This window comes from Epinephelus lanceolatus, chromosome 17 (assembly GCF_041903045.1).
Source record: "Epinephelus lanceolatus isolate andai-2023 chromosome 17, ASM4190304v1, whole genome shotgun sequence".
Classification (NCBI taxonomy): Eukaryota; Metazoa; Chordata; class Actinopteri; order Perciformes; family Serranidae; genus Epinephelus; species Epinephelus lanceolatus.
In genome coordinates, this window is record NC_135750.1 from 43,291,798 (window position 1) to 43,580,155 (window position 288,358).

Consider the following 288,358-nt stretch of genomic DNA (forward strand, 5'->3'; position numbering starts at 1 on the left):
AAAGAAATGCTTGGGTACAACACCGATTGTTCAATTTTCAGCATCGACCTCAGCGAAGATGACTATGTCCCAGCATCATCAGAGGACAGTTCATCTGAATCATCAGAACGAAGTAGTCAGAAGCGACACCGTGTGAAAGAACATTCAAAACTCCACAAACTGAGACCAAAGACTTCATTAGAATAAAAAAACAGCTCAAATGGGTTATCAGGAGCCAAGATAAAGAAGCGAGGCAGGGAAGCAGGCTTGCATTCCAGAGAAGAGGATTCCGATGAACCAAGACTCAAAACAGGGACACATTACAAGAGGAGTGACAAGAGAAGCTTAAGTTCTAGCAAGGAAGAAGATTCTGTTGAATCAAGACACAAAACAAAGACGAGATACAAAAGGAGTAACAAGAGAGGCTCAGGTTCTAGTGAAGAAGAGGATTCAGGTGAATCAAGACACACAACAACGAAACGATACAAAAGGAGTGACAAGAGGGGCTCAAGTTCTCGAGTAGAAGGTGAATCAGGTGAATCAAGACACAAAACAAAGAAATGATACAAAAGGAGTGACGAGAGGCTCAAGTTCTCGAGTAGAAGGTGAATCAGATGACTCTGCATCAGTCAAAAAGAAAAATAGAAACACTTACACAAGATGTAAAAAATCTACTGATAATGCACTGTCAGTTAAGAGGAGTGATTCTCTTGTTGTCACTAATGTTCTAAAAATAGATGGGTCTAAGAAATACAACCAAAAGAAAAATTACTGTATTTTCTGCTGGGAACCCCAATCAAAAATTGCACGCCATCTGGAACGTAAACATTGGGATAAAATGGAAGTCGCTAGTGCAATGATGTATGCAAAGAACTCTAAAGAAAGGAGAAATCAGCTGGATCTCCTTCGCAAGCAAGGAAATCGGGCACACAACATTACAGCACTCACAAAAGGAAAAGGGATACTGGTATCTTGTAGACAACAAAGTGATGGCAAGAGTAGTCCAAAGGACTATGAGCACTGTTTTGCATGCTTTGGGTACTTCAAACGCAAGACTTTGTGGAGGCACGCAAAACAGTGTGCACTTGTTCAAAATCTTCTCAGAACATTACCTGGAAAAACAAGACTACAGGCTCTCTGTGCTGCGGCTCAACCTGCATCTTAAGATGTGAACATGAAGGTATGGACCCTCGTGAATGACATGACTCAAGATGAAATTGCTCATGCTCCAGAGCATGCAACAAGACAAATATATGATGAAGGTTGGAGAAAAGATGTACAACAGTCAACGTGAAACTGCCTCTCAACATGACAAGGTTTGGCAAATTATGCGAGGACTGGGGAGACTGTTGATCCTAGGAAGGAAGGTGACCCCTCTGAAAAAGATGGAGGATTATATCAATCCACAACACTTTCATCATGTTGTTTGAGCTGTCAAAGAAGCAACTGGATTTGATGAAAAGAGGAACAAGTTTGAAAAACCCACCCTAGCCACAAAGCTAGGGCAAAGCATCCAGAGAGTAGCAGACATCATGGAGGCTGAAGCACTTTTATCCCAGAACAATGAAAAAAAGCAGGTTGTCCAAGAGTTTAGACGCATGTACAGTCTTACCTGGAATGAGATGATCTCTTCCGCTGCATACCGTACACTGGAGGAGAAGAAATGGAACAAACCCAAGCTCGTTCCATTAGCAGAAGATGTGAAAAAAATGCACATGTACATGACAGACAAGCAGAAACAATACCATGGGTAGTTGTTTGATGAGAAAACCTCAAAGAATTGGAGCAATCTTGCTAAAGTAATACTGGCACAGATAATCCTTTTCAACCGAAGACGAGAAGGCGAGGTCTCAAAGATGCATTTGGAAGCATTTCTCAGCAGGGACAACTCCCCATTTAATGAAGATACTGGTGAAGCACTGACGGAGTTGGAGAAAAGGCTCTGCCAGCATTTCGAACGTGTGGAAATTCGAGGGAAGCATGGCAGGAAGGTGCCCATCATCCTTACTCCAGCAATGGTGCAATCTCTGGAGCTACTTGTGGAGGAGAGAAGCTCATGTGGAGTGGGTTAAAACCTCTACTTATTTGCAAGACCAGGGTTTGAAACAAGGCTTAGGGGGTCTGACTGCATCCGTGAGTTGGCTAAAAACTGGGGGGCCCAAAAACCTGAAGCTCTGTCATCCACAAAGCTGAGAAAACAAGTGGCCACTCTGTCAAGAGTACTGAATCTAAATGACACTGAGCAAGATCTTTTGGCAGACTTTCTGGGACATGACATAAGAGTACACAGGAAGTTCTATCGCCTCCCCGAAGGGACTTTGCAGTTGGCAAAGATCAGTAAGGTATTGATGGCCTGTGAACAAGGCAGACTGGCCGAATTCAAGGGGAAAAGTCTGGACCAAATCTCGATCAGCCCCGAAGGTAAGAAACTATTAATTGTAAGGGCAAAGTTGACTGTTGACTGTTGCCTGTTACGTATTGTACACAAATTTCAGTTGATACAATTTGCCTTTGTTTGCCATTTTGAAGACAAATTTGAGGTTATGGAAGAAAGCTCAGGGGAGTCATCTGCAGATGAAGATCATCCAGCTTCTTCAGCAGGTATGTCTATGCTTCAAATTGGTGTGCTTGATCACAACAGCGTTTCCCTTTTTTGGGTTAATGTTTACATCCTCAATCTATATACAGTAATTCTGGACATCATACAGTCAGGCTGTATAGATCACTAGTCATGCCACATGCATCATTTTGTTTCCTATGCACGTTTTCCAGGAGAGGAATTTGTTACTGAAGACGAGCAGAGCACTTCAAAGCAGCAGCCTGGACAAAAGTGAGGCTCGGGAGGTAAGAATGTGGCATAGTCATTACGTGTGCCATATGTATGTTAAATTATTGCTGTAGCTGTGTTTGGTTAGAGCATCTATAGACAGTATTTCTGGACATTTATACACATTACACAACATGCAGAGGGTCATTCTTGCCCTGTTTGAGTTCATTTTCTATGACTGTTTTCCAGGAGGAGCTTCAGTGACTGGAGACAAACGGGGTACTTCTAAGCAGCAGCCTGTAAAGAAACAAAGCTCCGGAGGTAAGCACGATGCATGGCCGTCACTTTTCCCACCCTGATATGTGTCAGCAGCAGTTCCTATACACTGGAACTGAACAGCAAGAGGAGAAATCAAAGGCTGATCAAACCTTTTTATGCCAGACACTAGCTAGTATGTCCAGTCTAGTCTGCTTGGCTAGGGTATTTACTTTGTTGGCTTTGTCATCACAATGCCCTGGTTCCACAAATGGTGTGAAGTGAAAATATCAACTTGATCGTTTTTATAGATCAAGGTCTATATTCCCAGCACTGTTCGAACGTTCATATACATACGCCAAAACAATTACCTGGCAGCTAAGTAAAACAGCAGTGTTAAAGAAATTAGCAAGCAGCTAGCTACTTAACAATGAAAGCAGTTAAAAAACTCAACTACTACTAAAAATTGCAAACTAACACTAAGGTTCAACATACATCCAGACTGCATTGTGGATAGGGTTCATAATCTGAATCTGGAATGCAAAGATTAGGAAATATGATTAACCTCAATTACCTGACCTATAAACGTAGTTAACTATTGAACATTTACTAAGATTTGAATGTAGTTTAACTACCATCCTACAACTGCAAAATGTAGTTGAAGTAGTAAGTGAACTACACGTTGTTACTTATTCCCCAACACTGGTAAACCAGTTGTTTTAGCATGGTATTTTATATATGGGCAACTTAGGTAGGTCCTCAACCCACCCTATTTTCTTTAGCCAACGACTCGATACTGAACAGCAACACGTACATATATTGGTAGGAGGGCAGGAAATTCAGGCTGGCTTCCCCTTTCCTATTGATGTCTGACAATTTTCAACATTAAATTATTAAATTTCTTGTGGATTAAGTGTTCTTTACAATCTCTTTTCCAAGGTGCTAAAAAGGCAAATGAAAATGGTCAACAGAGGAGGTGAATGCAGTTGAACAGTCTCTGATGGACTTCATTCGTATGGGGAAGACACCTGGAAAACAGGATTGTGAGAGGTGCATCGCTGCTTCCCCTCAAGCCCTAGCTGAGAGGGACTGGAGAGGTGTAAAATTCTATGTTCACAATAGAATAGTTTCAGATCAGAGGTTGTAGGAACACAATAGTCACATCAGATACATCTAGTTCTGACGTATTATCTAGTTCTGACGTATGGAATTGAAATTGATAACCTAAAAGTCTTTCCACAGAATCCCTCGCTATCGGATCATTATCTGATTACTTTTGATTTCTTTTTACCCGATTGCACGCCACTCAGCAACAGTTACTATACTAGATGTTTATCAGATAGTGCTGTCGCAAAATTTAAGGAAAAGATTACTCCGTCGTTAAATTCAATACCAAGTCCCTCAGTAACAGAGGTTTCCTGTACCAACTTTGATCATTTTGTCGATAGCGCCGTAGGCTCGCTGCGAACAACGCTTGACTCTGTAGCTCCTCTTAAAAAGAAGTTAAAAAAGCAAAGAAAGTTCGCTCCTTGGTATAACTCTCAAACCCGTAAGTTAAAAGAAATATCGCGAAAATTTGAAAGGAATTGGCGATTGACCAAACTGGAAGAATCTCGTTTAATCTGGACAGACAGTCTCAAAACTTATATGAGGGGCCTCCGCAATGCCAGAGCAAACTATTACTCAGCATTAATAGAAGAAAACAAGAACAACCCCAGGTTTCTTTTCAGCACTGTAGCCAGGCTGACTGAGAGTCAAAGCTCTATTGAGCCTTGTATTCCTTTAGCCCTTAGCAGTAATGATTTTATGAGCTTTTTTAATGACAAAATTCTAACTATTAGAGGCAAAATTCATGACCTCCTGTCCTCAGATAGTACCTATCTAACCTCAAACACAGCTGTAAGACCTAATATATATTTAGATTGCTTCTCCCCAATTTCTCTTCAAGAATTGACAGCAGTGATTTCTTCATCTAAATCATCAACTTGTCTCTTAGACCCCATCCCAACTAGGCTACTTAAGGAGGTCTTTCCTTTAGTTAACACTCATATATTAGATATGATCAATATATCCTTATTAACAGGCTATGTACCACAGTCTTTTAAGGTAGCTGTAATTAAACCTCTACTAAAAAAGCCCACCCTGGATCCAGAGGTGTTAGCCAACTATAGACCAATATCTAATCTTCCCTTTATGTCAAAGATCCTTGAGAAAGTAGTCGCAGACCAGCTGTGTGATTTTCTCCATGATAATAATTTATTTGAGGAATTTCAGTCAGGATTTAGAGTGCATCATAGCACTGAGACAGCACTAGTTAAAATTACAAATGACCTTCTGATTGCTTCAGACAAAGGACTTGTCTCTGTACTTGTTTTATTAGATCTTAGTGCGGCGTTTGACACAATTGACCATCAAATTCTACTGCAGAGACTGGATCACTTAATTGGCCTAAAAGGTTCTGCACTAAGCTGGTTTAAATCTTATTTATCTGATCGTTTTCAGTTTGTTGACGTTCATAATGAATCATCCTTACGTACTAAAGTTTGTTTTGGAGTTCCGCAAGGTTCTGTGCTCGGACCAATCCTATTTACTCTATATATGCTTCCTTTAGGTAACATCATTAGAAATCACTCTATAAATTTCCATTGTTATGCGGATGATACTCAGTTGTATTTATCGATGAAGCCAGAAGAAAGTAATCAATTAACTAAACTCCATAACTGCCTTAAAGACATAAAAACTTGGATGAGCACCAATTTCCTGATGTTAAATTCAGACAAAACTGAAGTTATTGTTCTTGGCCCCAAACAACTCAGAGACTCTTTATCTGATGACATAGTTTCTCTAGATGGCATTGCTCTGGCCTCTAGCACTACCGTAAGAAACCTCGGAGTAATATTTGATCAAGATTTGTCTTTTAATTCTCATTTAAAAGAAACCTCACGGACTGCATTTTTTCCTCTGCGCAATATTGCAAAAATTAGGCCTATCCTGACCCGAAAAGATGCAGAAAAATTGGTCCACGCTTTTGTTACCTCTAGGCTGGATTACTGTAACTCTCTATTATCAGGTAGCTCTAGTAAGTCCTTAAAAACTCTCCAGCTAATTCAGAATGCAGCAGCACGTGTACTAACAGGAACTAAGAAACGAGATCATATTTCTCCTGTTTTAGCTTCTCTGCACTGGCTCCCTGTAAAATCCAGAATTGAATTTAAAATCCTACTGTTAACTTATAAAGCTCTAAATGGTCAAGCTCCATCATATCTTAGTGAGCTCATAGTGCCATATTATCCCACCAGAACACTGCACTCTGAGAACGCAGGGTTACTCGTGGTCCCTAAAGTCTCCAAAAGTAGATCAGGAGCTAGAGCCTTCAGCTATCAGGCTCCTCTCCTGTGGAATCATCTTCCTGTTACGGTCCGGGAGGCAGACACCGTCTCCACATTTAAGACTAGACTCAAGACTTTCCTCTTTGATAAAGCTTATAGTTAGGGCTGGCTCAGGCTTGCCCTGTACCAGCCCCTAGTTAGGCTGACTTAGGCCTAGTCTGCCGGAGGACCCCCCCCCCCCCCCCCCCATAATACACCGGGCACCTTCTCTCCTTCTCTCTCTCTCTCTCTCTCGTATTCTATTACTGCATCTTGCTAACTCGGCCATTCTGGATGTCACTAACTCGGCTTCTTCTCCGGAGCCTTTGTGCTCCACTGTCTCTCAGATTAACTCATATCGCAGTGGTGCCTGGACAGCGTGACGTGTGTGGTTGTGCTGCTGCCGTGGTCCTGCCAGATGCCTCCTGCTGCTGCTGCCATCATTAGTCATTAGTCATACTTCTACTGTTATTATACACATATGACTATTGTCACACATGTATACTGCCAGATATTAATACATACTTTAAACATATTGTACCACAGTAGCCAGAACTATAACTATAATATTATTACTTTCAATAATGTTGTTGTAAGCTACTGTTATTACCTGCATCTCTCTCTCTGTCTCTCTGTCTCATTGTGTCATGCGGATTACTGTTAATTTATTATGCTGATCTGTTCTGTACGACATCTATTGCACGTCTGTCCATCCTGGAAGAGGGATCCCTCCTCAGTTGCTCTTCCTGAGGTTTCTACCGTTTTTTTCCCCGATAAAGGGTTTTTTTTGGGGAGTTTTTCCTTATCCGCTGCGAGGGTCATAAGGACAGAGGGATGTCGTATGCTGTAAAGCCCTGTGAGGCAAATTGTGATTTGTGATATTGGGCTTTATAAATAAAATTGATTGATTGATTGATCTACTGTATGTAAGCTATACACATAGTGAGGTTGAAACTGTTAGTCTGTTGGAAAAACTAAAAAGTTTCTTTGACCATTGTTGCAGGGTTGTGTTAAAGGACCCCAGAGGTTTAAGGGCCTTTCACTTAGAATGCAATAACTTCCTGGTTCATCTTTTCTACTGCAGTGTATCTTTTGATAATGTATTCTATCTGAGAAGGCACTTTAGTCTGTTGAGTGCCAGACTTGTTGAGCTGTATTTAAGTCACACCTCTTCAATACTTAATGGTTTTAACCCTTTGAGTAGTGAGTTTTTTTGGGGGGGTTTTTCAAATGCTGGTTTGAACCTCAAAAGGTTAAGGAACTTGAAGGTCTCATTTTTATAATTTCGCCAACTTTATGTGATTCCCATGAGTCTATTGGACTTTAAAAAAAAGTTTTAATCTATTTTTGTATTTTATTTTAATGTAATTTTATTTTTAATCTCACCCTCAAACAAGCCATTGGTTAGACAGCATCTCCAGCTCTATATTGGACTGTGCACATTTTAGGTTATGGATAATTGCTTCTTTCCATGTATGACATCACAAGGGGGACTATTTCTGAACAGCTTGGTTAACCCTTTCTGGTGAAAGTTTTTTGTAGTGTTTTCTTAGAATTCTACCTTAGAATTTTGAGAACTGGACAATGTAGTGTAAAAGTTAATCCCTAATCAAGTACAAGTGTTATACTGCATATACTGCATAAATTGATTAAGAAACAAAAGCCATATAACCATCATATAACCATGTCTTATGTATAAGTTCCTATAAAACTGATTGAGATGCATCTATATGTGTTAAAGCATTGTTATACATGTCAAAGTGTTCACAATACAAAGTTATGAGCTCACATTGTATTCACACACTGAAGACACACATTGTATTCACACACTGAAGAAACACACATAGTATTCACACACTGAAGAAACACACATATAACCTAACATGTTCTGTTTAATGATAACACACACATTCAAATGTTTGTATTACCTGATGCACATTTAAAGGTTCACATTGCATAAGAGCACAAGGGACTGCATAAAGAAAGTCCCTAAGATTCACATGTTTTTTAAAAATAAAGTGAAAGCAAATCCAAAGCTAAGGATGGGAGATTTGGGAAATTCCAGGCTCAAAGTGAAAGTGATTACACCATTAAAAACGGGCCTGAGTGGGAAGGACTAATAAAAAGAGGTTGGTGACTCTATCCAGTCTCCACCAGCATAAAAGCGAGCGCACGAAGAGCGAGTTTTCAGTCCAGCTCCGGGGCTTGACTCATGAGTTGTATGTGTTGAAGCTTGTGAACACATTAAACTTGATTGCATTGGATTCTGCCTGTCTCCAGTGTTTCTTTGAGTATTAATTAGCTGAATCCAAGGTACTAGATCGACATCAGAGGACAACTGAGAAGCAACGCAGAGGACAAGGTCGGGAGCTTCCAGGCACCGATAGTTTGACACCTCAACATTTGAAAGATGTCACAATGGCTATGGTCAGAGAGTGGTAGAATTCTGATGGCACCAGTCTGATTGTACATCTCCAAGGGTTAATCAGTTTTTCAGACACCACCCTTGGCCTAATGGCAACGTTATGCTGTCTTAGTTGACTCTGACAAGGCAACACCCCTTTTCCATAATATGAGACCTTTAAGATTGTTGTTTTGAAAGATATTCACATTTTACTACTGTTTGTATGTTTTCGTTTTACAGTGCACTTTTTCAACTTTTCATGGAATTCAGGGAAAATTCAAATCATATATTGCATATATAAATAGTATATTTGATTTAAAATTCTTTTTGTACAAGTTTGTATTGGAGCTGCCTCCAAAAGAATTGTTATTAAATCAAGGACCGTGCTAGTCCTATTTAAAACTTGAAAAACAACATTAAAGGCTAATATTCTGGCAGAAGTATTTTTGATTTCATTTAGCCTTCTTAAGATTGGTAGAAGTTTCATATCTTCCCAGTCTTATTTTAATTGACTATGGTATTTGCTCTCACTTAGACATACTTTAGGATGGGAGAGACGTGATTGTTAGAAATGTAACCGTGTTAGTCTTTGGCACAAGCTCACATGTTGTATGATTATTGTCTAAGCCTTCATCTTCAATTAACAAAACTGTTGTGGTGTTGTTGCAATATGAATCCAAACACAGGGCACAGAGGTGAGGTCAAGTTATGAAGATTTATTGCAAGCTACTGGAGAATGGAGGTGGAGTGGAGAGGAGATGATAGCTAGCAGAGGCAGAGGACTGAGCGTAGTTGGGACAGCAGGCAGGTTGGAAAGAAGGCAGGCAGGTACGTAATGATCCCAGGGCACAAGGTAAAATGGTGAGCACAAGTATAGAACACAGAAACAACAGATTCTCAAAAATAACTAGAACCAGTGCTTAATTTGAGCCGGAGTGGCTCTGGTGCGTTCCGGAACTAATTTGCATGGGTCTAGAACTTTTCACATCTAAAAACTACATACAGTATTGGCTGATGTCACTAGTGTTGCAGGGTGGAGTACCGTAGTACTACGGTGCCTCACGTACCACTACTGTGGGATAAGTTCAAAGTCCAATCGCAAGAGGGTGAGTGGCCATGTGCCGTCCAGTAATGGCACTGGTGCGCGCTGGCCACCTGGCACTCAATATGCTGCTGTAGTGGTTTGTTTTCCAGACATGTGAGTATCTTTGAGCAGTGAAAGTTATTATTTATTTCTTTTTACTTGTTGGCAGTGATTTGTTTTTCACAGAGCTCTATGTGTGAGCATTTTACTCACATTTGCAACTAAAAATAGTTTTGTGCCAGCAAAATAAATCATTCAGCAGACTGTGTGAGTACAGATTTCAACCAGCAGCAGAAACGAAAGGCAAATCCTGCCGGTTATGGGTTGAACAGGGGTCACAGACAGGAATAAGTCAGACAGAGAGAAGTCCGACTCCGGGTCCAGTAGCCTAATTTCCTCTTTCGTTGGTGTCATGACTGCCCAGTAGTACCTGGACAGCCGAGCCGTGGCAGCACACAGGTATGTGGCGTGTCAGAGGAGAAACAAGCCGTTCACATTTCTGTCTTTGTGGCAGGTAACAGTCCACAAACCTCACCGCACTTTAGGGACTGTTCTTTACTTATGAAGGGACTGTTCTGTACTTGTCAGGGGAGGAGGGTGGCTGGTTGATTTTTATTTAATTTATTCATTTTATTTTGACCCCCCCCCCCCCCCCCCCATGTTAATCACTCATTGATGCTGTTTTTGAAGTATGAATAAGTCAGTAAGTAATTTATTCCATTGAAATATCATTGATGTATTATAGAAAAGTGATTTATCTTTTTATAAATGACAAAAGGCACATCTGCCTCATTTTTGCTGTGGTATCCTGATACTACTCAGAACTGTGATACTTTCACTGGTATCGTACTGTGGGTCCCAATTTTGGTACCGTGACAACACTAGATGTCACAACCATTCCATTCGGAGTCGTGCAGTGAGGCGGCTCGGGTGCCACTTAAAAAAGTGTTCCCCCACTTTTGGCAGTGGGGGAACATTGCTCTCTCAGAGGCCCAAAGTGTTCCCCTACTTTCAACTTTACAAATTAAGCACTGACTAGAACCTTTAAGTGCCCTCTGAACCTGAACAGTATCTGAGACAATGATTTGGTGATGAGTGGGAGTTGAGCAGGGGTAGATATGCAGGAGAAGGTGATGAGCTGATGGAAGAAATGTTTGCAGCTTGAGCTGGGAGCCAGGAGAGTGAGAGAGGGAGTGCCACAAGAACACCACACCCACAGCACAGACACAGAGGGAGACAGAAAGGAGCACAGGAGATGCATGGAGGGGGGAAACATAAGGAAACACAAGGGAAGACACTGGGGCATGGCCATGGCTATGACGATGCTTTATGCTTTTTTCACATTTTTGACTTTAATCTGGTTCTTTCACTTCTTTCAAGACAAAAAGCACATCAGAAGGATGGGATAAAGACAGGAATGTTTGTAATTAGTAGTAAGTGCTTGTTACCTTTTAACAAGAAAGCTTTTTTGAGTTGTATCATAGTAGTGACACATACGGGATATTGAAGATTTACTCTATGTAGTTGATTGAACTCAAAAAAACCAATGCAGCAGGGTTACTTAGAAAAAAGTTGAGACAGACCTAACAAGAATAGTAAAATATGTGGGAAAATAACAATTTTCCTTTTCTTAATGAGTATCTTAAACCTGAAGTGATATTATTAAAATAGATTTTTTTTCAAGTTCAGGGATGTCATTCATGTGTTCCTGTGATGTCTAGAAAGTGTGGTCCTAGCAAGGCAGGCATTTGGAGGAGGTCTTAAGAAGGTAACAAATACAAGAGTGTGTGTGTGTGTGTGTGTGAGGGAAAACTCTCTTACAGCCCCTCCTGCTGGCGACCTTCAACGTGAACCCATCAGTATTACATACAGTGATTTTACGGGCACATTGAATCATCAATATGTAATAAAACAAGGACAAAAACTCATGAATGATTGTCAGAGAGTACAAGACTCTTAACTGTAAATATTTGTCTACACGACTATGATGATGACCAAAAACATACTGAGGAATAGATACGATCAGTGATAGCACAATGAAATCATATAGATGAGAACCTATATGAATTAGTTACACTGAGCAACTAAATTAACAAATCATATGTAATGTAATGGAATACTGTGATGTGATATCGTGTGTGATTAAGGTGTGACATACTGTGGAATCGTGAGTAGATGTACTTGAGTAAGATTTTGTGTCATTAAGTTGGTTTGCCTCTGGTAGGCTATCTATTTTGCGCTGTAAAGCGGCTATTATTTAAACTTAATCTAATGAAGTAGTAAGGAGGGGCAGGACTAGATAAGCATGGCTTCTTTCTGTCCCTTCTTGGACATATAATATGGTGTTTTGTAAATGAATGTGTGTTGAATTAGTTGACTGTACAATTAATTTCTATTCTGGTTGTTTGACTTTTTAAGAAGAATCGTCAACTGATATGTTGAACTGTTCGAGATAAATAAACAATTCAATTCAAGATGATAATGTAATGTGGTGATGTAATATGATATGGTGTGCCAGTCCATGACTCCTTGGAGTCGTCCCATGGAGTCCTCTCGTTGAATTCATACCTACTATGTGCTGTAACATTAAAAGTTAATCTTTTATTTTTCAAAATTTTCTGAGTTCTTTTCACAGCTCTTAATCATCTGCTTCCTCTGTACCCAGAGGATCATCAGAATGATCTATGTAGGCAGGGATGGGGAACAGTTCTGGATATCTCTCCCCATTCTCTGCCTCCTTTTACTGATTGAGGTGGATTTGCGCTATTTGTCGGGGTGTCGTCACGTTCAGCCCGTTGGAGACCAGTCACGAGAGTCATCTGTTTGTCCAGAGCTCTCTTGCACTGCCTTCTCAGCACAGGGATGATGCAACATTCCAAAAAGGAAATTAGTATTAAAACTGTCAATGCACTGATTCCAGCTTTAGCCAAAATGGCTCCCCATTTCCCTAAAATTTGGTCTAACCAATCCCAAAACATGCCCCCCTTACCAGCACTCTCCCCAAGTTCCAGCCTCAACATTGTGAGCTTTTCCATAGCCACAGAAAATGTATATTTTCTGTGGCTATGGGCTGGAACTTGGGGTGCAGTGTTATTAGGAATGAAAGTACAGCAATATTTTCCAAATGTGACAAACTCCTCCTCTGTCTGCTGTTAGCCATTCCAATACCTGTCTGTTTTGTTGAGTCAGTGGCTACGGTTACACGATGGCTTCTCATTCGGAATGAAATAAATCTGAATGAAATCATTCGGAATTAAAGTTTTGCCAGGTAGTTTACATGGGAAATACTGATTCCGAATAAGGGTTTACATGGGAGATCAGTTCAATCGCCTTTATTCAGGTCTGCGCAAGGTTGGTTTGACGGGGCGGGGCGGATGTTACGTGTTTACGTTTACCGGAAGAAAACACTGTGGTCCTCGCTCCAGATAACAAGATGCTTGACGACGCCATTCTTAGTGCCTTTTTCGGGTGTGTTTTGCTTATATTCTTGAAGCAGCAGTACGACAACAGCCTTGTTCTGCTAATGCTTCATCTGTTGAGGAGGAGAAGGGAGGTAGAAGACCGTGCTGTGGCGAATGGAAACCAGTGAGTGCAACGAGTCCAACTGCTCTATCTCAGCCCATTGCTATGCAGCCCATTGCTATGCGTGCTATATACATCATCGCGCCAGAAGGGCAAGGAAACGAGCATGCGCAGAAAGACCGGAATGAACTTAAAGAGGAATGACTGTATACATAAACACAAAATTCTTTCATTCGGAATGACAAACAGAATAAACCACCCCCTTTAATCGGATTTAATTTTCAGTCGGAATGACCATTTTTCAATCGGAATGACCGTTTACATGACCACTTTTAATCGGAATGGCCTTTCATTCCAATTAAAAGTGGAATTAAACTGTCCATGTAAACGTACTGATTGTGCTTGTTGCATGTAATTGACTTCCAAATGCTTTAAGAATTTCACATGTGACATTGGCATATCTCTGCTGATTGTAGTAAATATAGTTTATCCACTGAACGTTTTTATTAATGGTAATCCAGGGAAGTATAGATTCTAGTCCAGCTTGGACCTTGTCTAGTGCTTTGAACTCATCTGGAATCCCTGTGGGCAGCCCTTTTTTATTTAGGTACACATTTTCGTGGTTTTCAAACTGTCTTTTCATGTTTTATCTAGAGGCTCTGGGTTTTCAAAACCATACTGGTTTAGTTATGATCTACATGGCCATGTTTGCTTGTGGAAACCAAGATAATACCCATGTTACCTTGCAGTTGACTGTTGTGTAACCCATGAGAATCCCCCCTTCTTCAGGAGTGAATCCTCCCCTTGCAAATTACTCATATTCAGCCAGTTCATCTACTTTATAATTTGTGGGTGGCTCATTTTGGGATGTAGCAATCATAAATTCAGTGCACGCTTCTTGAAAGTCACAATAGGTGCATGTGTCTAAGTAGCTGTGAATATACCTAGAGCCATAAGGCAGTCTGCATTGGATACCACACATAGGAAGTCTAAATATGGGCGGTACTTCAGGTTGTGAGGTGAATTCACCTTCCCTGCGTTTACGTCGTTGCACCGTGGCACATTCTTCAAATGTGTGCTTTTCTGGTATTACTGTGGGCAGTGCTGTTGGAGCTTCAGCGCACGTTATACATTCACTGAGGGTCATTTGTCTTACCGTATACATAGCCCACTTATACCACCCATTTTGACTGGCAGTTTCCCAGAGTTTATCTTCAAAGGATTTTATACTGCTCTGGATCTGTTTGTCTACTTCTCTTGGCTCCATTTTGTAGCCGTGATCTATATCTAAAACTGTCTAATTTTCATAGTACTTACTTAGTACATACTCAGTGTAATCATCATACGTTAATGTTATAGTTGACACATTTGGCTTGAACTTTACTGGAGTGACTGTAGGTGATTGTGCAATGTTAAGCGCCAAAGTTGCAAAATTGCGACAAGCAACATTGCTAAATAAGACAGACCATAGCTCCACATATACTGCCAAATCTTGTTACTACTTTGCACCCCTCGGTGGCGAACATTTTCAGCTTCAATCCTGACGTCGAAAAAAGAGTTTGAAACACAGAGGGAGGAGCAGAGCGCAGTGAGCAGAGTGAACACAGCGGGAGAGAGAGCGATGCGAGGACCAGCAGCTAGAGAAAGATAGCGAGCGAAATACAGCAAAAACACAAAAAATGCCGAAAGGTTTTTTCACTGTTGATGAAGCACTTAGTCAGTTATTTGCTGATTCTGATTCTGACAGGAGATATTTGCCCTCTGATGACGATCGGTCGCCGAGTGAACAAAGTGAAAGTGAAGGTGCGTCTGTGCATCTGTGCATCGTATAGGCCTACACAACGGCGGTCCACACAAAGCAGCACATGATATCAATAATAACCAGACTTTGCCTCATCGTGGTTGGGGTGGCAGAAATTAGCCAAGGAGGGGACGTGTTGGAGGCAGCAGGGGTGGGAAAAGCAGGGCTGTAAACAGTGATGATGATGGCTGGGTTTACTTGAGAAATGAGGAAGTGGATCACAAGTGGATCAGGGACTTTGATGAGCCTGTTGGCTATTATGGAGACTCAAAAATGCTAAACCCACTACTTATATATTATTTGACCCTTATCACAAATGAAACCAACAGATATGCTACCCAGTTCTTATCCAGAGAACAGAAAAAACCCAAATCCAGACTCAATGACTGGTATGATGTTATTGTCCCTGAGATGAAAACTTGCATGTCACTTCATTTTATGCATGGGGCTTGTAGAAAAGTCTGAGATTGAAGACTACTTGGCATTTTGAGGATGAGATAACAATAAATAAAAAATCTGCTGTGTAAATATGTCAAAAATTCAGTTTTACTGAGAGTTATGTAATCCAATATGGCCGCTGCCTAGTGATGTCACAATATGCAAATTAGATGAGTAAATTTACTCCCATCAGATTCCTGTTCCTTTACTTTTGAGAATGAGATGACAAAAAAAAAAATAAAATAAATAAATCTACTGTGTAAATATGTCCAAAATTCAGTTTTACTATGATTTACTATGGATGTCACAATATGCAAATTAAATGAGTAAATTTACTCCCATTAGATTCCTGGGGCCCGTTGTTCGAAAGTAGAATTAAGCAATCCAGGATAAGTGGAAAAGCGAGGCTGGACAAAGTCTCATAAGTCCATCCTGGCTTAATTGGTTGTTTGAACGCCAAGCCAGGCTGAGGAGGAGCGGCTATGTCAAGCCAGGTGTAACTTATTCAGGTAAGTGCACAGCTTTCTTAAATATACCACATTGGTTGATCACAGTTTCACTGATGCACCAATGGAGAGGACACGTGCGGCTTACTTCTCGCCCAGTGAGCAGCGTGTCATTATGGAGATTTATGAGGAAGTTAAACACATAACTAAAAAAGGAAACACAGCAGCAATTATTAAGCACAGAGAAAATGCTTGGCAGACAATTACGGACCGACTGAATGCATAAGTAATCTAAAAATATACACTTGCTGCGCAAATGAATCTGTCATAATTACAATCAAAGTTCCTATTACATATTAACAGTTGTACACTTTGCCTTAAAGGTGAGCAGTGGAAGTTAACATTACTTGGAAATGTACCATGATGATTCTTGATTCATTGCGTAAATCTCTTACAGGCTAGGCCTATATATATATAATCTATCTCATTTAATGCTCATACAGCACAAATAGAACTGGACAAAAGCGCACCTGGCAACAGGTGAAGATTAAGTATAAGAATATTTTGCAGTCTGGTAAGTGCCTCAATAAATTGCTGATAACAATGTACAAATGAGGTGTATAAATTATTTGGGAGGTGCCTGCTCACATATCTGTACTGATTTCAGCAGTGAAGAAAAAGGCACGTGTCTGGCAACAGCAGATTTCACACCAGCAGAAGTGCTTGCCCTTAATCAAAACCAAAGCAGGCCGATGATGGATGGGATACAGGGGGGACAGCTACAGACTCTGTCCGACACACAGAAACTGCCCTCTTCGTACAAGGTACATTATTCCAGTATGCTGTAACTGGAATCAACCATTTTATTCATTCATTAATTAACCATGTGTTATGTGGAGTGATGTGGTGCTCATAGAAAATATATCTGTAGCAGGACACAGATGCTGAACAGCCTGACAGCCTGCTTGGAATTCAAATAAACACAAGAAGTTTGTGCTCTAGAGAAAGGATCAGCACTCAGTGAATCACCTCCTAAGCCCTATGATAAGCTATTATGGCAAGGCTTAACTATACAGACCAGTGAGCAGTGATAACTAACATGTCTTTGGGGTCATCGGGTGGGAACCTCCTTTCACCAGTGTTTCATCTAGTTGGTCCCACGACACCTCCAGGAGGCTAGACAGTGATCTCTGGCGTCCCAGAGATACTCCCCTAATGCCAGGTCTCACTGCTCTCCACACCAACCCAATAACCTCCTTTACCTTACTTACACATTGCTTTCTCAGCCCAAACAGCACTGCCACCTTCAACCAAACCCAGGCTCCGTACATGCGAGCTCCAGGTAGAAGCAGTGCTGATACTACCTTTCTTAGCACATTCACCATACTCTATTTCACACGCTACATAGCATAACTACAATATAAGCTAAAGTTAAAGGAGATAAATAAACTTACAGGGTCAGCAAACACACTCACCTTGCAGTATGGTCTCAAACAAAAGGGATTCTAATAGGCCACTCCCACACTTAAATAACCTTCCTCTTCCTGGATTTCCTCCTGAGAGGAAGTGGATCTCTCCACCTGATCTCAAGGAGTTATGTAGCCTGCTTAGTAGTTCCCCCTGCTGGCCCCCAACTGACATTACTTCTTCGATTCCAGATCCATTGGCTACATCTAACTGCTTCATCTGACATTTCCTTCACTGTCTTCCTCAAACTCTGTCCCCGCACTCCGAGTTCCCCCAGGAGTGAGACAGCTGATCTTGCTATGAATCCCCTACCCCTGACTTCCACTGGACAAATCCTAGTTTTCCATCCTCGCTGCTCAGCTTCTGCTCCTAAGTCTGCATATCTAAGCTTTTTTCTTTCATAGGCTTCTTCCACTGAGTCTTCCCAAGGAACTGTCAGCTCAATGAAATAAACTATCCGTTGACTCACTGACCACAACACTATGGGCTCTAGTTTCGCAGACCGGACAAGGCGGAGGCGTAGCGCACCTGCGCTTCGCCAACTGGGTATGGCCAGGTGGATTTTGCAAGTTTGGCACACCTACTCCTCTTTCCTACCTCCGTCTCTCCTACCTGCGCAAGTCGGAAAGAGGAAGGAGAGAAGGCGTGGAGTGGGTTTTACACACATCACACCAATCAAATGAGCCCCTCTCCTCGCCCTTAAATGCGCCACGCGAAGGCGTAATGAGAGTTTACTCAATTCGCCATGGCAGAAGAGAGCAGCAGCATCAGACGGCCAAACTTCTCCCAGGAGGAAACTGATGTTTCGGTCCAGGAGGTCCAAGCTCGCAGTGTCCAAATATACGGAACTGCGAGCAGACCTCCACGGGCTGATGATGCATAGGTAGCCTGGGAGGAGGTCACCACAATTGTAAATCAATGTTGCATTTCTCTCGTGCGCGCGCATGCGCTCTCTCTTTCTCTCTCACAGTCTCACTCTGTTTCTTTTCTTTTGACTTTTCTAAGATGACAGATGCTGAATATATACTCCCTATCTGATGCTGTGGCTGTTTGTGGTTGGCTGAGAGGGATGTGAACTCATTAGTTTGCAGCTGTGTTGATCAAATCAGGTTGAATTTCCATTACGCGTGCCAAACGTGCCAAACGATGCCAAACGGTGCCACTCCCCTTTGATCTGACATCAGATGTGACGGGACAGTCGATATAGAGATACATTTATGTGCTGATTGCAGATAGTTGCATTGAATAGTGGTTTTTTGGGTATTTATTGCATTGTTAATGTGCCTGATATTCTGGAAACCTGTCTGTGACGTTTTGGTGACGTGTGCGCACTGTCCGCTGGTCAGCCAAACTTCGGCTTACACCGGCTGTGCTCTGCCTGTGCTGACAGTAGACCTGGTTTTAGCTGGCGAGACACCTCCCCCTGCTGCGCTGCCACACCCATCTCAGCGCACCTCGGTCTGCCAAACTACCAAACTTGAGCGGGCCTCGGGTTGCGCTGCTCGAAACTAGCTCTGCGTGGGGTTCGCCACCCTGCGCTGCGCCGGGAAACTAGAGCCCTTCGTCAGGCCTCTGCTTGGTACAAACTATTTCCTGGGGAACAACAAGCTTTCCCCCTAAATCTACTTGCATTTCCCAGTCACAAGCACCTTCTGGGCAGTCACACCCTTGCCTCCTTACTAACTTATCCCTTCTGTATTTCTCTCCCTCACAGACAAACTGAGTTACTAAACTCCTATCCTTAACACCTTCTGAATTCACCTGTCTTCATTTCCCTTCAGTGCCTGCAGCTAAACATTTTAACACCTGGTTATGGCGCCATGTATATCGGCCTTGTGACAAGCTAACTTTACAGCCTGACAAAATATGCTTTAAGGTTGCGGTACGTGAACACAATGGGCATGATGGGTCCTCATTTACCCACAGTTTTAGGTTCTGGGGGGTTGGTAACACATCGTATGTAGCCCCTACCAGGAATCTAATACAATTCTCCTCCATACTCCACAGGTCCCTCCAACTAAGCTTCCTCTTCTCTACACTTTCCCAATTCAACCATTGTCCCTGTTTAGCCTGGGCCACTACCTTTGCACCCCTTAATATCTCCTCCTGTCTACATATCTGTTCCACGACCAGCTTTCTTTTATCTTTGAGACCTGCTTTATTCCATATCGGTTTGCCTGAGCCAAGCCCCAGGCCTCCCCGGCCAAACTGAACATTACCTACAATCTCTGCATGCCTAAGAGCTGCCTCTGCCTCCTGAACTGCCGATCTTGGGTTCCACTTCCTCCTCTTGGTTGGATTTGGAACCACACTCCTAACTACCACATCCTTACTCCCAGATAACAAGAGCTCTGTCCTGACCTTTGTACATTTAAATTCCTCTGTTAAACTAGATACTGGCAGCTGAAGTATCCCTTTTCCATACAATGCACAGAGGTGGGTAGAGTAGCCAAATGTTGTACTCAAGTAAGAGTACTGATACTTTAGAACAATATTACTCAAGTAAAAGTAAAAAGTAGTCATCCAAATAATTACTTGAGTAAGAGTAAAAGAGTATTTGGTGAAAAAACTACTCAAGTACTGAGTAACTGTTGAGTAACGTCTGATTTATTTGTAAAATAAGAACATGAACGTAATCAGTCAAATAAATTAAATCTTTACAAACATAACATAAATCAAGGCACAAGAAACACAAATATATTCTTAAATATACTGTACATATATATATATATGTATATATATATATATATAGAGAGAGAGAGGAATCAGAGTTCAGCGTTGGCGGGTACGAGAGCGTTTAAGGACAGTAGATCCAGTGGGGCGAGCCTTGAGAGGATGAAGGGCAATTCAACGGAGGGTCTACAATGTCTCTGCCCCAAATGAAGTGTGGTATGTGTTTTATAAATTTGATTAACATTAGTTATTTTTCCCTAGCTGGTCAATAATGGGATTCATAAAGATTGATACAAGGATTTAGGAGGGCCAAAACCATGTATGTAAAAGACACATGAAAATGTGAGATAATGCAATAATGTTTAAAAATGTAAACATTTCAACAATCTTTGGGGTTGGAACTTTTTTTTTCTTTTCTTTCTTTTTTCTTTTTTCTTTTTTTTTCTGAGGCTTTTTGCTTTTCCTTGATAGGGCAGCTGTAGAGGACACAGGAAAGGGTGGGGGGGGGAGGGCACAGCAAAGGGTCGCAGGCAGGAGTCGAACCTGTGGCTGCTGCAGAGGACTTGTAGCCTCAGTACATGGGGGCGCCCGTGTAGTGTAAAGTAATCCCTAATCAAGTAAAAGTGTTATACTGTATAAGTTGATTAATAGACAAAAGCTACATAACCACCATATAACCACGTCTTATGTATAAGTTCCTATAAAACTGATTGAGATGCATCTATATGTGTTAAAAGCATTGTTATACATGTCAAAGTGTTCACGATACAAAGCTATGAGCTCACATTGTATTCACACACTGAAGAACACACATATAACCTATCATGTTCTGTTTAATGATAACACACACACTCAAATGTTTGTATTACCTGATGCACATTTAAAGGTTCACATTGCATAAGAGCACAAGGGGCTGCATAAAGAAAGTCCCTAAGATTCACATGTTTTTTTAAAAATAAAGTGAAAGCAAATCCAAATCTAAGGGTGGGAGATTTGGGAAATTCCAGGCTCAAAGTGAAAGCGATTACACCATTAAAAACGGGCCTGTTCATGATTGGACAAAAAGAAAAAGGGTGCCACCAATAGATCTGAGTGGGAAGGACTAATGAAAAGAGGTGGAGACTCTACCCAGTCTCCACCAGCATAAAAGCGAGTGTACTGAGAGCGAGTTTTCAGTCCGGCTCCGGGGCTTGACTCATGAGTTGTATGTGTTGAAGCTTGTGAACACATTAAACTCGATTGCATCGGACTCTGCCTGTCTCCAGTGTTTCTTTGAGTATTAATTAGATGAACCCAAGGTACTAAACTGGTATCAGAGGACAACTGAGAAGCAACGCTGAGGACAAAGTTGGGAGCCTCCCAGCCCAATTCCAGGCACCGATTTTTGCCTCTTCACCCGCTCTAACCGGGAGGTTGGAACTTATTACCAAGTACAAATAGTCTTACAACAAAATCAATGAAGTTACATTTTTATGTACATCCAGTGTGGTTTATCACAATAATAATAATAATAAATAATAATAATAATAATAATAATAATAATAATAATAACAATACATTTCTTCTTATTTCAGGCATATTGACACAAACCACAAATTAAATCCATGGGGATTTGTCTATCATGGAGCAGTTGATGGCTACAGTCGCTGCATTACCTTTCTGAAATGTTGCACAGACAACCGAGCATCAACTGCCTTGCATCTTTTCCAGGGTGTTGTGGATGTATTTGGACTGCCACACCATGTCAGGGGTGATGCTGGTAGCGAGAACATTGATGTTGCACGGTTCATGATTGCAAATCGAGGAACAAACGGAGGAAGTTTCATGGTTGGACGTAGTGTGCATATGTAACGGAGTTAAAAAAAAAAGCACTTAATTCTCAATACATATTTCCAATCTATATTTGAGAATTTGTAATTATTTTATTTGAATATTTTATTGGGTATTTGTGAATTTTATCTCAGTTAGTTGTTTTTATTTGTGGTTATTTTAATTTTCCTGTGGAAACTGCGTTTTTGCCCTTCATGGCTCCTGTACCTCCTGGGTTTCCATAGCTCCCCCTTCTCTGCCCCTCACAGTGCTGTTTCACATTGCTGAGGGTAAGTTGTGTGTGAAAATGCTCCGACATTATTTTGTTATTTACATTATAAAACGAGCTACATAAGCCGTAACCCTCGGTGTGCGGTGTTAACTGTTGTTAATATGATGTTATCCAGCCGTTTTGAGCTGATTTGAACAGTGTTATTAGGAGTTTGGACGGTATTTTTATATAACTTTTTGGACGCGATTTGCAATACAGCGTACTGCCAAAAGTCGTGTCTTCATGTAGAGCAGGAGATTCTCCACCTTATTCATTGCTAAAAACCTGTTGTTTAGGAGCTGATGTGCAGACAGTGGAACAGAGGGCAAATTATGTGCTTTGTGTCTTCTGCAGGTATGTTTTTGTTTGATTTATGTTGTATTTTCCGTTGTTTCTGTTTAGTTCCCCCTCTATGAGTGCCTTTTTACTCTGTCCACCAGGTGTCACTGTTCGTTTCATGAATATACTGTGTTAAATGTTTTGTGGTGATTTGTTAATATAATTCATGTTGAAATTTATGTTTTTCAGCAGTGTTTGGTATGACTGCAAATAATTTAATAAGCAATTTGTATGTTATATTAATTACATATTTAAATGTAATTTTATTGCATTTATACATATTGTTAAAAGACAAATGAGCTCAGACAGTGCTGTTTCGCATTGCTGAGGGAGCTGAGGTGCAGACAGTGGAACAGAGGGCAAATTATGTGCTTTGTGTCTTCTGCAGACCAAAATAAATGCTGAAAACCAGTCCCAGTGTCGGTTCCCATACGTGCCCTAGCTACATCTGTTACACATAATCAAAGGATCGAAAGACTATGGGCAGAAGTAAACAGGGTCGTGTCAGGATACTATAAAGACCTTTTCCTCTTTATGGAAAATGTCAGACTTTTAGACAGCACTGACCCTCTTCACATTACAGCTCCGTGGATGAGTTTGTGAGCCAGTGGAATAACCACAGCTTGAAGACAATGGCGAGTCGGTCCCCACTACAACTGTGGACAATGGGAATGCTCCAACTTCCTCAGGATCAAAGGCCACTCAATCGTGTGCCTGTGCAACCCCTTATGATCACCAGTGTAATGTGGAGTTAAGGCCCATCAACCCCTTCACTGATGATGGAAATCATGGAATTGAACTTTTTGTCAGAGCATGTGACCTGCTTGAGAGATATTCTACTAGCTTTAGTAATTCAGTTGTTCCCCTACTGTGGTGTAATACATTGTCACATATAGACCCAGATATAAATAAGTAATTTGAGTTTGAATCGTTTAAGAGATACTAATGGACAAAAGGAGTGTACAGGTCCTAGGACCGAAGATTTGCTCATAATATACTTTTCTTTCATAACAAAATGTGATGTATCACCATATAGATACTGTATGTGCTATGTATATTATATTCAGTTGTGGATGAAGTATTCAGTTCTTTTAGTCAAATAAAAGTATATAAGAGTTTGACTCTTTCAGTTGTACTGTTTAAAGCATAGGGTTCTCAAACTTTTCCACTTCCGGACCCCTAAACTGACACAAACTGAGATGTAGCGGAGTAGAAGTATAAAGTTTCATACAATGCAAATACTCAAGTAAAGGACCTGAAATCTTTATTTAAGAACAATTGGGTACATGTACTTAGTTACTGTCCACGACATGACAAGTCAGGGATGCACATTTCCCATAGACACTAAATTGACAATGAACCAGTCCATACAAAGTAGGAACACAGAACCATTATTCAGAAGGCCTTACACATAAAATACAGGCATCTTGAAACATGTACAAATGTCTCATGGCTTGAAATATATCTTCGAAACTAACAAAGAACATTTTCTACTTATATTTCTTCATGCCTTAATTCAAGTGAATACTGTCTCTAGGAAAACCAAAAAGAAGTTACAGCAATTATTTATGGTAAACAAACAAACAAACAAACAAAAATCCTCATCATAATTCAAGCTCTAAAAGCCCTCCATAATATTACCTCTCACACTCTTCCAAACCCTGGTGAATTGCGTATGCCAAAATCCATATCAGATTTGAAAGCAGTGTATACTGCATGAACTGGAATGCGAAGAATATTTTCACAAGTATTCGCCTGAGGAAATCGGGAATGGGTAATGAACTCAAGGCTTGGCTTTGGAGAGAAGCCCAGTGCTGGAACACTGTCACATCCAGTAAGGAAAACAAGAATATCCGCCAGAGAGACATTGTTTTCACCTGTAAGACATAAAAAAAAGATTAACACAAATGATGACTACATCTACCAGCATTTTCATAAAGTCATGAAGTATTATACCACTGAAGTGATGCAAAGTGGGTGAGTAGTTAAATTCCCCTAAACCAGCATTAGGCATTAGTTTTTATTTTTGAAATGACAGTAATTTGAAAGGACAGCTCAGAATGTAATAGACTATAAACTTCAATCATATACTTAACTTATACTTTATTATACACTCTATGTTAAAATCAGATCTGGAATGCTTTAGAGCAGCTTGGAAGCCCTGGTAGCTCTGGGAATACCTGTGTCTAGGGTTAGGCTATGCTGTGGAAAAGTACCTAAAGTTCCTAATATGGTATAAACAATCAGGACACCCTTATAAAACAATGGTAGAGGCAGAGATGGGCAGTATTTTAATTACATGTATTTAAAATATGTATTTTAATGACTTTTAAGTATTTTGTATTTTGCTTGAATTTTAGAAGTAATTTGTAATTAATTACACAAATAGCCTGTATTTATGTATTTTAAATACATAAATATACTTTTTTTTTAATAAAAGTAATACTAATAGGCCTACTACCAATAGAGTACTTCTATTTATTACCTATAGCCTGACAGACAAAGTGCAGGTCAAATTCACACCCAATTACCTGAGCCGTCTGTAGCTTCTGGTTTTCATCTATTGATATTAGATACTGTCATGACATCAGATATTATGCTAAACATGAATAAAAGTCCCATAACTTGAGGGTAACTCAAGAATACTACAAATGTTGCCCTCATAGAAGGTTATTAATAACTGAACTCTGGGAGACATAATAAACTACTGTAAAAGTGAAATAAAAATAATGCTGTGTGCTAGGGGCTATAAGGAGATACTGTGGACTAAAGATAGGATTGAGCTCTAAATAAACCAGGAAAATTCACATTTGAGAGGCTGGAATCAGAGATTTAAGAGGAGAAAAACTCAGAGAAATGTCTCCAAATGATTAATAAATAATTAAAATAGATGTAAATTGAGTTAATATGTAACAATATATTAATCAGTCCACTACCGTTGCACCTCATTATTAGTTTTTAAAGAATGTATTTCTTGTATTTTAATTACAAAATACGTAATTATAATTAATTACATTTTTCAGACCAGTATTTTGTATTTATAATTAATAACATTTTTTGAGCAAGTATTCGTATTTTGTAATTAAGTAGATTTTGATGTATTTATGCCCATCTCTGGTTCAAAAACACTGGCCTGTAATAACACCCAACAGAATCGGTCTGAGTTAAAAAAAAAAAAAAAAAAAAAAAAAAAACAAACTTAAAGATGGGCTTAATAAATAGACAGGAATTGATGAGGACCATAAGAAATCCAGGCTAATTTTGTTCAAAGTTTGCTGGATGCACAAGAAGCCATCACAACCAAGATATGATTATGGATGTGCAATGTTTTATATGAAATCATGTAGCTGTAGGGCAGTTGCCTAGTTTGGTCAATAGATGACGCTGGTACATTATTTCTGCCCTCAGGGGGTTTAGCGATTGAAGCCATTTGTCCTTATAGGCAACTGTATTTGAAGGTAATTAGCTACGCAAGCGCCATTTTGTTTTAATATTTCTCTTGTATTTGAAAGGAGTGAGGCCACCAGCATCAGCTTCTGTGAGATTGTGAAAATAAACGGCGCGGTTAAAGCCACGATCAAATTGCCACTGTGTGTCCGGCTCATCCCTCTGCATTACACCTGCACAAAAACACAACAAAACACAACACAGAGTCTCCAGGTACAGAGAGGAGCCAGAGGCAGTGCACGGGCTCGGTTACATAGCCAAAATCAATGTCTTTTAAATCTAACTAGAAGGTATACTTTATTAATTTCTTGAGGAGAAATACAACTTTTTCACTCTATTGTTATGGGGAGATGTCAGAGTGAAGGGGGCTGTCTGTCCCATAGGATGAGAGGCTGCTCACTGCAGAGCCAATGACCTAGTCCAACTCCACCTCCCTGGACCTGTCAAGGCATGATCCACCTCACCCCGTCTCTGACTGGCTTACCCAGATATTCTTACCCAAACCCGAACAATAGGTCCAGAGAAATGGAGTTGGACTAGGTCAAGCTCAACCTCTCTGCATCTCCACTGGCTCTGCAGTGAGCACCACTTGCAAAGGATGGTCCCCCGAGCAGTAGGGGGTTCAGTGCCCTTGAGCAACAACAGTACTTTGGCTGTACCCAGAAGGTGAACTGGCACCTCTCCAGCTACTAGTCCACACTGAATATTTGCCCCAATTTATGTATTTATAATTCATATAAACTGTCTTACATAGTGGAGCATCTCAATTAAAATTATTTTTTACAATGTCATGTACTACTATGATGCAGCCAAACCAGTTTAAAGAATAATGTCTTGTTGAAACACTGTCCAACATGCCAAACTTACATTCAGCATCCTGAAGTTAGTCTTGCCAGAAAGCCAGGGTACAGCACTCTTCTTGGAATGCATTACTCCCTCTTTCAGAGTGAATGATCCAGAAGAGATTCTCTACATCAGCTGCTGTTAAACTCTTTTCAGCCTTCACAAAAAGGCACTTCATCTGTAGAGGGTATCTCTGTAGAGCTTCCAGGACACCTAGAGACATTAAGCCATCTCTGAACCTATTAAAAGTGAAACAAATTGGAATGTGTTGTTCGGATGTTATTTAATGTTCAATTTAGTAAGGAATTTTGTTCTTTTTTTTTGGGGGGGGGGGGGCGCGATTGGCTATACCAACAGAGCCAATGGCCACCACTATAAAATGGAACTCTACATCCACCATTGAAATTGTTTGTATACAATGGTAACAGTTTCCATAATTTCTATGGCAGCAACTATAAACATACCTTTCAAAAGGTGCACGGGTCCGCTGGAGGACATACCAGTGAGCCAAGTCCAAAGCAGTCTCTTGCTTGTTTTGCAGTGTTAGGCGAACATTGTGACCTGCAAGACAGATCAAGCTGGCTGCCTGTGCGACTGCATCTTGCAGTTGTGATTCAGTCTCAGCTTGTACGATCTGAAAATATTAAAATTACATTAGGATATGAGAGCAGTAAATATTTATTGACTTTTATTTACAATTAAGATATACAACTGTTAGCTTTAGTGTTTGTATGTTAATGAGCAAATGAAAAATGAATAATTTCTTTATAAATTCAACAGAATCAAAGGAAAATATGCTCACCGACTGTACCTGTGACCTTGTTTCTTCATCAGTAATATGTTCAGTTATGACCTTTACATTGTCTGGACCTCATACAAGAGTTCAGACAGGAAACATGGACTCTGTCCCCCATGGGCAATTGACATTGCCATAATCTGGCCAGCATTGAAGTATCCATTGTCTTTCATTGCTGTTATCAAATGAAATTAAACATCACATGTGAAATGGTTACATCAGAAATATTCAGGCTGACTTTTATAAAAAATTCCAAAAAGGTATTATAAATTAGAGCGTTACAAAAAATCCTCACTGAGAATTAATTTAATCATAAGTACCTTTGGAGTTGCATGCGAGGACTTTGGCATCAGGTGGACCCTCAAAGATGCCAATTTTGTCCTTGATTTCATGAAGACAGTCGGAAAAACTCCCGAGTAGGTCCTCCATTGTCCACAGCTCCCTCAGATATTCCAGAGTCATCAGTAAACTTGACATCCACTTTCTTCTCAGCAGGGCTGGACTGGCCATCAGGCATACGGGGCATTTGCCCGATGGCCCGATGGTATTTTTTTTTTTAATTTATTTATTTATTTTTTTTTTTACTTTTAGTCATGTTATGATAGCCTACCTATTGGTACACAAAACTGGTCAGCCCATTAGTCATGATTGATTCTGGGCTGGACCAATTACAGCCGAGGGCCGATGCCCCCTCCCACTTGGGCCTCGGCTGCCAATCAATCATACAGAGAGAGAGGAGATTGACAAAATTGAGAAGAAACTCAAAGGAGTTGCGGAAAAAATAAGAGAGAAAAAGAGACAAGCCCTTTAGGAAGATGCTGCCAAATGTGTTTAAATAACACAGATGTTTGCTGGCTATGGCGGAGCTTCTTCAGCGGTAGCATCAGTGACCGCACCCGCAGGGCTGGACTGGGACAAAAAATCGGCCCAGGCATTTTGAGCCTAGACCGGCCCACCAGGTATTGATGGAAAGACAATGAAGCCTATGAATGAAAACAAACTTTCTTGTGACACCACTTGTACACTGTCTTGTTGGTGTATATGTACTTGTCTAATAAATTTAAACCTACACCATCCTCCCAGTCCCATTATTCTATACAGTACTTACTTAGAGGAACCCAAAAGGCTGCTTGGTCTAGTGAACCTCTTGAACAATGTAAAACATATGATGGGATCCTGAAAATTGGACAGAGAGGAACAGAGATGAGATAAATATTAAAATGTATAAATGACAGATTGTGATTTAGTGATATTTTCACAGACTATTTACTCACCATATCAATAAACACCTTAGACATCCAAAGCAGCTGCAGCAGGTAATGATGGCGGAGGTGGCTGTCAGCAGGTGGATGAGGCGAAGGGGAGGCAGGAGGAGGAGACCCGCGGCCGCCGCATTATGTGAAGATGGCACAGGTGGTGCGACTGGAGGGGAATTTGAACTTCAGGTAAGAAGTGATGAACTGCAGTCTACGTGGGTCAGATATGAATCAAGTTTGGTTGATAGTTTATTTTCGTTGTGCTTGCTAACTCTTAACACAGCATAGTTATGAGTAGGCCATTTAACAATCTAGCTGGCTGTTGAGCAGCATGACGGGGTTTCTCTACTGCTGGGCTGTTTCTATGATGTTATACTAGTGATGGTGATCTTAGTGCTTCAGTAATTTTATTCATTTAGTTAGTTAAGTATAGTCTTTATTAGTTAGGTAGTAAAATATTTCAATGTCTATTAATTGATATAAGTGCACTATGCAGTAATTCTTTACTCTGAAACAGCTAAAGCTCAACAGAGCAAAAATGTTCATGTAAAACCAGATGATTAGGCTAGTATTCATCATAAACCCTCTACACTTGCAGATATAATTTAGATTGAATCAAATTAGGATTTGCCAGGAGATGTGATGCTGCTCATTAACATAAAAGTGGCTTGGAGTTAAAAGTAACTACTTAAATGTATTTGTCTTTTATACATAAATATCCTCTTTATTCTAGATAAGTTGTGTTTTTATCTTATTGTTTTTTTACTGACATTTAACAGCAAACTCTTATGGACAATAATTAGCTGTATTTTTTTTATTGTGGGCCGTTCCGTTCAATTTAAAATATCCCTTCACTTTTTAAAGGTTGCCATGTTTGAGGAAGTATTATGCATTGCTGTGCTGTTTATTGATGTGGTGAGTACATAGTCTATGAAAATATTACTAAATCTGTCATTTATTCATTTTAATATTCATCAATGATCATGTCTCACCTCTATTCCTCACAGTCCAATTTTCAGGATCCCATCATACATTGTTCATTGTTCAGGAGGTTCACTAGACCAAGCAGCCTTTTGGGTTCCTCTAAGTAAGTACTGTATAGAATACATGATGCAACTATGTTTCTAAAATAAAAATACCAGCACTGTGATCATCTAAGCAAGTCTATCAAGTGTCATTATTTCTCACCTTTCTCTCTCTGTCTCCTTTCACTTTTTAAAGGTTTCCATGTTTGAGGAAATATTCTGTGTTGCTGTGCTGAGTATTGCTGCTGTGGAGGTCTAAGGTGTTTATTGATATGGTGAGTAAATAGTCTGTGAAAATATCACTAAATCACAATTTGTCATTTATACATTTTAATATTTATCTCATCTCTGTTCCTCTCTGTCCAATTTTCAGGATCCCATCATATGTTTTACATTGTTCAGGAGGTTCACTAGACCAAGCAGCCTTTTAGGTTCTTCTAAGTAAGTACTGTATAGAATAATGGGACTGGGAGGATGGTGTAGGTTTAAATTTATTAGACAAGTACATATACACCAACAAGACAGTGTACAAGTGGTGTCACAAGAAAGTTTGTTTTCATTCATAGGCTTCATTGTCTTTCCATCAATACCTGGTGAGCCGGTCTAGGCTCAAAATGACCGGGCCAATTTTTTGTCCCAGTCCAGCCCTGCTTCTCAGGTGAAAAATTGGATCTGCCCAGGGCTCTGGATGCTCCATCCCACACACTTCTTCTTATGATATTGAAGCGCATAGTGCTGTCATCATTTACTCTAGATGAAATCTGCTCCATTATTCTCTCTAAAGTCATCTTTAAATCACTGGAACAATAATAAACAATAAAACAAAGGCACTGTTAGTGTCAATGGGAATAACTCACATACTGTACTATAATCCAACATCCACACATCCACATTATGAATACTGATTAAAAATCAATTTTCCAAAAATATTTGTGATGATGTTTTAGTTTTTTAGTTTAAGTGATTTTATTTCGGTCTGATAAAAACAAGAAAAAAAAACAAAACAAAAACAGATACATAATACAGTAGCAATCAAAATTATTCAACCCCCATTGCATATTAGGCTTATTGGCAAAATGTACAATTTTTCAGCTGTTTGCAATAAACAAAGTAGACAAGAACAGTTGAAATAGTTTAATAAAACTAATATTACCATGGGTTTTATCCAAATTCAACGCAAAATGCTACTTTTAATCACTACTGCAGTCTCAAAATTATTCAACCCCCTGTCTCAAGCACACCTGATACAACTAATCAAAATTATTCAACCCCCTGTTTCAAGTACACCTGGTGCAACTAATCAAGGGCTTCATTAGTTCAGGTGTGCTTGAGATAGAACACATAAATACCTCAACTGGCTAGGGGTTTGTTGAGAGTGACATTTGATTGCATGTTAGAAATATGGCTAAGTCAAAAGAATTGTCCAAAAAGTTCAGAGAAGAAATCATTGCCTTGCACAAACAAGGAAAAGGATACAAAAAGATAGAAAAAGCTCTGAATGTTCCTAGAGATACAGCTGGAAGCATAGTTTGCAAGTTCAAAGTTAAAGGAACAGTGGCTACACTACCTGGACGTGGCAGAAAGAGGAAACTATCAGCGGCTGCCACTAGATTCCTGAGGAGGCAAGTGGTCAAAAACCCTTGAGTGACTGCAAAACACCTGCAGCAAGACTTGGTGGCAGCAGGCGCTGAGGTTTCAGTTTGCACAATAAGGCGCATACTAAACACTGAAGGGCTCCATGCCCGGACTCCAAGATGTACAAAAGCACAAGAAAAGTTGGCTCCAACATACTCAAAACCATATAAATAAGCCACAGAAGTTTTGGAATTCTGTTCTGTGGAGCGATGAAACAAAACTGGAACTTTCCGGGCCTATGGAACAGCGGTATGTCTGGAGGAAGAAGAATGAAGCATATGCTGAAAAGAACACCCTGCCTACAGTGAAGCATGGCGGTGGCTCAGTGATGCTCTGGGGCTGCTTTGCTGCCTCTGGCACTGGAAACCTGCAGCGTGTGGAGGGCACGATGGATTCAGTCAAGTATCAGGAAATGTTAGGTAAAAACGTCATGTCATGTCATGTGTGAGGAGGCTGAAGCTTGGGCGTCATTGGACCTTCCAAAAGGACAATGATCCCAAGCATACCTCAAAGTCCACCAAGGCTTGGTTTCAGAAGAAGAAATGGAAGTTCCAGAGTGGCCGTCACAGTCGCCTGACTTGAACCCCATAGAAAATCTCTGGTGGGATTTGAAGAAGGTGGTTGCAAAACGCACACCCAAGAATATTACTGAACTGGAGGCCATTGCCCATGAGGAATGAGCTAAGATTCCTCAGGAACGCTGTCTGAAGCTGGTGTCTGGCTATGCATCACATTTGCAGCAGGTCATAACAGCAAAAGGGTGTTCTACTAAGTACTGAAGATCCTTGTCATGAAGGGGTTGAATAATTTTGAGACTGCAGTAGTCATTAAAAGTAGCATTTTGTGTTGAATTTGGATCAAAACCCTTGTAATATTAGTTTCATTGAACTACTTAAACAGTTCTTGTGTAATTTGTTTATTGCAAACAGCAGAGAAATTGTATATTTTGTCAATAGGCCTAATATGCAATGGGGGTTGAATAATTTTGATTGCAACTGTATACACAAATATACACTGACTGAAAAGGTATAGGCTGAAGCCTTAGCTTATTTTGCCTATCCTACTTAAAGGGATAAGGGAAAGAGTTTTACTTTTTTCTTGCTTTTCCAGAAGAACTTAACCTACTGATATATCACACATAAAATGCAAAGAGCATGAGAAGAATTTACAACACTGAAAAACCCCCTTCATCCAAAGAGGCACTGAAACTACTAAATCACACACATCAGCCCCCTTCACACCTGGTATTAAAATGCACTTTTTGTGATCGGATTGCAATCAGATAGCGCTTGACCTCATTTAAGTACGGATGTAAAAAAACTCAAAACAAATTGAGGACGCATTGTTATTTGATCTGCCAAACCACTTCTGAAGGTGGTCAGGGACGCATTGTGAGCACACTGAACACAAGTGTAAATGCAAGTGCAACTTGAATCTACATGCAACAACTCTGCAGGTGGAAATACGCCGTAAAAAACAAACAAACAAAAAAAAACCCATTAAAATAGTCGGCTGCTGTGTCTGTCAATGGGAAGGCACATGCAATGGATCTACTGTAGATGTGGACACCGGAGACGTACATTAATACCAGGTGTAAATGTATGTGGTCAAGTGCTATCTGATTGCAATCTGATCACAAAAAAAGGGTGCCATACATACACATGAAATATAATGCATGTTATAGCACGGATAATCTCCATTCAGAGAAGTTTTACACCATGATTTAAAAAAAAATAGATCTATTGTATATTGTTGACAAAATGACCACAGAAATGACTGGATAACAGATAAAGAACAGTAGGTTGCAGCTTGATTTTTGCTTTTTGCTACTTGTCTCTAGGCTAGAAAATAAGTTATTGTTATCCTGGATTACAACACTTAGATTTTGTATAATACAGTATCTTCTACTGACCTCTCACTTGTGCTGGAATCTAAAGACCTGGAAATGGCTTCCTGGAGATCAGGGTCATCAGAGAGGTATTCTTCCTCAAATAAGTCAAGGTATGTACTACAAAATAAAACAAGAATATCTTATAATTAAGGTACAAATATGATTTGTTTTTTGACACCATGACTCCACAATATCTTTACATAGCAAATAGGTATTTCCTAACAATACTGTATGAAAAGAGATGAAACATTTAGAAAAGATAGACCTGTAGGATGTGCTGGATGAACTACTGCCAGATGCACTGGGTTGAGTGGGACCATGGGACACACCGGAGGAGTTATTCCCAAAGATGCAACGCCTTTTACCGCCTGCATTGACAGTGGGGCCAACCGACAAGCCATGAGTGTTGCCAGTGGAGATGGCAGGAGTTCCACTGGACATGGTGACAGTCTCATCAATAGTGATGACACCAGCACTAGTGGACATGGTGAGGGTGTCAGCTGGGATAGGAGGTGCATCAGTGCAAATATCTTCGGTAGCAAAACACCATATAACTTCATCACCACTGGACATTGAAGGGGTATGACTGGAGATGGATATGTCTAGGACAACTTCTTTGGAAACGTCAGGCGCACTACCAATGGCTGTAACTGTAACATGGAAAATTAACTTTTGAGTAACATTTAACTTATATGACAGTGAGCATCAGAACACATTTAGGGCTTGTACAATGTATGTATTATGTGGTAGATTAAAAAAGGGTAATTTTTTATGATGTAATAGTGTAAAAATATTTACCACATTTGTCAGTGTCAGATATTTCTGCCAAACCAGGGCCATTTAAACAGTTGCTTTCTCCATCAGAAAATGACTGTAAATGCAAACAGATAAATACAATAACTTTTATGGATCCAATAGACTATACTAACAACAAGTAACTACAACTAGTACTACAACTAGTACTACAAGTAACTATTTCAATCAAGTGTAAAATAAAGTATTGCCATTGTGACTGCCACAGTAATAAACATGTCTTGAAATCGTTAGTACTACTCACATATTCTTTTTCGTCACTTAAAATGATCTTGTCAGGTCTGACATAAATGGACTTCTGATGAAACAGCTTTTTCACAAGGTCTCCATTCAAACTCTGTGTGGGGGTAAGGGATGGCTCAACTAGTTTGTTGTAGTATGGCATCAGGATTTGTAACCTAAGGGAAGGAAAAACACACAATACATGAAACAGTAATATGGTAAAATGAAACTGGGGACAAATGGTGAATTCTCACCCACTTTGTCACGCTTCTGTTGAAGCTAAAAGAGCACACTACAGTACAAGGAAACGATGTAGTGTCAATACATACAAGCACTTAAAATGAAGCTGTCATAGTATAGTATGTCGTGGTATTCTTGCAAATATCAAATGAAAAGAGGAACAAATATGACAAAACAATTCCAAAACTTACCTGCATCCCTCCACAGCTGGCTGGAAGGCTGCCGTTATTGCCTGCATTACTTTGTCAGAATCCCAGTCACAGCCAAATTCCAAGGCAGACTTGATGTGGCCGTTTTCAAAAAGCCAAGCTTTTTTGGTACGCCTTGGTACATGTGTAGCTTTGTCGTCTAGCAGGAGAATTACCTCCTTGAAAAAGGACGGAGCCACAGAACGTGAACTGCCTTGTGCCTGAAACCTTAGAAACATTAAACAAAATATATAATTCTGTATAGACACAAGCAGTGTTAACAGTAAACTTATTTTACACTGTATTCATATATGTATTTTGTGGTTGATAGACAACATCTATGTCTTATATAGCGTGATTAATACAGCAGCAATACAAATTTTTAATTCCATAGTAATAATCTCCGTCAGGCGTAATCTCACTATGCATTTGTCTGTATGTCCACAGCAGGGAGGGACTTACCATTAGGCAAAACTAGGTGGTTGCCTGGGGCCCCAAGTTTCTGAGGGCCCCATAAAACTCCTCATACACTTATGGTTAGAGTTTTTACTTGAGAAAAGAGGTAGTGGTGTGCTCAAGGAACCATATTGTCCAAAAACTCAAAGAAAAATGCAGGTGCTCTTGAAGAAGAGGGCTCAAAATCTTACCAAGAACGAAAAAACAGCCTTCAGGCACTCTTGCATGGAGCAGGGAAAGAAAAAGGGTAGCTTGATTACTTCATTAAAAGCCTTTATTTTATTATGGCTTTTACAAAGACACTTAAAAACACCTTTTTAAGTGTCTTTGTACAATAAGGATTGAAAACAGGGATGAATAAAAGGATCTGGAGGGCCCCATGCCTGTCTTTGCCTTGGGCCCCAAAATGACTAAATCCGCCCCTGGTCCACAGTCCGCTGTGTAACGTGCCCAAAGCTGACAATGTGTCGCCGATCATCAAATAGCCTACGTTCAATACTAAACTTAATATTGAGCCTGCATTGGTCTATGGATGTGGGTGATTCTAATTGTATCTAAACAATATATGAACAGCTTCTCTTTCAGTTCATGCAATCCCTGCAGCCGCAGCAGCTTTCCCTGTCCTCTAGAAGTGCCGCGTCAGAGCGCAGTGCCATTACGCACGGTCATTTACTGTGTTTTACCTTCATTAAATCACCTGAACACGATACCAAGCTAACCATACAGACATATAAACAGATCTCTACACACAGCAGAGTGTTCCGTGAATAGCTCTGCTTTTTTATGAAGCTTCTTTTTCTTTTCTCACTTCTACGTCCACAAAGCTCACACACTACTCCGCCTATTGCAAAATGTTATTATGTGTAATAAATTTGTTTAACGTGCCTTTTCATTGGACATCAACCTCGAGTTTACACGAATATTATGGGGAAAAAGTCTAAAAGTGTATATACACGCTTCAGGTCGCCCAAGACACGAGCCTGCAAAGAATATGCTCATTTATCGTAGCCTACTGATGTTTCAGAATAGTTCCGCTCTACCTGTACATGCCTGGTGGAGATCAGAACTAAAATATAGCATATCTATATCTTTATATGCGCTCTACTGAGAGCCCTCGTCTAGTTTTAAATAAATCCTACCTATTCTTACCTGTTCTGTCTTGGGCCCTTTCTTGTGAACGGGCGGAGACTGTACAAAGGGGCTGTTGTGGGGCACTGCTGTGAGGTTGATGGCATGCTGAGGTTGGCATGATAAACAGCAGCCTGGCCTGTTGTAGTAGGCCCAGGTCTGCCCCGATTAAAAAGAGACCGGACTTCGGACGAAGAAGATTGTAAAATAGCTACTACTAAATTGCGAGCTGACTGTCTCATACTTGCTGCAGCATCCGCATGATAGGTCAAGATACAAGATGGCGGCAATGATGACGTCAGTCAAGTTTCATTCAATATATAATATATATAATATTCAATATATTTGGAGTTCATTATATATATACAGTACAGGCCAAAAGTTTGGACACACCTTCTCATTCAATACGTTTTCTTTATTTTCATGACTATTTACATTGTAGATTCTCACTGAAGGCATCAAAACTATGAATGAACACATGTGGAGTTATGTACTTAACAAAAAAAGGTGAAATAACTGAAAACATGTTTTATATTCTAGTTTCTTCAAAATAGCCACCCTTTGCTCTGATTACTGCTTTGCACACTCTTGGCATTCTCTCGATGAGCATCAAGAGGTAGTCACCTGAAATGGTTTTCCAACAGTCTTGAAGGAGTTCCCAGAGGTGTTTAGCACTTGTTGGCCCCTTTGCCTTCACTCTGCGGTCCAGCTCACCCCAAACCATCTCGATTGGGTTCAGGTCCGGCGACTGTGGAGGCCAGGTCATCTGCCGCAGCACTCCATCACTCTCCTTCTTGGTCAAATAGCCCTTACACAGCCTGGAGGTGTGTTTGGGGTCATTGTCCTGTTGAAAAATAAATGATCGTCCAACTAAACGCAAACCGGATGGGATGGCATGTCACTGCAGGATGCTGTGGTAGCCATGCTGGTTCAGTGTGCCTTCAATTTTGAATAAATCCCCAACAGTGTCACCAGCAAAACACCCCCACACCATCACACCTCCTCCTCCATGCTTCACAGTGGGAACCAGGCATGTGGAATCCATCCGTTCACCTTTTCTGCGTCTCACAAAGACACGGCGGTTGGAACCAAAGATCTCAAATTTGGACTCATCAGACCAAAGCACAGATTTCCACTGGTCTAATGTCCATTCCTTGTGTTTCTTGGCCCAAACAAATCTCTTCTGCTTGTTGCTTCTCCTTAGCAGTGGCTTCTTAGCAGCTATTTGACCATGAAGGCCTGATTCGCGCAGTCTCCTCTTAACAGTTGTTCTAGAGATGGGTCTGCTGCTAGAACTCTGTGTGGCATTCATCTGGTCTCTGATCTGAGCTGCTGTTAACTTGCGATTTCTGAGGCTGGTGACTCGGATGAACTTATCCTCAGAAGCAGAGGTGACTCTTAGTCTTCCTTTCCTGGGTCGGTCCTCATGTGTGCCAGTTTCGTTGTAGCGCTTGATGGTTTTTGCGACTCCACTTGGGGACGCATTTAAAGTTTTTGCAATTTTCCGGACTGACTGACCTTCATTTCTTAAAATAATGATGGCCACTTTAGTTAGCTGATTGGTTCTTGCCATAATATGAATTTTAACAGTTGTCCAATAGGGCTGTCGGCTGTGTATTAACCTGACTTCTGCACAACACAACTGATGGTCCCAACCCCATTGATAAAGCAAGAAATTCCACTAATTAACCCTGATAAGGCACACCTGTGAAGTGGAAACCATTTCAGGTGACTACCTCTTGAAGCTCATGGAGAGAATGCCAAGAGTGTGCAAAGCAGTAATCAGAGCAAAGGGTGGCTATTTTGAAGAAACTAGAATATAAAACATGTTTTCAGTTATTTCACCTTTTTTTGTTAAGTACATAACTCCACATGTGTTCATTCATAGTTTTGATGCCTTCAGTGAGAATCTACAATGTAAATAGTCATGAAAATAAAGAAAACGCATTGAATGAGAAGGTGTGTCCAAACTTTTGGCCTGTACTGTATATATATATATATATGTAATTATGTACTCAGAGGTGGGTAGAGTAACCAAATATTGTACTCAAGTAAGAGTATTGTTGCTTTAAAACAGTATCACTCAAGTAAAAGTAAAAAGTATTTTGCATTAAAACTACTCTGAAAAGTGCAATTTACTTTTTTATTTATTTATACGGGACGCATTTGCCCCCGTTACCGTTTTAGCTCGTTTCGCGGCTGCCGGCTGCATCCGCCTCCCTCAATACTGAACCAGTTTTAGAACGAGTTGTACCTATGAATCATACGCACACATACACATGGGAAAATAGGGCCCAGGTTGAAAAATACCTGAGTTATCCTTTAAGGAAACTGGACTCGGAAATTAAGAAACTAGAGAAAGAAGTAAGTGATTTTAATGCACACTGTAAGCATGACTGTGATGCAATGTATTAATCAATGTTATTTCTCTCTTTCTCTCCCCAGCTCCAAGCAGACAGTGACTGATTACAGTATTTTTCATTTAAATAAAATGAGGTCAAAGAATATTGTGGTTTCCTCTTCCTGTTTTCATTCATTAATGTAAAGTACACTGGAGTTATTGATCCAGTTAACTGGGAATGTAATTTGGGAAGGTCATATACAGATATGAAATCTAATAACCACTAATTGTGTGCTACCAATGCCAAATATACCTACTTGTATGTGTATTCCAACAATTAATCCTTTTATTGGTGAGGATATCTGCATGTCAAAATATCCTTGGGCAAGATGCTGAACCCCAGACTGCTCCCAGTATTGTATGCACCCTGTGTGGTAGACTGACGGCATTAGTGTGTGTCTTAGAATGGGTGAGTGAGCAGCTGCACACTGCTTAGCGCTTTTATCTTAAGTGCTTTATACTTTCTATAAAAAAAATAAATAAATAAATAAAATCCTGCTATAATCAACTATTTTAACAAAAACCCCTGCTATAAAACATCTATTTTAAGAACGAGAAATAAAAAAAAACGCTCTAAAACCATCTGTGTGACGGTCATTGCACGGCTCCATGCTGTGCGGTGCTGGATTTGCGGACCCAGCAGTCTGCAGAGGTAGCAAATGCCTTCCCTGAGAACCTGTACCTCTCGTACAGGTGGTCGTCATCAAAGAGCAATGGGTCTGACCTGTTCTCTGTGCACTCTCTCCCGTCGGAATGCCCTTCGCAGAATTAGTGCCTCTTCATCCAAAACATCATTCAAGAACGGACACGCCATTGTGAAGGAAGAAATACACACATGTGCATGGGACTTTATATATTGCCCTCATCACTGACTTCATTGAAGACACCTGACAGTGCTTATCACACGAATAATTATGACAAAAATAATGTTTTAAATGTTTAATGTTTTTTTTCATTATTGTAGGCTATATGTATTTTGTTTGTTTAAAAATGGGGCAAATACGTACATAAGAACATGGAATAACTGTAAAACACATTGATTTCCGATCGGAGTGACAGCAGACTGGACAGATAAGGCACCAGGATAAACTAAGCCTGGCTGTTAGCCTGGTCGGGACCAGGATAACCAACATATCCCTTATGTAGGTTTTGAACAAAGGGCCCCTGTACCTTTATTTTGAGGAAGAGATGACAAAAACAAAACAAAACAAAACAAAAAAGATCTACCATGTAAATATGTTCAAAATTTAGGTTTACTAAATATTAAGTATAGGGTGGCAGTAGCTCAGTCCATAGGGACTTGGGTTGGGAACCGGAAGGACGCCTGTTCGAGTCCCCGTCCGGACCAAAACAGAATTCTCATGCCCGAACCTAAAAAAAAAAGCCTGACTTTTTTTTTTTTTTTTAAACCTCCCATAACAACATGTAGGCTGTTAATGTTGCAGACATTAAAATAGTTTAATTGGGGTTTCTAGCGTGGTATTAAGCTATATTCATTATATTTTGATTGAAAGGATAAAGTTAAATATGAATTTATTTAACTTAATGACTGTATTCTCCTATCTAATGAGAATTGTCAACTGTTGCTGTGCACTGTTGCAGTTGCATCGCGCACAGTCACTTCAAAAAACAAAATAATCAATTAAACAACCCCAAAAATGCTTCAGACACTTTTCTAAATAATCTTAATATTGAAAGGAAACGAAATATACCCAGATAAGGTCAGACCTAAGCTCCGACCTTATCTAAGCACTTTCAGTGGCATAAATGGGTATATTTCGTTTCCTTTCAATATTAAGATTATTGCGGTGCGAGCGTTCAAGCAGGATAATAGGTCTCCATTCAGTGCACGTCGGGCTTTCTATTTCCTTTTCGGAGATGGTGTTACGTTCAAGGTCCCCCCAAAAAACGGGAGAAAAAAAGGCTGAATATTCAATTTTTTTTTTCACAATCGAATCCCGTGCTTTGAAGCTTCAAACTTTTTGGGTCAGCCCTATAACGTACACTCTACAGAGCCAGATCCAGGATCCTCTTCAAGTTTGTCAGGGAGGAATGTGGAAGTGGAGGAAGAGATTGTTCTTTTTTCACAAATGTGGGAATGATAGTCAAAAGTACCATCAAAATGCATAGTTTTATGTAAAATAGCATCAAAAATTTTCGGCAGCCTCCTGGCCAGCTGTGTATAGCGCCCAGTAAAAATTCTTTTCTTGGGGCCCCATATCCCTGGCGGCGCCCCTGTCTGCATAACAATGGAAATTTACATTTGGGGAGTGATTTCTAATGATGTTACCTAAGGGAAGCATATATAAAATGAATTGAATTGGTCGGAGCACAGTACCTTGTGGAACTCCAAAACAAACTTTAGTATGTGACGGTTCATCGTGAACGTGAACAAACTTAAATTAATTGGATAAATAAGATTCAAACCAGCTTAGTGCAGAACCTTTAAGGCCAATTAAATGTTCCAGTCTCTCTAGTAGAATTTGATGGTCAATTGTGTCAAGTGCGGCACTAAGATCTAATAAAACAAGTACAGAGATGAGTCCTTTGTCTGAGGCAATCAGAAGATCATTTGTAATTTTTACTAGTGCTGTCTCTGTGCTATGGTGCATTCTAAATCCTGACTGAAATTCCTCAGATAAATTATTATCATGGAGAAAGTCACACAGCTGGTCTACGACTACTTTTTCTAGGATTTTTGAAAGAAAGGGAAGATTAGATATTGTTCTATAGTTGGCTAACACCTCTGGATCCAGGGTGGCCTTTTTTAGGAGAGGTTTAATTACAGCTACCTTAAAGGACTGTGGTACATAGCCTGTTAATAGAGATATATTGATCATGTCTAATATGTAGGCGTTAACTAAAGGTAAGACTTCCTTAGTGCACCCAAAAATGAAAATTAAGCCATTATCTACTCACCCATATGCCGATGGAGGCTCAGGTGAAGTTTTAGAGTCCTCACAACACTTCCGGAGATCCAAGGGGAGAGGGGGGAGCAACACAACTCCACCTATTGGAGGCTTCTGGTGCCCCAGATTCAAACGTCCAAAAACACATAATTGAAACTACAAAATATCTCCGTACTGCTCGTCCATAGTGATCCAAGTGTCCTGAAGTCCCGACATAAAAAGTTGTGTGGAAAAACATCATTTGAACTCTGTTTTTAGCCTCATTGTAGCCTGTAGCTCTAACTGCCTGTCTGTGCACCGCGCTCATGTGTGCGTGCTTGCGCGCGAGACCAGCGAAAGCACGTGAACACACATAAACACGGTGCCCATGTCTCACGACTTCTGGTCTATTTATAATGTATAAAATGCTGTACCCTGCTTTTGTCCCCCTAGCCGGCAACATGAATGTTTACTGTTGCCATGGCAACAGATGCCGTTTCAGTAGCTAACGTTAGCTTAGCGCAATCTACATATTAACAAGGAACAATAAAACTACAATATGACATTTCTAAACAAAAACAGCTACCAACAGCTGTTCTATCAAAGACCTTAACCAGGGTGTTGCCACTTGTCATATCTCACAACAGTTAACGTAACCTCACTGAAATGACGTAACCTAACTAAACACGGTGCGGTTCAGCACAGACATTACAACTACATTAGTAAGAGTACACTAATAATAGTGCTTTGTGACTTTAATCCTACTCGAAAGAATAAATGAAAAATATGAAGGATGAGTTGGCTGATAACGGTCAACTAAAGAAGCAGCCAAGCCACCGCTTTAGAGAACTGACAAGCATTGTCGTGCCTTTCATACTCAAACAGAAATGTATACAAAAGTGTGTGCCAGATAATATACATAGAACAAATAAACACACACTAATACTCACTGTATGATATTAACATAAAACAATGAATGCACGTTACTTATAGCTGATTATTAACAAAAAAAAAAAAAAAAAAAAAAAACTGCCCATAGAAAAACTGCGTGCTCTTACTTTGACATGCAGAAATGACGTCATCAGCTGGGTGATCACATGCTATCTGATACGAGTGCATTTTTGTTCAGACCGGCGGAAAGTTTGTTTCAAAACTCTGTGTGTGTAAAAAGCAAATCCACACGCGTAGAACTGAGATCCACAAATGTATTTTCGATTCACAAATAAAAACTGAGTTCACAAATGCCCGTTCGAAAGTTGTAAATTTTAGGAAGATATTCACAAATGCTTTTCATTTATTTGCAAATTAATTTAATGTATTCACAGATATTTTTTTTTATTTGTGGAATGTGTATTTGCAGATCCGTTTTATACTTGCAAAATATTTTTGTGAGTTTACAAATCTTTTTTGTATTTGTGGAAGGTGTTTTATATTTACAGATTACACATTTACACACAGATTGTCAATCTGTTCACACACATAATTATGAAACAAATCTATCTCCATAGTCCACTTTCAGGGAGGCTCAGTTTCCCTGGGACCTAATGGAGCGGTAGGCAGGAGAGGACGCTTGGTGTATGCATGATGATTGGAGGAATTGTCTAAAAGGCTGAACCCCTTTGTGATTGACACACATGAAAATCCAATAACAAAAGATCAAAAATCACAAACCCACAATAAGCTAATTCCACTGAAAAAGTTTCTTTATTCTGAGTCAGTGACAAGTTGCTCACAAAGTTGACTTGTGCATATATCTGTTTGGCAATCAGTTACGACAGCTGCCATTCTTTGGATTATAAAAAGTAAAAACAAATTATTCTGGAAAACAAAAACATTGCCATTACCATGAAACATTCAGTTCTGACACTGCACTAAACTAACAACAACTCAGCATGTAGATTGCAGTGAATACCTCACTTCAATGTTGTGGTAGCACAGAAACCTGCACAAAGGTCACTCAGTTGGCAGATTTCTTTTGAATGTGTGAAAAGAAAACATCAAAGGTACAGTATGAATAATGTTCAATCACTGATATAGGAAAGAATGATGAAAATATATTAGCATGCAAATTCTGTATAATGCCCTCCTACTCATTCAGAGATATTGTTTGAGTCTGACAGGTATTCAAAATTAAACAAATTATACATCAAGATTTATACTTTGATCAAAATAAAGCAGATTAACTGTCTTAATGAAGAATTCATTTTCTACTTAATTCCAGATTTAAATTAAAAAAACAGTGAGACCAGAAGAAAACACTGCTGCTGTAAATGCAAAACTGAATGTGGTAAAAACTTCACTTGAAGAGCCCTGTAAGGCTTTAGCGCATAGTCCATGCCAAAGATTGCAAGGCTTTTTGTGTTATTGGCACTAACTGCTACAATACCCATGAGCTTTGGCCGCCATTGTCATGACGAAAAAGCCAGTCAGACACATGAATTAGAGCTGGTGAAACAAATGCTGCATTTCCACTGGATGGTGCGGCATGGTTCTACTCAACTCCACCTCAACTCTTTATTATTTTTTTTCCAGTAGCAAAAGTAGATAGTACCTGGTACCTGGTGGTTTGTTGGTACCACCTCGGTCAACGATCCAAACAAGCTGAGCCCATACTAGAAGATGGAGTTAAAACAATGCAGACCACTGACTGGTTAGAAAGTGCAACAGGGCACAACCTGCAAAACCCCACAATTTTTAGCGGCTGTACACATGCCGCATCTGTAACTGCCTGGAAAATGCAAAGTCAGGTGCTGGGTGCTACTCTTGTGCCTACTCTGTGCCAACTTTCAAGAGCGAGGCGGCAGGTTGTATCTGAGGTTGCTAAGCAACCTTAACAAGCACCATATCATAGCCTATTTACCTGAAATCAGAGTGCAGAGCTGATCCTCTTCCAGGTGCTGTTTGTGTGTAGGCCTACTGTCTGTGGGACAGATGTAAAGCTCTGGCAGCCCTGCACTAAAATGATCAACATCTTCTCCATATTTACTACAGACAGATAGTTACAGAAAAGGGAAAGATGCCAACTGTGATTGGTTGTTCCTTGCTAGATGACATGCAGTGCATGCTGCTGTGTTACAAAAGTTGAACTCTGTTTATTGCAGGGTGCAGCCGCTAAGCCCTGAAAAATAGGCACTTGGGAAACCGTGCGCGCCAGGACGCCATTGCTCTGACGTTTGAGTGCATCTGCTGTGCTGCTGTGAAAACAATTAATTAGGTGGCGCAAAAAACATAGCATGTGCACGGCCCCTTAAATAGTCAAGCAACAGCAATTTTTTTTGTTGTTCAATTGACACAGATTTTTTAAAGGCAGCCCAAAAACTAAAAACTCACATATACACAATAATAAACAAAACAGAAGAAAGGACTTGGTACCAAAAGTGAGTTGGCTTGAGCAGAGCTAAGCCATGCAGTGGAACTGCAGTGTCAGGCTCTGATTAGGCCACATGGAGATGTGGCTAAAGGCACAGCTACTTCAAAAACCCCTTGGCAAAACGTATTAGGCAAAGCAGCATGGTGCGCCTATAGAGTAGGACTGCGTATGCAACCTGATCATGAAATGTGGGAAAAAAAATAGATTCAAGCAGTGCTCTCTCTCTCTCTCTCTCTCTCTCTCTCTCTCTCTCTCTCTCTCCTACACAAAACTATCACAACATGAGATATGCATTCCCCCTTCTCTCTCACAACTAGCTAACTAGCTAGCTAGCCTATTTACTAGCATAGTAAACAGCATTATCAGCGGAGAAATTTGCCCGGCTGCTCATGTTACTATGTGCATGCGTTCACCAATAAGCACCTAATACTGGGATGACCTTGAATTATAAAGTTCAGTGTATTGAAATACCACTCTGAATTTGTCATCATCCTGATGTGCTTACTACAATTACTGACATCAAAACAGGAAGAAAAGATGGTGTGAGGTGAGTTAGTAAAGCCTGGCTCTTGCTTGATTTGATTGGCTGCCTGGGCCAAGTGTGACACTGATGAGCAGTGCAACCACGCCTTGCGCTGAAAAGTTGAGATTATTTCTAACATTTATGGGTGTCTAAAAAACGCCAGAAAAACTGACGTGATGCAAGAGAGGAGCACGAGCCAGGTACAACATACCATAGGAAAACAATGGTTTTGTTACTGATGCATTTGTTTAGTTAGTGAGACTGACTAACTGTAACTACCTGAGCAAACGAACTGACTACACGCTGAAGATGAGTTGCACAATGTCCTTACAGTGATATAAGCACAATAATGCACGCTAAGCTGTTCCAGTGTAGAAAGTAATACATGTACTTTTACTCTCTTAAATTGGGGTATACACCTCTCACTACGTTGACTGATACATAGTTATGCATACTTTCTATATTAAGCTAATCTCACAAACTGGCAATTGCTCACACATACACACACACACACACACACACACGATGCAGACTACACCCAAGCCAAATCAATTCAGTTTCAGCCAGTTAACTAACCCTGGATTCCAGCGGCACAGCTGTACCGCAGGCCAGCAGCCATGCCAGACAATGCTTCTGAAAATTGTTTGTTTTGTTTTGTGTGAAGAGATTAAACAGAGTGCTTCACAGCAAATATTTGTCATTTGTGTGATTCCTGATATGGCACTTTAATAGTAATTAACACTTCACATTTGTTACTTTTAGTCTACTTTTTGAGGACCTGTTTGAACATAGTACATTGATTTAATAAATCGCATCTACTACTAAAGTATTGTTTTACGAGATGGCTTGCAGCTATACTGCCAGACACTGCTATGTGTGTGTCTCTGGGGGAGTGTCAGTGCATAGCTGTATAGATGCTGTTCATCATAGCTACCATTACTGTTCATCAGACCCGAATATCTCATTCAGCTCTGAATATAGCGCAGTAATCGACAGGCTCATGTGTTGTTCTTTCTGCCACTAAATCCATCTTTCAAACTATCTCATGCTTACATTAACAACAGCCCTATTTAAGAGGCTTAAACCAGGGCTACTGTTAGCTGGAACAGCAGTTGCTGGGAGCAACATACAAAAAAAGACTGAGGAAGTAGGCTGAGCTAAACTTTCAAATCTAAGCAATCACATACAAGCTTCTAGCAACCACTGTTGTGACTGAAAATGATGTGAGGGAAATGGATACGTCACTACTGTCAAACTAAAATAACTTATTGAAACCAAAAAAAAAAAGCTGGATTTTTATATCTGAGTGCATTATGACCTACCTGAAGAACTCATCAAGTGAAGTAACAAATACAAAGGGTCCAGACTGGCATTAACACATCACACCAACTACATGTTGTACAGCTCTGATACAAAATGTACAAGAACATGTGTACACACATGTAAAATGAGTCAAATAATGCCTTTGTTTGGATTAAGCGCTGCTAACAACACATTTTCTGGTTCCCAACCTAACATAGATCAAAACTTACAGTATATTCTTATATACTCACATAAAATGTGTATTCTGTAACCCGAATTCATGCACAAAAATGTAGTTTTCAGTGTATAAAGAGCACACTGTTACAACTCTATTGGCTATATATGACTATAGGACATGGCAAACCAAGTAAATAAAACATAGTTACAACTTGCTTAGTTTATATAAACATAACTGTGTTAGTTTCATATTTGTGCAAAATAGAAATGTGCAGGTTAAAACAGATACTACAAAGAAACTTTCAGATATAAAATGTTAAAGATTCAGTCCCTTATTTTGTTACAGCACCCAACAACAACCCAAACCTTCCTCTCCATTCTCTTGAAGTTTTAAAGATGACGGGATGAGCGTGGAACAGAGAAGGCAGCTGAATTCTGTAAAAAGTCAGGGAGTGTATCTTTGAAATAAACTATCTGGTAAAAGTCACATTGCCTGACAAAAGAATTGCTATTGAGATTCTAACTTCAAACAACAAAATAAATGAACAAATTCTACTTTAACGTTTTCATCAGGTCAGATGTTGTTAATTGTGAATCATGGTTCTAATTACTTCGTATGGTGGCTGAGAGAGCTCAGAGCACTCTAAATCAGTCAAGTAAACAGACAAAATACAAAGACAATCCAACTCAATCAACAAAACACAATAGATAATCGAATCGACAAAACACAAGCTAGCAGACAAAATAATGAAAATGTTCTGTCTTGCTTGTGGTTTGTGTTTTTGCTTGTTGTTTCTGAAGTTTCAGTGCTTTGAGCTCACTGTGCTTTTGTTGCTGAAAGGTTTGTTTTTAAAAATAAAATTGATCTAATAATTACAATAATAAAGCTATAATTACTTAAAAATTTAAAAATGAACAATAGGTGCATCCCACTCAGTGCACTTGCAACTCAAAAAATGGAAAAACAACAACAAAAAAATAAATAAAAATGAAACACCATTTTGACCCAGGTCTGTGTACAAGGCAGCTGTCAGTATGACATAAGGAATGCTTCTGTACATTTGATATTCAGTGAAACAGGAAAGTGTGACACACGGACAGAGGGCATTTTTTTCGATCATTTACGTGTACAGTAACAGCTGTTAACATATTCCGACTGTGACGTTTTTGTTTTTAACTAATTATATTCACAGTTACAAAACAATAAAATCATTTGAAAAACAAACTTGACAAATTTAACATTATTTGAGTAAAAAAACAAAACAACTATATTGCATGCAATATATTTTTCTGCATGTGATAGAGACTGGATATGTGTTGCATGCAGATAGATAAATCATGGGTTTTTTCTCTCTTACAAGTGTCAGTCATCCGTACCTAATCAGCACGTGGACACTGCCCTCTGAGAATCTTTATGCTTATTCTGTACGTAAAATCATGTTTCATCAATTAATCTATTTACAAAGACTGAGAACTTCTATACAATCCTTTGTCTTATATGTTACAATACTTACAGTACAGCATTGGATCATGGTGTCCATTAACACCTCAATAGAAAAAGCAAAGAATATCATATATGTGACCAGGCATGATGTTAGATGCTGGTTTTAGAGTATTTCCTCTATGGCACAATGATTCTAACAAAATGTCATAGCTGCTTGTAAAAGGATTGTTGAAAAGGCAGTGAATTAGAAAATATCAAGAAGGAATCATCAAGAGGGTATCCCTTTGTTTTTTTGTTTTTTTTGTTTTTCTTGGAAACACATGGCATCTACCTGCTCTGTGAGCTGCTCTGATTTCTGTATCACAGTTAAAGTATTGATGTTACATCAAACCCAACAAATAGCATGTGCTAAAGTGTCCATGCCTCACTTTCACTACAAGATAAATAGATCAAACTGTATGCAGTCAAAGAAACACATCAGTATATACAGTTGTGTCCCTGTGGCTGTGATGGTTGTCCTGTCCAGAGAGCCTCAATAACTAAACCAACGATGGTGCAACGTCTCCACTTTCCAGTGTTACCAAAGTTAATGTGCTCTCCCACTACAACCAGAGCCTCCGACGTTACTGGCCCTGTGTTCAGCCTCCTGGAAAAATGTTGAAATGCCAACTCCAGGTTTGGGTAAAAACTCAAAGATACCTCAAAATGTCTTCAAGTTTCCTTTCTGTGGCATCATGAAGACAGTCTTTAGTAGCCTTACTTCTTAGCCAGTTGGAAAGGATGTTGACCCTTTAAACATACGTGTAAACACAGTTAGTCACTTCAGAAATACAAGTGAATGCGTTCAGGGATATTAAATTGTGTAATACATAAGGGATTATTTATCATTAGTGTTTGATGTCCAGTGCATTCCAGATTTATTTTAGCATTAGCTCCTGATTTACTTTTATACTTTTCTTACATTTTTACATTTGCATTTTATGAAGAACATGAGTGTGTGAGCTGGCTGTCAGTTGAAAGCTGCTGCTGCAACAGCAATCTTTCAAGTCTTTTAGTGCCACCTACAGGTGGAATTGTACCAAATGCTGCAAAGTTGTTCAGCATCCCCATCTGTATAACCAACATATTCTTACTCCGACCTTGTCACATGTTGATGTTTGGTCATGGACTTTTCATTTCAAGATATGGCATGTAAAGTACCTGGGTGTTTTGGTTGTTAACGTTCTGGGATACCATGTCAAATTCAGCCTGTTAAATGCATTGTCTGATTTCAAAATACACTTCTGTTTTCACAGGAATTGTAGAGTTTGCATACGATCTCCACAAAACATTGCAAATCAACGTTTTTTTTCTTCAGCAACAAACGCACGTGCTTACGTTTTGCCAACACATACACGTGGTTGGCATCAGGAAAACAGAACAGAATTTGGCTTTTCAGTCTTATGGGTCAGGGGTTGTTGGACCCACCTGCCCTACTCGGACTTTCGCTGCCTTAACTTTCATTCTTGTCCCACTGCTTTTCCCCCGACACCACTGGACACAGTTAAATAATAACTGCAATCGGCTGTGTATCATGCCAACATGAAAGGATGGCTTTTGTCGTCGGTGTCTGACACCGGAAGTCACTGACCAAGCACCAATTTTTGACCACTTGGAGTGAGACCGGGCTGAAATCACATTAAAATGCAATACTAGCATGTAGGCATTAAAAGCTTGGTTTTCAACGACTTCGGAGTGAGACCGAGTTGATACAACATGCTGAATTTGGTTACCATGGAATATTACTTTAGAGATATGGCAGTGGTGGATTCACTAATGGCCTTGAGATTGTGCTATTGATGATATTGTAAAAAATGTCATGCATATGCTCATAGAGAACTTGTATAACCTGTTTCATTTTATTAAAGTTGATAGGTTGTAAAAATATCCAGTTTTAATGTTACTATTAGTGCCCCCTATGGGTAGAATTGTATAGAATTTCACACACTTGTCTGTGTATACAAAATTCCCAAATCTGGTTGCAATTTAATTTAGCATTAAGAAGTTATAAGGTTATTAAGTTTATTAGGCAACTGCTTTAAAGGTTTGGTAACCAATTACAGACAAATGGTGATTGATACCCAAGATGAACTGAAGAGATCTGTTCAGGGTCATCTAAATAATATGGTATGTACCAAATCTGGTGCCGAGATGAGATATGGGCCAAAAAAGCAAAAATAATGGGTATGCCAAAAAACTCCAAAATGGCAAAAAAAAAAACAAACAAACAAAAAAACGTGTTGGCGCAAATGGGTGAGGACTATGTTAGTCAAAGTGCCATCATCCAATGAACAGACCGTGCATATATTGTTTTGTTACGCCTCATGGTGCATGAGTTACTAGCCAAAAAGTAAAACACATGACAACTCATCAGATGGTTGCGTTTTTGGTACCATGTATGAATATGTGATGCATTTCCAGATGGCACACCAGGGATAAAGTATCAATACTTTAGCACCTGTACTTGCTGATATTTCAGCTTTCAAAGGTCTGTCTGTACCCAGTTGAGATGTGATATCCTGCCTCTGGCAGCAGAGACTAGACGTTTTCATTCAGTTCCAGAAGAGAATAGAAAATGTCAACTGTGTGACCTCGGAGAGAAAATGAAATACACTTTTTGTTTGACTGTCCAGTTTATCACAATCTCAGATGTAAGCTTTTCGTGAAATTGTCTGCAGAATGATTTGTTTTTCATGTCTGATGAATGTAGACTTGAGTTTCTGTTTACAGACAAAGTATTTCAGTTAGCTGGGTTTGTGTCAAATGCTTACAAACTGCGTTTGAGGGCACTTAATGTTTGACATTTTAAAGATATGGTTTGTACCATGATGTTATGCTCTTGATTTACAATAAATGGAACAGAAGCAAATTGATGCAAAAACTTGGTGAAATAATAAATAAATGATTTGAAATTTACAATCATTTAATCAGCTGTTTGTTTTTGACTGTTTTATAACATGTTTAGGACAATAAACACAATTATTGTTTATATATGATTTAGGGAACCTCAAACAGGCATTTGATTGTATGAAAAACCAGTCATCTCTACGGAAAGGGTGGAAATGATCAGTTGTTGACAAATACAAATACAAAGACTACACACAGAAGCTCTTCCTTTTAATTCTAGGGTGGTGCATGGTCAACAAGTCTCAAGTTTAGGAACTTTGGGGTTTCTTTCAATTCATCTTTAATAAAGATTAAAAATGAATTGAGTAGAGCCACAAAACAGAAGAACTTATCCGAAGGATATTTCTATCTATCTATCTATCTATCTATCTATCTATCTATCTATCTATCTATCTCCAGACGTCCCTCTCCCTACCAACGCTTTTGACGAGAATAAGTGTGATGATATTTGTTGTACTTCCCAACAAAGCAACTAGAAGACTGTAACTGATCAGGAAATACTGCAGCCTGGTAGAAGAAGCTGTGGTCAAATTATTCCAATCATCCCAGATGGCTCCACTGGCTGGCTGTTTGGTTTCAAAATCCATTTTTATGTTTTGGTATATGTAATGCATTATATGGCCTTGCTCTAAGGTTGTCAGCTTGTTGGGAAAAGACTCAGGTCAACAGTTTCTCTGTTCCCACATACAAGGTTGGAATGTAATAAATGATATTGTATTTATTATGCTCCCATTGAACAGCCTGCTTGCTGCCCTGATCGTTTCCAGCTGTATTACATTCGTTTCAACTCAAACTGAAGAGCTTTTAATGCCTATGTGGTAAAATTGCATTTTTCTGTGATTCTCACTTAGAAGCTGTCAAACATCAGTGCTTAGTCAGGGACTTCCAGTGTCAGACAGCAACCAAAAAAGCCACCCTTTCACATCAGCATGATATGTGGCTGGTCACCATTATTGTTAAACACTGCCGGGCGTCATCAGGAGGAAATTTGGCAGGACAATGATAAAAATTAAGAAGACAGAAGTCCAGGTAGGGCGGGGTGGATGGGTCCAACAACCACCGACTTTGATGGCTATGGAGGCTGATGTTTGCTTACCATAAGATTATAAAGCCAAACCCTGTTCTTTTTTCTTGAATCCAACCACGTGAGTGTGTTGGCTAAACGTAACCATGTGCGTCTGTTGTTGAAGGAAAAAAATGTCAATTTGTAGTGTTATACCAACACAGTGCATTTATTTTGAAAGAGACTGCATGCAAACTGTACATTTCCTGTGAAAACTGAAGTGTATTTCAAATTCAGACAATGCGTGTAACAGGCTGAAGTTGACATGGCGTCCCAGAACATCAACAACCAACGCACCCAGGGTAGTTTGCATGTAATATCTCAACACTGAAAGTTCATATCATGACCAAACGTTGATATTTGACGAGGTCAGCGTAAGAATGTGTTGGTGATTCATGCCTGGTGTGTATTTTCTAGCAGTGCTGAATAATATTTGTGAGTGTGATGTGATGTCATCGTCATGTCATTCCATGTTAATAATGTCAAAGGGTGATTGTTGTACTGGTGCCTCAGCCTTCCAGTTTGTATTCAGCTGGCAGACACTGATTCTGCATAGAAATCCTGTCTTATCCTTTTACAGACCTGCCCTTTTGCCTGAAAACTAGTCTTATTTGTTTACATAATACATCTCTGTTGTGCAACCATCTGATTTAAATCTTATTTTAATAGTTTCACTACTGTCTTTTGGATCATCCATCCATCCAATGTGCATTTAACAAGCACAAACAATTGCAGAAGAGGATGTACTTCCTTAGAAAGCTGAACCAATTTAAATTGGACAACCGTATTCTGGAGTTGTTCTATAAGGCCCTGTTGTAAAGTCTCCTAACCTTTGGCCTTATTTGTGCCTTTGGAAACATGTACATTCAGGACCAGAAAAAACTGCAACGTATGGTCAAATTTGCAAGCAAAATCATTGTTGACCAGGCCTTGGCAACTCAATTGTACTTATTTCTAAGAAGACAGACCAGATTTTAACTAACCCAACCCACCCCATCTATGTGAAATTTAAAAAAAGTAAAAGGTTAAGCGGCAGAATTCAGCATGAAGCCTTTCCCAGCTCAACATTGGGCGAGAGGCAGGGTACACCCTGGACAGGTCCCTGTCGATCACAGGGCTAACACATAGGGCAATTTAGAGTCACCAATTAAACTATCTCCAACCTGCATGTCTTTGGACTGTGGGAGTGCCCGGAGAAAACCCATGCTGACACAAGGAGAACATGCAAACTCTGAACAGAAAGGTTCCCTTCTGGGATTGAACCAGGAACCCTCTTGCTGTGAGACAACAGTGCTAACCACTACACCACTGTGCCACCCCCTTTTGGATCATTTATTTGTAAATTTGTATACAGTTTTACAACTATGTGCTTGTATTTTGCAGTTCTTGAAGTAGATTGTTCTTTTTTATGCTGTCTATGGATACATTATTTAGCAGAATAATATGTTTACAACAATTATTCATTATTATTATTATTATTATTATTGATAATATTGTTATTTATAATACTAATACTAATAATTATTATTGTTGTTGTTCTTGTTGTAGGTTTGCACTGGACATCATGGCAGCAGTGTGAAAAAGTGTATATTGAGAGATCTTTCAATTACATTTAAAACATGTTTAGGTCCATGTGATACTGTTGTCCAACCAAAATATTGTCTGTAACATAATTAAAGAGCTCAAACAAAACCACATCATTCAGTCCATGCTGTGAGGCACACACAAATGCACCTTCAAATCCAAATGGGTTAGCATTGTTTGGAGACCACCATCAAACCAGTGATCACAGCTCTGTACAGACAGGATCACTTCAGAAAAATAATATAGAAATACCACTGGAACAATACAGTGCAGTTAATATCAGCTATAGGCTAGCTGCACCTCTGAGTAACACAAAATATATCTTTTAATTGGTCTGCAGAAGTTTATACCATATCCCGCAGCATTTTGACACTACAGTCTGCACTATAAATAACCTCTAAACATATACAGTTTACATACCTGACTTGTTACTTAGTGTTACAGTACATTAATAAATTTCTTTTTAGCCTTAAAAACAAACTGAAATATTCATGTGGCAAAGCTGTCTATATTCTTTACCTCCTTCAGTTACTGGACTTGTGCCCCTGTATAATGAATACTCCTCCTCAGTCAGATAGTTTCTCAGCAGACATTTTGACATGTGACAGCAGGAAAAGCAGATGAAAATAATGAATGAATAACGGATGAATTGGATTTAGCCGCTTCAGTTTTAGGGTTCCCGTAATGTGCATGCTTGCTCACTGTCACATTGTTATGGCTTACTGGCACACTTGTATGGAGCCTTTGTTAATGGTCTTAGATATGCTTTTCCTTCCAGTCAAAGTCATCATGTCTCCTGTGAGAAAGGTCTGTTAAATGTCTGCAAATGTGAGAGGTAAAGTGAAAGATTTGAACTTTAAGAGCAAGTGTCTTTAACTCAAAGACATTAAACCTCAGTTTAAGTGGGTCTGCAGTAGGTTTAACTTTAAGTGCAGATACAGTAATCCCTAGTGGCATTTATGTGATATCTACAGGATACAGCAGCTGGTTCAGTCTTAGCTACAGGTACAGTTTAGAGATCTTGTCCCAGTCTGTTCTCATTCCAAAGTACCGCTGCTTTGTCAGATATTTTTGTGTCTGACACTTACACCAAAAGCCACCTTTTGTGGCAGTATGTTATACCACCGGGGGATGTCAGTTTGTATATGCAGCAATGCAGAACCATTTGCAGTGTTATGATACACCACCGGTCAGCCGGACAACACGTGTTGCAGCAGTATGATACACTGCCGGACGCTGTCAGTTTGAAACCCTGCTGGTAATGACAGAATATAGCTGAAAGCTATATGGTGTTGCTATGTTAGTATATTAAGCTATATTAGTAGCTCAAAAGTCTCTATAGGGAGGGTGAAAGGGGCAGTGGATGGGTCCAGCAGACCCTGGACTTTTACCCAGGAGTCTGGTATTTCCTACTCATATTAAAGTAATGTAGAGCTAAACCATGCTGTTTTTTTTCTAAAACTAACCACGTGTTTTTGTTGACCTCCTGTTGTTGGTAGCGGCATCCTGGAACATCAACAACAGACACATGAGTATACCTAGTGCCTAACATGTAGACATGAAAGTCCACTGACAAAGTGGCCATATGTGATGACTTAGGATGAGAATGTGTTGCCCGTCCCATGCTAAACTAAAAGTCAGCGTTGAGTTATTTTGTCAGCTGACTGTCAACCACAATCTTTTCCTAACCATAACCAGGGAGTTTTGTTGCCTAATCCTAACCACAGACCCCTTGTATCAAAATACAATGCAAAAGGCTGCCCCCGGCACCATCAGGCATTATGATCAAGCATCAAAATATGACGAGCAGGGATGATATCACGGCATCTTAGGAACCATGGGTTTTGGGTAATCTGAAATTATGCATTTGTGAAATGCTTTTGTGTTTAAAAACAGTTTTCTAAAATGCTGTATCTTACAGAAAAGGATTATTAATTATAATTAATCTAGTGGCACTCTCTAGCCTCCATAAATTAGTAAGTTTGAAACATTTTTGAGAACGAAACCAAAATCCTCAGAAATGTACGTTTAATTGTGATGGTCACTTTGAATGCAATCAACACTGAACATTTCAGAACGTATCTGGACATCAGTATTTATGATCATTATGGAGGCTAGAGGCTAATGCAAGGGTTGATGTAAGGTACTGTGCAGCAAGAGGATGTGGTGAATAGGTTTATTACTGACAAGGATCCAACAAAAATCTCTCATGGCAACATCAAATCCAGGCAATCCAAAACACAAACAAAGCTTTATCAAAGAGCAGCAGCATGGATCAAGCTCCACTCCGGTCAGTCCATCCATTTCTTCAACACTGAGTCACTTGGTAAAGTTACTGAGGTTAACTTAAAGAGCACAGCTACTCAATAAAATGTTCATTAATGAAATGAAAATCCCATAGTTCTTGATTACAAAAAGAAAAGAAAAAAATTATCTCCATTGTCCAAGCCGGTTACAGCTTTCTTCATAAGTGGATGACACAATGTGACGATTGCAACAGCATGCCTTAATGGTGAGCAGCAATATTTTCCATCCAGCAATAAGGGTTGTGCACTGTGCATCAGATTAGAAGACACACACACAAACAATCTACAAACACTGCAGTTAATACACAGAGCCTCACAATCATAAAGCACAAAGCTGCTGCCTGTAAAATCTGGCTTTCTGCTGTCCATCTTAACATTTACTTTTTAGAATCTGTCATGCCTGAACTTTAAAGCTTCAAATGATTAAGAGATCTTGGTTGAAACTCTCCTCCAGGACTCAAGTGTTAACAGCAAACTGTGACTGTCTGGAAGGACTTGATTCAAAATCATATCTCAAAGACTAGATTTAAGGCTGTTCCTTGATGACTGATTAACACAACAGATATAATGCCTGCATTACTTTGATAGCATAACAAGACTAGCAGCCCCTTGTGACGCCAATGGTTATTACAACCAACTGTAGTTAAATGGAACAGTCAGTCTATATAATTCTTCATGAAGCATTTACAGTTGAGGGTGGCACTTTTGGACTGTTCATGGAGTATTCAAAGTGGAACGGCTTCATATTTAAGGGAGCATGACATATACAGCAAATGCCATGGCAAACTGCTCATAATTTTGTTTTTGTAATAATTGTAATTTTGTAATAATTTTGTAGTTTTTTTTCAGTATTTTTTGTGTATAAATTCAAGGTGGAACTAATTGTGGGAATGAATGAACCATCCTAAATCATTAGGAATCATATGGAACGTGATGCAAATTTACTGGAACTCTGGGCATCATTTTTGGAGTTAACTCCAGGGGAAACTTTGTCTTGATGATTGTTTTAGACCAGAAATCCTGAAGACTCTACAATCATTAAGAATTAGTTTTGGGGATTTGTGGAAAATGATAATGTAATATTATTATTAACTTTTATTTCACAGATAAAAAACATTAAATTGTGAAGACAATAAAGCCCCCACAAAATAGCATTTTAATTATTTAATTTACAAATCCACCCTTACAGTGCCAAAGTTGGAGGCCCTGCTGTCAACAACTGAACCTATGAAACTATAGCCTGACTGATACTGGGTTTTGAGGCCAATACAGATATCGTTGTTTGGGACTTATAAAGCCCTGAAAACATTTAAAGGCAGTAAAATGAGAAAAGAGGAAACATAAAGGTTTTTTACCCTTTACCATAACCTAAATGGAAGAAAATGTTCAGAGCTTTTCTTTGTACACTTCATTTGTACCATTTAGGGTAGTATACCCTGACTGCTTGATGTATAGGGTTAGGCTATAATTGTGACCCCTCTGATACTCTTTTATTGCCCACTGTCACTGATGGGTGCCACATGATAACAATCCCAAATGTAATAAATAGTAGTTAATTATGAATCTCAATAAATTATACACGTAATGTATGATAGAAAAATCAGTTTAACGTAGTCAGCATTATTATTTTTTTTTTTTTTTACATCATAAGCAGGTTTACATCATCAGTTTTTATTATTTCTTTTTTGAATGCAGTTATAATGTTAAGCACAGCTATTATCAGTTTCCACAGGATCTGTACCAAATTTCATGTCATCTGGCCAATATTTATTGAGATATGGTGCTCTGGACCAAAGTGCCTGTATGGACTGATGGACCAGCATTGCCATCCTATCATTAATGAGACAAAAAGAATGTATACTTTGGTGACAGCCTTAAATCTGATCCTATAAGTCTGCCTGTCCATCAGTACAATATGAGCATATGACCAAAAATTCAAAGTACAGACTTTAAACAGCTTTCTGTCACTAGTGTTTATGCAGTGCCTGTAAATGGTTGATTTTTAAACACCTCATCACAAAGAGGAGAGTTCAGCTAAGACTTTCCAAATGCTAACACATGATTTTTCCAGCCCCACACCTCAGTGCAGCATGGTCTATTACAATAAAACTGAACAATATCATACAATAAGTTAATGAGCATTATCCACTTAATATTATGCACAAATATCATGCAGATGTTGCAACATTATTATTTTTACTTATCCAATCATATTAAAATAATGCATAGATATAAAATCCAATACATAAACACTATCATATGTATTAAAATAAACAATCTGTACAAAAATGTTGCCATATATTTTTAGGATTTCATTTTTTCCCACATATAACAGAATAGGGAAAAGTAAAAAAATAAATATCCTATGTACAATCACACAAGTCATTCCAAAGTTATCGTCACTGCAAGTGGAAAACAAAATGCAAATATATCAAAGGTTAGTTCAAACAATGTTCACAGTGAAGTTAGCATATAGTATGTCAGCTGCTGCAACACAAATCACATTGTCAAACTCTCAACTTACTTTATTCCAACATCCTGGTACAGGTAAGCCATCGTCTCCCTGGATAAATAAAAACAAGATGCAAAGTAAAAAATAAAGTATGATAATAACATTATTGTGAGTGAAGCAATAACACATACAAAAGCAGCTTATAATTATATAAATTAAACTGTTGAAATTAGTATTCTCTTTTTTGATTGCCCTTGTAAAATGTGTAGTTCCAATCTGTGATTATGACTGGCTGAGCCAGATTCAAAGCCATTGTAAAATACTCTATGAACACACATAATTACAATTTCAGTACAATTAGGCCATCCAGGGCTCTGGAAGTAAACACTCCCTTGTAAAATGTATAGTTCCAATCTGTGATTATGATTGGCTGAACCAGATTCAAAGCCATTGTAAAATACTCTATGAGCACACATAATTACAATTCCAGTACAATTACACCTTTAATAGTACTGCACCAATTAGTCACCTATTGTTATATGGGACATACAGTTAAAGAAGGCAACCGCCAAATGAAACCCAAATCATTCATCATCTGCAAGGATGAGAACGGTCATAAGTACAGTATGCAATGCTGACATTCACTGAATGCACAAAAACCATAAAAATACTGGGAAAGAAACAAACAAGCCTACAGGGATTTATGTTTGAGCAGTGAGGGAACCAACTGTGTCCTCTTGCTTTGTTGGAGAAATACCTGTCATTGCCGCTGCCCAATCCACCAGCCATTAAGTGCCATTCGAGGTGGACAAACTCCACCAACTAGTTAGCAATGTTGTTTTATTACAGTGTAATGTTAGCTTGGTTACCCAGCATATACGGGGCTACGCTGTAAAACAAATGATATTGCTGGCAAGTAAAAATAGCTCAACAGCTTTTAACTGTATTTATTCAATTTTTTCGCCCAAACCACGTTTTACATGACTACATTGAACACATCATAAGAACACAGTAGTCATTTTTACTGAATAGAGCTAGAACGCATCATAATGCATTCAAAGTAGCCATTTTTACTAAACAGAGTTTGAATGTATCATAATGTAACTTAATGCAACATCCATTAGCTGCAAACAACTAACGTTTAACTAGCGCTCCTCCTGCTGATTTTACCATGAATTCCTTGTTCACAGTGTAGCATTATCAGGGAAACAAAAGGGTGCGTCCTCTGACCTGAGGATAGCGAGTTCACTGTGTCCCTTTATCCCGCAGGCATCCCAGGGAACATCACGGGTTGTCCCAAACACGCTTTTTATTGCCCTCAAGATGACGGGACTCCGGCTGCTACTACCCATCTCGTCACACAATAGTACGATCACAGAGCTCATTTACCAAACACTCGTTATATTCTTGTTGTAACTGCTCATTGATTAAAGTTTGGCCTGGAGCCCTGCTCTTTGCCCTGCACATAACTGATGGGTAACACTTCATAAGTCAGCCCGCGTTTTAGAGTGTACCTCTCACCCACTTTCCCGGGAGTTAGCGTAAAACTCCCGGGAACTTACATGTACTTTCCCGGGAGTTAGAGCATAATTCCTCCCGGTCACTTACCACATACTTTCCCAGGAGTTAGAGTATCCCTCGCGGTCACTTACCACATACTTTCCAGGGAGTTAGTGTATAACGACGCGGTCACTTGGCACATACTTCCCCGGGAGTTAGAGTATCCCTCACGGTCACTTAGCACATACTTTACCGGGAGTTAGAGTCTAACTCGTCACTTATGTAATTTCCCAAAACTTATGGTTTAATTTCCTTATATGAATCTGTATATGTATGAAGTGCAGTAAAAACAAATGCTTTTGCCCTTTGCTCATGGCAGTTGATTCAGTCACTTTTATGTAGCCTATGTGTCATCAGGCAATTTCACCCACACTCCAGGGTTTTAATATTTATGTTTTGTTTACATTTCATTGAATGAGTTTGAATATGAATATGTCAAGAAATGGGTCTATATTCTGCAAATTGCCTAATTAATGGGCAGGCTGGAGTACAAAGCAAACTTACCTCTCTCAAGTGCACATCTCTGGAAGTCTTGTAGTGCCATCCGAGGACGAAACACAAACAATACAGTAATGTAATAATATAGCCTATATATATCTTAAAATACCCAATGATGAGTCATGAAAAGTTATAAAATGTTATTATTTAATTACACAGAAACCACATGGTAGGTGCTGTTCTCACATCTACAGCGTACTTTCACCAAAATTTACAGGGAAACTAGGCAGTACTTTCCACCTAAGTATATACTAACAAAAGAGACTGGGCTGGATTATGAAGTTTGCACTGTTTGCCCGTCCTTAGTCTGAAAGTACTGGGTAATTTCTGCAAAATTTACAGGGAAACTAGGCAGTACTTTCCACCTAAGTATATACTAAAAAAAGAGACCGGGCTGGATTATGAAGTGTGCACTGTTTGCCCGTCCTTAGTCTGAAAGTACTGGGTAATTTCACCAAAAATTACAGGGAAACTAGGCAGTACTTTCCACCTAAGTATATACTAACAAAAGAGACCGGGCTGGATTATGAAGTGTGCACTGTTTGCCTGTCCTTAGTCTGAAAGTACTGGGTAATTTCCGCAAAATTTACAGGGAAACTAGGCAGTACTTTCCACCTAAGTATATACTAACAAAAGGGACCAGGCTGGATTATGAAGTGTGCACTGTTTGCCTGTCCTTAGTCTGAAAGTACTGGGTAATTTCCCCAAAACTTACAGGGAAACTAGGCAGTACTTTCCACCTAAGTATATACAAACAAAAGAGACCGGGCTGGATTATGAAGTTTGCACTGTTTGCCTGTCCTTAGTCTGTAGCGTGGCACTCAAATGTTAACCCTTTAAAAACAGTTAGTTCAATGCTTCACAAGGTAACAATATTACCAGAAAATAATACAAAGACGAATCAAAGTGTCCCTGACAAAAAATAACAGAGTTCCACTGGTTGTCTTATTCAAATTCACTTTTGTTCCTTCTGTTATAAACTGTTCAGTTTAGTTTTAATCCTTTATTGTGACAAATGCACTTTTAAGTCACAAGTCAAGTGGAAAAGGTTGTTGTGATACTACTACCACACTGGAGTGTGATGCTCAAGTGATGGAGATAGAAGAGTGGATGGGCTCCTGCGGATAATAGGTGATCTTGATCCAATTCCTTGGGTCAAGGCAGAGATCAGGTTCATGGGTGGCTCGCCATCTCTCTCGTCAGGTAGAATCTCAAATCCACATGTAATTTTCCATAGGATCTCAAAAACCTCACCTGTGTAGAAACAGAGCTATTACTATTTTGCATCATCAACTTCAACTGTTTTATGGCCATAATCAATATCACATAAATACATCATAGTAACACAAAGTGAGCAGATGAATAAGTTTTAACTGTACAGTTTTTCTCAGCATGGAATACTTTATCCTGTCGTTATATTTCACATCATGAATTATTAGCCTATTAATCCATAACTTGTGATTATTAAGCATATTAATCAATTACAAATAATACGTATTTCCTTTTTAACTACAAAGTTAATGTTTTTAACCATTTGTTTAACATTTTTCAACTTAACTATGAATAAAAAAATCATGTATGCTATTAACACACATATTTCGAAACTGTGGGCTACACCAATACACACACTGTGTTACGCTTGACTATTCATCGTTAATAATATCCATAACCAACTGTAATAGTGCAAATGTATACAGTACACTACTAACACAAATACAAATGGCAACGACCTTGAGGTAAAACAACTGTAGCACTTTACTGTTACGAGTAGGTCGCCATGCCAAGTTAGTGTGGTATAACAGTTGGAGGGAAGCACACACTTTACACGGCGGCGGGCGCCGATATCATCTGCAGCACGAGCTGACATCGCTAGCTGCATTAGTATTAACTCACCAAGACATTGATAAACGCGGTAAAACTCCCATCGCACAGGTCCTCGGTTCCTCCCTCACGTCTCCTGCGAGTATCTCGGAGTGTTAGCTTTGTGTTTACATCAACATTTCACACCGTAGACATTGTGTAATTTCACTCGTTTTTCTTTGTCGTCTGCTCGGGTCATTCCTGCGCCTATGAGTAGAAGCTCCTCGCTGAGAGGTGGGACTTTCTATCTTTAACCAATGGGAAGTGTGCACCTCCCTGTTTGACCAATGACAGCTGGTCTAAGCACAGTGACTGTGATTGACACCTTTGTTTCTACTTACAGAGAAGTAGAGTTTATTTCTTACTATATTCCCGTATCATCCCTCAGTTGTCTTCAAGTTGCTTGAATGTTTGTTTGTTTGTTTGTTTTTACCTGTCAATCTAACTTCATCGCTCTGGCATAGTCTTATTGATCAAACAAGGTGTCAATCACAGTCACTGTGCTTAGACCAGCTGTCATTGGTCAAACAGGGAGGTGCACACTTCCCATTGGTTAAAGGTAGAAAGTCCCACCTCTCAGCGAGGAGCTTCTACTCATAGGCGCAGGAATGACACAAGCAGACGACAAAGAGAAATGAGTGAAATTACACAATGTCTACGGTGTGAAACGTTGATGTAAACACAAAGCTAACACTCCGAGATACCCGCAGGAGACGTGAGGGAGGAACCGAGGACCTGTGCGATGGGAGTTTTACCGCATTTATCAATGTCTTGGTGAGTTAATGCTAATGCAGCTAGCGATGTCAGCTCATGCTGCAGATGATATCGGCGCCCGCCGCCGTGTAAAGTGTGTGCTTCCCTCCAACTGTTATACCACACTAACTTGGCATGGCGACCTACTCGTAACAGTAAAGTGCTACAGTTGTTTTGCCTCAAGGTCGTTGCCATTTGTATTTGTGTTAGTAGTGTACTGTATACATTTGCACTATTACAGTTGGTTATGGATATTATTAACGATGAATAGTCAAGCGTAACACAGTGTGTGTACTGGTGTAGCCCACAGTTTCGAAATATGTGTGTTAATAGCATACATGATTTTTTTATTCATAGTTAAGTTGAAAAATGTTAAACAAATGGTTAAAAACATTAACTTTGTAGTTAAAAAGAAAATACGTATTATTTGTAATTGATTAATGTGCTTAATAATCACAAGTTATGGATTAATAGGCTAATAATTCATGATGTGAAATATAACGACAGGATAAAGTATTCCATGCTGAGAAAAACTGTACAGTTAAAACTTATTCATCTGCTCACTTTGTGTTACTATGATGTATTTATGTGATATTGATTATGGCCATAAAACAGTTGAAGTTGATGATGCAAAATAGTAATAGCTCTGTTTCTACACAGGTGAGGTTTTTGAGATCCTATGGAAAATTACATGTGGATTTGAGATTCTACCTGACAAGAGAGATGGCGAGCCACCCATGAACCTGATCTCTGCCTTGACCCAAGGAGTTGGATCAAGATCACCTATTATCCGCAGGAGCCCATCCATTCTTCTATCTCCATCACATGAGCATCACACTCCAGTGTGGTACTAGTATCACAACGACCTTTTCCACTTGACTTGTGACTTAAAAAGTGCATTTGTCATAATAAAGGATTAAAACTAAACTGAACAGTTTATAACAGAAGGAACAAAAGTAAACTTGAATAAGACAACCAGTGGAACTCTGTTATTTTTTGTCAGAGACACTTTGATTCGTCTTTGTATTATTTTCTGGTAATATTGTTACCTTGTGAAGCATTGAACTAACTGTTTTTAAAGGGTTAACATCTGAGTGCCACGCTACAGACTAAGGACAGGCAAACAGTGCACATTTCATAATCCAGCCCGGTCTCTTTTGTTAGTATATACTTAGGTGGAAAGTATTGCCTAGTTTCCCTGTAAGTTTTGGGGAAATTACCCAGTACTTTCAGACTAAGGACAGGCAAACAGTGCAAACTTCATAATCCAGCCCAGTCTCTTTTGTTAGTATATACTTAGGTGGAAAGTACTGCCTAGTTTCCCTGTAAGTTTTGGGGAAATTACCTAGCACTTTCAGACTAAGGATGGGCAAACAGTGCACACTTCATAATCCAGCCCGGTCTCTTTTGTTAGTATATACTTAGGTGGAAAGTACTGCCTAGTTTCTCTGTAAGTTTTGGGGAAATTACCTAGCACTTTCAGACTAAGGATGGGCAAACAGTGCAAACTTCATAATCCAGCCCAGTCTCTTTTGTTAGTATATACTTAGGTGGAAAGTACTGCCTAGTTTCCCTGTAAGTTTTGGTGAAAGTACGCTGTAGATGTGAGAACAGCACTTACAATGTGGGTCTGTGTAATTAAATAATAACAACATTTTATAACTTTTCATGACTCATTATTGGGTATTTTAAGATATATGTAGGCTATATTATTACATTACTGTATTGTTTGTGTTTCGTCCTCGGATGAGGACAAGACTTCCAGAGATGTGCACTTGAGAGGGATAAGTTTGCTTTGTACTCCAGCCTGCCCGTTAATTAGGCAATTTGCAGAATATAGACCCATTTCTTGACATATTCATATTCAAACTCATTCAATGAAATGTAAACAAAACATAAATATTAAAACCCTGGAGTGTGGGTGAAATTGCCTGATGACACATAGGCTACATAAAAGTGACTGAATCAACTGCCATGAGCAAAGGGCAAAATCATTTGTTGCACTTCATACATATACAGATTCATATAAGGAAATTAAACCTTAAGTTTTGGGAAATTACATAAGTGACCGCAAGGGATACTCTAACTCCAGGGAAAGTATGTGGTAAATGACCGCGAGGGATACTCTAACTCCTGGGAAAGTATGTGGTAAGTGACCGGAAGGAATTATGCTCTAACTCCCGGGAAAGTACACGTAAGTTCCCGGGAGTTATACGCTAACTGACTTATGAAGTGTTACCAACTGATGTGACATAATATGAAAACATCGGTTGCTGCCATTGGTGAAAGTCATCTTATTTGTTGACCCTATGGAGCTGGAACAGTCTCAAAATGAATATATGCACACAGAAATTAATAAATGCACAAAAAGGATTCACAAATTTATTTTGGGGATGCCTGTGGATATTCTCATTTATCCCGGTCATAGTTATCTCAAGGCAATTGAATGGAACGCAACTGGACTTAGTTTTGTCTTAGAAGACTTTTCACCTCTTATCCAAGAGGCTTCATCAGTTTATGCTTGTCTGACTAGGCTGGAACTAGTCTGACAAACTGGTGTGGAAGCAACCCAGGTATTTAACCTCTGAGGAGGTATTCACAAGGGCAATGATGTCACTGGTTCGTTAGTGCTCCAATGGTGTGTCAACGACGGTCGTTGAAACTCCTGCGACTATTGTTTTTAGAGGTTAAGCTATTAAATCTCCTGGGCAAGGATGAAAGGACCGCGTTATAGGTGGGGATAGGTGTTGTCGCAGACCTCCTCCTCTATTGAGAGATGTTTTTCCAATTTCACATAGATGGCTTCTTTTACACCTCTTTCAAACCATCTGTCTTCCCTGGACACACTTGCTGACACACCATTGGAGCACTAACGAACCAGTGACATCATTGCCCTTGTGAAGACCTCCTCAGAGGTTAAATACCTGGGTTGCTTCCACACTGAGCAATTAGCCACTTAAAACAGTGAAGGGTTTTTTTAGGCCTCTTAGCTGTTCTAAAATCAATAATCCACCACCTGAACTGACTTATTGCTTAATTTTATTACTGCATATGAATCATAGATCTATGTCTGTGGAAGAATTATCTGAGTTTAATTTTATATTGGTGATTAGTTCTTTCGTCCATCTTTAACATTATAATAGCTTTTATCCTTTAACAAAACGTGTAATACATTACAACACAGTTCTTGTTTTAAAGGTTTCTTACAATGTAGTTTTAGTCATGTTTTAGTCATGAATAAAAGGTTGTCAACAAAGACTTTTTAGGATAGTTTTTGTTGATAAAATCTGTGCTAATGGATAAAAATGACAGTTTGTAGAAACCACAAAACACATTCATCAGTTTAAACCAGTTCACTGTTAGATTCTGGGTAAATTTAGGGTGAATTTGGTGACAATGGCACTTTATTTTGTTTTTAAGTGCAATAACAAAGGTTTATACATTTGCTACAACTCTTGGTCATGTGTGTTATGGTATTTGCAGTCATTTGGCAAGGCAAACTGACAGATGAAAAGCTTGATTTTACAGATTATCAAATGATCAAGGAGAGCACCACATGTCTGGGTTAGGGAACATTTAGGCTATCAGTCAAAGAGACTTTGCAGTGGTTAAAATTACTTACAGAGCCAGTGGATGCCCCAACTTCACAAGTCTATACAGTATTTTAAGCTAAGGATGGATCATTTGAGTATAAATAGCCTACAATTAACAAATGAGACCATAACTACAAAGATTAGCAGTCTCTATATTTAGTGATCTTAACACTGTAGAACTTAAGTGTAGAAAGTTTCTTTTTTCCAGACAATGAGTTTTTAAGGAGATGTAGTTTACCTTGACATGTTTCGACTGTCACTTCAGTCTTCTTCAGAAGCGTCATCTGACGTGCGTCATGACATGTCTTTATCAGCTGGTAGTATCCCGGAGGTGTGACCAGCCTGGCAAATCGGATTGGGCCAGGGACACCATCAACCGGGATGAGGGGGCTGTCATGCTGTCGCACACCTGGGACTCTCTTCTCCAAAGAACACTGGGCGACGGGGGGCCTCCGGGATACTACCAGCTGATAAAGACACGTCATGACGCACGTCAGATGACACTTCTGAAGAAGACTGAAGTGACAGTCGAAACATGTCAAGGTTAAACTACATCTCCTTAAAAACTCATTATCTGGAAAAAAGAAACTTTCTACACTTAATCTATTTTGAGTAGACAAAATGAACCTAATTACACTATTGTAGAACTTAGTTGGATTGGCAGTAAATTTGACAAGAGATTTCCTCAAGACACAACAGTGCTGCTTTATTTCATAGCAGAAAGAGAGCACTGTTGTGCCAGAGCTGGCTGAAGCTTTGCAGTTCCTGGGAAAGGTAGATTGTAAAAAGAATATGAGACCAATGGGAAAATCACTTTTAACATGTCATTATAGGGTGAAAAGGATAGACAAATTGAGCCTTCCTGACATTTTAACATTGACATTTTAAGAGACACCAGTGTCAATAACAGGCTACCAGTTTTGTGTAATAGAGATTACCAATATTTAGCAATACAGTTTCATTTATTTAAGTGATTATTCGAGAATCCATGAATATATTTAGTAATACATGTTGATGTGTAAGACTTAGCCTTATCTGTGAAAACGAGATTTAGAAAAAAAAAAGAGACCTAGCCTACATTATGGAATTCTTTCTCTGTTACTAATTTAACACCCCCTGAGACTACATTTCACAAACTTAGTTTATGCTATGAATTGGCGATATCATGAGAGTAAGGTTATCTTGCTATACTTAAAGGTGAGAAGCTAAAATTGTGGGCTGGGTGGTTAGGCTAAAATATGTAATCCAAAAGAAAGAAAAAAGTTCTACAATAAGGCTTTCCATGCTAATACCAGGATTTTGACCAAGTAAATGAATGTAGTTCCATACTGTTTTTTACCACCTGAGGTATTCTGTGCCTTAAGGATGGAGAAAAAAAAGTGCTCCATGCAAGAGATGGTGTAGGAAATGAATTATAATGAAGAAAGGCTCTATTATACTTGAATAACAGTTTCAAAGCTTTAAAAGGTCCAGTGTGTAGGATATGGGGGATATATTGGCAGAAGTAGAATATAATATAATAAGTATAATTTTATAAGTGTATAGTGACCTGAAAATAAGAATTATTGTGTTTTTGTTACTTTAGAATGAGCCATTTATATCTACATAGCAGAGATGGGACCAAGTCATTCTTTTGCAAGTCACAAAAACATCAAGTTTTTGCACTCATGTCCCAAGTCAAGTCCCATGTCAAGGCTGGCAAGTCCCAAGTTGAATTCCAAAATTCTTAACTTTGAGTTTTGAGTACTAAACAAGTCATGTTGCGCTCTTCACCAAAGTAATGCCATCTTAACAACAGAGTGATGAAAAAAATTACAATAAACACTTCTAAAAACTAGTATTTATTTGTTAAAACATGTTCATTAAAACAAATGTGACTACTGCTGACATTGCACTTTCAAAACATATAGCCCTATTAACCAGTAGTTACTACAACAAAAGTGTGTCTGTCCTATCTTGTTGTAAAGTCATCTTATATTAGAAAATGTCTATAACTTTCTCTTCCCAAATTTGTAAGACATTTTCTACAAGACTATTGTTTCTTTAAAGTTGTATTGTTTATTGTTGCATGTTTTATGTTTTCTATCTAAATGAAATAAAAAAGATGAATGTTAACAGTAGTAGGACAGTGTTTCCCCTTAGATTTCTTTCCAGCAGTAGTGCTGAGGTGCATTGGCTTTAGGTATAAATTTGTACACAGTTGTAGATTTCAAATGACACTGAATACAATTCCTCCCATACCTCATTTGCTGTTAGAATCACTCCTGCATGTGGAGGCAGCCGTAACATTTGACATCTAGTAATCACTTTAGTTGTTCTTTTATCTCAGACATGTATTAAGGTGTTACATAATGTGTGCAATTCAATTAGCACTTTAACATGGGCAGTGTGCAATAATATTAACCCATAAAAACCATCGCACCTTAGCACTTGAGCACTTAGCACATGGCACTTTAATTTAGCACTTTTGCACTTTCAACTGGTCCCCCAATTCTTGGTTTATCGTGTCTGTATTACTGTTCGCTATATGTTTGTTTATTTGTCGTTGTTTTGTTTTTGTTCCTTGTTTTTTGTTTTTGTTTTTGATTAGTTAAACATCAACCTGCCAAGTGACGGAGTGATGGAAATTAGCCATTGGCTACAATCCTACATATTTACCTTTAAAGCCCAACTTGCAGGTTGGAGACCATGGTGAATAAATGTGTAGAAAAGAATCAAAAAACACGCACATCCAAGGGCCCGATTGGGATGGGTGCTGGATCAAAAAATAGAACACTTACAAGAAAATGAGGAAGATCCGCACACCAAGGAGCGAATGTGTGTGAATGCACAGCAGTTTGAAAAATAGCTCCTGCTCGAAACGCCACGCAACGCAAATAAAATTCCTTGTTAACGGGAGCTCCTTGGTGTGCGGATCTTCCTCATTTTCGAATAAATGTGTAGGAAAATGATGTAGAAACTCGATTAAAACAAAAAACAAAAACATATACACACTACAGTGACTTTTGGGGTTGTTTTTGTGAGAGAATTTTGCTTCCGCATCTAAAAACCCACTAACCGGAAGTGACGTAGCGTAAGGGAGTCCGGCCGAGTTCGATTGAGTGTAATAATAATAAACATGGGTCTCAGTACTAGTTTTGAGACTGAAGAGGTTGAAAATGTACATTCACATGCATATGACGGCCCACAGTCTTATAATTATGAGCCTGATAGGCGTCCAAGAGACCAGGAACAGATCAGGATTAGGAGAAATAACGGCCACAGGAGAGAAATAGAGCTGTGGTGTGAGGAGAACCAGTGGAGAACTTGGCAGGTGTCTTGGTGAGCGACCAGCGTTAGCTAACGACAGCTAACAATGTCTAACACTGTGTTCACATCACAACATTAAGTTTGCCATCACGTATTAGGTTATAACAAAGCTACCAATAGTTCTACCAGTATTAGATAACTAATGCTACTTACCCATAACAGAAACTAATGCGCAAATATCAGCTTGTATCAGACGTATCTTGCTATGTGTGTTATAACTCCGCATTACGGTGTATTGATGTCCGCAGGGGAGAGAGGGAGAGAGATACGAAGATTTCCTGATCATTTTTTGTATGATAGGTGCTTGTGTGGGAACTGCCAGCCCATGCCCTCGGCTGTGGAGAGTATGTGCTGCAGGGAGGTGGATGCCTTCTGGGCTCTGGTGAAGAATCTGACCCCCAGACCAGACATAACATGCCTCACACTGCCCATCAACCCTCTCCGGTCTCAAACACGGAGGCCTCCCTCTCTGCGGAGCCCGCCCGCCCTCGCACATACCCCCGCGGAGAGGGAGACCCGAGGCTCGCGGCCCCGCACATACCCCGAGGCTCGGGTCTCCCTAGCCTCAGGGGTATGTGCGAGGGCGGGCGGGCTCCGCAGGAACATAATCCTCCTGTCCAAAATGAGCGCTGCACACGACCACGTTTTTGGTCACAGATGAAGCCGTGAAATCGCGCCTCTTCACCTGCACAAAACGCACCCAGGCACGAAAACTCCTTTTTCTGTCCAGAAAACGGTGGACTTGATGTCCTGACAGACTCGAGTTTGTGCAACCTGCACAAACACAATAATTCGGCATAATCACAAATGGTAAAATGCACTGTTAACAACTGAAAAAATACTAACTCACAAGTTTACTACCGCTCATACTCACTATCACCTACTACTGCGCATTGGACAGAGGCAGGGTCAAGGACACAGAGTCCCTCTCATGACATAGTATCAGGTGATGTTGAAAAAAAAAAAGTGTTTTTAGAAGAAGAGCTAAAAAGAGCCACTTTTTCCTCTGAATTTGTGTCTTTATGTCATGTAAACCATAATAAATCCTGTCAGTTTTGACAGGATGATCACACCAGTGGCGATTGCTCTAAGACTGCAAGGGAAGCTCAGCTTCCCCTAAAATGTCAAAAAATAAGTGGTCAAATATGTACTGTTGTGTTTACATTTCATTGACAAAATATGCGCTAGAACGCGTTCAGCTTTTGTTCAGAATCAGCTACTCATCACAGGTCACTGACGCGACTTTCTTCTCATTCATTCCCGTAGCGTCACAGTGCATTAAACAGTGTCGAAGCTCAGCGTCCAAAGACTGCAATGGGGAAGCATAGAGTGGGTTGTTCCACTGCAGCGAAACTAGACAGTCATTGGATAAATGCTCGGTTTTGTCCCGCCCATCGGACGCTCAGCGTCTCTGGGGGTCTATGGGGCAGTGGGCTGGCCTCGGCTGGCCTGGACGCTGGGCATCTGCATGATGATTGGATGATCTGTCTGAGGCTGAATCCCTTTTTTCCCCTTTTTGATTGACAGCGAAATGAGCGAATCAGCGATCTTGAAATATAAACCACCACCAGAGCATTTTTCAAGTTTCATTCCGTTGTTCCGAGTTGATCTGGAGACTTTTCCAATCCTCTTAGTGACTTTTTCTTTGTTAAAAACTACTAGCGACAAATCTAGCATCTTTTTCTGGTGTTATTGGAGACTGTACTCGTGTTTGGAGACTCTGACTTCTGTCGCTCTGCAGTTACTGTCCCCAGCGAGCAGCGGGTGCTGCTGTGAGCCCCTCCACCATCCCAGAGCACTCACAGGTGGTCACACTAGCCTTGCGCAGCAGCCCCAGCTAGCGAGCGAGCTAGCAAGCTGCACATAATGGCAGACAATTTGAATATTGTCGACCAGATTTTGGCGAAGCCATTTGATAGTCTTCCTTACGAGGAGAAACTTAGAGTTAAACAGCAGGGCAGATCAACACCTCAGATTGATTTGGTGCAAAGGGTGGGGAAAAGTAACAGGTCTTTTCAGCTATCCTGGTATGACAAGTCCTATATTCAAACCAGGACTTGCAGGGCAACAGGGGAAAGCTGTGTGATTTCTTGCTGTTTCTTAAATACATGGAGTTGGATAATGCAATGCCTCAGCTGTACAAACTGTTGTCATTAGTGGCAACAACTGGAGCTACATCTGCAGGTGTAGAGAGGAGCTTCTCCTGTTTAAAGCGGCTCAAGTCTTACACCCGCAACACAATGGGCCAAGGCCGTTTAAGCAGCCTAGCTCTGCTGGCCATTGAGAGGACACTGGTCAAGTCCCTAGAAAAGAAGCCTAGTTGGTACGACAGGGTCACAGATCATTTTCTTGAAAAGGAATGGAGGGTAGAATTTAAGTATAAATAAACCGACACATTTTATGATGTAGGCCGAAAATGAGCTTCCCCTCCTTGAAAGACCAGCAGCCGCCACTGGATCACACAGACACAAGAAACCTACAAATCAGCCATAACAGATCACTGTAAAACAGAAAAACATCTTATGGACTGGGACAATTATATATATAATTATATTTCTGTCATCTGACCAGCTCTTCTGAATGGCCGTAATTTGACCATCAATCAAATTATTTACAAGGAATATTGGCTGGTAGCATAGTGCCACTGAGGAGCGCTGCTGTTAAATATTTAGCCTTAAAGGGACAGTGCACCCAAAAATGAAAATTCAGCCATTATCTACTCACCCATATGCCGAGGGAGGCTCTGGTAAAGTTTTAGAGTCCTCACAACACTTACAGAAATCCGAGGGAGAAGTGGCTACACTTAGGGTTGCCACCTTGGATTTGTGAAAAAGAGGGACACTCGACCAAATGTTTGAGACGCAGGGCTTGGCCATTTTTACCAGTTCAGACTGACCAATGAACATGAAATTCAGACATAGGAGACCAGATTTGCCATCATGTCCTTCTATGTGCCTGTATTTTATATTATTTTTTATATCAATGAAAAAAAACAAATCTGTGTTACTAAATTCTTACATTTTTACATGTATCTCACCATAGCAAGTTGGAAGTTGACATATTCTGCCATATATGAAGAGGGGAGACTCTCTGGAATCTGGCAATATAAGAACCATGATGGTGGAACATTCTGTCACTTCACAGCTGGGGGGGTGGCACGTGTCCCCCTCTATGTATATATATGGTGACTACTGCCCTGTCAGCATGCATAATTAGGCTACAGTTGTCTGGGTGCGCAAAGGTGAAGTGGCTGGTCTTGTCATACAAAGTTTAATGGAGTGTCAACTGGACAATATGGAGATATTTGCATCTTGAAAGCTGGACTACAAATGTGGATAGACAGGGAGAAACACACGCAAGCCTAAGACGGGGTAAGATACGATATTCCTCACTATATGAAGTGACTGATAACAAGATCTCTATAATGGGTTGTAAAGAAATTCGTCAGGATTTTATTTGGTAGACAATTAATCTGGATTTATAGCATGATGGAATGACAGCACAATCGTGTGTGGTATCAATGGAAAGCTCTGCTCCTGCGCTTTCATGTGATATGCGTGACATTTCTGTGTGAGCCTGCATTCGCGAGTAATCCATCCAAGAGTAATGTGTGTGCAAAGCTGTATGAAAGCTCTGTTATACATAACTTTAGTGTAACTTTATCATTTTTTTTTTGCTGTTTCACATGATATGCGTGGCTTCTTGCTATGACGCACGGTCGTGGAGAAAACCATAGAGAAGAACAGGTGTGAATTTGGATGCACTATGCATCGTTCTGGATGGACTCCTTGGCCTGCTGCTGCTGCATTTTCCCCAAAAAACGGGACAAATTGTGTCCCGGGAGAGATTTTTTTTTTCCCGGGACAGCTGATGAAAAAAGAGAACAATTCTGGGAAAAACGGGACGGGTGGCAACTCTAGGTACACTGTGCTGACATGTGTGCGCTTGCGCGCGAGACCAGCGAAAGCACGTGAACACACATGAAGGCGGTGCTGATGTCTCACGGTCTCGCACAAGCGCACACGTCAGCGCAGTGTACACAGAAGCAGTTAGAGCTACAGGCTACAATGAGGCTAAAAACAGAGTTCAAATGACATTTTTCCAAATAACTTTTTATGTCGGGGCTTCAGGACACTTGGATCACTACGGACAAGCAGTATGGAGTTATTTTATGGTTTCAATTGTGCGTTCTTGGACGTTTTAATCTGGGTCGCCGTCAGCCATTAGGTGTGCAGTTGTGCTGCTAGCCACTTCTCCCTTGGATTTCCATAAGTGTTGTGAGGACTCTAAAACTTCACCAGAGCCTCCCTCGGCATATGGGTGAGTAGATAATGGCTGAATTTTCATTTTTGGGTGCACTATCCCTTTAATGACACACTTTTTAAATAACAAACTCTTTAGTCTTTGGGCTTGGGGGAAATGTCTCAAGTATTATCAAATCAACAGACTAAAGTCCAGGTGAAGTCATTGGTGTTTAAGTCCAATTCGAGTTGCAAGTCATTTTTGAGTTTGTCAAATCTAAAGTCAGCAAAGTTGTGCCTTGAATCTGACTTGAGTCCAAGTCATGTGACTCCAGTCCACACCTCTGCTACATAAGTAGTGGGTCCTCGTCCATAGAAATCACCATGTGGCACCATCATGTTTCTACAGAAGCCCAGAACAGAAAAACCAAACACTGGCTCTAGATATTCATGTTTTTGCATCGGCCACCATAGTTTGCAGCCCCTCTGCAATGAGCAGTGTCAAAAAAAAACCAACTGATTCTTTAATGTGAAACTGCTTTATTCAGTGTTTTTACTGGTTTTAAACACCTGATCAATTTGTTTTGGAGAGGAAAAGACCTCTGTGCATAACACAGCTCATGGTAAAAACCTCATGAACATCTGGATCTTAAGTTACCAGAGAGAAAAAGTGAGTATACATTAGCAGGTGCTGGGCTAGCTTCCCATCTCTGATAGGTCAAAGAGCATTGGAGAAATACTGATATGCAACATGAAAGTCCTTTATTCAGTGTTTTTGCTGGTTTAAATCACTAGGTCTGTTTGTTTTGGAGAAGGGGAGAACTCTTTTGACATTTCGGCTTCTGGTTAAGAGCTCCTGAACATCTGGATCAGAAATAAGTTGAGCACATGTTATCAGAGAAAAAGCAGGTACTGGGCAAGCGTGCCGTCTACAATGATACAAACAGGGCAGGAGAAACCCTGATTTGTAAGATGAAACTGCTTAATTTTTCATTTTTACAGATTTTAATCACCTAGTTCATTTGTTTTGAGCAGGACAAGACCTCTGACCAACAACCACTTAAGGAATTCTAACCAGGAGAAGTTTCAGCGTACTGCAATCTGCACTCCTCACCACTAGATGCCACTAAATCCCCTTGAATCTTACCCAGTGAACCTTTTAATTGAAGACAATATCTGGTTATAATAGGTGATATTAGTAACAATCATATATCTGCGTATGAAGTTAAGATAGGAAGTTTTAGTAGTTGTGATGGATAGGTTGAGGTAATGAGTATTGCCTTAGAGAGGGAAAGGGTTGTACATGTTAGTTCTACACAATACAGGTTTAGTGAAAACTCTGAGGTAGTTAACACTGAGATGAGAGAAACTTCGGGTTTTGATTCCCACAAAGACAGGTAAGTTAAACTCTGAGTAAGTTACTATGGTAACTGCCTCTGTGAACCTAGCCTGCTTGCTGGCAGGTCTTCTGTAACAAACCCTGACTTTCTCTCTGTCTCCTCCCTCTGACAGAGCCAGACGCATTATTTCATTTCCTCATTGATTCAGTCCGTATCATAGCGCATTAATAAGTGGAAGTTTACTGTATGTCATAATCAAAATTCTGGTAAGATATTTGCATCGAGTAACCCCTAATGTCTACAAACAGATCTGTATATGTATGCTTTATTGTTGTCAGACAAAAGCTGATGGGTGCCAGGATTAAGTCACCTGCTGCTCAGAATAAACCTCTGCATGTCCGTTTGCGAGCGGATGTTCTTCTTCTCTTTTTTTAAAGTGACACTGTGACTCTACACAAGACAGTTGTCAGTTTGTTACAGCAGTTCCACTAGAATGTTTATTGCACACAACGTGTAATCTCAGTTTAAATTGTAAAAATAAGTATGAATTATGAATTATCTATATCATTTGTGATGTGATTGGTTGCACTGAAGGAACATAATTCTTATAATACTGGAGAGTATATATTAAGTGAGCAGGATGGTGGTGCAGCTGCAGAATGAAAGTGAGTGTTTTAAATAGTCTGTGATTAGTGGGTATGTGTTAAAACAGCATTTCGGTGACAATGTTTTGACTGAAATAAAGCCACTGAATGCTGTTGAGCCAGAGATCCAAGATGTCTCAAATTTTAAATCTACTGTGTGTAACCTCCATGCCTTTTCAAGTACAAATCACCAACCACATTATTACTGAATCAGACTGTGAGATTACCTTAATGTCTCTATGTCTGTGATATAAATGTCTATTTTGAATCTTAACTATATCTCTCATCTTCAGTTGCTGGCCTATGTCTATTGTTAAATTTAAGTTGAACAAATGAATTAATGGACAACATTGAATAATAATTTTATTGTGTTAACTTACGGACACTTTTCTCAGCATCAGGTTTTTAAAAAAAAAAGAAAAAAAAAAGACAAACATGCACAGTTCATATATACAGTCATTATCTCAGGTTTGCCTTTATTTACCTGTTGCCATGGTAAATCGTAGTATCAGAGCTCCATTGAGTGACTCAGAGTGAACATACTCAGATTTGATTAAACTGACTCTGATCAGCTGATCTAGAGCCACAAACTCAGAGTTTTCCATCTCAGTTTTTATCAGCCCAGAGTTCAGGGTAAGACTCAAGAGTTTTTTAAACCTGCTTTCTGAAACAGGCCCAAAGTCAGTTAGGAAAGTTATGGTTTATACTAGGTAAGTCAATTTTAATAGTTAAATTTAAAGTTACATGCAAACATGCATGTTTTTGTGAGTTTACAATGGTACATCTCAGTGGCCATAGTCATAGGTATGCTTAGGGATAACTAGAGGCATGCTGCAGAAAATGAAGGGAAAGAAAGAGCACTGTACCACAGGGCAAGGGGCATCCAGCCCATCCAGGCCTGGCAAGCCCGGTTCACCTTTCTCCCCTTTAAAGCCTCGGAAACCCTGTTTGTGAAATCAACCATTTAAAAACCAGTTTTGCAGCTCTGGTATTGCAGAGGACAGCATGAGGATCTCCGCTTCTGTCCACTGGGTGACTGGATGCAGGTTTCCTAAACATGCGGGCAACCTGGGACTGACAGGAACTGGGCACACTGTGATGACAATTTTTTTTTCTTTTTTAATAACATAGAAGAGGTTCTCATAGTTCTCTACTGGAATGGATCTGATTTAGAATTCTGCTACCAACCCAAACCAGAAGACTCTCAACAAAGTATAGGGTTTCAGATCAGGTTTTGGCCATTTTGTTGCATAATTATAGACCTAAGTCAAGGGTTTGGATTATTAGCTGAGGCGGTGCGGGCATGTGCTCAGGATGCTACCTGGACACCTGGCAGGTTTGACAGGGGAAGACCCAGACCTGGTGGACATGGCTGAGAAGAAGGATATCTGCCCTTCCTGGCTTAGTCTGTGGCTACTGTGACCCAGATGGCTATAAATGGCTAAAAATGGATGGATTGATGGGTCACGCTGGAGTTTGGCTATTTTAAATGTGACATCTTTCATCTCTCTTGCTTTAGAAATTGTCTCTGTTCATATGTCATGTAAGGAAAAGAGCCAAAGTGCAAGCAGTATGTGGGTTTAGCCTGGCTCATGGTCAGTGGATAATATAAAGCAAACGGGTGGATGCACCCATCGCATTTATCTGAGCTGGATATTAAAGGTAAAGTTTTGGGTAGTATCAGTTTTTTAAGCTTGTGCAGAACTCTAGTTTGATTGTCTCCAACCTCTCCCCTACTCAGGATTGCAGAGCTACAGGATGAAGGCTTTGGTGTCTGTTAATACTCATCGACAGTGGCTGCCTGGTTCCTGTCTGTCTCATTCCTGGAAAAGAGGTTCCTCAGGCAAAGTTGTGGTCTGTGGTCCATTACAAGTCAATTTTCACTTGTATGATCTTTCATGAAACTTTTTTAATGGATCAAAACATCCTATTTAGTATCTCATCAATTCAATGACACATCTCCTGATATCTCCGACAGGCTGCAGCTGACACTTAGACCAAAACCCTCCTGAGGTTGATTAGAACAACTGAAAACCAGAGCCAAAAGGAAGCTGACTACTGAACACAGATCTTCAGAGAAAGATGAGGATCTGTGGGATTCTGTCATATTCTAAGATAGTACTCCTTCCTTTTGTCTCTTGGTTACATATCAGACTACTGACATACCAACGGACAGGGGGCATCTAATCCAGGTGCTCCTTGGTCTCCCTTATCCCCTTTGGCCCCCCTGTTGCCTTTCTTGCCCCTCTCTCCCTGCAAACAACAGCGTATTAAAAAAGACAAACTTTAGTCCTCCCTCATTAAGCCATACATGAAGCACAGGTTTGTTTTTGTGATTCATCTGTCAGGTATTCTTACATGTATGTGATTTAGAAAAAAAGAGGGAAAAAAAGCTATGTTGATTCACTAATGTGTTTGTTGTGTCTTTTGCTATTTTTTTTAAAAAAAAAACAATACAATTTTGTAATGTACATTAAGAGGAAAGGGAAGGTCAGTGGAGGGAGTTAGAAAAGAGAGCTTAAAGCCAGTGCAGTTGGTGAGCAGGTTTCTTTTTTTTCCCAGGACAATCTACTACTACAGTAAAAGTAGGATTTGGAGGACTTGTGAGGGAGACTGGACAGTTACATCTACTCTGGTGTTTTCATCTTATGGATGATAATACAGTACAGGCCAAAAGTTTGGACACACCTTCTCATTCAATGCGTTTTCTTTATTTTCATGACTATTTACATTGTAGATTCTCACTGAAGGCATCAAAACTATGAATGAACACATGTGGAGTTATGTACTTAACAAAAAAGGTGAAATAACTGAAAACATGTTTTATATTCTAGTTTCTTCAAAATAGCCACCCATTGCTCTGATTACTGCTTTGCACACTCTTGGCATTCTCTCGATGAACTTCAAGAGGTAGTCACCTGAAATGGTTTTCCAACAGTCTTGAAGGAGCTCCCAGAGGTGTTTAGCACTTGTTGGCCCCTTTGCCTTCACTCTGCGGTCCAGCTCACCCCAAACCATCTTGATTGGGTTCAGGTCCGGTGACTGTGGAGGCCAGGTCATCTGCCGCAGCACTCCATCACTCTCCTTCTTGGTCAAATAGCCCTTACACAGCCTGGAGGTGTGTTTGGGGTCACTGTCCTGTTGAAAAATAAATGATCGTCCAACTAAACGCAAACCGGATGGGATGGCATGTCGCTGCAGGATGCTGTGGTAGCCATGCTGGTTCAGTGTGCCTTCAATTTTGAATAAATCCCCAACAGTGTCACCAGCAAAACACCCCCACACCATCACACCTCCTCCTCCATGCTTCACAGTGGGAACCAGGCATGTGGAATCCATCCGTTCACCTTTTCTGCGTCTCACAAAGACACGGCGGTTGGAACCAAAGATCTCAAATTTGGACTCATCAGACCAAAGCACAGATTTCCACTGGTCTAATGTCCATTCCTTGTGTTTCTTGGCCCAAACAAATCTCTTCTGCTTGTTGCCTCTCCTTAGCAGTGGTTTCCTAGCAGCTATTTGACCATGAAGGCCTGATTGGCGCAGTCTCCTCTTAACAGTTGTTCTAGAGATGGGTCTGCTGCTAGTACTCTGTGTGGCATTCATCTGGTCTCTGATCTGAGCTGCTGTTAACTTGCGATTTCTGAGGCTGGTGACTCGGATGAACTTATCCTCAGAAGCAGAGGTGACTCTTGGTCTTCCTTTCCTGGGTCGGTCCTCATGTGTGCCAGTTTGGTTGTAGCGCTTGATGGTTTTTGCGACTCCACTTGGGGACACATTTAAAGTTTTTGCAATTTTCCGGACTGACTGACCTTCATTTCTTAAAGTAATGATGGCCACTCGTTTTTCTTTAGTTAGCTGATTGGTTCTTGCCATAATATGAATTTTAACAGTTGTCCAATAGGGCTGTCGGCTGTGTATTAACCTGACTTCTGCACAACACAACTGATGGTCCCAACCCCATTGATAAAGCAAGAAATTCCACTAATTAACCCTGATAAGGCACATCTGTGAAGTGGAAACCATTTCAGGTGACTACCTCTTGAAGCTCATGGAGAGAATGCCAAGAGTGTGCAAAGCAGTAATCAGAGCAAAGGGTGGCTATTTTGAAGAAACTAGAATATAAAACATGTTTTCAGTTATTTCACCTTTTTTTGTTAAGTACATAACTCCACATGTGTTCATTCATAGTTTTGATGCCTTCAGTGAGAATCTACAATGTAAATAGTCATGAAAATAAAGAAAACGCATTGAATGAGAAGGTGTGTCCAAACTTTTGGCCTGTACTGTATATACATATATATGGTGTACATTTAGATTCCTGAAAAAATAAAATGTTCATTGTAATGCACTTGTCAATGTGTGTGTTTATTCACACAGGCAATTTCTAATAAAGGCAATTTTGTCTATTCCTTTCTATTCCATGCAGGGTGGTGTCGGGATGCATTCAACACATGTTGCCTACTGTGTAATGGTGTATGTGCAGTGAATGATTTTCTTTGGAATGTTTTATTTAGGCTGTGGATACTGTTTTCAAAGAAGCTGGTGGAAAAGTTACCTTGCTGTTTTTTGTAAGACCAACATTTGAAGCTCTGTTTGTAATTGTTATGGGATACAATGTTGGTCTAGTCTGTTGAACAAAGTAACACAAGCCATTGCTTGCCCAATATGTGTTGGCCTTTGAACTTTTTCCTGACAGACAGCAATTTAAAAAAACAAACAAAAAAACCCTTGCAAACATGAATATTTTTTTAGTCTGTGTTGTCCAAAGCTAAATATTCTCTGCTTGAATTAAAATGATAGTAGGGCTGTAGTCAACCAAAGAAATCTTGGCCAACTGAAATTCTTCAACCAACTGATTTGCTGATCAGCAAATAAAAAAATCTGCTTGTTATTTGTGGAGCCACAATGCACTGAGTGTATTCTACGTGGTAGAGTTGTGTTTCCACCATAATGGGGATAAAATGTCTTTTTCAAATTTGAATTTGACCCAGTTAATTAAGGATCCCACTAGGTCTCAGACATTACTTGATTGGATTCTTGTTTCACATAAAAATAGAATCTCAGATGTGGGTGTCCTATCAGAATGTCTTAGTGATCACTCTATAGTCTACTGTATATGGAAAATCAAACTACCAAGATCCCCACCCAAATTGATTAGAATTAGGCAATGTAAGGAAATGGACCCTAATACTTTTATTTTTGATCTCCTTAATTTGAATTGGGAAAGATTTAGCTTGATTCCAGATGTCCAAAATGCATGGGATTTGTTTTCTTCTGAATTTTTGAAGGTGGTAGATAAACACGCTCCTTGGAGAGAAGCAAAAGTCAAAGGTACTCATCTACCGTGGATCAATGCTGAAATCATATCTCTCTTTAGAGAAAGGGACAAAGCGTGGGCTAAATTTCGTCAGACAAGGAGTCCTACTGATTGGGAAGTGTACAGAAAATTTAGGAACACTAGTAAAACTCAAGCAAGGAATGCAAAGTCTGACTATTATAGGGAATCCCTAAATAATAATTTCAAAACCCCCCAAAAATTCTGGAGTAAAATTAAGGACATTATGAACACATCAGACAATTTCTCAATTAATCAGCTCAGAGTTTCTGATGTGATACTTAATGATCCACTACCCATTGCTTCTGCATTTAATCAGCATTTCTCCTCTGTCTGCTCCTACTTAATCCCTAATACCCCACATTTAAATTCAATCCCTGTTCCGCCAGCTCATAGCTCTTTTCATTTTCAGACTATAACCCCCGCTGATGTTTCTAGTATAATTGCTGAGTTGAAAGAGAGCACTGGTCCTGGGCTTGGTGGAATTGAGACAAAATTTATTAAATTAGCATCTCACGTTATATGCTTTCCATTATCAGATTTATTCAATCTTTCTTTGTGTACATATGAAATGCCTACCATTTGGAAATGTGCACGTATTACTCCTCTTCATAAGGGTGGTGATACACTTGATCCTAATAATTATAGACCTATTTTATGTTCCAGTCTTTGAAAAAATTATTTTTAACCAATTAAATCATTATTTGAACACTAATAATATTCTCTCTCAATATCAATTTGGCTTCAGATCCAACTACTCCACGACTACTGCTCTTTTAAAATTTACAAATGATGTGTTTTCGGCATCTGATCAGGGTTTTCTTAGTGGATCAATTTTTGTTGATCTTACTAAAGCTTTTGATCTTGTTGACCATTACGTGTTGTTAGACAAGCTATATGCCACTGGTTTATCTAAACATGCTCTTTTGTGGTTCAATTGCTATCTACATAGTAGAAAACAATGTGTTTCTCTCAAAGGATGTAAATCTGATTTACTTATTCAGCCTAGAGGTGTTCCTCAAGGATCAACTTTGGTTCCACTTCTTTTTTCTATTTTCATTAATGACCTTCCTCTTATTTTTTCTGATTGTTCTGTCCAATTATATGCAGATGATACTATTATTTACACCTCAAAGCCCTCGTTTTTACTAATTCAAGAATCCTTACAACATGACTTTGATATTTTTCAGACTTGGCTTTCTGAAAACAAATTAATACTTAACCAAACTAAAACATGTGCAATGCTCTTTGGTTCGAGACAAAAACTTAAGATTAAGATTCTTTGTTTCTAACTTGTAATGATGGTAGAGTTCTCCAGAAAGTGGAAAAGTATAAATATTTGGGTGTTTGGATTGACTCAAGACTAACATTTAAACCACATATTGAATATGTTTTAAAGAAATTTAATTTTGGTGTAGGGGTTTTGTTTCGTTCTAGGCACTGTTTTACATTTAATGTCAGAAAAAAACTCATACTGCAACTTATTCTGCCTATAATCGATTATGCTGATATTGTTTACCAGACTGCATCGAAAACTGATCTCCAGCCCCTCAATGTGGCATATAACAAATTATGTAGATTTATATTAGGTTGTTCTTTTTTTACTCACCATTGTATATTTATATGACACACTTGGGTGGCTTTCTTTAGATAATAGACGGCAATATCACTGGTTTCAGTTTATTTTCAAATGCATTCACTTTAATTTCCCTCATTGTTTTAAACAATTTTTTGTTCCTTATCTTTCCAATTACAGTCCCCTTTGTCACTAAAGAAACTGGCAAAAAAGCTTTCAAGTTGTTGGCCCCTTCCAACTGGAATACTCTACCTGTTTATATTCGTTTGTTGTCCTCGCTCCATTTATTTAAAAATACCTTGTTTATTTATTTAAAACCTGATTGTCAATGTTTCCATTCATAATTTAATGCACTGTCACTCCCAAATTCTCTTATTATTCTATTTTTTTCCTCTCTTATTTTTACTATGATTATGTTAAAATTATTTTAGACTGATCTATTTTATCTTTCTCTTTCTTTTGTTCTTTATTTTATGTTGAGATTAAGGTTGTTAATGGTTGTCTTTGTCAAGTTTTATTTTATTTTATTACTATTTTTTGTCTAGTGTTTTGGATTGACCTGTGGGACCCCCTCGCAAACGAGATGTTGCATCTCAAGGGGTTTATCCCGTTAATAAAGAAATTTCAAAGAAAATAATGATCTTTTTTTCCTGAGGCCAGTGTTTCTTAAATGTCTTTCTTAATGGCAGGAGTGCATATCTACACTACGCTGCTGTACAAATGCAGGCAGCATGATGAGACGCTAAGCGTCTCTGCAGTAATTGCACCATGTTTAGCTTTTTTTTCTAGTTGCTGTTCAATCACAGTGGAGAGAGAGTGGGACAAATACAAAAAAGACCAACTATTACATCAACAACAATGGAAGAGAAATTAACACTGTTTGCCACATAGACTCATGGGTCTGTCCTCTCTTCCCTTTGTGCTTCAGGCTTCCCTTCATCCAGAGAGAGTACTCTACCTTGTGCTGACATTTTTACTTAAGCGAAAATTCTGTATCATAGCAACCAAAGCATCTTAGCTGAAAAAGGCTGTGCCTCCAAGGCACTCTCAGCTGGGTGCTGAGCGCTCTCAGAAGAGCTCCTGGCATTTTTGCCTGAAAAAAAAATGCTTTTAAAGTATCACGAGGTATTGTCTGATCAATGAGAATTAGGTCACACAAGAGCATATCAACCAACAGATTGAACAACTGACCACAAGGTGTCAGCCCTAACTCATATTTTTATATTTTTGCATGGAAGTGGGCACATTCATTTATGTGCATACATGTGTCCCTCAAAAATAGGGCTCTCCCCCCAATACCACACCTATATAGCCTGCTGCTTATCTATAGCTGCAGACTAGAGGCTCCAGGCTACATTAGTTGCTACTAGCATAACACGTGTTTGAATCTCTGACTGGGTTTTGCATTGTGTGTAACGTAGGTGCCAGGTTTTGCAAAAGAAAATATTTGGAAAAAGAAACATGGTGATGTGCCTTACAATAACTCAAAGTTCACTTGGTTTCAAATGGGGCACAACTTTTCCTGGGAAAGTTCTAAGTTTGTTTGACCCATCCACCACCCCAACCTGCTTCCTTACGTGGACTTCCACTCTTTATACTACTTCCTTCTTTACTCCTGTTAGTGTATTGGTCACCAGACCCCAGCCTTCCAGATTACCTGGGTTATCCACAAATGACTGGCTCATGATTACGTGGTTAATAAATGAATAACAATAAACAGTGCATGAGAACAGCCTGCCTTGTGTGACAAATAAATTACTGATTAATTGATTGATGAGTCAAAAAAACTGAGATTCTTTTTTTTATAGGACCCCAAGCAGAGTGAGAAACTGCATTCAATGATTGGTGGCTTTAGCAAACAGATTAAAACTAATATCACAAAGTGAGGGGTGATTGTAGACTTTGATTCAAATTTTACATGTGATTTTAACAAGGTCATTAAAACATACTTTTTCATCTTAGGAATATCGCCAAAGTCAGTCCATTTTTGTGTTTGATTTGAAAGGTCTTTTACTGTTACTGAGCTTGACCTTGCACCTTCCTACATCAGAGATTTTAAATCATTTTATATTCCAACAAGGTCACTCCACTGCTATTCCTATAAATGTTTCTTTTTTGTCTCATAAAAGCAACAGTGAGAGTGCCTTCTGTTTTTATGCCCCTAGACTAATGAATTTTCTGCTCCTGGATTTTAAAATGGAAAGCTCTCTTGGTATTATTCAAAGGAAATTAAAGGCCCATCTGTTTAATCTGGCTTTTAATTTGGTCTGTTATTGGTCTGTTATTATCTGGCCTTTGTTTTTAAGTTTTGATCATTGGTTTTTACATTAGTTTTATCCTTGATGTTTATTTTACTTAATTCTATTAACTTTAATTAACTTTTAATCTTTTAACATTTCATAGTTTTAATTTTTATTCTTGAATAATTTTATTTATTGATTATTTATTATTTGTCTGTGATGTTTCACGTTTTCTTGCTGTTTTCATGTTTGTTTGATTTGATTTTGATTTTTATGTCTGTGTCGTGCAGAAAAGCATGCGTCCAACCCTTTTGGGCACCATTACAATAACAACATTCTCGGAACCCATCGGCTGTATTCGGCGTCTGACTTCCGGCAGATGGCGATACAGCCTCTGGGGGCAAACCCCCGATTTTTTGGCATTCCGGTTTGATTTGGGCGGAGGAGGCGAATTTCCGTTTCCGACTTCCGTTTATATATTAGTAAATATGCTGAACCACTGTGATGGATTCAGAGTTTGCAGTGACAGCAATTATGTTCCGCCTCGTTAGTTCACTGCATGGACCGTTTAACCTGGCAACAACTGCAGCCGGCTCAAACATGATTAGTCAATATCACGCACACTACAAACAGCCTACAACCGGAAACCAGGGCTCTTCCGTCCTTCTTCCGGAGGCAAGATCTCTGGGGTTTGCCTACAGACTCTACATTCACTGAATGTAGAGTCTGTATATAGAGACTAAAATAACAATAATGTTGCAATCCGAAGTACATGTTATTTTACCGTTTAGTTGCCAAACAAAATATTTTGCCTTCTATCCCAGACCCATCAAACAAAGTCTGCCACAAAAAAGGCACCCCTTCTAAAATGTAACTCACATTTTTCATGGTTATTAACCCACAGGAAATCAACATAAATGTACTATAATGCAATAAATATATGAAAGGTGCAATATAAATAAAGTTGAGTTAGAGTTCATTTATTCCAACTGTGTGCAGATTACAAGGTAAAATTAGACTATTGTTTGATTGCTTCATAGTACACCAAGATCAGGCCGTAAGGACTCAGATAAAGAAATTACAATGTTATGTGTAACCATAAGACCAATAATTAGCTGCCTGACTGTAGTGTTCTCCCAGGACTGTCTTAGCATCACCTACACAACTGGAATGTCATATTTCAGACTTTCTTCAGGTTTAAGGCTTCTGACCCAGTTGGCTCATTGCTTTTGTCTAGCTGTGGGTGGTGCTAGTAGCAGAGGCTCACATTCAGAGATAAGATTTGTTGTTCATGCAGTCACTTGAAGTGACATGCAGTGTTTCTTTGTGCAGTCTTGCTATACTTTGATAGAGTTGTTGTGCCACTTGGGAAATTATGAAGGCCACTGCATGACCTTTAAGTAGTTACAAGTCATGCCAGGACTACAGACTACAGATGAATAATTGGCAGCTGTTCTTAAGGCACCAGTTACTTGTTGAAAGGTTTAGTCTGTGAGGAATCTCACCTATGAAAAATGAAACTGTCTTAAGAATGACAGGCTCAGAAACATGCAGCAATTTTGGTGTGCTAGCATCAAAATGTAGCATATACATTTTGACAGTGATGGAAGAGCACTGCTTGCCAATTTGGGGTATTGGTCAGGGGTTGGAGGGACTGCATGAAGGCTTGCAAGAAAGGGATACTGTTAGGGAGGGGTAAAAGAAATACAAAGGAGATGTAAGAGGAGGAAGATTAACCCAGGACTACATTAGAATGCAGGAGGAGGAGCAGAAGGCCAAGGTTTGTGAGAGGGAGAGAGGGCAGCCCCGGCATTAAAAGAGCCACGGGCCACAGAGCAAGGTGGAGGGAAGGAAAAGGGGATAGGAAGACCTGTGGAAACAAAGAAGGAAAGGATAAAGTGTAAAAACACAAACACTATCCCATAGCTTTGTCTTCAGCACCTTCAACTGCACAGTCACATTCAAGTTTAACAGAGGTGTATTCTTCTGGTTTCTGTAGCAGCCAACATTGGACATATTTGACAAGGGGCTAGTTGAATGTGCTGAGAGAGCTTATGAAATGTGAAGACTTAAAGATGGGAGTGGAAATATTAAAAAAGTCACAGGTTAATGGGAAGGAAACAGAATCATTCTCTTAGAGGAAGGGAATATGGATATTGAAAACAGATTCTATGATTGAAAATATGCTTATTTGCTTTATATCTGAAAGTAAGATGATGAATATCAATCTCATTTTTGTGTGTTAAAAGCAGAGCTGGAGTCAGGATGTGGTTAGCACAGCTTCGCTTTAAGACAAGAAGCTGGAAGAAACAGCTAACCTGGCTCTGTCTGAATTCAAATGAACAGTTTATCCATCCTCCCAGTACTTCTATGCAATATGTCTGTCTAAAACATGGATTACCAGATGGTCTCTGTACAGGCACAATGCTCCTAAACCTGAGGCCTGTACTACGAAGCCAGTTCAACTTATTCGGGATATCTTTTAGTTATCTGGCTTGACTAACCCGTCACATTGGCTGTCTGGATAACCGGAACTATAAAGCTGGTTATCAACTAGTTAAGTCAACTCTAGATTTTCCTATCCAGTCACGAGTGCATTCATGTGAAAGAGGCGGGGGTGTTGATTATGAGCGAGTAGGCTACTGTAATCTTACAGTGGAAAATGTAGAAACACTGAAAATACAATCCAAACAGTCATCGATGGCCAAGACTTAAATTACATGTAAGTATCACTAGGCTATATGTGACATTAGTGAAGAGAACTTTTTGCTATTTAGTTGGATGATGATGAAACTACTCTTAACATGTCACATAAAACATTTTAAGGTGATGCCAGACTGCTACTGAAGCAAAGGGTGGAAAACTAGTTATTGACTGATGGGGTCTATCTGACCAAAATGTTGCATTTATAACAACAGGAGTGGATTATTTTTCCAATAAAATAATTTTCTACTCGTTCTGATGACACAAGTGTCTCATGCTATTTCGAGCTGCAGTGATGGGATCAGAGTGTAAAAATAGCAACACCGGCAGCCAGCACGACGGGCTGAAATAAACTTTGCATGAGGTAAAATCGTGCTAAAATCGTGTTTAGTGTATAAACTATCTCTATATTTATTAGAGCCTGTTTTAAAACCAGTGGAAACAGAGCCCTGGAACAATGAAATGATTCTACTGACATATTCAATATAAAGGCTACTGTTTTTTACCTGAGGCTCTGGGAGAAAAGAGAGCCAGCTTCATAGTACTAAAAACCCAGAGTTAACCCTTAAGTTACCTCGCTAATTCCAAATCATGCTTCGTTGTAAAGGAACCTGAACCTTACAGTGACAGCAACTGACTTTAGCCAGCTGCACAGTCAATGCACTTACTGTTATTTGCACTTTTAGCATGTAACTCCCCCTAACATTACAAATTGTCATTTCTATATTTTTGTTTGTGTGTAAATACAAAAAAGAGAGAGAGATACAACATGTAAATTTGTGAGTTTTAGAAGTGGTGGTTTTGATTTAATTTTGGATGGAGCTGCTCTCTCCATTTTAATCCCTATGTTAGTCAAAGCCAGTTGCATTCTGACTCCAGCTCTTTACCTAAACCTGCAGTGCAAACAAGCTGTTCAAACAACACTGATATGCTGTCACCTTTTAACTTAACACAGTGAATGCATTAGCAAACAGTGTACTATTTTTACATCCAACACACATAACGCAAGCTACAATCTGGAGTCGTGTTTCTGCTCAACCAGCTAAGCTCAGTCTGTTTTGGACTCTCCTGAAGGAAATATCTGTCTCTTTAGCTGCTAAATGCCAGATTATGTTCACCAAGTAGTTTCTAATAGTGTCTGCCTGCTGTGTGGAGCTGAAAATGTAGTGTACAGTGGGTTCATCAAAGCTTTTCTTTAAAAACAGCAACTGAAAATGACAATACAAGAGCAGTGACAGTGAACCAAATTAGTTAAGTTGTGTTCCATAAACAATGAGCTGAAATTTGATAAAAATTAAAACTCAATAAATAAAAACAAAACTCTGTAGAACTTGTAGAGTTGGGTGAAAGATGTTACACCACAGAGAATCATCACCGCTACACAGAATAATTAGATCCATTGTTCTAAAATTCTTGGTTGTAGCTGCTTTAATGCACAGACATGAGACCGATATTCATCTCTCAATTTCAAGTCTAAAGTAAATCCACATTATGATGTGATAATGACATTATGTGATAAAAGACAATAAAATAGGAGAATTGTTTGAGGCAGACAAAGCCATCACCATGGCAACTTGTATGTATGTATGTATGTATGTATTATTATTATAATGTAAAAAAAAAAAAAAAAAAAAAAAAAAAAAGGTCATGGCTGGGGTATTGTGAAGGATTATACATGTCATCTCATCTGTTAAAATTTATTCTGAAGTGGATCAAAGAATCAAAGCAAACTCATCTGGCTTTTTTTCATGCTTCATTACAAAGAGATCATCCACTTTATTGATATGCAGCTCTTTAATTCTCCTCTCGTGCTTGAGAGAGTCTTTGAAGTCACCACAGCTCTGCTCAGGTGACCTTTCTGGCCCCACCAGGCAGTGGGGCCAGACAGGAATAATAATGGCAGAGGTTAAATAATGCAAATACCAGTCTGGCCTTTTTTAATATGACCCATAAAGAGTTTAGTTCAGAGTTTGGTTCAGTAGTTCATTGACCTGGTCTGTGTGTACTCAACAAATTAAATCTAATGTGTGTTCTTTAGCCAGTATCATGTTCTTCATTATGCTAGCTTCATACATGGCAAAACATTATCACATCTATCTAGTGGTATCTTACCCGGTTCCCTTTGAGTCCTTGTGGTCCTACTAAACCCTGCAAAAAGAAATATGAATAACATTAGTGGCTGTGCATATTTGCTTCACTATGGAAAATACACATATTTGCTGCATTTGGGGAAATAAGCTCATTTGCAATCATGTTCAAACTGACATTAGCACTGTGTTAAAAAAAATGCAGTGCCCTCATTCATTTCAATGAGGCAGAAAAATACAGGTTCATCCAGGAAGAAAGCTGAACCTGGCTCAACTTCTGTGACGATGCAAGGCGACGTCAGCAACTACCTACATTGGCCTTTCACTTATGTGCAAGCATTCCCATTAAATGTGTAATAAGAGATATTAAAAAAAGACTACCAAAGATCCTGTCATAGTGAGACTATTGTAACTCATAGTGAGATTGCTGAAAAAAACCCCCAAACAAACAAAAATAAGAACAATGTGTTTTTGCTTCCATTTTTTATAAGCTTAAATTACACTCCTCCCTCTCAGATTTTGCATGCAAATTTGTTATAAATCTGTGTTAATGAGGTTTTCTCCTTTACCAAGATGATCCATCCACCTGACAGGTGAGTCATATCAAGATGCTGATTAAACAGCATCATTACTACACAGGTGTGCCTTGGGCTGGTCATAATAAAAGGTCACTATAAAGCCTAATTCATGGTTGGGTGCACAACACTTTTAAAGAGTCTTGCTAACAGTAATTAAAGAGCAGTGCGACTTCTGTTTAGCCTCGGCAAAACGTTTCAGTCATCTCAATGTATGATTGACTGTTATTCTCGTAGTATTTTGGTTTAGGCCTAGTCCACATGTGGGTATTTTTTTAATCAGTTTTTTTCTCTGCATTTTGACCTTTTGTCTACAAGTAGTCCACATTTTACATCACTGACAAAAGACCTTTTGTAAAACTCTTTCCAAGGTGAGAATTTTCAACTCTGTTTTCAGTGTTGATGTGTAGACAGGGAAAACACAATGACTGATGTCAAAGTGTGCACATCTCCTTTGTGAGGTATCAAAAATGAAGCGACATTTTGGGCAATGGCAGACGTGGCCAAAATAATGCTGGTTCTAACCTTGCTAACAGGACTTTTTACATATACTGTATATACATAAATGTATAGAAGGGTGCTGCTGTAAGAAAAGAGCTAGAATGTCATTGTACTTGGACTAACAAGACTCCCAGTCCCCATTTTCACAAGTTTTGTTAACTCAATATTCAGGTGTAAGATTAAAGGGATAGTGCACCCAAAAATGAAAATTCAGCCATTATCTACTCACCCATATGCCGACGGAGGCCCTGGTGAAGTTTTAGAGTCCTCACATTCCTTGCAGAGATTGGCGGGGGGAGCGGCTAGCATACCTAATGGTAGACGGCACCCCAGACTAACGTCCAAGAACACAAAATTGAATCCACAAAGTACCTCCAAAGTCTTCAGACATGTTGGGCAGTCCTTTGCTAAAAGACCGTAGTGCAAATTATCTTTTAGCTCTGTGGTTACATTGTCTCTCCCTGCAGTGCACGTGTCACGTGATGTAAACACGGGTGAGCAAAGCTCATGCTTTCACTGGTCTCGCGCAGACGCGCACACATGAGCGCGGAGCGCAGAGAAGCAGTCAGACCTACAGGCTACAGTGAGGCTAAAAACAGAGTTCATATGATGTTTTTCGAAACAACTTTTTATGTCGCGGCTGCAGCACACTTGGATCACTATGGATGAGCAGTATGGAGGTACTCTGTGGATTCAATTTTGTGTTCTTGGATGTTAGTCTGGGGCGCCGTCTACCATTAGGTGTGCTAGCCGCTCCACCTGCCGATCTCCGCAAGGGATGTGAGCACTCTAAAACTTCACCAGGGCCTCCGTCGGCATATGGGTGAGTAGATAATGGCTGAATTTTCATTTTTGGGTGCACTATCCCTTTAAGGAATAAATCTATTTCAGTATCAGTTCACACATACAATCCCGCCTTCCTCAGTGCGCCATTGCACCTTAGCAGCCTTCCAATAATAGTTTTATTTCAAGCGTCTGATTGGTCAGCATCTGCTTCTGGCACCTTCTTCATCTTTTTTCTTCTTCTTCTTTTACAAATGATCTCCTGATTGCTTCAGACGAAGGACTCGTCTCTGAACTTGTTTTATTTGATCTTAGTGTGGCATTTCACACAACTGACCATCAAATTCTGCTACAGAGACTGGAACATTTAATTGGCCTAAAAGGTTCTGCACTAAGCTGGTTTAAATCTTATTTGCCTGATAATTTTCAGTTTGTTCATGTTAATGATGAATCATATCTACGTACAAAAGTTTGTTTTGGAGTTTCACAAGGTTCTGTGCTCGGACCAATCCTATTCACTCTATATATGCTTCCCTTAGGTAACATCATTAGAAATCACTTTGTAAATTTACATTGTTGTGCGGACGATACACAATTGTATTTATCGATAAAAAACTTCAAAAATGCCTTAAAGACATAAAAACCTGGATGAGCACCAATTTCCTGATGTTAAATTCAGACAAAACTGAAGTTATTGTTCTTGGCCCCAAACAACTCAGAGACTCTTTATCTGATGATATAGTTTCTCTGGATGGCATTGCTCTGGCCTCTAGCACTACCGTAAAAAACCTCGGAGTAATATTTGATCAAGATTTGTTTTTAATTCCCATTTAAAACAAACCTCACGGACTGCGTTTTTTCATCTGCATAATATTGTGAAAATCAGACCTATCCTCACCCGAAAAGATGCAGAAAAATTGGTCCACACTTTTGTTACCTCTAGGCTGGATTACTGTAACTCCCTATTATCAGGTTGGTAGCTCTAATAAGTCTTTAAAAACTCTCCAGCTATATTCAGAATGCAGCAGCACGTGTACTAACAGGAACTAAGAAACAAGATCATATTTCTCCTTTTTTAGCTTCTCTGCACTGGCTCCCTGTAAAATCCAGAATTGAATTTAAAATCCTACTCTTAACTTACAAAGCTTTAAAGGGAAATTTCGGTTTATTTCAACCTGTCTCCTATCGTCCTAAATTTGTTTCAAGTGACTAGTGACGTAAAAATAATAGTTAGCATGTTAGCCGTTAGCCTAGATACAGCTGGGGCGCATAGTAGCATCAGACCTGTTAAAACGTAAGTGAATGGGCATACTTCAAGTGTAAAGTTAGTCCAATAAACAAGCTTTTTTTCCACAAAGACCGCCTCATATCGTTAGGATAAATGTCAGAGAACATATAGAAAACGTGTTGTCTTACCTTACCGGTGTGGTGCCTTGTTTGTTTACCATTTAGCTCTGCTTTCCAAAGCGCGGCCGAAATATCGCGAGAACAAGCAGCGATCTCATACCGTGCCTGAAATCTAGCGAGCTCTAGATCAAGCCCAGCTGGGTACTACTCCAGGTGGAGGTGTCTCATCCTCGGTCACATCCAGACCTTGAAAATAAGGCTGCAACTGGTCCCATTCCTTGCAACAGAGGCATTCCTCTTCTGTGGGCACTGGGGCACAGCATTCACAGGTACACCACCAATCTCCAGAGCTACGCAGCCTTGCAGCAGCCATTCCTCCTCTCTCGTCCTCTACCTGTTGCGCCTCTCTCTCTCTCTCTCTCTTCCTCCATTCTTCAATTTCACAAAGCTCTTCGTCAGTGTATTCTGGCTCAAAGTCGAAGTCTAGCAAAAAAGTCAGCCATTATTCTATAAATCTTTCATAAAATAAATGAATGAACTTTTCAGGCTACTGTCCGGTTCTGCCTTCCGGCTGTTGCTGCTTGTTCTTGCGAGATTTCAGGCACGGTATGAGATCGCTGCTTGTTCTCGCGATATTTCAGCCGCACTTTGGAAAGCAGAGCTAAATGGTAAATAAACATGGCACCACACCGGTAAGGTAAGACAACACGTTTACATGTCGTATATGTTCTGACATTTATCCTAATGATATGAGGCGGTCTTTGTGGAAAAAAAGCTTGTTTAGTGGACTAACTTTGCACTTGAAGTGTGCCCTTTCACTTACGTTTTAACAGGTCTGACGCTACTATGTGCCTCGGCTGTATCTAGGCTAACGGCTAACTATTATTTTTATGTCACTAGTCACTTGAAACAAATTTAGGACGATAGGAGACAGGTTGAAATAAACCGAAATTTCCCTTTAAACGGACATAAGTATGGCGGCATAGAGGTCTCGCTCTCGGTCATATCAGAATTAAACCCCACAAAATCCATATAATTTCCAAAAAATAACATTTTAACAACACAGAAATGGGTGGGGGGTAAAACTAGGAAAAGTCTGAGACAACAAAAAAATCAAGAAGATGACGAAAACACAGAACTCGACAACACCGAGGAGCAGGAGTTGGAAGAGGCCGAAAATGGCGAGGCGATGAGGATGGAGGAGCAAGCCACGCCACGCCACGCCACACCACGCCACGCCACGCCACGCCACGCCACGCCACGCTACGCCACGCCACGCTACGCCACACCACGGTTATGGCCATGCAAGCGATCGGAAAAGAGATACACAACCTGAAAACAGAGCTGAAACGTGACCTCAACGAATTAAAGGCTGATTTCAAGATTGAATTCAAGTCTGCAGGACGTCATCACCGACATACGTAGCCAAGGCACCCGAGTGACCGAGGTCGAGCATTGTGTGGGTGAGGTGGAAACCGCAAACACGGACATGAGAGAGGCCTTGCTTCACTCACTCAAACAACAGGGAAGATCACGCAGAAACAACATCCGCATACAGTACAGGCCAAAAGTTTGGACACACCTTCTCATTCAATGCGTTTTCTTTATTTTCATGACTATTTACATTGTAGATTCTCACTGAAGGCATCAAAACTATGAATGAACACGTGGAGTTATGTACTTAACATAAAAAGGTGAAATAACTGAAAACATGTTTTATATTCTAGTTTCTTCAAAATAGCCACCCTTTGCTCTGATTACTGCTTTGCACACTCTTGGCATTCTCTCCATGAGCTTCAAGAGGTAGTCACCTGAAATGGTTTCCACTTCACAGATGTGCCTTATCAGGGTTAATTAGTGGAATTTCTTGCTTTATCAGTGGGGTTGGGACCATCAGTTGTGATGTGCAGAAGTCAGGTTAATACACAGCCGACAGCCCTATTGGACAACTGTTAAAATTCATATTATGGCAAGAACCAATCAGCTAACTAAAGAAAAACGAGTGGCCATCATTACTTTAAGAAATGAAGGTCAGTCAGTCCGGAAAATTGCAAAAACTTTAAATGTGTCCCCAAGTGGAGTCGCAAAAACCATCAAGCGCTACAACGAAACTGGCACACATGAGGACCGACCCAGGAAAGGAAGACCAAGAGTCACCTCTGCTTCTGAGGATAAGTTCATCCGAGTCACCAGCCTCAGAAATGGCAAGTTAACAGCAGCTCAGATCAGAGACCAGATGAATGCCACACAGAGTTCTAGCAGCAGACCCATCTCTAGAACAACTGTTAAGAGGAGACTGCGCCAATCAGGCCTTCATGGTCAAATAGCTGCTAGGAAACCACTGCTAAGGAGAGGCAACAAGCAGAAGAGATTTGTTTGGGCCAAGAAACACAAGGAATGGACATTAGACCAGTGGAAATCTGTGCTTTGGTCTGATGAGTCCAAATTTGAGATCTTTGGTTCCAAGCGCCGTGTCTTTGTGAGACGCAGAAAAGGTGAACGGATGGATTCCACATGCCTGGTTCCCACTGTGAAGCATGGAGGAGGAGGTGTGATGGTGTGGGGGTGTTTTGCTGGTGACACTGTTGGGGATTTATTCAAAATTGAAGGCACACTGAACCAGCATGGCTACCACAGCATCCTGCAGCGACATGCCATCCCATCCGGTTTGCGTTTAGTTGGACGATCATTTATTTTTCAACAGGACAATGACCCCAAACACACCTCCAGGCTGTATAAGGGCTATTTGACCAAGAAGGAGAGTGATGGAGTGCTGCAGCAGATGACCTGGCCTCCACAGTCACCGGACCTGAACCCAATCGACATGGTTTGGGGTGAGCTGGACCGCAGAGTGAAGGCAAAGGGGCCAACAAGTGCTAAACACCTCTGGGAACTCCTTCAAGACTGTTGGAAAACCATTTCAGGTGACTACCTCTTGAAGCTCATCGATAGAATGCCAAGAGTGTGCAAAGCAGTAATCAGAGCAAAGGGTGGCTATTTTGAAGAAACTAGAATATAAAACATGTTTTCAGTTATTTCACCTTTTTTTGTTAAGTACATAACTCCACATGTGTTCATTCATAGTTTTGATGCCTTCAGTGAGAATCTACAATGTAAATAGTCATGAAAATAAAGAAAATGCATTGAATGAGAAGGTGTGTCCAAACTTTTGGCCTGTACTGTGTATATATATATATATATATATATATATATTATTATTATTATTATTTTTTGTCATTGATAGCTCAGATTTATCTGGCTGTGTCATCGAACCAGTGTTTGTGCTCAGACCTTAATAATAATAATTGCACTCATATGACCGGGACTATTGTACATGAATGTGTGGAGCTAGTCAAAAGGGGGGCTGTTTTTTTTTCCCCCTCTCACCGTAAGTGCTAGCGAGGAGCCCCAACGAGAGATGGGCTTTTCTCCACTGACTGAGGAGTCAACAGGTCCAACTGTAACCAAAGTTTTGGGAGTTGTTTTCTTTAGATGTTTTTTCTCTGTTATTGTTTATTGTAGTTCGTGTTCTTATATGCAGGTTGCCAGCATCAGTGACATGATTAATGAAGGTTATGCACTGTAATTTCAAAATAGTATCACTTAATGTTAACGGGCTTACCGGCCCTATCAAATGGGGTAAAGTGATGAGTAAAATGAAGAGGGAAAAAAATTATATTTAAAAAAATAAAAAAATTATATTTTTCCAAGAGACACACCTCTCAGAAACAGAACACGCAAAATTGTAAAAGTTTGGATACAATAATTCTTTCTATAGTAGTTTTAAAGGGCGGCATAACAGAGGTGTTTTCAATTTTGAATTGCTGAAGGAGATCAGGGACAGGGAAGGTCGGTTTGTTCTGGCTCAGTGTAAGATTGAAAATAGACCGGTGACATTACTCAATGTTTATATTCCACCAGGGAACTGCCAAAATATTTTTAAAAATATATTTGACTTAATTATCTCTGAATCACAAGACACGCTGGTTTGCGGTGGAGATTTCAACATGGTGTTGAACAACCAAAAGGACTCGACTAGTCACAAAAGAAGCCAAACTAAACAGGTAAAGTTGTTTAAAAAATATCTTAAGGAAGCAGTTCTGACAGATATCTGGAGGGACCTGCACCCATCCGAACAAAACAATACACTTTATTCTGCAGCGCACGCAGCCTATTCAAGACTCTATGGATGTATCAGACCACTCTTCAATTTACCTTAGTTTACACCTAAATAGCAGACCTAGGAAAACATTATGGAGGTTAAATACAAGTCTGCTTAATAATAAAATGGCAACTGAACAGATAAAAAATGAAATCAAGTCCTATATAGAAAATAATGACAACGGAGAGGTGAGTCCGATTATACTCTGGGATGCACTAAAGGCAGTCCTCGGAGGGAAAATGATTGCAATTAGTAGTGCTATAAAAAGATCAAAGGAGCAAAAACTTAAAAAGGGAAGAGAAACTCAAACATTTAGAGGGAATTCACAAAGAAAATAAAGAGCCTCAGTATTTGGAACAGATTAAAATAGTCAGGAAAGAAATTGATGAAATATACAAAGATAAATTAGAGAAAAAACACAAATTTCTGAGACAATCTTATTATGAAGCTGGCCCAAAGGCAATGCGCCTATTGGCATGGAGACTAAGACAAAAACAGACCACAAATTCAATAAATAAGATTAAAGATCCTAAGACTGGAATAGTGCCCAGCAATCTTGAGGATATAGAAAAATCATTTTAAAGTTATTATGAAACATTATATACTCAACCAAATCAAGGAAGCAACCAGTCCATTGATGAGTTTCTGGAGTTATTAGACTTACCCTCCATAGAAAAGATACAAAATACATACTTAAAGAGGCAACAGACAGCATTTTTTCCTAAATATATCAATATGAAAATAATGTGGGTTGCACAGGGTAGTGGCCACAGTAAAATCAGACTATCAGCGTTTACATAGGATACTTAGTGGCTTTGCAATCTTTGTAATAAGCTTCTGCCACCGGTGTAGAAATTTCGCAGAAAAAATCTGCTTTACGGCAGGAAATGCGTCATGTATTGTGAAACTGGTCGGTCAGCCAATCAGGGACTGGAGCTGGTCTTACGAGGAGTTTTTTTTAGTTGGGCATGAGATAGTTGAGTCAGGAGCACAATAGCAGACGGACAAAGTTTGGAAACAAGTGAAAAACGGCCTAGCAAAAGCAAACAAGCTCCTCTGTCTGAGGAGGCAAAGAAGAGCAAAAAGGAAAGAGGCTTCAAAACTGATGTCCAGCTAGCTTTCTTTCTAATGGATCAGTAAGTAACACGGCTAAATGTTAGCTACACGAGAGAGGACTGTACTGTACTGGCTGCTAGTTAGCTCCTAGGAGGCCAGCATCGCAAATCCCCACAACCAGGGACCAGGTAGGGAGTGTTGGTCGGCTGACATCCTCGATGCCATTCTACGGCAGCCCACGGACAGTGATACCCCCCTCCCTTCCTTCTGCTCTCTTCTCACGGAGGCAGCTATCGACGGACATCGCCCAGCTAAGTTACACCCAGCTGTGAACACTGGACTTTTCACTGCAATGGCCACACAGCTCTCCCAAGCTGAGCTGGAGAGCAGGGAGATCATGTCGGTCACTGGCCATAAATGTGAGGGCAGCCTTCGCAGCTACTGGGCACCCAGCATCTCCGACCAGGAGAAGTGGAGTAAAATCCTGGAGTGGAGTGGTATAAGGCGTTTAGACAGGAAATGAAACCTCTCCTCTTAGCCTCCTTCAACTGGACCCTCAAAAATGCAACTATTCCCCCATCGTGGAGGCAGGGGCTAATTTCTGTGATTCCAAAGGAGGGTAAGGATAAGGAATTATGTAGCTCATACAGGCCAATATCGGTTCTGAACCAGCACTACAAACTCTACGCTTATATTATTTCTAGACGACTTGACTTATTTATACCAGACTTGATTGACGGGGACCAGACAGGTTTTGTTAGGTCACGACTCAGGACAATATTAGATGCATACTTCATGTTCTTAACCATGTTGAAAGGGAGCAGGACAGTATGTTATTGGCAAATTTTGATGCAGAAAAAGCCTTTGATTGTGCAAATTGGCAGTTTTTATTTAAAGTAATGGAAAGATTCGTTTTTTCAAAAGAGTCAATTAGTATTTTTAGAGCACTTTATCATACGCCTACTGCCAGGGTAAGAGTGAACAGATGTCTCACACAGCAAATAATTCTGGAACGCGGAGTAAGGCAAGGCTGTCCCCTTTCCCCCAGCCTCTGTGCGATTTATATTGAACCGCTCACGCAGGCAATTAGGCAAAATCAATGCATAGAAGACGTCAATATAAAGGGTGTTGAACACAAAATTGCATTATATGCAGACGATGTAATAATATATCTGAAAAATCCAAACGTCTGCCTGCCTATTCCGCTTGATCTTCTTGAGTGCTATGACCGATATTCCTAATATAAATTAAATATTCGGAATACCAAGGTTTTATCTTTTAATTTTATCCCAACCACATAGATCACGCAAAGCTTCTCTCTTAATTGGAATCTTAAAGCTATAAAGTATTTGGGGATTGGGTTGACACAGAAATTCAGAGATATGTATGAAAGAAATTACAATCTTATTAACACTAAAATAAAAGATGACTTAGGACGTTGGTCTCTCCTCTCTTTGGATATGTGTAACAGGATTGAAACTATTAAGCTAAATGTTCTACCAAGGTTGTTATATCTCTTCATGTCTTTACCAGAGTTGGGTAAGGGTTACTTTAAAAGTAATCAAAGTACTTTACTGCGTTACTTGTTTTTAAAGTAACCAGCTACTTTACTGCGTTACTCCCTGAGTAATGTAACTCAAGTACTTTTAAAGTACTTCCAACGTTACTCCCTGAGAAAAGTAACTCAACCACTTTTAAAGTACTTTTGAGTATTCTACATTTCCTATTGGGCAATGGACCACAGGGCGCTTAACCTACATTTTTTGTCTCCAAAATTAAAGTTATGGACCACTTGCCCTTCACTGAGATCCAATTCTCCCATCACAGCCGTCACTTTGACCAGTAGAAACACAGAACGATCTGCTGCCGTAGACAACTGTATGACACCCCAGCGTTTTTAATACTTCCTCTAAGGATGTTACCACACAGAGCAAAAGGGGAAAATGATGTGAAACACCAGAGGCACTTTATCAACCCGCTGAGTACTGTCATTAGTATCAAGCTAGCAAACAATGTTACATCCTCACGGTCGAAAAAAAACAAGTAAAGTCCGCACACCAAAAAAGCTCCAATCAAGTGTGATTTATTTATAGCATGACGTTTCGAGCCATGTCGGCTCTTCCTCAGATGCTTACATGAAAGAATGTGTAGGGAGATGCCATCTTTAAAGATCCCAAACCCTGGTCATGTGACCTGGCACACCAGACGTGCATTATCATCAGTAAATACAAACCAATAAAACATATCAAAAACAGTTATTAGCCACAATAGTTATCACAAAAAATACACATGTATACAGTACAGGCCAAAAGTTTGGACACACCTTCTCATTCAATGCGTTTTCTTTATTTTCATGACTATTTACATTGTAGATTCTCACTGAAGGCATCAAAACTATGAATGAACACATGTGGAGTTATGTACTTAACAAAAAAAGGTGAAATAACTGAAAACATGTTTTATATTCTAGTTTCTTCAAAATAGCCACCCTTTGCCCTGATTACTGCTTTGCACACTCTTGGCATTCTCTCGATGAGCTTCAAGAGGTAGTCACCTGAAATGGTTTCCACTTCACAGGTGTGCCTTATCAGGGTTAATTAGTGGAATTTCTTGCTTTATCAATGGGGTTGGGACCATCAGTTGTGTCGTGCAGAAGTCAGGTTAATACACAGCCGACAGCCCTATTGGACAACTGTTAAAATTCATATTATGGCAAGAACCAATCAGCTAACTAAAGAAAAACGAGTGGCCATCATTACTTTAAGAAATGAAGGTCAGTCAGTCCGGAAAATTGCAAAAACTTTAAATGTGTCCCCAAGTGGAGTCGCAAAAACCATCAAGCGCTACAACGAAACTGGCACACATGAGGACCGACCCAGGAAAGGAAGACCAAGAGTCACCTCTGCTTCTGAGGATAAGTTCATCCGAGTCACCAGCCTCAGAAATGGCAAGTTAACAGCAGCTCAGATCAGAGACCAGATGAATGCCACACAGAGTTCTAGCAGCAGACCCATCTCTAGAACAACTGTTAAGAGGAGACTGCGTGAATCAGGCCTTCATGGTCAAATAGCTGCTAGGAAACCACTGCTAAGGAGAGGCAACAAGCAGAAGAGATTTGTTTGGGCCAAGAAACACAAGGAATGGACATTAGACCAGTGGAAATCTGTGCTTTGGTCTGATGAGTCCAAATTTGAGATCTTTGGTTCCAAGCGCCGTGTCTTTGTGAGACGCAGAAAAGGTGAACGGATGGATTCCACATGCCTGGTTCCCACTGTGAAGCATGGAGGAGGAGGTGTGATGGTGTGGGGGTGTTTTGCTGGTGACACTGTTAGGGATTTATTCAAAATTGAAGGCACACTGAACCAGCATGGCTACCACAGCATCCTGCAGCGACATGCCATCCCATCCGGTTTGCGTTTAGTTGGACGATCATTTATTTTTCAACAGGACAATGACCCCAAACACACCTCCAGGCTGTGTAAGGGCTATTTGACCAAGAAGGAGAGTGATGGAGTGCTGCGGCAGATGACCTGGCCTCCACAGTCACCGGACCTGAACCCAATCGACATGGTTTGGGGTGAGCTGGACCGCAGAGTGAAGGCAAAGGGGCCAACAAGTGCTAAACACCTCTGGGAACTCCTTCAAGACTGTTGGAAAACCATTTCAGGTGACTACCTCTTGAAGCTCATCAAGAGAATGCCAAGAGTGTGCAAAGCAGTAATCAGAGCAAAGGGTGGCTATTTTGAAGAAACTAGAATATAAAACATGTTTTCAGTTATTTCACCTTTTTTTGTTAAGTACATAACTCCACATGTGTTCATTCATAGTTTTGATGCCTTCAGTGAGAACCTACAATGTAAATAGTCATGAAAATAAAGAAAACGCATTGAATGAGAAGGTGTGTCCAAACTTTTGGCCTGTACTGTACATATATACATACATCTAAACACAATTTTTTATGTTCCCCAGAAGGGCTCAGGCTGTAAAGGCCATCATGTTACATAAAAAACTATTAGAGGCGCCTCTTTTTAGTACTAAATAACAACTACAGGGACAGTAATACTTGTGGAGAATACTCAAAATTATCAAAAGACCTAGAGATAACCAGATCTCCAATACCACAACGGAGACATCCTCACGGTTGGACATAATAACATTAACAAATAGCGGCACCACAACAACAGAGGCTACCAGCTTCATTTGAAACAGACTACATTATAGACAGTCTGTTATTTATTAATTCCTCTGTGTATTTATATATTTACTTTTTATCCGCTCCCGTTGTCTTTATAAAGTTAACACATCGTGCCGTCATTTCAAACTCAACACTTCCTGAATTTCTTCCAAATTAAAAGCCCCTTATATCCTCAGCTGAGAGAATCCCTGTGGAGGATACAGTAGCTTGAATATTTACGTACGGTACTTCAAATGAAGCTCCTGCCATCTGCTGACGCTTTAAGGTGACTACAACAACATTTCGGCTGGCACATGAACAGACACAGTGACTCAGACAATAGTAAAAGTAATAAAAATAGGACAAGAATAATCGTGAAAGACAACTGGGGATAATTGGTGAGTACCTCTTCCTCCACCTTTTTTTAAGACTCCACTCAACAAATGGGACAAGCAAATATCACAGTTCGTCTGGAATGACAGAAATCCAAGAATTAAATATTCAACTCTTTCACTAAGTAAAGACAGAGGCGGCATGTCCATACCGAACCTCAGAGACTACTATTATGCTGCACAGCTTAAACCACTTGTTTCCTGGTGTGATGACAAAATAGAGGCCAAATGGAAAGACATGGAGATCAATAACAAAGATACACCCATGCAAACTTTACTGGGAGATGTAAAACTTGCCAAGTCTAAAATCAATCAATTAGACCCAATTATAGCCTTCACCACACAGAATTGGCTTACTATTATTAAACTCTAAAATTAGAGAAACAATCTAGAAAACTAAAATGGATAGCTTATGACATGGCATTTGTACCAGTGTCCATGGACCGAAGGTTTAAATTTTGGACTGGAATAACTGCTTATTGTAAAATAATGAAAGCTAATAACTTGCTGAGTTATGAAACTCTGTAGATATGACCTCGAGAGGCCTGACATGTTTAGATACTTCCAAGTACGAGAGTATTTGCACGCAGAGGTCCAAGACCACGAACCAGACACAAATGCAAACCAAGTTATACAACTTTTTGTACAGGCATATAGTAGCGGGACAAAGAAAACTGGGTCTAAACTATATCAAAGTATTAATGGTTCTAGAAAACATACAACAGACTATATCAGAGAAAGATGAGAAAAAGAAACGAATGCTAAAATCTCAGCTGAACGATGGACAAATATATTTTAAAATACAACACACTACTACAAGCTCCAATACCTGGCATGAATTCAGCTGGAAAAACATGACACGGTTTTTCATTATGCCAAAGCTTAAAACAATGCAGCTAGGAATACCATAGACCTGCTGGAGGAACTGTGATGAAAATGAAGCACATCATTATCACGTTTTCTGGAGCTGTCCTGGAATCCAGCAGTTTTGGAACGATGTATGGGAAAAAATACAACAGATCTTGAAATTGAAAATACCAAATACCTGTCTTGTGCTATACCTGGGGGATTTCCCAGACGAAGTGAAAAGAAGTGACATATATTTATTGAAAATATTCACAGCAGCTGGGAAAAAGGCTATTACACGTAAATGGCTGCAAGCTGACCCCCCCTCTATAGATAATTGGTTTAAAATAGTTTATGAAATCTTTGAAATGGAAAAACTAACTTTAAATTTGAGACTGGATAGGATAGGATTTGAAAGAAAGTGGGGAAAATGGATTAATTATCTGAATAAAAATTAGAAAAGGAAAAAAACAAACCATTGGTGACTTTGTTATTTCTGTGTCAACCCACTGTATGAATAATATTACCCATGTACCCTTTCCTACAAACCATGAAGGTATGGCCTATTACATTGTCCAATATAATGACTGACACCTGCTGTTTGCTCTGTTTATGTATCATATTATTGTGAAAATAAATAAACTATAAGTATAAAAAGACAAAGCTTTAAACGGTCAGGCTCCTCTCCTGTGGAATCCTCTTCCTGTTGTGGTCCAGGAGGCAGACACCGTCTCCACATCTAAGACTAGATTTAAGACTTTCCTTTTTGATAAAGCTTATAGTTAGGGCTGGCTGGCCTTGTACCAGCCCCTAGTTAGGCTGACTTAGGCCTAGTCTGCCGGGGGATCTCCTATAATACGCCAAGCACCTTCTCCCTCTCTCTCTCTCTCTCTCTCTCCTTTGTTAACACTCATGTCCTGTTACTGCATCTCGCTAACTTGGCTGTACTGCATGTCACTAACTGGGTTTCTTCTCCAGAGCCTTTGTGCTCCACTGTCTCACAGGTTAACTTATATTGTAGCGGTGCCTGGATAGTGTGACGTGTGTGGTTGCGCTGCTGCCGTGGTCCTGTCTGATGCCTCCTGCTGCTGTTATCATTAGTCATATTTCTACTGTTATTATACACATATGATTATTGTCACATATGTATACTATCAGATATTAATATATACTTTCAACATATTGTACCACAATAGCTGTAATCAAAATTATAATATTATTACTTTTATTACTGTCATTACCGTCTACCCTACATCTCTCTCTGTCTACTGTTAATTTATCATGTTTTAATTTTCTTTATTTTGAATCACAACACAGTAAAACATCAGTTTACAGTCGTTTAAGAAAAACTTCATATAGTGATCCAACTTTTCAGTATTTTTGAATAATAGAAACATAAAAAACAAAAACAAAAAAAAAATCATGGGGTGATTTCAACTAACAAAGAGAAGACCAGGCCATCCAGTAAATAAAATATATATATATATATATACATACAAATATAAAGAAAGTTATACAAAATAGGGGCGTTTCAGGAAGACGTTTTCCACTTTTCCCAGATTTTCTCAAATCTAAATTCTTGGAGCCTCATGGAGAATGTGATTCTTTCCATTACATAAATTTGATATACAATATCATACCAGTCCTCTAATGATGGGGTGTCTGGCTTAAGCCATTTCCTTGTGATTGCTTTTCTAGCAGCCATACTCTGTATACCAAATAAGTATTTTGTTGTAGCATTTGTGGATGCTGAATTTAGAAGCCCAAAGAGCATTCGTCCCAATTGAAATTGATTTTTATCTTGAATATAGTCAATAATTCTGTGTATATGTTACTCCAAAACGTTTTTATTTTCGGACAATCCCAAAACATGTGGTGATGATTAGCTTTCTGACAGCCACATTTTCTCCAACAACTGGAAGAGGCTGAGTGATGGGATTTTTGAACAGGAGTACTGAAGTATCGACTAAGACTCTTCCATCCAAACACTCTCCATGAGGCTATTGACATTCTCCATTGATATTCACAGTATTTTAACCAAACTTCCTCTGGTATGCAACTGTTAGATTCCCTTTCCCATTTCTGTTTTACATAAATGGTACTTGTTGTTTTCATCTCCTGGAGTCCCTTGTAAAGTCTTGAAATTACTTTATTTCCACAATCTGCTCTATAAGCTAAAAAATAAACTTTCAGTAGACTGTTTTCCAATGCCTTTTGACCATCCACCATAAAGCTGTTTATGTAATCCTGAACCTGATAAAATCTAAAAGAGTCACAATAATTTAACCCGTACAGCCTCTTCAATGTCTCAAAGTTTTTCAGTGAATTTTGATTAAACAAGGTGCAGTATGAGGTGAGGGCCCCGGTTAGCCCAACTCTTATATCTCGCGTCCATCCTGTTCGGGACAAAGTCAAGGTCATATGAACACCATCTCTGAATCCTTATTTCTTCAAGCAAGCCACCCCTAGTGATATTTAAACATAATTTAAGAGACAAATTTATCCACTTATTACCTTTGTCCATTAGATTTTTGATCAATCTTTTATCCCCTAACCGTGCCTGAATTGGAATTTCCCCAGACATGTTCACTTCAATTTCTTTCCATCTCGCTTGGTAGTCAGAATTGCACCAACAAAACAAGCTCCTCAGTTGGGCCAATATATAGTAGTCTTTTAGGCAGGGGAGTGCAAGTCCACCCTTGCTCTTTGACAATTGCAGAGTATGAAATCTTGTCCTTGGTTTCTTCCCTTGTCAAATATATCTAGATATTAATTTGTCCGACTCGTTAAATTGTTTAGGTATCAGTTATTTCAATCGGAAGAGTCTGAAACAAATATAATATCCTTGGTAGGGACATTCATTCTCACCAATTCAATTCATGACTCAGACATTAATATTGTGATTAAGTTCTATCTCTTTATGTCCTCCTTTATCTTCTGATTTAAGGGGTTAACGTTTAAATCATACAGGTATTTTTTTTTTTTTTTTTTAGTTTTTAGGGATGTTTACTCCTAGGTACCTCATATGATCCAAATCCCAGTCCAATTGGATGCTGGAGCTTATGTTTTGGCTAGGTTTGTAATTGAAACTTAAAACTAGGGTCTTTGGGATATTCAATTTATAACCTGAGACAAAATTAAAAGATTCAATGAATGACAATAGACTCAAAATTGAACTCTCTGGGTTTGACAGATAAATTAAGATGTAATCTGCAAATAACAAAATTTTATGTTCTTGACCTAGCATCTTAATACCGGTAACATTACTGTATTGAGTGATACCCTGACTTAAAACTTCAATAAAAATTGCAAACAATAACAGACTTACTGGGCAACCTTGTCTGGTCCCTCTCTCCAGGCTAAAGGGGTCTAATATGGATCCATTTATTTTTATTCTTCCCCTTGGATTATTATACAGTGCTTTAATAGATTTAATGAAGGTCTGGTGAAATACAATTCATACAATACATTTTTGTCATGTTTTGTATAACAATTCCCAATTAATGAGATCGAAAGCCTTTTCCGCATCAAGGCTCAATAACACCACCTGAAGTCTTTTTGCTAAAATGTGGGTAAAAATCTTATAGTCTTGGTTCAGTACGCTTATTGGCTGATAACTTCCACATTCACAATTATCTTAACCCTCTTTTGGTATTAGGGAAATAACTGCTTCTCTCCAAGAGGGGGAGTTTCACTAGTCTCAAGCACATAATTAAAGGTGTCTTTCAATTTTGGGGCCAACAGATCTTTCATTTCCCTGTACCACTCCCAGCGCCCTTACTGGGTTTTAAATTTGATATTGCCTTCTTAATTTCCTCATCTGTGATTTTACTAATTACATGTTTGTTTTGTTCATCATTCACTTTAGGTAGTTTTAACAGGTCAAGAAGAGCCTCCATTTTCATTTCATCTATTTTGGGTTGTGTATATAAATTTTTATAAAAGGTTTCAAATGATTGTTGTATGTCTTTTAATTTGCGGTGTATGGAATTTGTTGTAGGGTCCTTTATTTTATAGATTGTGTTTTCTGCGTGTTGCTTTTTTAATTTATAAGCGAGTAATTTAGCAGATTTTCCTCCTGTTTCATAATATCTTTGTTTTAGAAAGATCATCTTTTTTTAATGTCATTTGAGTAAATTTCATTCAGTTCATTTTTTTCCCTGTTGATTTCCATTCGTATTCCTTGATTCAAAGTTTTTTATGCATGTTCTCAAGATTTTTTAATTCTCTTTGTAACTGATCCATTTTTTCCCTTCCCTGCTTTTTTAAATTAGAACTATAGCCTATTAATTTCCCTCTAAGAACTGCTTTACAAGTGTCCCAATGTATTGGTGTGGACACTTCCACATTATCGTTTTTGTCAAAATAATCTTTTACAGTCAGGTCCATAATTATTTGGACAATGATACAGTTGTCGTCATTTTGGCTCTGTACACCACCACAATGGGTTTTAAATGAAACAATGAATACCTGCTTAAAGTGCAGACTCTCAGCTTTCATTTAAGGCTTTTTTCAAAAATGTAGTATGAACCGTGTAGGAATTACAACCATTTCTTCACACATTCCCCCGACTTTAAGGGCTCATAAGTATTTGGACAAACTAACATAATCATCAATTAAACAGTCAGTTTTAATACTTGGTTGCAAATCCTTTACAGTCAATGACTGCCTGAAGTGTTGGACACATAGGCATCATCAGATGCTGGGTTTCTTCCCTGGTGATGCTCTGCCAGCCCTTTACTGTAGCCGTCTGCACTTTCTGCTTGTGTTTTGGATGTTTTGCCCTCAGTTTTGGCTTCAGCAAGAGAAACGCATGCTCAATTGGATTCAGGTCAGATGATATGACTTGGCCATTGCAGAACATTCCACTTCTTTGCCTTAAAAATGTCTTTGGTTGCTTTTGCAGTATGCTTCAGGTGAATGTCCAACTGCACTGTGAAGCATCGTCCAATGAGTTTTGAAGCATTTGGTTGAATCTGAGCAGATAATGGTGCCCCAAACACTTCAGCTTTCATCCTGCTGCTCTTGTAAGCAAGACAAGACTTCACTAGAATAAATACAGAGGGTTTATCACAAGATGCAAACCATTGGTTAGCCTTAAAAATGGAAGGCCAGATTAGAGTTTGTCAAAAACCATCTAAAAAGCCTGTACAGTTGTGGAACAGCATACTATGGACAGATAAAACAAAGATCAACTACCAGAATGATGGGAAGAGAAGAGAAGGAAGAAGGGAAGGAACTGCTCATGATCCAACGCACACCACCTCATCAGTGAAGCATGGTGGAGGTACATGTCATGGCCATGTATGGCTGCCAGTGGAACTGGTTCTCTTGTATTTATTGATGATGTGACTGCTGACAAGAGCAGTAGGATGAAAGCTGAAGTGTTTGGGGCACCATTATCTGCTCAGATTCAACCAAATGCTTCAAAACTCATTGGACGATGCTTCACAGTGCAGTTGGACATTTACCTGAAGCATACTGCAAAAGCAACCAAAGACATTTTTAAGGCAAAGAAGTGGAATGTTCTGCAATGGCCAAGTCATATCATCTGATCTGAATCCAATTGAGCATGCGTTTCTCTTGCTGAAGCCAAAATTGAAGGCAAAACACCCAAAACACAAGCAGGAAGTGCAGACGGCTACAGTAAAGGGCTGGCAGAGCATCACCAGGGAAGAAACCCAGCATCTGATGATGCCTATGTGTCCAACACTTCAGGCAGTCATTGACTGTAAAGGATTTGCAACCAAGTGTTAAAACTGACTGTTTAATTGATGATTATGTTGGTTTGTCCAAATACTTATGAGCCCTTAAAGTTGGGGGACTGTGTGAAGAAATGGTTGTCATTCCTACACGGTTCATACTACATTTTTGAAAAAAGCCTTAAATGAAAGCTGAGAGTCTGCACTTTAAGCACGTATTCATTGTTTCATTTAAAACCCATTGTGGTGGTGTACAGAGCCAAAATGACGACAACTGTATCATTGTCCAAATAATCATGGACCAGACTGTATATACGTCCTTATCTGCTGCCTTATTTGATTAAGAATCCTTGTGTTTAATCTCCAAATAGTATTCTTTTTTTCAGAGCCTAATATTAGGTCCATAGAAACTGGGGAGTGATCTGACAACTCAGTGGTTTCAATATTGCAATTAACTGCCCTAAATAAATCCCTTTGAAACATAAAAAAAATAGTCCAACCTAGAGTAAAACAGAATGCGAGTGAGAGAAAAAAGTATAGTCTCTCATTGTGGGGTTCAACTCCCTCCATACATCTGAGAGTCCCAGCTCCTCCATCATCAATTTAATATTTTTTGTAATTTTCTTCTCTCCTGAATAATAAGGTTTTGAAGTGTCTAGAGTCGGTTGAAGTCTAACATTAAAATCTCTCTTAAAATCCCCACAAATTAGGATGCCCCGAGCCTCCAAGGTTAATAATTCCAAAACTTGTTCATAGAATTTCCATTCAGAAGCTGGAGGGGCGTATACATTCAGAAAAGTAACTAGAACTGCTTGCAAATATCCCTGGACCAGTACAAATCTTCCCTCGCTATCTTTCTTTTCACAAATGCATTCAAAGTTTAATTTTCCAGAGATCAAAGCCATAATTTTGCTCCTTTTGATTGGATTTCCCAGACCATTCACATTGTAGGTGGCTACTTTGCATTGTGACTCTTTACGTATATTTTAAGTCCCTGCCCCATGCCTGCATAAACAAAAAAACATGTCTTACACCCCTGGTGCTACAAGGAACAGTAGCACAAAACTGAAACATAACCAGAAACACAGTAACAAAATGAACACTGTCACAACAAATGACTTCCAATTTTAAGGCTTTGTTTATAGCCTTATGAGTCTGTTGGAATATAGAGGGAAAGTCTCTTCCTCTTAGCAATGAAAGAGGGCCCTCTTCAGCTTTTAAGCTGATACATAGGTCCATGGTGTCCAATGAGAGGTTCCCACCCAGAAAATATCCTCTATATGCCCTTAACAATATCTAGTAAGTTTAGTATCATATTAGGAATTACATATAAGTATAATGGTCTACTCTGTCTCTTAATATTATTTAACATTTCTAGGAGGAATATTGCTAATGTAATTATTTCTATCAAAGCAGATCATGCTTTAATCATGTACTTATCAGGAGTTTATCGCCGAAGAGCCTGGAGCCGTTCCTTGAAGCCTCATTTGGCAACTGTGGTCTTCTGGGTTTCCCCTCTTTCTGCTGGTTCGCCATGTCAGCTGGTTAATCTGATCCAAAAGAGAAGTTGGGGTTTTGAGCACAGTCACTCTCTCTGCCATGCCCGCTGTTGCCTCTTCTGCCGAGTTGTAAACCACTGTGTCGTCCTTATAAAACCGCAGCAGCTCCGGCGCGTAGTCATGGTCCGGGTGTACTCTTTTTCCTTGGAAGTCGAAACCTTTTTGATTGATTGATTGATTGAATTCTCGTAACTCTTTCAGGATTAACTCCAGGTTGGCATCTCAAGTCGGCACAGAATCACTTTCTTGCTGCGCATCATCCTCCATGTTGTTGCTAGCTTGCAACAGTTGACCTTCCTCTTCGTCGTCGTACTGCTCACTTAGTGCAAAAATTTTCTTTCCTTTTGTAGGCATTTTTGCTCGCCCGCTGTATCTGCTAGCTACTTCAGCAACTCTCAAAGAAAATTTGAGTTTGTTGGGCAACTTTTACTTTTAATTGTCGGGAGTCTGTCGCTCTACGCTGCTTCGCCTCACCTGCTAGACCGGATGTCTTTTTTCCCCTTTAAAGGTTTTTTTGGGCGGAGTTTTTCCTTATCCGCTGTGAGGGTCCTTAGGACAGAGGGATGTCATATGCTGTAAAGCCCTCTGAGGCAAATTGTTATTTGCGATATTGGGCTTTATAAATAAAATCGATTAATTGATTGATTGATTGATTGATTGATTCTTTCCAACATGGCTTTAGGATTAGGTTTATAGTGCTGCCTGTTGATTTAGTATGCTCTTAACAACGCCTCACTCACCCCTTTCAAATGTTATCACCCTATTAAATGGCTATTATCTGTGTTATCTGTTACTTTTAGTTTTATAGGTATGAGTTAGAAGGGGCATGCCAGAATCAAAGACTGCCATCAGCCCATTAAATTATCATTTGCATATCCAACATTGTAAAATGGTGGCAGTTTTGTTAGGCTTTGCTTAGCAAAGTGGCAGTTTTGTTAGGCTTTGCTTTCACTTTCATTAGGTTTAGGTGCAAAAACTGTGCTAAAATTTAAGAAAAAAAGATCTCATGGTATGGAAGTTACAACAACCATCTCTGGTTAAACTAAGTGAATGCTGAGTTCCCTGGTTTCCCATGCAACACCATCCCTGGTCTTATGGCCTTATTATGGCCTTTTAAACCTAATAGTAGGTGTGGCAGGGATGTTCTGATTTACAGCTATGATGTTTATAACCTCTGATAACCAAGGTTATTATAGTTAAGGAAAAAGAAGGAAATAGCTAAAACTAGAATAAAAAAATAAAATAAAAACATTTTAATTGAAAGAAATAGAAAATAAAAATGAGGGTTTAAAAAAACAAGTAACTGAAACTGTATTGTTTGTTTACAAAACTAACTACAGCTTTTGAACAAAGCTCACCAATATTTTTGACAATACACCCCAGAAAAGAAAGTTGTTCCATGTTTTTTTCAGATTTGTATCCTCAACAGTTAAATATTTGTGAATATTTTTAGGTTTTGCGATGTCCCTCTCTCTGCCTTCTGCTTATGAGGCTGGTTTGACTCTCTAGCCCTGGAGCTAGTGGACAGGGTTTGAGAGGTTGTCAGGGAACTACCTGCACCTGGGTAGACGTACACAAGGTGTGTGTATCCTCCTGTTTCTTCTCATTTGTTGTGAATTTCTGTGGTTTTAAAGTTGACATGCCATAACCTGTGCTAATAATTCAGTTACCAAACTCAGATTTCCAAGCTCCTGAGACACATCTCAATATCCAATATGTGTAAAATAATAAGAGAGACATTCTTCAACTCAAATAAACAGAACTTCATTCAGTTCATAATTCATCAGGCCAAAAGGCATAGATATGATCCAAAAGGCCAAAAGGCATGGGCGTGTCCCGAGGTATTTTTCATTCTTTTACATTCACAGTACTGTGGAGATTTATTCAGTTGTTGAGTGTTAAAAGCTACGGTGGCCGACAAGGACAAACGTGATGCAAATACAGAAACGCACTGCATATAAGAAAACAAATGCAAAGGGAAAATCCTGCAAATACAGAAATGTGCTGCATATACAGAAACGCACTGCAAATAGAGAAACGCGCTGCATATGAGAAAACAAATGCAATGGGTAAACGCTGCATATACAGAAACGCACTGCAAATAGAGAAACGCGCTGCATATGAGAAAACAAATGCAATGGGTAAACGCTGCATATATAGAAACGTGCTGCATATACTGAAACATGCTGCAAATAAGAAAACAAATGCAAAGGGAAAATGCTGCAAATACAGAAACGTGCTGCATATACAGAAACGCACTGCAAATAGAGAAACGTTCTGCATATGAGAAAACAAATGCAATGGGTAAACACTGCATATACAGAAATGTGCTGCAAATAGAGAAACGCACTGCATATAAGAAAACAAATGCAAAGGGAAAATGCTGCAAATACAGAAACGTGCTGCATATACAGAAACGCACTGCAAATAGAGAAACGCGCTGCATATGAGAAAACAACTGCAACGGGAAAACGCTACATTTACAGAAACGTGCTGCATATACTGAAATGCGCTGCAAAAAGAAAACACTGCATAGCCACTCATACAACGGAAGCGCTCCAGGCCTCTAGGGGCAGTGCTGAGCTTCCACTCGAAAGACAGACATCGGACGTATCAACATATGGAGCAGATGAGTGAGTGAGAAGAAGCTATGTTTGGAGGAAAGTTGGAGCTGGGACAGGCAACACAAAAAGGTACGTATTCTTTTTTTTATTTTTCTTTCTTTCTTGTTTTTCACATGTGGCCCTCATCTTTCACTGTATAATTAAAGTGAAGCTGATTTACACAGCTGACGTTAGCATGCTAGAGACTTTGAGTTCTACATGAGTAGTGTATCAGTAGTTGTAATGTTAGCTACCGTTACTGTAACTAACGTTACCTTCCGGGACACCCCAGGGATTTAATTGCATTTAACGTTAGTTTATTTTCAACCTCGTCTCCGCATGTGATTGGATACTTCATTGATCAGTGACGGGCTTTTGAATGAGAGGAAGGTGGAGAAAGGTGAAAGGAGAGCAGAGAAGGTGTATAAAAAGAAATGTAAAGGGCAGAGGTGCAGAGGGCAAAAAGAAGTTAAGCCGTGAAGATAATAATCAGATAATAATATTGTTTAAATATTTAGGAAAACTAACTATCCACTGTATTTGACATAATCTCGCCGACCTTGCAAACTCTCCTCTTTTTTCCCCAATAGATGTAACGTTACTGTCTGTGCTGTGGCTCTACCGTGACAACTTCCCCAGGCTTTTGTTGTGTGTGCGGCAAAAACATTAAATTTCTAAAAGATGTGGCAAACAACCGGGTCCATGTCATTGGTTCGACAGCCCATTGGTTCGACATCCCATTAGTCCGACTGTCCGCGGTGCTGAACGGCTCACGGCGGGCATATGGTGCGCCGCGACCGGCTTGAGGCAGAGCAGGCTCACGGCTTATGTGTTTGCCACTTTCTTTTTCATTTTAACCCACACCATGATCTTTTCCTGACCCTAACCAAGTGGTTTTTGTGCCTAAACCTAACCAGACCTTAACCACAGGGCATCGTGATGATTTCGGAACGGACTTCGGAACAATGAGTTTAATATGGTTGGAACAATGGGATGTCGAACCAATGGGCTGTCGAACCAATGGGCAGTTCCCAAACAACCCACCAGAGGAGATGCCCACCACCAGTGCACATCCTAATGCACAGCCAAGCACCTGTGCAGGTACAAAGATCTGTAGTTGCAGTGCAGAAAAAATAAGAAGACTGTTTAAGAGTTCAGATTGTGTTCTTGTACTTAAATGGATCTCCGTACTATCTTGCTTGCCTAATTCAGTTACAAGCATGTTAAATGTGTTTCAAAATGACTTGCAAAGATCAATGATGAGACCTTTAGTGAGCTTAAAGGGGATCTTCTCATTTTACAGTTTTATCCTCAGACTCCACAAGAGCTTTGCATGAATCTTAGTCTTAAAAAAAACTTTTTTTTCTTGTACTGTACCTTTATGCAGCCCCTGAGTTCAGCCTTTTTCTGAAACTGTTTAAGCCACAAAAGCTATTTAGATCCCACTGAGCCCACTCTGTCCTGCTCCTTTGCTTCTGGAGCAATGGAAACAAACGATAGAAACCACGTGCTTGTGAGCATATGAAATATGTAATATGTCGACTCGTGAGATGACATCAGCTTGCATTCAGAGCAGTCTGAGGCTTGTGCTTTCTACTCACAGGGATTACTTCTACGTATGTTTACCCCATTATTTGAAACTTTGGCCATATATAATATGAGCAGCCGATATTTTAACATTATATACATTATACACGTATATTATATATATGTGATGAGGGAAAATGCATGCATGCAATGCAATGCAATGCATGATAAGTCCCCTTTAAAAAGAGTTAATAAAGGAGTAATGAATAAATAAAAGAGTAATTAATGTCTCATTCCTGTCTTTTCTTATTTTCCATGTAGCAGCAAGGTCTGGTGTAGAGTCCTTTCTTAAATTTAGGGAAATAAAAGAGAGGGAGAGAAAGACATTCTTTTGTTTGACATTCTTCTGTGTAAATCAGCTTCACTTTCATTATACAGTAAAAGATGAGGGCCACACGTGAAAAACAAGAAAGAAAGAAAAATAAAAAAGAATACGTACCTTTTTGTGTTGCCTGTCCCGGGTCCAACTTTCCTCCAAACATAACTTTCTTCTTCTCACTCACTCGTCTGCTCCATATGTTGATACGTCCATTGTCTGTCTCTCGGGTGGAAGCTCAGCACTGCCCCTAGAGGCCTGGAGCACTTCCGTTGTATGAGTGGCTATGCAGCGTTTTCTTCTTGCATCTGTTTTCTTATTTGCAGCGCGTTTCAGTATATGCAGCACGTTTCTGTATATGCAGCATTTTCCCATTGCAGTTGTTTTCTCATATGCAGCGCGTTTCTCTATTTGCAGTGCGTTTCTGTATATGCACCACGTTTCTGTATTTGCAGCATTTTCCCTTTGCATTTGTTTTCTTATATGCAGTGCGTTTCTCTATTTGCAGTGCGTTTCTGTATTTGCATCGCGTTTGTCCTTGTCAGCCACCATAAAAAGCTGATGTGCTTTAATACCTGTACATGGTGAGAATCTTTTTCAGGATAAGTTTTGACACTCTTCACATAGTAGCAGTATTTGACTATAAATTACTGGACATAGGATGCATTCCAGATCTTGAATGAAATAAAAATTCATTACAAATAAAGTTATGTGAAACGTGTCTTCACTGAAGGTCATAAGCTACATCAAATGTTTCTGGAAGTAGTAGTAGTAGTATTTATATACGTCAACACAGAATCACCATAAAGTGATGACCACTATAAATAATCTTAAGAACTTCAGGAGGTTTGCTTTTTATCAATGAAATAAAAAGAATCTAAATCTTTGCAATTCATTTGGACCCTGCTCAATGACCCTTGCGGTTTTAATTTTTATTTCATTTTGATAAAACGTTTATTTAAATGTATTTAAATTTTATATTCAAATTATTATTTCAATTAATTTGTGGGACTTGGACACATAATTTGGCCACATTACAGCCTCAGCTCTGGCTACATCAGTATTGGTATCCACCTTTCATTATGTCAGACTGTCAAAAGTCTAATAAAAAGGTTTTCTGTTGTTATATACATGCAGTTTTAGTGAGCTAAGAGATGTTCCTTGTTGTAATCAATATATAAAATTGAATTATATACTTACAGGGATGCCTTGAGGCCCAATTGGTCCTGGTAATCCTACATCTCCCTTTTCACCCTGAAGTAATGAGAGAAAATCCAAAGATTATATTCTCCTAAAACTACGTATTTATTTTAAAAGAAAAAAAAAACAAAACATAAACACAAAGATACTCACTCTCTCTCCCTTTGGTCCTGCTGGCCCTGGTACACCTGATGGTCCTATTAGACCCTGTGAAACAGAAAAGGGAAAATAAATACCTGTTAGCAGATACACACAATTTAGTGCCAGTGAAAATATCATCATTAAATGCCTCAAATCAGTAAATCAACAAGCTTTCAGGTGGAAGTGAATAGATGTCACAAAGATAATGGACCATTTGGATCAATTTTTTACCGGAAAAATCTGGAAAGAGAAAAAGTGGTTAATATAATTCACTGTCCTGACACCTGTAGCATGGCACACCAAGCTTGTTGAGCTACTGTTCAAACTGTTAAAAACAAGGGAAAATGAGTAAAATGTCAACAGCTGCAGTTGTCTGTCTGAGTAGCAGTCGGGATTGGAGAGGAAACCTTTGCATCTCAGGCATATCTAGTATGCATAGTGTATAGAATACAGCTGTCCAAATGTACTGTATAACATGTCAACATGCAGTGCGGGCATCTCTGCATGCTCTTTTTGGACAGTTTTTTGCATTGCCAACTTTGCTGCCCATTGCTGATACAGGATTATGAGGCAGGAAACCCTTGAAACAGGATTGAGGACTGAGGATTTCCACTGTTGTAGCAATATCAAGCAAGCTGGAAATTCAAAGCAGCACTTGGCAATGCTCCACTTTAGTGGTGGAAGATAATGGAATGATTTTAGAACAATTTGAGCCTGAAGTAAAGTAACTCTACATATCAAGAGCAGATGTGGTTGTTCTGAGCACAATAAAAGAGTCATGTTATAGTTCATGACTCTGAGTTTCTGTTTTTATCACAAATACACTTATTAAATAAATTGAATCTCTTCTATTCCTTTGATTTGTGTATTTTCAATTAAACCCACAACTTGACAAGTGTTTCACATTAAAAGCCTTTGTACATCGATTTTTACCCTTTATTCCCTTGGTTTGTTCTTGTTGTTTCATAGATTCAGTATGTGGAGACATTGAGCACGGTTACATGCGCACAATAATCAGATAACTGGGAATAATCAGGTAATGGTAATAATCCGATTTGACGCGTTTACGTGCACTTCAATAATCTTACAATCAGAAAAACCTGGTTTACATGATTCAGTCCTACAGTTGGATTTCTCCTCAAGTACATGACATAAAACTCAAACTTCCTGTTACAGTAGGTACTCATGTCCTTGAAAAACCTCGAAAAGTACGCAAGTCATATATTTGCAAAATAAAGCACTCATCATGCTGACAGCTTATATTCTTACAGTACTGTTTGTTTTTATCATTAACAAATACATGTGAGAGCATTCTAATGTGTAGTTTATCAATGTGGAACCAATTTTACATACTTTGGGTAGATTCGGAGTAAAAGTACTGCAAAGTGCAATATACAAGTGTATTGTCTATAAATTTGTCACACAAAGTGCATAACATATAAGTAAGATAAAATAAAAGTGACAATTTAAACACTGCGAATATAAAAATATATTATTTTATGTAAAATCTTTATCTGAAAGGAAACAAAAACTGTCAGATTAACGTAGTGGAGTAGAAAGTACAATATTTCCCTCTAAAATGTAGTGGAGTGGGAGTATAAAATAGCAAAACCCGAAAGAAACCAGATTAAAGGGTATACATGCACCGAATAATCTGACTATTGGGGAAAAAGCTAGGTGTGTTTATCTGATTTCTCATAATCAGATAATGGCTTTTATCTGATAAAGCCTATTGGATTATGCTGTTTACATGACCACTTGAATAATCAGGTAACTCCAGAAATCAGATAATGATCGGTTTATTAGTGTGCATGTAAACGTGCTCATTGTTATTGTAGGCCTTGCCGGTTATGAATTCACTCTTTTGAGATTCTAATCATATATACTTAAAGTCTGTTTCTCTTACAGCTCTGATTTGACACACTTTCAACATGACAGTTGAAGTTCAACACAAAAAAAACAGTGTGCTAAAATGTTGATACTTGAAATAAAAGATTACATCAGATTTATATGCAGCTTTTTCACAGCCTACCCTTAGCATAGGACTAAGCCCATTTAAGCCACTAAAAGGCTTTTAATGTAAAATTAAAGTAAGTAAAGGCAGGTCTCTATTATAAGCCTGCTTTTAATCAAGGTCTGGTTCTCTCTACAGCTAAGAATTTACAGTATTTTTTTTATTGGTTAAGCCTATTAATCAATGCATAGCCTGACTAGTATTGAGTTTTTGAGGCCATTACTGATCTATGTATTTGAAAGTTTAAAACATTTTAAAACACAGTTTTTCTCACTAAACTGCATGTGATATATACTGTTTAGAGTTGCCTTGTTTGCCATCAAAGTACGTTGCTTATGTCAGTGCATCCTCAGAACCCAACCCTGAACAGTTCTGTCCTCACAGAGCTACTCTAGGAAAAAACAGAAACATTACGAGCATGGGAGGCAAGAAAGCAAGCAGACATGACGAGCAGACATGGCAGACATCAAGCAAGCTGTAGCGGGGGGTGGTGGAGGAGGAGAAGGAGGAGGAGGAAAAGGGTGAGGGGACCGGAACAGGACTTGCACCACTCACCACTGGACCCGGTCTGCCGTCTAACCCATGAGCCCCCTGTATAGCGTTGTACACAGTTAGAGAGCAGAGATGATAGAGAGATGGTGGGAGGAACGTAGGGTGGGGTGGGGTTTGGGATGGGAAGGTGGGGTGGGTGAGTGAAGCTGTGACTAAAGTGATTTCAACAACACATTCAGATGATGACAAATGAAGGGTGATGGAAGAGGTGGAGGTAAAGTGAGCGACAGTAATTGTGAGTAATTTCTTTTACTTGTCATGGTGGAGTATTAAATAAAGTCTATGACCATGTTGTGGCTAACAGTCATGCTCTATACTCTGACTGATTTTACGTTCACAGTCAACATGTTAGCGTGGCTCTTAATACTTTTTGACTTCTCTAAAGTCTTTAAACACTTGTGGTAAGGTTTTGGGTTAAAACAAATACATGTGTGGTAATTACATCACATGAATGACATAAATATGTCACAGATGGACACAGGTTAAATAACACTCTGTTTAAAGAGCACAGACAGACAGCACTGACTCGCACCAGGCTCTAGACATGTTTATTTCTACTGTAAACATGGGGTCTGTGGGGATTGACCCACTTCTACTTTACACAACACATACGTTATGTGTTGTGTGTTTTTTATATACTGTGTCCGATTGATTGTTTCACTGTGATTGAATGTGTCTGACTCTCTGTGCTGCCTCTTGCCCAGCTCGTCACTGTAAATGAGAAACTGTTCTCAACTGACTAACCTGGTTAAATAAAGGTAAAATAAAATAAACTTCTGAAAGCAGCCTCAAGTGACCATTTGAGAAACTGCAGTTGTTCCTAATGTGTTGGCTTTATTTTTGAGCCCAAGAGGTTGCCACTTGATGCCCCCCCTAAAAATCTATTCTGTTCTGTCCATGGCATTTTTGTAAATTTCTTTTGTTTGATCCTGCAGCGTGTTTCTGTATGCCCTGAATGGAGCTAGAACAGTAAATTTTGGATTGAAAAAAAACTTGACAAACCAGTCAAGTTTCTCTTACACTTTACATCCATTTCTTTGAAAACGTGGATGCTTCACAAATAAAGCACCCCCCCGACAGCACAGAAGATCTATACCGTCAGCACAGTTTCAAGGTGGACGCCAAAGATTAGTGTCACCAATTTAGCATCTGACCAAATGTCTCCCCTTCTGTTATGATATATGTATGTTATGATATATGACGTTGAGTAATGGCCAGAAAAGTGTTTTATGCAGAACATAACGATGTCACAGTGAAGCTGACCTTTGACCTTTTGAATATAAAATGTTATTACTTCAGACATTTGTGTGAAATTTTGCCATAATTAAGAGTATGATTTCTTGAGCTATGATCGAAAACATGTTTGTTAGGTCATAGTGACCTTGATCTTTGACCTTCAACCACCAAATTCTAATGAGTTCATTCTTAAGTCCAAGTTGACGTTTGTGCCAAATTTGAGGAAACTCCTTCAAGGCCTTCTTGAGATATCACGTTCAAAAGAATGAGACGCACAGAAGGGTAAAGTGACTTTGACCTTTGAGCTCCAAATTCTAATCAATTCATTGTTGAGTGCAAGTGAACATTTGTGCTAAATTTGAAAAAAAAAAAAAAAATCCTCAAGGTGTTCCTGAGATATGAGAATGAGATTAATGCAAGGGCACAGTAACCATGACCTTTGATCACCAAAATCTGGAGAGAAACAAGAATTCCATTGCGCTTCTCAACAAAACTGTTATGAATAGCTGAAAGAACTATTATGACTACATATATATATATATATATATATATATATATATATATATATATATATATATATATATATATATATTGTTCGCTTTGGCTGCTCTGGGCCCCGATACCATAAATGCTTGAATAGATGCTCATAAAAATCCAATATAACAGCTGGCTCGACCACAGCAAAGAGTATGCTATTGTGCATTAAGCCTCTGGCATTACCATTCATCTTCAGCTTTAGCTTTTAAGAGTTCACCTGAAACTCCCAAACTGCAAGTAGGGCTATGGTAAATCTGCTTTTCTCGGTCGCTGTTTTTTCATATAGAACCTAATGTTAGCTATCATAGCTGATGTTAGCTAAATTTAACACTTGCTCTAGTGAACCTATGCCGGACCAGCATAATGTTAATTAAAAATGGTTTTTAACCAGTTTCTCAGTAAAATTTTTGGGGCCAAGAGATTTTGTGTTTCAATGCCATGGTCTCCTTTCTCAGTAGAAGTATTTCTTCCCATGCCATTTTTTTTCAGTGCTATACTTTGTGTCACCATTCTAGCTGTGTAGCACTGTATTTGTCAAAGTGGTCAATGTGTTTTTTTGCTTGTTTTATTTCTTTCCAGTATTTCTTTTTCTAAATGCTGACCATGTGCTGTTAGAGTGGTGAAGTGATGATTTTCTTCATTGGTGGTCTATTTGCATGACTTTAGTTAAATTACAATGCACTGAGTTGTCTTGGCTACAGTATATTTCACTGAGTTGTGCTGATACTGTTTTGGCATCTGGTCAGCTGGTTAGAGTATCTTTGCTCAGTGTTATTCAAATGGTAATGTATAATTGTAACAATACAATACAGCAATCAAAATGATCCACAGTTTGACATACAGTACAGGCCAAAAGTTTGGACACACCTTCTCATTCAATGCGTTTTCTTTATTTTCATGACTATTTACATTGTAGATTCTCACTGAAGGCATCAAAACTATGAATGAACACATGTGGAGTTATGTACTTAACAAAAAAAGGTGAAATAACTGAAAACATGTTTTATATTCTAGTTTCTTCAAAATAGCCACCCTTTGCTCTGATTACTGCTTTGCACACTCTTGGCATTCTCTTGATGAGCTTCAAGAGGTAGTCACCTGAAATGGTTTTCCAACAGTCTTGAAGGAGTTCCCAGAGGTGTTTAGCACTTGTTGGCCCCTTTGCCTTCACTCTGCGGTCCAGCTCACCCCAAACCATGTCGATTGGGTTCAGGTCCAGTGACTGTGGAGGCCAGGTCATCTGCCGCAGCACTCCATCACTCTCCTTCTTGGTCAAATAGCCCTTACACAGCCTGGAGGTGTGTTTGGGGTCATTGTCCTGTTGAAAAATTCATGATCATCCAGCTAAACGCAAACCGGATGGGATGGCATGTCGCTGCAGGATGCTGTGGTAGCCATGCTGGTTCAGTGTGCCTTCAATTTTGAATAAATCCCCAACAGTGTCACCAGCAAACACCCCCACACCATCACACCTCCTCCTCCATGCTTCACAGTGGGAACCAGGCATGTGGAATCCATCCGTTCACCTTTTCTGCATCTCACAAAGACACGGCGGTTGGAACCAAAGATTTCAAATTTGGACTCATCAGACCAAAGCACAGATTTCCACTGGTCTAATGTCCATTCCTTGTGTTTCTTGGCCCAAACAAATCTCTTCTGCTTGTTGCCTCTCCTTAGCAGTGGTTTCCTAGCAGCTATTTGACCATGAAGGCCTGATTCGCACAGTCTCCTCTTAACAGTTGTTTTAGAGATGGGTCTGCTGCTAGAACTCTGTGTGGCATTCATCTGGTCTCTGATCTGAGCTGCTGTTAACTTGCGATTTCTGAGGCTGGTGACTCGGATGAACTTATCCTCAGAAGCAGAGGTGACTCTTGGTCTTCCTTTCCTGGGTCGGTCCTCATGTGTGCCAGTTTCGTTGTAGCGCTTGATGGTTTTTGCGACTCCACTTGGGGACACATTTAAAGTTTTTGCAATTTTCCGGACTGACTGACCTTCATTTCTTAAAGTAATGATGGCCACTGGTTTTTCTTTAGTTAGCTGATTGGTTCTTGCCATAATATGAATTTTAACAGTTGTCCAATAGGGCTGTCGGCTGTGTATTAACCTGACTTCTGCACAACACAACTGATGGTCCCAACCCCATTGATAAAGCAAGAAATTACACTAATTAACCCTGATAAGGCACACCTGTGAAGTGGAAACCATTTCAGGTGACTACCTCTTGAAGCTCATGGAGAGAATGCCAAGAGTGTGCAAAGCAGTAATCAGAGCAAAGGGTGGCTATTTTGAAGAAACTAGAATATAAAACATGTTTTCAGTTATTTCACCTTTTTTTGTTAAGTACATAACTCCACATGTGTTCATTCATAGTTTTGATGCCTTCAGTGAGAATCTACAATGTAAATAGTCATGAAAATAAAGAAAACGCATTGAATGAGAAGGTGTGTCCAAACTTTTGGCCTGTACTGTAAAAGTAGGAGTTTCTGCAATAATGTGGCACATATGGCTATCACAAGTACATCTGAGTCCATCTTATTCTACAAATTTGTGAATATATGGTCAAACAAGATGAGTTTTTTTGCATGAGAGCAACTGTAGATGAATAAATTTTGAATGTCTGTAAACCAAGAACAAAGAAGCCAAAGTGATGGACACCATTTGAGGAGTATGAAAGAAAATGTAAAATAGCCTAACATTGTTTAAATGACATTAAAAGTGTCAAATGGGTGTTATGTTAAAGTGACTTACTTCCTTTGAAACAATCCTCCCGTCCATGCAACATTTTAACAGGATTATGACAACAAAGACGCAACATGTGCGACATGAAACATCAGTCAGTAACAAATGCCTAAACTAAAGTTAAAGCAATACAGGTGTTTAAGGTTAATACTGCATAATGATTATATTAGCCCCTTTTCCACCAACATTTCCAGGACCTTTAATTACCAGGAATTTATTTACCTGGGTAAAAGAATTGGTAATCTGGTGTGGTTTGCGTTTCCACTGCACCTCAAAGTTCCGGAAAATGTATTCAAATCAGGCTGATGATGTAGATGATATGGTGTGTGCCCTGTATTTGGCTCCGCCAGCTTAGCTGGTTACATGCTGGTGTAGAGTGTTGGGGCTTTTTGTCTCAGCCAGCAGCTAGTTTAAAAGTATTTTAAGATAAGTGTCAAACTAAGTTAGTCTACATACAAACAGCTGTCATTTGAGCTTAGTAACAATTTGCTATCAGCCGAACTAGCGTGTCTAAATCAGCATGTAAGACATAACATTAGTGTCGGTGGATGAGAGACTGTGGACGGAGCATATTGAATATTACTGTCTGCATGTTTACATGTTCATGCTCGCTGAACACATGTATTGATAAAGTATTGGTTTCTTACTCGCCAAGGCTTAATGCCACTTACAGTAAAGAGTGTAGCTGCCGTCAACAAGTCATTTTCGAGTTTCCACTGGGGGCGCTCGGCTGTTCACTGGTTACCGTGTCATGTAGGTGTGCGTGTTTGTGTGTGTGTGTGTGTGTGTATGTGTGTGGAGGAGTTCAGCGCCGGCACAAAAGAACCTATACCGTTAGTGCTTATCAATACTACGGCCTTTGATAATTTAGCCCCAGTAGTAGTTTTCGGTACCCATCCTTAATCAAAACACAAACAAAGTGAAGCTTGTAGAAATGAAATTAAGTTTGCAGCGGCTGCCCATGCCAGGAAGTGCGGAACACTGCAAATGTGTTTTCCACCAATCAGCGTTCTTCAGCAAACAGCCCCGCCCCTCAAGAATTCTGGGTAATCTGAAAAGTCCTACCCTCCAGTAGGTACTTTTTTCAGGGAAAGTTTGGGGTTGAGGGAAAGTTTTTTCCCCGGGTAATTTTGGTGGAAATGCGTCAGGGTTTTTCAAAATCCCAGGTAAATGAGAAAAGTTCCTGTGGTGGAAAAGGGGCTATTGTTGTACTGGAGCTGTAATATAACCCCTAAAATAGTCAAAATGGAATAATAAAACTTAATGAGGTAGAGCACAAACAGAAGACAGAGGAAAAAGGAATTTGAGAGTTATGAATAGCACAAGTAATTACGGTTTACTTACAGGGAGTCCAAGATGGCCTCTGTCTCCTTTGTCACCCTTCTGACCTGTCGCTCCCTTTTCTCCTCTGATGCCTATGCCTGGTTCTCCCTGAAAGACAGGGTAAAATAGAATCCCATCCTTAAACATTCATGCATTGAATGGCTTAGATGTAGACAACATATAGTGCATGGAGGCAGATAAAAAAAAAAATGAGGAGGTGGTAGATGTTATTTTAGAGGAACAATATCTCACCTTAGGCCCTGGAAAACCTTGAGCTCCCTGGATGGAGCAAACACAATCCGATTAATGGAACAGTCTGTACCATATCCCAATTGTTGTCAGTGCATCCACCTTTATTTTAGTCTATTGTATTAAATTTAATCAAGCTCAATGTTATTTATCTTATGAAATATATGAATTGACAATGAAGTGTTATAAACAGTTTTGAAACACATCTGTGAAAAGGTACAAATGAAGGGTTCATTTGACAAAAGAATAAAAAATAAATAGGAGCAAATCAGAAGGATTGCAACTCAGTGAACACTGCCAAAAAGAAGATGTCTAGAGCCCTATTCGGACGGGATTAGTTTTATACAGGTACGTGGGGTAAAGTAATAATTACCAGAGATTTTAGTCTAAGGAATATCAATGAAACTGATATTGTTTTTTGTTTTTATGAATAACAAAGAATTCAGAATTCTCTTCCATGGAGACGATATTATACTGCACTTGCATTAGTTGCATGATCATTATTTACAATTACCTAAATAATTGGGGTATTTTAAATTAGGTTAATAAATAAATAGGAGCAAATCAGAAGGATTGCAACTCAGTGAACACTGCCAAAAAGAAGATGTCTAGAGCCCTATTCGGACGGGATTAGTTTTACATAGGTACGTGGGGTAAAGTAATAATTACTAGAGATTTTAGTCCCGTCCAAATGTGCCATGTCAGTAATCATTACCGCACGATGTCAGTAAAGATTACCACGACTTTTACCTTCTGTAAAAGGGTCCAGAACAATTACCTCAGGTAATACTAATCCCGTGCGAATAGTGCTTAGGACTGTCTAAACTATGGTGGACCCAATAAGAATTACTGCCTATCTGTAGTCTTTGTCACCTGTCTATATTTAAAATTTTCCATTGGTATGCAAAATTTGGATTCAGGTAGGTAATATTAGTCTTATTAATATTATTTCTGCATTAAAGGCCCTGTACACAAAATGGCATGTTGACTCACTGCTGGGCCAACTGGTCCTGGAGGTCCTGGGGGCCCTGGAGGGCCATATATCTAAACACAGACACACACAATCACAAGCAAAAGGTTTTAATTCAGAAAATATTGCTCCTAAAACATGTTGTACTCTAATTTACCATTAAGTGCGCCAATCTGACCTGTGGGTTAATGACTGACCCTTACCATTTCTGACCTTCCTCCTACTCCAGGTTCACCTTTAGGACCCTGTGACAATAGATGGCAAAGACAAAGAAGGTTACAAAGTCGCCGATATATATCCCAGTCAGACAAATATTAAGAGAATGTAAAAAATTAGGCAATCAAGCACATTTTCACACAGCATATGGGGTGAGTATAAAACATATTCTACAGTTCCCTGTTTGCCAGGTCATACACTGCATCCAGAAAGATGCAGCTCGAGGGGCACCACTGCATACCATTGAGCCAGGTAATCCAATAGGGCCAGGGGCCCCTGTAGCCCCTTTTTCACCCGTAGGGCCATCTAAACCCTACAGAACAAGAAAGGGGAGATGGACATCACGATAATAGCAGAGGGTTCAATTCAGGGACTGACGATTTTATTTTCATATTATATAGACAAATAAGAAAGTTTTGTTTTTATCCAATTTTAGTATCCATTACCAGAACCTAACACCAATCAGCACCATGGGCAGTATATAAATTGGTGTCTTTTTACTTTAATTTTTAAATGAAATGGTTCCTGGGGTGTTGGGGTATAGAAAAACACAGCCTGTTTCTACAAGATCAATGAGAACCCAAATGACTCTCAAAACATTACAAAGTGTATGGTATGCTAAATGTGGAGAAGAAAGATCATCTCGTCACATAACCTCAATCTTTACTCTTAACAACAACTGCTGGTGGCCCAGCATACATATAATTTCCCAAGTACTGTATGTCTGTTAATATTTGAGGTAGGCTACTTGTACTTTACTTGGGTATGTCCATTTCCATTTCTTCTACTCTCATTTCATGCGTAAATATTGTACTTTTTCACGGCACCACATTAATCAGATTGTTTAGTTACATTTCAGAGCAATTTTTCATCAAAAACATATCGTGAAGTGAAATTAAAATAGCAAACAGTGTATAAAGAGGTTAAAATCAATACTGAAATGCTATTTAATGAAAGTTCAATATTATATGTAACATAATAAAATAACCCTAATGAGGGCTAATATTCATAATAAGTAATTCTACTTCTGATACTTAAAGTATGCTGTGCTGATAGTTCCTCGGGTTTATTAGCGGGGCAGAATCCCATTGAGTTTGTATTATTATTATTTGTTGTCAGCCGCCTTGGCTCAAATTGATGCAAGCTAAAATGAGCTGAAAACATCAAACTTGGCCCAATAACTGGAAATGATGTGCAAATACTTCCCAAGAACCATGAACTCAATCAGCCACATACTGACTCTGTTATAAACACCCAAAAATGCAATTTCAGAAAGGCCACACACCTCACACCATAAGTCCAACAGATATGAAATTCAGGCGCCACAATTACCAGAAATGTGTACCTCAAAACAGGTGAACAAAATTTCCCCACATTTGGTGGACATGCTCTGGGCGCAAGTATTAACTAAGATCTAAAGTGTCATAGTGATTGGTGCATGTGGGCATGGCCTATTTAGCATCATATGCTTATACTCCATAAGGTCATTAACGTCTCCAGCAAGATAGCTGGGGTGCAACTTAACAACATGATGTCACTGTACGAGGCCCGGTTCCTGAAAAAAGGGAAGGCTATCGCTGGAGACGTAAGGCATCCGCTGTTCAATCAATATGACCTTATGAGATTGGGACGACGGTTTACTGTACCTAGTCTACAAGCCCGAGCGCATCGTTTGCCCCCACTAGTATTGCACTCCTGAACAAGCACCTCAGCTCTGTGTGAAAATGTAATTTCTATTCATTAAATCAGTAGGACTCACCTAAACAACCCTACTGTGTTTATGATGCTGGCACTATGCTTGATGATATGTGTTGCTGTGTTGCTTGATGATATGTGTTGCTTTTTGTTTGTATTGTGTTGTGTTGTGTTGTGTTGTGTTGCTGCTCCTAATGACTGTGGGATGCAAGTCAAATTTCCCAAATATTATATCTATCTATCTATCTATCTATCTATCTATCTATCTATCTATCTATCCATCCATCCATCCATCCATCCATCCATTCATCTCAATTTAACATGAACGGGAACAACCTAGACACATAGAATTTAGGGCCATAACTGGAAATGATGTCCTAATGCTTTTGTGTCATGGGCGGATTATCATACGGCCAAACTGGGCACATGCCCGGGGGCATGGAAGTGTCCAGGGGGCAGAGCCCAAGGGGCAACCAGTCAGGTAAATCATGGTTCACCACAGTCACAGAACCCTGCCCGGCGCCTGTGCCCTCCCCCCGCTCTCCCGGCACCTGTTGGTTTCGCCCATCGCACTAAAACTTTTCTCCAGTCAACTTCAAAGACTAGTACTAGGCTACTACAACACCTCAGATTTCAGATTTTCAGATTTCAGATTGCTTTATTGGCGAATCGACGACGATGACAACGTTTTATAATCGGAAGGGAGAAGTGGAGAAAGACAGAGAGGGGAGAGAGAGGACAGGTATGTGTCTGACTGACAGCGATAAGAATCAGCCAGAGACAGCTGAAGAAAGTGTATCTGCTCTTAACAGTGAACCAATGAATGTGAACTCATCTATGTATGATGACATCATTAACGATGAAGATATGTCTGATGAGGAAATGTTAAAAATGTCACAGAAAAGAAAGAACCCTGAATCTGTGCAAAATAGTATAAAAACCAGGAGGATGACCAAAGCGTCAGCAGAGAGTGACTCCTCCCAGTCTCAGGACTCTCAGTCATTTTACTCTCCTGCTGATATTAAAACGTTCCTGGAGAGAACTAAAGGGGCCAGGCTGCCTGAGGACAGAGACCACTTCTCTGACCTCAGACTCTTCATCCAGTCAGCCAAACCTCTGACCAGGAAGTCTGGTAGAGGAGGTGATGATGTGCTCACAGAACATGAGGTTTACAGGTTAAAGAAAATGGTTTTAAGAGTGAAAGCACAAATCATAACTGATGAAGATGACTGTTAAAAGCATCTGGTGCTGCTCTTTTTTACTGGTTGGTCTTTTAATTGTTGTCTCTCTTTTATCCATGTGTGATTTTAAAATCAGCACTTTAAATGTAAATGGAGCTAGGGCTGATTTTAAGAGAGTGGCTATTTTTAAATTAATGGAGCTGAGGAGAGTAGATGGGATGTTTTTACAGGAGACCCACAGTACTGCTGACAATGAGAGTGACTGGAGGAGGGCTTTTAATGGGGGGGTCATTTTAAGCCACAAATCCAGTTGCAATGGGGGGGTGGGGATTTTATTCTCCAGAAGGTTTTTACCTGTTTCTTATAAGGTGGAGGAAGTCATTCCAGGTGTTTTATTAAAAGTAAAACCTCAGTTTGAAAGGTTGAAGATGGTGTTTCTAAATGTCTATGCTCCCACCAATGGTGTGGAGAGGATGGCATTTTTGAACATTTTATCTGATACTTTTAGAACTCTTAATAGTGATGATTTTATGTTTTTAGGGGGTGATTTTAACTGTACAGTTGATCACAACCTGGACAGGAATCATCCTGAGCCTCATCCTGCCTCGTCCCACAGAATCAGGCAGCTCATTGAAACACATGAGCTGTCTGATGTCTGGAGGGTTTTTAACAGAGACTATAGGCAGTACACCTGGAGTCACTCATGAGCAATTGTTTTATCTCTGGCCAGATTGGACCGTTTTTATTGTTTTAATCACCATGTGAACATTTTTAAAAGATGTCACATTCAGCCTGTGGGTTTTACTGATCACTGTCTCCTCTCCTGCTCTGTTTTTATCAAAAATGTACGTTTTAAAAGCGCCTATTGGCATTTTAACACCAGCCTTTTAAATGACCAGGTTTTTAAAACTGCTTTTAAGTATTTTTGGGCATCCCACAGGGAGAGCAAACCTGCCTTCAGCTGTATTCAGCAGTGGTGGGATTTTGGCAAAGCCCAAATTAAGCAGCTTTGCCAACAGCACACTCGTAATGTCAATAGAGACATAACCCGGTCTATGAGAGACCTGGAGACCGAGGTAGTAGAGCTGGAGTCTTTAGCAGAGTCTACAGGAGATCGAGGGCTTTTAGACTCCCTCAAATCCAAAAAGGCGTCTATAGCCAACCTGCTGGGTGTTACAGCACAGGGAGTTCTGGTCAGGTCTCGGTTCCTGAACATCTCAGCGATGGATGCTCCCTCTCAGTTTTTCTTTGGGTTGGAGCAGAAAAATGGACAACAGAAAATCATTCACTCTTTACGTACAGACAGCGGCTCTGAGATCTCAGACTCATCTGAGATCAGGAAGTGTGCTGCCGGTTTCTACAGAGACCTGTTTAAGAGTGAATGGACACCAAATCCAGATGTGCACAGCAGCTTCCTCAGTGGTCTCCCTAAGGTAAGCACAGAGAAAAACCACAAACTAGAGGCAGGCCTGACTCTTCAGGAGCTGACCTCGGCCCTGATGAGCCTGCAGAGCGGCAGAGCTCCGGGGATAGACGGCCTCCCCGTTGATTTTTACAAGTCCTTCTGGACCGACATAGGGCCAGACCTGCTCGAGGTACTGACAAACAGTTTGAAAAACAAAAAACTGCCTCTGAGCTGCAGGAGGGCCGTGATAACTCTGCTGCCTAAAAAGGGAGACCTACAAGACCTGAAAAACTGGAGGCCGGTGTCTCTGCTGTGCACGGATTATAAAATCCTGTCCAAAGCTCTGGCCCTGAGAATGAGGGAGGTGATGGCGTCCATCATCCGCCCCGACCAGACTTACTGTGTGACCAGCAGGCTCATAAGTGACAATGTCACTTTAATTCGTGATGTTTTGGAACTCTCCAGCTCATTGGCTGTAGACACTGGTCTTATTTCCATAGACCAGGAAAAGGCTTTTGACCGGGTTGAACAGTAGTACTTATGGCAGACTCTGGCTGCCTTTGGGTTCAACCCGGGCTTTATAGCCAAGATACGGGTTCTCTATAGTGACATTGCGAGTGTGCTGAAAATAAACGGAGGTCTGAGTGCTCCTTTTAGCATTCAGAGGGGGGTAAGGCAGGGTTGCTCTCTCTCTGGGATGCTCTACTCTGTAGCCATCGAGCCTCTGCTGAACAAACTAAGGAACAACCTCCATGGTGTTCGCTTCCCTCATTGTGACGTTTCTTTTAAATTATCTGTGTACGCTGATGACCTCATTGTTTTAACTAACACACAGAGAGACATTGACATTTTAACAGATACAGTCACAAATTTTGGTTTTATCTCCTCTGCAAAGGTGAACTGGGGGAAGAGCGAGGCTGTGATGGTGGGGGAGAGGCTGGGGGATTGGCTCAGGCTCCCCGGTGGTCTTGTCTGGAGGAAGGGTGGCCTAAAGTACCTCGGAGTGTTCCTGGGTGATGAGACCTGGACCAGGAAAAACTGGGACGATGTCCTAGAAAAGGTCAAAGGTCGGCTCGAAAAGTGGAAGTGGCTCCTTCCTAAAATGTCCTTCAGAGGCCGAACCCTGATAATCAACAACCTGGTCTCATTGGCCCTGTGGCCCTGTTTTTAATGAACACTAGTACTGTGAGCACATCATCTCTGCCCTGTTTTTATAAGAGTGTTTTTAGTGTGTGGAACCTGCTGAGGAGATGGAGACTGAAGCAAGTGGACTCCCTGTTCTGGCTCCTGAAGGAACCCGTCCTATGGGGAACTGTCCTGGACAATCCCAGCTGGGGAGGGGCCACGCTGTCCAGACTGCTGCTGACGGCAGGAGTCTCCACGCTGGGACAAGTGGTGGAGCTGGCTGGACCTCAGCTGGAGGACCCTGCTGGACTAGCTGCTCGGCTGGGACTGAGGTCCACAAGGGTAACGAAACAGCTACTGGACCACTGGAGGCAAAAACTAACAGGACATGAGTGCCTGCTTTTAAATGGTTTTAAAAATGGAACTATTTCTCCGCATTGTGAGGACTCTTATCCTGCCATTTTCCTGGCACCGGACTACAAAGACTGTTCTGGACCTCTTTTGGAACCTGCACCTTCTGCCTCCCTGGAGGGGGCCTCAGGGAAAACCCTCTGCAGGCTGACGGTAAAAACATTAAATAAAAACAGACTGAACGGGCGGACTGACACTCCATGGAGGAGTTATCTGGGTCTGGACCCAGAAAATAGACCCTCATGGAGGTCTCTTTACAAACCTCCACTGTGTAAAAAACATGCGGACCTCCAGTGGAGGATCCTCCATGGGATCGTTGCTGTAAACTCCTTTGTGTCCATCATCAATACATCTGTGGAAGATAAATGTCCTTTCTGTGACCAAAGAGAGACTGTCTTTCATTGTTTTTATGAATGTCACCATCTTTTAACACTGTTTCTGTTTTTACAAACTGTTTTTACCACATGTGGAGAGGTTTTTAACAAGCAGGTTTTTATTTGTGGTTTTAAATACACTCACCAACACAAATACAAAAACCATGTTTTAAACTTTGTTTTAGGACAGGCCAAGATGGCGGTGTATGTGAGCCGGAGGAGGAAGGTGGAGGAGAACCTGAACCTTGATGTTGTTTTTCTGTGTAAAAAAATGATCAAGGCCAGAATAATGGTGGATTTCTGTTTTTACAAAGCAGCAGATGATCTGGACTCGTTCCAGCAGGTCTGGGGTTTTCAGAGGGTTCTCTGCTCTGTAGCAGATGGTGAATTGATGTATGGAGATGTGCTCGTGTAACTTATTTTATTTACACTACCGGTCAAAAGTTTTAGAACACCCCAATTTTTCCAGTTTTTTATTGAAATTTAAGCCGTTCAAGTCCAATGAATAGCTTGAAATGGTACAAAGGTAAGTAGTGAACTGCTAAAGGTTAAAAAAAAGGGTAAGGTTACCCAAAACTGAAAAATAATATACATTTCAGAATTATACAAAAAGGCCTTTTTCAGGGAACAAGAAATGGGTTAACAACTTAAAGCCGTTCTGCAGCAATGGAGGTTGATCAAGCCTTGAAAGTTGGTGCTACCAATTCCTACAGGTGTTCCAACTTTTCTTGATTACTTACAACCCTCTCTGTCTGCATAAAAGCAGTGTTGGAACACACTGTGGTACCATACCCTTGTGAGCATCATTTGAACAGTATTGTACTGCAGAAAGTAGTGTGTTACCATAAAAATGGCAAGAAAAAGGCAATTAACAATGGAAGAGAGACAGACCATCATAACACTTAAAAATGTAGGGCTTTCCTACAGAGAAATTGCGAAGAAAGTCAAAGTGTCAGTGAGTACAGTTTCCTTCACCATCAAAAGGCACTCAGAAACTGGGAGAAACTCTGACAGGAGGAGGTCTGGCAGACCCAAAGCCACAACAGAATCAGAAGACAAGTTTCTGAGAGTCAACAGCTTGCGTGATAGGCGGCTCACAGGACAACAGCTTCAAGCACAGCTTAATAGTGGACGTAGTAAGCAAGTCTCAGTTTCAACTGTGAAGAGAAGACTTCGAGTTGCAGGTTTGAACGGTCGAGTTGCAGCAAGAAAGCCATTGCTAAGACATCAGAATAAGAAGAAGAGGCTTGCCTGGGCCATGAAACACCACCAATGGACTACTGAAGACTGGAAGAAGGTGTCATGGACTGATGAATCAAAGTTTGAAATCTTCGGTTCATCACGCAGGATTTTTGTATGCCGTCGAGTAGGCGAAAGGATGGTTCCTCAGTGTGTGACATCAACTGTCAAACATGGAGGAGGAAGTGTGATGGTCTGGGGCTGTTTTTCTGGATCCAGGGTCGGTGACTTGTACAGAGTGACCCTGAACCAAAACGGCTACCACAGCATTCTGCAGCGCCATGCAGTACCCTCTGGTATGTGCCTAGTTGGTCAGGGGTTCATCCTACAGCAAGATAATGAACCAAGACATACTTCCAAGCTATGCCAGAACTACCTCAGGAAAAAAGAACAAGATGGTAAGCTTGAAAACATGGAGTGGCCAGCACAGTCTCCAGACTTAAACCCCATCGAGCTGGTTTGGGATGAACTGGACAGAAGAGTGAAAGCAAAGCAACCTACAAGTGCCACACATTTATGGGAACTTCTGCAACAGAGTTGGGAAGAACTTTCTGCAGAATATTTGATTTCCATTATAGAAAGAATGCCACGAGTGTGTTCAGCTGTTATATCTGCCAAAGGTGGCTACTTTGATGAGTCAAAAGTTTAGAATACATTTTGGTTTATAAATTGATTCCATGATTTCTTTTTTGACCTCAATTGTTTATTTGTTCTATGCTTTCATTTCAGAGTACAATGAGACATTAAACTGCATAATTTTCAATAAAAAACTGGAAAAATTGGGGGTTCTAAAACTTTTGACCGGTAGTGTATTGTGTGCTTGTGAAGTAATTTATTAGTCTTTTGCTGGAACAGTGAAAAAAAAGAGACTAATAAAGTTGTTTTAAAAATCAAATCTCTCTCTCTCTCTCTCTCTCTCTTTCTGTCTGTCTCATTGTGTCATACGGATTACTTTTAATTTATTATACTGATCTGTTCTGTACGACATCTATTGCACGTCTGTCCGTCCTGGAAGAGGGATCCCTCCTCAGTTGCTCTTCCTGAGGTTTCTACCGTTTTTTCCCCCGTTAAAGGGTTTTTTTTGGGGAGTTTTTCCTTATCCGCTGTGAGGGTCCTAAGGACAGAGGGATGTCGTATGCTGTAAAGGCCTGTGAGGCAAACTGTGATTTGTGATATTGGGCTTTATAAATAAAATTGAATTGATTGATTATCAGAAGGCAGAAGTGGAGACAGACAGGCACAGAGGCCCAGCAGAGGAGAGAGTGGAGAAGTGGAGACAGACAGACAGACAGACACAGAGGAGAGGAGAGGAGAGGAGAGGAGATGGGAGAGAGAGGACAGGTATGTGTCTGACTGTGTGTCTGACAGCCTACATTAGACATCTTGTAAAAGCAGAAATGGTCTACTGTGTCATCTTTAAATGGGAGATTAGTTTACATTGATTGGTCCATGTTGTTATTTGCAACCTTTTATAATCAGAAGGCAAAAGTGGAGACAGACAGACACAGAGGCCCATGCGTATCTAACTGTACATAAATTGCGAAGTTTTTGTTATGATTATCTGACATATGTTCCGGTGAGGAATGGTGGGGGGGCATGTCAGACTTGTGCCCAGGGGCATATAATTTGATGACTCTCCCCTGATCTCAATGCTCTCTACAAAAAAGCCTCTTAGACAATTAAAGGGATAGTGCACCCAAAAATGAAAATTCAGCCATTATCTACTCACCCACATGCCGACGGAGGCCCTGGTGAAGTTTTAGAGTGCTCACATCCCTTGCGGAGATCGGCGGGTGGAGCGGCTAGCATAGCACACCTAATGGTAGACGGCGCCCCAGACTAACATCCAAGAACACAAAATTGAATCCACAGAGTACCTCCATACTGCTCATCCATAGTGATCCAAGTGTGCTGCAGCCGCGACATAAAAAGTTGTTTTGAAAAACATCATATGAACTCTGTTTTTAGCCTCACGGAGCCTGTGGCTCTGACTGCTTCTCTGTGCTCCGCGCTCATGTGTGCGCGCCTGCGCGAGACCAGCGAAAGCATGAGCTTTGCTCACCCGTGTTTACTTCATGTGACATGTGCACCGCAGGGAGAGACAACGTAACCACAGAGCTAAAAGATAATTTGCACTACGGTCTTTTAGCAAAGGACTACCCAAGATGTCTGAAGACTTTGAAATTGAGGAGGAACAGCATTTCTTTTGAGCCGTATTTGTTTGAGCCCGAGTATACGCACGGAATTCAGGCTACTGGACGAAGCAGCCGCCGCAGCTCATGAGTCTAACCCTCAGCCAGCTGCTGAATATCGGAGTCGAGCACTGGAAACCTGGTGGTGTAGTTGTTTTAAATGCAAAGCAATGACAACGGATGAGGAAAGTCTCTGCTGCTCAGACTGGGAATTGGCGATGCCTGCACTTGAGAATCTGGACATCAGTACTGACGAGACTGCTGCTCTTCAGAGATCACCGATCACCCTGAGCGCGCGCACACGTGAACGCGGAGCACAGAGAAGCAGTCAGAGCTACAGGCTACAGTGAGGCTAAAAATTCATATGACCTTTTTCGAAACAACTTTTTATGTCGCGGCTGCAGCACACTTGGATCACTATGGATGAGCAGTTTGGAGGTACTTTGTGGATTCAATTTTGTGTTCTTGGATGTTAGTCTGGGGCGCCGTCTACCATTACGTATGCTAGCCGCTCCCCCCGCCGATATCCGCAAGGGATGTGAGGACTCTAAGGGGCTGTTTATACAACAATGATTTCAGTAAAAACGGAAAAGTCTGTCCTTTGCGTTTTAAAAAACTTCTGCGTTTATATGACGACGTTATTGAAACGATCCCTGTTCACACGGAGCCACAAAATCTACTGGAAACGCTGTAGTATGCACGCCAGGCCAATGGGTGGCAGTGTAAATCTGCAAAGCAACACCACGGCATGACGCCGTTGTCGTGTAAACGATTGGCCAAAATGCAACTAAAGTTTACCGTTTTCAGTTGAAATCGTTGTCGTATAAACGGGGCCTAAAACTTCACCAGGGCCTCCGTCGGCATATGGGTGAGTAGATAATGGCTGAATTTTCATTTTTGGGTGCACTATCCCTTTAAGGCAACCATGATGAATTCTTTGTCAATTCAAATAATGTGAAAAACACTATAATGAATAGAATTTTCAGGATTTTGACTCTACTGACTCTATTAAAAAATGTGTACAAAAGGTACAGGATAGCACTCCAATTATAATGTTTATTGCTACATGAACGTTTCGGGTGAAACCCTTCCTCAGCGTGAACAAGCAACTTTGTTGCTCAGCGGGTTTCACTCGAAATGTTCGTGTGGCAATAAACATTATAATTGGAGTGCTGTCCTGTACCTTTTGTACACATTTTTTACATTTTTCTTTGAGGATTCAGCACCCATTCATACTTCTGAGGGCTGAGCGTGTTTGTTTTGACTTCTGACTCTATTGACATCAAATTTTGTTACAGTCTTATAGGACTGAGTTACTCACTCCTACTCCTGAATGTTGTGTGTGCAAGGCTGCACATATTGCAATGATGAAACAAGTGTGTAATTGTCCTTACTCCTTCAGACAAAATTAAACCAGCTGAGGTGACTTTTTTTTTTTTTAAGATATTTTTGGGCCTGATATATTTTAAGCCTTTAATTGATAGGACAGATGAGCATGAAGGGGGAGAAAAAGAGTGGGAGTGACATGCAGCAAAGGGCCACAGGCTGGAGTCGAACCCGGGCCGCTGCAGTAACAGCCTTGTACATGGGGCGCCTGCTCTACCACTAAGCAACCGGCGCCCCAGCCTTTTCCTTCTGTTGACCAAGACAGAGCTTGTACCAGGGATTGACAATATTTTTATTTTATATTTTTGATCACAGGACTTTTACCATTACACAATGGTCCACTCTAATCATCCCCGTCTTTCACGATGTGTGTGATGTTATCGGGTTATTCTTGTCCTCTTTTTATTATTATCACTAAAATTTCAGTCACTGTTCATATGCCAGAAGAAATGTTATTGTAGTAATGTAAAAAGCACCACCAGATGGCAGGTGCTACATTTGAAGTACCGCATGAAAACATGCAAGTCACTGAATTCTCCACAAGTTCCTGCAAATGTTTCACCTGTCATGTCCAAGAAGCGATGTTGGCCTCTAGTTTCCCGGCGCGGCACAGGGTGTCTAACCCCGCGCAGAACTAGTTTCGAGCAGCGCAACCCGAAGCGCGCTCAGTTTGGTAGTTTGGCAGACAGAGGTGCGCTGAGATAAGATGCTAAAAGCTCGCCAACTGAAAACAGGTCTACTGTCAGCGCAGGCAGAGCGCAGCCGGTGTAGCGGCAGTTTGGCACACGTCACCAAAACCTCACAGGCAGGTTTCCAGAATGTCAGGCACATTAACAATGCAATCAATACCCACAGAAACCACTATTCAATGCAACTACCTGCAATCAGCACCTAAATGTATCTCTATATCGACTGTCCCGTCACATCTGATGTCAGCGCATCAGTAGCTCAGTCTGGGGCGGCAGTAGCTCAGTCCATAGGGACTTGGGTTGGGAACCGGAGGGTCACCTGTTCAAGTCCCCGTCCGGACCAAAAATATGGAGCGTGGACTGGTAGCTGGAGAGGTGCCAGTTCACCTCCTGGGCACTGCCGAGGTGCCCCTGAGCAAGGCACCAAACCCCCCAACCGCTCAGAGCGCCTGTCATGGGCAGCCCACTCTGACATCTCTCCACTTAGTGCATGTATAGGTCCAGTTTGTGCATGTGTGTGTTCGGACCTCTGTGTAATTGACAACAGAGTGAAAAATTGAATTTCCCCTCGGGGATTAATAAAGTATATAAAATTTAAAAAAAAAAAAAAAAAAAAAGATTAAAGGGGACTGGCACCGTTTGGGACGTTTGGCACGCGTAATGGAAACCCAACCTGATTTGATTAACACAGCTGCAAACCAATGAGTTCACATCCCTCTCAGCCAACCACAAATAGCCACAGCATCAGATAGAGAGTATATATTCAGCATCTGCCATCTTAGAAAAGTCAAAAGAAAAGAAACAGAGTGAGACTGCGAGAGAGAAAGAGAGAGCGTGTGTGCAAGAGAGAAATGCAACATTGATTTACAATTGTGGTGACCTCCTCCCAGGCTACCATTGCATCATCAGCCCGTGGAGGTCTGCTCGCAGTTCCGTATATTCGGACACTGCGAGCTTGGACCTCCCACACCAAAACATCAGTTTCCTCCTGGGAGAAGTTTGGTCGCCATGGCGAATTGAGTAAACTCTCATTACGCCTTTGTGCGGTGCATTTAAGGGCGAGGAGAGGGGCTCATTTAATTGGTGTGATGTGAATCGGCTGTGTAAAACCCACTCCACGCCTTCTCTCCTCCCTCTTTTCAACTTGCGCAGATAGGAGGGATGGAGGTGGGAAAGAGGAGTAGCTGCACCAGCGTGCATGGTGTACCAAACTTGCAAAATCCGCCTGGCCACACCCAGTTGGCGAAGCGCAGGTGCGCTGCGCCTCCGTCTCCGCCTCGCCCGGGTGCGAAACTAGAGGCCGTTAAGTTCATTTAATCAGTTTTGTCTCGTGTCTATGTTGTCTTGTTATTTCCTGTTTTATTTTGAAAGCTAACTCTCCTCTCATTTCAGGCAACTTGCTCCTTCCCCTGTGTGTTTTCCCGCTGTCTGATTGTCTGCCTCACCCCTGATTGTTTCCACCTGTGCCCTTACCTTGTGTATATATAGTCTGCGCCTCCTTTTGTCCTGTGCCAGTCCGTCTTGTCCTTTGTGTGAGAGAACCAGCGTCGTGTCCATGCCATTTGCCATTGCCATTGTCAGGTCTTGTTGTTTTGATACTTTGCTCAAGTTTGATTTTCTGCCTCAGTAACAGCAACAGTGTTTTCTGTTTGTTTTCTCTTAGTCTAGCTTTAGTCAGTGAGTTTTGTTTCTTAAGATATAGCGTTTATTTTCTAGATCATTTTTGTTCTTAGATTAAGTGTAGGTTTTCCTCTGTCAAGAGTGATTTTCATTTTGTGTTTTTATTTAATAAAGCTTTGATTCCCGAGTCGTGCGTTTGGGTTCAGGTCCTTTGTTCGGTCGTGACAGAACGAACTGGCCAGCATGAACCAAGCCGACTCAGACCACCTGACGGCAGCCATTTGCTCCCAAGGCACCCGCCTTAATCAGCAGGAGGATCTGTTGTCCGCCCTGCAACGTGGAGTGAAAGAGCTGGCAAACTGTCAAGAGGATTTCAAGTCTGCCATGATGGCCCAGGTGAATCTCTTGTTTACTCAGATTCATCAGATGCTCGCTCACCTGACCAAAGACTCCTCAGCCACGCCTTCTCCGGCGGCCACCGAAGCACCACCAGTTCCAGTTCCCCAAGCCTGGCTCCACCCAAAAAATTCTCTGGTGAGTCTGGGGAATGCCGCTCATTCGTTGTGAACTGTGAAATGCATTATGAACAATTGCCATCAGCCTTCCCCACAGAGAAATCCAAAGTGGCGTTCATGATCTCCCATCTCACTGGGAGAGCAAGGGCGTGGGCTACGGCAGAATGGTCCCGTGGTTCACCGATCTGTCAATCTCTGGATCAGTTCATAGAGACTTTGAGGAGGGTTTTCGACCCCACCACGTCAGGCAGAGAAACGGCATGAGAGCTGAGCAGCATCAGGCAAGGTATGGCACCTGCTTCCGCACCTTAGCCACAGATAGCGGATGGAATGCCACAGCACTGTATGATGCATTTATCAAAGGACTCTCTGATCCCATACAAGATTTTCTGGTTCCCCTCGATTTACCTGAGGATCTTGATGCTGTGATCGCGTTAGCTGTCAGAACTGACCATCGCTTGAAGGAGCAAAGAAAGGACAAGTCACGAGCTACAGTTTTCCATGACCATGCCAGAGGTCGCCCTTCACCTGATTGGAGGGATTTTCCTCGCGCATCATCGCCAGTCCTGCGGAGAACAGCGTCCTCTGGCGGCTCGGAGGAACCCATGCCGCTGGAATGGGCCAAGTTGTATGTGGAAGAACGACGCCGCCACCTACAAGAAGGGAGGTGTTTCTACTGTGGGGAACAAGGAAATCTACTGGCAGCGTGCCCAGCAAAAGAGAAGGCCCATCAGGTGAAGGGGGGGACCCCTGGTGAGCCGCTTCTCCACCTCTGACAGTCCCTCTCGCTCTCTGACTAACATCCAGGTAATACATCATGCACCGCAGTTTCGCTGGGAGTGTTAGTTGACTCTGGGGCAGATGAAAGTCTTATGGACTGGAGTTTTGCCCGTAAGATGGATATTAAGACTGAACCTTTGCCTCAGCCCTTGAAAGCTAGTGCCTTAGATGGCAGCTTCATATTTAAAGTAACACACGTGACTGAACCTGTGGCAGTGTGCATTGAGGATCACCATGAACTAATGACTTTTCACCTGTTTCACTCAGCCCAACACCCTCTGATCCTAGGGTTTCCCTGGCTCAAGAAACATAACCCCCACATTGACTGGTGTTCAGGGAGGGTTATGAGGTGGGGAGGGCCCGGGGTGGGGTCAGGTGTTGACCCAAGCAAAGAGGAGGAAATTGGGGTTGTTGCTGCCCTTAACTGTGTTCCTGTCCCTCCCCACACAGACTTGAAGGTCGACCTGCCTGACTTGAACTCCATTCCCAGTTGCTACCATGATCTCCAGGAAGCTTTCATTGGCTGATGAATGTCGGTAACCGTGAGTTACTCGCTGTGAAATTATTGTTATTTATTTTGAAAGCTAACTCACCTCTCATTTCAGGCAACTTGCTCCTTCCCCTGTGTGTTTTCCCGCTCATCTGATTGTCTGCCTCGCCCCTGACTGTTTCCACCTGTGCCCTTAACTTGTGTATATATAGTCTGTGTCTCCCTTTGTCCTGTGCCAGTTCATCTTGTCCTTTGTGTGAGAGGACCAGCGTTGTGTCCATGCCATTTGCCATTGCCATTGTCAGGTCTTGTTTTGATACTTTGTTCAAGTTTGATTTTCTCTTTGTTTTTCCTAGTAGTAGTACAGCCTCACTAGAGAGATTTTCTCTTTGTTTTTTCATAGTAATAGTACAGCCTCAGTAGAGTTTTTATTTGTTTTCTCTTAGCCTAGCTTTAGTCAGTGAGTTTTGTTTCTTAAGATATAGCGTTTATTTTCTAGATCATTTTTGTTCTTAGATTAAGTGTAGGTTTTCCTCTGTCAGCAGTGATTTTCATTTTGTGTTTTTATTTAATAAAACTTTGATTTTGAACTTTGATTCCCGAGTCGTGCATTTGGGTTCAGGTCCTTTGTTCGGTCGTGACATCACCATAAAAAGCATTTTTAGAAAATCGAGGGATTCTCTCAGCCGAAGTTATAAGGGGCTTTTAATTTTGTACAGATAGTGTTGAGTTTGAAATGATGGCGCGATGCATCAACTTTATCAAGGCAAAAGGAACAGGAAAAAAAGCAAAAATATAAAAATACAGTGGGAATAATAAAAAACTGCCCATTTATAATGTAGTCTGTTTCCAATTAAGCTGGTACCCTCTGCAGTTGTGGTAAGTAAAAGCCCTGCCACTATTTTTAATTTTATTACCTTATATCTGTCTCCACTATACAGAAATAACACCGTTTGCAAGCTTGATGCTAAAGGCAGTACTCACTGAATTGCCTCTGCTGTTTCACCCCATCATTTTTCCCTCTTTACTCTGTTGTGGTAATGTCCCTAGAGGAAATGTCAAAAAGCCTGGGGTTTTGTTGCCGTACAGTTGTCTACGGCAGCAGACTGCTCTGTGTCTCTATTGGTCAAAGTGATGACTATGATGGGAGCAGTCGTAAACGACAAAAAGACAATCAAACATGCCAGACTTTTAGTTGGAACGTAGAGAGGTGTCTCAGACGTGGCGACAGTTGTCATCTACTCTGACACACTGCACGAGATGAAATGATGGATAATTGCGTATGACACTCATTGAGCCTTCCTTGGCTGTGGATGTCGCCTGTAGCCCTACACTGGCTAAAAAACCCAAACTGGATTTTAATCATGGGCAGCTGCAGCCACAAAGAAGTAATGAAGCTTGTGGCTTAATAACTGTTTGATGAAATGTTGCTTCACGACTGTGACTCTCCATCTTTCTGGCATAGCCTTGTTAAAATACTGGACACAGGCAACTGAAGACCCCCAGGTGAAAACACAAAAACAAACAAAAAAAAAATCATTTGCAAGTGATCTAGCTTTAGCTACACTCAATGGTGATTACCCTGACATTCATACAGAGGCACACACCTGAATTTTGGGGAGATATGCACTTAACAATTTTATGGGGTGTATAAGGAAAAGTAATGTAATGAGTAGTGTAGCGAATTACTGTTGGCAGGGAGTAATAAGTAAAGTAATATTATTACTTCTGAAAAGAGTGAGTAACGAGTAATGCATAATATATTACAACCCAATACCCATTTTCTCAGCTGTACATAAATGCTATAGTCAGGTATGCAATGCTGCTCATCATACAGCAAAAACATGAAGATATATACGATACAGAAGAAGAGTATTTACTATAGGATCTTAAAGTAACACCAGGCTACAAATAGTACAGCCCTTTATACAGGGGCACTTTTGGGATCCATGCCACAATGAATTAAAAGTTAAACACAGAGTCATTCCTGGGGTCCCTTCCAAGATAGAGAGCCTTTAATTAGATAATAAGAGGGCAGATGGAAAAAAAAACAAAAAACATGGCCTTTCCTCTGGATAATGACAGATGTGGGATGTGGGCTTTGGTCAGGGAACCCCAGGCAATGATGTGATGTGGTGTGGTGTGTGGTTAATACAGTCACTCACAGGTGATCCAGATGGACCCATGTCTCCCTTGTCTCCTTTGGGTCCTGGGAAACCCATAACACCACCCTCCCCTCTGGGACCTTCGGGACCAGCTGGGCCTGGAGGACCAGGCTCTCCAGGCTTTCCCCGGGGTCCCTGAAAACACAAAAGGTCAATTTTACTCCACTTAATTGTACCTGAAGGAAGCCATGTTAAGACAGACATATTTTAAATGAAATCTAAAATGGGAGCTTTAATCATAATTTCTACATATTTATTGCAATTAATAGACATCTATCACAACAATAGAACAATTCAACATCCAACAATTCAACTGTCTGGCTTGTAATATAGTGTGCTGATTAATAAGTAATTATTACCTTCTCTCCGTCCAATCCTGGAGGACCAGGTAGACCAACTTCACCCTGAGGTCAAACCAAGACTGTATTACCGACTGGGCAAAGCAGACAACTGTCCCAGGGCCAATAAGCCTAGGGGGTCTGAGATTTACTATGTCAGTTGGTTTCTGGTAACTGGATCAGTTGCAAATTTGGTAGTAGGCATTCAGAACAAATTTAGCCCTACACTGGAACTATGCAAAGGGCTGCACTGGTAGAGATGTTGCCTTGGGTACCAATGAGACATGAAAAGTCCACTTTGAGTAACAAAACCATTCATTTAAAGGCTTATAGGATGCCAAAAACACTGCAAAAACGCTGCATATTTGCACTTTTCAAACATATCATATCAGCGCTTCCATAGTGAGGTAGTATATCAGCTGATTCTTTCATCGGTAGGTGGAGGAGACGGTGGATGGTGTGTAGGCAAGATGGCTGCCAAGCTCCAGACCACTGCTGCTGACATTGCTGCATTTCTGCAGGGATAGTAGCATGACATGGCTTTTTTTTTTTTACAGAGACACTGTTGTGTTTCCAGCTGGGATTGTGCCCCCAAAACTGGGGATTTTAAGCCAAAACATGATCTTTTCCTAACCAAGTTGTTTTTTTATGCCTAAACCTATCCACACTTTAAGCACAGTGTTCATCAAATTCAGTTTCAATAAATGTGCCATATATAATAATGTGCAAATGTAATATATCCATTGTTTGCAGAAATGCCAACATTTTTTTCCTGGCAAATGAGTTGAGAAATATAGCATTGACAAAGCAGTCTACCAGGAATGATGGTTTCCATGTATTCAATGGGCCAACACGGTGCCTTGCTTGCTGGATGACGTTACATAGTGTTGCAGTAGAAGTTGAGTCAGGTTTAACTTATTTGCAAGACAACACTGTGATTTCTTTTGGAGCATCATGCATCGGCACCTCGCCTGACTGACCTCATTCAAATGAATACAGATGTGCTGCTATTTTATTCTGTCCAACTGTTTACACAGGCAGTGTAACGGCGCATTTTCTTTAATTTTATGTATATAACTATAGTGACTGTGTTGTGTTCTGAGCTCTGCTAAAATGTGAGTGACCTATAACTCAATACAGTGTCTAACTGTATCCTATGTAAATGCACACCAAGCACCGAGGTTGCTGCTGCTGCTGCTCTGCTAACATGCTGCCCATGCTACCCATCCTGTGTAGTCACTGTGTTAGAGAATTTGCACCATTTACTTATTACCTAATTCTTTGGCTATGTCTTGAGAAGGGGCCTGGAGCTGAGACCTAGTTTTAACATATCTATTATTTTAGTTTTTATACTCATGTGGTGCATAATACAAAATACATTTTCTTTATAACAAAAAAAAAAAAAAAAAAGACATTAAAACACGGGGCCCCCATAACAGGTAAATCTGGCTATGGGACTCACAACATCACAAGTCAATTGTTGTTCTAAAATGTGTCTTACCTTGGCACCAGGGAGTCCAGGGGGCCCAGAAGGTCCAGGTAATCCAGGGGGGCCCTGGGAGGGGAAAAAAACACAAGTCATTTAATAAAAATTTTTCTACTAGACTGTGTTTGCATATGCCTTGATAAACCCCAGAAAGTACTTACCATCAGGGGTAAGTTGCGAATATCCTGTGGAGGATTATTACATTATTATTCTTTTTTTTTCATTCTATAGTTTTTATGCATGTTAAGAAAACAGTGAAACTTTATATGAGTTACATACATTTTCACTGTTGTGAATTTCAGCCTTTCCTGGCTCCCCAGGTGGACCCGGAGGACCCTACAAGGTGAAAATGACTATTTGTAAACACTATCATAACCACAAAGATATAAAATTAATATTCTGTGTGCTATGTGTCAATATTTGCAACATGTTATCGTAAGTCTGCCAGTCACAACTTACTCTTGGTCCAGCCGGGCCTTCAGGACCTACTTCCCCCTAGAGGTCACATGAAGGTATAACACTAAGATTCTCCAGAAACATTCACAACCTGTGTTTAGTATAGCATTCTTTCCATAATGCTTTCTCATCTTACCTTGTCTCCTTTGTCACCTATGTCACCCTGTAAGAGGAATCCCGTACAGTGAGTTCCATGAGCACTAGCTTTTGTTGAAGTATTACCTTCCTACCTCAATCTATAATTGAGGATTTGCAGGTATCTATCCACTAATCAGACCATTTCCCTTTACCTTGGGTCCCATTAGGCCTGGCAGTCCTGGTGAACCTGGTTCTCCTTTAATTCCCTGGGCTGCAATGCTTGGCTCTCCCTTCTCACCCTGCCGTACATACAGAACAGAGTCTTAGCTGAATGGAAAATAGTGTTTGACTGATAAATACAGATTTTTCATGTCCAATACAATGATGTTAATGGACTAACAGTGGTTAATGGTTAACTGCATACTATTGTTTTTGTGACGGTATAGGAGTCAAATATGTTATTGGGAGGTTTGCTTTTAACTGTGTAATTCATTGTGTGCATTGGGGGGCACTGTACTGTCACCTGGTGAGTTCAGGTATTTTAGGATGTGACCTCACTATGATCATCAGGTGTTTGACCCGGAAGGGCAAAAGATTTTTGACCGCTGTGGCGCTAACTGCCAGCGTTTTCTTTGTTTGATCAGTTGTCAAAAAATCGGAACAAATGTTTGTTATAATGTATCAGAAGACCAGCGTCCGGACTCCTTTACTGAGCATCAAAAACGGTAATGTGAGAAACCAGTAAGTTAGCGAGGCGCGTCAACCAGGTTACTCTGGGTCAAGCATCTCAGTAGCTTGAAGTTTAAGACTAAGCTCCTATAGTCGTTATCACTTTTGTCTAAATTTCCATAGTCTGCGACAAATAGCCTCATGGGACACCAAAAATGAGATCCCCAGATAAAACTTACATGATGAGAATGTGAGATGTAGTTGAAAGCTCTATGAAAATGCAAGATAGTAAGCTAGTACGTGGCTTTGAAATAAGATTATTCTAGCAATTCTGTACATTCCCACAGATCACAACACATCCAAGACAATCCATTCTTCTTGGATTCAGACAGAATCAAAGAATGCATGTATGAGTGGTCTAAGAAATGACTGACACAGGCTATGGTAAGGTTTGCTAGCCCAATTCTGAAGGAACCCAATCACCAGAAAATGTGTTGGCATTGTATATTTCTGCAAACTACGGATACATTTTCCTGTTTATGTAGTGGTATACGTCTAAATTTTACATGTGAACAATGCTGTGGTTAATGTGTGGTTGTGTTGAGGCACAAAGACAAATTAGTTATGGTTAGGAAAAGATCATGTTTGGCTTTAAAATGCATGGTTTTGTTCTTGCCATCTAGGCTATTTGAAGCATTCATTTAGGCTGGCTAACTATACCAAAGGCCAATGCACTCTAACCAATGGCAAGTGAAGCACAGCTAACAGCACACAAAGGTAAAAGGTAAAAAACAAAACAAAAAAAAAAAAAAACACTAATGTGATGAATATCTGACTTTACAGACAACCAGTTATCTAAGCCAGACAGTCAGGGTGCTCATTCTATTCCAGACCTACCCTGTAGCCCCTCTTTCCAGGGATGCCAGCCTGGCCCTTTGCAGTGGAAGAAAGACAGTTATAACCTGCTGATTTGATTGGGTATATTATAACTGACACACACACTACTAAATAATGACTTAACCGTTAACTCAGGAGTGCCTGGGCAACCCTGGCTTTCCCTATGATGGCCAAGACAATATAAAGGTAAAATATGGTGGAATAAGAGGGAAAGCAAAACTGTTCATGTGCAGTTTTTTTTCAATATATTGAAAAATACATGCAGACACATCTAGAAAGCACTTATTCATACAACTACACAAACAGATCGCTGAATGGGCAAACTGGGCACAGGGCCAAGAACCCAGAGGGACCTTTGTCCAAGACTCTGTATGAAGTGAAAATATTTCTTGGAAGAAAGTCAATCAAATGGCTAAAGGACATGCAAAACAGCCACAATGAGATGCAACTGCACTACAAAGACACATACAATACACATGACATGTCTGGGTCATGAAAGTCATGACAGTGAAGTAAAAAAATCTGAGTGATAAGCATCTAACAAGTGCCAGCCACAGTATGATGAACTCTCTGACACTAGTTTTTGAAAATAGAAAAGAAACACAGCCTTTATTTTGTCTTTGTTCTGGCTCCTCTTTTCAGATTCATGAGTAGAATGTTTAAAGATGATGAACAGTCACAGCTGTGTCCACACAGTAGCATAAGGAATATTTAGATTGCTTTATTAACTAACCTTGATCGATAAAGCCAGAAGAAGAAACAGATCAATTAACTAAACTTCAAAAATGCCTTAAAGACATAAAATCCTGGATGAGCTCCCGGTGTTTCCTCCGCAGCCTCCACTTCACTCAGCTTCACTCAGCTGCCCAATAAATCCGCTGCTTCTTCCCACTTTAACCTGAAGCAATGTTTTAGCCTAGTGGGCAGCCTGCGAGCCAGCTGCCCGCTCAGCTAAAACGTCGCTCTCACTCACGGAGAAGAGGAGGAACGTTAGCGTTAGCTCCTGGTGTTAGCACTAGCCGAGTCAGCTGCCACAGGCTACTGGAGTAACTTAACAGCTATGGAGTGCTTCTACCAGCTCCTCTAGTCACTGAGCCTCGCCTCCATCTCAGCAAATATATTACATTTATTAAAGGTACCATCATCATTGAAGTAGGCAGGGGAATAGCTAAACACAGCAGAGACCGAGACATCGCTAACTGCTAGACGAGGCGAGTGGGGGGTGGGGGGAGTGGCTCATGACACACTTTGTTTTGGTCTACAGGCAGTGCACAACAGCAAACCTAGCGGTGAAACGATTTCATTTTTTGCCCCTTTTAAGAAACCTCGGAGTAATATTTGATCAAGATTTGCCTTTTAAGTCCCATTTAAAACAAACCTCATGAACTGCATTTTTTCATCTGCGTAACAATGCAAAAATTAGGTCTATCCTGACCCAAAAAGATGCAGAAAAATTGGTCCACGCTTTTGTTACCTCTAGGCTGGACTACTGTAACTCCCTATTATCAGGTTGCTCTAATAAGTCTTCAAAAACTCTCCAGCTAATCCAGAACGCGGCGGCACGTGTACTTACAGGAACTAATAAACGAGATAACATTTCTCTTGTTTTAGCTTCTCTGCACTGGCTCCCCTCTTCTGTGGAATCATCTTCCTGTTTCTGTCCGGGAGGCAGACACCGTCTCCACATTATAAGATTAGACTTAAGACTTTCCTTTTTGATAAAGTTTATTGTTAGGGCTGGCTCAGGCTTATTTTGGACCAGCCCCTAGTTAGGCTGACAAGGCCTAGTCTGCCGGGGGACCTCCTATAATACACATCCTATAATACACGGAGCACCTTCTCTTCTCTCTCTCACCTTTGCTAATATTCATGTCCTATTACTGCATCTCGCTAACTTGGCTCTACTGCATGTCACTAACTTGGCTTCTTCTTTTGAGCCTTTGTGCACTACTATCTGTCAGGTTACCTTGTATTGCAGCTGTGCCTGGATCGTGTGATGTGGTTGTGCTGTTGCTGTGGTCCTGCCTTAGGCCTCCTAATGCTGCTGTTATTATTAGTCATACTTCTTCTGTTATTATACACATATGATTATTGCCACATACATATACTATCATATATTAACATATACTTACAACATATTGTACCACAATAGCTGTAAATATTATTATAATATTATTACTTAAATTAATGTTGTTGTAAGCTACTGTCATTACTGTCCTGCATCCCTCTCTGTCTCTTTATGTCTAATTTTGTCCTATGGAATACTGTATATTTATTATGTTGATCTGTTCTGTACGACATATTTTGCTCAGTAATAACACGGGTGTCAAACGTACAAGGTTTTAGGCTTTCTGTGTCTAAAAATAAATGTTCATTTTATGCAGCTGCAAAGTGGAAGAACACCATTCACGGTTCTAATGCTTTGATTTCAGTCACTGGCAGTTTGGTGATATAAAGAAGCCAAGATGGAGAAGAAGGCTGTGCTTATTTCCTTGGAGCAGAATGCCCCAGAAATAATTGATTGATATGGATTATCTACATAATTGGAGGCTTTAACCTACTTAGCCCATGATTACTGTGCAGAAAAGTGCAATTTCTGTTACCAGAGTGCATCCATAAAGACTGTACAAATACTTGAGAAAAGAATGCAGAGTAAACCAATAAATATCAACAAATAAATTCCCCTTTAATACCCAATAACCAGGATCAAGAGACACACATTTATCATGCATGTATCTTTGCAGAAGTAAAATTTCAGCATACTCCTACTGGAAAGGATAATATTGCCATCCCTGCAGCTACGACTTCAGCCACTATTAGAAATTCAGACACTGCTACTGCTTGCTTCTTAAATAACTTTTCTTATGGCACCAAGTGACCACTGAAACAATACAAAAAACATTAATTCTGTTATAATGTCATTACTGTATCCTGAAAATCTTGATAATGTCTAATCACACATCATCAGCATATTGTAGCCTAATGGTGTCATTAAGGCTATACTTTTCTCACTCATGTGTCAATTAGAAGGTACAGATACAGGGTACCACATCTTGACATAGTGTCTCTTAGTGCACAGGAGCTGGTGGTCAGATGAAGGCATTGCCGGATCTCCATCATTCCCACTACCCCCAGAAGGACCTGAGTGGTGATGGCTCTATATGCACAGAGGAGTTCATTAGAGACGTTCCCCAACAACCAACTACCTCAAGCAGGAAACAGCTCCCTTTGATCTATGATTGCTCCAAACAGCTTGTGGCATTTACTCCGGTCACCTCAAAAGTTTGTCCTTTGTTCTATTTTAATATCACTTTTTCCATGACATACATTGGGTGTAGTCCCACGGGGAGCTGTCACACTTGCATGCCATGTCATGATTTATCAATAGGCTAAGCTCTTTATTGAAGCCATGTAGCCACAGGCTTTCCACTTCAGAGGAAAAGTAAGAAGGCATGAGTTTAAACCAATCATTCACCCTCACACTCACAGGAACTGCAATAATCTTCCAATGATGCTGCAGGATCACTTGTTTTCATTATTTGTACTGCAGCCAAGTCATGCTGTCACACTTAGTTTCAGAGAAAGAAGATGGAGACATGGAGCTGGAATTTTCATAAGAACTTACAAGTACAAGTACCATGTGCACACTAAACATTGAAACAGTGTGCCTGGTAACAGATGGATAGGATTAAGCTGAGATATGTGTATCTGTGTACTGAAAAGCTCTTACAAATTAATTAAAGATTAATTATTTAAATTAATAATTACTATTATTATTATTGTTATTATCATTATTATTATTATTTATTATTATTATTATTATTATTATCATTATCATCATCATTATTATGATGTATTTTTGTAATGTGATAGTATTCATTTATGATACAACTGTAACAACTGTTTTGAACAAAAATAACTACACACAATCACAATATATCAGCAGGCTAAAAGAACTACTTAGTAGATTTTTGGAGAAACTTCAGATCAGAAATTTGATTTAATCATAAATACTTAAAAAAAAAAGTAAACATTTGTTGAAAAAGTAAATCAACAAAATGTGGGACAAATGGCCATGGACATTTTGTTTTTGTCATTTCTTCTCACTACACCACTAACTTTGATTTTTATGCAAACTGAACACAACATATGATTGTCACACATATGCACAAGGAGGTAGAGGGGACAGTGACAACAATCTGAGTTTTACAAGCAGCATCTATATTCCTACAATCTGTGGGCGGAGGTTCCGTATCGGCCTGTTTATTACTCAGTACCAACAATTTATAATGAGCCAAAGAAAATAGTTACTGCAAAAAGGTTACAATTTTCTAATATCTCTGTACACAACAGTTCAAAATACATTCAAGGAAATGAAATGGCTTTGATTTTGTTTTGTTTTTTTGTTGGGTGTTTTTCACATTTCAATTTACTGATAGAGAGACAAAACAAGAAGTAGTGCATAAAGATGAATGGTCACTGTTAAAATAAAAATAAAAAATAAAAATAAAAATCATCAACGTGTCTCTTAGACCCCATCCCAACTAGGCTACTTAAGGAAGTTTTACTTTTAGTTAACACTCATTAGACATGATCAATATATCTTTATTAATAGGCTATGTACCACAGTCTTTTAAGGTAGCTGTAATTAAACCTCTCCTAAAAAAGCCCACACTGGATCCAGAGGTGTTAGCCAACTATAGACCAATATTTAATCTTCCCTTTCTTTCAAAGATCCTTGAGAAAGTAGTCGCAGACCAGCTGTGTGATATTCTCCATGATAATAATTTATTTGAAGAATTTCAGTCAGGATTTAGAGTGCATCATAGCACTGAGACAGCACTAGTTAAAATTACAAATCATCTTTTGATTGCTTCAGACAAAGGACTTGTCTCTGTACTTGTTTTATTAGATCTTAGCGCGCACTAAGCTGGTTTAAATCTTATTCATCTGATTGTTTTCAGTTTGTTCATGTTCATGATGAATCATCCTTACGTACTAAAGTTTGTTTTGGAGTTCCACAAGGTTCTGTGCTCAGACCAATCCTATTCACTCTATATATGCTTCCTCTAGGTAACATCATTAGAAATCACTCTGTAAATTTCCATTTTTATGCAGATGATACACAATTGTATTTATCGATCAAGCCAGAAGAAAGTAATCAATTAACTAAATTCCATAACTGCCTTAAAGACATAAAAACCTGGATGAACACAAATTTCCTGATGTTAAATTCAGACAAAACTGAAGTTATTGTTCTTGGCCCCAAACAACTCAGACTCTTTATCTGATGACATAGTTTCTCTAGATGGCATTGCTCTGGCCTCTAGCACTACCGTAAGAAACCTCGGAGTAATATTTGATCAAGATTTGTCTTTTAATTCTCATTTAAAACAAACCTCACAGACTGCATTTTTTTATCTGCATAATATTGCGAAAATTAGGCCTATCCTGACCCGAAAAGATGCAGAAAAATTGGTCCACGCTTTTGTTACCTCAAGGCTGGATTACTGTAACTCCCTATTATCAGGTAGCTCTAATAAGTCTTTAAAAACTCTCTAGCTAATTCAGAATGCAGTGGCACGTGTACCAGCAGGAACTAAGAAACAAGATCATATTTCTCCTGTTTTAGCTTCTCTGCACTGGCTCCCTGTAAAATCCAGAACTGAATTTAAAATCCTGCTGTTAACTTATAAAGCTCTAAATGGTCAGGCTCCGTCATATCTTAGAGAGCTCATAGTGCCATATTATCCCACCAGAACACTGCGCTCTGAGAATGCAGGGTTACTCATGGTCCCTAAAGTCTCCAAAAGCAGATCTGGAGCCAGAGCCTTCAGCTATCAGGCTCCTCTCCTGTGAAATCATCTTCCTGTTGCGGTCCGGGAGGCAGACACCGTCTCCACATTTAAGACTAGACTTAAGACATTCCTCTTTGATCAAGCTTATAGTTAGGGCCGGCTCAGGCTTATTTTGTACCAGCCCCTAATTAGGCTGACTTAGGCCTAGTCTGCTAGGGGACCTCCTATAATACACCGGGCATGTTTCTCTCTCTCTCTCTCTCTCTCTCTCTCATGTCCTGTTACTGTATCTTGCTAACTCTGCCGTACAGCATGTCACTAACTCGGCTTCTCCTCCGGAGCTTTTGTGTTCCACTGTCTCGCAGGTTAACTTATATCACAGCGGTGCCTGGATAGTGTGACATGTGTGGTTGTGCTGCTGCCGTGGTCCTGCCTGATGCCTCCTGCTGCTGCTGTTATCATTAGTCATACTTCTACTGTTATTATACACATATGATTATTGTCACATATGTATACTATAAGATATTAATATATACTTTTAACATATTGTACCACAATAGCCGGAATTATAATTATAATATTATTTCTTTCATTAATGTTGTTGTAAGCTATTATCATAACCGTCTGTCCTGCATCTCTCTCTGTCTCTGTCTCTCTCTCTGTCTCTCTTTCTGTCTCATTGTGTCATACGGATTACTGTTAATGTATTATGTTGATCTGTTCTGTACGACATCTATTGCACATCTGTCCGTCCTGGAAGAGGGATCCCTCCTCAGTTGCTCTTCCTGAGGTTTCTACCGTTTTTTCCCCCCCGTTAAAGGCGTTTTTTGGGGGGAGTTTTTCCTTATCTGCTGCGGGAGGGATGTTGTATGCTGTAAAGCCCTGTGAGGCTTATTGTGATTTGTGATATTGGGCTTTATAAATAAAATTGATTGATTGATTGTTAAGAATAATTGAACAAGGTGGTTGATTTAAAAACTTAATTGCTGTCTTACCCTTTGCCCATTCTATGTCCTCCAGCTGGGTCGCTCATTGCTTTTAATTTACAGTGAAAAGGAAAGGGCAGAGATAACTTTTCATTTGGTCAAAGAAGTTTGACTGTTGGAAAACTCTCTCCTTTGTCATAACATCTTTTCCCTCTGTCATCATCCGTTGCTGTTCCCATAGTGAAAGTAAAATTAAAGCTGATTTCAAAGACAGAGCTTATTAGATCAGTCTAAAGCAAAGTGCTAGAGTATTTCACCAGTTTAACAGATGGGACATGGTCCTGACGTGGTAGCTTTGTCTGCTTTCTTCATGGCTTGATATGGGCCTGTTGCCTGCTGGGGGCTTTGAAACTGAAGAGGTATAGTCTAGGGAAGTTATCATTTGTGGTCAGCACCATGCAGATATTAATGGCTATTGTGTATACCACAAAACCTCTACCTGGCCCATTTTAATTTACTCTGCCACAAGGCACCAGCAGCCAACTCTCTGAGATTATATACAGAACAGATTTCCCTTTGGTTAATGGAAGCCTCAGCTCCTTTGGTGACCATACCCTAACATTGAAGGATCGGCCTGCAAAACCACTTTCTCTTTATTATTAATAAACACTAAAAGCTTTTCCAGATCACTGTTTCCTGTGGATACCAACTAAAATGCACTTTCCTTGAAGTTTTCTGCTTTTGACTTTTTTTTCCTCTTCCCCCATTTCTCCATCTGTGAGGCTTAATGGAGAAAACACACATCCACATTGCTGCGACTGCTACTGCCATGCTATCGTGGCCTAAGAAGAGCTGCTGCAGGTCAACTGGGACTGGGACTCCTATGTGTAGTCATCATAAAAGTGGAACCGATATATTATATCAATAAATTAGAGGGCCCAATGGAAGAATTCAGGGAAAAATAGAGCAAAAAACAGACCCATAAGTTACTTCACAGTTCACTTCACAGCAAACCTTAAGGCAGAGCACCAACGCTGAAATGTTTCTATTAGACAGATGGAATCCAAGCAAATTAAACAAAGAACATAATAGGCCAGATAAGCCATGACGACAACAACAAATGAAGAGATCCCAAGTACATGTGCACAATGTGCGTTTTTGTCAGGTAAAGCCTCTGAGATGGCACATCTGAATGCTGACATATTGAATGTATCAATACAGCAAAACTCCATGTCCTAACAAACAGATTTAAATTCATGAGGGATGAACTTATTTGTTATTTGTGGTCAAAAGCAGAGAGCAGCTTCTGAGATAAAATCCACTAAGAGATCAATTTAAAGCAAGTTTCATTTATCCAGACTCCAGTGGCCACGTTTGTGATCTCGCCATGCATAAGTAGACCTTGACATGCCACACACACACACACACACACACACACACACACACACACTCACACAACTCCATGCTTGACTTTCACTCTACCTTCTCTCCCCTCTCTCCAGGGAAACCCCTCTTTCCTTCATCTCCCTACAGAGTGGTGGAAACATCAGCTCAGAGAAGCAGTGGAGTAGTAAAAACAGACACACCCTTTCAACCAGGGTAAAAGAAAGACAAGCAAATGCTTGGGGAGTACTCCTTCTTGACGTAGACCTGACAGGGGGAGATCTAAATCTTCAGAGAAGACATCAGGGGCCTTCTATCATGTTGGTCCCTGGACAGAAGTGGCAAGTAGTTGCCTTGGGGAAAAAAACATAAATAGTAGCCAGCGGAGAGATGATTGTTCATCCAGACCGGCTAAGGTGACTTAATGCTAACCCACTTTGATTAACATGGGAGACTTAAAGTTTATTCTAGACCCAGAATCAGACTCAATGATCATGTTTACAGTTAAAGGCTTCTCATATAAAAAGAAAGCTAACCATTCACCAATATTTGCTAATAGTAGGGTTCAGGCCACCTTTACACTAAGCCCAATCCTAACCTAGACCCTGGCCCCAGAGTGTAGTGACCCTAACCTTTCTTTGCTGAATGAAGTCTGTCTTTATATCAAACTATAAAGCACAACTCCCAAAGCAACAAGGTTCCATGTGGGCAAACTATGCACACAAGACACTGATGTTTTCCATTCTTTCCAAAGGATTGACAGGCTACGTAATATAGACACAAGCAATGCAAGGTCCCTTACTCTTCAATTACATCTACATCTAAAAACATAAGCTAAAGCTAAAGTGAGTCAGTGGCAACTAGTAACATAAGTTGGAATCTTCTAGTATTTGTTAGTATTTTTTGATGAAAGTTTTGGGGTTTTATTCTCTGAAAGTGCAGATAACTTTTTATATGCCGTCAAGGTTTGACAAAACAATTCCAAATCAATCTTTTTCTGGAGCTTCAAAACATATCACACAGTCCTCAAATCAGGGCTCAGACTGTGTTATCAAAAGCTCTGAAATCAGCTGGGACCCTTAAGATGTAAATTGTTGTCAAATTACTATTTCCATCTACAAAATTTTTTACAAGGAAGCAAATATTCTCCCACTTCTTAATGGCATAGATTGGAAAATCTGGAAAAATGCATCAAAGAGCTGAAAACTGACTAATTTCCCTTCTTTATGAAAGTTGGAATCTCAGAAATTACACAGTTCAATGTATCTGTTTGTGTGTGTATTCAGATATACAGTCAAGCAAGTTCCATTAACCAATTACAACCATAAGATGCATTTGAAGGCTCCAAAAAATCTTAGTGGATCTTTTAAGAAGATTCTTTAATCAAATAAAAGAAGAGACATCAAAATTAGATTAAAAGAAATGCACATATTATTTTTGGTATTTTATCAATGCACAGCTCAAGTTAGAAAGGTTAGATAAGGGTCTTGGACTCTTGGACATCACCATTAAAATCTGGGCTATGGCTCTGAACACAGCAGAGTAAATAGGCTGCAACCCTTATTGCCAGCTGTTCCTATTTTGTGACACTTTAAAAAATGAAAATGTAAAAAATCATACCTTAATTCCTTGGTCTCCCTTAACTCCCTGTGAAGCAAAGTAGAGATAGTTACAGTAAATGTAACAACTGACAACAACCATAGTAGTCCACTGGATGGAGCCCAAGAGCCTCTGTAAGCATAAGCCTAAAATTAGCAGTGAGCACTGTCTCCAAGCTTCACAGAGTAGATGTGCAAACTGAAGAGACATTTGAATTTCACCTAAGAAGTTGTTGTGCAACCTCTGTAAAAAAGCCAGATAATAGTGCCTGTGAAGGCCTCTCCTCTGTCCTCTTAGTGACCCTTAAGTCAGTCACATGATGTGCTCATAGCAGAAAACACAGTCAGGGCTCTAGGCTGAGTTCATGGGAAAACAAAGTGAGACCGAAGAGTAGTTGAATTTTACAAGGCAATAATCTGCACAGAAGCTCATAGCAACAAGATTCTTCCAGCAGTCCCAGTCTCAAAACTTGAGACGGCTTCAGGCATAATCACTTTCACAGAGAGTCATGTTCTAGATACAGTATAGACTGTGGTTCTGCTGTGACAGCAGCAGCCAAAGTGTTTGATGATACCCAGATGACTGATATGTTTTGCTTTAGCTCCCTGGAGTTTAGTGGAAGGGGAAGACTAAAAGTTATAAATTGCTGAACAATATGAATTAATTAATAACATCTTTACTTATAATGAATGACTTAGTCATGAAATTCAAAACAGCAAATGGCAAAATCGTGGTATTTTAAAAGCTTCTTCTTCTTCTTTTTTTTAATATTAACAATGAATTAAATAACCTTGTAATGCTGAGGCAGCCAATTTTAAAACCTTTGAGGATCCTCGCCAAGTCAGCACTCCACAGTTTTTCATGGTTGGTCACATATAATTTCTTACACACAGTGTGGATTTAAATGCTGGTTTTACCCCCAAGCAAATTTTGTTATTTTTCTCCGACACTTTGTGTTGGGCATGCTATGTGACAGTGTGGAGTAACCTTCAAAATGCTGAGGTGATAAATAGCAGTTCTTATTGGCTACTGCAGCTGTTTTCTGTGACAAGCTCTGATAAAACTGACCACTGCCTACTAGAGACAGACAAGCCTGTCACCATAGCGGATGACAGCAGCTAAAGAACAACAGGCTTTGAAGGAGAGCGATTACTGGAGGTTTACAATGTGAGGCGATGCAAGAATTGGCTGTTGTTGCCGCTAGATATTTTGTCTGTTTTGTGTGTCTGGGCCTTACATATCAGTACTGTAACAGCATGAATAGCTGTGCATCAAAATCCAAGTGGCAGCTGGCTTGACTGGATTTTCACAAACAACAGACGACTTGCCCACAGTGTTTTAGAGTGCTGCTCTCTCTTGTCTGTCTGAGCACTGTCAGTGTCCTTTTTATGTTATCAGTTACAGATTTGATTTTCATTGCATGAGAAAATGAATGTGTGGTGTGAAAGCATGTAAAAAGTGTTAACTGCATGGATCTCAAAGTGTGTGAGTTGACAGTGCTAAACATGTTAGCCACAGTAACTTTAAAAGATGGAAATTTGTCAGATGTTGCATTTTCTGCTTGTTTCACTGCCCCTAAGGGACCAGTGATATCAAGAATCTCAAAAGAGCTCAGTATCATTTACCCCAAATCCTTTTCAAATCATCCATACAGCTTCCATTGCTCACTGTCACTCAAGTGAAATTTGAGCTTGGTAGAATAATTCCTTCAACTTGAGTACTCACTCACAGCTTCAAAGCCAAGATTACATCCTTTAACCTGCCATCCGTGTGTATGCATGTTGTGTGTCCGTGTTTGTTTTTGTGTGTGCGTGCATGCGTGCGTGCATGTGTGTGTGTGTGTGTGTGTGTATTTAGTTCATCCCTGTTTATCCAATACCAAGAAGACTATTGTACAATAACCCAACAAACACTTTCCATTAAATAAATGTCAAAACCATAAATGTGGCTGCAGATGCTACCTGCATCACTTTGTGAGGTCAGGGCTAAGGTATATTTTATAATATCACTTATTAACAATTTTCAAAGCTTTATTTAATACTACTTAGAGTAAAACTGTGGTGCTTGCTGGGAAGGGCAAGATGATGCAATTAAGATGGGGGACAAAATCCACAGTCTTCACTCTTTAAACTCAAGCTAATATGGGGCTTCAGCCATCTGCATTAGACAAACAAATGGGTGTCTCGTATTTTCTCTAGAACTGCTCCCTCAACCCAATATGCCTAACTGAAATGCTCTAACATGGAGATGCTTACAGATGACAAGATCTGAACATGTTGTACTTCTTATTGTGGTATTTGTATTTTGATTTGTACTTTGTGAGCTTTGTTAGTTTAGTATGTCCTCTTATCAAGTGCTGTAGTTTGAAGTTATTGTTGTGTTACCACAGTAGCTCTGTCTCATCTTTTCTAGGGAACTGTTCGCACGTGATCAATCACATGAAAAAAACAAAACAAAAAAACATCTTTGGTTGAAAACATTTGTTTTGTTTTGGTTTTGTCTTCTATTTCTCACAGTGTAATTGTGTTAGAATTACCAGTATGGAGGAATAATTACCCATTCCAATGTACATATGGCATGTGACTGTTGTATTTAGGTACATGTCAAGAACTGTGAACATATGATTCAGAGTTTATTGGAATCTTTATAATCATGAAGCTTTGAGTGGAAAAAGAAAGTTAAATTCGAACATGAGAAGTTATAAAAAGAGAAGCGGGAATACCTTTAAGCCTTCAGGACCTATTGGACCAATATCACCTCGATCTCCCTGTGAAGGGACAGGCAAATATTGTATTTTAACACTGATTCATGATGAAAAATCTGGCAATCACTCTATGACCAATGCGGAGAGTAGACTGTGTACTGGAAGTATTTCCTTGCTAATCTAACCACATCCTAGATTCTATGGACCATATGCTTTGTCAAAAGTGAAACACAGACAGCTCACCTTTTGTCCTGGCACACCTGGCTCACCCTGCACAGAGAAAACAAGATATAGAAGTGTGTGCATACAAAGTACATATCCAGCCAGTGTAACACATTTAGAATTTGTTTAGAAAAATATACAGAACCACAGGGGGCTAAAGCTTTATTTGAAGGCTTCAACATTGTGTTTTCTATCCAGATGCTTCTCTGATGGTGCCACAGCCCAACTCATCTGCTCATGCTAAAGTCCATCACACATGAAACCCACTCCTAGCTGTGAGATTCAGCTTGTTTTTCATGGTGAGAGGCATTTACAGCAATTTGACCCACACAATCTGAATTCCTCTTTTTAAATAATCTGTGACCATTAACGCATCACGCAGAGCAGAGCTGTGCAGAGTTTCTGTTGTGTAGGTGGGGAGCAGCTGCACAGAGACCAAGGGGAAACATCTTGACCTTATCCCTGTTTAATGTGCCTTGTTTTTTTTTCCGGCCTGATTGTATTGTCTGTAATAACTCCAGAGTCATCAGGAGACTCTTCAAGTTTTTCTTTTTCAGAATTTTTATCTTGCTGTTTAGACAAGCAGAGAAATATGTTTACCTTCAGTCCCGGTAAAAGCTGCAGAGACAATGTCAAAATTATGAGAAGGTTAATATCACACCAACAAACTTCAGTTGTGAGAAGATTCTAGGAAAATAAAGGTGGCGGACTCAATGAGCCAAAGCTTACCCTGGGGTCTTTTCCTGGTTTGCCTGGTTCACCGGGCTTACCCTGATGGTGAGAGCAAAAATTCTTTAAATAAAATCCACCAAACTATCTACAATACCAGTCCCTCGATGTCATGTAAATTGCAACTATGCTTTTCATGAAAGCCTTACAGTTAAAACCTAATATTTTCCCACTGATGTATCAGATTTGAACATGCACCTTAAACTTTTTAAACTAAACAGCGCTACTGGTTAAATTGACTCACAGTTTTATGTATTTAGGCTGCAATACTGATATGATGGCAGAATGTCCAGGGGTCTCGTTTATAATACGGTGCGTACAGACCATAATAAAAGTGCACAAAGCCAAAATGGTGTGCGCCAAAAAGTACTGTGATTTATAAAAAGGTTGTTTTAACAAACCCATCCTACAGCTTTAATCGGATTGCCTTCAAACTTGGTTTGCGCAAGCTTCGCTATATTGTGATCAAAAGTTATTACAAGATCTACCTTATGTAGATGAACACGCCCACTGAGGAGCATTGAATTTTGATGTCTTGCCATGAAACACGAAATTGCTTTGTAGAGGTAACAGATAGCATCTTTTCCTAAATATATCATTATGAAAATAATGTGGGTTGCACAGGGTAGTGGCCACAGTAAAATCAGACTATCAGCGTTTACATCGGTTACTTAGTGGCTTTGCAATCTTTGTAATAAGCTTCTGCCACTGGTGCCGAAATTTCGCGGAAAAAAGCTGCTTTACGGCAGGAAACGCGTCATGTATTGCGAAACTGTTTGGTCAGCCAGTCAGGGACTGGAGCTGGTCCTTATGAGGAGTTGGGCATGAGATAGTTGAGTCACGAGCACAATGGCAGACGGACAAAGTTTGGAAACAAGTGAAAAACGGCCTAGCAAAAGAAAACAAGCTCCTCTGTCTGATGAGGCACAGAAGGGCAAAAAGGAGAGTGATAAAAGAAGAGGAAAAACAAGAGTAAACCTCAGTCAGCCGTTCAAGATATGAGAGAGACAGAGAGACTTTCTCTGTTCAAGAGGGAGCTCCGTGACCAAAGAGGCTTCAAAACAGATGTCCAGCTAGCTTTCTTTCTAATGGATCAGTAAGTAACACGGCTAAATGTTAGCTAGATGAGAGAGGACTGTACTGTACTGGCTGCTAGTTAATACCTAGCTGGCCAGCGTCGCAAATTGCCACAACTAGGGACCAGGTAGCGAGTGTTGGTCGGCTGACATCCTCGTTGCCATTCTACAGCAGCCCTTGGACAGTGATACCCCCCTCCCTTCCTTCTGTTCTCTTCTCACGGAGGCAGCTATCGACGGACATCGCCCAGCTAAGTTACGCCCAGCTACGTGAACACTGGACTTTGTTTCCCATTCAATTTGAGCTCCAACAGGCCACATTGTTTCCATACAGTACCGTTTATTCTAGAACTGGGACTGTTTACATGTGCATATTGGTTAAATTCCACTTTAGAACATGGCACTCATAAATACTTGATTCTGATTGGTCAATCAACAAAATTCTGCGGTGTTTATTTCTTGAGGTATCACCGCTGCTCTGCTGCTCCGTTGCTAGGGACGCAATAGCAACGGCCTTAGACTGAGGAACATCAAAATCAGTTAATGTTAGTCCATACAGCTCTCCCAAGCTGGCCTGGAGAGCAGGGAGATGATGTTGGTCACTGGCCATAAATGTGAGGGCAGCCTTCGCAGCTACTGGGCACCCAGCATCTCTGACCGGGAGTAGTGGAGTAAAATCCTCTCCTCCGCTCCAGAAAACGGCCGCAGTTTGTCTGGTGAACGCCTCTCCTCTGTCAATACACTCTGCTAGTAATTTAATAATAATGATGCCAGTTGTAACATTTGAATGTTTTAGTAGTAAGCCATGTTCTAAGTGGGATAATGTACAGTGAGCCGGTGACAGTTGAAAAATAATTCCCCTGTGGGGAGTTATTTTTCAACAGTCACCGACTCACTATACATTATCCCTTACGTACCTACTGTTGTTTGTGCTGATACTGTACATATTGGTATAATTTACTGTGAGTTGTTTGTACTGGTACTGTGAATTCTGGTATAATTATTTGCATTACTATTTGTTTTTTCTTCAGATAAATCTGATAATTGTGCTCTGTCTCTTTACTCATTTATTTAGTAGTGTCCACACACCTTTTCATTCTACATATACATAGAGGTATACTGGTGGCTTTACAGCCTACATTTTATTGATTATCTCTGATCCCCACAGTCAATTTGGTCGCTGCAACAGTGCGAGCAACACTGCTGATGCTAGGTGGCGCCAAGCTAAAAAAACCTGAATCCTATCTGTTGCCTCTTTAACTTGGAGCAAATGGTGTGATTTTCACCAAACTTCACGAGTCATAATAGTCTCACCCTGAACACATCTATATGACAATATTCCATGTTAGTCAGACAGGAAGTACATCTTATCAGACCCATATCCTTTGATTTTCCTGAAATTTACATGGTGTGGTCTATGTTTGATGTACAAAAACATGACGTATTATTAGTGCTTTCTCCAGTGCCCTCTCGTGGAAAGATGAAGTGGTACAAAATGTGAGTAAGGTCATCCCAGTGTCCATACTTTATGGAGGATATGCCATCTCAGTCCTACGTGTCTGACTTTGACAGAAATGAACTGTTGCATCAGCTGGCATCCTGCCAGTACCCCTGAGTTGCTTGAAGGTGCGAGGGCCCTTTCATTGCTGCATGCAGATTAAATTATTATTATTATTATTATTATTATTATTATTATTGTTGTTCAGAAATGGTTTTGCAAATTCCTGTGAGATGGTACATCGTAGAAACATGAAATTTTCCCCAATGGTTTGCGAATGGTGTTCAATAAATATAATGCCAACAGGCCAAATGGGGGGGCACCATTATTACTCTTGCACCCTATGTCAGATTGACTTGAAATTTGCCACAGATGTTCAGGTGAATGGGCACTATGAAAGCCTCAAGAACCCTCAAGGTCCGCCCAATAGATTGTCCGCCATATTGAATTTTTTGACAAAGACATTTTTGACATCTTCTCCTAAGGCGTAGGTCCGATTTGTAGTTTCTGTGGATAATCATGATGTGAATGCCAGAGCAAACTATTACTCAGCTTTAATAGAAGAAAACAAGAACAACCCCAGGTTTCTTTTCAGCACTGTGGCCAGGCTGACTGAGAGTCACAGCTCTATTGAGCCTTGTATTCCTTTAGCCCTTAGCAGTAATGATTTTATGAGCTTTTTTAATGACAAAATTCTAACTATTAGAGGCAATATTCATGACCTCCTGTCCTCAGATAGTACCTATCTGCCCTCAAACACAGCTGTAAGACCTAATATATATTTAAATTGCTTCTCCCCGATTTCTCCTCAACAATTGTCCGCAGTGATTTCTTCATCTAAATCATCAACGTGTCTCTTAAACCCCATCCCAACTAGGCTAATTAAGGAAGTCTTACCTTAAGTTAACACTCACTTATTATACATGATCAATATATCTTTATTAACAGGCTATATACCACAGTCTTTTAAGGTAGCTGTAATTAAACCTCTCCTAAAAAAGCCCACCCTGGATCCAGAGGTGTTAGCCAACTATAGACCCATAGCTAATCTTCCCTTTCTTTAAAAGATCCTTGAAAAAGTAGTCGCAGACCAGCTGTGTGATTTTCTCCATGATAATAATTTATTTCAGTCAGGATTTAGAGAGCATCATAGCACTGAGACAGTAGTAGTTAAAATTACAAATGATCTTCTGATTGCTTCAGACAAAGGACTTGTCTCTCTACTTGTTTTATTAGATCTTAGTGCGGCGTTTGACACAATTGACCATCAAATTCTGCTACAGACACTGGAACATTTAATTGGCCTAAAAGGTTCTACACTAAGCTGGTTTAAATCTTATTTATCTGATCGTTTTCAGTTTGTTCACGTTCATGATGAATCATCCTTACGTACTAAAGTTTGTTTTGGAGTTTCGCAAGGTTCTGTGCTTGGACCAGTCCTATTTACTCTATATATGGTTCCTGTAGGTAACATCGTTAGAAATCACTCATTCCATTGTTATGCGGATGATACACAATTGTATTTTTCGATCAAGCCAAAAGAAACTAATCAATTAACTAAACTTTATTTTATAAACTGCCTTAAAGACAGAAAAAACCTGAATGAGCACAAATTTCCTTATGTTAAATTCAGACAAAACTGAAGTTATTGTTCTTGGCCCCAAACAACTCAGAGACTCTTTATCTGATGACATAGTTTCTCTAGATGCCATTGCTCTGGCCTCTAGCACTACCGTAAGAAACCTCGGAGTAACATTTGACCAAGATTTGTCTTTTAATTCTCATTTAAAACAAACCTCATGGGACTGCATTTTTTCATCTGCGTAATATTGCGAAAATTAAAATCTCACATCATTCTGCTAATTTCAGGTATATTGTCAAATATTGGTGACATCTGGTTTAGAATTAGATGGAATAGGAAATATTGTGCATACAGTGCAAATTACAACAACATAATGAATATTACTGTGAGCTAACCGTTAAATCTGATCTGAGCACCATTTGAAACATATGACCTTTAGTATCCAATGAATGTCTCTGTCAGTGGTGGTTGCATTTAGATGAAGACTTTTGGACACATTGATGTTAATTAATTTTGCATATTCTTAACAATATAGAATGACGGACTTCCGGATTGACTATAGTTTACAGCATGGCAAACTCATCAAAATTCAGCGGATGTGCTGAAAAATGTCAGCTCTGTAGGACACACCAGTGATTTATTATGATTTTTTGAAGTATAGAATGTGAAATGTCTTGAAATGTTAATGTTATAAGCCACACCCCCTTTAAGCAATCATTTTCAAATTTTGTGCATCAACTGAGACAGGACCCTAGATGAACCACGTTTCATACAAATATCTCTGGCTGATTACAAGATATCAACTTTCTACATGTTTAGCGCTCCCTATAAGTGGATTTTAATCAAAGTTTTGTGATGATTGGGTCAATGGTTTAGGAGTAAACTCCATGTGCTGAGCCACGCCCCCTCTAATGTTTATTGGTCAATATCATCAAAATGCAATGACATATCAAAAAAATCTGTTGATAACCCATCAAGAGCTTCAATCAAGCAATCAATCAATCAATTTTATTTATTAAGCCCAATATCACAAATCACAATTTGCCTCACAGGGTTTTACAGCATACAACATCCCTTTGTCCTTAGGACCCTCATAGCGGATAAGGAAAAACTCCCCAAAAAAACCCTTTAACGGGAGAAAAAAAAGGGTAGAAACCTTAGGAAGAGCAACTGAGGAGGGATCCCTCTTCCAGGACAGACAGACGTGCAATAGATGTCGCACAGAACAGATCAACATAATAAATTAACAGTAATCCATATGACACAATGAGACAGAAAGAGAGACTGAGAGAGAGAGATGCAGGACAGATGGTAACGGTAATAGCTTACAACAACATTAATTAAAGTAATAATATTATAATTATAATTCTGGCTATTGTGGTACAATATGTTGAAAGTATATATTAATATCTGATAGTATGCATATGTGACAGTAATCATATGTGTATAAGAGAGAAGGTGCCCGGTGTATTATAGGAGGCCCCCCCGGCAGACTAGGCCTAAGTCAGCCTAACTAGGGGCTGGTACAAGGCAAGCCTGAGCCGGCCCTAACTATAAGCTTGATCAAAGAGGAAAGTCTTAAGTCTAGTCTTAAATGTGGAGACGGTGTCTGCCTCCCGGACCGTAACAGGAAGATGATTCCACAGGAGACGAGCCTGATAGCTGAAGGCTCTGGCTCCAGATCTGCTTTTGGAGACTTTAGGGACCACGAGTAACCCTGCATTCTCAGAGCGCAGTGTTCTGGTGGGATAATATGGCACTATGAGCTCTCTAAGATATGACGGAGCCTGACCATTTAGAGCTTTATAAGTTAACAGTAGGATTTTAAATTAAATTCTGGATTTTACAGGGAGCCAGTGCAGAGAAGCTAAAACAGGAGAAAAATGATCTTGTTTCTTAGTTCCTGTTAGTACACGTGCCACTGCATTCTGAATTAGCTGGAGAGTTTTTAAAGACTTACTAGAGCTACCTGATAATAGGCAGTTACAGTAATCCAGCCTAGAGGTAACAAAAGTGTGGACCAATTTTTCTGCATCTTTTTGGGTCAGGATAGGCCCAACATATTGTACCACAATAGCCAGAATTATAACTATAATATTATTACTTTAATTAATGTTGTTGTAAGCTATTACCGTTACCATCTGTCCTGCATCTCTCTCTCTCTCTCTCTGTCTCTCTTTCTGTCTCATTGTGTCATATGGATTACTGTTAATTTATTATGTTGATCTGTTCTGTACGACATCTATTGCACGTCTGTCCGTCCTGGAAGAGGGATCCCTCCTCAGTTGCTCTTCCTAAGGTTTCTACCCTTTTTTTTCTCCCGTTAAAGGGTTTTTTTGGGGAGTTTTTCCTTATCCACTGCGAGGTTCCTAAGGACAGAGGGATGTTGTATGCTGTAAAACCCTGTGAGGCAAATTGTGATTTGTGATATTGGGCTTAATAAATAAAATTGATTGATTGATTGCTTGATTGAAGCTCTTGATGGGTTATCAACAGATTTTTTTGATATGTCATTGCATTTTGATGATACTGACCAATAAACATTAGAGGGGGCGTGGCTCAGCACATGGTGTTTACTCCTAAACCATTGACCCAATCATCACAAAACTTTGATTAAAATCCACTTATAGGGAGCGCTAAACATGTAGAAAGTTGATATCTTGTAATCAGCCAGAGATATTTGTATGAAACGTGGTTCATCTAGGGTCCTGTCTCAGTTGATGCACAAAATTTGAAAATGATTGCTTAAAGGGGGTGTGGCTTATAACATTAACATTTCAAGACATTTCACATTCTATACTTCAGAAAATCATAATAAATCACTGGTGTGTCCTACAGAGCTGACATTTTTCAGCACATCCGCTGAATTTTGATGAGTTTGCCATGCTGTAAACTATAGTCAATCCGGAAGTCCGTCATTCTATATTGTTAAGAATATGCAGAATTAATTAACATCAATGTGTCCAAAAGTCTTTATCTAAATGCAACCACCACTGACAGAGACATTCATTGGATACTAAAGGTCATATGTTTCAAATGGTGCTCAGATCAGATTTAACAGTTAGCTCACAGTAATATTCATTATGTTGTTGTAATTTGCACTGTATGCACAATATTTCCTATTCCATCTAATTCTAAACCAGATGTCACCAATATTTGACAATATACCTGAAATTAGCAGAATGATGTGAGATTTTTTTCAGAATTTTATCACCAATTCTTTAACTGTTATTGATATCTCATTGCTTTCTGAAGATATTGACCAATGAACTTCAAAGGGGGCGCGGCTCAGCAAATGGTTTGGGCCAATCCTCAGAAAACCTTGCAAGCAATATCTTGCAACATATCCTGAAAAAAAATCATTCATATTGACTACTAGGGGGCACCACAAATGCAAAATATGGGCTTGGGATAATACAAATCAGACTAGAATTCAGAAATTGATTGTCCAATCATTACAAAACTTGCAGGGTATGCTGAATAATAATGATGAGCCACGTGTGTTAAATTATTTTGAAATCAATCAATAAGGGGCACCACAAGTTCCAAACAAGTGCAATGGTCTTTCTCTGTTCAAACATCAACTAAGTCAGTGGACATTTTAAACTAAGCCATTAAAGCATGTCCCCAAAATGTTTCTGCAGTTGACCAATTGGAAGTGACAGAGTTTCCAAAGAAGAGCGGGGCCTCGAAGAGATTTGGACATAAATGAATGAGCATCAGGGCGGCGTGGTGTAGTGGTTAGCGCTGTCACCTCACAGCAAGAGGCTTCCTGGTTCAATCCCAGGAGGGAGCCCTTCTGTGCAGAGAAAACCCATGACAGCATGGGTTTTCTCTGGGTACTCTGGCTTCCTCCCACAATCCAAAGACATGCAAGTTGGGGATAGGTTAATTGGTGACTCTAAATTGGCCGTAGGTGTGAAAAGGAGTGTGAATGATTGTCTGTCTCTGTGTTAGCCTTGCGATAGTCTGGTGCCCTGTCCAGAGTGTACCCGCCTCTCGCCCAATGTCAGCTGGGATAGGCTCCAGCCCCCCCAGTCAGTCTGTATTACAAAGCTGGTTATCAACCAAATTAGTCAACTCTGGGTTTTCCTATCCAGCCATGAGCATTCATGTGAAAGAGACAGGAGTGTTAATTGCGAGTGACATCATCGGAACCATGAGTGAAGTAGGCTACTTCATATTAAATGAGATGAAACTGTACAGAAAGTGTCTGTGACTACGTGATAGTAAAATGTCACTGACGTCAGCCAAGACTTAAATTACATGCAGGTATCACTGAGAAATGGACCTATGTGACATTATTAAAGAGTATTTTTTGCTGTTTAGTTGCATGATGATGAAACTAATGAAGCTCAGTGTAAGTTCAATCCGTAAGACTTTCTTTATGCTCATCCATTCACAGTTCTCTCCCTCCCACTCCCACTGCTTCTGTTATCCAATCAAACTTTGCCACAATCTCTATCAGCCAATCAGGATGCTACCACAAAGTTTTAAATCTGCTCTCTCTTCTGCTGCCAGCTGTCAGCCGTCATATTAGGCAGAATTGTTGCATTGGCAATCGTCTTTTCAGTGTACTGTTGATAGTAGCAAGCCGATGCACTATTTCCCAGCAGAAGCGGAATCACCTCTCATCCATCATGTCCTCCCGTTCAGGCAATCTTGCCTGATATCAGTCAGTATTGTCAACGCATAATCGTATCCATCTTCAGTCATCTCTATCTCAGTGATGTGTATGGAATCAAGATATGGGCCCAAGCTACACGTAACATGATCTGCTACTACTTCAGGACACTTTGCACATGTGCAACCAGATAGCCATGTGCAGTCCCTGACTATACCGGCCAAGCTTTCCATGCACACCTTACTTCAGTCCCTGGATATGGCTCAGCCTCTGCCTCGTCAGTGTCCTCATCACTGCAGGCCTCCATACGCAGTCAACCTCCAGCTTCAGCGAGCGCTTCATTCTGCTTTCAGCCTTTTAACACTGGTGCACCCAGATCCCTCACGGCAAGAGAGTCAGCGGTTCAAGCCATTTGATCAAACAGCCCTCCTCACTGTGTAAGTTAAGTGTATCACATATGACCTGTCCTCTAATCAATTCAGTGCTGTAGACAAACATTTTCTCTGCATCATTAATGTGAAGTGATTTATTTCATTCTCTTGTCACCCCTTGTTTCAATGGGAAAACAATTACTGTAATACTGTAATAGCGGCGGGCCTTGATTTTCCCTAGTTATTAGGTTTCATCAAAGTAAGTATATTAAGCAGGCACATTATATGCAGACAGACAAAGTTTGGAGACAAGTGAAAAATGGCCTCCACAAAAGAAAACGAGCTCATCTGTCTGTGGAGGCGAGGATGCACAAAAAGGAGAGTGATAAAAGAAGAGGAAAAACAAGAGTAAACCTCAGTCAGGCGTTCAAGAGATGGAGGGAGCTCCGTGACCGAAGTGCGAGCAACACTGCTAAGTGGCGCCAAGCTAAAAAAAACCCAAATCCTATCTGTTGCCTCTTAAAGTCTTTAATAACAACCTTCAACAACCACATCGGATTTTAAATGCCACTGAAGTATGAGACACTTTTCGCCAAGTGGTATGAATGTGAACATGAACATTCAGGCTCAACATATTGCATTAACTTCCTGAAGCTTTTACCTTCAACAAAGTTCAGCATATCTTGCGAGATCAGTCATGATGAGCTGCGTTATTTTCTCAGACCGAGCAGGATCACAGCGTCTCCGGGTGAACAATATCAATTTGTATGTGGCAGCAGCAGCCTTTGTTCCATGCAGGTTAACATCCAAACGCATGTTGAATGAGGTTGAGCATTGCTCCAGTAGAGTGATTATATGTCTTTTCTTTCCTGACACAGGCTACATTGTTTTCCTTGTCTAGATCAAAGTTGTGCCAAACCGTGCTGGTTTTGCGAGAGGACATTTCTCCAATTTTCCACCGTGTTGTTTCAAAACTCCAGTTTACTCTAGCATTACCGTGGGGAGGGGGACTGCTGTCTGACGGCTCTGTAGCACCCACTAGTGGCGGGCGGCTGCATGACAGTTAAGTGGCCTTGTACATGAATAAAACACTAAAAGGTTTAACTGACTAATATTTCTGGTGCCAACTAGCAAGGGGGCAGACATTTAACCGTTTAAACTTATAACTGCGCGTATCCCTACTGCAGGCTCTGTAAACTTTGCATAATTTCAAATACTGCTAAAATCATGTGTGTAGTGATGTAAACAATCTCCGTTTGTTAGAAGCTCTGTTTCAAAACCAGTGGAAAAAAGAGCCCTGGAACAATGACGTGATTCTACTGACCTACAGCAATATACAGTTTAGGCTCCTCTTTTTTTACTTGAGACCCTTGACTTTTTTCCATGGATACTTTTTCTTCAGTGATCTTATTGGTCAGAGGTCGGGATGTTGACAGGCTGTGATCCGATGTTAACCTGCTCCGGAGCAGGTTAGCTGTTCAGCATAAAATTCCAAAGTGATTTATCCCGGTAAAAAGAGAACCAGCTTCGTAGTACTGAAAACCCTGAGTTAACCTTGGAAATTTCCTCGCTAACTTCAAATCCTGCTTCATAGTACAGACCTCTGTTCTGTATTAGTGTATTAGCCTTGTTGCTCTGCCCTAGTGTTCCCCTCCACATCCTTTTTGGTAGCCAATCCACATTTCCCTCTTTTTGCCTGTGTGTTCCTACTCTAGCAATGTCTCATTTTTGTGATTAGTTTTCTGTGTATATATGTACCTTTGTGTTTCTCTTTGTTCCTTGTCAGTTTGTCCTGTGTTCATTCATGCATTCATCTCTGTGTTCAGTCCTGTGTTGATTCCTGTGCTCACCCCCATGTTCTTGCTGCCATTCTCTGCTCCGTTTCCTGCCTGGTGTTCCGTTTAGATTTTGGATTTGAGATCATGGTATTATCCCAGTTGGTTTTCAGTTTAGTTTTGTTTCTGCTTTCATTTGGACTATAAGTTACCTGCCTGTACCCAATTTTTTTTTATCAGCTGCATTTAAGCTCACTTTTTGTTTAAACTTCAACCTTGCCTGTAACTCTGCATTTGGGTCGTTCCTGAACTGATTCTGTGTTTCAGTGTCTGCTTAGAAAAATTTGCCCTCAGACAAATATGGTTGATGACCTCTGTGGTGAACCCACTTTATGAGGAGTATAAAATATGCCTCAGAATAAAAATACAAGTATCTGCTGTTGTTCCAATGAAGTCCTCTCAATAAAAATAAATGAAATTCATGTACTTTTCTAAAGTCTCATTTGGAACCTGTGGGCTGGGGGTCGAGAGCCATACACATGGTCGGGAAGTCAGAAAGCATTGAAAGATGGACAGACACATTGAATGGCCACTGATGCAAAACAAATTGGCCAATTCTGAATTGATTAATTAAAAACTTAACATCACTTTTTCCTGTTTTTAAGTCTCAGTGTAACAACTTCTGTTTGTGCAAGAGCCGAAATGATATGGGTGACTTTTCAGCAGGTGTGAACGTAGAAATTTAATTTCTGGTGAACTCGACTGAGACTCACCGGAGGGCCACTGGCTCCATTCAGGCCTGGGGTCCCTGGGAGTCCGGGTGGTCCTGGTGGTCCTGGGGGTCCCTGTGCTCCAGGCTCGCCCTGCTGGGAGACCTTGAGTTACAATCTGCCATGCTGGAGCATGCCTTGCCACACTGGCCATGCCAACACAACAACCTCACACTACACCACACATTACTGTAGTTGGGGGGGGGGGGTTGCACAGAGAAAGGTTAGTTTAAGAGCAAGGTAAGCTGTTACAATGCTTGAGCACAAAGAGTCATTCTTGACCTCTGGAACACGTATCTGAGATAGAAAATTCTAAACTCAAGTTTCACTCTTTTCCGGGGCTTTTACAGTGTCCAGTAGACTTAAGGGAATTGAGTCTTAGCAAGTACCCTGGGTAAGAAGGACACCAGAGGCTGATATTAGGTATCTATGAAAATGAGATCGAAACTGCTCACAGCATCAGTGAGCAATGACATGAGCTCAGTACAGAATTTTGTTTGACTGATTGACAGTCAACAACTTTGTCCCGTTCCTATCTGATGTTGTAACTAGCTGCCAGGGTCCATGCTGGGGCCCTGGGTAAGTGGAAAAGTACCAGCTGCAGACAATATCAGTAAATATGAGACCAAAACTGGTAACATTATTGACTGGATATTTGATCTAAGTTCAGAACTTTGGTCATGTAGTAAATGGGGGTGAAATAATAGGCAGTGTCTGTTTAGAAGGAGACGCTGAATGTGACCGGCCTTTCTGATCCTTCTCTGGCCATCTGCTGACTTTAAACCCTTCTCGGTAAATAAGGACAAAGTACCAAGAGCACCCCCCTGCAACCTGAATAGGGGCCTGGAAACCAGTCATAACATGGAGGGCCACCTGAGCACACACCAGCAACAGACAGTATCAGCTCTCTGTGAACATGAGACAAAAACTATCACAGCAGCAGCTGAGAAGTGGTCAAAATCTTTGACCAGGAGTCAGCAGACAACCACAGAAAGATCAAGGAAGACATTCAAATCTGAGGCCAAAGTCCATCTTTATTTAGAGACAGGGGTTAGGATTTATCCAACCCTGTCTCCTATAAATTATGTTTATGTATTATACTAAATTGTTTTCATAATCATTTTGCAGTAAGAACATAATTGCTCCCTGGATTACGTTCAGAGATGTTTTTTTGAGTTTATAAAGCAACATATTTATGTACCACGCTTGATTCACAGGGAGGTAGTCGGGGTGGAAGGCAAAAACAAAGTGCAAGATTGTGACACTTGTATCCCGAGGTGTGTCCAGACTCCTGTCTTTGTTTAGTTTACACAAAAAAGTACTTTGGTTAAGGTGAGGGAAGGATCCTGATTTCAGTTAAATTACTATTAACATAGTTATAATAATGCTGTAGTCACTATGAGCGAATACTGTTTTGTAAAATTTCCAATTTTGGAAGAAAACAAACAAAAAATGTTGTCAGTGAACATTTTGCTGATATGTTCAGCATTATTATTTTTGCAGCTTGCCTGATACATTAATAAGATACATTTCCTCATAATGTCAGTGGCAAACAGAATTTGCTTTGCAATGTGTTTGCTGTTTCAAATTTGTTTTATATAAACATAATTTCTAGGAGACAGGACTGCATTTATCATGTTGATTTACCAAACTTAGAAATTTTGGTCGCATCTGAGCAAGTTCCATTAGCTGACAAAGGCAAACAGAGTGGAAAAGCTCCAGAGAAAGCTAGTGAGTGCAGTATGTGCTTTCTTCTCAGTGACTCCCTTTATTTGGAGAGCAAGGAACTGGGAGATATAGCCCCGTTTCCACTGAGCACTACAAAACGGTACAGGTTTGGTACACTTTCTTTTTAGTTTTCACTGTAAAAAGTTGTGGACAGTACCAATTGAACTGTTTCGTACCATCCCCATTTTTAGTCACCCATCTGTTGGAGTACTTGGCACATTGATCTGGTGAGGTGGAGCTTTAAACACTGCAGTCCATTCATTTGGTCAATAGCAGACGGTTACTCTTGCTCTGGGCTGAGTTGTGGCTGGTTTTGAAGCTCATGTAACCACTGTTAATACCATGAGTTTTATTAGTACACTGCAACTATAAAAAGAAAGGATGTTTTGCTGCCTCTTGCAGCAGCCGTAGTTGGAGAAAAAAATAACTTAATTCACTGGGCTGACTGTCGGTGACTTTTCAGGTGTAACATTAACTTGTAATGATACTCAATGCATGAGTTGTTTACATGAATCCATCAGCACACCTTAAATTGTAATGTGACAACTTTAACAATTCCATTACTTTTTTATATGACGTACACTTTTTACTTTTTAAAATGAGTGGATCTTCAAGCATTTATATATATATATTCATTTCGACCGGGATGGCATATATCGCAATCTTCACTCTGAGAAAAAAAAAGCATTGTGGAGTGTCATTCATGCAAGCTCCGGCAACACTAAACCCCTGAGCTTACCTTAGAAAGACTAAATACACAAATCCGCTATTTTTAAATATCTCATTGAGAGAGACTCTCACTGCAGCCTGTTTTATTTTGTTCAGAAACTTTAAGTTTTTATGTAACTGGTAAAAAGGAGTTGAAATTAGAGTTCACATAGAGTTCTAACAGCATTCTTTTAGCCCTTAGCAGTAATGATTTTATGAGCTTTTTTAATGACAAAATTCTAACTATTAGAAGCAAAATTCATGACCTCCTGTCCTCAGATAGTACCTATCTAACCTCAAACACAGCTGTAAGACCTAATATATATTTAGATTGCTTCTCCCCAATTTTTCTTCAAGAATTGACTGCAGTGATTTCTTCATCTCTTAGACCCCATCCCAACTAGGCTACTTAAGGAAGTCTTACCTTTAGTTAACACTCATATATTAGATATGATCAATATATCCTTATTAACAGGTTATGTACCACAGTCTTTTAAGGTAGCTGTAATTAAACCTCTCCTAAAAAAGCCAGAGGTGGATCCAGGGTAATCTTCCCTTTCTTTCAAAGATTCTTGAGAAAGTAGTCGCAGACCAGCTGTGTGATTTTCTCCACGATAATAATTTATTTGAGGAATTTCAGTCAGGATTTAGAGTGTATCATAGCACTGAGACAGCACTAGTTAAAATTACAAATGATCTTCTGATTGCTTCAGACAAAGGACTCATCTCTGCACTTGTTTTATTAGATCTTAGTGAGGTGTTTGACACAATTGACCATCAAATTCTGCTACAGACTGGAAAATTTAATTGGCCTAAAGGGTTCTGCACTAAGCTGGCTTAAATCTTATTTATCTGACCGTTTGTTCACGTTCATGATGAATCATCCTTATGTACTAAAGTTAGTTTTGGAGTTCTGCAAGGTTCTGTGCTTGGACCAATCCTATTTACTCTATATATGGTTCCTCTAGGTAACATCATTAGAAATCACTCTGTAAATTTCCATTGTTATGCAGATGATACACAGTTGTATTTATCGATGAAGCCAGAAGAAACTAATCAATTAACTAAACTTCATAATTGCCTAAAAGACATAAAAACCTGGATGAGCACCAATTTCCTTATGTTAAATTCAGACAAAACTGAAGTTATTGTTCTTGGCCCCAAACAACTCAGAGACTCTTTTTCTGATGACATAGTTTCTCTAGATGCCATTGCTCTGGCCTCTAGCGCTACCGTAAGAAACCTCGGAGTAATATTTGATCAAGATTTGTCTTTTAACTTTCATTTAAAACAAACCTCACGGACTACATTTTTTCATCTGCGTAATATTGCGAAAATTAGGCCTATCCTGACCCAAAAAGATGCAGAAAAATTGGTCCACGCTTTTGTTACTTCTAGGCTGGATTACTGGAACTCCCTATTATCAGGTAGCTCCAGTAAGTGTTTAAAAACTCTCCAGCTAATTCAGAATGCAGCAGCTTCTGCAACAGCTCCTGTTTTAGCTTCTCTGCACTGGCTCCCTGTAAAATCCAGAATTGAATTTAAAATCCTACTGTTAACTTATAAAGCTCTAAATGGTCAGGCTCTGTCATATCTTAGAGAGCTCATAGTGCCATATTATCCCACCAGAACACTGCGCTCTGAGAATGCAGGGTTACTCATGGTCCCTAAAGTCTCCAAAAGTAGATCAGGAGCCAGAGCCTTCAGCTACCAGGCTCCTCTCCTGTGGAATCATCTTCCTGTTGCGGTCCGGGAGGCAGACACCATCTCCACATTTAAGACTAGACTTAAGACTTTCCTCTTTGATAAAGCTTATAGCTAGGACTGGCACAGGCTTGCCTTGTACCAGCCCCTAGTTAGGCTGACTTAGGCCTTGTCTGCTGGGGACCCCCTATTATACACCGGGCACCTTATCTCCTTCTCTCTTTCTCTCTCCCATGTCCTGTTACTGTATCTTGCTAACTCGGCCGTACTGCATGTCACTAACTCGCCTTCTTCTCCGGAGCCTTTGTACTCCACTGTCTCGCAGGTTAACTCATATTGCAGCGATGCCTGGATAGTGTGACGTGTGTGGTTGTGCTGCTGCCATGGTCCTGCCAGATGCCTCCTGCTGCTGCTGTTATCATTAGTCACACTTATTATACACATATGATTATTGTCACATATGTATACTATCAGATATTAATATATACTTTCAACATATTGTACCACAATAGCCAGAATTATAACTATAATATTATTACTTTCATTAATGTTGTTGTAAGCTATTACTGTTACCGTCTGTCCTGCATCTCTCTCTGTCTCTGTCTCTCTTTCTGTCTCATTGTGTCATACAGATTACTGTTAATTTATTATGCTGATCTGTTCTGTACGACATCTATTGCACATCTGTCCGTCCTGGAAGAGGGATCCCTCCTCAGTTGCTCTTCCTGAGGTTTCTACCGTTTTTTTTCCCCCCCGTTAAAGGGTTGTGGGTTTTTTTGGGAGTTTTTCCTTAACCGCTGTGAGGGTCCTAAGGACAGAGGGACGTTGTATGCTGTAAAGCCCTGTGAGGCAAATTGTGATTTGTGATATTGGGCTTTTTAAATAAAATTGATTGATTGATAAATTATGATTGTTAATTGCTTATATTTGAATATAAATAAATGTAATATTGACATTGACCTTTCCTGCAGCTTTTTTTAAAATACACTGCCAATTTGTGTGTGTGTGTGTGTGTGTGTGTGTGTGCACACGCGTGCGCACGTGTGTGTGTTTGTGTGTGTGTGTGTGTGTGTGTGTGTGTGTGTGTGTATTTATTCTTAAACCTGCCCACTGACAGCCAGAACTCCAGGAATTATCTCAAACCAAAGTCAAAACTAAACCACATCAAATAAAGGAAATGTACAATGTGCACAGGATATGAAGAGAATACATACACCCCAATGACTGTAATAAATTTGTCTGGCTGCTACACATCCTAAAGACACCTCCATATGGAAATATGCAACATGATAGAGGGCAAAAAGTTTGCATGGCATGAACCTGAATGCATTGTACTACAGTACATGTAAACATGTGGTCCGACTTACAGGAGTTCCAAACACAAAGCACTGGCCTTACTTCAGTTAATCAAGAATCACTGTGTTTTTGTAGGACACACATGTACAGTAGCTCAGGACCAGAGAGTGCTGCCAAGCTTCTGTTCTGAGATAATGGAGAACATATTCATCTATATTCAATCCATATTTTACCATTCCTCCTCTGTGCTGCACTGCAGAATATGTCCAGATATGATTTATGTCTCTGGACATGTTTGGTTTTCTCAGGGGTTATACACATACTGTCTTTGGTGGAGTGCAGCTGTCTTAGCTGTTAATAATATGTTCTGTTCTGCACAATCTGACCACATAAAAGAATACATACATACATACATACATAATAGAAAAAAACAACTATAATTTTGTTCTATCTAATGGAAACCCCATTATTTCAGATGGTCAACACTGATAGGCTGATATCAGATTCATCACAGATGAGGTATATGAACAGTTTAAAGTATGTTGGTACAGTTTGTGTTTTCAATGTATGACAACCCAAAGTGCCGATTTCCAATCAAGTTATTGTGTCCTGGCACAATACCAACAAGACCAACCTATGCGAAATGCCCAGAAGGTGCACCAAGGCTCTTTTTAATTCAACTGTGTCTAGCGTTGCAGGAACTGAGTGCCAGACATGGCTGCAGGACATGTAGTAACTTTATGCGTCTACCTGAGTGGGTCAAGATACAGTATTAGGTAAAGAATTGGTAATGTGATCAGTTGCAGATTAATCTTTACTTTGTATTTTTTTAATATAATATATATTCCTTATATTAACAAAAACAGTTCATGTAAAATTGTATTCAAAATTTACTGCATCTACTTAAGTTTGAATATCATTTTTAGCACTTTTAGAGACATATTTTATATATTTTTAATGTTTAAATTGACAATTTACATCCACTGCCAACATTCAATGCCTGACAGAGAGGAGTGAGCATTTAATGGAGTGAGGTGAAAAGTTAGGGTGCTAGATAGGCTAAGTGTCCAACTCTCATGGGTTTGTGTAGTCACACACCAACAATTACAGCAATGTTTGTGTTTTTTGTTGAAGTTTTTGTTTGTTTTACACAGTAATTAGGACTCTTCTCTAATTCTTTCCCAAAAACCTTAACCTATTGTTTAAGCTGTCCAACCTTAAGCATAGTTTATGTGCCATAACCACAATCTCTCCCTGAGATTAAGCAGCCCATAGTTTCCATGCAGAGATTTGTGGAAAGATGTAAACTGGGATTTCTTCAACGTTCTGGACTAGCCATGAAATGGATTTAGCAAAAACTTATTGCATGAATTGAAATGAGTTTCCCTTTTTATATTTGTCACACTTCATACTGAACTACTTTGCAAAAAGATTCACCAACATTTTTTTTTTGTTATGAGTTTTTAATTTCTTGTATTTCTGCACATGGCGTCCACATCCTTTTTTAATTTAGGTAAAACAAGTTGGTAAAAGAGGCACCATTTAGAGGTCAGCTTATTGATCCAAGGAAAGACCTCTCCACCTGACAATTAGGAAGCCTAATTTACAAACTGTTGGTATGAAGTTTGAAAGGGTCTAACAATAAGATGCTTCAAAGTTGCATTATGGGACATACGATCTGGTGCTTTGCTGCTTCATTATTTAAAATTCTTTTTTAGCCTCTTTGAGTCCTTCAACTTAATGTAAGTGCAATACTCAGTCTTTACTATGACATTTTCTTCATGTTTGTGATTTATCAGTGAAGTTTAGCATAATAAACACTTTTTGTTGAATCTACTTTGCATGTATTTCTGTTTGTTGTCTTTTCTTGTCAGTGGCTTCCTCCAACTAATACCACAAGAGATAAGATTAAAGAAAGCTTTGAGTTAAATTAATGATTTGTGGTGTGGTAAAAACCTGAAAAGAAAGAAAGCTGATTTCCTGTGATGTCACACATCATTGACAGAAAAGGCCTTTAGCCCTGGATATGGCTCAACATTCAGCAGCAGTAGCAGCCAAAAGGTGGTTAATTACAGCAGGACAGCGAAGGAGGGTTGGCGACAGATGATGACGGTTGGCATCCACAGGGTGGCAGAGAGGAGGGGGCAAGTAGGGGGCAAAGAGAATTGTACCTTGAGGCGTTTTAGAATTAGAGGGCTTATTGAGGGCATGTTGCGCACGGTGATGGGCAACATCTGCTGGGGGAAGTCACAAAGCACAGGTGGCCAGCGGTGCAAAAAGGTCACAGGGCAAGGGTCACCATGAGGCCAGAGAAAGGAAAAAGGGGAGAACCAGGAGAACGGGGGTGGGGGGGTAGAACATCAGAGTGAAATTAAGGAAAAGGAAAAGGGAGAGCAAAGGAGAGAAAAAAGGAAACAAAGTTGAAGAAAGGAAAGACAAAAAAGGCACCGGCACAGCAAACTATGAGCTTGGACTGGTAAAGAGGATGGTTGATGTACCGTGATGCTTCTCTATTTCAAAAGAATAAAATGTTCACTATTCTTAGATACTCTCAGTGCATGTTGGACGCAAATCATCAGGCATCCAATCTTTGGGATTTATGTACATCAATGTCCCCTTTAACAGAAAGCCAGGCCCCTAGATTGCAGCAGAGCAGAGGTGGGCGCCAGTCTTGCCACAAAGAGAGTACAGCAGTACAGTTACAGTGCACATCCAGACTTACTGTGGCCAATTGTCCAACACAGGGCTGTACAATACGTCGCTTCTGTTGAAATGACCAGCATGATCAGGTACAAGTTTAAGACAGGACGATACAGATATGATCCCACTGATAGCTACATTCCCCCACTGACACCAAGTAGAACCAGCTGCATGCAACTTGCCTACTTTTTACATAGTGTACATATTTCCACAATTATGCAGCAACCTTTAAAGTAAAGACTACCCTCACCCAGTGCCTGAACCCCCCAAATAAGTATTCACTACTCTTTACAACTCAAACATACATATTTCTAGGTTTCAGTCAGTTTTGGGACAAACTTCTTTTAGTTTTGTGTACATAGGCTACATCTTAAATGCATCAATAAAAAGCAAAAAATAACAACAGTACTATTTTTATGGAAATATATACAGAATGTTATAAGTAAATATAAGTAGGGGTAAAAATGTAGCAAGTAGGCAAGTGTGCTGCTTTGTCCCTCATCGTTTCCAGCTATCCACCACAACTGGTTTAAATATATAGAACTCAAGAGCTGCCAATATTTAAGTGAAATCATGTAATGAATGAATTCAAATTATATTGTCCAATTGTGTTTAAAATAATGTATTCTCAAAATTAAATTCTTATTTTCATGTCTTTTTGAACAATTGCATGCACCTTATACATGCTGCACAGCACTGCACATGGTCACTTTAATTGCCAAATGCCCATTGTCATTTTTTCCAAAAATGGTCACTGCTGATGTGTGATGTGTGAGTGTCATACTGGACTTTTAGTTTATGATTTATTGCTGGATAGTTAGGGTTTATTGTATTTTATTAATGACTATTTTATGGTATTAGAATTAATTACTTTAATGTTGGAACAACCCCCCGAAACCACCGTTCTGTTTACCTCCATTACTGTTATATGTTTGGTGAGGTGATAATTAAAGCCTGATTTGATTGGATTTGATATATTTTTAAACAATTGTGTGTGCTCTTAAGTTTTTTGTCTTTTGACATCAGATAGGTTGTTTATTATAAACAGGGTAGATGCAATAAGCTGAAGCTTCATCCTACACCTTTCCAGCATGTACACAATCTTTATGCTATGTTAAAGCATTTTCAGTAACACTTTACTTGAAGGTATTTACATAAGGGTGACATGACACTGTCATAACTATGACATGACACTGTCATGAACTTGTCATAAACATTATGTACATGTAATACACTTTTATGACTGCTGTCATTTAGTGTCATTCGGTTTCTGTAATGACAAGTTGACATTGTTTGGGTTGTCTTGATTAAGACAACTTGACATTAATTAAAGTGACATCACCAGAAGTTGTCTTTGTTATGACAACTTGACATTAACAAAAAAATGCACCTCTTTTTGTGTTTATGACAAGGTGACATAATGATTATTATAATTAGATGCCCAAGGTTACAGACCGATTCTAACACTTGGTCAGATAGATGTCTGGCAGGATAACACACAAAACTGGCTGTCATGACCAGTGTTGGGGGTAACGCATTACAAAGTAAAGTAACAAAGTAACGCATTACTGTAATCAGATTACATTTGTCTGTAACGCAACAATGTAACACATTACTGTTGACAACTTGCAGGATACGACACAATACTGGCTGTCATGATCAGTATTGGAGGTAAAATGTTACTGTAGTCAGATTACATTTGTTTGTAACGTAGTAATGTAACGCATTACTGTTGATAACTTGCAGGATACGACACAGTACTGGCTGTCATGACCAGTGTCGGGGGTAACACGCTACAAAGTAACACATTACTGTAATAAGATTACATTTGTCTGTAACGCAGTAATGTAACACATTACTGTTGATAACTTCAGTAATTGCATTACAGTTACTAATCAAAAAATGATCTCGTTACTTGCATTACTTTAAATTCTTCAACTATCTGCATAACAGGAGGACAGAAAAACAAAACAAACATCCCCTTTCATGCGTGCTGACACAACACTCATCTAACCTCACTCACATGACCTGACTGTGACTCTGGCTGGAGTTCATGGAGGAGGAGACGCAGCGAAAAATGGCAGAGCTGCTTAAAACGTCTTTTGAGGGGTGGAGATATGCACACTACTTCGAATTTGTTGCGCGAAAGGACAAGAATGTGACGGTAAAGTGTAAACTGTGCCCAGGCCAAAAACAACTCTCCACCGCTGCGAACACAACATCAAATCTTTCCAAGCACCTGCAAAGGCAACATGCTAACATAAAGCTAGTGGCTAAAGACCCTGCGGACCATGAGTGACGCTGAAGATAAGCCGACGCCAACCAAGCAGTCAAGGCTTGATTTTCAACAAAAGGTATTGACAAAAGCAGAGATAAATAGGCTTGTAGCACACTTCGTGGAGGAAATGTTGCCTGTTTCAACAGTGGAATCGCTGTCTTTCTGAAACATACTGAGCAAAATACAGGTAACGAGGAGCAGACGGCCACCATCAGACAGGAAAACTTTTACAAGCTACCTGGACCAGTGTTATGTGAAGATGGAAACGGAGCTAAAGAAAAAATTTGAGAGCTTAGAGTACGTGCCAACTTTGGCAGCCTCCTGCCAACGCTGGAGATTTTGATATCAAAGACACTGGCACTGCAAAACGGGCTCTCCCGGATGACAACGGGTCTGCCTAATGCCATATTACAGGTAAGGTCTGTTTTATAATTTTAAATCTGAAAGCCAAATACATTGTTTTATTTCTCAAATTTTGATCTATTATTATTTTTTTGTAGTGAATCCGCAGATATGTTACAGTACCTCATTAACTCACATGATGGTTCCCGCTGAGCTATGCAACGCAAATTACACTGTACATAACCAAACTCATCAAATCATTCTATATTACATTCACAGGCCATCAAGACACGATTTTGGTCGGTGTTGGACAGCAAAGATGCTCTCCTTGCAGCTGTCACACTGCCAAAGTTTAAAGCGCGGTGGCTGAAAGAAGAGGAGAGGAGAGATGCTTTAAGGACACTGCTGACCACCGAATGCCGTGCTTCCCCCCCACGATGAGCAGGATGTATGTACGCCACAGATCCCCATCTCCAGCAGTCATTGACTATTTGAAGTCAGGGTCAGAGATGGAGATTCTGAACTGTTTCCCCACGATAAAGACTATAAGTATGAAATTCAACACAGCGACACCCTCTAGTGCACCGGCGGAGAGGCTCTTTAGTCTGGGCAGCCTTGTGTTGATTTTGAGGAGGAACAGGATGTCTGACAAACAATTTGAGAGACTCCTCCTCATCAGGTATAACCACTTCTTTGATAAACATGTCCAGTAAGATGGAAAAATGTGCTGTAAAGCCCTAGTTTGGTGAGTGAGTTACAGTGAGTTGAGTGTGTTTGGCCTGTTAAATACACAGGTCAAATTACATTTCATATGCAATGTTTTCCTTTGAAGTGTCATCATCGTCTGATATAATGATGAAGGGCAGTATCTTATTTTATTTATTGATATTATTTTGAACAAATTCATGTTTGCATTAGATGGTGGAAGGACAACCTCTTTTAAATTATGTTGTTGTATTGTAAAGAAATTCAGTTTGACGATGCTTATATCATGGCCTCAAAATAGAAATAGACATTTAATGATGATAAAAGTTTCCAATGAATGTTTAATCATAATTTTTTGCATACTGCCAGTACTGTAGCCTTGTTCTTGACACATTTTTCTGTGAAGTGCTGTTTGGGCTGATTTTCACAACTTTGCGGTCGGCTTTGTTGTATTAAAGCGCATAAAAGAGAGATCTTGTGTATGTCCTCCATATTAGAATAAGGATTTGTGCTGATCTGGTCATATATAAGGTTTAACTTTATATTGTTAATTGGCAATTAAGTTATGGTGCATCTCAGGTGATGTGATGGAGTAATCCAAAAGTAATGTAACTAGTAGTGTAACTTATTACTTTCAGCAGTGAGTAATTAAGTAAAGTAAGGCATTACTTTTAAAGAAGTAACCACTAATGTGTAATGCATTACTTTTTTTGAGTAACTACCGCCACACTGGTCATGACACCATTATGACAGTGTAATGAATAAATTCTTTGACCTCAAGTAAAGTGGTACCATTTTGATTTGTCATTAAGGCAGGCTAAGAGCCATACGCGCAAGAACCAACAAACTGAGAAACAGCTTCTCTCCACTAGCTGTGAACTGACTGAACTGACTGACTGACTGTATAACTGCTGCACTGCACTTTACTGTACCATACCATCTATCATTATATAATTTACTGTACCACACTGCTGATCCGACAGTTGATCTCATCTATTTTTCTTTTTCTTCCTTTTCTTCATCTTGTTTTCTTTTTCTTTCTTAATCTCATTTGACTTTAATTCTTATTTAGTTTTTAACAATCAAATGTATATTTATATTTATAATAACAATACAAAATATTTATTCGTACACTGTACTTTACAACACTGTTTACATTTTACCAGTTTGTTGATCTGACCTATGTGATGCCAAAACGAAATTTCGTTGTATCCTGTGTACAATGACAATAAAGCTTCTTATCTTATCTTATCTTATCTTATCTTATCTTAAGATATCATCACATCTTAATGACAAATCAAAGTGGTACCACTTTACGTCAAAGAATGTATTCATTACACTCTCATAATGGTATCATTAAGTTATCATGATATCTTAATAACAAATCAAAATGTTACCGCTTTACTTTAGGTCAAAGAATTTATTCATTACACTGTCATAATTTTGTCATGACTGCCAGTTTTGTGTCATATCCTGCCAGACATCTATCTGACCGAGTGTTAGAAAAAGGGGTTTGTAACCTTGGACATCTATAATTATATTATAATAATCATTATGTCACCTTGTCATAAACACAAAAAGAGGTTAATTTAAAATCAAGTTGTTATGATGTTGTATGTTGTCATAATAAGGACATCCAAACAAATTTAATGTCAAGTTGTCATGACAAAGACAACTTCTGGTAATGTCACTTTAATTAATGTCAAGTTGTCATAATCAAGACAACCCAAACAATGTCAACTTGTCATTACAAAAACCGAATGACACTTAATGACAGCATAAACGTTTATGACATGTACATAATGTTTATGACAAGTTCATGACAGTATCATGTCATAGTTATGACAGTGTCATGTCACCCTTATGTAGATACCTTCAAGTAAAGTGTTACCATATTTTCTACTGTACCATTTTGTCAGTAGTAACTGCCTTTTTAGGGGGCCAAGCCCGCGGGGGCCCGGGGAACGCGTATGCAAGCAGACGCGTTTCCCAGGACAAGCGGTGCTGGGAACCCTATTGTAATTGTAAGGATTTTTATTATTTTCCATCTCTATTTTTATTTTTCCGTTGATGAAAGTGTCGCTGCAGGCTACACCGTGCATGGGAGGGTGGTGCAATTTGGAGGGTTGATCCAGACCCCTGCAGGTACCTCAGATGCAAAAAATGACACATGTACGCCTATAGGGGGCGCTATAACTAAGGCCAACGGGTTTTGGTCTATAACTTCCAAACGATATGTCGCACATTCAAAAGCCTAACTCTGCATTCACACCAAAAGTGTCATGAGCGCCAGCGGTCGCTCAGGTCGCTGGCATCGTGCTGCCTGGCAGCTCTGGTGGGGCTTGCAGAAGGCTGCCAAGGGGCGGGGCTTTCAAGCTGCGCTGCAGATGTGTTGTGTGCATTCTAGTTAACCCACCTGTTCATCCAGCTTACATTTTATGTGCTTTGCATTTGTTTACATGGATCTACACGTGTATATGAGCATATTTTACATACCAGCATAATTACTAGCTTATTTAATGGCTTTATCATTCATTTTATCCATTCTAGTTAACCCACCTGTTCACCCAGCTTACATTTTATGTGCTTTGCATTTGTTTACATGGATCAACATGAGCCTATTTTACTTACCAGACAAACCAACAATTTCAGATACCCTTTTCCAGGCATCTGACTTCTTCTGGATGTCTCTGTAAATAAACAGAGACACATCATATAGTTCTGGGAAACCGGAGACCGCCACAATCAACTTCTCCTCCATTTTCGTCTTTCTTTTTCTTTCACTGTCCCCCCTAGAATATTCATGGTCTGCAATTGGCTGCTGCTCGCTGCTGCTTCTGCGGCGTCGCTGCTCATTTGCACAAAGTTGAGCTTCTCTCAACTTCACAGTGACGCTCCAGTCGCTGGCATCGCGCTGCTCGCTGATGCTGACGCTCCAGACACCCTTCGTAGCAAGCATACATTGAAAATGAATGGCTGCTGGCCGCTTATGACGCTCATGACGCTTTTGGTGTGAATGCACAGTTACATCCTTGGATTCCTTGAATGGAGCTGCATCATTTCCGCCTATACTTTTTTCCCGCCAAAACTGCAAAAACTGCAAAACCCACTTTTTCAAACTCCTCCTAGGGATTTCGTCCGATCTGCATGAAACTTGGCACGTACACTCCCAACATGGACCTGATCTAAAGTTGAGAAAATTTTTTTGCTCGGTCCAAAAATGTGCGAATTATTAACAAACAAATTTTTGTAGCTAGCTATAAAAAAGCGAACTGTGCCGTATCTCTGTCAAATTACATGCTATCAACACTAAATTTGAGCTGGATTTGCTGACATAGGCCCCGCCCACTTCTGCCGCACATTTCCTTTGCTAAGTTGCTACACATCCAAAACCTACTTTTTCGAACTCCTCTTACAGATTTTGTCCAAACTGCATGAAACTTGGCACATCAACAGTTAATATGGACCTGATCTAATGTTATCAAAAGAATTGTGCCCGGTCAAAAAATGTGCGAATTATTAACGACAAGAAGATTTTGCTAGCTAAAATGCACATATTGTTGCATATTTTTGTCAGACTAAATTATATCAACGTGACACCTAACATACTTGTTCCGGAGGTCGTTCAGAGGCTCAGTGCCAAATTTGGCCCAAATTGGCCACTAGTGGACGCTGTAAACCCAGAAATATCACGTTCCATAAAAGTTGATCGGATTTGTACAAAAAAAATTGGTGAGCATGATGTGGGGACAGTCCTGAGGCCAGCCACAAAGTTTGGTAATGATTGGTCAAAGTGGGCGTGACTTATTGCAACAAATACATTCAGCCTTTAGTACTTCCAGTGCACTTCCCATTACAGTGAATACTGTAGCTCAGACGTTGGCCTGTGTCCTAACGCTCGCCCCAAGCCCCTCGTCCTTTGGGGCCGACTATCGTGGGCTCCATGGGGCATGGAGGCCGAGCTGCGTGGGGAGACTTGGACCCCGTTCATAACTGCTTGCAGTTCTAGTTTTGTATTGTTTTTCTTTTCTTTTACTCTTTGTGTGATTAACAACAGACTGAAATCACTGTAAGTTTCAAACCACATAGCACTGGTATAACTATAAAGGAATCTACTGACTTTTTATTTTTATTTTCCAAATGGAAGACCATGCAACTGATAGCTGAACATAAAATTGTTATTGTTGTAATCTGATTTTGTCCTACTGCACATTATGTAAACACATGGAAAATCGAATTTTAATTCAATTCACTGATTTTATTTTAATATTGGCATCCCTGGGCATTGGTAGTATGCACAATTAACTTAAATTCCAGTAACAATTTAAAGAGATATCATTCTTTTCATCAAACATTTAAAGATATATCTTTTATGAAAAAGTGACTTGCAAAAACTGTTTAACCCAGCCAGTAGCGAGCTCGTCAGTATATTTATCTTTGGGTGGAGAGCAGAGGGTTGAGGAGTGCCTTGGCTCTGGGGCAGGGGCTCTCTTTGCGGCATGACTTGGTGACACCCCCTGCTGAGAATTATCTATCTGGGTGTTTGGTTTCACCCACAAACCTTTAACATCAGAGCCTGACTGGAGCGCAAGGCAGCCAGGGTTTTCAGAGGAAGATCCTGCACAAAGAGGCCCTACACAGCAGGGAAGCGGTCATTTCAGTCAGTGCTAGTAATGGTGGCAACATGCCATAATCTAACCACACAAATAGTGAGTCATGTCTCATGAAGCCTGAATTTCAATTTAAAGAAAAGTCTTAAACTGTTTATGTCTTTTGCTTTCAGAGAGTGAGGTGTTCAGATGGATACCAATCTCATGTCTTTGTGCTAAGTATAAAGCTGGAGTCAAGTTCTGGTTAGCCTAGCTTAGTGTAAACACTGGAAGCAGTTAGCCTGCTTTTGTGCATAGCAAAAAGAAAAAAGCCTACCAACACTTTCTAACACCTTAATTAGCAGCTCCAGTCTGAACCCCAAATTGCTCCATGGGTGTGTGAGTGTGTAGGAATGTTTCACTGAGTAGCAGGTGGGACCTTGTATGGTAGCCTTGGCCACCAGTGTGTGAATGGGTGAATGTGACATGTAGTGTTAAAGTACTTTGAGTAGTTGTAAGACTAGAAAGGTGCTATACAAGTGCAACTGCATTTAATCTAATGATTGATATGTTCTTTTGATTTAGCTTGTGGACAGAAATGTAAAGCAGTAATTTATGATTTAGACCTATTAAGGCAAACCTGCACTAAAGAGAAATACTTTAGCCTCTCACAAAGTTGTTAAATTATGTAATTACCTCAAACCCACAAATTTTAATTGTTACATTTGTCCTTCTGCACTAATTAAAAAAAAAAAAGATGCAGCGTGTTAAACCGTCAGCTTTATAGTTGTTGGTAGGTTTATCTTCTTCTTTTCAGTGAGCCAGGCTAGCTGTCTACCTCTGCTTCCACTCATGATGCTATGCTAGGCTATCCACGTCCTGACTTCAGCTTTGTACTCAGTCTTGATGCTAAGCTAGTCTAACCATGTCCTGACTCCAGTTTTGTACTCAGTTAATCTTCTCACTGTCAAATAGAAAGCAAATAAGCATATTTCCCAAAATGTAGAAGTGTTCTCTTAATATTGGAGCTGCTGCTGAAATACACTTTACACAAAAACAATAAATAGCTTGCTGGCTTTTTTAAACAGTGAAAATGTTACCTCCACTGACTCTAACCCCCCAGCCCCCATGAGTCTCACTATAGGATCGAGGCCTGGAGTGTGAGCAGACACTGGGAATAGACCTCCCATACAGACTGCTGCAGGGGGCTCTGAAAAGTGTATGAAAAATAAATTCAACAGCTGTACAGCTTGTTAGTAAAGGGGGCTGGGCTTCCTTGCAGGAAAAAGACATCAAACCCAAATTCCCCTCTGGGTCCTTCTTCCTCTGAACTCTCCATCTTATCATCTTACCATCTTATCGAGCCTAGAACATTTACTGCGCATTCATGTATATCACAACATGATGTATTATCAATAGCAACTCATAACATCATTTCAGGATGCACTGTACTATTATTTTGAGAAGCTTTTGTAAAGACAGTGGCAAATGCTTATGTCAAAAAAAAACACCCATCTTTGATTATCTTAGCAGAAGCAATTTAATGATTGAAAGATTGAATAATGCTGGAAATGGACTTAGCTATCTAAAAAATCCCCTTTACACAGGAAGCTCTCATTTTTGGCATCCCACACACAGGCTCTCATCATGCAGTGCTCCAGCAGGCCGCCAGTAATTGCCTTGTTTTCTCTCAACTAGCTGAACCCCAGAGACATTGGGCCGAAGAGCTGCAGAGATTTACATGTGCTACTCATCAGTGTGCTACCAGCCATCTGTCCGTCCAGCTTTTGTAGTAGTTTGTCCTCTTCCAGCTTGACTTTTCTACTCTGTCTGATATTATAAAACTGTAGTACATTTGGACCTGTTATATGCTGTAGGATGGACAACAGAGCAGGTTCACTTTGTGTCATAATATTGACATTTACATGTATTGCAATGTAATTATAGGCAGATCCTAATTATTTTTATAATATAAATACTGATGATGAAGTGCTTTTTGTGAAACAGTAATGACAAAGGATTAGTTCCAGAATAATGTTTTCATACCCTGTGTGTATAGTCTCCACATATGCCCTGGAGAGAAAAGAAAAATCCATCAGAAATAAAGGAAAACACATACAGTAGAGATATTACACTACCACAGAATTTACACATAGGATCAGTTGTCTTGGGTGTGCAGTTCAGCCAGTGAAAACAGTTTAATGTGTTCTGTGCTGCTAGAAGAGCTTTGCCAAGTCTTAGAAAGCACCCTGATGATGTCATAATGATGTCATCGGGGGGAGACAATTTTCTAACAGAATCTGCATATCTGCATTACAAACTGAGGGCATTACATTTAAAAGAGGTGTTTACCGGACAAGGAGGTTTTAACAAAAGGAAGCTACCATCTTGCATGATGGGAAATGTGTTTTGGAGCTTGGCCTTTACCAGCGACTAAAAGTGAGGACATCTCAACCACTACTGCTACTTCAATTTTGAACTTGGTTTTGTAATCCCTTTCTTTTCAGTCCCCCAACTTTGTGAAAGTGCAGTGCTAATTTTCTGGAGTATCTCTTTCAGAATAACTAAACAGTAACATCTAAGTAAAGGATCTGAATACTTCTCCCACTTCAGCTGGTGAGTATAGTAATGTGTTACTTGGTCAGATTGTGTAACTATTGCAAACAATGTCTCACCTTCTCCCCTTTGGGTCCAGGTTCCCCCTAGAAACAAAAAACCAAACAGGTGAATGTGAAAAGTGAGTGATTAAGTAGTTAGCTTATTAGCAGGTTACTATGTGAGGACTGACAAAAGACTTAAGAAACTTACAGGGAGTCCTTTGGCACCACGCTGACCCTAAAAAACAACAGCAACACAGTCAGTCTTGATGTGATTAAAGCAAATATTTGCAGCCTCTGACATGACTGAACACAAATGCCTCCAATAAACATGAGTGAAATGAGTAAACATGTCAAGGTATCATTCAAACTGACGGATTAGCTGTTACACTAGTCTGTTCCAATGGCTTGTAATGTGTAAAATGACTCAGTTTGAATTCCCAGCGGGCCTTGGGGTGTGCCCACTGTAAGGAGCTATCAGAGCTCAGCGACTGGTTGATTAATGAACTCAGGGAAAAGGCCCAGTAGGACACATCCAGTGCACTCTTTGTGGTGACCTCACAGGCTCAGCAGCTCTACAGCCACTTTGTGAAGGCAACAGCATTGCCTGACAAGCACTTAAAGCAAAACAAAGCAAAATGAAAAAAAATAAAAAAATAAATAAAAAACAGTCTTCCTTAGAGTAATGGCCCTCAAACAGAGGCATGCAAGGATCTACTGAAATCAGCAATGGCCATGACAGAGCATCAACCTCAGCTTGAGAACATTGAAATGACTTACACCACAACATCTTGCTGAAAGAACAGAGCTCTCTTAGGCTGCCCTTACACTACCATGTCTTGATGCCCAATTCCGATTTGTTGCCTATATCTGATTTTTCCTGACTGCTGTTTGTTATTCACCTTATTTTTCACGGAGACACGGAGGCAAAACAGAACGCAGCCAGCTTCCGGTTTTTTTGTGCAACACTTCCGGTCCAGCACTCTTGACCACTGTGTAAATGTCCCATGGTATTTGCTACAGTGACATTACTGCGTGCATGGAAATGTTTACATTACTGAAAGCAATTTTAAGGACTAACTTTAAATATTTGAAGTTAATTGTTAAAGAATGAAACAACTGGAAAGCTGGCGCTGCTCCACATAATTTAAAAGGTAACTTAGCCTACACAGAGCGGGGGAAATGTCCGTGCAACTGCAGACGGGTGCGGCTGGATGATTGATAGGTACATGCTGATTCGGGTGCTATCAGAGCCGATCCGTGCATCACTATGGCTTAATAATCAACTCAGTCAATAAAAACAACCCGTCCTGTGTTAGGAGTGTATGTCACTGACAGAAAAAAAGAAAGAAAAATAAAAAAAAGATAGAAAAGCAGCGTACACCTCACATATTTATTTCTCACAGTTGCGCACGTTTGGCTGGCAAGCAGAAGCGCTGTCTGTGTGTCTGTGTGCTGTGGGTGCGAGCCGCAGCTTCAGCTGTTCAGGCAGAGAGGCTGTGTAGCCCGGTGTGTTTTTTCGCTGATTCGGTTCTGCAGGTTCTCTGCTGGTACACTGGAGACGGGGATCAAGCAGTTTGTCTCACTCGGGATAGATTGTGCTTTTTTGGTTCATAGTTTTTGATTAATGTGTGATTTATTCTGCTTTCCTTCCTTTCCCTCGCTCATGAGCACGTCATCAAAATGCGCTGTCGTCGCATTATTCATGATGTACGACGTGGATTGCCAGGAAATATCCGATCTGTCTGTTTAGATTACAGACCTATTGGCAGATATCTGATTCATATCCGATATATTTCCACATACGAAGGAGGCCTGAATCTGATCTGACAACATCCGATATCATGCGTTTTTTTCCTGTTTACACGTTCATGTTACAGATCCGATCTGTGCCACTTGAGAGGAAAAAATTGGAATTGGGTCACTTGAACCATGTAGTGTAAAGTAGGCTTTATACTGCACAGAAAGGTCATGTAAATGGCAAATAAACTTTGGTAAGGTATAGTTAAGGCCACACACTCGAACAAGTACAAGGACTCATTTAAGTTTAGATATAGATTGTGATTAAGTGCAATAAAAACAGGAATGTTAGAGGTCTCTGACAGAACACAAACACCAGCCTTCACACCTTCATTTCCACCTAAAGCACATACAGGACACATGACTTCCTGCATTAAAAATGAACATGAACATAAACTGAAATAGCCTGTGGAAGCTGAAAATCTGCATGCTGGCTCTGTAACAGCTGAGAGTCAGAGTGACTCTTCTTCAGATTGTTGGATCAGTGGAATATTGGTTACAAACGATGCTGAAATGCTTTTAAAAACCTCACCTGCAAGATGATGCTCATTGTATGGCTGATAAGGAATCAAATGAGCTGGGGTATCAAGAGTGAAGAAACTGCTTGAGGCATTTAATGTTCTCAAACCTCAGTAAGCACATTCTAAAATCCCTTAATGCCCATTTCAGTAAGTCAGAGTTTTACCTCCTGACCCTGATTGAAAGCCAGAGTGGGCTAACAGCTCCCATCTGTCTTGGCTTTTTCCCTGCATGCAAACCACTGTGAGTTCATGACTGTGTTGCATAAATCAGGCCATCTCTCTGTTTTTCTTCTGACTTTATGGATAAAAATTAAGAGGCAGACAAAGTGACAGCACAACAAAGGTGCAATGCAACAATTTAATTTGGCTCGTTGGTGTAATAGTTGGTAATAGTAAAACTATTCTTATTACAAATTGAAGGAATGCTTACCTGGTCTCCCTTCGGTCCAATCTGTCCCTGTGTGAACATTAAAACAGCGAGTGCAGTTGGTAAAATAAACAATCAGTTTCAGCAGATACACTTCTTAGAAATATCCATAGCATGTTGAACGCTGCCCTATAATAACAGCAATGACACTAATCGAGATTTCATTACAATAATGACCATAATCCTTCTTAACTTATTTATACTCATTATCATTACCACATGCTGGTTTCTGGGCACTGAAAAAAAATAGTTATTTCTCTTTTTGATTTGTAGTGGGGAAAACTCACAGGCTTGCCATCCAACCCTATTGGACCCTCGGATAAAAGAAGAGAAGGAAATCTTTGAGTGCATATAAAGATCAGTAATCACAAATAATTCCACCAACAACAACTGGTCCCATCACAACATCAATTGAAAAAAATGGCTATTTGCAAATATTAATAAATAAATATAGTGATCTCCAATCACTATATATTCAAGAGTTATTCACAAACCACTAGTTAACTATTTATTAGTTAGCAGTTAGGTTATGATTTGTATCTTACTCATTTCATTAACACTAATAACTCTTTTGTGTACTGTAATTACACTTTTCTGTCTTTTGCTTGTTTAAGTAACATCAAGAAAATGTCTAGCTTTGATTTAACACAAATCAACAAAGCATCATTTACAGTATCAACCTGAAGACAGCATGCTGATGACTTACTGGAAAGCCTGGAAATCCTCTGGTTCCAGGTTGTCCCTGAATAGATACAGAAAAACAATCAGTGTGGTTGTTTGTAAGTTCTTCTGAAAGTCCCACATAAAATCTGCCAGAGGCAGGTCAGTGAGAGAAGATACAGCACTCCACTGCTGTCCCTCCACTGCACTGAGGTATTTGGTGAGAACTGAAATTGCTTTATGCAAGAAGAGATGGTGAAGACTCTAAGGAAAACATTGTTTTGTAGATGCATTTTTGACGGATGTCACGGTAAATGCTAAGCTTACTATTGTGTTTTTACACAATGCATTTCCTGTGACTACTTCATAGTTCTAGTTCCACCAGTTAAATGCTCTTAAAGTAAAGCTGCAACAGTATAGCATTAGCTATAACTTCATACAGACATTTATTTAAATGAAAACCTTCAAGATATATTAACTGAAGGTCCTTGTGAGCAAACTCCAAGAAATGTGGTTACAAGTTCTGAAAAAAAGGTAGTGAGCTAACAATGACTTGGGATATTTTTGTCACTCTAGTGCAGGGATACTAAACTTGCTTTGCAGAGGGTCTAGGAAGATCCTCCCCTGGCACCTTTTTTCCTTTTTTAACAACAGCTTATTTTACTACCTGTTTTTAATGAAATCTGGTGCCTTATTTGCATTCTAAGTACAAAAGAACATTCACAATGTGAATCAATTTATTTTCATTATGAATGAGAAAATGGTCAGCAGGCCACCAGGCACCAGGCTGTAAGTTGAGTATCTCTGCTCTAGTGACTAGAATTTGTTATTTTTGTCAAAATGCTATTTCCATGATAAAGTAAAAACTTTCACGCTCAACTTTAAAGCCAACATTAACAAGAAGGCTAAAATCCACAGAAAAATGAAAAAGATCCATTTGCTTATGAAGCCCCTGAGATGCTGTTGAAAGCTCCAAGTAAGTTACCCTTGAGTTAAAAAAAAAAAGTCAAACTAAGATTTCCAAGATCAAGAATGAATTTTAATGTTTATGCAAAGATGGAAAAGACTCCTAAAAGTGATCCCCTGCTAGTAAGTAGACCATGAGTTAAGATTTTTGTCAAAGTACTATTTCTAAGGTCAAGAATAAACCTCTAACCTCTGCTAATATTTTACACCACATCAGTTCTAAAACTAAATAATAACAGCAAAGATCCATTCATGGATGAAAACCATGAGATGTGGTTGAAAGCTCCAGTAAGAGCTTAACCTTTAATATAAAACATCATGTGCATCTCTATGACTTTTTTGCAGCTCAACATGAAGCTGAAAGGTTGAAAGGTTCTTTCTGGGGGAAAATGTTTTTGCTCTCATCCATCTAATCTAATGAAATGAGAATACAGCAAAGAAGTGGAGGCAATTGACTCGCCCTAGCTGTCAGTTCCTCTTGTTCCATCTAAGGTCACGAGTGGAGCCTCTCATGTCATTCTCACCTGCTGTGCTGAAGTAGCTTCTCAGTGTTTCTGACTGACTGGCCTAAGTTCAAGACTTGGCTCCTACTGCACAGAGCGTCCTCCGCAGTCTGTTAGTCATTAGAAATGCCTATTACGATCTAGGAAATGTGGGAATATACAGGTATAGATTCTAAGAACCATCAATTAGAATACCAGATGTGTGCTCCACTTAAGTAGACGCGAATTAGGGTCAAAGCCATTGGTGAAGGGGTATACCTTCCTCTTTTTCTGGCCATCTACAGTATACCCTCCTATCAGCCAAAAAGCCATTTGAAAATACAACAGAGTACATCCACTTTCTCCTCAGTATCCTGCATTTACCAAATACAACACCCATCTCATCAACATAACAATAAGATCCATTCAGACCTAGTGTCTGGGTAAGTAATACCCCAGCTGGACCAGTATGCAAATTTTTCCTTTGCTTTCTGATAAATCAAGCAAGAGCCTTACAATGGCTAATGAGCCACAACGTCTATAATTATACAGTATTATTCTATCATTATCGGTGCATTCACATGCTTGGCTGATAAAAACCTGAGCCAGTACCCCACAATCCTCAAAAGAACACGTCTCTCTAGTTCAATCAACAGAACTGAAAAGTCTGCTTGTGTTGAAGAACATAATGTGTTAAGCAGAGGTCTACTAAAATGGTAGGTAATAAAAAAAAAGCTTGGCATGAAACACTGATTCAAGATAAGAGGTTTATTAGGTGTAGAGAGAGGTGAAAACACTTACAGGAGGTCCTCTTGGTCCAATTATTGACAGACCAGGCTCACCCGGTGCTCCCTATAGACAGATAGAAAGAGGGAAAAAAGTAGGGAAATATTAATCCTCAAAATCTTTCACATGTATTCAGTACATTGATGCATTCCCACAAAGGTAAATATCTATAGCAGAGGGAAATACATTCATGCCATCTGTTTAACATATACTAGTCTACTTCTAATACATAAATACTTCCTGTAGACATGCAAAGAAATGTAAAGTTCTGGTCACATTAAAAAGTTATACAATGATCAGCATAATCTTGTGAAAAAGGCTATGGTGCTAGAGGATTGGTTGGTGGGACCTCTATTTAAAGGGTTAGTTGGTTAAAATCAAGGTTAAGTAAATCAGAGATTTGCGTCTTAACACATTAAAAATGTTAGAAAATAACTGCTGAAAATGTAAAAAAAAGTATCGAATCGTATGCCTCGGACCAAGCGGGCTTTACAGAGTCGCTTGATGATGCACTGGAGCCATCTTTATTAGAACTCCTCCTCTACACTATATAAACACTATCTAAGGTCTGCCCGTCCTGTTGCAAGTTACAACACTTAAGCCTGATTTATGGTCCTGTGTTGAATCGACGACGTCGCTACGTCGTTGCCGTGACACTGTCGTGAACCCTTCGAACTTCTCTGTCACTCAGTTTCGTCGTGGTGCAATTCACCGCCAGAGCGGTAGGGGGCTGCGTTCCTTTCCTGAGTGGTTATCGTCGTCTCTAGTTGATTCTTTGTTTAGCTTCCAGCTTTTCCGGTCACAGTGAACAATGGCGACCAAGAGAGAGAGAATCTTGCTGGAGTTGGAGTTGTTGAATGTCAAAGAAATTATGCTAATACTGCAACATCTACACTGCAACAGAAGAAGGAAGAGGAGAAGTAGGAGATGGGATGTGCGCCCATTGAACCAATCGAGGCAGAATACGGGCGAATTTTCAGTGCTTGTTCAACCTCTGCGAGACCTGGACGAAGAAATGCACTTCAGGTAACTATAGTTCTCGGGCATCATGCCTGATTTCAGACATAGAGCAGTCTCAAATTCATATGATACTTATTTCAGATGTCTTGTTACCATTGTTTTATTACGTGGTGTGTATTTAATGTTTTATGTAGGGCTAACGATGGAAATAAGCTTTCGGCTAAATCTGGTGTGCCCATCTTCTCGTTTCTTGTAAATGATCAATGCAAGCACATGTCCCTAAACTAACTAACTAAATAAATAAATAAAATAAATAGCTAGCCCATTTCCACCAGTAACATAAAAATAAAAAATCCCCATGCAAAGTCATAATTATGACATTTGAGTTTAAAAGTTGAAGTTATGTGATAAAATGTTATATAAAAAAGTTATAGTTTAGAGATAAAGTCAAAATTATGAGATAAAATGTTGAAATTATGAGATAAAAAGACATTTATGAGGTAATTGTGACCTTTTATCTCATAGTTTTGATTCATCATGGGGATTTTTTTTGCTTTTACTTGTGGAAATGTGCTTTCATACATTGTATACATTTTCTCCTGGACAACTTTTCAGGCTCACAAATCTTTTCTTTTTTTTTCTTGTTTGCTCCTGCAGGTACTTCAGAATGTCAGCAAGTCGATTTGATGATCTGCTTCGTTGTTTGCAGCCGCTGATATCTCACCAGAGCACACACTCCATGCCTGTTGATGCTGCCCAGAGACTTGCAGTCACTTTGAGAATTTTAGTGTCTGGTGGCAGCCAACAGGCTGTTGCAGCAAGCTACAAGTTGTACTCCAGCACTATGTCTGCTGTACTGTCAGAGGTCTGCAAAGCTTTATGGAGGGCACTGCAGCCTGAATTTCTTCCATGCCCTTCAACTAGCCAGTGGGAAGCTATTACTGCAGACTTTTGGCGATTGTGGAACTTCCCGAACTGCATAGGAAGTGTCGATGGGAAGCACGTCAACATAAAGGCACCGCCACGCTCCGGGAGTGACTACTTCAACTACATGGGTTATTACTCCATTGTTATGATGGCAACGTGTGATGCAAGGTATTGCTTTATTATTATTGTTATTATATTTATTATTATTTTTATTTTATTATTTTCATTAACAAACAAACAACATACAGACAGTATACAAGACAACAGCAAACAACAGAAGACCCAGGGGTTACATTACATAAAAAAGTTGTATTGGGTACATATATTTAGTGTTTTATTAGCCTTTAGATCAGTCACATTATTAAGTAACTCTAAATAATGCTCAGTTTCTTTCTGATAGGTATCGCTTCACCATGTTGGACGTGGGTGGATATGGAAGGGAAAGCGATGGGGGCATTTTCAAGGACAGCAAATTTGGTTTGATGCTGCTCGACCATGAGCTCAATCTGCCCGCACCAGCAAAACTCCCCAGAACAGAAGTCCAGATCCCCCATGTGATTGTCGGTGATGCTGCCTTCCCCCTACACTGCAATCTCATGCGTCCCTTCCCAGGTACGGCACAGACTTAATTTCACACTTAATTTTCTTTGTAATGGCCACTTACTTTTATTTGTAATTCATATGATTGTGACACAACAATGTTCTATTTATTAATACTCTACTGTCTACTTTCCTATGCAGGGACAAATCTGAGCATGGAGAAGCAGACCTTCAATTACCGTCTTTCAGGGCCAGGCGGGTTACTGAAAACAGCTTTGGAATCATGGTGGCAAGGTGGAGGATTCTTGGGCGACATGTTGAGTTCCTGCCAGAAAAGGCCGTGGATGTTGTAAAGGCATGTATCGTCCTGCACAACTACCTGGCCTACACCGACGAACTGAACACACCAGAGACCAGATACATACCACCAAGCTTTGCGGACTCGGATTCAGGTGGATCGGTGGAGCCTGGGGAGTGACGAAGACTGGTAGCAGGGGACTCAAATCTGGTGGGATCCATAGGTCCCTCACAGATGTCAAGGAGCCGTTCCACCAGAGCTGCCCAGGCTGTCCACAATGATTTGACTGCCTACTTTCAGTCACCGCAGGGAATTGTGCCATGGCAGAACGACATAGTGTGCCGTGGCACTCTTGGCTAGTACAGATCAAAGTCTGAATACTGAATGTACATTGAGTCACTGAGGAAAAACTGAGTCATGATATTATTGAAATTGCTCATACTGCTGTCATCATGTTTTGTAAATGGATGTTTTGGGAATAAACAAGTCCAAATGCATGCTGTGATAAATGTTTCTATGTATTCATAGTATAAATATTTTCATCTATGAAATATTCAAAATTATCATTATTTCCCAGAGGCCAATGCAACATTCCTTTTGAGTGGAGCAAAATACAAACAATTTTTTTCCTCATCCGAGTATTGTTTTTGTAATACCACTAACAACAGCTTTAAGTGATAACGAGAGAAAAATTCACATTCACGGTTCACACTTCGGGATGGTTAACATTGTTTTTCGTGATGATGATGAGAGAAATTAGTCTGGAGCCCTGGTTTTCAGAATAGTGTACTTTTTTTAACTACTATGTGAGTGTGAATAAATTTCAGTTGTGAAATGAACTTTACAACTTCAGGCTGTGTAAGGGCTATTTGACCAAGAAGGAGAGTGATGGAGTGCTGCGACAGATGACCTGGCCTCCACAGTCACCGGACCTGAACCCAATCGACATGGTTTGGGGTGAGCTGGACCGCAGAGTGAAGGCAAAGGGGCCAACAGGTGCTAAACACCTCTGGGAACTCCTTCAAGACTGTTGGAAAACCATTTCAGGTGACTACCTCTTGAAGCTCATCGAAAGAATGCCAAGAGTGTGCAAAGCAGTAATCAGAGCAAAGGGTGGCTATTTTGAAGAAACTAGAATATAAAACATGTTTTCAGTTATTTCACCTTTTTTTGTTAAGTACATAACTCCACATGTGTTCATTCATAGTTTTGATGCCTTCAGTGAGAATCTACAATGTAAATAGTCATGAAAATAAAGAAAACGCATTGAATGAGAAGGTGTGTCCAAACTTTTGGCCTGTACTGTATATATGTATATTCAATATTTTGGATTTTATGAGTTGTACCTCCCAGGATACGTTGCCCTATTAAGGTGTAAACAGAGCCCAAATGATAAACATATTAATGTTCAATTTGATGAAGATAAATGATAAATTGTTGTATTCCTTGGTCATTTACATTACACATAGTACTTTTAAAGTTGATTTTATTCATTTTTACCAATCCAGTTTAGTAATCTCATAACAAAGCAATCTCATAAAAAAAGTGACACAAAAATGGAACATTTCATGGTGAACATATTGAACTTTTTGTGCACTGAAGTTTACATAAAAAACAAAACAACATAGCAATTTCATTTTCTCAATTGATGCATACACAACTGAACACTGGAGAAAGTTTTAGGGGTCCAGGTTTTCCATAATGGTGGGAACTCTATGAACAATGCCCCTAATTTCCTCTGTCTATAGTTCATTTTTTGTGGAACGCTTGGAAGCAGTTGCATGGGTTTTTCCCGGTGACAATGCACAGACAAACACCACATTTTGTGCAGTAGATTGTTGTCTGTCCTTCTGGGCAGAGCCTGCACCTTCTCTTGTCTGTGAAAGCCGGGAAGTGATCCACTTGATCAACCATGGGTCTTGGGGTTGTTGGCCTTTGGATGCATCTGGTGGGGAAGGCCTTCTCTTCTTCTTTCCACTGTGGATAAGGGCATCTGCAACCTCCAGCCTGAATTCCTTGAGCTTTTTGTGCTTTTGCACACCAATGCTTTTGGCATCTCGGCAATACAGCTGCCATCCATTGTTGATGGCTATATCAGCCATTTGCCAAAAGAGGCACAGGTACCACCGGTGGGACTTTGCAGGGGTGCGGTACAAGGCCACCATCATGTCAGCAAGGTCAACTCCTCCCATGTGGACATTGTACTGTGACACAATGTTTGGACAGGGAACAGCAACTCTATATCTCTCCTCTCTGGAGAAATGCCTGACTTCCTTGAGAGGGCTGATTGCAGCACAGGAGCTAGCTTAGGTGACAACTTTGTTATCAGAGCATTTTACAACAGCCACTTCTGCCTCATTATCCACCCTGTAGTCATAGCTGCCCCTTCCTTGCCTCAGCAGAGCATGGTCATCCTCAAGGGTGCATCCCTTAAGCCTGTTCTTGCGGATGGTTCCCAGACTTCGCAAACCAAGGGACTCCTTCAGATGCACAATGAGTGGTAGGGAGGTGAAAAAATGGTCAAAGTAGACAACACACTCTGATGGGTTCTTGATGGTCTTGCAGAGTTGAATGACAACACTGGCTCCAACTCCAAGTTCTTTGGCTGGACCCTGGCCTGTGCCAAATGTGCTCTTTCCAGTGTATGTCAGGAAATCATACACTATCCCAGAAACGCCTGCTCGAACGAAGATCTTGAAGCCCCAATGGTGAGGTTTGCTTGGAAGATACTGTTGGAGAGACCCCGCCTTTTTCCCTTGTAAGAGACCATCATTTCATCTATTGAGAACTTGTTCTCACTCTCAATTTCCAGACACTTCTTTCTTATGCGCTCCAGCACTGGTGTCACTTTGCAGAGCCGATCTTGGGTTGGGTCTGATGTCTGATTGTCCTGAAAGTGGATGAATCATGAGAGGCATTAAACCTGACAAATGACTTGATCTCATCCAGTGGTGTTAATGCTGGCTCTAATTAACTGACAGCTGTAGAGATTTGTCGGTTCAGCAATATCCTGGAACAGATCGTCATCAAAGAACTGGGCAAAGTACGAGGAGAAAACAGCTCATCGCGTGTGCTGAATTCACTGGCAGCTGCTGTTAACTGGTGCTCAAACCGTTTCTTACACCAGCTGTAAAAAACAAACAAAAATATATACATAATATATACATAACTGTGTTGTGCTATTTGTACAAAGTGGTCTCATTAGCAAGTATGGACTGAATTTAGCTGGTTAGCGGCACGCTACTTTCAGTAAATATCACAACCATACAGAAGGTTTGTGTTTTTTCACCTTACATCAACTACTACATACATACATTTGTATGGACTGTATATATAAGTGTCCCTAAATAAAACTACTGTCACCTGAATCCCTTGGCTCGTTTGGACTTTGTACTGCGATCCAACTCTTCATCCACCTCATCAGAACCGCCTTCATTCACTGCCTCTATCTCATGCTGGCTGAAAATTACTTCCTGATCTTCATCACTGTTTGACTCAGAGTCAGAAGAACTGGCAGGGATCTCCTCTATCACTCTCATTCCTGTGCTGTCTGGCAACGTATCTCAGGGAATACATACATTTCAAAAGCTGCTAAGTAACACCACAAACACAGTTGGAACATTTTTTCTTCGTCAGAATGTTAAGACAAATGTCCTAATTAATTTTAGGAATTTATATAAAATATAATAATATAATTATATAAAATAAGTATGACTAATACTTACGCTATACGCTATCGGATCATTATTTGATTACTTTTGAGTTCTTTTTACTCGATTACACGCCACTCAGCAACAGTTACTATACTAGATGTTTATCAGATAGTGCTGTCGCAAAATTTAAGGAAATGATTACTCCGTCGTTAAATTCAATACCAAGTCCTTCAGTAACAGAGGTTTCCCGTGCTGACTTTAACCTCTCCCGAATTGATCATCTTGTCAATAGTGCCGTAGGCTCACTGTGAACAACACTCGACTCTGTAGCTCCTCTTAAAAAGAAGTTAACATCTATTGCACGTCTGTCCATATTGGAAGAGGGATCCCTCCTCAGTTGCTCTTCCTGAGGTTTCTATCTTTTTTTTTTCCCCGTTAAAGGGTTTTTTTTGGGGGAGTTTTTCCTTATCCGCTGTGAGGGTCCAAAGGACAGAGGGATGTCGTATGCTGTAAAGCCCTGTGAGGCAAATTGTGATTTGTGATATTGGGCTTTATAAATAAAATTGATTGATTGATTGATTGATTGATTCAATCAATCAATCAATTGACTAATATATGATTACTTACCCCCAAGGAAGCAGGTTCTCCACCACTGGCGGCCATGATGTTTTCTGATCAGGCTGACGAAACGATGAAAGATAACCTGAACCAACCCTGTATTTTGCTCAGTATGTTTCGGAAAGACTGCGATTCCACTGTTGAAACAGGCAACATTTCCTCCACGAAGTATGCTGCTACAAGCTTATTTATCTCTGCTTTTGTCAGTACCTTTTGTTGAAAATCAGGCCTTGGCTGCTTGGTTGGCATCGGCTTATCTTCTACCTAGTGTTGGGCAGTAGCGGACATTTGTAGTTTAACTACAGTACAGGCCAAAAGTTTGGACACACCTTCTCATTCAATGCGTTTTCTTTATTTTCATGACTATTTACATTGTAGATTCTCACTGAAGGCATCAAAACTATGAATGAACACATGTGGAGTTATGTACTTAACAAAAAAAGGTGAAATAACTGAAAACATGTTTTATATTCTAGTTTCTTCAAAATAGCCACCCTTTGCTCTGATTACTGCTTTGCACACTCTTGGCATTCTCTCGATGAGCTTCAAGAGGTAGTCACCTGAAATGGTTTTCCAACAGTCTTGAAGGAGTTCCCAGAGGTGTTTAGCACTTGTTGGCCCCTTTGCCTTCACTCTGCGGTCCAGCTCACCCCAAACCATCTCGACAGGGTTCAGGTCCGGTGACTGTGGAGGCCAGGTCATCTGCCGCAGCACTCCGTCACTCTCCTTCTTGGTCAAATAGCCCTTACACAGCCTGGAGGTGTGTTTGGGGTCATTGTCCTGTTGAAAAATAAATGATCGTCCAACTAAACGCAAACCGGATGGGATAGCATGTCGCTGCAGGATGCTGTGGTAGCCATGCTGGTTCAGTGTGCCTTCAATTTTGAATAAATCCCCAACAGTGTCACCAGCAAAACACCCCCACACCATCACACCTCCTCCTCCATGCTTCACAGTGGGAACCAGGCATGTGGAATCCATCCGTTCACCTTTTCTGCGTCTCACAAAGACACGGCGGTTGGAACCAAAGATCTCAAATTTGGACTCATCAGACCAAAGCACAGATTTCCACTGGTCTAATGTCCATTCCTTGTGTTTCTTGGCCCAAACAAATCTCTTCTGCTTGTTGCCTCTCCCTAGCAGTGGTTTCCTAGCAGGTATTTGACCATGAAGGCCTGATTCGCGCAGTCTCCTCTTAACAGTTGTTCTAGAGATGGGTCTGCTGCTAGAACTCTGTGTGGCATTCATCTGGTCTCTGATCTGAGCTGCTGTTAACTTGCGATTTCTGAGGCTGGTGACTCGGATGAACTTATCCTCAGAAGCAGAGGTGACTCTTGGTCTTCCTTTCCTGGGTCGGTCCTCATGTGTGCCAGTTTCGTTGTAGCGCTTGATGTTTTTGCGACTCCACTTGGGGACACATTTAAAGTTTTTGCAATTTTCCGGACTGACTGACCGTCATTTCTTAAAGTAATGATGGCCACTTGTTTTTCTTTAGTTAGCTGATTGGTTCTTGCCATAATATGAATTTTAACAGTTGTCCAATAGGGCTGTCAGCTGTGTATTAACCTGACTTCTGCACAACACAACTGATGGTCCCAACCCCATTGATAAAGCAAGAAATTCCACTAATTAACCCTGATAAGGCACACCTGTGAAGTGGAAACCATTTCAGGTGACTACCTCTTGAAGCTCATTGAGAGAATGCCAAGAGTGTGCAAAGCAGTAATCAGAGCAAAGGGTGGCTATTTTGAAGAAACTAGAATATAAAACATGTTTTCAGTTATTTCACCTTTTTTTGTTAAGTACATAACTCCACATGTGTTCATTCATAGTTTTGATGCCTTCAGTGAAAATCTACAATGTAAATAGTCATGAAAATAAAGAAAACGCATTGAATGAGAAGGTGTGTCCAAACTTTTGGCCTGTACTGTACATTTCTCAGTAGCTTGGTGGTAGCGTCGCTGTTTTCTGAATCAAGTAACTTCTCAGTAGTTAAGCTCTTTTATTGATCACTTAGCGCGGTAGCGTCCACACAAGCTACATTTCCAAAATCATTTCTGAAGCTCAAAGGAGGTGGGGATTTCTGTTATGGACTGAAATAAAACTGTCACCGCTACCACACAGAGTCACTTCCACATGAACCTGACGGGGGACAGCCCTCCATTCCGAAACACCGCCGTTCTGAAACCCCGTCGTTCCGAACGAGTTACTTTCATTTTGCTGTAGCTTAGCTTGCTACATTTCTGAGAGTGATAGCTTTGATATAGTGAAGCTTCATTTAATATTAGAGTAACTAGTAGCTTAGCTCACTACACTTTCCAAGTAGCTTGCCCAACACTGTGTCTACCCATGCTAACTTGTTAAGTGAAAACCTTCCAGCACACCCCCTACAGGATGTTAAAGAGTGTGTATCTCCTGGTGCATGTTGCCTGTTTAAGGAGCGACCATGGGGTCATCTCGTTGAGGTCAGGATGTGTGGACAGTTAAATCATTCCACAACCAGAAACCCTGGATTTCCAGAACCATTTGGAAATATGGACAATTATAAAAGTAGCAACCAACGATGTAAGAAGATGTAAAAAAGAATAAATTACAGTTCACAAATTAAAGTAGCATTGTACTTTGTATAATTCCATGTGACAAATAAAAGACTGATTGATTGGATTGACTGATTGATTGATTGATTGATTATTTTTAACATTTTTTTTAACCTTTATTTAACCAGGCAAGTCATTAACAACAAATTCTTCTCTAAAAAGGTGATCAAAAACTCCATAGGGCACCTCTGAGTGTTACTTGTGAGCAACTTTGCATGTAACTTAATTTTATTTCCATATTTTCAGTGATGAACTTCAAATCAACCTTCACCAAACTGCAGCAGACTTCACATACTCTTAGTGGTTAGAGTTTGTGACACTGAGTTGAATAAAAGTGATCATTTTGATTTTCTTTCTTTACTGTTGACATTAACAGATTTACTGCATGTTTATCATCTCTGTTGACACACTTTTGCAAGTCATTAAGTCAAGTGGATATCAGAACCCACAGTAAAATTTGTCTTACATGTAATTTCCACCATTGAGGCCAGCATCAATCTTTTCTGTCCCAGCTGGCAACTTATATTCACAGTAACTTCTATGAGACAGAGAGCTAAGATTTAAGGGTTGTGCAACGCACTAGTAACAACATTTATTTATCTCAATATATTACTCTAGTCATTCTAAGTTTTCTTGGAGAAGCTCCTGGTGTACACTGTTGTGGCATCTTTAAACCTTTCTACACTTTCTTTGGGGAGTCTTAAATTTGAACTTCCAGGCGCTTATATGACAAATCGCTACTATTGTGTTTCATGGGGTAAGAGTTCAGGTAATCCAACCAGGGTGGGAAACCATTTACAGAATGTGACCCTCATGCTGTTTGAAAATACAGACCTGAGTACTTGATATAAATCACATACTACCTGTACACACAGTACAGTACATAGCTCTGCCCTTCTAACCACCACCAAATCACATTTTAGCAATATCTCAGCTGAGCCCCCTATTTATATTTCAATGTCCTTCTACAACTCATCCTATTCACGCTGATGCAAGCGGACTGGTGTGAGCATATATGAACAAATTAACAAAGGATACCAAAGCAAAGCCACAAACTTATAGCTGTACATTTTCTTTGACTGGTGCTAAATTGCTACTTTTTTTTCATAATGCTGCTTATGGCACATAGTCCTAAACTTACCTTCTCCCCTGCTTGTCCTTTAAAGCCCTGGGGTCAGTCACAGCAGACACAGTCGCATGCAACAAGTTGTGAATGGAGGAGAGAGACACAAGAGAGAGAGGAACTGTGTTAGAGACATGGAGAGGGTCTGGGGCATGCAGCATCCTTAGGACTAGTGACTGGGAGCTGGTGAAAGGAATAAGGCGAGCTACTATATGTGTAAGTTAAGTGGAGCTGAGTGGGAGCTAAAGGCCTCAGTATGCTTCAAACAAAGTGTTTGTCAGGTCATCTAAAAGTGTTTGACACACACTTCCTGATGGTTGAATCTGGGTTCCAACAGTTTTTGTAGCTTTTTGAGACAGACAATTCAACATTCATGCCCAATTTATACAGCTGTCTTATTACCCATACAGCAACTGCAAATGCTTTCAAGGAAATAAATACATGATTCAATACAATGGGTCTCATTCATGATATCTTAGTTGATGTATGAGCAGATTTGCACATAAAAATCCTTGGTACTACAAATCTACACCGGATTCATGAACACTGCAGGAAACTCGAATTTGATCATGAATGCCAGTCAATGGTAAATTGACAGTGCGCTCCAGCTAGTCAGCAATTAGCATACATCCTCACCCATGTGACCACCATATAGGAGGTGATAATAATCATATTGATTTACTCAGCCTAACTGAAACCTGGCTGTGTAAAGATGAATATGTCAGTCTAAATGAATCCACTCCTCCCAGTCATAATAATACCCACATTACAAATGATCTTCTGATTGCTTCAGACAAAGGACTTGTCTCTGCACTTGTTTTATTAAATCTTAGTGCGGCGGGTCCATGTCATTGGTTCGACAGCCCATTGGTTCGACAGCCCATTAGTCCGACTGTCCGCGGTGCTGAATGGCTCGCGGCGGTCGTATGGTGCGCCGCGACCGGCTTGAGACAGAGCAGGCTCACGGCTTATGTGTTTGCCACTTTCTTTTTCATTTTAACCCACACCATGATCTTTTCCTGACCCTAACCAAGTGTTTTTTGTGCCTAAACCTAACCAGACCTTAACCACAGGGCATCATGATGATTTCGGAATGGACTTAGGAACAATGAGTTTAATATGGTCGGAACAATGGGATGTCGAACCAATGGGCTGTCGAACCAATGGGCAGTTCCCAGTGCGGCATTTGACACAATTGACCATCAAATTCTGCTACAAAGACTGGAACACTTAATTGACCGAAACTGTTCTGCACTGCTGCTGCTGCTGCACTAGTGTCCAGCAAACGATGTGGGTTTCCTTAATAATTGGCAAACTTTCTGGGGAAAACCTGGTCTTATTAGGAGAGACGGCATTCATCCCACTTTGGATGGAGCTGCTCTCATTTCTAGGAACCTGGCAAACTTTATTAGTAAATCAAATCCCTGACAACCCAGAGTTGAGACCAGGACTCGGAGACGCAGTCCTATACGCCTCTCTGAGCTTCAAGTTCAGTTACCCAACCATAGTTTTCATAGTTTTATACAAACGGTGTCTGTCCCCCGACCACCTAAATTATTTAAATCTAAAATTAAACAAAGAGGAGTTGTGCATAACAACCTCATAAAATGAAAACCTCTTCTGTGACAGAAAGACAAAACAGGAGAATTAAATGCGGACTGTTAAATATCAGGTCTCTATCGTCTAAAGCCGTGTTAGTAAACGAATTAATATCAGATAATCATATTGATTTACTCAGTCTCACAGAAACCTGGCTGTGTCAAGATGAATATGTCAGTCTCAATGAATCCACTCCTCCCAGTCATAATAATACCCACATTCCTTGAGGCAGCGGCCGAGGAGGGGGAGTTGCAGCCATTTTTAACTCTAGTCTGTTAATCAGCCCTAAACCTAAACTAGATTATAATTCATTTGAAAGCCTCGTTCGTAGTCTTTTACATCCGACCTGGAAAACCTCGCAGCCACTTTTATTTGTTATAGTGTACCGTGCTCCTGGCCCGTATTCTGAATTTGTATCTGAATTCTTTAGTTTTTATCCAGTTTAGTTCTTAAATCAGATAAAGTTATTATTGTAGGCGATTTTAACATTCATGTCGACGTTGATAATGACTCCCTGGCTACCGCGTTTATCTCATTATTAGACTCCATTGGCTTCAGTCAGGGTGTACATGAACCCACTCATTGTTTTAACCATACCCTCGATCTAGTTCTGACATATGGAATTGAAATTGATAACCTAAAAGTCTTTCCACAGAATCCCTCGCTATCGGATCATTGTCTGATTACTTTTGATTTCTTTTTACCCGATTACACGCCACTCAGCAACAGTTACTATACTAGATGTTTATCAGATAATCAATTAACTAAACTCCATAACTGCCTTAAAGACATAAAAACTTGGATGAGCACCAATTTCCTGATGTTAAATTCAGACAAAACTGAAGTTATTGTTCTTGGCCCCAAACAACTCAGAGACTCTTTATCTGATGACATAGTTTCTCTAGATGGCATTGCTCTGGCCTCTAGCACTACCGTAAGAAACCTTGGAGTAATATTTGATCAAGATTTGTCTTTTAATTCTCATTTAAAACAAACCTGCATTTTTTCCTCTGCGTAATATTGCGAAAATTAGGCCTATCCTGACCCGAAAAGATGCAGAAAAATTGGTCCACGCTTTTGTTACCTCAAGGCTGGATTACTGTAACTCTCTATTATCAGGTAGCTCTAGTAAGTCCTTAAAAACTCTCCAGCTAATTCAGAATGCAGCAGCACGTGTACTAACAGGAACTAAGAAACGAGATCATATTTCTCCTGTTTTAGCTTCTCTGCACTGGCTCCCTGTAAAATCCAGAATTGAATTTAAAATCCTACTGTTAACTTATAAAGCTCTAAATGGTCAAGCTCCATCATATCTTAGTGAGCTCATAGTGCCATATTATCCCACCAGAACACTGCACTCTGAGAACGCAGGGTTACTCGTGGTCCCTAAAGTCTCCAAAAGTAGATCAGGAGCGAGAGCCTTCAGCTATCAGGCTCCTCTCCTGTGGAATCATCTTCCTGTTATGGTCTGGGAGGCAGACACCGTCTCCACATTTAAGACTAGACTTAAGACTTTCCTCTTTGATAAAGCTTATTAGTTAGGCTTATAAGCTTATAAGCTAGTTAGGGCTGGCTCAGGCTTGCCCTGTACCAGCCCCTAGTTAGGCTGACTTAGGCCTAGTCTGCCCTAGGACCCCCCTATAATACACCGGGCACCTTCTCTCCTTCTCTCTCTCTCTCTCTCGTATTCTATTACTGCATCTCACTAACTCGGCTGTACTGCATGTCACTAACTTGGTTTCTTCTCCAGAGACTTTGTACTCCACTGTCTCTCAGATTAACTCATATCGCAGCGGTGCCTGGACAGCGTGACGTGTGTGGTTGTGCTGCTGCCGTGGTCCTGCCAGATGCCTCCCGCTGCTGCTGCCATCATTAGTCATTAGTCATACTTCTACTGTTATTATACACATATGACTATTGTCACACATGTATACTGCCAGATATTAATACATACTTTCAACATATTGTACCACAGTAGCCAGAACTATAACTATAATTATTACTTTCAATAATGTTGTTGTAAGCTACTGTTATTACCTGCATCTCTCTCTCTGTCTCTCTCTCTGTCTCATTGTGTCATACGGATTACTCAGCAACAGTTACTATACTAGATGTTTATCAGATAGTGCTGTCGCAAAATTTGAGGAAAAGATTACTCCGTTGTTAAATTCAATACCAAGTCCCTCAGTAACAGAGGTTTCCTGTACCGACTTTGATCATTTTGTCGATAGCGCCGTAGGCTCGCTGCGAACAACACTTGACTCTGTAGCTCCTCTTAAAAAGAAGTTAAAAAAGCAAAGAAAGTTCGCTCCTTGGTATAACTCTCAAACCCGTAAGTTAAAACAAATATCGCGAAAATTTGAAAGGAATTGGCGATTGACCAAACTGGAAGAATCTCGTTTAATCTGGACAGACAGTCTCAAAACTTATAAGAGGGGCCTCCGCAATGCCAGAGCAAACTATTACTCAGCATTAATAGAAGAAAACAAGAACAACCCCAGGTTTCTTTTCAGCACTGTAGCCAGGCTGACTGAGAGTCAAAGCTCTATTGAGCCTTGTATTCCTTTAGCCCTTAGCAGTAATGATTTTATAAGCTTTTTTAATGACAAAATTCTAACTATTAGAGGCAAAATCCATGACCTCCTGTCCTCAGATAGTACCTATCTAACCTCAAACACAGCTGTAAGACCTAATATATATTTAGATTGCTTCTCCCCAATTTCTCTTCAAGAATTGACAGCAGTGATTTCTTCATCTAAATCATCAACGTGTCTCTTAGACCCCATCCCAACTAGGCTACTTAAGGAGGTCTTTCCTTTAGTTAACACTCATATATTAGATATGATCAATATATCCTTATTAACAGGCTATGTACCACAGTCTTTTAAGGTAGCTGTAATTAAACCTCTACTAAAAAAGCCCACCCTGGATCCAGAGGTGTTAGCCAACTATAGACCAATATCTAATCTTCCCTTTATGTCCTTGAGAAAGTAGTCGCAGACCAGCTGTGTGATTTTCTTCATGATAATAATTTATTTGAGGAATTTCAGTCAGGATTTAGAGCGCATCATAGCACTGAGACAGCACTAGTTAAAATTACAAATGACCTTCTGATTGCTTCAGACAAAGGACTTGTCTCTGTACTTGTTTTATTAGATCTTAGTGCGGTGTTTGACACAATTGACCATCAAATTCTACTGCAGAGACTGGATCACTTAATTGGCCTAAAAGGTTCTGCACTAAGCTGGTTTAAATCTTATTTATCTGATCGTTTTCAGTTTGTTGACGTTCATAATGAATCATCCTTACGTACCAAAGTTTGTTTTGGAGTCCCGCAAGGTTCTGTACTCGGACCAATCCTATTTACTCTATATATGCTTCCTTTAGGTAACATCATTAGAAATCACTCTATAAATTTCCATTGTTATGCGGATGATACTCAGTTGTATTTATCGATGAAGCCAGAAGAAAGTAATCAATTAACTAAACTCCATAACTGCCTTAAAGACATAAAAACTTGGATGAGCACCAATTTCCTGATGTTAAATTCAGACAAAACTGAAGTTATTGTTCTTGGCCCCAAACAACTCAGAGACTCTTTATCTGATGACATAGTTTCTCTAGATGGCATTGCTCTGGCCTCTAGCACTACTGTAAGAAACCTTGGAGTAATATTTGATCAAGATTTGTCTTTTAATTCTCATTTAAAACAAACCTGCATTTTTTCCTCTGCGTAATATTGCGAAAATTAGGCCTATCCTGACCCGAAAAGATGCAGAAAAATTGGTCCACGCTTTTGTTACCTCAAGGCTGGATTACTGTAACTCTCTATTATCAGGTAGCTCTAGTAAGTCCTTAAAAACTCTCCAGCTAATTCAGAATGCAGCAGCACGTGTACTAACAGGAACTAAGAAACGAGATCATATTTCTCCTGTTTTAGCTTCTCTGCACTGGCTCCCTGTAAAATCCAGAATTGAATTTAAAATCCTACTGTTAACTTATAAAGCTCTAAATGGTCAAGCTCCATCATATCTTAGTGAGCTCATAGTGCCATATTATCCCACCAGAACACTGCACTCTGAGAACGCAGGGTTACTCGTGGTCCCTAAAGTCTCCAAAAGTAGATCAGGAGCCAGAGCCTTCAGCTATCAGGCTCCTCTCCTGTGGAATCATCTTCCTGTTACGGTCCGGGAGGCAGACACCGTCTCCACATTTAATACTAGATTTAAGACTTTCCGTTTTGATAAAGGTTATAGTTAGGACTGGCTTAGGCTTGCCTTGTACCAGCCCCTAGTTAGGCTGACTTAGGCTTAGTCTGCTGGGGGACCTCAGAGCACCTTATCTCCTTCTCTCTCTCTCTCTCTCTCTCTCTCTCTCTCTCTCTCTCTCACCTTTGCTAACACTTGTGTACTGTTACTGCATCTCGCTAACTCGGCTGTACTGCATGTCACTAACTTGGTTTCTTCTCCAGAGCCTTTGTGCTCCACTGTCTCGCAGGTTAACTTATATTGCTGCGGTGCCTGGAGAGTGTGACGTGTGTGGTTGTGCTGCTGCTGTGGTCCTGCCTGATGCCTCCTGCTGCTGTTATCATTAGTCATACTTCTACTGTTATTATACACATATGATTATTGTCACATATGTATACTGTCAGATATTAATATATACTTTCACTGCCATAATTAGAATTATAATATTATTACTTTAATTATTGTTGTAAGCTACTGTCATCACCGTCTGTCCTGCATCTCTCTCTGTTCCTGTCTCTCTTTCAGTCTCATTGTGTCATATGGACTACTGTTAATTTATCATGTTGATCTGTTCTGTATGACATCTATTGCACGTCTGTCCGTCCTGGAAGAGGGATCCCTCCTCAGTTGCTGTTCCTGAGGTGTCTACCATTTTTTTCCCCGTTAAAGGTTTTTTTGGGGGAGTTTTTCCTTATCTGCTGCAAGAGTGCTAAGGACAGAGAGATGTCGTATGCTGTAAAGCCCTGTGAGGCAAATTGTGATTTGTGATATTGGGCTTTATAAATAAAATTGATTGATTGATTGATAATTACTAAGGAAAGGTGCATCCAGTGAACATACAGTAAACAAAGAAAGAGAGAGAGGACAAAAAAACTTTTCTAATGCTGAGATTGAAGTTATGTTAGGTGAAGTGGAGTTGAGAAACAATAGTTTATTTTCTTGATTGTGGTGTGACAGGGACAGGTAAATCAAAGGCCTGAAAGGAGGTAACGAATGCCGTTAACTCCATTTCCTCTGTTGTAAGAACCATCCGAGAGGTTAAATGAAAATGGTTCTTTATAAAACTTAAAAAAAAAAAAGCATAAGCACATACAAAAAAAACCAAAAACACAACAGCTACAGGAGGAGGCTTCTCCCAGTCACAGCTGTAGACAAGTACATTGCTTGTATCATAGAGAGACCTCTCTGTGAAGGGAGACAATTAGATGCCTTCACTGAAGCAGTCAACAGCAAACTGAGGTGATGTATGTGTTATATTAAGCGTTAAATCGCTATACTTTCTGACAGCAATCTCTGATAGCTCATTAACTGAACAATAATGTGGGTCTAACAGTCTTGCCACTCAAACAGAAGACAAATTCGAGTTCTCTCTCCTAATTGAATCAAGTGGAAATGGGATGCCATAAACGTCAGAAACACATGTATTAAGTTAATTTAAATAACTCATTCGCATTTTAAAGAAACCTAATCTGAAGCTTAAACCTGCTAATTGCCAACTCAGCTAAATGTGTTATATTTCCAATATTTTGTCATGTGTAACTTACGTGTTTCAAAGGCATCTGTGTATTGTGAACATAACAGAGCACAATATGAATTAAAATTGTAATTTCTAATAATGACAAGCAATATTTATGAGCATTCCTTATTCATACAAAAGCACTACGAGCAGTCACAAACAGGTGTAGATTTTGTTCGTACCTATGTTAAGCCAGAGCTACTAACATATTGATGAAGGCCAAAATATAAAAGTGAACAGTTTACACACAAATTCATTGTGCTCACATTTCATGAATAAGACCCAGTGTTATTACAAAGCAATACATAACAGACAGGGTGTTTGGAGAGCCTTTTGTCATTAGATGTAGTCTGACGACATTTTGTACAAGTTTGTTTAAAGGATACTGTGACCTTATGGTTTGCACTGTGGTAACCTGAGGAGAGATACAGTGGGTCTCATTCATGAAACGTGAGCAGAAGGAATTTGTGTGTAAACTGTTCGCAGACGGAAATTTATGCGCGTGTCCGCATTCATCAATATTTTAGTAGCTCCGATCTTTTTGTAGCTACTAACAAAATCTACTCCTGGTCCTGACCACTCGTAGTGCTTGTGTAAATGTAGTAAAGCACATAAATATTGCTTGTCACTATTGGAAATTACAATTTTAATTTGTATTGCGCTCTGTTATGTACACAATACACAGATGCCTTTGAAACACGTAATCTAAACATGACAAAAATATTAAAAATATAACACATTTAGTTAAATTAGTTGGCAATTAGCAGGTTTAAGATCCAGATTAGGTTCATGATTGTGAATTATCTATGTAAATCGACTCAATAGATTACACATTCTTTCTACATGTTGAATGATGATAATAAAAATATCCGTAAGGACAGCCGGATCACAGCCTCTTTGGCCTTCGGCCGTTCCCACTTCATTCAAAACCCCACAAATGAATCTTCTGTCTGTTTGGTGACCGCTGTATTTTTTATGTATGCTTATAGGCCATAAGGTGAATCCAGTTATCGTTTCATCTCGTTCCGACATCTAGGGACTACACGATCTTTACTTCATAAAAAAGAGCGATACATGTTCAGCTAATCAGCAGGAGTTCGTAGCTCATAACCCCACAAGAGTCCTGTGATCGGGGTCGTAATTCGACACTTGTTCCGTCTGAGCGTAATGATCTGTTCTGCCTGAGCGTTATTCGCTGGGTCGGTGGTGAAGTGGCGCACATGACTCGTGCTACGGACGGATGGATAGACAGACAGCCACATATCTTAAACAGGTAATACATCTGGCTACATCTTTCCCACATCAAATATCCGTGATCACCTACACCCGCGTGCGTAAAAGCGCACACAATTCCGTGTCCTCTCACAGCGGATGCTGTGATTTGATGGCCCGGTACTCATTGTAGCCCACTCTTAGATGTCGGAGCGGAAATCAGTTTCTGTGAGACTTTTTCTGATTCACCTTACGGCCTATTATGCGTTTCTTTGCCTCCAGTTTCATATCAAACCATTTACGCTTCACCTCTGACATGGTTCTTTGTACCATGGAGACAACATTAACAGCATCTGTTACCTCCCTCCAGGCCTTCGTTTGTCTGTCCCTGTCACACCACTACTAACTGAAGAAAATAAAATGTTTTTCTTAAGTCCACTTCACCCAAAATTATTTCGATCTCCGCTTCGGAAAAGTTCTTTTTTCTTTCTCTCTCTTTCTTTCTTTGCGCCATGACTGACAGGTCGACTGGATGCACCTGCACCTCCTTATATGGTGGTCATTGGCTATTCATGGGCGGGGATTTATGCTAATTGCTGATTACCGGGAGCGCGCTGTCACTTTACGATGGATTGGCATTCATGATCATACACACGTATTTACAATCAAATCTGAGTTTCCCGCGGCGTTCCTGAATCCGGAGTAGGTTTTTAGTAGCGTAGGCTTTTATGTGCAAATCTACACACAGATTTACTCACTTTTCATGAATGAGACCCAGTAAGTGCAGCATTAAGATGGACTTTTTTAAGTTACGCTGTTATACAACAAATTTGAGTAAGGGTTAAACATGTGACCCTACACCACTTCCTCTGAGAGGGGGAACACAGATCTCATATTGGGAAAGGGTTTAACAAACTTGCCAACAGCCTTTCATTTCAAATTTGACATATCCACCTTTGATGTAGTACATACAATCCTCTTTGGGCAATTACATGTTTATCGTAGAGGTATTCCAGTTGAATACTGAATTGATTCTAATGTTTGTAATTCATATTATTCACAGTCTAAAAGCTGTTTTAGAGGCCCTTCTGGCTCCTTTGAATATAAACATAGATATCTGCTATGAACAACCACAATCAGTCATTATGGACATTAAAAAATTCAAACCCTTGTCTAGTAATTAAGGACCCTGGATTTCATGCTGTGGAATTTCTTAGCTAGGGGAGAGACCTGTATGAATAAAAATATATATCAGGTCCTCAATAATACCCACATATGGCAGGGCTGAAACTGTTTGAAATATGGCCTTATCCAAAGGGCATGTTCAAAGCTAAGCAAACAAATTGAGTGGTAACCCTGTAAATTACAGACTGCACATAAATGACTGGAGGTAATAAGTGTTTACACTGCACACAACAGCCTGGGTGGGCTGAAAGGGACACCAAGCACAAGCTGTCTTCAGTAACACCTAGCACTGTATAATATATAAAGGCTATATCATATATTAGACAGTGCTGTGTTAATGAATATATAAAGACTATATCATATATAACTGCGGCTGTCAGGCCTTAAAGACACATTAGGAGATGAATGATGAGTTACTATAGAATATGTCTCTGTGCATATGAGAGTATTGCAGTATCACTATGTCTTTTATGAAACACAATCGTTTGCATTCTACATTTTTATCCTTTCATCCAGCAATCCAGCCATTTGCCAATTCACACTCTCATTATGTATTATCACCCTAAAGAGTGCAGCAATTCAACACGTTTTCTCCCAGCTAACTTTTTTTTTTTTTTTTTGCTAAATTATATCAAACTGTGTAAAGTTAATCTTCAAAAGTTCAATATTAAAGTGATAGTTCAGGTTTTTGGACATGAAGTTGTGTGAAACGCTGACCATCTGTTGCTCTGATGTGACGGTGTCACTACTCTCAACGAGCCTCCTGCTCTGAGAAATCGCCCATATAGCTTACCGGAGAAAAAGTAGTTCTGAAGATGTACGGGGGACACGTAACCAAAAGGTTGTAAGCTACAAAAAAGTATGCATATGTTTTGTTAGACTATTCCAATAATTTTAAAACATCCCCGCATTACGTCAGACCTTGCTATCAATTGGGACTATTTTCTTGCCAGTATCACTCCGCCGTGCAGGCCCGCAAGACAGCACGGCAACTGAAATCAATAAGACAGTTCATCACCACGCCGTGCAGGTGCGCAGGATAGCAATGGCTAACAAAAACTTCATTGGCTGTTTCCGACAGAGAACCAGTAGGCTATTATTAGTGAGGAAAAAGATGTACTAGCCCTATATATACCTACTACTACAGCGCGAACCCCGGCTCAAGCTCACAACACACCCTCGTCAGCTGCTGTAGGTAAACAGAGGAATACCAGAATGGTGCGAACTTGTGATTTCCCCAGCTGTGGGAATAAAAACATCGCCGGCTCCCAATTCCGTCGGTTTCCTGTTACAGATGTAACCCGTAGGCAACTTTGGCTAACTCACCACCAGAACAAAGCAGAGACTGGTCGTAATCACATATGAATTCACATTTCTATGTGACTGATTACTCATGTCACGGATTTAGCAGTTAGCCTAATATAATAAACTAAATGCCTACGGTAAAACGAGGCCGCGTATAATGTACTCTCCACAACACAACAAGCTATTAGTTCAATCAGACATTTTGTTTTACAGACAATCAGTTACAGACATCGTTATATAGACTGGTATTAGGTAATATAATTCTCTTTGGGCACAGCAGTGCGGAAATTGCATTTTCTCTGTCTGTCGGGATCTGTGGGCAGCTGAAGTGAGCCTGACATACGTGCAGTTGCTTCACCCTCGCCGGCTTGGTAGCGAGGTTCATCCCAATTGACACAAGCCAAAGTTGCCTACGGGTTACATCTGTAACAGGAAACCGATGGAACTGGGAGCCGGCGATGTTTTTATTCCCTGTAGTAGTAGGTATATATAGGGTTAGTACATCTTTTTCCTCACTAATAATAGCCTACTGGTTCTCTGCTGGAAACAGCCGATGGAAGTTTTTGTTAGCCGTTGCTATCCTGCGCACCTGCACGGTGTGGAGATGAACTGTCTTATTGATTTCAGTTGCCGTGCTGTCTTGCGGGCCTGCACGACGGAGTGATACTGGCAAGAAAATAGTCCCAATTGATAGCAAGGTCTGACGTAATGCGGAGATGTTTTAAAATTATTGAAATAGTCTAACAAAACACATGCATACTTTTTTGTAGCTTAAAACCTTTTGGTTACGTGTCCCCCGTACATCTTCAGAACTACTTTTTCTCCGGTAAGCTACGGGCAATTTCTCAGAGCAGGAGGCTCGTTGAGAGTAGTGACACCGTCACATCAGAGCTACAGATGGTCAGCGTTTCACACAACTTCATGTCCAAAAACCTGAACTATCACTTTAAGCTGAGAGGCTTCTTGAGAACTCTGGGCACTGATAGTTGCTGTAGTAAAATGAGGGAATATATGTTAAAACATATCACACTGTAATTCATTAAAAACCCTTACACATATCACAGCATTGTGTTGTGTTGAGTATCTGTAGCGGTGGTACCATTTGTATTCCATATTTGTATACTAATACAACAATTAACTATATTACAATTTACACGTCTATGATGTTATATTATCAGCAATTCCATGCTCACTTAAAGCGGACTCATGACAAGTGGTCAACAATGACAGCACTGCACTTCTAATATTCATATGATCAATGATTTACTTAAAGGCCCCAAACATCACCACAGGCGCTTCTGGTTATTTCCATTGATTAAGACCTCCACTTAGGTTGAAGATGGGCAAAAAATTGGGGTGCACATTGGATCACAGGATTCCTGGAACTAGGATGGTACAAGTGTCATTTGTCCCACCCATTTCCACTGTGAAAAGTTGTGGATGGTACCAATAGAATTGTTCCGTACCATCACATTTTTGGTCACCCCTCTGTTGGGGTACCTAGCACACAGATCTTGTACTAAAAGGTGGAGCTGTGAACACTGCAGTCCATTAATTAGTCAACAGCGGACTGTTACTCTTGGTCAGGGTTGTGGCTGGTTTTGAAGCTCATGTAACTACTGTTTGTACCCTGAAGAGTTTTATTAGTAGACTGTAACTAGAAAATAAAAGGATGATTTGTAGTCAGCTGTAGTCGGAGAAAAAAATAACTTCATTCACTAGGCTGACTGCTTAAGGTGGAACGTTAACTTGTATGCATGAGTTGACAACGTGAATCCATCAGCACACCTTAAATTTCAATGTAACAACTTTGTCCATTCCATTAGGTTTTATATAACATACACTTCTACTAATGAGTGGATCTTCACCGTATATTTCCAAATAGTCGCCCGGTGGCAAATAGCCGCCAGGCACCTAATAGCCGCCAGGCACCTAATAGCCGCCAGGGGTTTGACCCCATTTTGCGTATTAAACACCGGTCCGATTAAACGCCCGGGTGATTATTTCCTCATTCATTGCCTCATGGCTGTCCCTCCTTGAGGGACCGTTTGCGCTTTTACGCACGGGTCGGTGGTGAAGTGGTGCACATGACTCGTTCTACGGACGGACGGACGGACAGACAGCCACGTATCTAAAGCAGGTAATACATCTGGCTACATCTTTCCCACATCAAATATCCGTGATTGCCTTGACCCGCGTATGTAAAAGCGCACACAATTCCATGTTCTCTCACCGTGGATGGAAGTTACTGTGGACCTATATGCCATGCCTTTTAATAGAATTACCAGAAGAGTTCACTGAAAAACAGGTAATGTCAGCCTGAATTACTGAAAATCGCTGACATGCATGGGGAATACAGCTTCTACAGGCTCGCCATAGCTTAATGTCAGGACTCAGAATTTGGGATGGTGGACCATCGGAATGGCGATATTTCGGTGTGGCGGCCTGTAACTGTTGGTTAAATGGCCCGTTCGGTTGGTATTCGGATAACTGGGGCTTTACTGGTATAATGCAATAGCACCACCCAGTGGTGAAACCCGTGTACACGAAAAAAAATTACCCACTCTAAACGTTTAGAGATTTTTGTACACAAACTCACCCCTACCTTATACAGTATTTTTGCACTAAAAAACATACTGGACAGGAACTGTAACCAAATAACGGCCTGGTGCAGGTCGGTGGAAAAAAAAAAAAAAAGCCTTGAGCAAATAGCCGCCTGGTTCTTTTAAACACCTGGGGTCAAAATCGATTTTGTGAAATAAACGCCCGGGCTACTATTTGGAAAAATACGGTGTATATATATTAATTTTGACCAGGAACCCAATCCTCACTCGGAAAAAAAAAAAAAGCGTCATGGAGTGTTGCTCCTGTGAGCTCCAGCAACACTAAACCCCTGAACTTGCTTTAGAAGAACTAAATGCACAAACCTGCTATTTTGAAATATCTCATCGAGAGACTCACTGCAGCCTGTTTTATTTTGTTCAGATAATGACAGCGTGCAACCTTGCTTTGTGGGTGATAAACAAGGTTCAGACTTCCTTCTGTATCACCAGTAATGAGGAAATAGAGTGAGTGCTGTGTACTTTTTGTTAAGTGCTTGGTAAGTGTTTGTTAGAAACAGAGCTTTTGTACACCCCCACCTGCACCTAAAGGAGCTCTGATCAGCCAAAAGAAGTGAAACTGCTGATGTGGGGAGATCAGGTGTAAAATAACTGATATGTTGATTTGTCATCGGCCATGTCATAATAAATGTAAATCAACAAGCCCAAGTCACTCACCATTCTCCCAGGAATTCCCATACTTCCTCTGTCACCCTATTGACCAATGCAAATTCAGAAGGAACAAGGGTCAATAAGAAGGTTAGACTGAAGACTCAAGTAAACTCTTAAAAGGATACCTTGACATTTACACTCAGAGGCTCTTTGTCATTTTCAAGGCACAACATGAGTCTAAACTCTATCTATTCAACTAAATGGAATCCAAATTAAATCAAATTCCATCTACACATGATCAGGTCAGCTGCTGCTACACATCATTAACATGAGTTGAATTAGTCATTGAACCTAATAGGTGCTACCACTGGGAAAGTGTTGGGTTTGTAACAGTCCTAATGCCATGGTATCCTTTTAAGTTCTAGACTCATTTGTGTTGAGAGTGCTTAGTGAGGTAAACATGCCATGCCCAATGTTGAGACTGGAGACAAGCATTTCAAAAAAAAAAAAAAACTTGATGCAGTTATACCCAACCTAAGAATCCTAATAAATATATAAAGATATTTGGAATACTGGTGCAAAGTGAGCATCAAATGTTCCTAATGTTATTTGAAGCAAGTGGTTGGTGGCCAATACAAAAATTTTTACTCTTCAACACTTGACTGTCCTGCTTCTCCTTTCACACCACAGATAACCAGAAACATGATGATGAGGGTATCTTATTGGTGGACTCATTGTCTAAGTGGCAGGGACAAAAAATAAATAAATAAATAAAAAAGGCACCAGCCGCATGCAAAGGGGCAGTGGTGCGCAGAAAGTAGCAAGCAGGACAGCTTATACAGCTCTGCCTTGCATTTTCTCCACTGTAAGGTAGAGCTGGGGAAAAGAAAAATCAATTATCACAAAATTTTTGAACAAAATACTTACAATACAAAATATTGATATTGCGACAATACTGTAGCATTGACTATTGGTATTTTGACAAAATACTTACACAATGAGATTTTTGAGATATATATATATATATATATATATATATATATATATATATATTTAATTTTCAAGATTTCTTTGAAGATCAATATTATCATAAATATCAGCTCAGTGAAAGGAATCCAGGAGCGAAAAGTCCATTGTCTGTCTCTGCTCAGACGGACATCCCATCACTCAGTGTCATATCCAGTGTAAATGGCTCCTAGAAACATGGCCCCGAGAACCTTACTAAACAGTAATGTGTCTTTCCTGACAAAATGTCCTGCTAACAAGTTTCTAGGGGAGGTCCTACTGCTGACTGTTGTCATCTGAGCAACAGTAGATGCCATATAGAAGTGGTATACACCATATGAAATGTGGGAACTGAAAGATTGAGAGGTGCAGCTCAGCACTGTGTGCCAAGGTTTTCCAGTCATAGATCTATAATAAACATTGTATTTTGTTAGTGGCCCATTATTACTGTGAAAATTCCAAAGGTTCCAGTAGATCATTTGGTACAAGCTGATAGCTACATGATAGCAGAATTCAAAATGCTGTCATAAATTCAGTTCTTAAAATACAATTCTGACATCAGACACACTTCATCTACCCAAACAACAAAATGTTGTCTTTTTTTTTACCTGAACACTGGGGCTTCATTTTGCAAGAATTTGCAGGGTTTATTTATTTATTTTTCCCTTGGAAGGAGGAGAAGGAGGTGGAGGAGGAGGAGGAGAAGGAGAAGGAGAAGGAGTAGATGCCCAGCTCCCAAGAACGACAGGGGCATAGACTCACTGACTTTCTCAGAGGAAAGTATGTTTTCGTTGTTTTTTCCACTGGATTTTGGCAAAAGCTTGATTTATCAACTGACTCAGTTGGTGGTGAAGATGTTCCCTGGTGTTTTGTTACACTGATTGGCTGAAGGAGTTTGTCTTTCAAGGTGAGCACTCCTGCCCGCTGAAAGTGTGTGTCCCCAAACTGATGTGAAACAGAAAGTTTAGCTCACGTCATCATGCAAATTTGATCAGGATCAGGATTTTTTTTCTAATAGATAAGGAAGAATTTCGCAATAACCCATTAACAGCCAAACAAAGTGCAATGACTGTCCTGTGAGTGCTTTGTGTCGATGTTTTAATAAAATGTAAACTGTCAATCTTCTTCTTATGCAAAAAAAACCAAAACAAAACATGGATTTATGCCAAACTAAAGGTGGAGTTGCCCAGGAGACAGGAGATTTCACATACTAAGCATCAGTGTTAATAAAGATATAGGGCTCTAGTTTCGCAGACCGGGCGAGGCACCTGCGCTTCGCCAACTGGGTGTGGCCAGGCGGATTTTGCAAGTTTGGCACACCGTGCGCCTGGCGCAGCTACTCCTCTTTCCCACCTCCTTCCCTCCTACCTGCGCAAGTCGGAAAGAGGGAGGAGAGAAGGCGTGGAGTGGGTTTTACCCACATCACACCAATCAAATGAGCCCCTCTCCTCGCCCTTAAATGCGCAAAGGCATAATAAGAGTTTACTCAATTCGCCATGGCAGAAGAGAGCAGCTGCGTCAGACGGCCAAACTTCTCCCAGGAGGAAACTGATGTTTTGGTCCGGGAGGTCCAAGCTCGCAGTGTCCGAATATACGGAACTGCGAGCAGACCTCCACGGGCTGATGATGCAAAGGTAGCCCGGGAGGAGGTCACCACAATTGTAAATCAATGTTGCGTTTCTCTCGTGCGCGCGTGCGCTCTCTCTTTCTCTCTCGCTGTCTCACTCTGTTTCTTTTCTTTTGACTTTTCTAAGATGACAGATGCTGAATATATACTCCCTATCTGATGCTGTGGCTGTTTGTGGTTGGCTGAGAGCAGCTGTGTTAATCAAATCAGGTTGGGTTTCCATTACGCGTGCCAAACGGTGCCAATCCCCTTCGATCTGACATCAGATGTGACGGGACAGTCGATATAGAGATACATTTATGTGCTGATTGCAGATAGTTGCATTGAATAGTGTTTTTTGGCTATTTATTGCATCGTTAATATGCCTGATATTCTGGAAACCTGCCTGTGAGGTTTTGGTGACGTGTGCGCACTGTCCGCCGGTCAGCCAAACTTCGGTTTACACCGGCTGTGCTCTGCCTGTGCTGACAGTAGACCTGGTTTCAGCTGGCAAGCTTTTAGCGCACCTTCGGTGAAGCCTTTTGGCACGAAACTATCACTGCGCCAAGCTGGATTTGTCGGCACCTCCCCCTGCTGCGCCGCCCCACTCATCTCAGCGCACCTCGGTCTGCCAAACTACCAAACTGAGCGGGCCTCGGGTTGCGCTGCTCGAAACTAGCTCTGCGCGGGGTTCGCCACCCTGCGCCACCCTGCGCTGCGCCGGGAAACTAGAGCCCAAAGTGTCTGTTAAACTTTTACCACTTGTCATCTCGTTTGTGTAGACTGAGCCTGGACAGAGTAGGTTCAACTGTCTGCAGTCCCGATGCATCGGATGTGCTTCTGTCTCTGTCATTAGTATGTGGTGTATTTTTTTAAAGCCTTTAAATACTATCAGGCTCCAGCTGGGCTCTTTGAAGCCCTGTCCAAGGTCCTGATTTAAACCAAGGCCATGGGGAGAATCTGGCACCACCAAAAATGGTTTTAATCCAGAGCTGGGGGCTTTACAAAGTGCCTCACATGATTATTTGCTGTGACCACAAAATACAACCTTCACTAAAGTAGGTTTTATAGCTCTGAGATGAATTGAGTGTTTTGTAAAACCTCATTCAGTTCATGTGTTGCACCACATTCCACGGACAGAAACCGGATCGCTTCTGCTCTGTTCCTCTTGTTGTATGTGCTGAACGTGTTTCTGCTCTTTCTTTATTTTATACACACGCGCGCACGCACACCCACACGCGCGCGCGCGCACACACACACACACACACACACACACACACACACACACACACATTATTACTGCAAATGTGCTTTTTAATTTTTTAAAGAAATTGCCAGGAGGGGACTTGTATTCTTGAGTGATGTCTATATCAAGAGGGGACCTCCATACGTTACATTTTTAACTGTCTCTACCCATTCTTTCACCAAATGAATGCTCGTTTACTGTAAAGACTTTCTTTTGTTTCTTTCAAAAAGGGATAATTAACTTCAATATTTACACATTTAACTGTGATAGAGATAAAAAAAAAACATTTGCCAATCTAAGATAGGGTTTGAAACGTGTGTTAAATTATACTTTTTTTTGCTGTTCAGGCACTCATTTTAAGCTCAGTCATTAACTCAGATAAAATATGATCTATTATTTTTTTGATAAATATAATTTGCTGTGCTAATTTGCTCTTCTGTTCTTCCTCATGCATAACTGTATGTAAATGTTGACCTTAACAGTACAAGAGGGGACCCTGTAGTATAATGCAGATTGTGTATACAATAATTTCTCTGGACAGTACACATTATGTGGAAAAAACTTGCATTGTAAGAATGTATCTTGAAGAGAAAAACTAATCTATTTTAATATGACTCACAAATACAACACAAATTCTACACTGGGCAACTGAACAAAGAGGGCTTCATATGTAGAATTTTTTATTTTTTTTAACTTTAAATTTAAAACAACAAAAATAGATTGTATAGATTAACTGAGGTCCCCTCTTTGCTTAAACAAAATGACACAGGTCCACTGTTGATTACTGTGAGACAGTATTCACACTCCTCCATGAATATACAGACTTAAATTGAGAATAAATGATGTTTTAGCTACAAATCAAAAAAGACTGATAATACAAATCTTGCAAATGTCTTCATCATTTGGGTTATATCTTATTTGTATTTGCTTTTAATAACTTGATTAGGGGTTTGTTTTGGCTGTTCAGGCATCTTCAGGGCATTAATTTTAAACTCATTCATGGAGTCAGATAAAATATGCTCTATTATTGTTTTTTTGTGAAGGGTCATGTAAATTGGATGATGATAAATTTGGTTTTCTCAAATTGGAAGTGCACCAAGCTCATAGTGTGCAGTATTCCTGTAACTCATACCAATTAAAATAATTCACAATTTACTCAACACTACAGACTGTTTCACTGGAGTTGGATTGCTCACGTCCTGCCAGATGATGTCATTCACATACTGTAGACTGCAAAAAATTGTAGAATGTGTAGAATGTTAATGTTGTCAAGTTTGATAAGTTCTATATCACAGCAAATGTGTTTGGTCTGGAGAGTCTTTTTCACAAGTAGTACTTGTCCTGGTGGTGAGGAGGAGAGGCTGGTGTGACTATGGTCAGCTGTGTGTGTGTGTGTGTGTGTGTGTGTGTGTGTAAGGGGAGGAGGGAACAATGTGTGATCAATCAACGTATCAGTGGGGTCTACCTCCTTTGGTTAGAAAGACCTCTAATGTCAAATTCTGAAATAACCACATTCTATGGAAAACACTGCTTCCTGATTTTCAGTTCTTTAGGCTCTCTTTCCAAACACCACATTTTCCAACCCCATTCAGTCAAAGTGTTTTTACTGAACTCCAGCAAAAACACATAGGACAGAACATGGAACCAGTCACAGCTTGACACAGTTTTATGGACCTGTTTCACAAGTGAGCTAGTCAGAACCAAATCGGGGGGTTGCCGGTTGTACCTGACTACTGGGGACAAAGGCCAGGTACTAGATGGCCAGCTGGTGATATGATAGGAACCATGGGTTTGACATGTTGAGACTGCTAGCTCAGCGGAAAGAGGAGGAGAGTGTTAGACTGAAGAGGGGTAGATATGATAAAACAGAAGCAGATTTGGTCACAAAGAGTGCATAAGAATTCCATTCAAGCTGTAGCAGAAAAAAATAAATAAAAACAACCAAGAGGCCATGGCACAATCCAGCCAACAGCTCATGGTGGTATGAATAGGTAGTGTTAAGGTTTGGAAGCTGGAAGCACTCAGTTCCACTGCTGTACTGAAATCTGGAAGGTTTCTAAACTGAGAAGTGATCATAGAAATAAAGAATTAGACTGTTTTACTACTTTTAATTCCATGTTGAATGTATATGGACACATTGGAGTTCTATTACGAGCCTTTTATAGATGGTAAAGTGCACATCTACTTCAGTGCAACCCTGTTTCCTTACAAATCATTTATATAAAAATAATTTGTAAGCACATTCTGCATGGATTGTAATCCTGTCTAGATTTCATTTTTTTCTTATCTTCAGAGAGGAAACATTTATTGAACACATCTGGAAAATATCAGTCATTTCAGCACCTATTAACAGCACTGAGGCAAAAAATGGGTTACATGGGCTCCAATTAACCCCCATTCTTCCTACTGTGTGTTGTTCTATGCTGTCACATTGCCTGGCACTAGTTTTGCTATGTGGTAATTTAATTTATTAAATTTAACACACATTTTGACATGAGCAGTTGCCCAGTTGGTTATCCAGTCTAATATGATATGCTGTTACCATTACCAGCCACGGTAATGGGGATGTGAGGGTCAACAATGGGTCTCCCCACACCCAGGATGATGTGTCTCTGCTCAGCAGTCCTGTCTTGGCCTGACTCAGACCCTGTATAAATTGATGATGTTTTTGCCATCTTTGTCCTCCTGTCTCTCTAAAATCTCATTTTTATACGTGTAGAATGGTGTGTATGTACAGTAGCCTATGTATGTATGTATATGCCTTCTATGTATGTCATACTGTATATTTGTATTATTTACTGTACATACATATTATGCATGGACATACACAAATATATGTGCCCGTATGTATACAGTATGTTGTATGTATTTATAAAATGTAATTGTTGCTGTAACTGTTTTGTTTGTTACTTGTTTTTGGCTTTTGGGGGGGCTTTTTCATCATTATTTGCATTTTTTGATGACATTTATAAAAGTTAGTTTTTGATGGAGTAACTACAGAGAGCAAAGCTTAACACAGTGATGCATTTAGATCAAACATCTGGTCATATAATGTCAAAAATCCATTCATTATTTTGAGCTACAAATATATTAATGTGATTGTCAAACACATTTGCATTGCACAATGACAAAATGCTTGCCAACTTGAAGAAAAAAAACTAGCCATTTGAAACGTTGCATAATTTTGCAAAACAATTAAGCTACCACAGGTCACTCCTCCCCTGTACTGTTTAAAAATGTCACAGGGTAATCTGACTGAGAGGGAGTGGATTGGAACCACAAGCAGAAAACAGCCATCTGCTAACATTAGGCCCCGATCACACATAAAGTGTTTAACAGGTTGCAAAACGTGAGGTGCACTGCACTGTTTTTTTTTTTTTTGTTTTTTTTTTAGCTCTGGGTATCCAGCAACCACTACCACCAGTTTCTCATTAAAAACAATAACAAAAAGCTTAATTTTTCATTAAAAACAATTACAAAACACTTCATTCTCATTAAAACAATTACAAAAAGCTTCAATCTCATTAAAAATAATTACAAACAGCTTCATTCTCATTAAAAACAAGTACAAAAAGCTTCATTCTCATTAAAAATAATTACAAAAAGCTTCATTCTCATTAAAAACAAGTACAAAAAGCTTCATTCTCATTAAAAAAACAAGTACAAAAAGTTACAACAAGCAGCTCCTCCAGCTGCTAAAACGCTTTGTGTGATTGAGGCCTTTGCCGCCAGAGGCTACTTGTCATACTGGATGAAGGCTGCAGCAGAGAAAACCCCGAGTGTATTGACTTTCAGGAAGGATGTGTTGCATTGCTTATGATGTGAACTTTTCATTTGTTCAGTAACATAAGGTTGTATCATTTCTTTCTTCGAAAGTTACAGTGATGAGTATGTTAACTTTTATAGCATAAAAGTTAACATACTCATACAAGATAGCTCGGCAATCTGACTTATAATTTTACACAGCAATATGTAGCTAAAGCAGGTAACTACAAGCTACTATAAACTTGGTCATCCCAGATAAAATATGAATTGAACCTTTTACTTGTAATATGCAGTTTGTGTTATGTCCTCTTTCAAAAGCTACATTGCCTCACTTTAATCAATGCAGCAATTCCTTCTCTAAAACAAATTTAGCAAGGGAAATTAGTAGGACATGGATGTATTTTGTTGGAGACAGAGTTGTTAAAAAAAAGAAAATGTGTACACTGATTTAAAAAACGTCTTGGAGACATCATCTGAAAACTACAGCTTGATTAAATTTCACTGTGATGATTTAAACTCATTTGAAAATCTAAATCAAGACAACTACTCAGTAGAGAGCAGACAAGAGATCAGTAGTGCAGTGATAACTATACACATGCCAATACCACACAAAGACACAAGTTAAATAGACAGTTACCGGAAAGCCTGCTCGTCCAGGAGGACCCTGAAAAAGGGGTGAGAGAAAATTGGTACAAAAGGAACAGGATACATTTTACAGATAAAGTCAACATAACAAAACATGTCTGCACTGAACCAGGCCAAAATAAAATTAATTGGAGAGACAGAGTGGTTACTGTCTTATATGAATATATTTTATTTTGGCCTTTCAGCTCAGTGGCAGCACATAAACAGAACAGTAAATGAAAAGTAACATGCTCCTCTCAATTCTGGTCAACAGGCATTTAGTCAATCATATTTTCACACAAGATTTTTCTAACCATAAAAGAACAGAGCTTCTTCATTTCACCACAGAGATTCATGCAAAGATTGATTTTGGGAGAACACATGCTGAAAGGCTTTATGTTTCTGCATAACAATCACTGGTCAAAACTCCTTGCTGACCTCACCCTACTTGAGTAGCTTGCTAATGAGGATATGACAAGCATTGTGGAGTCCATCAAAAACAAATCACAGAGAGCAAAAATAAAATGGCTTTCAGCCAGGTTCTAAGAACAAGAAGGAGCACATTGTCAGAGGTCAAGTGTTTTGTTTTCACTGAGCAATAGCAAAACAAATACTTCTTGTGCAAGCAGCTCTCAGGTAAAGGATGCGATGCTAATTGGATGGAAGTCAAGACAGGAACTCTCTTGACATTGTACAAAAAGCCACTGAGGCACCAATGCTTCGCTGAGGAGAATGATAGCTGAATGCTGGCAGGTCTCCACATGGAAGAGTCATTATTATCATTACTAATTTAATTATCTATTTTACTCTATTGACTAGGATTGTTATTCATGAGATCTGTTATCAATTTCATTGTAATTGTGCTTTGGCAACACATGTCAAATGTGATACCAATAAAGCCTGCTGAATTGAGAGTAAGGGAAACCACTCCACTCCACTGTGACAAGCTCTCATTTTGGAGAAACAGCAAAGAAAATCCCAAACTTCCTGACATTAACCCCACTAGAGAAACTGGCAGTTCTGATGGATAAAGGGACAACAGCTCCTTTGGCAGTTACATCTGTATCTACCTGCCACAACCTGGGGCACTGACAACTAAGATCAGTGTATTCATTTGTATAAAAACTGCAGTGTGATATGTTGTATTTTATTGTATATATGTTGTATAATATCAAAAAGGACAGCAGAAGTATAATTTAGAACCTGTACATGACACCTGTATATTAAATATGTATCCTACTATTAAATGGAGAAACCTCTGTCCCTCCTTCTGTCATCATCTGTTTTCCTCCTCAGTGCTTTGACCTATTTCTCTGAACTTGCACACAGGCTTTCATCTTGGTCATGTGCAGACAGCCACGATGCCGTTTTTGCATTTTTCCCACATTTCTACTGTTTATATTCGTGTTTATATTTGCGTTTCCACTACCCATTCATACTGTGAGCACCATTAGCACTGCGAGCTGCGCATGCGCGGAGACCACTTGGGACATGCAATTTCAAGCACCAACACTTGCTGAAGACTAAGGTAATTATTTTACTGAACGAACACGCCTCTGTGTCTGTGTGCACGCGTCTGTGTGCGCGCGTCTGTGTCTGTGTGCGTGAGCCAGCCATTACGTATTTTCACTTTACTGACATTAGCCTACAAACATTACAAACTAAACACTGCGCTGTGCACTTTGCACTGTTTCTTTCATTCTTTCTCCGTGTTGCATGTGTATGTGTGTACCTGTGTGCCCGCGCACGGCCCCGCACACGCGCGTGCCTCTGTGCCGACAACCAAAACTATGCTCCACGTATTTTGCCATAAAGCATGTTTGTAAATACAGTGTGCATTGGTTTGACACGGCCCGCGCACACACGTGCCTCCATGCCATCAGCCAAAACTATGCTTCACGTATTTTGCCATAAAGCATGTTTCTAAATACAGTGTGCATTGTTTGTCTTACATTAACATTTATTATACAGTGCATTTACAGTGCTCTGATTTTGCATCTCCTCTAATATACTGTTTTTGATTTCTTATTCCTCTATACATAACACATCCCCGGGTATGGACTAGTATGTAATGAATGAATGTATGTAATATATGTAAAAATATCACTACTTGTAATTTTTAGCTTTAAATTCTTTTGTGAACTGCTTTGGCACAAACATTTTTTGTTCATGCCAATGAAGCCTTTTGAATTGAACTGAGCCGAGAGACAGAGAGAGAGCGAGAGAGAGAGAGAGAGAGAGAGAGAGAGAGTGTGTGTGTGTGTGTGTGTGTGTGTGTGCATGTGTGTAATCCTGGATGGAAGGAATGTCAAGCAATCATCTGATTTCTTGCTTACTGACTTTGATGATTAAATATAAATGTCTATTGATAACTGAAAAATAAAGGACTTCCAGTGGCACATGCACCCTTGATGGATGCCAGGGAGAAGGAGCACTCAGTCGAAACTTAAAACCCTTCTCTCACAGTAAGTTGTGGTTGACAGTAATGCTTAACTTTGTAACTGGATAAACCACTGAACCAAAATGGCTTCAAAAAAGTCAGTATTTTAGTCCTAATTTGTCACATAACGATCAAAACTTTCACCAACTACAGAGACCAAGCACCACTAATGTGGAGGCACCTCACTCCGGGGAGGTTGCTTCTGAGCTGACCAGCATTAGATTAATCCTTGAGAAGAGCTTGAGAATCGGTATACTACATGGCCACAGCCAGAATTCTGAAATATATTACATAAATAAAAATATGAAATTAGTGTTGCTTTGTACTACGCAGAGATATTACGAAAAAGCTTTTTGGAAAGCTTTTGGCTTACAGTATGAAACAGAAAAAAAAAATCAAAAATATTATCCCTGCCATAAATACTAAAGATGGTAAAATTATTGCAAAATAAAAAGGAAATGAACTTCTACTCCTCTCATGGTGAAATGGACATCCAAACAATGGAAAGCTTTTTCTCATCTATTAGACCAGGGGTGGGGAACCTCCGGCCTCCGGGTCGTATACGGCCCATAGGACCATTTCAACTGGTCCGCAACACAATAAAAGTTTTACATTTTATATCACTTATAGTATGAATAAATAAAAAATCAGGAAAAAAAACCCCATTTCGACAGCCATTAGTTTTCTGAGATAAAACGGACGGCTATGTATGTCCAAGTCAACGTCAGGGTCAGTGAATACAGCATGTGATTTACGTGTCATTGCGCGATGACAGTCGGCGGCAGTGAGTGATTAATACGGATAGATAAGTGATGCATCATGGTGACTGTCAAAAAAAGGAAGGTGGATGCCGAATGCTGCGTATTCCAGGAAAAATGGACAAATGATTTTTTCTTTGTTGAAGTTAAAGTTAAAGTTAAAATAGATAATTAGCCAGTGTGCCTACTTTGTGGTGAGGCATTGGCAGTGATGAAAAAGGCAAATCTCGAGCGCCATTACAGCTCGAAACATGCTAAACTTGACGAGTTGAGAGGACAATACGTCTGGATAAAATCAGCGCTCTTCGTCAGAGTTTGGGTGCCCAACAAGAAGCTTTCCCAAGACCGCAGACTGACAGAGAGAATATTACACGCGCAATTTTTGTGGTGAGTGAATTAATAGCCAAGAAGCTGAAACCCCATGCCGAAGGAGAGATTGTGAAGGAGTGCTTTGTAGCCGCCGCAGAGCTGCTCATGCCCGATAAAGTGAAATTATTTCAAAGTGTCAGTTTGTCGCGAAGAACCGTTGCAGACAGGATTACTGATATGGTACAAGATATTGAAAAAACACTGAAGGACACTGCAAGAGACTTTGTGTATTTTTCTCTGGCCTGTGATGAGGCAACAGACATCACAAACACAGCGCAGCTTGCCATTTTTGTGCGTGGGATAACGGCCGAGTTTGATACGAAGGAGGAGTTGCTGTCTTTGCAAGCCATGCATGGCACTACTAAAGGTGAGGATTTGTTCAATCAAGTTGTTGATACTCTAAGCTGGTTTTCCAGCTTAGAGTAGCATCATCATTACTGCCAGCTGACATCAGACACCTCGCCACAGAGAAACAGTTCCAGCCATCGCATTAGGTGAGTCTGACATGCGTAGAAATGCAGCAATCATGAGGCTCAGTAACACAGCGGTTATAGACTTTTTTTGTATCTGTATGTGTTCATAATAGTATAGCCCTCTGAGGACTTTATAAAAATTGATGTGGCCCACCCCTGTATTAGACCTAACATCCCATCACTAACAAGGCAACAAAAGGACTCACTAGAGCAGGCCTATTCATCCGGCCCACAGGCCAGATCCAGCCCAGAGACAACCTGCGAATAGCCCAGCTCAGAATACCAAGTACCAAAACCCAGTATTAATGGCCCCGGGGCAAAATTAATAAAGACCGTAGTATTAAAAAGCCCCAATGTTGTTGGTTCTTTTATCATTGCTTTTAAAAATTTTGGTTTCATGTATCATCATGCTGCAGCCTTTCTCCTGCTCCTGCATGTCGGGGCTGACCTCCACCACACAGCACCATACAAACATGAAACGGAGTGAACTCAGAGAACAGCAAAGAGGCCGCAGTGCCGATGAATTGAGTATAACTCCAAGATCACTCTTACTGACCACAGCTACGCTTGTTACTTTAAGTAAGTGCAATAAAACCCTCGCCAGCAAAAAGCCAATAGGCTACTTTTTGGACAGGTGTTCAGCACGTAGAGGGCGATATTTCACTCTGCTCTGTTGGCAGTCTCTCATTCACCTCTGCTGAGGTTTAGTACATAGCGGTAGGAGGGCTAATAGCAAATCGTTAAAAAGAAACTAAAATGAAAGCTGTTTGTATGTAGTCTAAATGGTCAACTTAAAATGTAGCTGAGGTAGCCGATCTGCATACAGTAAGTCTACTCGGAGAGCAGGATGAATGATTGATACTGATGTCTGTGTTCTTCATGCTTACATAATTTTACTGTCTTTACTCAGTATTGTGATATCAGGAGTAATATTTATTCTATTGACCTGTTAGATTTGTTTCCATGTGTTCCTACATGACTGTTGCTGCCATAGACTGTATAAAACTATGTTCTATGTATTTTCCTTAACACTTGACAGGGAGGTAAGGTGTGTGTGTGTGTGGGAGAGAGAAGGGAGAGAGAAGGGAGAGGGAGAGAGGGAGATGCCGGTTGAGAGAGAGTGTGTTATTCGTTACCGTTAATGCCACCTATTATGTATGAGGGGCCGTACAAGACATAATTCATTCTCACCCTCTCACACACATACATTCTCCTTACACATACATATATTTTCTCTCTCACACACATACATTCTCCTTACACATACATATATTTTCTCTCTCACACATATACATTCTCCTTACACATACATATATTTCCACTCTCACACACATACATTCTTCTTTCACATACATATATTTTCATTCTTCTTTCACATACATATATTTTCTCTCTCACACACATACATTTTCCTTACACACATATATATTTTCTCTCTCACACACATACATTCTCCTTTCACATACATATATTTTCACTCTTCTTTCACATACATATATTTTCACTCTCACACACATACATTCTCCTTTCAAATACATATATTTTCATTCTTCTTTTACATACATATATTTTCACTCTCACATATATATATACACTTTACTTTTCAACACATAGACATAGGCTGCGGTCGGAAAGTCTTTTTTGCTTAGGAAGGTTCCTAGCTGAGTGAAATGACCCAGAAGTAGTTTAGTGACCGCCATGATAAGAGCTGTTCGAATTCTCTAAACACTAAGGAAAGGAGGTTCAATGCTTCCTTTCAGATCTCCTTTAGCATAGGATACATCGGACCTTCCTACGTGATAGGAAAGGAGATAATTCCATCCCACAAGTCATTGCAGTGGCAATATTTACGCACCATTCACAAACTCAAATGATTAGGAAAGAAAAAGACCAACATGACCGAGAAAGGAAGGAGATCACCATCTAAGTTACCGCTGTTTATGAAGCATTATACATCTCATGCCATAACTTGTTCATATATATTTTTTCAACTTTCAACATTATGTTAAACCTAGATGCGAACTATGAACGTTTCGCTACTATTGGTGTAGGCTACCCTCCGTCCACAGCTTTGTTTAACTTGTTTTATAACAGGATAAACAAATATACAAATATACAATGCATCATTTTAATTTTCCGATTTTCGTGTGAATGAGAAAAAACGGAAATCCACATGCTTTTCCCATTTTCATCTTCAAATGGCTAATTGATATAGAAATTAAACCGAAACCAGAAACCTACTTGTTTTTCGCCTTTATTGTTATATCTATATTATCTGCCCCTACTGCATCTCAAAACATTGACATCGGCTATGCTTATGGCCTAGATAGATATATATAGATATATAGATAGATAGATTCAAGAGTATTATCTAGACCTGCTCAATGTGTAAAGTGCCCTGAGATGACTTTTGTTGTGATTTGGCACTATATAAATAAAATTGAATCTAAAAAAATAGATAGATAATCAATGAAGTAACGTTGCTATGCCTCCTGCGTAAATGCGCATATACTTGGCGTATCTGGAGATTTAAATAATCAATGAAGTTACTGCATCCCACTTTTTATTACCCTGTACAGTGTTTCCTGCAGAGCTACAGTGGAAGGATCATAACAAAAAATACAAAAGACTGTAACGTTAAAAGATATCTGCCTGAGGTTATTAAATACCTGCAGCGAGCACCCCACCCCACCCCGCAGCAGAAACAATAAGCGCGTTTCCCCATAAAGAGAGGCACAGCAGCGTCCCTTTTATTATTATTATTATTATTTATTATCTATCTGTCTATCTATGCAGTAGGAGCACATACAGGGGCGTCGTTTCAGCAAAAGCTAAGGTATGGCAATATGACATGACGTCACAGAGCTACTGATGATGGAGTTTCAAAAATATGAACTTATATAAAACTTCACTTTGGTCTTTGACCTGTCAGAAGTACAAACTATGCTATTGAAAACTGTTTCAAAGTACATGAAGCTGTTTCTCACATTCATAATACCTCATGTCTGCATGTAATGCACGACTTGGTGAGAGCAGTGAAAACATCGGACCTATTTCGGCGCGTATTTCAGCACCACGGACAGCGAGCAGACGTTTAATTATCATTAGTCATGTGTTTAACTTCACAGAAAATAAAGAAAATAAATTAATTACAAGCTCATTTCTAGAAGATAACCAAGGGGTCCGGTGTATGAAACACAGTAAAACAAAGGCCAATTTGGTACAATACTGTATAGGCGAATTTATTGGAGTGTCTCCAGAGACCGAAAATACAAGCTTAACATGCCAACATGAAGAAAAAAACCCACATACAATACAGGCTTCAAGACATCATTTAGACAAGCTGTCTACAGCAGCAGAGCAAAATGCTTTTACAACACATAGATACTGTATTTTTCCAAATAGCAGCTCGGGTGTTTATTTCACGCATTTAAAAGAACCAGGGGCTATTTGCTCAAGGCTTTTTTTTTATTTTTTTTTTTTTTCTTTGCACCGACCTGCACCAGGCCGTTATTTGGTTACAGTTCCTGTCCAGTATGTTTTTAGTACAAAAATAGTGTATAATGTAGGGGTGAGTTCGTGTACAAAAATCTCTAAACATTTAGAGTGGGTCATTTTTTTCGTGTACACGTGTACACGGGTTTCACCGTTGGGTAGTGCTATTGCATTATACCAGTAAAACACCAGTTATCCGAATACCAACCGAACGGGCCATTTAACCAACAGTTACAGGCCACCACACCGAAATATCGCCATCCCGATGGTCCGCCATCCCGAATTCTGGTCCCTGAGTCCTGACCGTGGACGCACGTGAGTAATTCAGGCTGACATTACCTGTTTTTCAGCGAACTCTTCTGGTAATTTCATTAAAAGGCATGGCATATAGGTCCACAGTAACTTATCATTATTATTATTATTATTGTTATTATTATTATTGGGGCTTATAAGAGTGGGCTACAATGAGTAACGGGCCATCAAATCACAGCATCTGCGGTGAGAGGACACGGAATTGTGAGCGCTTTTACGCACGCAGGTGTAGGTGATCACGGATATTTGATGTGGGAAAAATGTAGCCAGATGTATTACCTATTTTAGATACGTGGCTGTCTGTCTGTCCGTCCGTCTGTCCGTAGCATGAGTCATGTGCACCACTTCACCACCGACCCGTGCGTAAAAGCGCAAACAGTCCCTGAAGGAGGGACAGCCATGAGGCAATGAATGAGGAAATAATCGCCAGGGCATTTAATCGGACCGACGTTTAATACGCAAAATGGGGTCAAACCCCCAGCGGCTATTAGGTGCCCGGCGGCTATTTGCCACCAGGCGACTATTTGGAAATATACGGTAACTCACTCAAAACTCGCGGAGGAGCGAAGTGGCAAACAATTTGATTCAATAACACTCGTATTCACTGATGAGCACGTTATTGACCTATTTAAGTGCAATACAATGAAAACAACCAGCCAGTGCGCCTCGAGGAATGACTACAGAACATCTCTCTCTTTTTTTTCTCCCGATTCCAAGGTATGGCAGCTGCCATACCTCGCCATACCTGAATGACGCCTATGGGCACATAATATTGATTTAACAATAAAGGCCAAACACAAGTTAATTACTGGTTGTGGTCTAATTTCTACTCCAATTGCTCATTTGAAGAAGAAAATGGAAAAAGCATGTGGATTTCCATTATTTTTTTTATTCACACGGAAAAACAAAATAATGCATTTAATATCTGTTTATCCTGTTATAAAACAAACAAGTTGAACACAGCTGTGGATGGAGGGGTCACGCACCGTAACATATGCTCAGTTTGCATCAGTCATTTATTCATTTGAGCATTGTTGTATTGCCAGCCTTTAGTAATATCATTAATTCATTTTACTACTTGGGATTCAGATGGGTGAGTGTGAGCAAACATTCTCAATGTGACAATTTCGTTTCAGTTTGTGGCTGGTAGCCTATATTCCTTTTTTTAATTCAATTACGACCTTAGTAATTAAACAATATCTTTCACCGTGTTGTCCACGTTTATATATCCTGCATGAAACAACACGATGAGAACGTACGCCCCATACGTTCTCATCGTGTGCATTTTGTAGTCCATCTTCAGAACACTGTAGTTTCACCACAGCAGACCCATGTCAATAACATCCTTCTCAGCCAATCACAGCGCGATAAATTATTCTTCTTCGTTTGGTTTTATGGCGCGTTGCAACTATTGCTCATTAGGTGTATACCGCCACCTACTGTACCGGAGTATGTAGACGATAAATGGAGTGCCTTCCGTTTCCACTATACTCCTTCCGTTTCCACTATACTCTCACTCACACATGCATACATTCTTCTCTTACATACATATATTCTCTTTCAACATACATACATTTTCCTTTTACATATATATATTACTTATAGTATTAAATGTATACATGATTGCATGTACATGAGAGCAAAGTGTATGAATGTGTGCATAAAATATATGAATATGAGAGAAAAATGTATCAATGTGTGTGTTCAAATATATAAATATGAGAGTGAAAATATATGAATGTGTGAGTGAAAATGTATAAATGTGTGAGTAAAAGTACATGAATGTGTGAGTGAAATGTATAATGTATATGCACATTTATATATATGCATTTTTTATTTATATAAATGTGAAACAATAAACATTGCCACTTTTACTACATTAATTTGATTTTAAGATTTTAATTAATAGGGCTATCCTTAGTATGAAGCCAGGTAATGACAGATTCACTGTGAACTTTTATAAAAAAATTCCAATATTCTTTCACCTCAATTATTGAAAGTATATCAAGATGCCTTAAGTAGAGGGGGCCTACCTACAAGCATGGGATCAGCCATGATTACATTACTCTATAAAAAGGGGAAAGACCGAGTGTTGCGGGATTCTATTTCAAAACTCCTCAAAAACTGGGAAAAACACAGTCAGTGAAAGAGCCACTCCATCACACTGAACAAGTGGGGTTCATGAAAGGCAGAAACTGGGAAGTGCATATTATGTGGAAAGTTAGGAATAATTCTGAGCCCATAGGAGCTTTCTTACTTGACGCTGAAAAGGCTTTTGATAAGGTTGACTTCGTATTCCTCTTCTACAACTTAAAACAGTTTGTATGTGTTACATCATCTATAGAATGGGTGAAAACATTATATACAGACCCAAAGGCAACTGTACTGACTACTGGCATAATGTCCTCTGCTTTTAAATTAGGATGGGACACTAGACAGAGGTTGTCACAATATTTGCAGTTTTTTTAAGAAACACCGGCAATAGCTTCACGTGCAAATTCTAACAATAAAGGTGTCCAATTAGGTCAACAGGAGCAGAAAATTATTTCTGTACACGGATATTTTATTGGTTTCCTGTGGCTGCCAAGCAGCACCAGAAAACGCTTGATTACTGACACTTTTTCAGTGATTTCTGGATATAGAATTGGTTTAAATCAGAGCCAATTCCCCTATCAAATATCTGTCCCCTAGTCCCCTTTGTAATAACAAAGGGGACTAGGGGCCAAGGGAATCTTGGCAGTGCCCAGGAGGTGAACTAGCACCTTTCCAGCTACCAGTTGATGCTCCATGGGGCCGTCTGCAGGGACCAAAGGTCACCCACTGACGCAGGGAAGTCTTCACTTGAATTACACAGCAACCCTTCAACATGTGGTTCCAATTTGGCAAAGTGCTGCTGAATGAAAGGGTAGAAAGGATGTTCAATGAACATGCCCTGGTATCAATATCAATACCTGAACTTGTGTATCGGTTGTTAGCGAGTACTGATCCAATACCGCTGCATTGAAAAAAAAAATATTAATAATAACTTAGTAATATAAATTCTCTAAATTCTAATTCACTTTAAAATCAATATTGGCTGATACTGATGACATGCTGTGGTCAGTGAATTCATTTCAAAGAAAGGTTAATGCACGCAGTGCTTTTTTGGCAATCAATCAGTCAATCAATCAATCAATCATTTACTCGTCACATAGAAATTACACAAGGCACAACTCCAGTGAAATTGATTCTGCCACCTCCTTCAACCTGTGAACCATAATTTAGTCCTTTTTTGCATCTTCTTACATTGTGACCAGATGGTTCTGGTAAATCATGGTTTCTGGTTGTGGAATGATTTAACTGTCCACATATCTTGACCTCAATAAGACGCAGGGTCGCTCTTCTTGACAAGCATTGACTCCACAACTGGATCCATTTTTACAAACTGCCTTCACAGCGCTAAGCTTTGAAAGAGCTGCATCATATTGCAATCAACTGTGTTGATCCAATTTTATATATATTTTATATACCACCATTCTCTAAACTCTGGATTCTAAACTGGTGGTTTGCAGTCAGTTGTATAAGTAGGTGGTACAGTTAATTTCCATACATTTGCTGTGTTAACTTGCTGTCTGGTTAGCACAAGTGAGCACATCGCATAGTTTTCCCCATCTATTTCACCAGGACACCAAAATGTTTTGCTGTACTGTTTTCTGGGGTGACAGGGCATGAAGAGTACTGTAATCTTAAACTAGCTTTATTATGCTGTCGACTTAGCTTTGATTCATCCACTAAATGACCATGGAATAGCCTGAGTGATAAAGTCTTAAAGGAGCCCAGTCAGAGTAATTTGCATCTGTCTGACTGTAGCCTATACAGTCAACACATCTGTAAAATCATTGTAATTACCAAAGCAGAATCACAACCTTTGAGCTTAAACATTCTTGAGCCTTATATCCAGGTAAAGGTGTTTGATGTACTGTATCTCAGGCAGAATGTGAGAGACATGTGGAATCTGACCAATGCTCAGATCCTGTGGAGATGGAAGTGTAGTTAGAGTGGAAAATCTGCCTCGTTGTCTGACCTCATGTACCTTAAAAACTTCCTCTGTGGGAACTATCCCTCACATTTTCCAGGGAGGGACATTTGGCAGAGGTGATTTTAAAACTGACACAGCTGTACAAAGTCAAGCTCATAGTGGCCAGATGTTTGGAAACTTTGTGCCATGGAGGCACAGGATTCAGGAGGTTTTCCTTTTAACCAAAGGCTTGGTTTCAACTATTTGCATGCATCCAACCAAAGATGTGATCCACTTATTCCATGCGTGCAGAGCATGGGCCAAAGACTACCCCAGAGCTGAGTGGGCGAGGGGCTGACAGGTCATTGGTCTGTCACTTGACTGACCAACAATTCAGTCACATTTACACCTACAGGTACTTTAGAGTCACTAATTTATGAGGAAACCCACACAGACATGGGGGGAACATATTAACTGAATACTGTTAGAGACCAGGTACCTAAAACATTCATTCAAACAGTGAATCCTTGCATAAACTGTATCCAAAATATTTGCTTCATGAAAGATTATTATAAGCCAAATGGATAGCTACCGACTGCTTAGTATCTTAAATAATGATTAGAAAATCCTGGCAAAAGTATTAGCTCTGCGTTTGGAGAAAGTGGTCCCTTCTCTAATTCATTTAGATCAAGTTGGATTTATTCCGGGACGCCTCTCTGCCAATAACATGCGCAGACTTTTACATGTTATAACAGCTGCAAAACAATTAGATGCTCCTGTAATTGCTGTGTCTTTAGATGCTATGAAGGCATTCGATAGAACTGAATGGCCTTTTCTCCTAGCCACACTCTCCAGATTTAATTTTGGATCTCAATTCATACACTGGGTAAAGGCACTTTATAACACACCAGTATCAAGTGTGAAAACTAATGGGCTGAAATCAGCATTATTTAATCGGCATTGTGGCGTCCATCAGGGATGTCCCGTCTCGTCTTTATTATTTGTCCTCGCCCTGGAGCTACAAGCCTGTACTATATGCGCTAATAATAATATTACAGGAGTCTCTATTTGTGATTTTAGCTTTAAAATGTATTTGTACGCGGATGATATCTTGGTCACTTTAAGTAACCCCTCAGTTTCATGACCAGCTCTTCTTGATATGGTTGAATCCTTTAGTCATCTCTCTGGGTACAAGATAAACTGGAGTAAAAGTGAAGCAATGCCACTGAACCAACATACATCACAATCTGATTTAGCTGGAAGACCTTTTGTATGGAAAAGTAATTGTATGAAATATCTTGGTGTTATTATTACCTCATCTATTGCTAAAATTTTCCACTTGAACGGGCCTAATTTATTAGCTAAAATTAAAGATGACTTAAATAGATGGACAGTATTACCCATCACACTTTGGGGAAGGGTGGAAATTCTTAAAATGAATATCTTACCCAGAATTACATATGTAATTTCGGCTATTCCATACCATTTCCCCTTTTCTTGGTTCAAAAAAATTTATTCACTGTTTACCCAGTTTATCTGGAATAAAAAGAAACCCAGAATAGGCCATAAGAAACTTTCAGTATTAAGATCACAAGGTGGCATTGGTGTACCAGATGTATATCGTTATTATCTATCATTCAATGCAAGGTATCCCATGGTGTTGGCTTATAAAACATACTTTAAGAAGGGCAGCTGGGAGTGGCTGGAGGAGATGCTTATTTCTAAAGCTGGCCATACTTCGGCTGCCTCGTTGTGGTACTCTGCTAAACCTCCAGCAACTCTCAAAAACTCCTTAATTAATTTTTCTTGCTCCATTACAAAAATGCTACATAATAGACTGAAAGTGAATGGATTATTATTACCATCATGTCCGATTTGGTCCAATATATTATTGACTGCCGGAGGGACTCCATTGAATAACAAACTGTGGCAACAACTTGGGGTTCTCACTGTAGGACAATTATTCAGTGATAATGGCATCCGCTCCTTCGCTGAAGTGAGAGGTGAATTTAATATTACAGAGTCATCATTTTTGGTTTATCGTCAAATTAGATCTGTTATTTATAAAAGAATACATGGTAACACTACCCTCTCATTTAAGCATGAATTAGACCGAAGCTTAATACAAGCTGTCACAAAGCGTGGTATAGTCTCTAGCATATATAAACTTCTATCCCTTGCCCTACCTAATCCATTCATTCCCACACAACAGGCATGGGAAAGTGATCTTCATACCTCACTCACTCCTGAACAGTGGAATAGTATCTGGAGGAGGGGTATATTATCATCCAGATGTGTGAGATATAGGACTATACAATTTAAAATATTGTGTAGATCATATTTGTCCCCCTTTCACTTGTCTAAAATGGGTAGAGATTTGTCAGATAATTGTTGGCATGGCTGCGGAGGGCGTGGAACTTTTATACATCTTCTAGGGGACTGCCCTGCAGTTAGGACTTTTTGGTCTGGAGTTGTTAATGTTTTAACAGACATATTAGAAGTCAAAATATCTGCCTGTCCTATCACATGCATTCTCGGTCATAGACCTGACCATATAAAATCAAAATCTGTGCATGTCCTTCTGACTATGGGCTTCCTTGCTGCAAAGAGAATCATTGTCATGAATTGGAAGACTCATAAGCCTTCTTGTTTGGCTTTGTCTGGATGGCTCAAAGACTATTTGGATTTATTAAGTATGGAACATGCTACTAACTTACTTCTGGACTTTGATAAAGGATTACAAGGACACTGGGATACCGTACGTGCTTTTATTGACTCAAATAGACATTATACTAATATGATTTTATAATACCCTAAAACCATGCTTTATTATGATTTAAAGGCTGTACCAGGTACCATACATGATTTGTGAACCTGTGCATATGTATATATGTATATGGTTGTGTGTATATATCTGTATATGATCATATATGTATACATATGTGTGATTATGTGTGTGTGTGTGTGTGTGTGCGTGTATGGTCGTGTATGTATGTGTATATGCGACCATGTTTGTATGTATACGATCATATATATGATCCTCATCTATTCTTCTAATTTATTGCTGTCTTATATTGTTGTTTTTTTTCACTTTTTATTTCTATTTTGATGTGTTGGTATGTCTGCTTTGTGTTTATAATTTAAAAAATGTAAAAAAAAAAAAAAAAAAAAAAAAAAAAAGATAAGCCAAATATAATAAGCCATATAATGCACTGCACATTATCACTGCATCCAGTCAAGGCATTATATTGGCATTGGGTATGTTCGAGGGAGAGTGTTCAGTTTACCTCCTTCACACCAAAAGTGCAAAAAGTCAGCAGTCACTTTACCACATGCAGGTCTCATAAGGGGTCTGGTCTACTTACTGGGGGTCCTGTAAGACAATGACAGAGAGAAAGAGACAACAGTTTTAGATTTATGTAACACTGGTTACATTCAGATAGTTTGAATACCTCAATGCCATACTTATTGTTGGTTGATGGTGGATAAAATACTGTGAAAATTGAGCTGTGGGCTCCAATTTTGCCTAAATGGTCTGGAGCCACTGTCCAGTTGTCCAGCCAAGACTGTGAAGCTGAAGCCACCTTTACATGTTTCAGAATATTCTCAGCAGCCTACAGGTATTTTGTTGTTCAAGAGGAAAGCAGAAATGTACACTTCCACATCAGAACTTACATTTCAAAGACAGAGTAATTGGGGAGTAATACGGGATGGTTATAACAGCCCCACTTTCACCAAGAAGGGATGACCTATGGGTCATGTAATGCATTTATTGTATGACCCCTTCCTTCCTGACCTTGTGTGTGAAATTTCATTGCTGTGTGAAGAAGTATGCAGATTTAACTGCCAAAATACTGATTTTCAGGTATTAAAGTTATTCTTTGGACCAAGTCTATATTTTGATTAGTACTGATACTGATGGAATTTGAATGATGTAACTTGCATTAGATTAGAGAGTAGTATCTTGGGTAAAATGTGAGGCATTTCATCTTTAAACATTTCAAACCATCATGCTGCTACAGCTACCTAAACACTGGCTGACAGGGGTGGAGATAGTTGTAACACTTTTTTAAAAAAATGTTAAAACTACCCCCAATGACAACTAAACACATTTCTCTATCTCTCTTACTCCTTTTCTCAGCATGCCAGTAGAGTTGGTGAAAAAAAAAACTGAAAGGAGTGAGCTTGTGTATAGGAAAGACCCCAAAAGTCCCCAATGAATACTCTGCCATGTGACACTTAGATGATACTGCAAACAAGTAAAAATAAACTTAACAAAATATAAATACAGAATGTCAGATAAAGAATAAATACAGCTGCCCTGTGTGGGGAACACAGCAGTCAAAAAGTCTTCAATGTGCAGCAAGAGGTTGTCTGACTGGTAACCTGACTGAGACAGCAGACTTGTATTTTGGACTCATTCCATGTGAGGTACTGAGCATCTGACAGGTACAGGTTAGACCTTAGTAAGAAGTGGTTATTAGTGTATGTATCAGTTCTTCATGTGCAATTTTTTGTGATTGTGCAATTTTTAATTTTTATTGTTACAACTTACCACTGTGGTGGGACAGTTGTTTGACATCAATTAATGAATTCTGTGATATAGTTGGCGAAGTTGAAAAATATGCTATTTGTAGTTGAGAAAATAGGGTGCTGTCTACTAAAGGTTGAGAACTCACAACACAAAATTTCAGCAAGTTAAAGGTCCTGAGACAAAAAGGGTCACAACCATCCCCAGTCTCCCCTACAAACTGATGCGTTTCATCTATTTCCTCAAATAACAGCAAGACACTGGCAATTATTCCCCAGACACAGCAAAGCTAGGCCATGTTTTCAAAGACTAGTCATGCTCAACCACTGAGACATAAACCACAGTATCAGTTTCATCATTTTAGGGGTTTTGACCATTGTGCATCGGAAAGGCTCCATGTGTGGTCCCCCGAGGCAGCCACAGTAAAATCTGAAAACATTTCACTACCCTTGCAGTGTTGGAAATAGTCTTGCTTTATCATTAGATGACAACATATGGAAAAACAGAATTTAAACTATGGTAATTCTATTTCTCTTACTTAACTCTGACCATACTTTGCCTCACAATCACCCGTCTGCCTCCAAATTGTTACCTGAGGCTGGTACTGCATGCACATTAAAGCTTATGGCTGCTAGTGATGGAGACAAAAAAATGAATGTGGGCAGAAAAAAAATCTGCAGGTTTATACAGTTGATAAAAATCAGTAAATAGCAAGGCTGTCTTTCTTATTACTCTATATTCATGTAATACAAATAACAATTAGAATGTGATCTGCATGAGAAATAAAGACAAAGGAAAAAAAATCAGTTATAATAATCTGCTTATAGTGATCAATTTGACTCAGACAGATGTGATCACTATTAGCAGTTCCCACTACATGTGCCTCCGCTTTATAAGGAAATGGGAGAAAAAAGTGCTGATGAAACAATAGTTCGTATTTCTGCCCCAGCTGGCCTTGCCCTGAATATGATTACATGTCTTGGTTTGCTTTCCTCTTCTGGTAAATCTATCCTCTAAAATCTCAGTGCCACTTGGACAAGATACTGACTCTTCTTTTGTTTTGTTTTTCCAGCTGAGGAACATGCTAAACTTAAGGCCCGAACATACTCGGGCGGAACATATGCGGAATGGACTCTGCAAGGAATGTCCGCAGTCATTCGGGCTTTCATAGTCGAGCGCACTTCCACGTTGTAGTTTCCTGTAAAAATGTCCGTGAAAAATCCCCGCGATGTGAATAATACATGCTGAGCAGTCACTGGTGCGCGGCGCAGAGTCCACGCGGTCGTAAAATCTGAGCTTTGTGCGCACAGGGCTGCGTGGTCCTCCACGGAGTCCGTTCTGCGTACGTTCCGCCCGAGTATGTTTGTCCTTTAGGTCAATTCAAGCTGAGCTGGAAATAATCATTCAACATAAATACTTCTCTGTACTCCCTGTTCACCTGTCTTGGTGGACATTCACACACAACCCTGCTTTGATACTTGGTGGTGTTTTGTTGATCCAGTAGCTAAGTCCAGTTTATTTAAAGTACTCACAGAAATGATTCTCTGGAAAAGTTTTATGGTGGCAGCTTTTTCATCTTCTGTCGCACCAGTCACAAGGTAAACCATAGATATACGTGTTCATGTTACAAAGTAATCCATCAGGAATTTGCATAAATATTGTTATTTTGCTGCAAAACTACAGGTACAGTAACAGTATTGGTATTACTCTTGGTCAAACTGCTCATTTATGTGAAATCCTCTTCTACGAAAGACTTAAATGTCATGTAAATTCATTGAGAAACTGGGTTTATAAGTATCCCCGGACAGGGACATCTTGTCAGACTTTAACCAAACCATATGGGAGGGATAGACGGTCAGGTCCAGCCCATGACTCACAGTCACAGCCCCGTAGAATAGGCCTTTTACAAAAAAAAAAAAACAATATCCTTCCCCTTTGCCTTTTAGCAAGCACAAAGAGGTCAATCGCACAAAATCAATTACTGCTAATTCCAGACAAGTGCTACTAAAGATGTTATGTCAATCACAGCAAGGTGGGAAAAATACTGATGACAAATCTCCTCCGTGAAATGTCAGATCATATCCCCTGCTTTATCTTTCCAGCAGGTTTATTGCGTCTGCTCCTCAAACTGCTCCATCCCAGCCCGGATGCCTGCTGTCAGCTCCACTTCTTCATTTTGTACTCACATAAAATGAAAAGCAGTTGGAAGAAAAAACAAGAGCATTCAGGGGATGAGGGGATTTTATGTACAACTCAGATAGGTAACAGCTTGGTAAAAATAAGAATGAAATAGCGATTCAGAGTTTTAGTGTTAGGTTACAGTCAAAGGATGTGTAATATATATTACTTAAATTTCCTCAAAGCGTAGAGGAGACAGATTTAAGAGAAGCCCTGCATGAATTATTTAATAAAACTGACCAGAGGGAGTGCAGAACATTTAGTCACCCCTCCAGCCGCAAGTACCGCTTTAACATGAGCAAAAACATGTAATAATAGTAATCCATGGTGTAGACACAATATCTTTAAGCATGGTTCTTGTTGCAATTTGAGCAGTGACTTGGTTTATATTTTTGAATGGGCTGTGCTGTTTTCATCACAATGACATGGGGGCAAACAAATGTCAAGCAAATGTGCAACTTGGAAATTACAGCTGATGTGTATTTGCATATTTGAGGGACAAACACTCAAAGAATTTCCTTGGTCTTTATCACATCATCTTTTTTTACTGATGTTGATGAGGACAAAAACTGATTTCAACCTAATCATATAAAGGTCTTCCCGCTTTTAGAAATGTTTAGTCATCATTTACCTATGATGCATTTTCATTTAAAGCAGCTGTGCGGAACTTTTTTACCATTTATAAAACTGTCCCTAGTTCGTATCACCCCCCCTTGAAGATCTGCATATTTATTTGAACCCAAAAGCAACAAAAAAGCCTTTCTCTACATGGCTATTTAGCGTAGCCTTGGTCGGGTCGGGCACAGCAGAAGTCAGCAAACCAGAATATGTCACCTGGAGGCGGAAGTAAGTCTACACACCTGCAGCGGCCCGCAGCCATTAAACCATAGAAGAAGAAAGAGCCGTGTTTACAAGTAGGATTAAAGAAACAGGCTAAATGACATGTAGTAGGGAGTAGTGAATGATTTCGGTTCATGACACACTTTGTTTTGCTCTACAGGCAGTGCACAACAGCGAACCTAGCGGTGAAACGATTTCGCTTATTGCCCCTTTAAATAAAAAGCCTTGTGGTAGTCGTGTACCACCCCACCTGGCAGCAGTGGCCTATTTCATCAAAACCTCTGCTCTTGCTACTGTCAGGCCAGAATTTCTCTTTCGTACACAAGAAATATAAAAATCTAACATGCAAATTGAGATAAAATTAATTATATGGTGTTTGACATTTTAAGATATTCACATAAAATCAATGTTAACTTTATTATCCTAAGAATTTCCATGATATTCAACCCCATTCATAATTCAAATTCCAGCAAATGATCCAAAGTTTGAGCCAGGCACAATTCAGTATTACCACCGTGGATGACTGTCTTCATTAGTCTTTAATAAATCAATGTGCCACAAAGAACAAATGTCAGAAGTACAAAATATTTAATGCATTTCCTGTGAGGTGCGTTTGTGACTCCTAGTAGTCCAAACAGGTTTCATCTGAAGCTAAACTGTGAGGCCCGTATGACATAAATACACTCAAAATGTTAGACTATAACTTTAAACCAACAACTGCTACTTTATTCATTACACAATACAAGCACCCACAATCTTACCATTTGTGAGGTTTCTGTTATGTGATGTTATCTACATAATGACGTTTCAGTTACAGCAGGGCATGGCTGTTCCAGTCATTCCTGCAGTTGTTACCCACTCCCTACATGCTAAGATTAAACCTTCTCTGAATACACCATTGGGGAAAGCAAACATCGAAGCAAGATTCCTGTTGCATTCTGGGCCTGCCATCACATCCTGTTGGCTGGGATCACTCACCCAAGAGACACACTGTAGAGCACATTGATCCAAAGGCACTTTGGGAGGCCAGGGGGAAGGGAGGTCAAATATAGCACATGAAGTGGCGCCTGACCAGAGGCCACTGAGGCAACAGCTTTAAGTACAACAAGCAGTGGGCACAACATGAAACAAAATTTATACTCATAAACACAGACACACTAAAAGAGAATTTGCTTGACTGCATGGATGACATGTATTCCGAGCCCTCCCCTCTGCTGAGCTTAATGCTGTCCAATACTGCTAACACCTGTTGTTTCTGCTTATGTAAGGGCACTAGTTAGATGTGGCCGGAAATAAAGATCTAATATTGCATGCCAACATGCAAAGTTATGGGCGTTTCCCCCTTTCCTGCTCCTATTGGAGTCATTTACTCAACACTGGCTTTTGTATCTTTTTAAAGCAATTATGCAACTAAAATATTTGCTCACTTTGCTGTAATAGCAAATAGTAAACAGTAAAAAAAAGAGTATGGTCAACTAAATGTCCTGATATTCTATTAGAATACTGCAACATAGTAGCTGTCATTTCTGCATTTGCAATAATTTGAAAACTTCAGATCAACCACAGTGACGGCCTCTTTCTACTCAACTTTCTTTACCTTTTGTGTTACAGAGAGTTTACTGGTGTGGTGGACAGATGGGCTGCCATCTTGAGAATGTCCCAGCATATGGATCCAGAAATAACCTGTGGAATTTCAGTTCTGAAAATATCCAGTGCAAAAACCCACCACAGCCTCCTCATTGACCCCTGCTCTTTCAGATTCCAGATTCTTCTCCAGTTGCCCTTAACACACAGCAGCCACTGCAAATGTTGTGGCTGCCAGGCTTATATTTGGTAAGCACCACAGAGAAATTTAGGGAGATATCACAGATTAGACTGAGAAGATTAAAAGTAGGGATGCACCGAATATTCGGTAACCGAATATATTCGGCCGGATATTGCAAAAAAACACACATTTGATATTCGGTGGAATAGGTGAAAAGCAAGGCCGAATAATAGAGGCGTATTTTGATGACGCAATCAAACAGCGTAATTTGTTTTCCACAGAGCTCTATGGTGCGAGCAAAAAAATAATCATTCAGGAGCACGCTGTGCGAGTACAGATTTCAACCAGCAGCAGAAACTAAAGGCGAATCCTGCCAGATGTGGGTTGAACGGGGGTCACAGACGCGGACAGGAATGTATTCCTGTCAAATACGGCAGCCATAGTGCTCTGTGGCGCAAGATAATGGCTTACCGGTGACAGAGAAGCCTGGCTCCAGGTCCAATAATTTCCTCTTCTGGGCGTCATGACTGCCCAAAAGTACCTGAACAGCCGAGCCGTGGTGGCACACAGGTATGTGACGTGTCAGAGGAGAAACGAGCCATTCACATTTCTCTCTTTGTGGCAGGTAAAGGTCCACAAACCTTGCTGCACTTAAGGGACTGTTCTTAACTTGTCAGGGGAGCAGGGTGGCTGGTTGATTTTTGGTTGATTTTTTATTTTATTTATTTATTTTATTTTGATCCCCCCCTATGTTAATCACTTATTGATGCCGTTTTTGAAGTATGAATAAGTCAATAAGTAATTTATTCCATTGAAATATAACTGATGTATTAAAGAAAAGTGATTCATCTTTTTATAAATGACAAAAAGCACATATGCCTCATTTTCGCTGTGGTATCATGATACTATTCAGAACCGTGATACTTTCACTGGTATCGTACCGTGGGTCCCAATTTTGGTACCGTGACAACACTAATCTGGAGGGGGTTCATCTGCAAAAACTAATGAAAAACTCGGTATTCGGTACTTGGTATTCGGCCAAGCGTTTAATTTTATTCGGCTTCGGCTTCAGCCACAGATTTTCATTTCGGTGCATCCCTAATTGAAAATCAGGACATCAGAGAGTAGATCTAGCCAGAAACACGCCAAAGCTAGTTTTAGTTCTAGAAAAAGGTCTGGTGAGCATGGCATGGTTAACAGGCAACATGTTCTCACCCTGACCTTGTCACATATCGACGTTTGGTCATGGACTTTCCATGTCGAGATATGACGTGCAAGGTATCCTAGGTGTGTTGGTTGTTGATGTTCTGGGTCACTGTGCACACTTTGCACACAGTTTGCATACAGTCTCTTTCTAAATAAATGCACTACACTGATACAACACTGTGAATTGATGTTTTTTTTTACCTTCAGCAAACAAATGCACATGGTTACATTTAGCCAACACATGCACATGGTTGGGTTTAGGAAAAAAGAACAGGGTGTGGCTTTACAATCATACAGAAGTGAATACTGGCCTCCTTGGTGAAAGTCAGTGGTTGTTGGACCAATCCACCACCTCTCCACCCATCCCGCTGCCTTAACTTTTGTTGTTTTCCCACCACATTTCCCCTTGACCGTATAATCCTGCTATGAGAAGACAGCTTTTTGTGATTATAACACACACAGAAGTCACTGACCCAGTGTCGGTAGTCGATGACTTCATAGTGAGACCGGGTTGCAACAGGAGGGCATCTCTATGGCCTCCTTTTGAGCCTCCTTTTGAGAACACAGTGCTCAACAGACTATTGAGGCTAAAGCAGACAGTGTGTGGAAAATTTTTAAACTTTTTAAACATAAGAGGGAGAGTTGAATCAAACTAGTCCTCACACCTAAGCAGTAAAATAGGTAATTTATTACTGCCTTCCAAACCAACACATATTAGTTCCCCAAAACGATTCATTTCCTTTTGGATCTGGTGCCTTTGTAGTTTTGGTACAGTATGGTTCATGCATAGTTTAATTTTGACAATTAAAAGTACTTAGATAAAGTTAGGGGAAGATAAACTTAATCCCTCAGAGGGACAAAAAAATCGTTTTTGCAATATATTGTTGTGCTCTCTCGCAATAAATAATTGATACACTGAAGGCAAGTATCGATATTTTATTATAACACACACTCAATGGATTTCCCCCGTTGTCACCGTCAGTACTTAATGTCTCCTGCCCTGTTTGTGGGGGCGCTAATCCCATAAATGAGAGTAAAGACCGTAAAGTGGGCGTAAGCAGCGGCTGGTGAAGAAGACGAGTCGAGCAGTTAGATGCAACAACAGAAGAAGAAGAGAAGAGATGCAGGAATGGCGGAAAACACAAACAGCAAAAAACAAATCAAAGACCCACCCGCAAGTTTCCACTCTAAAGTCAGGACCCACTTTGGCTTTTACGAGACAGATGAAGGGAGAACACTGGATAAAGAATATGCAATCTGCAAGAACTGTTTTGCGAAGGTAAAATTTAACAGCAACACTACGAATTTGCAAAGCCACCTCTTTCGCTATCACAGTGAGCAAAGTTTCCCTTTGGGTCGCCGAGGGCACAGAGTATCACCAAGTCCATCGCCGAATTTATTTGCAAGGACCTTCGTCCTTACAGTGTGGTGGAAAATGATGTTTTTCGCCGAATGCTAGCTACACTGGAACTGAGATACGAGATACCGAGCCGTAAGCACTTCACAGAAAAAGCCATTCCCGCATTGTATGCAGAGATGAGAGCAAAAGTGGAGGATGCACTTCAGTCTGCTAAACGAGTTGCACTAACCTACGTCCTTCATACTCGGGCGATGTATGAGAGTCATACTGGCGCTCACATGGCAGAAGTGCTAAAGAGCAGCGCCAGCAGTGGTTACTGACAACGCAGCGAATATGTCCATAGCTGTTGAGATTACCGGATATCAACACGTTTGCTGTTTCGCTCATGTGTTGAATCTCGTAGTACAGCGTGCCCTGAAACTGCCAAATGTTGCTCGACTGCTGGGGAGGATTAGGAGATTTTGTACGTTCTTCCACAGAAGCAGCCCAGCAGCTGAAGCCCTGAAGAAGAACCAGAAGATGTTAGGCCTTCCGCACCACAAGCTGATAGCTGATGTTGTTGTCTGCTGAAACAGTGCCTAAGAGATGATCAGCCGGTTTCTTGAGAAACAGCCTGCTGTAACTGCTGCACTCTTATCTCCAGAGGTAAGGTGTTTATTCTATCTTGTTACTGAATTGTATGGAAAATCTGTGCTGTGATGTGTTTCTATTGAACATTTGTGAAAGCCTAAAAATTGGTGTTACTTATGTAAAATTGTTAACATGATATATATTTATGATATATAATAATGCTATATATATATATAATAATGATATATTAATTCGTTAACAAGATATATTTTAAATTGGTTTTAATTAACCTTCCATTCTGTTCTGTTCTTTCTTTCTTTAAAGGTCAGAAAGAATACCACTGACATCTCTACCCTGACTGATGGAGACATCAGGAATGCAGAAGAGGTTGTGAAAGCCCTCAAGCCAATGCTGGTGGCAACAAAGAGCATGTGCGAGGAGAAAAGCCCAACTGTTTTCATCATCGCTCCACTTCCAACCGGTTCCTGTTAAGAACCGGTTCCAACTGGTTCAATTCATCGACATCATTAGCCTTTATGCTTAACGATTCCCTTATCGATTCATTACGCCAAATCTATGCTCGTCAGTCAGCAGCACGTTCAACAACAAAGAAGACGTAATGGCGGAGAGACAGTAGCGGTCAAAGCCGTGGCTTCACTTCACGCTGTTAATAGCCTCCCTGAAGCTGCTAGCCCACTGTGGAGCCTCGCGCATCCCCGCTCCAGGTACACGGCGGCAGGACGCTGTTGTTGTTAGCCTCACTGGAGCTGCTAGCCCGCAGGGACTAGTGTGCCATCAGAAAGAATCTTTTCTACTGCTGGTGACATAATCTCTGCTCAGAGGAGTGCTCTTACATCTGAGCATGCTGATCAGTTAGTGTTCCTCAAGAAGAATATGCCTTGATGTGTCCCGGTTAACATAAAGCGCTTTAATGTTCCCAGGTACTGGTGTACATAATTGGTTGCATACTGTCTGAAATGTGCCCAAGATTTCATTTAATTTTTATTTTCTTCTTATTTTGTTAAAAGGTCAGTGTGTAATATTTGGCATGGTTTATTGTCAGTCTGAATCTGAATCTGAATATTCTACCCATTAATATGTTTATACAAGTGTATGATCGCTATATAATAAAATTCGTTTGGTTTTCGTAGCCTTATAATTATGCTTTTATATATATATATATAGCAAGGGCCTTGCTTTAGAGAGATCGCCATCTTGTGCCGCCATGTATGTACGGCAGACCGAGTGGACAATCCAGCCAGCCAGAGAACGCGTTTTGCGTGTATAAATGAACCAACGAAGACAGCGGAAGGAAGGAAGAAGGAGGAGGAAACAGCAGAGTGTTTGTAGTTCGTCGATAGAGAGTAGTGAAAAGTTTTTTTTTATTTATAAAGTTTGCGAATGGACCACACTTACCATGCAACAGGAGAGAATGAACTCGAACCGTCATCTGCGAGGAAAAGAAGACGCAACTTCACTCCTTGTGATGCACTCTCTGCGGCGTTTTTCCTCCTGGTGATATCTCCCCAACAATGGCAGCAGTAGCACCGAATCCCATTCTGTGCATTCAGCCTCTCTTCTCACCCGCTCAGCATCAAACACATGGAGTTCCTCATCTGGGTGCTCCGGCTCAAACAGGTATGGCTCTTGGTCTGTGTCCGCTACAAGAAACTCTTCAAAATCGCATTCAAAGTCGTCCATTGCAGCTACGATAGTCCGGAGATATTGCTAGGCTAAATAAACAGCTGAGCACTGTTTACCGGCTACCCTGTCAGTCAGTGTGCGGGCTGGAGATTGGTGGAGCAGAGAGGGGAGGGGCGTCCCCACTTAGTATCGTAAACGAGTATGTGTGTAAAGTTAGAAGTGTGTCTGTTACGCCAGAAGAGTCAGAGTTTGGGACGGAGTGGTGTGTTACCGGAGTTTCTGGAGTGCTCAAATAAACGGGCCTTTTTCCCGAACGCTCCTCTGGTCTCCTGCTCGTGAGGGATTCATTACAATATCGTAACATGGTTTAGATTTCTAAATAAACATTCACCTCGTCGCTAGATAGACCTACTCCTGAAAAACTCGTGCGCAAGGCTTTTTGTCCCTACGAGGCCACCGTCATTTACCTGACGGGAGGGGTGAGCGAGTGAGCCCTGCAATCTAGAATTTGACCACTGATGTCACTGTTTCCAACGGTTTTCAACCCATTTTACACACTGGCCCTTTAAGTAATAAGTGAAATGGGCCCAGGTTTTCATAAAAAGTTGGTACTCACTGTTCAGAATCAGAAAGCATTGTCCTGGTTTACATAAAACATTTTAGTAATGTCAGGCACTTTAATGTGTCCAGCTTTATTTTATTTTCTTTGCTGTAAATTTAATATGCCTTGATGTGTCCAGGTTAACACAAAGCACTTTAATGTTCCCACTTCCCAGGTACTGGACGGGTGAACATAACTCTGTACATAATTGGTTGCATACTGAAATGTGCCCAATATTTCATTTAATTTTTATGTTATTCTTATCTTGTTAAGCTATTGTTAAGAATAAGAAATGAATGGGCCCAAGTTTACATAAAACAAGTTGCTACTGACTTTTCAGAATCAGAAAGCACTGTCCTGGTTCACGTAAAACATGTTATTAATGTTCATGCACTTTAATATGTCCAGCTGTCCAGTGTTTACAAGCCTAGGAGGCAGTGAGGCACTATGCAAAAGTATTCATGCACATGTTTCTTTGTACATTGTTTCATGTACTAAGCCAGCAGTTTTGCACAAAAAATGTGATATGTTTTGGAATAAATGCATAATTACAGACGTTTTCCTTTTTATGGGTATTCTTTTCTTTTTCAGTCACATATATTGTGATATATCATTGATGAAATTTCTTGCAGTATATCAAATTTTGCAGATATTGTGTATCGTGATATTATCGTTATCGAGGGCCAAATATCGTCGCAGTATCGAAACGTGAATTACTCGTATCGTCCCACCCCTATTCTCCAGCTCCTCTAGATAGGACATACTGTTGAATCCCCTAGCAGTGGATTGAGAGATCCTCATCTATTGGTTGGCACAAGTGTCGATACATGTTCTGAATGTCCACAATTGAAGGTGGGTCAAAAAAATCAGAGACTTCATCTGACTGCTTCCCCATACTACAACTCTTAAAGGGATATTTCAGATTGTTTGAAGTGGGGTTGCATTAGATACTTTAGTGGGTGTATTAATTTGTGTAGTACTTTAAGTAGATGGTGATTGGTGCACCGTCAGTTGGAGAAGCAGGGGGGAGTGCCAACAAAGATGGTCAGCAATGTACTGCTGAGGATGGGGGCAGCAGCAAAACATATTTTTGCCACCAAAAAGAAAAAAAAAAATCTCTATCAGTCTAAGTGGATGCTTTATTGAATATATTGAAAATAGCCATTCCATTATTTAAATCAGGACAGAAACACCATTTCACTAATTACAGACCGGTATCACTACTTTGTCGATTCTCCAGAATACTAGAAAAACTGTTTATAGCACGTCTCAGTAAATTCACAGAGAAACATAATCTCCTGACAGACAGTCAATATGGCTTTAGAGCAAATAGATCAATGGCTATGACTTTAATGGAGTTAACCGAAGACATTACTAACTGTATAGATAATAAGAAACATGTGATAGGAGTTTTTTATAGATTTAAAGAAGGCATCTGATACAAGTGATCTTGATATATTAATAAATAAACTAGAAAGGTATGGCAGGGGAATGGTGTTGAACTGGTTAAAAACATATTTAGGGAACACGCAACAGTTTGTCCAAATTGGTGAGCACAGATCCAACTTTTCTAACATTACCTGTGGGGTCCCACAGGGGTCAGTGCTGGGCCCAGTATTATTCACATTGTACATAAATGACATATATAAAGTATCAGAAAAATTACAGTTTATATTATTTGCTGATGACACCAATATCCTGTGTTCCGGGGAAATCTCCAACAGCTCTTGGAGAACATCACAACAGAAATGGGAAAATTAAAAAAACTGGTTTGATATAAATAAATTGTCATTAAATCTAACCAAAACCAAATGCTATTTGGTAATCAAAAGGAAAACACACAAGTTCAAATTAAGATAGATAATATTAGTATAGAAAGAGTATATGAAAACAAATTTCTGGGTGTGATAGTGAACCGCAAGATCTGTTGGAAACCTCACATTACCCATGTGTGTTCAAAACTGGCAAGAAGTATTGTAGTACTGAGGAAGTCGAGGCACCTCTTAAATCAGAAATCACTGTCCATACTCTATAGTTAACTGGTACTCCCATATCTGAATTACTGTGCAGAAATCTGGGGTAACACATAGAGAAGTAACATATAACCATTATACACTCTTCAAAAAAAAAGCTATTAGGATAATCAGTAAGGTTAGATACCTTGAGCACACAAACCCTTTGTTCATAAAATCACATGCCATAAAATTCTTTGATCTAATTGATTATAAAACAGCACTTATCATGTTCAAAGCTAGAAATAACACCTTACCAGGCAACCTGCAAAAACTTTTTGGTAACAGAGATGGTCATTATGGTTTGAGAGGTGAACTTAACCTCAAAACACAACATGCCAGCCTGACATTGAAAAGCATGTGCATCTCAATCCGTGGAGTGAAGTTATGTTGTGTGTGTGTATATGTAGGTGTATATATGTGGGCTGTGTGTGTGTGTGTATAAATATTATGGTAGTGTAAATTATGTAAATATCCATCATTGATGGAAGGGGTAGCAGTAAATATGTCTATACTGCTTCCTACTCCTTTTCAAACTGTAATGTCTATTTCTTTCTTATTTTTCTTAAAAAAATGTTCAAAACTAAAAATATAATAAATTCATTCATTCATTCATTCATTCATTCATTATTGAGAATATTTTCACCACTGTACCTTGCTGTCAGGCAGCCCTTTCCTTTGGCACTACATCTCTCTCAACCATAGAACTTCCTACCCATAAGCTTGACTGTGCTGCACACTGTATAAAGTGTAATACAGTGTGCACAGTCAGCTGTTTGGGTCAGACTGTCAGCAGTTTATGGAAGAGACAATAAATACAAAAAAAGAAAAAAAATCTAAGTTACTATAACAGCAACAATGAAATGCTGGTCACTATGGAGACGAAGAGTTAGCTTAGTGAACTAGAGTATATGGACGATAAAATGTAGTGCCAAAGCAAAGAGCTGTCTGATGGCATGGTAAAGTGGTGAAAATCTTCTCAATATAGCATCCAGTTAGACTAATGCTGATCTTTTTAGGTAAGCCTTTCTTAAATGGCTAAAATACATTTTGCTACTAACCTCCAACCACAGCAGTGCATGGCTCCTGTCTGCATGCCAAATGACATCTACTGTAGGTAATACTTTGACTATCAATAATTACCTCATACTTATTTATTTATTTATTTATTTGTTTATTTGATTGGGACAGTGCACATTGATGAACATGTTAAAACATGTAAAGATGCCGGATTGTAGCTTGACGCTAATTTCCATCCGTAGTCCCATTAACATAAAAACAAATTAAGACAGTACAACATTTCACAGTAAGAAAAAAGGAGCAGTAGCAATAAAACAAGCACTAACAGTGAAAAACACATTGAAAAACACAAACCATAATATACAGACAGACAGATAAATTGCAATACAGATTGATACAGCCCAACTTCAAAAAATCTGGACTATCCCTGTTCGGTTGCTTAAAGAACAATCATCTACTTGTTTCTTTGAATAAACAAAGAATAACAGGGTTCTGTGTCTGTGTGTGTTTACAGTTACAAAGCTATCAACCATGTGCATAGTTTTGATGGACAACTCTGAGCAACTGAGAGTACAAGTTTGGTCTTCCATGTCTTTCTAACGGAGGGGACTCTTCACCCTTTACAAAGCTCCACTGCAGTTATAAGCTGTGCTGGTCTGCAACACTGTCTTAATTTGGATTCGGTGCAATATTTCGTTGTATGTCAGACAGCACAGAGCAATGAGTAGCCTGATGAATGTGCAGGTGGTGTGAGGTGTGTTTGAGATCTTAGTCCATGTTATGCAAAAACTCAGTAAACTCTGACATCAATTTTCAGTCAATCAATTTTTTTTAATTGATATCTAAAGATATCGTGACAGGACAGTAAAAAGCCTGTCTGCCTTGCCAGCAGAGCATGTCTAATCACCTTCACAACCATGAATGAATCAATTTGCTCTGAAGACCAAATTGTTCAAATTTGTCTGCAGACACGATGTAAATTTCAGCTGCAGTTGTGCAAACAGTGAAGGGGTTTACTGAGAGGTACGCGTCTATCAAAGAGTCATACTAAATGAACTTTTACACCCACTTACAGGGAGGAAAAATGCCTCCATCTTCTACTGAGCCCTGAAATTGTTTTTTTTTAAATGCCACGCCTAATAAATCCTAAAGCATATTGGGTTCAGAGCCCTCCACAAAAAAAAAAAAAAACATCACTGAGACAAACTAACAGTTCATCAGACACTATTTCCCTTGTTCATTTCTGGCCTGTCCAGTTAAAAACAAAAAAACAACACAAAAAAACATCTGAAGCAGCAGACAGCTCAACAGACGGAGTTTGGGCAAAGACTCCCATTCTTCATCCTCATCTTCAGCATATTAACTCTATACAAGACAGCTCAGCCAATCCCATGCAGTTGTAGCATATATGAATGAGAGATGATGAATATATTAGCTTGAATGCTAGCTAATTGATTTATATGAGTAGTATATGCCAATTTTAATTAAATAGTTAGGCTAGTTATCAGAAGAGGCAAGTTCAGCTCAGAGAGGAAGTGGACAGTCTTGAATCACACACAGAGGCAGTAATGCTATTTGGTATAAATGGTACCATGTATTGGAAAAAAGTTTCACAAAATAAATAACCCCCCAAAAAATAAATAAACAATATTCAACAAAAAGTATCTTCTCTTCAATTGACCATTCAGTGATCTTTAGAGGCACAATGAGTATTTCAAATTGAAACTCACAATTCAATATTCAACATAAAGTTTCACTGTATTCAGGTTCACTTCAGTCCCAAGCACAAAACAAGAACAACATATAGAAATGCTTCAATCCCAAGTTCATACAACCCACTTCCAGTTTATGAAAGTCAGTCCATGTGGGTGCATCAACAGTTAAGTCCATATGTGATGATGATTGGTATGTTGGTGGGTGTATGCAGCAGTAATATGGGCAGAGTTCTTAAAACAGTTCTATAGGCTGCAAGGAGCCTCCTACCAGGACCAGCAGGAGTGAGGTAAAGGCTTGGCTGTAGTTCAGTGTGTAGATTTTAGCTCTTTAGGCTCCAGGCCTTCCTGTAGCTCGCCATCAAACCTGGCCAGTTCGCTTTTAAGTGACAAGCTCAGCCACACTCGTGATGGAAACACATCGGTAAAGGCTATTTCCTGTCCCCGACTATATGTCCCGACTATATGCTGCAATAATCCATATGATGCAAGAAAGAGCTTGCCCCCAGGTATTTTCTTATTATCTAACCTGGCACTCATTTAAAAAATTTGGACACCCCTACTGTCAAGGTACCATTCTGCAGGATGTTTGATGCATTAACCCTATGGGCCCTAGGCGTTTTTTGGGGTATTTTTACTGCCTTTACTTCTAAGCTCATATCACAGTCATTATAAAGGCTACATACACATGCTATATCTTGGTTTTTTTTTCAGGACAATGTGGGCTATCCAGATTTGCCATCATTCCACGTCCTTCTATGTGCCTGTATTTTATATTAATTTTTATATCAATGAAAAAAACAAATCCGTGTGACTAAATTCTTACATTTTGACATGTATCTCACCATCGCAAGTTGGAAAAAGACATATTCTGCCATATATGAAGAGGGGAGACTCTCTGGAATCTGGCAATATAAGAACCATGATGCTGGGACATTCTGTCACTTCACAGCTGTCCAAAACATGTGGTTTGTGCCAGGCGGACATGATTGCCAGTATTTTTTCATTATTGCAAGAAATTCCATTGACTCATTCACAAGTCAAAAATGTGTTTTATCTGAAAGAAACATGCAATATTTACATCTAAGATCATAGAAAAATAGTCAACCAAGTGCAATGATGTCCTCCAAGATAATATTTGCCACTTTGTTTGCGGTAAACAAAGTTTGTTGTTGTTTTTCAGTTTCAGTTATATATTGGGGGGCATTTTGGGCATTGGGGGGGAACACATGTCCCCCTCAATGTATATGGTGACTACAGCCCTGTCAGCATGCATAATTAGGCTACAGTTGTCTGGGTGCGCAAAGGTGAAGTGGCTGGTCTTGTCATACAAAGTTTGATGGAGTGTCAACTGGACAATATGAAGATATTTGCATCTTGAAAGCAGGACTACAAATGTGGATAGACAGGGAGAAACACACGCAAGCCTAAGACGTGGTAAGATACGATATTCCTCACTATATGAAGTGACTGATAACAAGATCTGTATAATGGGTTGTAAAGAAACTCGTCAGGTTTTTATTTTGTAGACACTTGATCTGTATTTATAGCGTGATGGGATAACAGCACAATGATGTGTGTGGTGTCAGTGGAAAGCTCTGCTCCTGCACGTTCATGTGATTTCCTGCATTTCTGTGCGAGCCTGCGTTCGCGAGTAATCCATCCAAGAGTAATGTGTGTGCAGAGCTGTATGAAAGCTCTGTTATTCATGATTTTAGTGTAACTTAATCATTTTTTTCGCTGTGAAAACATTGGACTACCGGCATGTGCTTGGCCTTGTAGGAAAGCTACAATTCCGCTGTTCCACGTGATATGCGTGGTTTCTCGCTATGAGGCACGGTCGCGGAGAAAATCAATGGAGAAGAACAGGTGTGAATTTGGACGCACAATGCGTCGTTCGGGCCCACAGGGTTAAATCAATCAGAGGCCAAATAACCTGCTCTGTATAATACAAACAGCATGTAATTTCATGAAGCCCTTGATGGTTTTACGTCATGCTATTCCTGTCAGTTTAGTAATGGAAAAAAAATAATAAGTGTAGCTGTTTTGCTCTCAATACCAAATCCTGTTGTAGGGAGACGGCAATATTTTCCAATAGGTCTTATACCATAAAAAAAACATGTTAAGTCTGTGATTAAATAATTACAGCATCTCTTACAGCAGATCACTACAAAAAGGACATTGTATCTTTTCCTGAAGAGCCACTATTAACCTGACTCAACGATTCTTCTCTAAAATTGCTCTCAGGAGGAGGATAACACACGTACTAAAAAACTTCTGGTGCTTCACTGCAGGCTGGAAAGAAGACAAGCTCTCTAATGCAACACATGACAATGAGTGGGACTAATGGAGAGGCTTATAAATCATACCTTTGTTTAGCTTTTCACTTTTCTTCCCTCTATCTAAAGCCAGCTGTGGTCCACTTAATGTTTTAAACAGTACATCAGATCAGGGGCTACATGGCCCCAAAATTGCCAATAGCCCTACTTTAAGGCAGGTGGAGTGGTACCAGCAGTTGCAAACTCCTCCCACCCCTTCAAATGGATCATTCCATCATGTAATGTCAGAGGTCAAGCAGGGGAGCACCAATAAAAAAATCAAGACAGAAACCATAGAGTAAGTAGAAAGTAAAAACAAATAAGATCAAATGAAGAGGAGTAAAAAGAGTTACGTGGACAAATGAGCCGCTGCAGCTGCCAGTGGCAGGAAGAGGAGGTTGCTGCCTGCTGCTGTGGATGAACAACATGACGACTTCTTAGCAGGTGATACCAATAGTTCTAAGTCTAGCTCCTATAGTGACAGTTAAAGTAGCTAGCCAGTTAGCAGCAGTGCTATCAGTGCCAATGCTGTACCACTCAGGAGGGTTAAGCTTATCTTAAATTAGACTTTAACTGAGATGTAAATCCTGTTGTAAATCCATTCTACAGTCTGTTGTTTCTGAATTGCAGACCGCTGCTATGAGTAACAGACGCATAGAGCAAGCAAAAAAATTTTTTTTAAATCAATATGGAACAACAGAGTGGTGCAGGACCACTTGACATGTCATCCTTTTAAGGTTCATTTTGCAATACATTGTACCTTAATAACTGTGCTGTTGGCTTTCAGTGATCCTGTCGTGTAAATGTAATTTGGTTACCAATCTAACCCTAGGGAGAGGGTTCCCAGATGAACAATGTTCACATGTTCACATTTTTCTGCAAAGGACTGTTAACACAGTATTACTTAACAGCTTACAGTTTGGACCAATCCCAAAAGCTATCTTAAGTTATGCTGGTTTCAAAGAACCATACTATTAATGATACCATAACATTAACTGATTAATATTTAAAATGAGCATCACGTTTTTTTAATGTGAAGTAGCACATACAATCTCTCAGCTTTTTACCTGCCAGGTGTTTGACTTTAACTAGAGACAAGCTATTCACAAATTTTGTCCGCCTGCTGTTTGGTGCTGAGCAAGTATTGTACAATGGGTTTAGTCTCGCCACCAGACAATCAGAGATCTCCGCCTTCTGATAGTCTGGGAACACTCCTTTCTAAAGTGTGTTTAACACACCGGAGAAAACAGCCGGCAACAATGCAACGCCTCTTGCATTTTTTAAAAGGACACACCCTCCCAGAAATGTGCGCTCCCCCTTTTCTCGTCCGCAAGGAAACAAACACATAGAGAGCTTGAAAATGGATGCCGAGAGATTTAACTCCGTTTTATTGTGCTCAGTCGACAAAGTTGTGGAAATGAAGGACTTACAGCGACTTTGTTTAAAACTTTTAACACAGTCGGACTATGTTTACAAGCACAAGAGTTCAGCGAGCCACCGAAGGACCGCCTCGCGGATTTACTATTGGTTCTGCAACGTAGGAAGTTTTTTTAAACTCTGAAATTGTATCCGCCCATCTAAACACAAAATCAGGGAGAAAGACATCAGTCTTTAGTTAAGCAAAGCGTCTAAAGACTGACTTGTGAGTCTACAATGGGTTTATCAGAGTCATTTCACCAAACAGCTGCCTGCTGCTGATGGAAACCAGGCTGATGAGAATCAAACTTTAAAGGCTCAAAAGAAAAAAAGAAGTAGTAGTGATGAAACAGTGAGAAACGGAAACAAAACGAGCATTAGATGGACTGTATTCATAATCAACTCGCAGTGATAAAAATAACCAGCGAGAAAATGTATGTATGTGTGTGTATGTGGGACGGGGTTAAGGACATAGGACAGCGACCAGCAGGAGCAACCCACTGTCCGACACCAGCACACTGAGGACGGAAACAGGGCTTGGTGAGGACGGAGCACCTGCCACAGTAAGGGAACACGGCATCTGTGGCCATTTTGACATGACCAGCAGACTTCACTACAAGCTGAATGGGTGTTGAAATAGGTGACATGCTTTGTGTTCTAAAACCAGCCGCTGGCAAGTAGATCGGCTGAGTTACAGGAGTTACAGGTGATACCATCAGCTGACTTGAGTCAAGCTAATAAAGCCCAGGATCCATCACTACAAAATGAGGCTAAATATCAATGTCCTAGCGTGCAAGGTTACGTTTGCCTGACTCACTAATTCATCTAATCACTGGGAACGAACAGTCAGGGCCACAGCTCCTTTTCCATTGACTTAATGGTGGGGTTACATTCAGCCACACTGAGGGTTTATTCAAGTTTTGCATTTGTACACAGTGAACTGTCGTTACACCTCAGACCAGAATTGTCAGGACACAAAAGATCTGTGGGAAGAGAAGAAATGAATTTGACTTTCCACATTAAGAGGTTTGATGTTTAAGAATCTAACAGAGGTCAGCTGACTTCCAGCAAAACCTTCACTTTGAGCAAAAAAAAAAAATATATAGCCTGCTGATGGATTAAAAAAAGGCTTCTACTCAACGCCTTTGGCTAGCATGCAACCACCTCCCACACAGTAACTCAAGAGGGCCCCTTTGCTGTTAAATAACCTTAAAGAGTCTACGGGCCCCTGTCATGAAAACCAATATGTCATCCAGCTTGTGCTTCCTTTGCTCGATGTCACCAGTCTCTCCACACACTGCTTTGTCTCTCTACCCCAGTAAGGAAGAGAGAGACAGAACAGTGTGGAAACAGAGAGCGGCACTTCATCTGCTTTGGGTTTTAAAGATTGCCTCAAATGTATCCTGTGAGTTTTGGAGTTGTTCCCTAGAAGCTGTGGGTGTGGCAGGTGGACGACTGAGGGAGTTGAAGTGAAACACTCTCTTTCACAGGCAGAAGCTGTGCCAAAGGGACAGGGATTAGATTCAGATGATATACTGTAGAATGCAAACTGGAAACAGGCTTGAGATAGCCGAGAAAATGTTGCCGAGTGTCTGTATTAATTTTCTATTGTTGAGTTATATCTGTGGATTATTTGTAATGCATCCCTCTCTAAATGGATAATGTAGCCTTCGCCTGATGTTTCGATGACCTCTTTCGCACAACAGAAAAAGCCAAATTAAAGCATCAACACATTTAACAAATCTAGTAAAGAGAAGTTGGACATTTTGGTGAATATACATATTCACTTTCTTTCTGAGAGCTAGAGGAGAGAACAAAACCACTCTAATGTGATATCTGAGTTAAGCGCATAGCATACACTTTTCTGTTACTGTACAGGTGAAACAAACAAGATACATGATGTAAATCCGAGAGCTTCTGAGGTATTGGTAGGTGTAACTTTACACTTTAGACAATACCAGGCTGCTTCCTCTATGCTTTCTGTCTTAATCTTCATCTGAGATACAACAATAGCTTCCCAGTTCTTGCTTTGTGCATCACATAGCAACACTGATGAATCTTTTCATCTCACTCTTGGCAAGACAATTAAATATTTCCCAAACTGGTAAATTATATCTTTAACAAAGGCAAATTTAATTCAACCAAACATTCTTGAGGAAAACATTCACAAACTTGATTTTTTTTTTAATTTTATAGACTTTACTGTGCTAAAGCATAATTGATCCTCAAATTCAGTTTGCCCCTACTGACTCATCACATCAACAAATCTTGGGTAATGACTGGGGTCCAACAATATTTTCCCTTGGTTTTCCAAACGTGTCTAGATTCTTCATATAGTTCCAGACTCTCACTGAGCAGGAATCCTGCCCTTGAAACATATCAGTCCATCTTAAGGGTATGATTACATTGTTCTCAATTATCCATTGAAGGCACTTTCCAATAATTGACTGAGCTCATGGCAGTTCTAATGTGAGCAGTATCCAGGCGCCAATCTCTTCCTCTCTGTTTTGCATTAGAAAATGTGACCATCAGAGGAGGGAAACCCCACCTCTGCTGGCCCATTACTGAGCCCAGACAAACGGCAACTCAGCAAAGGTTAAAATAACTCATTCATCATGGTAAACCCACACAGTAGGTTAAGACAACAGTATGTGCATTGTGTTGGTTGCCCTTCCTCCATCTTTTGATGCTTAATGTACATACCTCCATGATCTATATTTAGAGAGTCTTTTGAAAGGCTGTGAAACCAATAACAGTGTTTAGATAAAGTGTCAGAAGACTCTCTAAAAACAGCTCTATTAAAACATACAAGTGAAGCCAACAAGTGGACAGAAACCATTAAGACACATTGTGATCCCATCACTCAGTGGTCTGGGATACATTTCATATAACCATGTCTTTTTTTTTGGAACATGGTGGTTGTTTTGGTGACAGCCCGCTAACACTCTATAACTTGCCCATTTTACGAGTTGGACAAAGTGTTGTGTGATCGTCCATTGCTTTGCCCTGTGGAGGGAGACCTGTTTAATGTTGCTGACAGAGATATCTCCAGCTGTATCAACACAACATTGTGACTAGTGAGCATGCTAGCAAGCAGCTAGTGAGAATGTGGATGTAATAACTGTGCACTATGCCTCTAGCATAAGTGATAGGCAGCAGCAAAATGTGAACACAGGAGGTCAGCTGGAGACAGTTTATAGACACAGGTCTGAAATGCAATGTGTCTTGAGTTTCCACATGTGTTCAGATCACTGAAATGCCACCAGGTCTCTCTCCTTCTGAAGTCACTGAATACCACTGCTTGATCAGTGACTTCCAGTATCAAAAACAGAAGAAAAAAAATAACATCCTTTCACATCAGCATGATACACGACCGCTCACTGTTATTATTTAACTTGCTGACTCCGCAGCAAAAAGAAGGTTAAAGGGGCTGATGTCCGAGTAGGGTGGGTGGGAGGGGTGGTGAATGGGTCCAATAACCACCGACTTTCACCCGAAAGGCCGTTGTTTTTTCCTTTAAGATTGTAAACCCAACCACGTGCTTTTGTTGCCTAAACCCAACCACATGTGTTTGTTGTTGAAGGAAAAAAACATCAATTTACAGTGCTGTGCTGACATAGCGCATTTATTTTGAAAGAGACTATACGCAAACCGTACATGTCTGGTGAAAACAGAAGTGTATATTAAGACAGACAACTGAAGTTGACATAGTGTCCCAAAACATCAACAACCAACACACCCAAGGTACCTTGCACGCCATATCTCAATGTGGAAAGTCCATGATCAAATGCTGATATGTGACGAGGTCGGAGTGAGAATGTGTTGGAGATGCATGTTAAAACCAAATGTAAATAAGCTAATTTTCATAGCTTGGCCATCATTCCATTAGATATGAAAATGGCAATGTGTAAAGAAAAACAAACATTAACGTTAATGGTTAGACAATAAGGCAGGTTTTAAAGTTAGTCCAATTCATTTGTAAGCAAACTGAAAGGACACAAACTGTCCATTATAAACGAACCCACTTTTGTGTCCAGCTTAGATCGTATCCCACTTGCTATGATTATCAGTAACATTTCAGTTGTTCTCATTTAAAGTTTTATTGTCAATTAAAGTGGTTTAGATAAAGAGGGTAAACTTCGTCTTTAGGTTTTTGCCCCATTAGAATATGTTGTAGCACTGTTAAATTCAAGACAATTTAATATAAAATACTTTATTCCTCCCTCAACTTGCAATCTGTGGCGAACTTGTTTTGCAAACAACACATTCTCACTCTGACCTAGTCACATGTCACAATTTGTTTATGGACATGCACATGCACATGCACATTGAGATATGGAGTGCAAGGTACCCAGGATGCGTTGGTTGGTGACGTTCTGAGACACCATGTCGATTTCAGACCCAAAGGTGGGTTACCAACATACATTATGATTTTCTGAGGAATGTAATCACAGCATGGAATTTATATGACAATTACTCACTTTCCTGACACCCTGCAGCCTTAACACAACCAACACACACTTGTTTGGTCTCCATGGGCTCTTCTCTGTGTGCTCTGTTGTGTCATCTTGTTGTGAGTGAGGCAGAGTTTTCATCCAGCTTTGTCACATTGCTAATGTGAAATATGTCCCTGATATGTCCCAGCGGACCAGTGGTGCTGGAACTTCAGTGCCCCATGTGACTTCACAAGTCAGTCTTCTGCCAAGTTCAAGAATGAGGTGCTGTGAGGATTTAAAGAGGTGATTCATTCTTAAATTGAGTTACCAGGCAGGAGAAAAGGTAGCCGACACACTATGCTATGCAAGCTATTAAAACAGAAGCTCAGAGAGAGAGAGAGGAAGAGAGATTTCTGAAATAAATGGAGGGAATGTCAATGATTTTACCATGTGTGCTGTAGGAGTTTCATGCTCCACAACACACAGTTAAAACAGAGCATCTTATTCTAATAGCTTTCGCCTGTTAGGCGGAAAGCAGAACCACTATGGAGCTTTATCCCTATCAGTTTGAGAGCATTATTTATTGATTTCACGCTCAAAAACCCTGCCCTCGCACTCAAATAGCCTCTGCTTGCGCTTGGATCTACTCTGTTTCTGCTCAAACTGTGTGCTCGCACTCAGATACCATGTTGCTCACACTCAGATACAATGTTGCTTGCACAGATTTCCTGCTCGAGCTTCGGCTTTTCTCCTCGTGCTCAAACTGTTTCTGTCCACTCGCTGAATTTCTGCTCTCAGATTTCTGCCCTGCGCTTGGATTTTTTTGTGTAACAACCCTGTCAAAATCCCCCAACCAACAGAATGCCAGATTTACTGTTGACCAATGAAATGATCCCTGCCTTCTTGTGGGCACGCTCGCTTTAGTATTAGAGCGTCCCGTCCGGGCGGGTACTCTTTAACCGGGTTCATCCACTCCCACCCTATTCCCCTGTCAGGAGTTATTTTTCAACAGTCACCGGCACACTATACATTATCCTTTACACACACACACACACACATATACATATATATATATATATATATATATATATATATATATATATATATATATGTGAATCGGTCGTAGACAATTACAGCCATGGCGATATACAGTAGGCTACAACGTCACGACCGCGAGTGTGATATTGCTTTTATACAATAGTTCAACAACAGCTTAAACAGCACTGCTGAGTAAGGAAATGTTAACAAAAGGTGATGAAATAAATTATTTAAAGAAGCAACAGACAGCCTTTTTGCCTATATATATCATTATGAAAATAATGTGGGTTGCACAGGGTAGTATACACAGTAAAATCAGACTATCAGCGTTTACACAGGTTACTTAATGGCTTTGCAATCTTTGCAATAAGCTTCTGCCACCGGGGACGGATTTTCACGGAAAAAAATCTGCTTTACAGCAGGAAATGCGTCATGTATTGCCAAACTGGTCAGTCAGCCAATCAGGGACTGGAGCTGGTCCTTAGGAGGAACTGGCTGGGGCATGAGATAGTTGAGTCAGGAGCACAATGGCAGACGGACAGTGAAAAACGGCCTCCCAAAAGAAAAGGAGCTCCTCTGTCTGAGGAGGCAAAGAAGAGCAAAAAAGAGAGTGATAAAAGAAGAGGAAAATCAAGAGTAAACCTCAGTCAGGCATTCAAGAGATGGAGGGAGCTCCGTGACTAAAGAGGCTTCAACACCGGTGTCCAGCTAGCTTTCTTTCTAATGGATCAGTAAGTAACACGGGTAAATGTTAGCTAGTCGAGAGAGGACTGCACTGTACTGGCTGTGAGTTAATTCCTAGCTGGCCAGCATCGCAAATCGCCGCAACCAGGGGCCGGGTAGCGAGTGTTGGTCGGCTGACATCCTCGTTGCCATTCTACGGCAGCCCTTGGACAGTGATTAACCCCCCCCCGCCACCTGCCGCCACAGCAGCTACTGGCATCAATAATAATATTGATGCCAGTTGTAACAGTAGTAAGCCGTGTTCTAAGCGGGATAATGTATAGTGAGCCGGTGACTGTTGAAAAATAACTCGGGGTTCCATTCCCCTGTCAGGAGTTATTTTTCAACAGTCACCGGCTCACTATACATTATCTCTTACATGTCTACTGTTGTTTGTACTGATACTGTGCATATTGGTATCAATTACTGTGAGTTGTTTGTACTGGTACTGTGCATTCTGTTAAAATTATTTGCATCACTATTTGTTTTTTTCTTCAGATAAATCTGATAAGTGTTGCTCGGTCTCTTTCCTCATTTATTTAGTAGAGTGTCCACACACCTTCTCATTCTACATTTACATAGAGGTATACTGGTGGCTTTACAGCCTACACTTTATTGATTATCTCTGATCCCCACAGTCAATTTGGTCTTTGCGACAGTGCAAGCAACACTGCTGATGCTAGGTGGCGCCAAGCTAAAAAAAACAACAAATCCTATCTGTTGCCTCTTTAAGTATGTTATGTAACTCCGCGAAAAAAAACAAACAGTTACCCCGGTCTGTTGCCAGGCAACGCAGCACACACGCCAGGAACTCACAAGCTACTTTGTATGTACATTGATCTGCAACTGTGTAACTTCGTCCGGTTCGGCTGATGAAACGTTGGCAAACCTGGATGTTGGCACAGCTGGATTCAAACACACCTGGAGGTCTGCACAGAAGAGTCCTGGCTTTCCTCTTCCTCGTCCTCTCCTGACGACCACTCATAATTTAATTCAAATGTAATTTTGGGGAAAATATCCATCATGTAACGCTATAGTGTCGGTTTGCATCAATGTAGCAAGTGTGACAGCTGGTTAATTAACGGTTGTATTTATATTTATAACACCTGTGAGCAGACTGATTTTACTGTTACATGTCCCAGTGATGTTATACTCTATATCAGCACTCAGGGAATGTCTCTCGTCCAATCAAATTACTCGGTCGGAACTAACTGTTGTATAATACGTATGTATACGTATATATACGTGTATATATATATATATATATATATATATATATATATATATATATATATATATATATATATATATATATATGTATATATATAGTACAGGCCAAAAGTTTGGACACACCTTCTCATTCAATGCGTTTTCTTTATTTTCATGACTATTTACATTGTAGATTCTCACTGAAGGCATCAAAACTATGAATGAACACATGTGGAGTTATGTACTTAACAAAAAAGGTGAAATAACTGAAAACATGTTTTATATTCTAGTTTCTTCAAAATAGCCACCCTTTGCTCTGATTACTGCTTTGCATACTCTTGGCATTCTCTCGATGAGCTTCAAGAGGTAGTCACCTGAAATGGTTTTCCAACTGTCTTGAAGGAGTTCCCAGAGGTGTTTAGCACCTGTTGGCCCCTTTGCCTTCACTCTGCGGTCCAGCTCACCCCAAACCATCTCGATTGGGTTCAGGTCATGTACTGCATTGTTTCCTTGCATACTTGGATAAACATGCTTTTTGTCTGCCCTGATAGTTTAGTTCAACCCTCTAATTAATCATCCACTTAAGTTTGAGCTGGCAAAGAAACTACACAGTTCCACAGCAGAAACTCCAAGTGAGCTGTTTGTCATTAGCCAGTCCACCTGAATGTCATACATAGGGCTTTCACACTGGCAGGGCTCCGGCACGGTTCCGGTTCCTGAAGCCAATTTTGAACCGGCCAGTGGGTTCAGACCGAAAAAATAATTGGTTCGGAACCTCAAAAGTTGGTTCCCAGCAAAACCAAAAAATAGACAGAGACAGACAGATAGGAAGAGACTGGACAAGCTGATCAAGAAGGCCAGCTCTGTCCTGGGATGCTCTCTGGACTCTGTGCAGGTGGTGGGAGAAAGGAGGATGACAACCAAGCTGTCATCTCTGAGGACTAATGACTCCCATCCTCTGCAGGAGGAGATAAAAGCTCTGGAGAGCTCCTTCAGCGATAGACTGATTCACCCAAAGTGTGTGAAGGAACGCTATCGCAGGTCCTTCCTGCCTGCTGCTGTCAGGCTACATAACCAGCACTGCTCACAGTAAACTGCACCATGGACACTTTAGGGACATTATGGACACTTTATGGACACCACTATAAGCATTGCTGTCCCCCATGTTTTTGTTTATTTGCACATTCACTTTGCACTAAATATGTTCACTTTAATCCATTGCTCACTTTTTATCCACTGCTCATTATTATTATTATTATTATTATTATTATTATTATTGTTATCATTATTTATTGCTGTTTCTTGTATTTTTTGTACTTTTTTTCTGCATGCATTTGCATTTCTGCATTTAAGTTTTTAAATATTGAAATCTTTAATTTGACTCTTTACCCTTGACTGCTGTAACACTGGAATTTCTCAATTGTGGGATCAATAAAGGTGTATCTTATCTTATCTTATCTTATCACATTGTGCTACCATGTATAGTACATATGAAGGACATATGAAGGATGATGCTCAAAACCCCCCCAAAAAACTTAAAATTGAAATGACATTCAGACAGCTGATCTTTAATTAGACCTATAATATATGTCATCACCATTACATGCTTTCCAACTGCACAATTTGTTATGTTTAGCATGTCCCAGCTGTAATAACAGCATGCATATTGTATAGTGAATGAGGACCTGACCCACACCAGGGGGCACTGTAATTCCTGTGGTAAACCTTAAGGTCAAAGTTCAGTGGACTGTCCCACTCTCCTTTCCAAACAGCCTATGAAAATAAATAGTTGGGGCTGATGAGGAATGGTATGTGCACTGCAAAGACAAACAAAACGGAAAGCTCAATCACATGATGGGATCAGCTTTCGTATGGCCCCAAATGAGAAAACCAGGCCCGGCCACAAAAACCGGCAGTTTACCTCCAGCTTGGCAAAGTAATGACTGACAGGACATTCTTGCATTCCTTCATCTTGCCACCAGCAAGCCTTTCTGCATGTCCTTGTTTCCTACAGTCTACAGTCCAGAACAGAACAACTCTGATAACAGGAGTGAAGAAGCAAAAATATTCTCATGTGGACCACGCTTGTTAGGCTTGTAAAACTGACACCCCATGCTGTGCAGTTGGTGACGCCACAAACATTTCACTACCTTATTACCACAAAGTGTGCAATGGGGCTGGGTAATACATACAATCTACATATTTTTTTATAATATAAATCTTGACTATTGTATTTTCTGTACACATATATGATCATACCAGAGTGATCATTTTAGCAATAAGTTTGAATTTAGAGGTAACACGGCCCATATATTACATTTCAGAGGGCTTTATTATCTTTTTTTGTTTGTTTTCAAGTCCAACTAGTCTTTCAAAGTGTATTCGGTATTATTAAGTATGACTTATTATTCACACAAATTACATTCAATTAGTCTCTGAAATACAATTAGTCACTGAAATACAATTTGTCTCTGAAGTTCAATTTGTCTCTGAAATACACTTTGCAGGCAGTGCAATCATTTATTATTTAATATACAGTACAGGCCAAAAGTTTGGACACACCTTCTCATTCAATGCGTTTTCTTTATTTTCATGACTATTTACATTGTAGATTCTCACTGAAGGCATCAAAACTATGAATGAACACATGTGGAGTTATGTACTTAACAAAAAAAGGTGAAATAACTGAAAACATGTTTTATATTCTAGTTTCTTCAAAATAGCCACCCTTTGCTCTGATTACTGCTTTGCACACTCTTGGCATTCTCTCCATGAGCTTCAAGAGGTAGTCACCTGAAATGGTTTCCACTTCACAGGTGTGCCTTATCAGGGTTAATTAGTGGAATTTCTTTCTTTATCAATGGGGTTGGGACCATCAGTTGTTTTGTGCAGAAGTCAGGTTAATACACAGCCGACAGCCCTATTGGACAACTGTTAAAATTCATATTATGGCAAGAACCAATCAGCTAACTAAAGAAAAACGAGTGGCCATCATTACTTTAAGAAATGAAGGTCAGTCAGTCCAGAAAATTGCAAAAACTTTAAATGTGTCCCCAAGTGGAGTCGCAAAAACCATCAAGCGCTACAACGAAACTGGCACACATGAGGACCGACCCAGGAAAGGAAGACCAAGAGTCACCTCTGCTTTTGAGGATAAGTTCATCTGAGTCACCAGCCTCAGAAATGGCAAGTTAACAGCAGCTCAGATCAGAGACCAGATGAATGCCACACAGAGTTCTAGCAGCAGACCCATCTCTAGAACAACTGTTAAGAGGAGACTGCGCGAATCAGGCCTTCATGGTCAAATAGCTGCTAGGAAACCACTGCTAAGGAGAGGCAACAAGCAGAAGAGATTTGTTTGGGCCAAGAAACACAAGGAATGGACATTAGACCAGTGGAAATCTGTGCTTTTGTCTGATGAGTCCAAATTTGAGATCTTTGTGAGACGCAGAAAAGGTGAACGGATGGATTCCACATGCCTGGTTCCCACTGTGAAGCATGGAGGAGGAGGTGTGATGGTGTGGGGGTGTTTTGCTGGTGACACTGTTGGGGATTTATTCAAAATTGAAGGCACACTGAACCAGCATGGCTACCACAGCATCCTGCAGCGACATGCCATCCCATCCGGTTTGCGTTTAGTTGGACGATCATTTATTTTTCAACAGGACAATGACCCCAAACACACCTCCAGGCTGTGTAAGGGCTATTTGACCAAGAAGGAGAGTGATGGAGTGCTGCGGCAGATGACCTGGCCTCCACAGTCACCGGACCTGAACCCAATCGAGATGGTTTGGGGTGAGCTGGACTGCAGAGTGAAGGCAAAGGGGCCAACAAGTGCTAAACACCTCTGGGAACTCCTTCAAGACTGTTGGAAAACCATTTCAGGTGACTACCTCTTGAAGCTCATCGAGAGAATGCCAAGAGTGTGCAAAGCAGTAATCAGAGCAAAGGGTGGCTATTTTGAAGAAACTAGAATATAAAACTTGTTTTCAGTTATTTCACCTTTTTTTGTTAAGTACATAACTCCACATGTGTTCATTCATAGTTTTGATGCCTTCAGTGAGAATCTACAATGTAAATAGTCATGAAAATAAAGAAAACGCATTGAATGAGAAGGTGTGTCCAAACTTTTGGCCTGTACTGTATATTAACTTTGTTTTTTTTTATCTATTTACACTGAACAAAAATATAAACGCAACACTTTTGTTTTTGCTTCCATTTTTCATGAACTGGACTCAAAGATCTAAAACTTTTTCTACAAACACAAAGGACCATTTCCCTCAAATATTGTTCATGAATCTGTCTAAATCTGTGTTAGTGAGCACTTCTCCTTTGCCGAGATAATCCATCCCACCTCACAGGTGTGGCATATCAAGATGCTGATTAGACAGCATGAACATTGCACAGGGGTGCCTTAGGCTGGCCACAAGAAAAGGCCACTCTGAAATGTTCAGTTTTATCACACAGCACAATGCCACAGATGTCGCAAGTTTTGAGGGAGCGTGCAATTGGCATGCTGACTGCAGGAATGTCCACCAGAGCTGTTGCCCGTGAATTGAATGTTCATTTCTCTACCATAATCCGTCTCCAAAGGCATTTCAGACAATCTGGCAGTACATCCAACCGGCCTCAGAACCGCAGACCACGTGTAACCACACCAGCCCAGGACCTCCACATCCAGCATGTTCACCTCCAAGATTGTCTGAGACCAGCCACCCGGACAGCTGCTGCAACAGTCAGTTTGCATAACCAAAGAATTTCTGCACAAACTGTCAGAAACCGTCTCAGGGAAGCTCATCTGCATGCTCGTCGTCCTCATCGGGGTCTCGACCTGACTGCAGTTCGTCGTCGTAACCAACTTGAGTGGGCAAATGCTCACATTCGATGGCGTCTGGCACGTTGGAGAGGTGTTCTCTTCTCTCACCGGACATGTCACCCATTGAGCATGTTTGGGATGCTCTGGATCGGCGTATATGACAGCGTGTTCCAGTTCCTGCCAATATCCAGCAACTTCGCACAGCCATTGAAGAGGAGTGGAGCAACATTCCACAGGCCACAATCAACAACCTGATCAACTCTATGTGAAGGAGATGTATTGCACTGCGTGAGGCAAATGGTGGTCACACCAGATACTGACTGGTTTTCTGACCCCCCCAGACCCTCCCAATAAAGCAAAACTGAACATTTTAGAGTGGCCTTTTATTGTGGCCAGCCTAAGGCACACCTGTGCAATGTTCATGCTGTCTAATCAGCATCTTGATATGCCACACCTGTGAGGTGGGATGGATTATCTCGGCAAAGGAGAAGTGCTCACTAACACAGATTTAGACAGATTCGTGTACAATATTTGAGGGAAATGGTCTCTTGTGTTTGTAGAAAAAGTTTTAGATCTTTGAGTCCAGCTCACGAAAAATGGGAGCAAAAACAAAAGTGTTGCGTTTATATTTTTGTTCAGTGTATATTCATTTATTGACACACTGACTGAATAAATGTCAAATTGCCTATTGCCTTTACCAGAAGGTCACTTTTTCAAATTCAATTATTACATGCTGTTACTGTAATGCCTTCTATTTACATGTACTGCAAAAACAACACAGGGGTTATTTTGGCTGTTGTTTTCACAGTGGAGGCAGGCTTCAATGCAGTGTTGGAAAAGATCTGTGGTACTGCTACCTTTAGTAGCAATCGTTTTGTGTCATAATTTGCAGATGATCTGCTGAAACTAAACCACCTCCAGATGACACCCTTTAGGACAGTGGTGTCAAACATACAGCCCATGGGCCACAACTTTGCATATTGATGCACTTGTGAAGGCTAGAAGGTGTCAGGTTTCAGGAGCAAGTTAAACAATGAGCAGTTACTTCATGTAAAATGCTGCTTTAGAGGCTTTTCACCCTGCACAGAATACAGTTCTCTAGAAAAAAAAGGAATATTTGGCTTCAAATTTAAAGATATTGAATATTGTGTCAAATATTGTCAATCAGCCACTTCAATACAAAAGAATCTGTATCAGACTTCTTTCTTAAAACAATATTGATGAAACACTATTGTGAAGGTACTGCCAAAACTTTAGATTTTTAAACGGTATGTAAGGCATAAGATAACCTGCTTCCTCAATACCTTCCACTTTGGTTTGATGTGGTGATGACAGCAGTATTGCAGAGGAGTGGCAATGTACAGAAAAATGCACATGACAGTGAGTGGTAGACTGACTGAATTTGGAGAACTGAGACATATTACTGAAATTGCACTTTTAATCAGAATGTACTTGTACATCTTCACACTAAAAGAAAGGTAAAAACTTTGGAGGCAATATTATGTACAGGCTATTGAGCAATTGTTTTACTGGTCTGGCCCACTTGAGATTAAATTGGGTTGTATGTGGCCTATGAACCAACATGAGTTTGACACCAGTGCTCTAGGATTTTACTCCATTTTGAATGGATGTGAACTCAGGACAATGATTGAGGACAAACAGTGTCTTCAAAATGTACAGGAAATGTACAGATTTCCACTTATTATTTGTTGTGATACATTACAAAGTACTTAATTAATTCCCCAGGGGGTAAACAAAGTGCAACCATACATATAGGACAGACAACAATAAAAGAAGACATATACAACTCAGGGCAATACAAAATAAGAGGAGAGCACACATCATAAATAGTGTGGACATCACTGTGTCTGTGCTAGTATATGACATCAACATATTCAGCAATCAGGTCTAGTGCCTCGAAACAAGAGCTTCATAAAATTCATCTTGTTCAAAACAGAGCTGCCCGTCATGTTCTTCACTGCTCAGTGAGGAACACTGTGGAGGGAATGCATGCCAGCCTGTCACGGATGAGAATGAAAGACAGACAAGCATACATTCTGATCCAGTACATAAGAAATAGCTCTGCCTTATGAAAACCTACACACCTATATTCACACCTAATACACACTATTGATAAACACCATAATGACACCAGACATGCCTGCATGGGAAGCTTTACATTGCCCTTACGCAAGACCAGTGCTTTAAAGAAAACTATGATGTACAGAGGCATCTCAAATTGGAATGAACTACCACTATACCTAACACAGGTTACCAGCAGTGTTAATAATAATAATAATGATAATAAATTTTATTTGTTGTTGTTGGGCAAGTTACTCTGCTTGTACGCAAGTACAAATACCAGAGGAAAACATTGTACGACTGCATTTACCTGACAAAAACATTTTACTGGTTACACTGAGGACAAGCATACTCACAAAATATATAAATTAAAATATGATGCATCATTACTTTATTATTATAAAACCACATATTTCCCCTCCTCCCCCTCAGAAAAGTCTGAAGAGTAAAAAGTCATTTTTCAGATTGTATTTGTATTATTCTTATTTTCTTTGGAGATTAACTCCCCTACAAAATCACACCAATAAATCTAAAATGATTGATTTCCAAATATTCAAGTCATCTGGTGAAAATTCCTCTATTGTTTTCACATCACAATGTATCATAGAAAAGAAATATCGCAATGTCAGGTCTATCCAGTATGATGCAGCCCTAGTACCCACTGTTCTCTGTAAAATCATATTCCATCATGTCTCAAAAGTTTCTTATCACAATGTCTAATATCCACTCCAAGACAATAGCCAACACAGGTAAATGTTATGTTTTTTTTGTTATTTTAATATTAAAACCTGATGACACAAAATATCTCTAGGGTTTCCAGGCAGAAGAAGCTTGGAGACATGAGCACTGGGCCTCTGCTCTGTGTTGATCATGATAGTCCAGATCAACCATCTGCTATTCAATTGTTACCTATAGATTAAAAACTGGAGGCCACTGTTTCTCGCTCCGTCTCAGATCAGCAGAGTTGTTCTGTGGGACCACTGACACAGTGCTTCATGCAGGGGAGCTCTAGTGTCCATTTTGGCTCACTGGAGTGAGACTGAGCCACTGTGGCAACACGCTGGTTGTCTGAACCCTTTTTAGAGGTATCAGGCCTTATAATCTGGGATATCCATGTCACTGTACATCAATGAGTACAAAGAGTGTCAACTGTGATGGCAAATACTGGGACCATCACAAATAAGTTCTCAATCACAGGCCTTGAAGGTGCAGTGGATAATAACGGTGTGTGTTTGAGCTTTGCTTTGACAGGGTAGCAGGTCTTCTGTTTCATTACAGGGTTACTGATTTGAATTCTGACAAGGCCCTTGTCCCTATGTGTCTCCAGTGATGCAATGAAAACAAAAAAGAATGTGTGTGTATGTATGTATGTGTGTGTATGTGTATGTACATATATATATATATATATATATATATATATATATATATATATATATATATATATATATATATATATATATATATGTGTACATATATATACAGTATGTATATGTATATATATATGTACATATATGAATTTATATTATAAATCTTATATATATACTATATATATTATAAATCTAACATATATACTTATATATTGATATATTATCAAAATATTGTCACAATATGCTTCACTTTTTATGGAAAAGGGTTTTGTTTTTGTTTATTTTTTTCAATTTGTACTTATTTACTTAATTATTCATTTTTTCTTCAGATTATTACTATTACTATTATTATTAGCCTTATTATTCTTTTTTTTTTTTAAAGATTTTTTTTGGGCTTTTTGCCTTTAATGGACAGGACAGATTGAAATGGGGTGAGAGAGAAAGAGTGGGGGTTGACATGCAGCAAAGGGTTGCAAGCAAAGGGTTGCAAACAAAGGGTTGCAAGCAATCTGTATTAGAATGTTGCAGAGTAAAGGTGCAGCGGTGTAAACTGGCCAGTCTCAGCTCGACTCGAGCAGGCTAATGGTGTCAGCCTAGTCGGTAGCAGATGGTTTTCGAACGTGAGGCACATCACCTGTTTCAACAGCCAACTGGCATGTAGTGTAGTGTGCTGGCCAACTTGGCCCCCGTTTACACGACAACGATTTCACCTGAAAACGGTAAACTTTAGTTGTGTTTTAGCTGATCGTTTACTCGACAGCGGCGTTTTGGGTGCCTGAAAACGCAATGTTTTGAAAACGGGTTCCAGAGTGCAACTTTTTGGAAACAGCAGCGTCTCCGTTGTCATGTAAACTTGCAATATGCAGGACAGACTTTTCTGTTGTTAGAGAAACCGTTGTCGTCTAAACAGGGCCTTGGTCACAAATTAGAGCTCGACTGATTTATCATCTGGCCGATATTATGGGCCCATCACAGATATATTGGTATCAGCATATACTTTTTCCAGTATGTGCTGATATGGAAGCATTTTTTACAGAGCATATAATTCAGAAATTAAAGGGTTGGGTAGTGTAATGATGGTGTAATTGCATAGTTTGTCCACCAGAATTTGCTCTGACTCCATTGTTTACAATACTGTCAGAACTGTGCAGCCCCTCCTCTTGATGTTGGCAGACAGTGTCCCAATCACAGCTCATGGTAAGTTGTAAGCTAGTTTGTGAAATACATACTGGAAAGTTAATAAAAAATGACCCCATAATTTCCCTTTTTCAGGATAACTAATATAATGTTAACCCTGTCCCTGACAACTGCCATGTCACTCACGCTTTCAGTTATCACATCTGTTTGCTATTTAGGGAAGTAGCTAACATTTGTCAGCTAATATTTTGTTAGTACAGTCATGTGGCAGATTGAAAGCTAAGAGTCAAAGCTTCTTTCTGCAGCTCAGTAGTTGACGGTGCAACACGGTCTCACTCCGAAGTCGTTGAAATTGAAAAAAGCTGTCCTTTAACGTTGGCATGATACGTGGCCGGTCGCCATTATAGTTTAGTGACGCTCAGCGGCATCAGGGGGAAACGTGGCGAGACAAGAACGAAATTTAAGGTGGCGAAATTCTGAGTAGGGCAGGTGGGAGAGGTGGTGGATGGGTCAAACAAACATTGACTTTCACCCAGGAAAGCGGTGTTCGCATCCCATAAGAATATAAAGCCAAACCCTGTTCTCTTTTCCTAAACCTAACAACATGCTTCTGTTGCCTAAACCTGACCACGTGTTTTTGTTGCCTAAACCCAACCATGTGCATTAGTTGTTGGAGGGAAAAAAATGTCAATTTGCATTGTTGTACTGATGTAGTGCATTTATTTTGAAAAAGACAGTATGTAAACAGTAAATTACCCCATGAAAACGGAAGTGTATTTCAAAAGAAAACAATGCAGGGTTGGTCATGATTCCAACTCTAACTCCTGATCTGTGACCTTGGACACACTGAACTTGTTAGAACTGATGAATTAAAGGTGATAGCTACAACTTTTTCATCAAAACGAATAATTTAAAAAAAAATACATCCACAGAACATTTAGAGGGGTGTAGAATAAAAGTATTAATTTTACTGAAAAAAAATATTATAGAAATAATTGTTTTATAAATTTTGACGGGTCCAAAATATATAAATATTTACATCTGGTTACGTTGGCTACGTCGACATGAAATGATCCCTGAGCCAATAGCATTAGTACGTTGATGTCACGTGAGGCGGAGCTCAGGGGTCGCCAGATCGTGATAACTCTGTGGAGAAATGGCATCGTGTCAGCGTTATATGTCTCAAATTCGAGCAGACCAACAACGAAGCAGGACCAGAGTGAACATCAGTCAAGCTTTTGAGCGTTGGTGCCAGCTGAAGGAAGAAAAGGGGCTCAAAAGCCACGCAGAGGTCGCCGCTTTCCTTCTGGACAGGTAAGCTAAATGTTTGCTAATGCTAACTAACATTGCTAGCTAACCTGAAGAGCAAAACTCTTGCCAAAATGCAACCTAGGGTGTTTCTGTGAATGTACCCGAGTCAAACTTTAATTTAAAACCATAACTACGACCGAAAAGCCAATTTTTAAGATTGAGCGTATTTTCGTTTTTGGGTCAAAATGCCCTTTGAATGGGTTCTGTAGCGGCACTAACGTTACTATAACTGTCAAACACATCAAGAGGGCCCTAGCTCTCGTGCCCTCCTCATTTGGCCCTGTGCCCTTGAAAAAAATATCTGCCCTAAGGCCACAGTGGCCTTGATGCCCCGCCCGCACTGCCCCAGGTGATTTTGCGGTTTTCTCCTCTGCCTCTTTCCTGTCAACACGGCTTTGACACCTGCGTCTACTGAGAAAAAAATAATGCGATGACATTTTGGAGTCTTACTGAGCAACATCAAATGAGACGGGGTTTGATTCGAGCCTGGCATGAACCGTTGGGACGGGCTGTAACGACAGTTAGACACCAATCTATCACCGGCCAACCAGGAGACTTCATCAAACACCCGGGCAGGGTTCGGTACCGAGACACGGTATTAAACAACCCAAGGCAAGTTTAATCAACACCGTAATAACAGCAAGCTCCGCTGTTATCGGCGTTACTTTTTAAAGTTTCAGTTTCATGTATCATCATTGTGCAGCGGTGGGGCCGCAGTGCAGATGAAGGGCATATAACTTCAAAATGACTCTAGTTAACGACAACTACACTTGTTACTGTGAGTAAGTGCTATAAAATCTCTGCCAGACAAGCCAATACTTTATCAATACATGTGATCAGCATGTAGAAAGCCATATTTCAGTCCGCTCTGTCCGCAGTCTCTCATTCACCGCTATTATGATTTATGATCGCAGTCAACACAAGCACATCGCGCTCGCGGTGCTAACGGCAAAGTGTTAAAGACAAACTAAAATGACAGCTGTCTGTATGTAGGCTAACACTTTATCTGAAGATGCACCTGAGGCAGCCGACCTGCAGACAGTGAGTGTCCCAGTAGAGGAGGGACAGGGAGCAGGATGAATGACTGATACTGATGTTTGTCTTCATGCTGAGATAACGTGACTTTCTTCACTCAGTATTGTGATGTCAGGAAGAATATTTATATTCCAGTGAGATATTATTGGGTTTTAAATAGTGACTTTGTTGTTGTAAACATGACTGTTGCTGCCATGGACTGTATAAAACTATATCCCGTGTCACTGACCTATAAGGAAAGCATCAGGAGGTGAGGCGTGTGCGTGTGTGTGTGTGCAGAGGAGAGGGGTGAGGGAGATGCTGGTAGAGAGAATGAAGAGGACAACACTCTCACAGCTACTGAAGGAACAGGTCTGGAGGAGAGGTATAATGACGTGACTTTTTTTCCACCCTCTTTGTTAGTTGCTCTAATGACATTGTCATCATATATGACTATATTGAGACAATCGTAGGTGTAATTTAATAAAGAGCCACACGTCATTAGAAAGCAGAGACCAAGACAAGCCACATAAATCTAGCTAAAACACAGGTACAGGCTTTATACCTGTTTCAGGGGGTGGAACCTCATCCCCCCAAAGTTACACCCATATAGACAATGCACAATTATATTACTACATTATTTTGAATTACTCTCTCCACCTATCTGATTTGTCACCATTCTGATTAGCCTACAGGATATGCAAGTGGATGAGCAAGAACAGAATGTGGAGATGGACATAGAGGAAATCAATGACCTGAGGAACAGTGTGTAAGTTGCAATGACGATGAATCAAACTATCCCTTAAAGCCTAGTTGATAACTATTATATCAATTTATTTCTTGTGGTCAAAAAATAATAACAAAATATTTAATATACAGTATTGACTGGGAAGACTCAGAGGTCCAGTCAGAGGTCGACTCCACTGAAAGTGACAGCTCAGCAGATGAGGACTATGTCCCTGGTCTCTGTATACAGTATGTGATCTGTGACTGCTTACTATTACATATTTAATTGTAAATATAAATACCAACTTGCTCCTAATTTCTTGCTCCTATAGTGCCTCTTGGCTAACCTCTCTGTATGTTCTTTGCTTGTGTCATTCATCCTTCGGGTCCCGTTAGTGTTTCTTTGTATGTACTTTTGTGATTCCCTTTAGTGTCATAAATGAAACATTTTCTTCATGCACTAACAGCACTGGTGGAGCACTGAAAAAGTGCCCATGCATTGAAACATTGCCATTCATCGGTGTTGATGAGACAGTTCATGATGTCCCAGACCACACCGAGCCACCACCGCTTGAGACAGACAGCATACCGCCAAACCTCCCACCACCACTCCAGGTTCAGAGTGGGGAAGGTCTAATAGGGAAGCGTGCCTTCATCGTGTATGAAGACAATCTGCAACAGCTGGCTTCATTCCTTGTTCTACCAGTCAGCAGATGTCCATACATATGCAAGGTATTTATTGAAAATACTATTGTGGATGTAGTTGTTGATGGGATCCTTATGTACTGTTCTTTCTGTACATGTGAGTGACTGTCTGCAGCAAAACAAATGTACCATAGTAAAGAAATAGATCTTTGACCATAGGTAAGCGGGATGCAGTGTGGCAGCCATCCACCCTACAATGTCTGCATCCATGCACGGGGATCAGCAAGCATTATGGACTGGGTGAGTATCCATAACAGAAATATGTTTTTATATTGTAAATATAAATACCAAATCCGTGTAGAATTTCTTGTGTTTTTGATATTAATACCGTATGCTGGTATGCTTATTTTCTGACTAACTAATATTAATTACTAATACTAAACGATACCATCTAATAATTTTTTATGTTTGACTACTTTTAGACATGTGCCACTGGCCATCTAATTTGGAGGTGGAACTCCCAGTCAACCCTAAATTTTGGGATGCAAGCAGGAGATTTCCTGATGGCGTGCAACATTCTGCTGTCAGGAAACAACTACAGTAAAGTAGCCCTTTTGTTCAAGTTCATGAACATCCGGATTGTTGCACCAAGGACCTTTTACTCCATCCAAGACGTGTACTGTCTGGACAGTATCAAGGAGTGCTGGATGGAGCAAAGACAGGAGGTGATCAACCGAATCAAACACCGGGATGTGGTGCTTATCGGTGAGAAATACTTTTAGTTTATTTTTAGGTCTATGTAAAAAAAAAAAAAAAAAAAAAAGGTAAATAGACTGATTCTTTTCACACTTTATCAACAGCTGATGGGAGGATGGACAGCCCTGGGCACTGCACTCAATACTGCACGTATATGGTTATGGACAACGAATCAAAGGACATTGTATCAATCCTAACCGTTGACAAGCGTCAGACAGACCGGAATTCCGTCATCATGGAAAAGAAGGCGTTTGTGGACACCATGACCCAACTCATCACTGAGGTCAAGGTGGTTGAGATGTGCACAGATGCCCATGTGCAGATCTCTGCCCTCATGGGTAAGTGGACTTTATAATAGCAATGATATTGTCTGTCTCTGTCACTGATGAGATGGAAAAACTGCACTGCTCTACTCTGTTTGTCAAACAGACCGCGGCCTTTTTCCCGGAGTCAAACACAGCTTTGACATGTGGCATGGGTCAAAGAATCTGGCAAAAAAGATCTCTGCAGTAAGTGTTACCTGTCATGGAAAACTCCAACTGACCAAAACTTCATTTATCATACTAAAATTGTGTTACCTCTCATGGCAAACTGAAAATGACCAAAAGTGTATATATCAAACTAAAATTATTTTGTGCATCTACTTTTCAGGTAGCAAAGACCAAGGGACACTCCGAGTTGCTTGTCTGGCTGCGTGATATCGTTAACCATTTTTGGTGGGTGTGTTGCAAGGCTGAAACCTATGACCAGTTCATGGTATGTTTT

The 288,358-nt window shown here is 40.0% G+C and overlaps 1 protein-coding gene and 2 long non-coding RNA genes across 5 annotated transcripts in view; 2 read left to right on the forward strand and 1 right to left on the reverse strand.

Annotated features, from left to right (window-relative positions):
- Window positions 1-6,525, forward strand: part of LOC117248275 (uncharacterized) — a 16,969-nt gene extending 10,444 nt beyond the window's left edge. The window contains exons 4-8 of one of the 2 annotated variants that reach the window (XR_004500894.2): window positions 1-2,400; window positions 2,509-2,580; window positions 2,752-2,823; window positions 2,996-3,067; window positions 3,941-6,525. The exon at window positions 1-2,400 is cut by the window's left edge and continues 6 nt beyond it. This is a non-coding gene — a long non-coding RNA (uncharacterized LOC117248275). The remainder of the gene's footprint in view (window positions 2,401-2,508; window positions 2,581-2,751; window positions 2,824-2,995; window positions 3,068-3,940) is intronic. The other variant, XR_013487870.1, reaches the window with a different exon arrangement.
- A 37,012-nt stretch (window positions 6,526-43,537) lies between these two features.
- col13a1 (collagen, type XIII, alpha 1) lies at window positions 43,538-231,513 on the reverse strand. Of its 2 annotated transcripts, XM_078160554.1 has the most exons (40): window positions 231,330-231,513; window positions 223,137-223,172; window positions 208,813-208,839; window positions 198,094-198,144; window positions 195,891-195,926; window positions 195,472-195,498; window positions 195,188-195,214; window positions 192,648-192,674; window positions 192,515-192,541; window positions 191,886-191,912; window positions 189,812-189,883; window positions 173,793-173,882; window positions 162,094-162,135; window positions 161,965-161,982; window positions 161,386-161,412; window positions 161,161-161,205; window positions 158,460-158,486; window positions 156,939-156,983; window positions 148,733-148,768; window positions 147,379-147,465; window positions 147,225-147,251; window positions 147,092-147,127; window positions 146,912-146,968; window positions 146,794-146,817; window positions 146,648-146,701; window positions 145,168-145,212; window positions 144,809-144,943; window positions 127,783-127,854; window positions 127,529-127,570; window positions 127,349-127,399; window positions 126,359-126,385; window positions 126,128-126,214; window positions 120,275-120,310; window positions 117,718-117,771; window positions 117,565-117,618; window positions 90,787-90,822; window positions 78,984-79,070; window positions 77,684-77,761; window positions 59,092-59,130; window positions 43,538-49,457 (listed from the first exon to the last, which is right to left on the reverse strand). In XM_078160554.1, exons 2-40 carry the CDS (start codon window positions 223,155-223,157, stop codon window positions 49,425-49,427), a joined length of 1,833 nt encoding a protein of 610 aa, XP_078016680.1. In that variant the 5' UTR covers window positions 223,158-223,172; window positions 231,330-231,513; the 3' UTR covers window positions 43,538-49,424. The 2 variants fall into 2 exon arrangements, with proteins under 2 accessions (XP_078016680.1, XP_078016681.1); XM_078160555.1 differs by lacking the exons at window positions 148,733-148,768; window positions 156,939-156,983 and having other exon boundaries at window positions 231,330-231,501.
- Window positions 198,156-202,069, forward strand: LOC144458344 (uncharacterized). The gene is made up of 2 exons (XR_013487836.1): window positions 198,156-200,577; window positions 200,707-202,069. It is a non-coding gene; the product is annotated as an uncharacterized LOC144458344 (long non-coding RNA).
- Window positions 231,514-288,358: the final 56,845 nt, after the last annotated feature.

Excerpts from the sequence above, each read along its gene's own strand:
- col13a1 (XM_078160554.1), bottom strand. The coding sequence starts at position 223,157 with ATGGGAATTCCTGGGAGAATG. Across the intron at positions 146,702-146,793 it reads TTCGCAACTTACCCCTGATG|GGCCCCCCTGGATTACCTGG; the intron begins GTAAGTACTTTC and ends TTCCCCTCCCAG. Across the intron at positions 117,619-117,717 it reads CAGGACCAAAGGGAGAGAGA|GGTGAAAAGGGAGATGTAGG; the intron begins GTGAGTATCTTT and ends TCATTACTTCAG.